At 39.9% G+C, this 288,358-nt stretch overlaps 1 protein-coding gene, 2 long non-coding RNA genes and 1 other non-coding gene across 12 annotated transcripts; 1 reads left to right on the top strand and 3 right to left on the bottom strand.

Moving 5' to 3' along the window:
* Positions 1-6,179: 6,179 nt before the first annotated feature.
* trnat-agu (transfer RNA threonine (anticodon AGU)) lies at positions 6,180-6,253 on the bottom strand. The gene has a single exon. It is a non-coding gene; the product is annotated as a tRNA-Thr (tRNA).
* A 62,416-nt stretch (positions 6,254-68,669) lies between these two features.
* On the top strand, positions 68,670-232,982 carry kirrel3b (kirre like nephrin family adhesion molecule 3b). 9 transcript variants are annotated; one of them, XM_019345338.2, is made up of 17 exons: positions 68,670-69,098; positions 69,245-69,316; positions 163,663-163,812; positions 168,669-168,818; positions 181,837-181,994; positions 188,753-188,903; positions 198,978-199,083; positions 205,896-206,044; positions 206,202-206,329; positions 206,810-206,936; positions 216,444-216,544; positions 219,507-219,705; positions 221,018-221,125; positions 221,661-221,744; positions 222,060-222,175; positions 222,933-223,019; positions 228,128-232,982. In XM_019345338.2, exons 2-17 carry the CDS (start codon positions 69,271-69,273, stop codon positions 228,587-228,589), a joined length of 2,322 nt encoding a protein of 773 aa, XP_019200883.1. In that variant the 5' UTR covers positions 68,670-69,098; positions 69,245-69,270; the 3' UTR covers positions 228,590-232,982. The 9 variants fall into 9 exon arrangements, with proteins under 9 accessions (XP_019200883.1, XP_013124836.1, XP_013124837.1 ...); XM_013269382.3 differs by having other exon boundaries at positions 219,507-219,717; XM_013269383.3 differs by having other exon boundaries at positions 181,837-182,006.
* A 17,238-nt stretch (positions 232,983-250,220) lies between these two features.
* On the bottom strand, positions 250,221-250,817 carry LOC112842123 (uncharacterized). Its single transcript, XR_003213779.1, has 3 exons — positions 250,686-250,817; positions 250,374-250,450; positions 250,221-250,292 (listed from the first exon to the last, which is right to left on the bottom strand). It is a non-coding gene; the product is annotated as an uncharacterized LOC112842123 (long non-coding RNA).
* Positions 250,818-260,524: 9,707 nt separating this feature from the next.
* Positions 260,525-282,958, bottom strand: LOC109204943 (uncharacterized). The gene is made up of 3 exons (XR_002064449.2): positions 282,487-282,958; positions 264,777-264,828; positions 260,525-261,410 (listed from the first exon to the last, which is right to left on the bottom strand). It is a non-coding gene; the product is annotated as an uncharacterized LOC109204943 (long non-coding RNA).
* Positions 282,959-288,358: the final 5,400 nt, after the last annotated feature.

The raw sequence follows: 288,358 nt of genomic DNA, 5'->3' as shown, positions 1-288,358 counted from the left end.
TATGTGTCCAATCACACATGAAAAAATACTAAAGAAATATGAAAAAATATAAAACTGTACTAGTATGTACCTAACAGTATGGTGCACAGTCCATTTCTCTCTATTTTAAAAAAAAAAATCTTTATCCTAATGGATAAAATCTATCCTAATGGATAAAGAGTAGTCAGTGTTTTTGTCGTTAACATGAAGCTTTCACTGTTCATCATTATTCGCTTCTTATTGGGCAGCAAGCAGAGAACGAACAAGAAGTAGCTTTTTCACTGTCTTCCACTACATCAGAGTAGTTATCTTGTGATTAAGGTGTGCACATGAACTTCATTGACATCTGTGAATGCTGACCATTATCTTTTAATTAGACCAGTGAATTAAAACACTCCCTTGATGGTTGCCTAGGATTGGGATGAGCCGGTGATGGATGTGAGACAGATATTACCACTCAAAGTACAGATGCCAAATCGACTTGACGATGAATCAGAGAAAATGCGATGAGTTGAAACTGAATCATGTTTTATTAGCTTTCAGTTTAATCTTGTTCATCTGTGATTCAATTAAGGGAAATGTTTAAAATGTATAGATTGATTCACCAGATTGCATGCTTGTAAGTATAGGTTCACAGTTTCAAAAATTTCTTAAAAGAAGGTTAAAAATGAATCTTTCAATGTCAACAACCTTTGGCTTTTTAATCTTTAATGTTTTAATGTTGATCTAGGCCTTATTAATAAGAATAAATAAATAAACAGGTCCCGTTGGGGATCCACTGGCATCCAAGAAAAGATTGAAAAATAAAAATGATAAAGTAAATCTTTAAAACCATAAAGCTACAATTCAACTTTTTACTTGTTCTCACTTTACTTTCCACTAAACATTGTAAATGATACAAGTGATTCAAAAAGCTGTTTTCAGTAGATTTAATGATTCTTTAAAGTAAGTGACATAATCTAAGTTCCTTTTGTTTAAAGTGGACCTAAATGTAGTTACAGGAATACATCAACCAGTCAGACAGTTATTAAACTCCAGTTGATAAACTGTGACTCTGTGTCTGAAGTGATGTGCATGGTGTAATTTGTTATTATATCTTCACTGATTCTGTCTCAGCACCTGTATAATCTTTTACGAGTGTAGTCAGTGCTGCTGTGCCATGTGTATAAATTCATGCAACAAACTTAATTATGGATGGATCTTTTTGCTACCTACAAGTTTGAGTAAACCAGAAAAAATATTCTGCAAACAGCTGGATCCTCGACAAAAGCCTTGAGTGGTTGTTCTGTTTTGGGTTTTTTATTTCAAAGCTCAGATTATATTTTTATCTGTCAGTCTTGTAAATCTGATAGGTCACAAACTCTGTCCCCTCCATGAATCACCACCTCTTCCAGAGGCTAGGTTTGCCACCGGTGGTATCCCCAGGGCAAATTGGTCCCAGGTGAGGGGCCAGACCAAGTGCAATTTAAAAGATTCCTTTGATATAAAAATAAAACAATTTCTACATTCGCCTATGGTCATGAACTCTGGGTAGTGACCAAAAGAATGAGATCACAGATAAATGGCAGACACCCTTCTAGGCTCTCTCTCAGAGACAGGATGTAGAGTTTGGCTATTCTGGAGAAATTGAAAATAGCCAGCTTAGTTTGTTTAGGGATCCGACTAGGATAACTCCTGGTGCCTCCTAAATGACGTGTGGAAGGGGGCCCTAGGGCAGACCCAGAACATAATGACACCACTGCATGTCTTGGCTAACTTGGAAATGCAAAATTGGCCTGGGAGAGACTGTTCTTGAGTTCTCTACTTTGACTGCAGCACCTGTAACCAAGACCCAGAGATGGATCAGGAACTATAATGAAATGTGGATAAATCCCGATATTAGGATTTTGTCTTTAGAGACTAAAAGTGGGTGTCTTGGGTTAATGTTGATAGTGTTGGCACCTTACTTTTGCCTTACCTTGTTTTGAATGTTTTTCCAACACTCACTCAAACACTCAAACTGCAGGATACATACATAGGTCTAATTTTGTGTTTGTGAATCCATTAGTGTGCCAGCATATATTTTAATTTTAGTTTTAAGTTTTAAGTGATATATATAAGTGCTTGCTTTCATGAATTTATGAGAAAGTGACCAGGGTACAAATTCATACATAAAAACCAATCTGTTCTGATGTTAGATAATGGAAAGGAATACATGTATGAATGGGTTTGGCATTCCCAGTCCCAATATCTTTCTACTGTAGCTGTTTTCTATGCAGCTTGTCAATAATTGCTCGTCTTGCTTGTATCACGATCATATCTGAAAATCTGAGCTGATGGATAGACCTTAAGTAGTGAAAACCACTGTGAATATAGAAAAATGTTATAAACCACAGTTCAGAAGTTAACTAATATGTCAGTTAATTTACACAACATGTTTACAATGTTTACATTTTGTATTTTACATATATGCTTTGATGACAATTTGATCTGATATCAAGAGCAGTGCACTTTTCCCAATGCACATAGCAACAGATTTGTAACAGAGAGCAATAGATTTGCCTCTTATCGCTGTGCTATTGGAAACTAATTGCATGTAATTGCCAACTTGAGCCTGTTCAGTCAAAACAACATAGTATGCCTACACATAAAGTGGCATTGTATTGGCATTTTATCCCAATTTTATTGGCGTCTCTATGCACCAAAGTCAGTTTGAAGATGGAAGTCGGGAATCAAAAACTGGTTCTTGTGGAGGACTGGTTCTCAGTAGTTCAGTTCCTCGGAGTTGTTAGTCTGCTTTCCTGTCAGTTCCGCTTATTGGCTCTACTTGCACTTGAGCTACAAGAATGACAGCTCAATGGTAAAGTGAAAACTGTAGAACAGAAAGAACTCCATTATGGTGCTAACTCAACTCTTTGCAGCAAATGCACAGACAACATGCTAACGTAAAGCTGGCAAAGAGCATTGATAACACTGCTGTCCCCAGCCCAGCAGCCACAGCCTGAGCTTCAACAGGTAACAAACAAAGGAACAGTCAGGCTTTAGTCTCCGTTTCTACCTGTTCATGTTTCTAAAGTAGCATCACTGTCGTGTTTGCTTTAAAGTCTGTTTGGTTGATTTTCATCTTTGCTTTGCGTTTGTGTTCATACCACAATACTAAGAGAAAAATTGTTTTTAGGGATAGGGATTTGTGTTGTATGTGGGGCTGTAGCCTGAGGTTTATATTGTTAACTGCTAATTAAGAGACAATGGTTTAAGGTGAATGTACAGAGAACACGAGTAATGTAAGAAGTAATGTAACAAATGAGTTACTCCATGAAGTTATTAAGTAACGTATTTGATTACTTTTAAGAAAAGTTTTCTATGTAATATGTGTAATACATCACTTTTATAAGTAATGACACCAACACTGATCACTACAAAGAGCGTCCAACATGCACAACATTTGACCACATAGCATGCAATTAAGTGCACTAATGTAATGTGTTTGATATGCTGTTTAGCGATGGTGGTGACTGTCAAAGCAGAGCCAATGAGCACACAATGAGAACGTGAGTGATCTGAAATCTGATTCCAGTCTTCAAAGGCTTCAGAGGCAAGATCGCAAGTTGATTGCACACGGTCGCAGTAATTTTGGTCATGCAGCAGACTCCACTGCTTTCCTTAGTGTGACTGTAGCCTAAGGTAGATCCATTATGACATAATGAACTCTAACATTACATCTACTTAATATTATAATGATATGCTATTGCTGAAGTCACACCCGTCAGTTAAGATTGGTAATTTTAAGCGTCAGGCATTGAAAGCCAAGTCATGAATGGTAGTCACCTGTGTTCCATGTCATCTATAGACCATTTTCACAATGTTCTCACTTGCCATGAGTGTAAAAATTACATTCATGAGAAGAAAAAAAAAGAAATGCTGCAGCAAACTAGCTGAAAATACATGTTCTGAAAAAGATGAGATAAATTTTACCATTTTACTTTGACTGAGAGCCCAGCAGCACTCGAGGGCTCAAAACTTTTCCCATTTTCTGACAAAACCAGAAAGGACTTTGATTGTTTATGTGACGTGTTGTACCTTTCAGATCGTCCAAGACTGCTCCACTATCACAACAACATACCTCCAGTTTGTTTAAATGATTTGATTTTATTTAACATATAGAAAAAACTGATCGTTCTTTTTGTTTGAAATGTAAAACACAAGTATGATGCTTTTGCATGAAAAAACTGACTAGATTATACAGCTTTCAGTTCATTGTCTCGCAATCTCTCCCTGGCACATATCCTGTGGCTCATGTGATTGTGGGTGACAGCTCAGGCTCTGTGTTGGATACAACAGTTGGCAGCTTGGGAGCCTGATTTGCTCTAAGCTGTTGGGGTACAAATACTGGTAGCAAAATAAAAATAATTCATGCTTTAAACAAGATGGCTGGCTAAATGGGTATGACAAAAAAAAGAAAAAGAAGTTAAATGTGCATGTGGCCAGAGCTGCCAAATTTGAACCCCAAATCAAAATTGGGTATTCTGGGCAGTAAAATATCTCATTAACATGTGCCAAGTATTTGCTCTCTTCCTGATTTCTCAGGGTTTTTTTCTTTACATATTTGTTACACAAATGTTTCAGATTATCAAACATTTTAATATTAGACCAAAAAAATCAAATTTAACACAAAATGCAAGTTTTAAATGATGATTCCATTTATTCAGGGGAAAAAACAAAACCTACCTGGCCCTTTGTAAAAAAGTAATTTCCCCTAAACCTAATAACTGCCACCCTTGACAGCAAGAAGTGCAATCAAGTGTTTGCAATAACTGGCAATGAGTGTTTCACCTGCTGTGGAGGAATTTTGGCCCACTCTTCTTTGCAGAATTGCTTTAATTCAACTAAATTGGAGGATTTTTGATGCATGAATGACCTTTTAAGGTCGTGCCAAAGCATCTCAATGGACTGTGTAGGTTTTCAGTCATCCAGGTCATGGTAGTCTTGAGAGCTTGGAAATGAAGGCAGTTGGACTTCAAAGTCACAGATGTCAATGACTTTGTTTTCCAGCTGTTTCTTTACAAACCTGAAGAAGTTAAAGTGCACAAACTGATGGCCAGACATTCCTCTTTAGGAGTTTCAGGTGGAGAGCAAAAATCATGGTTCCATCAACTATGGCAAGTTTTCCGGGTCTTGAAGCAACAAAGCAGCTACACACTAACACCACCATGTTTGACTCTTCCTATGGTGGTGTTTTTATGAAATGCTGTCTTAGTTTTATGTGACTGTAACAAGACTCAAAGCTTCCAGAAAGTTCAACTTTTGGCTCATGAGTCCAAAGAATCTTCTCTTGGGTATCATCAAAATGTTTTTTTGGCAAATGTGAGACAAGCCTTTGTTTTCTTTTTGGTCAGCTGTCATTTTCTCTTTGGAGGTTTTCCATGGATGCCATTTTTGCCCAGTCTTTTTTTATATTTTTGAGTCATGATCTCTGACCTTAACTGAAGAAAGTCAGGCCTTTAGTTCTGATGTTGATGTTGTTCTGGATTCTTTTCCGTTTTAGTGGATGAGTCATCATTGTCCTCTTAGAGTAAAGTACTGTTCCTGGCTTTCTGCATTGGTGGAACGGTTTAGTCTCAAAGCCTTAGAAATGGCTTTCCAGACTGACAGATGTCGATGACTTTGTTTTTCAGCTGTTTCTTTAGATCATGGCATGATCTTTTTCAGTTCATTTAACCAACTTCACTTCGTCAGACAGGTTCTGTCTAAACGATTTATTCATTCAACATGTCTGGGAGTAATAAGGCCTTGGTGTTTCTAGTGAAATTGAACTCATTACAAAAAAAACACCTTCTAAAAACATGCTTAATCACAGTTAATTCATGAACAAGAATTAACTTGCTCATTAATTAACAAGCCCGCCTTACTGATTTTTCAACCAATATTTTTTTTGCAATTAAGTAAAAAAAAAAAAAAAAAACGCTCTTTCATAAAATATACAGCTGTCATACCTGAAAAACACTGACAGTACTTCAAGTTCCACAAATTTCTCACACTTCACTGAGAGCACAGAAGAAGTAACACCTCAAATTGTCTGTCAATGAGGCTACTAACTATGTTTGGTATAATGATAGTGGAGGCACTTTGACTCGCCTCGACACCCTCAATTTCAGTGGGGTGAGTGGGCTGGTGTCGATAAGATAACCTTTATTAGTCCGACGCGTGGGAAATTTCTTAAAAGGCACTGCTGGGATTCGAACCCAGGATCTCCTGTTTACTAGACAGGCGCTTTAACCATCTAAGCCACAGCGCCTCACATTTGGGCAATGCCAGTTGGTCATTACAGCCAAAGAGGAAATATATAGTTTTAAAAAAAACAAAAACATTTACCCTTCATTTTCACCTCACAGACTTACGCAAGAAGGAATCAGTCAGTTTTATTTTCCCACACTCATTCTCCTTTGAAACACTGACGCTTCCAAGAAATGTGTCAAACCCTACAAATTACTTTTCATTAATTTCAGATACCAGTCAGCAATTTGACTGACCTTGAGCTAAAACTTGCAAGTCTAGCTTACTCAATTCATCTTATAGATTTTTTTGCATATGTCCTTCGCAAAATTGAAATTGTGCCCCCGATATGAACGTTGGAAATTGGGTAAAGCTTAAAACCGTGTGAATAAGAAGTAAGTTGGGAGTTGATTAGACATTTCCTGTTGACAAGAATTATATATCATTCATAAGTTGTACAGTTAATTTAGACTGCTCTGTGAATGCTGACTTGAAGGATTAGATCCACGAAAAACCTTAGATGTGAAAAAGAAGAAAAGCGTGGCCAAGGATGTGTGCATCATTGTTAATCCCCCGATTCTGCTTTCAGGTTTTTTAATTAATTAAAGGATGCATGGCAGAAATTGAGCCGTAATCTCCAACGCTGTGCCTTTTTAATTCCACCTTCATGTTTTATGACCAGTGCCTGAACGGCTGGTGATTCTGTCTTGGGCGGCACCTCTCTCTTTCTTCTTGCATTCCCTTCTTTATCGCATTTATCACAACAGCTTCACCTCTCACCTGTAGTCACTCCCGTCACTGTATACTCAGCTTCACCCGCACTCCACACCTACTTCATTTGCCACTTCAACACTATCTATTTATGGTATGATGTATTTATTTTTACTTAGGATGGTGTAATGAGCATTTTTCTGTATCTCTGGAGTCTTTTCCTGTCATTAGAAATGAAAAAGAATGATGAATAATAGATCTGATGATGAGATATCCCCAGAAACATGTCACAGAACTCTCCACAGTTAGATGAGAGGAAAGAGACAAGGTGCTTTTGTTTAACAGGACTGAATATCCAACTAGTTAATACCTCACGGCTGATTTTAAATCAATCTGAAGGACACCTGACAAATGTGAGTGCAGTTTATTAGTAGCCACAACTGTACCATGATTATTATATTTTGTTACTCCCAACTCTGAAGGGGTCCTTTTTCTTTGAGCTGTGTGACGTATCTCACACCCCAGCAGGGTTTGTGAGCAGGCTAAAGTAAGCGCGAGCCCCCTATTGGTTCTGTGTGACTCCTGAGGCTCGCATGCCCTGCCAGTTTTTCTCCATACACAGCGCTCTCAGCTCTGTCAGCTTAATTGGCTCGCCTCCCCTCAGCTAGATACCCCAACCCCATCCTAATTGGCTCTCTTTTAGCTACCCAGCCAATGCTATTGTTCAGGTACACAGTGTGTCACTATGGATGCGGTGATCATTCACACATGAATTCCAGGACAAGAGGCCCATGGGCTGTCTCTCAACCAGTTTCCTGAACTGCAGTTATATTTCTGCCAACAACAACCACAACACCGCTTAAAAAAATGCTTCTCCCTTCAGGCTGATACATTAGTCTCTTCTGGGGTTTACTTTATTCACAGTCTGCTTTTCTTTCACATGTAGCACCCCATGCCAGCAGCTGTGCCATCCCCGCCGCGGGTATTTAAGTTCATCCCGTGTGATGTTTACACGTGATGATCGTGACTGAATGCCAGTCAACTCACAGGACAAAGACCGAGAGAAAGCAAAGCCAGTGGAGTGTGTGTGAGTGTGAGTGAAGACAAGAGGGAATGCGACAGAGAGAGGAAGACAGATGAACATTCCCACAGACCGCATAGACTGGAGCCAAGTCTGGTTCTGTCTGAGTAAAGGTAGTCAGTGTTACCCTGATGAGTGCCACTTTGGCCCCAGCTGGGTCAGTTTCTTGCCAGTGTGTAATGAGCCCCAATGAGGGTGAACTCCCTGTTCCCCGGTGCCCTGGCCTGTCTCCACTAATGAGCTTCTGAATAAATCAGTGTTGGTATCCCCTTATCCCACCCATCTCCTGGTCCTACATCCCTTTTCAGTTCATTTATCCCACCGGGCCTGTCTCCACTCGCCTAGCCTTAAGCACTCAAGAGCACCTTACATCCCCAGCCAACATTTTCTGTCTTCTAATTGTGGGTATTTGTTTGTGGGACAGTCTGGCTTTCCCATGTTTGAAGACTGTGATATTTAAATCTCTTCATGTGTGACTGTCACTGTTGTTGCAGCCTGGAGCTCAGACTGACTCTTGTGTTTTGAAAAAAAAAACAAAAAAACGAGAAACTGAGTGGTATTCTTCGGCTATTTGTAGCTTCTTTCCTTCTCATCATCGCTACTGGATTTACAGTGATGAATAAAGAAATAAAACTACCTCTTGTTCCTGCATGCACCATTAGTCTGGTCCTAATTTGCTTCCCATTGGAGCGTGGGGGTGTGAATGCCTGTATTTGGCATCTGGTAGACAGACATAGGCTGCTTTATAAAAGGTGATGATGAATATTGCCAGGGATAGATTACTGGACCACAAACCTGCCCACTCTGCCCCATAAATAGTCTGAAACAGTTGGACTCTCACTGGTCAGAGCTGTGTGCGAAATAACCAGGGGACATTTCACATGCAGAGCTAGATAAAGTAGGCCAAAGCATTTGGTTTTGGTGGTGAAGTCATACCCAGCAGGCTGACTCACAGAACCCACTGGGAATTCAATTTAGAAGATAAAAAAAACCGACAAGAATATATTAAGCATTTTGTTTGCGAAACATGATCGTTCTAACCAGAGAATACATGGCCAATACATTTCTTGGTCAGAAAATTAACCAACAAGTAAGAACTTGCCAGTAGAAATTAGGCTCTATGCCATGGTGGCCACACTCCAAAAGACAGCATTATAATACAAGTAAAACAAAGAAAATCAACATCATTGGCAAGTTATGGGAGAAAAAACAAAACACAGAAAGAAAGAAAGCCCTGAGGTAAGAGCAGTTACTTTAGAGTACAGTCAGCACTGTTGTTCCCCACAGATTGCCTTTCCAAGGTGACTGACCCCTGAGCAAATGTTACTCGTCAGAGTATTGGCTGCCATGCATCAGGTTCAAACATTGTTTTTCTTTCACCTCGACTGATTCGTTTCTTCACAGATTGCCTACCCCAGAAAACTTATCAGTTGGCTTGGAGAAATCAATCATGGGGTGACACCATTCCAGACCAGAGTGTTGTTTGCGAATCTGTTGTCTGTGATGCCTGCAAAACCCCCGTTGTGATTGCCAAGACTCTCGATGTGTTGGTTTTGGAGTTATTTTTCATTGTAGGTCTTTTTCCTGTCTCCTTGGCTCTGATTTTCCCTGCCTCTCTCCTACTGCCTCTCTCTCTCTTGCTCTCTCTGTCTCTTTTCTTTTTTCCTTTTTTTCTCCACTGTTACACTTGTCTCTCAATACAAGGCTTGGAGTGTACTGATGTAAGAAGTGCCAGTGTTTTGGGGGGTTTTTTTTGGAGATGCTAACAAACAAGCTTGCCCCACAAAGGTGACTGCCAAGCAGGGATTAATGTGAAACAGAAAATATTAGTGCTCAGAGCCAGCTTCCAGCAGAGACACGGTGCCTAGTCAAGTGGTCTCCCCACTTTGTGACGTGATTCATCTTTTTTTCCTTCTTTTAGAGTCCATTTTCTGCATTGTTCCATGTCACTTGGCGTCTCTTATTTTAGATATAAGAATCGTCAGTAGATGTTAATGGTCCTGTCATACTGTAGATAGTATACCTGTAAAAAGCAACCCGAAATTTAAAAAGTAAATGTAATAAAATTAACATTTACCGCAGACATACCTAATAAAGTGTCAACTTGGTGTAGCAGTTTAGATTTTCATCAAAACTAAAGACACAGTCGGTGCAAAAATACAGAAACAGGGAGAAGGACAAGACGCTTTATCCTGTTTTTTCTTTCTTTTTTTTAAAAAAAGTTGCTGATAACTGTATCGGTGGGTTTACATCTCTCACACCAATATGTAGACTATACGTGTGCATGCGCTGTGAACTGTCAATGTCTTGCCTTACTGCTCTTTAATATTACCATTTAAACTGTGGGCTGTAAAAACAAATTTCCTTTTGGAGGGCAACAAAGGATTTGATCATATCTACTGAAGGCTTTTTGAAGACTGTGTTTTAGCTAAACAATGACGATGTAATCCATCATGGACTGGAAAAGCAGAGTAGTGATCCAGGAATAGTTTAAGACAAAAAAACCAAAAAAAAATCAGCCTTCACGATAAAGGAAGAAGCATGAAGCTTTAGGCAGCATGCCATTTGCACAATGGCAGCTATATCAGATAATGGATATACTGGTCAGAGCCTCATGTGTACTTAATGAGAACCGCTGCCTACTGACGTAGAATAAGGGTGCAGTTTGGCATCGTTCCATATAGTTAAATAATTGTAAGCTATTGACTTTATAAACTGTTTTCACATTACACTGCCCTCGCTAATTAATGAGAATGAGACCTGTTCCATTTATCCTTGCTGAACAATTACACAGCAGGTGAATTTATTAACTGTAGCTCCACAGAAATGGCTAATAAATGTCTTTTAATTGAATGAAATTTCCTTTTAATCACAATGACAGAAAATTGTGTTTGTTTGTTTTTTTTATTGTAAGGACAACAGGATGAGTGTGGGTGAGTTTGCTGTTGGAGCGCATGCCTGTTCTGATTTACATTTGGAAAAATAACGTTCAGATTGTCCACTGTGTACACTTTGCTCCCAACTCATTGGCATTCCCTCACCAGATGCGCAGCCATGTTTTGGTTCAGTAGACCCATACCATTACTACAATCTTCATACATACAATATTTGTAATGCATAATAAGTTGCTCCACGAGACGGAGCGCAGCGGCTTGCATGCGGTGCAGATATGTGAGGGAGCTGGCAGAGTTTGACTCACAAAATCGCATGTAGCCTCAAGATGGACCACATATGTATTATATGTAGTGTATCCAGTACTTAAAATATAGATAGATGGAGCATGTATGTATAAATACAATGACAAATAAGTAAACACAGAAAATGAAAACAGCTAACAACCCTGTCTGTCTGCACACAATAAAACCTGGTGAATGAATTTTGGAGTAAATTATCTGCTAAAATCCAATAGGTAGAATTAACAGCATGACTGCAGCAGGCACTGCAGATATAAAGGATAAAAGCAATGAAAAGAAAAAAAACACACTAACTGATGCTGAAACACACAGTTTAACACACATACAAAATGTTGTGCTGGTAGGCAATGCAGTGATTGTTTACAGTCTCCTCTGGATGCTGAGTTACAACAGGCTGTGAGTATGCACTTGCACTCATCTGTCTCAGCAGCATTCTGTGAGCTTGGCTCTGTGAAGTACTCCATAATCTGCCCTAGGTTTAACTTCTTTTCTCATTCAGTCTGGATGAAAAGTATAACAAGTCCAGCTTTTTTGTTTCTCTGTTGTTTTTTTCTTTTTTCTTTTTCTTTGTTTTTTTTTTTTTTGAATACGTTCATGATTGCTGGGTGGCTTAAATTATGTAACTACAGCTGTAATTTTCCTAAATTGGATCTAATTGGTGTTTTGTTGTGTAACCTTAACGCTATTTTAAGCGCCTAGCAGGAATGCAGGAATGTCCAATTAAAACCAGTTCCAATTTTTTTTTAACTGCATAATAATAGTACATTTTCTTAAAAAAAAAAAACAACAGATGATAGCATTACTGGTTTAGAAAAAGCCTATGAGTGTATGCACACCTTACTTTCCTTAAAACCAATAAATAAATAAATAAATAAATCATTAATTTCTGATCCAAAGTCTTGGTTAATTACTTTTTGTCACTAAGACATTAATTGTTCTGCTCTTATCTGATTTGATTTCAATTAATGACAATAAGTATTTTAATTTCCTTCACTTCACTTTTGCTTCTATTTCAGGTCAATTAATGTGATGCTTATCAAATTAATTAGCAGACTTTAAATAAATGCAGAACAATCAGCCTGTGTTTCTTCTGTGTCTGATAGAGTTTTAAGACTAACTTAGAAATACCATGAAATTAACTAACACCTTACTGTAACAATCACTTATAATTTAGTATTTTTGTGTTCAGTTCCACATATTCTTCTAATTTCTAGTGCTGCTTTGATCCCCTTGCCTTTAGAACTGCCTTAGATTCAACAATGTGCTAGAAACAGTGCTCAAACCTTTTGGTCCGTACTGACATTATAGCATCACACAGTTTCTGCATCACTGTGGTCTCTGCATCCATGATGTGAATCTCCCATTCCACCGCATCCCAAAGGAGGATTGACATCTGGTGACTGTGGAGGTCATTTGTGTACAGCAAAGTCACAGTCATGTTCAAGAAACCAGTTTGAGATGATCTGAGTTTTGTGACATGGGATGAACATGGGGACCAACAACAGGTAGGATGCGGAAACAATGCTCAGTTGGGACTAGAGGGCTCAAAGGGGTACAAAAAATATCTCCTCCACCACTGCATCACCAACAGCAGACTGAAGCTTTGATTCTAGGTGGAATAGATCCATGCTTTAATGTTGTTTACACCAAATTCCACTAAATTCTGATTGTACCATTCAAATATTGCAGGCAGAAGGTCATAAGAAAAATGTGTTCATTTTCTTTAATGTACAAAACTATACCTTTTAAAAAAAAAAAAAATCTGACATCTGAATGGAAAAAAGGGAGAACATTTAAGTTACATTATCTGTCCTTTTTCAGAAGGGTCACAAAGATCATTACCATGATATGTAGTCTGCAGTGTTTTTCGGTGACATTGATACAGAAATGTTTGCTGCCCTGTGCATAATGGCATGGATATTTACACCCCCGAAAAATAAAATATAATAGACTGCAACTCAGCTGACTGACCGGATGGAGGGCCCTTGCTGAGGGTGACTCACTCCTATGCAGTGCTCCTACTGCCACTACTTGCATCTCTCGTCCTTTCCTCTCCACTTCTAGCTGCAGCCACCACTGCTGCTTCCACCTCTTGGATTGCTATATTTGTGACTGTGTCCACTGACGTGGAAAAAGCCATCATCTGGGCCAGTAGATCTGGAAATAGAGTACTCGTCGAGGTCGGCCAGAGACAAGCCTTGTACTGTGCAGCTCACCCAGCCAAGTGTGCAAGGGGCAATGAGTTCCAGCTTAGGAGAGCCGGGGGTCGCTGCTGGCTATTTTCTCGAAATTCACTCTGGGGCCTGTAGTGGTCTAAAGCTAAGACAACACTTCCAAACTGACTGAAGGATGCTTTAGACCTTTGGGTATCCATGCTTTGAGAAATACCTAGAAACACATCATATGAGTTGATTTCTGCCCTAAAATTTGAATTTCTAAATGGTTAGGTGCACTGGAAGCTGGAGGCACAAATCAATAAAGCTGGCTAAAAGCATGGCGGCTAGCCAGTTAGGCCAACTGGGAGCTTTTGACATTTCAAATTAGAGCATAAAAGGAAATGAGAGAAAATGAAAGGGGTATGGAACAGCAGAAAAAGAAGTAGCATCATATCTGATGACATCTGATTAAATATGCAACAATCAGTATGATTAATGCTTTGTTGCTCATTGCAGCAGTGAAGTTGCCAGGTCAAATAAAACCAAAGTAACAACACCTGTGGTTCCAGAGTTTTATGTTTTTTATGTATACATGTCTGTTATTGACTACCAAGATTCTTCATGCAATTATTGCTCATTAACCATTTACATTAACCAATTTTTCAGCATGGAGAAGATTTTTTCTTTCATATTCGAAAGTTACCAATCACTGTTGCTAAACTTAAGAAAAGAAATAGATATAAAGTGTTATGAGTGCCATTTCCTGAAACTGCCAGATTAATACAAAACTTATTGTGCGTGCAATATTCAGTTCAGTTTACTATTAATGCCCAAACATCTGATTTTTATTTTTTTCCAGTCTCATAATTATAGATATGTTTTTTAGTTCAATAGATTTAAGGTATCACAGCACTTAGCTCTCTGTGGAGTGAGCTAGTCTCTCCTCCATCCCACTCTAAAATGGCCCTCAGGCCAATACTGTGGCATAGTTAATGGAGTGTGCCTACATGAATTATTAACAGTGCTTACATTCCCTTTATACTTGCCATTCTATCGATAGTCAACCCATGGGTATGTGGGCGAATTTTTACACACAAGGATGAATTGCCCTTTTCACATACATGCTGGTCCCTCTCAGATAAATATCTATGATTATGTGGGATGAGCTGAGCAGACAGTATTGAATAAAACATCTGGCTTGGAGAAAATAAAGCTAAATAGAAAAAAATATCCTTTCCACAGTTACAGTCAGCAGATCTGATTTTAGGTGCTGTGACAATGGTACAGTACATTGGGAAATTACACCGCTCTCAATCCTCTCGTTCTTACACTGTAGGGACACCTTGAGGTGTACATTAGTAAAGCATACTTGGATTTATAGCGTAATATTCCACGGGGAGTAATCCAAGAAGTAAAATCAATGACCAAAAGAAAAAAAAACAGCACATACATACACAGTAAAACAGCTCCTGTCTTGCAAAGTGCCTGTAAAGCTTTTTGGGCTGCCATTGCTAGACCTGGCAGGATATCTCTGGAGAAACTCACATTAAGAAAAGGGAAAAAAGGAAATGCAGTCTCCTTCAATTCTTATAAGGGACATAGGGGGGTAATAAGGAAGCCATTCTCTACTCTTAAGGCAGGAACCACAGTATGACTGGATTGCTCCTTGAGAAATTCTATCCTCCTTTGGGTTAATCATCTCGGTTGCTCAGCTACTGACTGCATGTGTGTGTGTGTTTGCAAGATATAGAAACTCCAAAGCAAATGGCAACTTATTTGCTACAAGCAAACGAGAGAGAAACCCTTTAAGCCATTTCATGTTCAGTGTCTGCTTGTAAATAGTCATGAATTAAAGCATTTCTGGAGGTGCCAAAGATGCCACTGTATTGATTATGCAATAAATAGAAGAGCAGTGTGGGGGTTTCAGACATATTTAACACATTTTGTTGCTTACAGTCTGCACTGATCCCATACTTACATCATATATTGTTCCTATGCTGGATCTAGTAAACACAGAAACATAATCTATGGTTTCAGTTATAAATCCTTCATTTGTGTTTTTGATGGTTTGGGGTTTATTCTTGGTCTCCCTTATTTTTACTTAACGTTTTATTTTGAAAACAATGTTTTCCATGTTTTTACTTCACTCCTTTACTGTCTTTTTTCTTCCTTTGTTAGTGTCTGACTGAGTTCACCTGTTCTTTATTACCCCGTGGCTCAGAAAGTAGAGTGGGTAACCTACTAATTAGAATCAGTTTGATCTCCCGTCCACATCATGGTGTGTCTGCGGGCAAAATCCTGAACCCCAGTTTGTTCCTTAATGTAGCTTGATTAGAGTAAAAAAAAGCACAATATAAATACCAGTCAATTCCATTTATACGTTATTAACACTGGGCTCAGATAGGTACTTGGTGTGACCTGTATCTAAAGTCCATGTTATGTGTGTCACAAACAGGGCTGATACAAAGGTAGGTCAATGCATCTCTAATTTTAATTTTTACCAGTTTTGCGGTGGCAGCTCTTTGACACAAATAGAATGCAGGGAAAATGAAAACAAATGAATCTCCGCAAAGCTAAGAAAATTTATTCACTGCAGGCCTCAAGAAACCAAGAGAGTAATTAGCTCAAATGTATTCCCATATGTAATAATCAAAATTTTGTGTTAATTGCTAAAGATTTTTCCCCCCTCGTGGAACATTGTGAATCCGGTTGTTTGTGTACAGGAAACAGACATCATAATGATAAAGTATGCTAAATATCCCAGCTTTAATAGCAACCCAAAAATGATGAATGTGTGAAAAATGTATGATATTAAAATTAGCTAAAGCAATTTTCCGTCTCCGATAGCTCTGTTGTTCTCTTTTCACCACCGTTTCTCCTTTTATTTATCTCAAAATTTCTCTCTCTCCATCCGCCTCTTACCCTTTCCTCTTGCCTTTCCAAACAGTCTCCTCTTTGTACTGCCAGCCAATGTTTTCTCTTTTTCTGACTCAGTCAGCTCATGTCCCCTAAGGGCTCTGGGCATGCAGGTCTTCTGTCTTCTTAGCCTTTGTCGGTCCCCGTTTGACTGTATGAAAATAAGTTTCTACGGGCTGTTAATAGACTGCCCACTCTTTTACATCTCATCACTCTGTCATCACAAGCTTGATTGCTCACAGTGAACACATTCGTCTTTGCAGTAACCCCTTCTGCGAGTGATCCCTTTCCCTTCCTTGTCGGATCCGAGACCCTGCAATAAAGGCACAACACACTCGGAATGTCCATTTGTTTCTCCAGGCATGCCTGCACATGTCTATAAATGATTCCATGTACAGTTTGGCTTCCAAGAGCTCTCATAAAAGGATTTACACTCCCAGGCAACTTTTTTCTAGTAGCACAAATTCTATGGTAGTCAGTATTGACAAGAAAATCACAAGTTCTGCTGTGTTATTCATTTTTCTGTCACCAGTGTAGCTTGAACTATAATACAAAAATGCATTATATTTAAGCCTTCTTTTGAGTGACTATGTAGCAGTCACTCAAAAGGTTGTAGTAGCTGTAGTTTGACTTACAATAAAAGATCATAAGTCAGGAGGTTTTGGGCTACGTGAGATAACAGGTCTTCCAAGTTTAGCTTTCCTCATTTTAATTTTTTTGTTTTTTCTTTTTTACATATGGCTTGTGTATTTGGTCCTTTACTTTTTAAATAACTACACAAAATGAATGGTAATGAAATGCATAGAAGAGAAAATGTGATACAATGCAATTCTAATAACACATTTCCTCTGGATAGGCCAATGGAAAATATTTTGGTCACTGGGATGTGACAAAGGGGCAGTTCCCTGAAATCCATTGGAGAAATGCTGTTTTTAAAATGGAAATTTATGGTTTTCTCTTTTTTTTCCAAGCACATAAACTGAGTTCGTGGCCAAAACTATTCTTATATCTGCACCCAGCAGGGCTCATTTGAGCTATTTCTGTTCTTATGCTAATTTGCCAGTAATTGTTGAAGCCACACACTGACATAGTAATTCAAGTGTCCATATTAATGTGCCCTTACAGTAACAATTTCTATTTCCAGCGTGTCAGCACCTCTTGGCAGAGATGGTATCTTTAAAAATATGCTCTCACCCTCATTACAGCGCACAGAAACACTAAAATAGAACAGCTTTTTGTACAGCCAAAAAGAACAGACATACTGACAAAGTCGCTTCGCTGTGATGAAATATTGACACTTTGTACTTAAAATTGTACTGCAAAGTAAATTACTTTTGTCCAGTATGACGCTTATGGATCTTTACATTCAGCAGATTTAAAATTGACTGGATGTATAAAAAAAATTCAATAAGAATAATAATTTAAAAAAATAAAAAAAAACAGCTCTTCTTAAATTCAAGGTGAACCCTGGCTTATTTAAAGTACAATTAAATACAATTTAAAGCACAATTAAAAACTTGATGACACCTGAAACCCCTCAAGTCCTCTAGTGGTAATCCCAGCTGTAATAAAACAAGCACTTCATCACATTTAGTACAAGCAGCAGCTGAAAGTACAGGCACATGCTGGTGTAAGCTAATGAAAAAAGCAATTGTTCTTTACATAAATAAACTATTTTCACTTAATTGTAAGATTGGAATCAAAATTAATCTAAATCTACCTTAGTATAACGCCTCTTTAAATGAATTCATCAAGGTGGCTCAAATGCCCAAATATTGTCTAGAGACAGTTGCTTGGATATGCTTTCACAGGCTAAGTCTGTGTGGCCTGTTTAGAAGTTAAAATACATACATCCAGAATGATGTATGAATCATGAATTATGGTGGCAAATTTTGGGCTCAGAGAGGCATCATAATGCAGTCTGTTACTGTACATCAGTCTCCTTTTGTATATAATATATATATATATCTATTGTCTCTATATACGCCTACACTGGTGTCTTTCTTTAGAGATAGAGTTATTTAGTTCACAGAGTGTAAAATAACAATATAACTGACAGGTTAATATGAACAAGCCATGCAGCTTCGATGCAGCACTGCATATCTATCTCTCGGTGAGAAAGCTAACTGCAAATTAATGTCAGTAACTTTGCACTTTTCCTGAATCCTCAAATGACCATCCAACAGTGCTCAGCTGCGTAACTAGTTGGGACAGAGTTCTTCTTTTCTCTATCATCTTATAAAATGCCATGAAGCTGCAGTGTTGCAGTTTGGCACTGTTCTTCATCTTTAAAAATGATAAAATGTCTATAAAGCAATTTTGAATCATGCAAGTTTTTTTTATATATATAAACTGTGAGAAAACTTGTGTTATTTCCACAACTTATTTGAACAGAAAATAACTTCAATGCCAGTAGTAATAAGAGAGGAAAAGTCAAAGCGTGATGTTTTTACCTTTCACCTCTTTGTTGGATTTTTCTCTATGCTTCTTGTTGCAAATTCACAGCAGCACTGATAAGCAGAGGTAAGCAAAAGCAAAGGGAAAATCTCTAGTTCCACACACCAACACATAACCCTAATCATAATCGTGAAAATATATGATCTTTTTTTAGTGCTTATACAGGAACACCAAGCTGACAACGCAAAGCAAAGTTGAAAACCAACCTAAAGACACTTCCAGTCGCAAACACGTAGCGGCATAATTGTAACTGTGATTACTGAATTTAGTACACCAGTGCATTTACTGTGTTACTGACAAATGTGACATGATTTACAGTAGCATGTTACTATTAAATGCGTTACTCCCAGCACTAGTGCAGATGTTAAAAAGTAGATACAGCAGCAGTATTCAGAATTTATCTAGTACTACAGATGAGGAGTGAGCATAAACTGAGCATTGTTTTTTGTTTGTTTATTCATTTTTTTTTGAAAGTGCCAGGTAATTTAAATGCAACCTTTCAAGCAACTTAACTCAAACTACTTCTCTGCAGTTTGTCACAAAATGTGTCTGCTAGCTAATGTACAGCTGCTTTTATTTTCCAGGCAGAGAAGAAAAAAAAAGTGCTCACATGTACTGAGAGGTGGAGAAAATATTTTGAATTTATATTAATAATAAAATATACAAATCTTTTATCGTTAGAGATTATTTTTAAACACAAGGACTGCTCAAAGAGTTACCTTTTATAACATAATGTCTTGTTAAATTTGATTTTTGTAAAACGCCTTGAAAAACAAATTGAAGTACAGGCTACCAATTTAGTTTGCTTTGGTTTTCTGAACTTGAATAAAAAATACTAGGTACTTTACCAGTGTTTTATTAAGCACACACAATGTAGCACTGCTGATAGCTAAGTCAAACAGTCTCACAAATAAAGCTAAAAAGAGTTAAGGATCCACTGTATGACACAAACATGGGAAAGATCACTTCTGGCCAGTAGTTGCAAATTATATTGTTCTGGATGTCAAAACCAAGCTAAACCAGATACAGAACACCGACCAAGGGAATGTTCTAGATAATGAGATTAATGAGTTTGCTGTTTTGAGCTTAAAGTCAGTGTTTTTAGTTCCATGGGAGTTTTTTACCTGGCTAAATTCCCATGGTAACGTATGCTCAGCACATAACCTGGACAGGTGCAGTTTTGTTCAGAGTTTTAGCTTAAAGTCACTGGGAAGCATCATCTTTCCACTCATTTATACTTTAAGTGTCACATAGATTATCTGCTGAAGGAATACGTTTCATATGTGCAACTTTTTAAGCCATACCTTACTAATGCTACCAAAATGCAGCCAAGATGAAAACAGAGCATCACAAACTGTGTGTTGCATTATCAGATTCACATTAATTCAGCTGGTGATGCAGAAAATGCTTCAATATTTTATGCTCTCTTCTAATCTGCTGCTAACTCTTTGTGCAGACACAAAACAGATTAATAAATTTATCAGTTGAATTTGTAGGCTATTTATCAAAAGGAATACCTGTGCAATCAATAAAATTAATCTGCAGACAAACTAAAGTGATTTCCACTTCCGTTTTATTAGCCAGTGGGAGAGTGTCACATAGTAAAACACTGAGTAATCATTAATGTTTAAAAGTATCAAAAGTTTCAATTTGTGAAGTGTGCAATGTCACAGTGGAAATTAACAGTAGCACCGTGGGCATACTAAGCAGGAAAAGAAATAAAAGTTGTCCTAATCTTTTCCACTTGCGATACTTTTGATGATCATGACTTCACATGATTAATGATCTTCTGCAGCATTTCTATCTTGTCTTATTCACAGCACCAGTGTATTTTATTGTTATTTGTTTACTATAACCCTGTTTTTATGTCTTTATGAGCAGAGCAGAAGAAGAATCAAATGACTTGTCAAAGATTTTATGTGAGCACACACAGAGCCTGAAGAAAACAGTCCGAGTTAAGATTGAAAGTTGATACCTGTAATCTCTGACTGGGATTTTAGGTTTTTTCAAGCCCATACATCTCCATACAAAGTGTACCCCGCCTCTCACCCTATGACAGCTGGGATAGGCTCCAGCGCCCCCCGCGACCCTGGAAAGGATAAGCGGAAGCGAATGGATGGATGGATGGGTCATGCACACAGATTCATTTCAATAAACAGAGCAGCATTTCCTCTGCATTTAAAGCAACAGCTTAAGATTTAGAAGATATTTGTTGTTTTTTTCACTTTGTTGATGTTAGGTAGAGCATTGTTCAGAATTGTGACACTGGTAACACTGTAACTCTGTTGTATTTTTCAGAGTGAAGAAGACAAGAGTGGCTTCATGGGGTCTTGTTCTCACTGTAAGCAAAATAACTCAGCAGCCATCTTGGTAACACCCCTGCTGATTTCAACAGTTTTAGTTCTTCAGTCCCTTATGCAAGCATTTTGGTCAGTGCCAAAACATCAGTGTCCTGAAGTCTGTACCATCGAAGATGGTGAATAAATGACAGACTTCTCAGATAGATTTCTATTCTGGGTTCTGACAAGTCTCTTGCTAATAATGCATATGGTGTGAGGTTGCCATGCGACCAATGGAGACCACAGAGTGAGTTCGTCTGTCCAGTAACTTAGTGCATAGCTCGGCATGATGTGTTGCTATCACACTTAAACTTCTACTTTCATATTCTGCCATGTGCTGCAGTACTGTAATTATTTTACAAGTAATTAGGATTGTCAGGTAATTATGATTTTCACAGTACACTATGCTGATAGTGATGGGGGATTTGATGATATTTTGCCTGGATAACCCACATTATTTTCTCGTCTTTATTTTACCCACTCTTGATAAGGGAAACTGGTTATAAGCTTCTTTTAACTGATTGCTCCTTAGGTAGAGTGTTAGCAATGCCCCTTCAGAAACCATCCCAATCTAAAAAGGGCATCCCTCTATCTCAGCCTCGCCAAATTGAAATAATAATTCACAACGAATACGCGCATAAAAGAAATGTGTTATTAATCAGTATCTCCCCACTGGACGAGTACCTGCAGAAATTTTATTAACTTTATTTTGAGCACATTGCTCTTCTATCACCTCTTTGGAATACACCATATTCTGAGGTGCAGCTTAATTGCTTCCATATTTCTTTGTTACCACTGAAAGACATTGATGAGGGGATTTTAGTAGGTCTCTTAATAGAACCCTCCTCTGTGCACTCATCATTTCCAGAGATTAACAGATGTGTTTGATACATTTATTACCTTATTAGCTCAGGGAAACACTAGACCTAGCAATGTTTTGTATGCCAGCTACAGCAGACAAAGTTCTGAATATCACTAGGAAAAAAAAATAACTGAGGGAAACTGATGCTGTAAGCAAAGCCACTGCTGCCAGATGGCAATAGGGGAATGAAAATCAGGTAGTAAAAGCTTCAGGTCGTGATTAAGCGAACTGCTGGATAAAGCACACTACTGCAAATGCATGTTGCACGATGATCAACAAATGCTGGAGACCACAGGATATATTAGTTTCTTTCTAACAGGTTTGGGATTATTACATATGAATACAGTGGATTTGCAAAACTCAGTACATGTGTATTTGATGACTGCTGTAACCTACCAGAAGTAGACTTTAAAGCCATCCTAGTAAATTCTATTAGTAAACATGCCAGCGGTCCTTACCTTTGACCAGTGTGTTGGTAGCTGTTGGTAGCTGGTAGACGCACTGCAGCTTTATCTCACCTAGTAATACAACACAAACAGAGTTTGGCCCAGAGCAAACTAGAGTCATCCACTGCAAAGATACATGTCTATTATCTTCAGAGATGGAGTGCCTATTTTAGGCAGATGAATGACTGAACACGAATGAAAGGAGACAGATTTTGAGTTTTCTTCTGCAAATATATCATACAGGTCAGCTGCTTCTCATATTGCAATTGTTGCCAGGGAAGGGAAGAAAAGTGGGAAAAGGGAAAGAGGTATTTTAACACTACCAGCATCATTGCCCTCAGGCATTTGGGTAGGTATGTTGGTTAATGCACACATCACAAATTATCGCAATTCCTTAGACTGAAGAAGAGGAGGTACGAGATCTCCAGCGTGTGTGTGTCTCAGCATGCCTGTGTGGGTGTGTGCATGTGTGTGTGCACACAGATGCTTTGGATGACTCTGACTTTGGAATAGAAGGAGGAGGGGGAAAAAAACCTGCTGGTCTCCTCCCGTTCTTTGCCCTCCCTGCCCACACCAGCCCCCCGAGGAGGTGATCGGACGCGTCTGTTTCCCGGAGATAAAGAGCTGCTCACCACATCCCCAGAGCTGGGAGAAGTTGGCACAGAGCATGCTGGCAGTCTGCTCATGTAACAGACCCTGTCACTGACACTGAGAGAGAGACACACAGAGAGAGAGAGGGAGGGTTAGACAGAGGGGTGAAAGGGGCTGAATTAGAGTAGAAAGCGTAGGTGAGATGTTAAAAGGGTGCATTCTGGCTCGCTACCAAAAAGATTAAAAAAAAAAAGAAGAAGAAGAAAGAAAACAGTGGAAAAAAAATCAGGTTCAAAACCTGTATTATAATACTCCATGTAAAATATATATATATGGATGTTTATTTGTTTTACTAGCATCAGAAATAAATAAATACACAAACAGCCTTTTTACCTGAACCTCTGCCAGCTTGTACAAAATCAATACACCTTCAAGGATAAAGTGTTTCCAAAGAGAAGGCTGAAGGTTGTCCTCCTGAATCGATTGCTACTTTTACAATGTCCATTAGGTGTCATTTTGGATAATTCACTAAATTTGACAGCACAGCGTGAGCTCAATAATGTAACAAGTCCTCTTAACTAAACAGCGAAACACATTTTTTGTCTGTGCCCGCAAAACGATCCATATTGTGCTCATTAATCACTAATGACTCATCGGAGCGACTGCTAAATTACCACCGCTATGGTAAAGTTCATGTAAAAAGAAAAGTTCAAAAGTTAGCAAAGGCAGTGATTTGCTGTCTTGCTGAGAGTTAAATGAGGAGATTAAAAAAAGCAGACACAGCATCACTTGCTGTCTTTTTAGGATGTTGTATATTATTTATTTAATAAGAACAACAAAAAATAAAATAAAATAAAAACCCAACAAGTAGCAATGAGCTGATAACTGCTGATAACAGAACAGAAAATAAACAAATTGAAAACTAAAACCTCCTCCAAGGGTGTCTCCTTGGGTAGAGGTGCAACGCTTGAAGCACATCTGCTATTTTTAGATGCTTCTGCGATACTCGCTGGAACTCTCTTCAGTGTGGCAAAAAGGCGAACCCTTCAGCTTGAATTTCATTCTGGAGAAGAGGATGAAGTTGCAGTGAGGCAAATCTGGTGAATAAAGTAGATGGTGGGCAAGTTGGTGCTGCTAAGAAACAAACAAAACAAAAACTGAACAAGTGGATGGCATACTGGCACACACCAGAGTTCATGCAATTTCTGCTGAATTTCCTCCCACACCTCAGGATATTAAAGTAGAACTCTATGTTGGCAGTCTGACCCTAGAGGCCTGGGAAAAAAAAAAAAACCTCAAGCATTCTCCTGATAATGTGCCTAACCTGACTGATGCGCTGCCTTAGGGCATAGACACTGCAAACCTGTTCCCTGAAAACCCCCGTTTGGTCTCTGGGTCGTACAGATTGAGCTCTCTCCAGTGATGATCCAAAATATAAAAGTTGTTTCAGTTTGACACAGAAGATGCCGGCTCTCAGTGCAAGCTCAAGGTCTGTGCCGTAATTGGAGGGCACGAAAGTGTAAGTGGTCAGGACTTGTAAGAACAGCAGCAGTGCTGGAAGTGGTCCAGTCGAGCACAAGAGGAGACTGACCAAAAATTTCACTCACTTAATGTTTTTATTTGTGTTTTTATTTGTGTTTTTATTGGAGTCTCACTAATCATGTCTGATCAGTGTTTGATCACACATTTCACTGTCTATGCTATTTAGTTCAAATAATCAGTTAAGTGTTTCCGGATAGTGTCGTCTCAAATAGCTTTAGGCAATGCAGAAAGAACAAAAGGAAAAATCCATGTTGATTATTAAAATGGTGTGTAAATGGCATACAGTACACTCTCGTTGGCTTAATTTCAACACATTAAACCCTAATAGCATTAAGCTTTTATAAAGTTTCCAATCTAAGGGTCTTTTAAATTTTTTTAAGTGCATTCATAACAAAGCATGTAGTTTTATTATCTGCTCTGTAAATAATTCCCATATTTCTCACCTCTCCCATCTGTTTATACATGATTACTTTCTGGGGGCGTATAGATCAAAATATAGATGTATGCACATAAACAAACACTTGGGGATCCATCAAATCCAAGCTCAATATCAGCTTTCCATCACAGCCTCTCTGCTTTCATTTTCTCAAATGTAGGCTGTCCCATATGCTCCAGCTGAGGGAATATCAATATACCGACTATAGTGTTCAGAAAGATCAATACAATAGGATATGGTCTCTCTCCCTCTCTCTCACTTTCTGTTTCCTCTTTTTTCCCCACAAAGTCACTGTGACACAAGTCACACTGTTTTTCCCAAAACACTAAATTGGAAGTTTTGTGAGCAATGGTCTGTGTAACGCGAATGAGGAAAAATGCCATTGTCATTTAGTTGAAACTGTTGGAGTTTTTCAGCGATTTAAAAAATTAATCCCTTTTACAGCTGTAGACTAAGTGGCAGCGGGTTAGCAAAGCTTACTAATTAATTCTTAACAGCTTGACTCTGAGTTTTTGCCTTCTGATTTTCAGCGATCGTCCACCTTAATCGGTTTTCGAAAGAAAGAAAGAGCAGCTGGATGTGCTGGGTATAAAGAAAATTATGCACTTGGGAAATGTTTTACTAAAGTTGGTTGTCAATCAAAGTGATCCACTGATTGAAATGGCGTTCAATCCATGTTCGAACGTACAGCCTTGTGTAAAAGTAAGTACTGTAAAGTAGAAATTGTTGTTTTTTATTTGGATGGGCAAATATTTGATTCTCTTTGAAACTGATGAAGATGAAGGTGATATTCTACACCACAAGCAAAAAATGATCTTTTTTTCATCATTTATTCAACAAAAATATCATTCGATGCAATAATAAAAGCGAGTATACCCTCAGTTTCAGAAGCTAGTATTGTCCAGTCGAATTTCCACCATCAGCTGGAATTTAATGACTATTTTTGTCATGCAAAGATTCTTCACATTCAAAACATCTCAGGTATTCTTGCTTCTGCTCTTCTTTTTATCATCCCCCCAATAAAACCAAAAATACGCACAATTTAATTTTTTTTCTTTTGATGCATTTTTTAAGCCCATACCACAAGTTTCCAATTTTTATCCATTCCTTGTTAAATTTGTTTTTGATTTGAAATAAATATCAGTATGATCCCACCAGGAATAATTCATCTCTTATCCTTTCAGACAGATGGCCCTATATGATATAGCATTCAGAATTTGAATAAATGAGTGCCATCTGCCCTCAAACCATATCGTTTGGGCCTATAGCTGACCACTCTCATGGGACAAATGGGTGTCTGCTAATTACATAACGTAATTTGATGAATCACGTAATCTTGTTTGTGTTCACATAATCCATGTCCACCAGATGTAATTTCTGGATCAGATCTCGTTTATTAGCTTAAAGATCACTGAATGAGAGTCTGCTGGGCAGGTTTCAGTCACCTGCACCCAAAACCAATGCTGATGCCAACTGGCGCGATAACTAAACAAAAAAGGATGAAATTGCAATGACAACAAGAAAAAAAATTGTTAATTAAAATAAAACTGAAACAAATGTAAATGGGTTGTGTCTGGTGTTCTGTGTCTCTTTGACTCTGTTATCTGTGTACAATTAATTTCGAGCGTGATCATTTGACACACTGAAGATCAAAGGATCTCTGTGGGGCCTCTGATAGAAGGGATAAATATTTCCAAGCTAATTATTGATTGGTTGCAACGCTCCCTGTAACCGAGTGTTGCTCATGCTGAACAGTGATGATAAGCAAAGCGCTGTTATCAGTATCCATTAATGACGTTGTTATTTCATTTTACGAGTCGGTTTCTCGCTTTTTTGTGCCCCTTGTTAAACATTTCTTTTTAATGATGGGGGGGGAGCGCGCCTGTTGCCCTTAAATCTTTCATGTCACAACTTCTAAATTAACTTGCTGCACCCGTTTCAATCAATACCCAATTATTTGAAGTTCATTAGAAACCTATTATTGCTTGACAGTACACTCATTAAAACTGTGACCTAGCTCAATAATTTAATTGCATGACTCTTTCATAAGATGCATAGAATAGTATTTATTTATTCATGTTCTGTAGCTGAAATTTAAAAAAAAATCTCATCTTCAGTGTTTGTTTTTGTATATAATTTTACATTATATTCATAGAAAGTACACATGGTCGTTCTCTGACTATGACTTGAAAAATAATTTTTTTAGAATCAGTTAATGTTTTTTTTGTCATTTTTAAAAATACTTTCAAACACCCCACACACCCACCCCCTGCTAAGAAATTGGTTCCATGACAATGTGACGACGTCCCTTCACAATGTGTCAAAAAACTGTTTTAAAAAGAATCATAACAAAAATAAATTAATGAGTGTCAGTTTGTGTGAGAATATCAGCTTAGCTTTTTTTGTAAGAGTGGCACAGTTTTCTGGCACAGCTTAACACATTTATCAGTAGTTACTGGTATCAATCTTATTTAATTTGAAGCTTTTTTATGTTAGGGTCATAGAGACAACCAGACAACCCAATCACACATTTATTGTGCCAGCAAGATTGATCTTGAGGGAATTCATCCTGTATTTTCTAGAGATTAACTACAAACACTGGATGAACAGTGATTCTACTTCTACAGTAGAATCTATCCAGATATTCTACATTATTCTACTTAATTTATTCTTCTTTATTCAGTCAGTTCCTGCTGGGTAGCTAATGTGGCTATTTGTGCATATGAATTGGCAGGCATGCTTTCAGCTCTAAAGCCTCTCTCTTATCAGGAAGGAAAATTGAATTTGCATGTTAAAGTGTTCCCAGACAAGATGCTAAATCATAAAACCATAAAAATATGTATATATATATATATATAATCAAGAAAGGGTTGTGATAACATAAAATAAATGCACTTGTTCTTTCAGTCAGAAAATGTGAGTGTGATCTTTTTTTTCACATCATATTTCATCACATCTTTGAACAACTTAGTTGTTCAACAAAAATTCAACAAAAATAAGTCACTGAGGTAGCAATAACAAAAACTGAACCAATGCATTCTGATTATTTGACATTTCCAGGGCGACCACTTTGACCACGTGGGACAAAAAAGTTTATTCTTATCATCTTATCTTATGATGTGAAATGTTTCAGTCCAAAAGTTTCAAACATTTGGGAAGTTCCCGAATGTGTGAGCTACTGGCTGATGTTTGTCTACACCAATTACAGGATGCACTGACAGATGAAAACATTATGGATAGTTTCTGTTTGGATAAGTATCATACGTGCATATGTGCCTCTTGAACTATAATAGCCCATCCCTCGTATATACTATATCATGTTCTTAAGATTAAGCTCTTAAGTTCGACATGTCTTTTGTGATTTTTGCACCAAGTACCTCCACCAAGAGTCTCTCCTAGATGTTCCAGTGTGGCTGTACAATCAGTTTGTGATAGACCTTCCTGAATCTTACAGAAAGAGCCTTTGAACCCACCTATTAAAATCCTGGTGTATAGATTTGAGAAAATATGTTTAATAAATAGATCAGAAAACATCTGTGTGATATTTATCCCAAGGTATATACATTTATTTGCTGGTGTAAATTGTAAAGAACTAAACATTGTTATCATGCATAGATTGTTATGCTGGAAATAACTGGGAATAGTATATACTGCCGAGGTGAGAAGCAACGATGTACAAAGTCGTCTTTACTGTACTTACCATAAGTCGAATTTTCAGGTGTCTGTAGTTTACCTGAGTTTACATTCTACATTTTTACGTGAATATGATTACTTTCTAGTCCTTACATTTTCAAGACAGGCTCGTTACCTTTAGGTTTTTAACACATTTGAGGGAAGTTTTTATTTCCCAGCAGTGTGCGCCTCCAAACATGAAACTGATTTGAGTATAACTGAAGGGAACAATTATACATAAATGACAATCCTATTTGGTGTATCCATCGCCAGTCCTTACAGCATACAGAGGGACGAAAAAGGCAAAAAGATAATATATGCATAATCTGTTGCACTTTACTCAGGAGTTAAAGTGATCTGGAATAATTGGGTTACATCTTGTTGAATTCAGTTGTCTAAATCCACAAAGAGCAGTAAACCACAGAGCAGCAGCAGCACAGGTTAGCTGATCACAGCCTGCACACGCACAAAATCTACTGGATTTGTTCACAACAGAAATTGTTGCGAGTTGTCATTCTTCACTCCATGCTGAGCCAGTACCATCCATCTTAGGGTTCCCACATCTCCCAAATCCCGCCCATCACACCTCTGGTGTGGAGGCAAAGTAAAAGTAAAAACTTTGTAAATTATTATTATTATTACATAAATATACCATGGGGTTCAGTTAACTTTGCACAAAAATAGCTGGTACAAATGTCCTTGATTTCTTACTTTCAGTACCTTTCAGACTCCATACTAAACTTTCAGTTTTACTTGAGTACAGAAGTTTAATCAATATATCAGCTTGCAGTATTTTTAAGCACAGGTATCTGGACATACTACTACTTAAGTAAAGAATGTACTTTTGCCACCTTCGAGATAAAGTTTGTCTCTCGATACTTAACCAAATATTTCAAAAACTGACATTATGATAAGTATTGATTTTCAGGGATTTGTGATGAGAGGTTTTGTACCAAATCAAAGTTCCCAGTTGTTTTAAGTTGATTACAATCTGTGTTGGGTATTAGAGAGAAAAGCAATAGCACAAATTACCCAATTATCATCAATATCAGGGGAATATACTATCACCCTTAACTCAAAGGATTCAAACCCAGGTCTGAAACAGTTTGCAGTGTCCAGAAACCAGTCAAACAAAAAATGTCCAGTCTTGTTCTCTTCTTTAGATGGTATCCTCAAATAACAAGGAGGTTAAGATGTGTTAGAGATAACAATATCCTGAGGTTTTAGTTTCAGGTAAGTTGGAATGGATTTTACTGTTATTGTCTCAGGTAGGTTCTTAAAGTCTCTCGCAAGTATGGCAACCAAGTGGTTCGAGTTTTCACAGGTTAGAATCGAAATAGTTTTTTCCTCATGGGCGACGGGTCAGGCAGGTTTCTCCCATTGGTAAGGCAGGCACACTCAGGTTGATTCCTGCAACAAAGGAGAACAAGAGAGATAAGTATGTAGTACATTTCACTGACAGGTAAACAAGCTTCTACTACTAAGAGACCTAGGTCTCGCTATCACTCAATATAGCTCAACATTCCAGCAAAGAAAGGAGAGGAACACTGAGGTTATATACTACAGGTGAAATGTATATGGAACCAGGTGTGCCTGTGCAAACTATAGCAGTTACCCCCATGCATGTGAGGAGTTAAGCACAGTTAACCCATACACACATATAGAAAAAGAGCAAGAGGGACAGCAAATAGGGGAGAGACTGGGAACCTGTTCCCAGTAGTCCAATTCCTTGAATTTGTTCGTCTGCTTGCCTATTGATCCTGCTTATCGGTTCCACTTGCACTTGCACTACAATCAGCTGATTTCATTTATGTGCCAATTGGAAAATAGCAGTGCGGTCTACAGCATGGATATGGACATTACTTTTATGTTTGTTCCACAAAAGGATGAGAGTGCCATCCTTTAACACGCAAACTGCAAAAACAGAAACAAAAAAACTGACAAAAAACTGCATTATGCTGCTAACAGAACTTTGGCTCTATGCAAACACCTGCACTGACAGCATGCTAAAACCAAGCTAGCCAAGAACCCACACTGATGTTAAAGCCCATCAGCCAGACCCTCATCATCAACAAATAACAAAGTTAGTGATGAGCAGTCAGACTTGCAGCCTCCATTTCTACCTGTTCTTGTAATGTGTTTTATGTGCTACTTAACGATGGTGGTGACTCTCAAAGCATAGCCAATGAGTACCCAATGAGAATTGAGAAGGAAGGAATCGATAAATGATATCAATAATGGACTCGGACTTGCTAAATTCGTATTAATCCTCATCCCTAATGAGGATATTATAATGTCTTAATGTTTTTTTAGATTGGATGTTTCCTACACATCTCCAAAAATTATTTGTTATTGCTTGGTTTTTATGGCTTGCCTTTAAGGTGGGTCAACACATTGTTCCTTTAAAGAACACTATTCAAACCTTTAGAGGTAACAAACTGGTCTGTATTTTGTTGCCCTGTTACAACACAGTTTAAATTTTCATTAACTATAATCCCATGTTTTTGTTCCATGCAGTATTTGCCTTTTATTCAAACAAAATAAAACAACAAACTGTGCCATGGGAACTAGAATAATCCAAAACACCTCTCCGTCTCACTGCTGCTGAAAGGCTGAAAAAGAAAAAGGAAAGCTAAGGCAAAAAACGTGAAAATAATAGTAATACTATTTCAGGTTTCAATACCTTTAAGTTAAACTTAAATGGTGTAATCTCAGAACTGGGTTTGCATTTGGTTTTCCTTTTCCCTTGTTCCATTTCATTGAAAGTAGGTTGACCATTTATATAGATATAGATCAACATGCATCAAATGTAAAAGCTAAACAATTTCAGATACATCCTCCTGAAACTACCATTTAAATGTACGAGTCTGTTCTGAATTCAGTCTACAGTGAATCAACCTCCCTAGTTGGTTTGTTTGGATTCACCTACGGTTTTATCACCATCAGCGGGTTCTCTTTAAGAAATGACCAGATACCCCCAATTTTACCGCCATTTCCAATGTAAGCGAAAAGACCTTTATAAGCAGTTAAGCCTCTTTTCTAAAAGTACCTACTCAGGTCGACTCGACTCATGTCTACTCGGTTTTGGTCGTTTTCCTTTACACTTGTAAATGAAAAAGCTACAATCTTTGATGTCATTTGTATGTGAAACAAACACAACACAACAATGGAGGATGTAGAGGCAATGGTATTCCTGCTGCTTGGTCTGCGGCTTTTTTGTCAGACCTGGGGTCCATGGTGGTGGTTTTTGTGGAGCCATTTCCCTCTTCTCAAAAATGAGGTTTATAATTTTTGTGAAGGAGTCGTTCTAATGACACATTGAGGGACACCATTGACTGGCCAATTGATGGCATAAAGTCTACCCAAACTGGGTCAAGTTGGGGCGAGTCAAGGCAAGAAAAAACTACTGTAGTGGAAAAGAGGCATTAGTAGCTAGTCAATCATCTCCTACAGGTTGAATATGTTGTTGTCTGAATCTTTCAGCCTCCTGAATGTTACTGAATGACTGCCTGGCACCATACATCATAAGGATCTGTTTCTGGGGGTGTAAAAAAGTCTGTAGGGAATACCGAAGCTTTGTAGCTTGTTTTTCACTTTGTTGAATTAGGCATGTAGCTTACCAACTTCAGACTTCATGTCCCAAAGAATAATTACAGGGGAGCCTTTGTAAGTCAGATGGCCTTTGGTTCTTGCTTTTTTCAGAATTTTGTCTTTGTACCTGTAGCAAAGTTGGTGAACAGTTAAGACTTGCACATGCTCTCCTTGCTGTGGTTTTAGTCAGTCTATGATGATCGGCATGACAAAGTTTTCACTGTCAAGCACTACTGAAAAAATTTCTGCTGCAGATCCACTGCCCTCTGCAATGCCGATTATGTGCAGGTTTTGTTGACGGCTTCTGTTTTCCAGATTGGTGCATTTGTCTTGTAAGTTCTTACGCTCATTAATCAGATTTCCATGTAGCTTTTCCAAACTTGCAGTTTTAATTATCACTTCATAGAGTGCCGTCTCCATTACTTACTGTGTTTTCGCCATCTTTTTCTGTGATGAGTACAGGACTTATGTTTTCTGAGAGTGTTCATTTCACACTTTTTTAAGGTCTTCCCTGAGTGAGGGTATGACCTTTTGTATCTCTTGATGCAGGCTCTTAATTTGCAACTTTATGTCACCCATTAGTCCTTCTAACTGAGCCAAAATACAGAAGCAGTGTGTGAAAAAGTAAGCACATCCTTATTCCTTCTATAGGAATTAAAAGGGTAAGTAGCAGCCAAGTGCTGCTAATCAAATCCACTTAATTAACAGATCATCAGTGGTCTGTGAGCACCTCTATAAAAGCAAAAGTTTGGGCAATTTGCCGGTCTGGAGCATTCAGGTGTGTGTTGATGTAATGCTAAAGAAGAACGCTCTCAAAGAAGTAGCTTACCTTCAATTTGGGAGGGGTTGGAAGGCCATTTCCAAACAATTTAAACTCCGTCATTCTACAGTGAGAAAGATTTCTGTGGAAAACATTCAAGACAGCTGCCAATCTGTCTAGATGTCCCAGCAAATACCCTCCAAGGTCAAGCATAAGATCAACATCTCAGACTCGAAGACTCTACTGGGCTTAGTTAGCATGTCAAATGTTAAAGTTCACAATGAGGAAAGGACTGGACAAGTAGCGCTTGTTTATAATGGGAAGATGGCAGCATGACTTAGTTTGCAAATGTGCATGTGTTTATACACCTCTCTGCATTTAATTTTTATTTACTAATAATCTGTGGCTCTCTTCCACAGCATGTCTTTGTCCTGCCTTCCTCCCTTCACCCCACCCTCATGGCAGATAGCCACTCCTTCCTCAGCCTGGTTCTGTTGGAGGTTTCTTCCTGTTAAACGGGAGTTTTTCCTTCCCACTGTCCCCAAAATCCTTGCTCATAGGGGATCTAATGATTGTTGGGTCGTATAATTGTTTTTCGCACATAAAGTCCAGACAACAACCCGACTGAAATCCTGTGGCAAGACAAACTGTGTGTAACATGTGTTGTTAACATGTCTTGCTGTTCATCTAGGTTTTATTTACAGAGACTTTGTTTTAGCTGCTGTTAATCCTAATCCTGTTCACATTTGGCCATTATTTATGGCTTCTAGTGTTCCGAAGATACAAAGCAAAGTCAAGCTGTTGTACCATCTTAAAGTGCCACCTGAACAGTTTTGATAAGACTTAGTTTTGGTTCTGGAGCTCAGCTGCAGAAGTGGAACACCAGTCTTGCAGAAGATATTCCCTTTTTTGATGTTTTGATGATGAAAGTGGAGATGCAGTAAAAGCAAAGCTAGCATATGATTCACCTAATGCTCATGCTCAGCAAACAAATCAGTGACCCTGTGAGCCCCCACAGATGGAGGCGTTATCCACTGTTTCATCATAAGATTGACCATATCATAAGATATGGTCAATTTGTTCACCATAAGATAAAGGCAATCACTCAGAACAACTGTGGATTGCTTTTCAGTCCCTCTTCCCTCTAGGCAGACAGCTGCACCAAAAACAAAATCAAAATATCCCTCAAAGTTTAAGAGAGCCACGAGATGCACCTTATTACAAAGATCAGTGATTAAATGTTTGCTTCAGTTTGTCAACTTTAAGGAATTAGACAATGAAGCCAGCATAAATTTTACAGTTGCAGATATTTTGATATGTCAGCTTATCCAGATTTCTGGACATTCTTTGTTTGTGAAGAAGGTTTAACTGGTTAAATTAGTATGAAATCTGAAATCGAGACATAACTGCACTTTAAAGATCAGAAACACATGGCCATGTATACAGGGTTGTTAATAAGGTTGATTTAACCTGAAAATCAGAGCCTTAGAGGACTTATAAAAGGATTCTCAAGAGTCATTTTCATTAACAGTGAGTCAGCTGAAGGCTTCAGCCAGATATTCTGACTGAGAAACTGTCAAATTTATTCAAGTTTACAGCTGCAAGCATGGACCAGCCGTTTGTCAACCATGTTTGAGCTTCAAGTGTCCTTTATTTTGAAACCGCTCGTTAAGTCATATGGTATTAGCCCTGCCCACATTCTGCACAATCTGAATCCTGTCTCCAGCAAGGAACAACAACAAAATCCTTTTAATCACTTCAACCGTTTTAAAGAATGATTCAGTGAAACTGTCGTCGCTTGTAGATGGAAAATCTAGAGACATGACAGATGCCCAACATGGAAAAGCACCTGTTTGATTTGGCGGGGTAAATGTGTGTTGCTCTTCTTAAAGCACACACAACTGGTGCTTCCTCAGAAATCTTCCTAGAACTAATCAGTTCAAATCACAGTGATTGCTCTCAGCAGAAAATTAATCTAATTTTCTGTCAAAGCAGCTGCCAGTTACTTAAGATCTGATCTCTTTCATTCTTTCACTCTCATTTCTCTCCTCTCTCACTTTCCCGCTCTCTCTTTAAGCCTTGGTTAATTAAAATGGAAAGGAAAGGTTCTGCAGTCAGTAATTCGGGACAACTTATAGTGGAAGTTAATTATAGAGGCCAATGAATCATATAAAGAACATTTTCAACTCGTGGCTACAAAAAAAAAAAAAGTTTAAGCGGCCGATGTGTTTGTTGACCTAAAAAGAGCCAAAACTTAAAGTTGCTGTTTTAACAGAATACAAGATAAAACAAAAACAACTGCAGCAAAATGCTAATGGAACAACAAAAATCTAATTGTAATTAACAAAACCAAAACAACATTTGGACAGATCTGATTATGTTATAAATTTACATTGTTTTTTAACCTTTCATTAACCGGGAAGTGAAACTCTGCAAGAGGCTCCGGGGCTTACATAGGCAGCATTAACCTAGCATGTTTACAATGGCAATCCACACAAGCACAGGGATAATGTGCAGAAAACATACAATGCTGCAAGGTTGTAATAAAGGACTGACACACAAACAGAAACAACAAGTATGCCAATGTTTCTTGGTATAGATTGTCCAGGTCCCTGAAAGTCCAGCAGAGGAATGCACATCATTCACCAAAAGATATTTTGTCATTTGGTGTTTTGATATTTAACAAACAATGTGGTCAAAATATCCTGTATTTATTGTGAAAGAAATCTGCTGCTTAGCGATTCACATTTTGTGTAGTACGTTGAAAGTTTAAAGCCATTTGCTGTCCACACTGTAGAACTAAGCTTAGCTAAAAAAAAGGCTATGATCTTCTTTATTTTATTTTATTTCATTTTATTTTCACAATACGTTTCTGCTATTTCTTGCTTTCACAGTAGATTCAAGCTTTAAACGCTTTGTTCAGTGCATGAAACCCAGTTTGTATTCATTTTTGTACAGCGCTGCACTCACCTTACACCAATCTACCACCATCATTTGGATTATTTTTGCACCTACTGTATGTTCTAGACTTGACATGCAGTGCCGGCCTCTGCTACAATGCCTTTTTTCCCCCTTTTTTGGACTGGATGTACTGTACAATAATTGTGATCATTATATCTCTGAGTAAAGGAGTATGAACCAAACACTGCATCGAGTGTTGAGAATTAATTTGTCAACACAACATTTACAATTGGGTCGCCTCGCCAGATTGTCATAACAGGACGTCGAACAACTTTTTTCTATTATGAGGGAAACGCAGAAAAGGATGAATTCAAGAGTTTGAAACGAGAGAAAAAATATTAGTACAAAAAACATAATTAAATGTCAGTCACACAAATGAAGAAAAAAACCTCTTTACAATCAAAAGCGTTGAGAGTTTGAAATAGATTTATTTGGTAGGAACACTGACAAAAGATGATGTTTATCATCCAAATCATTCAAAGAGGCCTAATAAGTTTCAATGAGTTTACTGTAGCATGCCGCTGTTTCAACATCCGTGCACTTGCATTATTGATGCCGCTGAAACCATTGAAAAGATCACGTCTATGTGACATTTCATTATTTGATAACTGAAAGAGCATCTGTACTGTTTTGCCCTATCTTTCAGATAATCAGTGGATGCTCATTCCCTTCTTTGTGAAGTGCTGATACTACCCCCCAAAATGAGCATGGAAGTCAAGCATGAAAGGAAAGCAGACACGTGTTTCTGAACTAAAAGGAAAAAAAAGAAACAGACACGGAGACATGTTTAACATTCATTCATTTGTGCAGTGAGATGAGTGCATGTTTCAGTGTGATGACACAGTCTTTCAGCTTTCATTGATTCACAGAAAAAAAAAAACTGCTTATAGTGGCAGTCGGGGTCCATTAACTGTGATACTCTTCCAGGATGCTTGTTGTGTGGACCATTATTAAACTCCAGTTAACAGCTGCAGTAGACCATATTAGCCGAACAGAGATTCTTTGTTCATGACAGCCTCCCATATCCCAGCACAGCAAGAGCACTAAGACACTTTCTACCATTGTAAGACATCTGCTTTCAAACATTAAGATTTGCTTCATAGCCTCTAATGGAGTCTCCAGGGTAAACATGTACGCTTCTGAGACTTGTTACATGCTAACCTCTCAACATTTTTTTATTCTTTATTTAATCTGTTTTTAGAGAACTTTAATTCTTTGATTTGTTTTTTTGTTAACATGGGCATGATTCATGCATTCTTTTAAACTTTCTCACCAAGTTAGCGCATTATGTAAGAACACATTTATTGGCTCGAAGCTGCACTCTCACTTCTGAGTACCCAAATGAGGACAAATGCTCACAGCAAACTGCTGATCATCTGTCTGGTTAAAGTTAGACTGCAATCCTTAACCAGAATATGAAGTGAGAAGCTTCTTTTGAATACAACTTTATTTTGCTATTCTTTGTTTATGGCACCTCAGCAGATCGATAAACGGATTGGTGGTGTGGCTGCATGAACCGGATGCTGTACCAGTGCGTTGTGGTGAAAAGAGAGCTGAGTGTAAAAGCCAAGCTCTCGATTTACCGGTCGATCTACGTCCCCACACTCACCATTGGTCACGAGCTCTGGGGAGTAATGAAAGAACGAGATTGCGGAGCTTTCTCTAAAGGGTGGCTGGCCTCTCCCTTGGAAATAGGGTGAGGACTTCAGCTATTCAAAAGGGGATCAGAGTAGAGCCGCTACTCCTCCACATTGAAAGGAGCCAGAATGAGCACCTGAATGAGGTGTTCTGGGCATGTCCCACTGGGAAGAGGCCCTGGGGCAGAACCTGGAACGCTGAAGAAATTATATCTCTCATCTAGTCAGGGAAAGCCTTGGTGTTCCCCTTGACATGCTAGAGGAGGTGACTGGGAAGAGGGAGGTCTGGGCTTCTTTGCTTAGGCTGCTGCCCCTGCGACCAGGCCCCGGATAAGCAGAAGAAAATGGATGGATGGATGTTTGAGTCTTACAAAAGGAGCCAATGCTTCAACAGTCAGCCAATAAGTGCAACCATCTTTATCAAAAAAGCAATGCCAATAGGAGAAAAGTCAAGTGAGAAAAAATATCAATATTATGTGATATCATAGTGCATGTATGGAAACACTCTCATCTTATGGCTGCCTTTATTGCAGTACCAGCACCTGCTGAATCTGCCTGCAGTAACTAATATAAGATTTTCTCATTACAGGCTTTGTGATCACAAGGCAGAAGCAGGAGCAATAAAAATGAAGGGAAACGCATGCAGCCTAGCAGATAAGGTGGTCTTGATCAATAGCTTCAAATTCTAACAAGACTGACCCCTTGGATATTAGCACTAATCTGAAAGAAGGCTCAGTAAAATTGAAGTGGAAGCAGGGCAATGATTATCCTCACAGTGAATATCACTTTCTAAGCAAGCATCAACAGCAGTGCTCACATAGAGTTACTGCTCTGGATTTGTTAGAAATATGCCATAAAGTGTAACATGAATCAGAGAACTTGTGTTCAGTGCAGCCTAATGTAAATATTTAGATAGTTTTTTTTAAAACTATTTAATTTAATAAACCACATATAAAAAGCCATACCAATATACTTAATTTTAGAAAAGTCAGTGATTCCTTAGTAAATCACATTCTCAATGCTACACACAATTCGTCCAAGCTCGTCTTGTCAGTTGCATGTACAGACAAGGGATAAAAAAAGAGCAGATATGAAGTCATGGTGTTGAGCTAATAACAGACAGAACAAGGTTTTATTACTTCTTTAACTTTTTTTATACAAGAGGAAAAACTGCAAGGACTTTCAGGGAGTTATGCATCAATCAAATTCATTGGATACATTTTGAGGCCAACCTTTAAAGTCACCCTGTTCTGCACAGTTAATTACCGAACTGGCAAACTCCAATAGGACCAATAATTCTCAAGATCAGGCCACAGGTCGCTGGCTTCAAATAGCTGAACTGGAATTACGATCATCACTTATGGAAGGTATCTTCAGTCCTTGAGGTATATGTTACTTCGATGACACAATCTACAATACATGCCTAAACATTTTTCGTGACATGAGACAGTGCTGTTTCATTTGTTGATTTCATTTGCAGTTGTATACTATAAATAGTGGCTGATGAGCAAGTGTGTCTTTCTTCTGTCAGTGTTACTCTTGAAAACATAGTGTTGTGCAAAAGTCTTGATCTACCTCTCATTTCTTTACATTTGTTCCTTCCATGGAGCCAAACTTTCATGTAACTTTTAAATTGACTCTGAGCAACTATTAGAAACTATTATATAATAATAGAAATAATATTAAAGGAATATAGGAAATACTGAACAGTGTTAAAAATAAAATGTGGGGCTAAACTAAACAGCTACCCCAAGTATTTCATTGACAGTGACCATGAGGAATATAATATGGATGCTGTGGCAAACAGCATTAATAAATTATTTGTAACTGTTGGACCTGATTTAGCAAAAACAATCACTGATCCTGGGATAGCAGAAGAAAAATAGAAATCCTGTTCCTCACAGCTGTGGGTGAAAATGACGTTTTTGAAATTGTTAAAAAATGTAAAAATAAGCAAATTCTTATATTGTAATGACAATGATATGGTAGTGGCTAAAAAAAAGCCATTGAGGCTATTTTAAATAATTTATCATTTCAAACTGGTCTTTTTCCAGAATGAATGAAAATAGCCAAAGTTACACCTCTATACAAATCTGGCAACAAAGACCATTTCACAAACTACAGGCCTGTCTCTTGGATAACTGTGTAACAACTGACGGGAAAAATTTGTAGATAAACATAAACTACTCATCGAGCGTCAGTATGGGTTCAGCTCAAGCAGCTTAAGATCACTGGCACTTTTAGATTCAATAGAATACATAGACAAAAAGCAATATGTGGTGGGGTTATTCATAGGCATTTGACACAATAGATTATGATCTATTAATAGGAAAACTGTAACGTTATATTGTTAGGAAAGTAGTTTTAAATTAAGTTTGGAGTTATTTAAGAGTCAGGAAGCAGTTTGTGAAATGAAATGGTTGTTGCTACTTATGTATGGACATTGCTTGTGGTGTACCCCAGGGGTCAGTTTTGGGCCCTAAATCATTTAACTTGTACATCAATGACATTTGTAAAGTGTCCAAAGTATTAAAAATGGTACCATTTGCTGATAATGCAAACATTTTCTGCTCTTGTAATGATCTGCACCATTTATTGGATGAGATGACTAATGAAGTACAAATGTAAATATTAACATAAATGGTGCTGATATTGAAAGAGTCAATGAAAATAGAATTCCCGGGGTAGTAGGAGATGAGAGTCTAACTGGAGAGCACATATAATATATATTCATTCTAAAGTATCAAGAAGCATTGCAATATTAAACAAGGCAAAGCAGGTATTAGACTGTACATCACTCCATATTCTCTACTGTTCACTGGTTTCACCTTACTTAAGCTATTGTGCAGGTCTGGGGTAATAACTATAAAAGCACATTACATTTACTTTTTATTCTTCAAAAAAAAATAGTTTGCACCATCCACTGTGCAGGCTATAGGGATCATACTCACTATTCTTGCAGTCTGAAACAGCAGATCTAGTGGAATTCCAAACAGCACAGTTCTGTTCAGAGCAAAAAAAGAATAAACTACCAGGTAATATTAAAAGCATGTTTGTTTTTGAGGGAAGGAAGTTATAAATTAAGATGTTTTTGTAACTTCAAAGCTATGGTGGATTTGGCTTGTTGTCTAGAGGCAAAGTTATTGAGTCACAAAAACATAATGATATGATTTGTACTTTATATGCAAATATATTGCATTAGAAACATGTTATTATTACTGCAGTTTATATCAGTAAGGAAGCTGAATAAGTATTAACCGATAACTTGTGTCGAAGGGGTGGGATTAAATAAGTGTGCACTTCTTCCCACTCCTTTTCAAAATGTAACTGAATCAGAACAGGTGAATCCATATGGAAATGCTTTATTTTGTATTGCATTTTTTCTTTTCTTTGCTAAATGATCTTCTGTATATTCTGTATCAAAGTAAATTTGTTTGAATACAAACAAACAACTGAACAAAGCAATAGTGCTCAAGACCTTCTGAAAATTTTTCAAATATTTTCTTTGGACATTTGCTGCTTTTTCGCCTTCTTTCATTTTCAGTCCAGTTCTTGTACCTGAGGAAGAATGTTTGATGGTTATGACACTTGACACTGACCTGTGAATCATCCATAAGAAAAATTCAAACCAAACTCAAGGGATGAGCCCCTAAAAACTATTTTAAATAATATCTTCAGGCACTTTATTACTAGCAGCATGTTGCAAAAAGACATCATTTGTCTATCTACTGCAGATGAACCGTATCTGAAAGTCATATCCTTAAGAAACAGGGAAAAAAAATCCATCAAAGACCTGACACAGAACCTGAGAGATGCATCAGCCCTTTCAGTTGATCCATCTACTGTTTGCAAAAACCTCTTAAGAAATGGTCTCAAATGAAGGTTGACTGTCAAGAAGCCATTATTAAGGAAGGGAAACGGGGGGGAAAGGCTGAGGTACTTTAAATTACACCAGAATTGGACCCCAGCATATTACTTTCATTGAAACTTACTACTTAAAGATCACTTACTATAATGCATTGTCAAATAATTACCAGTTCCAGACAACAACACAAATTCTTATGTATGAAAATAAAACCAACAATAAATTAAATAATTAACAAAATTAACACAATTAACACTGAGCAATCGCCACTCTGATTCCACTGTAAAAAGGTTGATAGCTCATCACTGTCTTTGTGACCTTTGTTTGCTGTTGAAGTTCAGGGTCTGGCAGATGGGCTGGAGTTTGTATACACACAGTTTTAACATCAGTTTGGGATCTTGGCTAGTTTTGAGTTAGCACGTTGACTGTGCATATGCTTGCAAAAAGCAAAAGTTTTTTGTTAGCAATACAACTCTATGGAAGCCCGTTTCCGCCACTAAAAAAAAAAATAAAGCATCCATTTCGACTTATTAACTCAAAGTTTTGAGAAAAGTAACTCGAAATTTCGAGTTAGCTCTGCCAATCAGTAATCTACGTAGATCAAAACCGGATCGCAACAAATCGGCGCTTTCACGAGTACGTTTGCTGATAGTAACGCCATGTGATTCAGCTAGCAACACAAGGATTTCATCATTTGTGAAGCCACGCTGAAAATAATCAGCAATTTGTGCATTTATGGCTAGCTGTAATACTTAGCTACAGCTTAGCTGTAGCATTTGTAGCTGAGGGCTTCAGCTTCCGGGTAACAAGAAAATGACGTCATTCATGTAGATTACTGATTGGCAGTGCTAACTCGCAATTTGGAGATACTTTTCAAAATTTTGAGTTAATAACTGCAAATTTCGAGAAAATAACTCGAAATTTAGAGTTACGGGCTTCCATACAACCCAGTTGTTTCTGTCCTGAACGCAGTTTGTAATTCAGCATTGTGCCCTTGTCCTTTTGTGCAATAAAAATAAAAGTAATGTCCATATCCGCCCTGCGTGCAGACAACTTAAAAACCTGTGTAACGCAAATATCTGTAAACTAGTAAATAACTCTAAGCTGGAATCGCTGAATTTAGTAAAGTAATGCGTTACATTATTGCTTTACTGAAAAATGTAATGTGATTACAGTAATGTACACTAATGTGCTACTTTGGAATGTGTTACACACAACACTGCTACCAATTCAGTAAAACCATACTTTATATAAACCTGGATATAACACAATGGAACACTATCATGTCATCAGTCATGGAATGAGAACACAACTCAACATTATTAAACATGTTTGGGATTTTCTTGAAAGACACAATAAAAGGCAGCCAACATTGAAGTGTTTTGAATATCCTTCAAAAAGTCTGGAGAACTATTCCTGAAGACTAATTAAAGAAATGACAAGAACGCTTGACTAAGAGAGTTCAGCCTGTGTTGAAGAATGACGGTGGCCATACTAAACACTGACTTTCAGGTTGGTTATGATATGTTTGCACATGTTTCAATAATTTGCTGCACCTCTTCACAATTTTCATAGCAAAAAAAATTACTTTTTTTTCCTAAATTACTTTTGCACAGCACCATATTTTATTAAGAATTAATTTTAAATGAATATTCTTTTCTTTTCTCCTGTGAGTTTCAGTGTTTCAGGAATCTCCATTGTAATATAGTTTCATGATTATACATCATGAACCTCAACAGATAACCCATCAACAGAGCCCACAATACTGCTTAAACATTAATGCACCATACTTAGTCAGTCTCACATATTCCAGTCTTTGACATGTAATATTGGTATAGTGTATAATCTTTTCTAAACAGTTCAAATAAAAAATAAGTATTCAAAGGTGTAAAGTCTCTTGTCCTTGACAAGACAAGATACAACATTTAGGCAACTCATAAAACTGTAGAGCACCGGCTCACTTTATAGTCTTCTCCTGAAAGCACCTTTGAGTGCAGCGGTGCCATAAACAATGACCATTATTTGAGCGATAAGAAAGGATGGCAAGGAAAAAGCAATGTCTCTCAGTGGTTGTGTGCACTTGGCTAATTTATTAATTTATTTTTTGTATAGAAGAAAGCCCCAGGGAACTGAATGTTTTTTTTTTTAAAAATCCATGATTAATGAAACATTAATCATGAATTTTGTAGAGGAACAGGAAGACTTGTCACTCTCTATTTGGACCCATTAGGAACTAGAGAGGAGGAGGAGGCAGGGAAAGGGAAAAGGGGTGACAGATTGTGTGGTGGAAGAAGATGATTTGGGGGTGGATGTCAAGGCAGGAGAGGAGAGTGGGAGAACAGCAAATGAAAATGATAGGAAAAAGCTTTTTGGAATTCATAACATCGTGACATAGCAAGAAGCTTTCGACAATGCCATGAGGCCTTTATTTTAAAATCCCATTAAACCATCCATAAGACTGTGCGTGAAGCACTATTAAGGACAAAAAATGCGACACTGAAGTTTCAGCTTTACATTTCAAACGATAATGATAACACCTACACATTAGCTGAATTTAATGTACATAATGGGCTTAAAATGCCACAGTGTCAATGCAGTTACGTGCTGTCTCAAAACAATGTCATTCAAGGTTGTAGTGAAAACTCTTCTTGCTTTTAACCAGTTTGAAATTTGTATTAAGCAAACACACTGTACTTTAAATCACCCTCTCCTTGAAATGAATTCATTTTGACACTTGTGCATTTGTGTTCAGTGTGTAATACAGTATATCCTCCCATGTGTATTCAAATCATAAGGCTTATAGAACTACAATAGCACTTGTCAATATTTGTGCCAGGTATAACAATCCCCTCTTTTCTAACTTTCCGCTGAATGCTAAGTGCCCAAATTGAAGTGAGAGGCAGCAGAAACGGGAGACTTTTCAACGGCGATGCCTTTGAGGCAAACATTTCAGCGTAGAATAGATGGGTAGGGATGGGTGGGGTGAAGAAATACAATGAAATAAACATGGCAGCTGCTTCTGTTGTGAACTTTCAGTGATTTCACAGTTCTCGGAATTTGTCAGCAACAGCGCCATTGAGTGACTGCTGATAACAGCGGTGGGGGCTTTGAGTGAACAACAAAACTCAGATATGTTAACTCTGCATACTAATTCAGTCCGCAGACAATGTGCCAGATCTGACTTACTAAGGCTGGATGTAGATGATGTTTATTCCAGAGCTAGATATTTAAATATATTCATGGAGATTAGCTAATTGCATATAGGGGGTCGGCAATGTAATGTAAACACCATGTGGAACAGGATTTTCCTATTAAGTTAAATCACAATAGGTCTGACAATTTCCACTTCGGGAGTTGAAAAGTATCACAAGATCGGCATGCAGTTTTATTCTGTAAAACTGAACACAGAAAACACACAACGTGTACTTATTTGACAGAATATAACGCAATCAGGGCAGCAATACTTCCACATAAGCACACTCACACATCCAAACAGGACACATTTCTAGTATTTTATATGAATGGAATCACAGTGGAACTGTGACGTTTAAGGCCTCAACCTCATATCTGCCGTGAAATTTAAATCTAAGAAAGTAGTCTTGATCTTGCAAATGAAAATGGAATGAGGTTCTGATTCATTACTTTCCCTTGGCCAAGAACATTGGTGGGTGACTGAGAGGACGTGCTGTGCAATGGAACAGGATGGAACCAAGGTGATCTAATGGTCTTGGGTAGCAATCAAGAGGTGCAGAGGGCCACACGGTGAAATAGATGCTGAGGTGGTTGTTGGCATGTACTAGAGCAGAGTTTTCTTTTTTTGTATTCTTGCCATCACTTGCTCCTGGGCCCAGGGTACAAAGATATAGAGGGGCCAGGAGTGTCAAGTCATTTCCCCCCTCTGCATCAATCCAGCCCTTTGGCATAACTCACTTTTGACACTGATCCCATATTTGTCAGAGTCTAAAACCTGCTTGAATTTTGATGGCAAACCCCATGCAGTCCTGACTGGAACTCCAGCAATCCTGGTGGTTCATACATAACTGAGCCACATCAAAGACATGACAGAGTAGTTTGGTCTATCAAAGTCAATGGAAGGAAAATTATGGGAAAATTATGAATTCCCATTAATGCTGAATTTCCCCTTTTTTTTAACTTGTTTTTCTTTTTGTCATTTTTTACTGTGTTTTATTCTATTGTTAAGTGTCCTTGGTTGTGTTGAAAGGCGCTTTTAAATAAAAATTATTATCATTAATAATAATAATAAATTATAAAAATAAATTGGACAGTGATTCCTGATGTATAGCAAGTGAAGTGTTACTCCAGCGTATCAAAGGCCTTTCTTGTGTTTTATTAGAGGTGTTCACAGCTAGATATATTCCCACTGCTGCCACGTGCAGCCACCCTCCATCATGTTGCCCCATTCTTCAAAAGCTGAAATAATGTGGCAGGGATTTATTATCTTACTCAGGAGCCAGGCTTCATTTGCACAACAGAGGCCACAATCCTCAATCTGGCATTGATTTCTTTTGATTTATGTGAAACAAGCAGTGTCAGGAGTGCATATTCATTGAGCCCACTGCCCCTCCAGTCTCCTTTGTTTACAATGACAGTAATGTGGACTGTTGTGACACATCGAATCAAATAAATGCAACTGGAAATCATCTTCCATACCAACTCGCTTCCCTCTTTGTAAAAAGCTACGCTTCGCTCAGTGCGAGCTCTAAATGTTGTGCTATGTGGAAATATTTGTTGTTTCCAAGAATGCTATGTGTGCATTTGCATCTGCTGTTGCAAATTGCTAATCAAGAGTAAACTTCTGACAATTAAATGAAAAACACCACAGGAGCTACAGTTTGTGATTAAAATTAAGTCAGATATGGCTTGCAATCAAAACAATAAAGAAAGAAAGAAAAATGTGACAATGCCATTTTCCTGTTTGTCTCTTTAGGGTTTTGGCAAAACTGAAGCTAATAAGAGATTAAATAAAAGATTTCCAAGGCCATTTCACTTGAACCCAATCCTAACCCTGTTGCTACCCAGTGGACATCAGTGGGAGAAGTTGGCAGCCATATGCGTTTTAAAAATAGTTTATCACTATTCAGAGTGATTCTGAATGTCACAGACGAGGCAATTATGTCACCTTTTAGGTTCACTTTAAGGGCGTCCATATTCAGTGAGCCATGTAGAAATCACTGTCCTTTTTATAAACACACACCTCAAGGGTAAAAAAAAAAAAAAAGCCTTTGACTCCTCAATTGTTTACATTCGGTGGATGTGAACACCTTCTGAAAGTCAGAACTTTAACTCATATACACCGTTTCATGAAGTCCAGTGCAGTGGAAGTGAGCCACAACTGTGAGAAAAACATTGCTTTTCCAGCACTGTTGTTCCTCCTGAAACCTTTCAATATTTAGCAGTCTCTCTAGAGTCAGACAATAAAATCTCCATGTATATTATGTAAAATATATGATGATATCCAGTAAATAACCAGTTACAAACATGTTTTCTCTTCCCTTGGGTAAAACGTAATCAGAACTAGACTACTGTGTCTGTATGACAGTCTATCCCAAATAAAGCTTGTGTAGGCTTAGATAACAGGAGACACTGTTCTGTAACTTTCCATTTCATTGACTAACAGTTGTTTTACTTGTCAAATTCTGTTCCTAATTAGATCCAGTTGTCCTCTCAGTGCATAAGTGGGTGTAGGGAAGTTGTTATACCTTCTGTGAAATGATGGATAATCAAAGTTTGGACCGATGCTTGATTTTCTCCTGGCAGGTCAAGAAGGGTTCTCTTGTCTTACTCCTACTCTCCTCTAGAAAAACAGCTGTGTCTGTGCTTGAGAGGTCACACTTAAACACTGGTGCAGTCTGCTATGGTTTTAATCACGACTTGTCACTGTGTTGCTGTTGTTTTGATGCTCGTTTGAAAATTTAAAGGGTATCGACAGCATCTGAAAACCAAACTGTTTCGTGTTATGAATGTTAGAAGCAAAGACACTGTGCTGTTATTTGTACAGGTTTGAAGGTAGTAGAGGTCATAAAAGGTTTTTGCTGTACTCCTATACAATTTTAATAGTCACTGCATCACATGATGCAAGAACGTTACCAACCCAGTACTGACTGAACAATATACTTTTAGATGGTAATAAATGTATTATATATAACACTTGTTTACCATTCATGTAATATATCTTGTGCTAGATGGTGTGTTGAGCTCTCCACTTGCAGAAATTAAATAAAGTATAAACCCTTTGAATTCAATGAAGACTACATGGTTAAGTATCTTGTTAGTGCTCTGAATATTAATTTGTTCTTAAGAATAGGCACTGCCAAGTCTTCTGAAAAGATTTTTTCCACACAAGAAAGTCAAGGTAAAATCTTTTTTTAAAATCATGATTCATACCTGGAAGGGAATTGAAAGTAGTATACTTGTGGAAAGAAGAAATGTCATGTTCACGATGGGATAACAGAGTCTCTGAGACAAAATTAGGTGTTAATTTTATAAGATCAAGATAAATAATTGTACTTGTACTTAAATGTTTTGACTCTTTTCCTGCTGCTTTGGATTTTCAATGTCCATGGTTTAAAAAGTCATTGGAACGTAATCATATTTTTAAATGTATCTGCAATCTTTTATGTTTGTACATCCAGTGCAATACATAGCTATTCAACCCTCCACCATTCATTTCCCACTTGAAGCTGTACCTGACCTTGACCTTGTAACTTTTCTTCAAAAGGCTCCTTAGCCACTTACTTAAATTATATCTTCAATAAATACAAGAAGGACATGATTGCTTTTTGTTTTGCATTGAAACCACTGAAATGTCCACTTTAGCGAGTGCATATATCACAAAATTGTCTTGTTTTCAGTAAGAGTGCAAAGTTAGCTATCATCAGATTCCAATAAAAACTGTCTTTCAACACGAGAACAAAGCTGGCTTTGTTGGCTTAATTTGAATGTCCTTTTCACATCCAGTGTGATGCTATGGATTAATGTCTGAATTTACCTTGTATAAAACTACACAAAAGTACAACACATAATTCAGTAGTTTATAAAATCACTTTTAGAAGCAATAGGTAATGATTGTCTGTATGACTTTATCACTCTCCCTGTAGAAGAATTTCAGACCCTTTTTTTCCTTTTTTACAGTGCTGCTTCAATTCATTGAGGTTTGCAGACATTAATTTATGCACAGCTCTCCTAAAGTCCTGCTGCATTTCAAGTGGGCTGAGGTCTGGGCTGGTGCAACATCTTGGTTCTTTTTTCTTTTCTGTTGTTCGATCATTGTCCTGTTCTAAGACCCTTTGTCATCCAAGATTCTGCTGTCAGCAAGATGGCCTCACATTTGACCCTAGAATACCTTGGTAAAAAGAGAGGTTCATGGTTGGCTCAGTGACTATAAGGTGCTCTGTTCCTTTGGCTGTAAAACAAGCCCAAATTATCCGCCCTCTTGTCAGTTAGTTTGTGTTTGTGATGATGTGCTGTGTTTGGTTTTTTCCAAATAAAGTGCTGTGCATTATGGCCAGACGTCTCCACTTTGGTCTTGTCTGTCCAAAGAACATTGTTCCAGAAGTCTTATGATCTGTTCACATAAAACTTTTGCAAACCTAAGCCATGCTGCCATGTTCTTTTTCAAGAGAAGAGGCTTTCCCCTGGCAGCCTTTCCAAACAAGTTTCACTTGTCTTTTGCTAATTATACTCTCATGAACTTTAACATTTAACATGTTAACTGAAGCTTATAGAGTCTGAGATGTAGCTCTTGAGTTTTTTACAGTTTCTTTGAAGAATGCACAGTCTGACCTTGCGGTAAATTTGCTAAAATGTTAACTCCTAGCGAGATTGCGGCATCGTGTTAATGCAAACATGACCAGACAAGCAAACAGGCAAAAAATTGTTTTTATCAAGGTGTTTACTCTTGCTAGTGAGTTAATCAAATACATTTCATTAAAGACATCTGGTTGCTACTCATAATTTCCATGGAAGCATTAAGGCTTAGCAAAAGTGTGAGGAGTTCAGTTATTCAATAGCGGCAGACTAGCGCTGCTACTCCTCAATATCGAAAGGAGACAGTGGAGATGGTCTGGGCATCTGACTAGGATGTGTTCTGGGCACCTCCTGTGTAAGGTGTTGTAGGCATTTCCAATCAGAAGGAGGCCGCTGAATATTACATCTCTCAGGTCCAGGAATGCCTCTGTGTTCCCCTGGATGAGCTGAAGGAGGTGGCTGGAAAAAGGGAGGTCTAGGCGTCTCTGCTTAGACTGATGCCTCCACAACCCACCCCAGATAAGTTATTCTGATCATGCCTACCCCTTACATATGGTTCCTCTTCTACACTTTTACAGTATGGTTTGGGACACTGTTGAGACAATATTCCCTTCATAAAGAGGGTTTCAACCTGCAGATGCATTTGGAAAGCATAAACATTGTAAATGGTATTAAAAATTGTGATTAAATAGTTATGGTTGTGTATGCTATTGTGTATGATATTTTGTGTAAATAGAGGTATGTCCCAGCAAAGTCGTGGTTCAGAGTTCGTGGCCGCAGTCATTTCCATAGCCCTGCAATTTCACAGAAACCACAAATTTCCTGAAAATATCTTTTTTTGAGCAAAATGTGGCTTCGTGGATGAAATACTCCTGTACTCAGAAGTGGGAAGTTTCAAAGTAGCCAATCTGAGAGTGTTATTCATTTCTTGCAGAAGCAGTCCAGCATTTCTGCATCATAACTAATGTGTGTAGCTATCTCGAGTGTTTCGATGAATGTGCTCATGTTTTGGTTTTGTTCTTCTTAAAGACCTAAGATGCTGCCCAAATACATATTTAGGGTTTAAACTATAAAACTAGGCATTTATAGGCATTTTTTGCAGTCTTTCATAATTCGAGCGTGCGCTACGGACGTAACCCTGGCAGATTTCGGGGTAGACTGTAGTAGATTTTCCTTGAGTGATCCCTGTTTACTGCCCCATCAGTGGGACCAACAGGTGTCTGCCTCTGTGGGAACCTCAGCAAATGTGGTCAGAAAACATGACAATGTCTAGCTTTCCCTTTAATTACGTTACCAATGTCCCTTTAAAAAAGGCACACACATCACATCATGTTATCAAACTTCCCTGTGTAGGGAGTAAAAGTATGTGATCGCTTTGATTTTGATTCACTATAGGAAAAGTCATCTAGTTTCAGGCAAAAAATGGCATTTAGAATGTTTTTGCTGCTGTCAGTTGTAAAATCTGACAGGTCACTTGGCAACATTAGGGATTACTTAAATTTGTTTATCGGTACATATGAAAACATCTGCCTGATGTGAATTAAATCGCCCAAAGACAACTAAAGGCACCACAGTGAATACTAACAAAGTAGAAAGATTTGACATTTGCAGCTCCTCCCTTTCACTCCTGCACACACAACAGATAAAAGAAGGTATTAAATTTGCTATGCCTTGCAGTGTTAAAATGTACCTAAAGGACACTGTGTGAACTCTCTGCCACACCTCCTAATTCTATTCCTCCTCCTCCTCTTCCTCCACCTCCTATATCTTCAAAGACAGAAAGAAACCACCAAGAACAGGGTTTAGGTCCCAGGAGATCCTCAAAGAATGGGATCTACTGACTGCATGTAATATTTCACAATTTAACCACCTGGGATGATATAGTAGCAGAGGGTGGGTTCGAGCACATTATTATAAGCAAGATAGTAATTTTCGATTTAAATGTAAATCAGTCTCTTTTTTTCGATTACTGTAATGCTGCCCTTCTTTTATTGTGCGACCAGGGATCGATAGGTCTCAAACTTAGAATGAACGCCCAAAAATTATGCAAGTGTATGAAGCATCATGTTGGTGATTCACTGAAATCTGCACTGGTGATTTGTACTGATTAATAAAACAGGATTTACTGCCATGAAATCCTCAACTGTCTTCTCAGTCTATTTTCCTTATTATTTCATTTCACTTATACTGCTAATTACAACTTATGGAAATAGGGAAAACTGCCAAACTAATTAAACCATATTTTTTTTCTGTCTTATAGCATATACAATTTAAAGAGCTATAATTAGACCATTGTTTCCATTGTATGGCCGATAAATCAGTAAATAATTCTTGTTGCAAAAGGAATGGGTGTACAATTCCCTACTGACTTGCTCGCCAAGTGAAATTCTCTTCCTTTCACATCTAACATGTGGAAGTGGTTTGTATGGTATTTTCCCTATTAGAGCGGCTCTGCACAGCATCATAGCTGCTCTTAGGACTCGAATTCTGAACAGAAGCCTACATTCCAGTTGGTTCTTGAGTATTCCTTAAATTTCTGATCTTCTCACATAATCCTTCCTTTCGGCAATCAGCTTCTGGTCAGTCCAAAACATGTAGTCCTGCAGGATCTTTGTTCAGTTGTTGAAAACCTCTTTAAGTTATGTGTCTTTGGACTTTCTAACCGATATTCCTGTACAGTGTGAATGGATATTGAGTTCATGTCCTGTTCACTCTTTACATACAGGTGATGGTGTTCTGTATGGGAGGTGGTTGATAGTGTCTTCAGTTATGACTCTGTATGCATCCACCCAATGTAATGATCTAGCTCAGGGGTGTTTGACAATACCAATAATCTTAGTATCATCTTGTCACTTTTAGAGTAAAATGTAGAGGGCGTAAGTTTTAGATTCAGTCTCTTCAGAGCAGCCCAGGGCCTTCTGTTGATCAGCCTAACATCTGTTCTGCTCAGCTGTTCTTAGAAGAACCACACATTCTACACCTTCCTGCAATGTCAGAAGTGATGTTGAAGGGAAAAAACAGCAATCTTCTCTTGCTAAAAAAAAGAAAAGTGGGAACTTATACCCCAGAGATGCCCTGAATGGGGTGAAGCCCTTAGAGACTGAGGTTATGGTGTTGGGTGAGTACTTAATCCAAGGCAGCAGTGAATATCAGGCAGACAGATTTGATGCTGAAACACAATGCAGGGCAGGTTCAAATTGTTGATTAGCTTGCGCTGTGTGCCTAACCTGAGGATAAGATAATATTCACACGTTTTTCTTTTTAAAGACCCTGAAAACACAAGAGACAAACTGTGGACCCCAGTCTGAAAAACTACCACTGGCAAGAAACATGGACCACTGGGAGTTTAGCAGTTTCTTGGGCCAAAAGCAATTTTGAAAGGGCAGTGAAATGAGCACCTTTAGAAAATTAGTCGACAGTAGTGAGCATGACTTTCAAATAGAGGAAGTCGAATAGCAAACTCTAGTATTATGTGCGACTAGGGCCTACTTGCAACTGGAAGAGGCTAAAGAAGGCCTGATGCAGAGCAATAACTAGACTTATTCCTAGTGCAAAAAATATACACATTTTTTCAAGGGTTTTTTTTGTGTTAAGCCACTTAAATCTGACTTACAAATCATTCAAGCACGAAAACAAGCAAATAACTCAAGAGCTTAACCAGTTATGTCTACATATAACAGACAAATTAGCAAAGAGTGCATTTTAAATTTAGTTAAAATTTTTAATTAAATATTAAAATTAATTATTGAATGGAATTTAAAAAAAAATGTAGGCACATTGTTACTAGTAGCCTGTCACAAGAACAAATAACCTGTCCCATTATGTTAACTGAACCTCTGAAAAATGCCAAAGATAACAAAGTTTGACAGGCATAAAATTGCATTTTTGCACCAATGAGAAGATTTTTCAAAGTGCTATTAGCTAAAAACGACGCACAACTCAACATGCGGTGTAGTGTGTCCTTAAAAATTACAGGATACTTGTCAAGTTAAAGACAAAAGAAGTGGCAGAACTAAATCACTATCTACTGCAGATGAACAATATCCAAAAGTCATGTCCTTATGAAACAGGAAAAAAAGCAAAGCAAAGACCTGAAACAGGAACTGAAAGATGTGTCTACCCTTCCAGTTGATCCACCTACGGTTTACTGAAACCTTATCAGAAATGGTCTCTGTGGCAGGGTGGCTATCAAGAAATTATTCTTAAGGAAGGGAAACAGGTAGAAAGGGCTGATGAATGCCTAATTACACAAGAACTGGACTGAACATCAACAACAGGCTTCTTGATTGATGAGTTCAAATTTGAAATTTTGAAGTACGGTGAGTGTCTACAGCCATCTGTAAAACACGGTGAAGGCTCTGTCATGCTTGGAGCTCTAATACAACCAATAGTGTTGGGGATCTTTTCAAAACTGATTATTAACACAGAACAGTACCATAGGCTTTTCATCAACCACACAACACCATCTGGAAAACTTCTGATTGGCTGACACTGATATTGAGCACACTGCCAATGCAGTAAAAGATTACCTGGATATGAAAACATACAATGGAATCCAGTTAGTCATGGATTGGCCTCCCAACAGCAAGGATCTCAACATGATCAAATCAGAATGGAATCACCTTGACAGAGAATGTAACAAAAGACAAGGAAGATCTAAAGAAGACTTCATAATACTGTACTCACGATGATTTTCCATGTCAGTAGAAGGGAAACAAAAAGATTGTTACAATGCAAGCAAGAAGGATTTCTTTTTTCTTTTCAACAAAGAAAACATCTTCCAGAGGTGAGGAAGAGAGGGTGGATTATACCTGCTTTCACAGAGTCTCCAAAGAGCCTCTCCATGGCTTAATGTTCTGGATATGCCAGACTGTATGGAGCTCCTGGAAGTACATCTATTACCCAATTAGAAGGTAAAGCATCTCTAAAGGTAGAGGTTTAGATTCATTATAGGGAGCAAGGACAAAGTGTCTTTCAGAGGACATTTGGACAAACAGAAATTACTCCAACGGATGATTCTGATTGTAGCCCATTTAATTATTTGTGTTTTTTACCCATGGGTGCCCAACAACTATGGGAGTGTCTGGTGAGCTGACAAAAAATGGAATTTCAAGTAATCATCATGGGTACAGTGTGGTGGATGAAAATAAGATCCATTTAAACCTGTTACACTCTTGAGAGCATAAAAAAAGCTCTGCTCTGCCCCTGAGTCAAACAGAGCGTTTGTCTGAGTAACTTAGAGACTGGATATAAGTGTTGCTGGCAGCTGCAGGCAAGGCAGGGACTTCACCTGCCAGTAACCCCACACCCACCGGTGAGTGGCCTCTTTTGGCTTCCCGGGACAGGTGGGGAGAAAATGTTCCATGAAGTCACAATATATACACTCTCACCAACTAAGATCCAACATCAACTTTCCAGAGGTGAAAGACAGGCTCTGCATAGCAGCACAAGTTCATTATTCTACTCACCTGAAGAAGGCAAGTGAAAAGAACTGGGACAGGGCGATTTCCATGGAGCTACCGGCTGCTGATCGAGGCCTGGCTTATGAGTGAAGCTGTGCCCTCTCTTAGGAAATTGTCAGTCTGTGGTGAATCAAAGGTAGTGGTATCATCATTGGATATTCGCGCACATTTCATCAACCATTAGGGAAAATTCCCCAGGAAGTCCAATTTTCACGTTTCTAGCTACCATACTTCCCAGTAGTAATCCTAAAACTTATAGAAAGATATATTTCTTTTCTCAGTGGTGAATGACTGAGCAGCATTAAATACTAGCTAAGATTACAAAAGAAATCTGCAGCAGCCTAACTAACCATTATAGAGCTTGGGGGTTGGTATGATGGTTAGTTCTTGGGTCAAAGTTGCTGTGTGAACTAAATGCTGGTGGGTATTCTATTTCTTCATCATGGTGTTCAGAGAGCATCTCCTGAATAGCTTTAAAGTCTGAAGGGAAAACATGCTCCCTGAATTTGTATTTTGCCCAGTTTGTTCTGTCACAATGACTGAAGGCCTTTACACACCCAACATGTAAAATTTGTGTGAATATTTTTTGGGGACTCAAAGAATTTGTGGCACTTATTTTTTCCTATCAAACTTAATTTTTCCTTTTTTTAACAGATCTGATCAATCACTCAGCTGCATGTGGCAACATCTGTGTTCACAGCTCAAAACATGCACTGGAACTAAAGATACAGTGATATGAAAATAATAAAATAATTTTATTTTACCTCAGGCACACAGCTAGTTGTTGCTTCAGGTCAATCAGCTCTCTGAAATTATTTCTCTGCCTCCTCAGATATGGTCCCAACTCTGCTAACAAGAGCTCAAAGTGCCCCACTGAGATCCTGAAATATGTACGAAAGTGGTCGTAATACAGCTTCCAACTCCTGGATCAAACTATGAAATTCTCCCTGCTGCTGCCTTCTCTTGAAAATTGGATAAACCCAGAATCTCACTTTCTTTCTTTTCTTAATTAGAAAACATCAGGACGGCCTCATCACTTTTTTTTTTGTAGTGCATTTTTTTAGGGTGATTTTTTCTTCGGGCCAAAAACGTTATGCTTTCAGTGTGTATATTCAGTGCGTTACATGACAAGTTTGTATCCTTGTTGTTTTTTTGCAAACCACTTGGTGCATAAAGGCCTTGAGACTACTAAAGGACATATACAGTGGAGTAAATAATTTTTTCATACCCTGCTGAAAGAAAAGAAAGGATAAAAAGAGCAGTCTTTAAATCTTTAAATATCTGTTTAATAATCAAAATAAAGTTTTTATGATAAGATAAAAATATTCTGTATTTAAACACGTGCTGCCGCATGTAGACCAGAAGATAACTGTCGAGTTTTCTTTTCCTGGCATTGACATAAATTGTTAGATAATTTCAACAAATCTCTGGTTATCTGATTACACTGTCATAACGCTGTGCCTACGTAATTTCGTTATCTGGGTCCACAGCAACATCACACTGAAGAGCACTGAACAGAATAGATGAGGGCCTGTGCAAGGGGACTGGCAATTGAAGAAAGAGCAGAACAAAATTAAGGGGGCACATACATTAAGCATTTCTGACACTGGCAAATCAGTTTTCCTTAGCAATTACACCAAGATAGCTTTGATTTCATCTGGGGATGGCAAGGGGGGATTCAGCATTACATCTGTCAGCAAATACAAGCAAAATTTACAGCCTGAAGTGAATCTTGTGAGCTTTTGAGGATATTTTAATGACCTGCCTTGTCCTTTACAGGGTTCACAATCTGATTATAAGTAGTGAGGACAAGAGGCTAATTGAAGTGTCACTCACCAATAAAGGATCTTTCTTTTCTCCTTTTTATTGTAAGTGAAGAAAATCATCTTTATTTGAATAAATCGTCATCACTTGAAATACATTAAAGCTGATAAATAGAACTAAAGAAGCCATTCATTCCTGAAGGCACAGTCCCAAAACAAACATTTTATATACTTTTAAGTGGAACAGAGGAAACAGTTATTAATTCCATAAGTACACACTTTAAAATTAATATTTATGTGTACTTTACCTTATGCTATTTTATGATGTAGCCAACTAAAATGTAACAGATGCTGCCTGCCTAGAAAAAAAGACCAAAAGATAAAGAAAGAAAAACAGAAATCTATGGGGTATCTATGGGGAATCTTTTATCAGTGGTCACATGAAAATTATTTTGAAAATTCCCCTACCTGAAAAATATAAATACCCTGTTTCCTCATTTATTCACACGCTAGCATTGCACCTTTAGAGCCTCTCATGGTGGATGCATGGGTACGTTTTAGGCTCCAATCTTTTTGATTCTCATTCATGTAGCATGGGGTAATGTCACATGTCACTGAACTGAATTATGGATTTCTGCTTCACTTAGCTTACACTGGTATTTATATTTGTGAGAAATTCACTTTCTGAAGTAAAGGCATTAGCCAATCAAATCACATCAAACACTCAAGTGCAGCCATTATCCATGTCTTGAGAGAACAAAGTTCAGTTTGGCATCCAAATGTGGGAGAAGTGAAGGAGAAGATCACTGCAGGGAATAATCAGCTTGTTATATAAGAACAAAGTTACTAACAGGCAGCTAACATGGCTAATGCTAGCTGCTAATCAAAGCCCAGCTACGTTGCCTGCTGCTATGAGTTAGCGCCAGCAAAACGTTCAAACAGCGCACCCTGAGTGCATTAGTTTTTGCTGTGCTAGTCTATCTATCTATCAAACATTAAATGTTGCATTTTTTAAGTAATAGCTATTAATGTAAGTTTATTTGTTTGTTCATTTGATAGGAGGTGGACAATGCAGTAGCATAAGTACTGGACTGTGTTGTTTTGAACACTTTCCATCTCAGGTCAGTGTGACATTCTCAGGGCCATTAATCAAGACAGCAGCAGAACAGGAGAGCTAAGGGGACGTCAAAGGAAAATACATTCTGACCTAGATAAAGCTCTCATTGAATGAAAAAAAGTGCCATTATTGCACTTAGGATTCACACGTCCAAAAGAAGTAATAGATAACATCTTGACAGGTACTGGTTTAAGGTGGTGCTAATTCTTATAGAATTAGAGTTAGCTGAAAAGGAAGAATATTTTATTCTTTTTTTTTTTGCTTTTTCCTTACTTACCTTTGCACAGATAGTTTACTAAGAACCAGCACCCAACCATCAGCAAAAATCATATTTTCACTAATAAGAAATTAATATACTATTTATAATTTAGCCCTCCTTTATTACTTCCATCTCTTCTGCGATAATTCCTTTCTCTCAGTACCTGACTAAAGACAGGCAATATTAGTGTTGCCTCTTCTTAATGTTTCCATATTTTATTACAACCTTCAAGCATTGTATGATTGTTTTAGTGTGTTTTATTGCAAGTGGCTGAAAAAGTCAGCTGCAGGCTGCTCTCTGTAAATGGGAGCTGAGTGCTGTTATGTACTCCTTATATACACTATATTGACAAAAAATAATCCCTTTTAATTAATGAATGTGTTCTATGTTTAAGTAGTAATGAAAAATTAACATGTGTTGTTCAGCTACTGGATTCCTGACTCTTTAACAGAAATAGTAAATGGAAGTGAAGATAGAAACGGATAGTTAGACCAACATCAAGGAAAAATGCACAGCAACATGGGCATATATTGAACAGCGAGGTTCAATGATTTATTTCTTGAAACAAAATGAAAGATATGTGGATCCCAAGATAGCACCAGATTGCCCTTTCCTCCAGCTTATGTATTTAAATCTCCTTGGCAGAAAAGCTTCATACTGGGAAGCTGTACAAACAAAAGATAGATTTACTGGAAAAAGAGGTTAAGGTGTAACACAAACACCATCTAACAGGATTGTCCACACCTGCCAAAGAAACCTTTGGCATCCTTCACACTGGAAAGAATGCTTTTACTTTGAAAATATGATTAACCCAGTCACAGCATCAAGACAGACTTAATCCAAAACATTATGTGCAGTTAAGTTTTAAATACACTTGGCTGCATATAAAGGATATACTACTGCTGGAATAAACAAAAAAGTTTTAAAAAAGATTTGTCATTACACAATCAGAGAGCCTTTGTTTGTTTGCAAAGATGGAATCAACCCAGTTGATGTAAGGGATGGGATCTAAAGAGCTAATATATATATATATATATATATATATATATATATATATATATATATATATATGTATATATATATATATATATATATATGTATATATATATATATATATATATATGTATATATACATATATATATATATATATATATACCTGCTTCTAGGTTAAAAAAAGCCCATATTGTATTTTAGTTTTCATGAATACAGAAAACTATAATGCAGAATATAAATATATGTAATATTTCATACATGCTAAGCAGCCAGTTAAAGCGCCCTTGATAGCACCCGTTTCTAAATGATAAAGCGTGACCACACCTTTATTTCATGACAGCTATGAATTGTAAAATCTCAGAATTGAGCTATAATGGATCAATACTGACAACATATGGAAATATCCAGAAGAAAAACGTTTACCCCACATAATTTGCATTTTTGGACTGCAGCTACATCTGGAATATCTTGTGTCCCTTATGAGAGGTTCATATGTATTTACAAGTTCTTATGTATCAGGGTGGAGCCAATTAACAATTTGGAATTATGTTAAAAAGTTGTTGACAGTGCTAAGAGTGCCATATAGGCACTTGGTTTATATTTTCTATGTTTTAATCATATTTGTACATGTTCACCGAAATTTAAAGGAGAATATGAAAAAGAGAATTTTGCCTACTCTTAGTGAAAAAGCAACTCCAACAAATATTGATAATTCATAATTCATCTTTGCCAACTCTTTCTATAGCAACTCTGAATTTCTCTGCAGGGATCCAACTGGCAGATAAGTAGACTCCCTAACATTTATAGCCATGGAGTTAGCAACTATACACTACTCTCTCTGTACAGTCACTTTCCAAGGTGAATGGTGGTATGACAGCAGTTTTGGCTGGCTAATGATTTTACAGTACTCTTTGTGGTCCGATTCCATCCTCACTTAAAAGTTAAGGAGAATATACCTGCCTTTGGGATCATTGTTAGCAATACTCTATAGCCCCCTAAGTGACTCCAGTAAATACTATCATTAAGCAGCCTTCTCTGACTTCTTATCCCGCAGTGGTTTGGTATAAAGTTGACCTGAAGTTGTACCTTTTTCTGCCCTCTGTTAGTTTACAGCTATATTAATTATTTTTTGTTTTTTTGTTTTTTTTGTTTGTGTGTGTCTTACACCTGTGATGGTAAGCCACACATGATAAGATCCACACCTCACCAGTAGTTTGCTTGACTTTAGTTTACTTTGCAGTCACTACTTTAAATATATTTTACTTATTGTCCAATATATTGTTTCTTTATTAAATGAGTTTACTTTTTTCCATCACACCTTACAATGTTTATATGGAGTGCACTCATATCAACAGTGTAAGGTCAAATTTCTTACATCTTTCTTTGTTTGAGTTACCTGGAGGTTTGGCTTCTCCTTCCTGGTTGGCAAAAGGTGTGACAAAGGGCTGGGAGAGCTGAAGTACTGCTGACAGCCTCATTGAACTGAACCACATGCTTCATTGTTTGGGGGGTGTTTTGAGTTTGTTTAATTGTTTTTGTGCTAGTTGGTTATATGGCAGCCATTTTTGTCTTCCCCTTGTGTGTCATATGGTTTAGCTAAGCCAGTGTTTAAGTCCCTCATCTATCATTTCAGCAGGTCAGTCTTATTTCTTGAGTTGACCTCCTTTATTGGTCTGCCTGTTTAAGTTCTTGGCTTTGTTAATTATTTTTCATATTTTGGGGTCAATAAAACCCCCATGAGTGCTGATACATTTTAAAAAGGAAAGTCATTTCAATTTAAAGAGTTTACGTATTTAAGTGTTATGGTTTATTTTACAGGACTAATATTGTCTTGTGTGTTGGTAGTTGTTAAGCCTGATTTTATTTGAGCACAGGAGTGTGTCTTTTATACATGTATAAAATAAATGTATAGTTCATTTTGTAGACTCATTAACCATGGTGGCGGTGGTGGTTTAAAACAGTGTCTAGCATATTTGAAGGCCTGCGTCTTTGTAAGATTTTCTAAATTACACATTTAAATATACTGTAACACAACCTTCCTTGCATATAATTTTCTTTGGTTGTCACAGAGTAATTTGTGTACGGAGGCAAATGCTTGGCTTCGAGCATCTAGGATGCAAAGACTTTGAGGCTCATTCTGCATTTTCAATTAAGACTGCTGGCAAAACACTTACCTTAGGTTAACTGAATATTATTAGTGCAGGGCTAGTAATCGGCTGATTCGGCATGTGTGCTTTTTCTGCACATCAGCATTTTACTTTTTTTAAGAAACGCTCCATTTTCATGTTTGTGCTACTCACTTCAGAGTAACATATCCTCTGCTGGGATTGCTTCCTTTGGAAATCTACCCCAAGGCATTTTATATTTCTATCTGGAATGCTAAAAAAAAGAAGAAGAAATAAATGTAGCATTTGGGGTGAAAAACTCACAATCAAAACCAAATTTTCACAATGTGAAATTTGGATTTCTTACAATTTCTTATCCTTTTTCCCCCTTTGTTCTCAAATTCATTTTTCTGCATGTTAGTTTAAAGACCAGGGAAGACACAGTTGTCATACCATATTCTGAAAGATACACTGGTTAACCAAATATGATTATAGTAGCATACATACATTTTGTCTTTGGTTAATATTTATCCTTTAGCTGTTGTATTCTCTCCCACTGTCATACGGAGAGTCCAAGCCTGAGGGTAAATCCATAGTTCACCACATTTCTTTTATTTACCACGCAGTGTGTCAGCTAAGGAAAGCAGCATGGGCATGCAATGCATGTCAACAGTTTAGCTATTAGATGTTAAACAACTTATACCAATTTCCCTCCCAAGAAAGAATCCAACTTGACTTATGCAAAACCCCGTGGCCCCTAAGAACCTTTCCTAAGGTGCATAATGCTGACCGCTGCTCTTTACCTACCTTCTAGATGAGCATGGCAAACAAATCTATAGCAGCATTTTGCATGTAAAAACCTAATTTCCACAGTGCAAAGGAGATGAAATTCAAATTGGGAAGAGTCAAATGACCCAACCGCCCTGGAGCAGTGGGAATTTGACTGAGTCAGAGAAGAGCTCCAGGCTAAAGCAGACTGTATACTTTGGTTCAGAAACACCATTTGGTCAGATTACATGAACAAAAGGACATGTTTGCACAGTAAAGCTGCACTGGATGTGATGTGAATGGGCATGTCAACATAGTGGGATTCTGATCACACTGGTTTGCCTAACATGGAGCTAAATATATTCTTAAACAATACTCTTAAGATAGCCTGCAAAACACAACCGAATTCATTTCACTAGATGACAGTCAGTTTTGCAGCATAGAAGACATGCTGCATTAAAGCATGTGGCAAACAGCATGGGACATAGATCCTGAAAATATAATGACAGGACAGAGGCATCAGACAGAAGAGATATTAAACAAGAGAGAATGACAGTGTGGGGAGGGACTGATCAGTACAAATCAGGTTTTTGGGTTCATGTGTCAGAAAAATTAAAAGAATTTTTTTAAAGGGTCAAAAGCGATAATTCAGGTTCTGGAATTTCTTCAGATGCCCATCCTTTTCCTCTTGGGTATATGTGCTCATTTATCAAATTAAGTGTAAGAGTGGCATTAGGGGAAACACCTCTTAAGCTTAAGAAGGTTCATAAAATGTATCTTATAAAGAATTTAGCTCCTGAAATGCCATTCGGCATTCAGCAAGGTTAAAAACTAATGAGCAAAGACCTTAAAGGCAATAGTTTTAAATATAATTGTAAGAGACTGCAAAACTAATTTCTCGCCCAGTTTTTTTGTTTGTTTGATTTTTCTACTTTGATCAAAAAATAAAAGTTAAATGAACAAAATTCCAGTGGAATTGGTTTTCTCCCAGTAACTGTCCTGTTCAGATGTGCTCTGGAGAAAAATAAGATGTCGCCACTTTAAGCGTTCCTCCCGCGCCCTGCCGTACTGTTTAATTCCATTTATTTAGACCTCTGCTCTGCTACTTTGGAGGCTTGATTAGAATGAGAATCGTAGCCATCAGGGCTAGAGATGTAGCATCTCTAGGGAATCATCTGACTGACAAAGATTGAGTGGATGTCCTTCCCTGAAAGACAACTGGCTGATTTGTTAATTTCAAAATACAAATTGACGGTAACACACTTACCGTACACATGCACACTAGGATGCACGTATGCTTCTACAGGCAGATGTGCTTCAGACCTTTCAGTGTCTCAACAACGGATATGCAGGCCCAAGAGAAATAAACAGATATGTCACTTTCTATTTAGCTCAAAAACACGGTGGCTGTCTATCATCTCGACGTGTCATTTTTTGAGTGTGTGAACGAGACTTTGCATTTCATCTGATGTAGAAGTGGGGAAAAGGGCGGGGAGGCAAAAGATTTCATGGGTGGAACAAAAAAGGTAAACAGTATACAGTAGCTCCAACACTTCAAAAATCTCATTTTCTCCACGGCAGCTTTACAGTTACAAAAATACAGATTAATGCCCTAATCCATTAAGCATTATAATTTTTTTTCTCCTTAAACAGTTGATAACCATGAAAATTACTCCTAACCTCTAAATTGCATTTTTCTTTCCTATACTCTCAGTTTTGGATTGATTCTCAATCTGCTCCTAGTAATTTTTAAGCCTTCAAGCTTCAAAGGTCACTTTGTAACCAAACCTAATTAATTAAATTAGTTTGGAGCTGCTGCTTTGCTGCGCGGTGTAAGATGAGCTTGAGCTTTGATGAACAGACACGAAAAAGTTCTGGATAAATAAGATTTATTGCCTTTTCTCACTTGGAAGGAAACTGTTGGCTGCCTTGAATAATCCTGTCTCTTGAAAGTCAGAATAACATGAAAATCAGTCCTTTATACTTACAATACTGCGGCGTAAGTATTGCAATTTCAATAGAAATCTGTTTTTCTTTGTTGCGCAGCTAAGTTAAATGATAAGGCCTAACTCACAGGCTTCAGATATATTTTATTAAGACTGAGGCTTTGTGCTATTTTAAACCATACCACAGTTGTAAAATGGCATCTACATAGCTGCATTGATTCCTGTTTTACAGGTTATCAAAGACGCCATGAAATGTAAAAGAAAAAACATCCACCCATTTTGAATATCACAATAATGGGAGTTGGGTAGCATAACTCAGTATGTAAACATTTTGAAGTCCTTGAAGCTTTTAAAATGCTTTGTGGCTCTGTTGACATCTGTGTAAAATCTGCTAAACTGAGACAAAGACTAAATTTGAAAGAAGAAAAGAAAAATGCAGGAGCAGGCTTACAAATAAGTGCGTTTGACAGAGTTTTGTATGGTCTGCTCATCATCTCTGCCGTACACTAAAAAAGCTTGAGGCATTATCTACTGCTAGAATGAGCTATATGGATTTTCATATTTTCTCTGAACTGCCTATTGCGAGTCCAAGAGTGTAATAGAGGTGCCGTACTCCTTTAATTACAAATATCTTTAGCGCAGAGATCCGAATGCCATTAAACAGTCACTAGAGGACAAACTACCCGCCTGAATCTAAGGTTATTTGAAGTCATCGCCGATGTGTTACCCTGCTGGAGGTTAAAGGAGCAAAGTAAAAGCGGTTCGGCGTGTTTCTCCATTTGTTGTTCAGCGGGAACGACTCTGTGTGCTGAAAACAAGTGAGCGCCGGCAATTTAAAATATCAATGTGGCAGCACACCACTTGACAATCGTTTACAACAGCACGACAATGGCCTTAGTCCCCGCCCATGGGCCTGATGGGCTAATGGTAAGTCCTCCTGTGGCACTCGTTGGACAGATCGTTCTCCAACGGAGAAAAGCCTGTTTGATGTCAGTCAGCTCGATCAAGTGGACACAATCAAATGTTTGGGCCCAGACTGGATTTTTAACACGTGTGGTGACTGTGCTCCAGCTGAAGGAAGCAATACCCTTTAATAGATTGCCCACATGACACCCATCAGTCACACAGATTATTTCCTCATGACTACATATGACCCACACATAAACTGCGTTATTACTTGAGGACAGAATGACCTTGACTGCTATATGATGAAGATGACCTGAAATTAAGAATGTGGGTGATTTACAGGCAGCAACATGCGATTAATGTTATAGTTTGTTTCAGCTCGCTTTCAGTTCCTTTCAAGCTTGTCCTTTTGACTGGGGATTATGGTCATAGCTGATATAAAGAGACTCTTAAACCCAGAGAAAAAAAGACTTCCCTCTCTCCCGAGTCTTTTAAGATTATGCCCCCTGTGGGTGCACTGTGGGTTTAAGAGCGTAAGAGCCCTTCACTAGACATCACATCTCCGCATGCATCAGCTCTGTGCAGGGACGTCACAAAACAAAGCATGTTGATTTTTGTTTTGTTTTGTTTTGTCTGTAAGAGGGCAGGGGGGCTTTTCTGGTCTGCTTTTAACTACTTGAGAATTTTGGATGTGAATGACACAAGCTGACTTGCCTAAATAAAAATAAAGAATGGAAATGTTCCTACCTCAAAATGAAGTCATAGTCATAATCTCATTTACAATCTTTGTAATTTGTTTAGATATATTACGTCTGCCCTCCATCGTCCTATATATATATATATATATATATGTATATATATAGTTTTTTTTTCTACAAAAATAATCCAGGTTAAGGTTTGTCCTACAAAACGAAGGATTGTGAGCACTGGAAGTACAAATTTGTTTGCCTGTTTACCTCCTTTACCCCCATTGCTCCATTGTTATTCTTTGCCCCTACTCATCATGTTCTTAGGCGGAATGCAAATCTGTTATCCTCTGATTCGGGCCGCAGAGGGGTTGTTTTTGTGTGTAGCTGTTAGTTGCACTGATGAAAAGACCACCTGTCATCTGCTGGCCCTTTGATTAGATTAGGAGGTCAGAAGGATGGATTAAATTGATATAAAATAGACTAGGCCCTCACACAGTGCTTACTGTGTCATTACAAGAGCTCTGATCCAGATGTATTAAGCATTTCTCATACTCATGTGGAGTCCATCCCTGTAGTACGGATTTTAATATCAGTCATTACTAATAAGAAAAAAATATAGGATATACAATTTATAATGTGCCAACTTGATTCATATAAATTGTGTTTTCAATAAATCATCCAGGGTCTAATAGTTAAACACAGGATTCATAAAACCTACATCACCTCAATTATAGAATCACAGGCTGAGGTGATAAAGACATGGACTGATGGTTTTCTATTCTATTCAATTCAATTCAGTTTTATTTATATAGCACTAAATCACATCAACAGTCACCTGTCAGGTCCTTAATATTGTAAGGTAAAGACCCTATAACAGTACAAAGAAAACAATCGGATGACCCCTACATGAGCAAACACTTGGCAACTGTGGGGAGGAAAAGCTCAGTTTTAACAGGAAGAAACCTTTGGCATGGTCAACTTTATGCTTCATCAGAATGAAACGTTTTAAGTCTAATCTTAAAGGTAGAGAGGGTATCTGTGTCCCGAATCCAAACTGGGAAAGTTGGAAGCTCCATATACGAGGGACTTGAAAGCTGAAGGCTCTGCCTTCTATTATACTTTTAAATACCACTTCTTTCTACCTCAAACAGTTATCTCTAACAAACAAAGGCAACCTGTCAATCTCTCAATATGCAATTAAAAAATTCTAAAAAGCAATATAGTTTATACAGTATGTATGTGAACTATTTACAGATCTTGCTTACCTGCAGATGACACTGGAAAAATGGTATTTAAATCCATATCAGTGTTACAGCATTATAAGAAAGGAAGAAAAGTTTCATTAATTAAATTATATGCTTGTGTCAGTTTTCAGAGTCTGTGAGTGGTTTGTGTTGGATTCTGATTTTGTCTTTTAAAACTGATCATTTTCCTTTATTATTTTCATGTTTCTTTTCCTGCAATTATCCATTTTTTCCTCTCTCCTCCTTTCCCACCCTTATTCATTATCTGGACATATAAAAAGCCTCTGTTTTAAATATCAGACACCGAGCAGTACTCAGACTTGTACAGCGTTAATTACAGTAGTTGTGGATTAACAACTTACCGTGCTGGGAATTTAAACTGAATTAAAAGCAGGAACAAGGCTGATAAATTGCACAGTCAAAACAACCATTTGTATGACTAGATGGTTCATAACTAGCTTACTGCTTTGACAGGTTACTATTTTTGATAAAGACCTGATCCGGTCCCAGACAAAGGGTTCGTTTTTTTTTTTCATTTTTAGTTGGTAAGCTGACAGTCGTGCCATGTTTATACAAATGCGGCGGTGCACACATGAGGATGCAATGCTGTAAACAAGCGATTCAACAATTTGAGTCGTGACTCATTTCATATATGTGTTCCTAACATTTTCTCGAGATTACCAATCTTATGCAAGAATTAGTCACATACAAAACTGCAAACACCAGAGTCATTTGGATTGCACATGAAACAATTTTTAATTTATGTCCCATCTTTTTTGCACTAAGTCAATTTACTATCTATATGTAAGTGTTGGCAATGGTTGAGTGAAATCATTGCAAGCACGTTGGTGTCATGTATGCAGCTCTCTCCCTTTTAAAGAGGTCATTCGCTGTGAGCCACGTGTGAGAAAGGCCAGCAGCCGGACAATGTCCTGAAATGACTCTCTGACATTTTCGAGTTTCAAGAGTTCCCATGTGAAAACATCTCTGGAGTAATGGAGATGTTCGTGACGCTGAAAAGTATTTACCTTAAAATGTTTAAACAATTGCATGAAAAAATAATGTGTACACATAAAAAAAAACTTTCTGATGAAAATTGTAGAGCTGTACTATATGCTCCATTATCACATGAAGAGAGAACACAACCGACTAAGACATTTTTCATCTATAGACACTCTTGTCCCCTGCTAACTCCATGTTAAGTAAAAACATTTGCAGAAACTGGTATATGCCACCTTTCATTCAGTTTAATTCATATAGTGCCAAATCACAACAACAGGCGCCTCAAGGTGCTTTATATTGTAAGGTAAAAACCCTACAATAATACAGAGAAACCCAGACAATCAAAAGAACCCTGAATGAGTAAGCACTTGGCGACAGTGGGAAAGAAAAACTCCCTTTTAACAAGAAGAAAACTCCAACAGAACAAGGCTCAGAGCGGGCAGACATCTGATGTGACTGGTTGGGAGGGTCCCAGCTATTATAAGGTGAGAGACAGGGTACACCCTGGACTGGTCGCAGGGCTAACACAGGGACACACAACCGTTCACACTCGCATTTACATCTATAGGCAATTTAGAATTATAATTTAGAAGCCAGAGTACTCAGAGGATGTTAACCAAACTGAAGCATGACCCCTAACTCTAGGTTACTGGTGTTACTGGTGACCTGGTGGATATTAAAATGGTTTTCTGAACAGCAACAAAGTCAAGTACAAGGTGTGGAATACTGTTACACATGAACCTTGCTTGCCCTGTATGAAAAAAATTCCCCTGTATTAAATATTTAACATGCATAACTAGAACTTGTCAGTAAGCATGCAGTGCATTTGGCTATTTTATGGTGCCTTGCATCATATCTCTTTGAGTGAGTGACTATGAATCTAATTCACCCTTAATAAAAACTGGATACTAATGAATCATACGGCTTTGGTGGTGAATGTTAATCTGGTCTTTATTCATTCACCGAGAAAAGCTTACAGATTCCAAAATCCACTTCTAAAGAATCCAAAAAAAGGGATGTACAAAAGGACAAAGGTCTTAACAGGGAGGAGGGGCTGAAAGTGCAGTTTTTGTTTGTGAATGGTCTGCATAATTTGTAGCTACAGAGGTCTCCTCCTATTCTCATTCTAATTGGAGCTGCACCCTCTCCCATGGCAGCTCTGGTTCCCAGAGTGAAGACCCAAGCCTCCCAGACTCTCACACAGGCACACAGCCACCCAGACAGCCAGGCTGAGAGAGAGCGATGGAGGGAGGAGTCTAGTAGTGGAGCTCTATCCCCTGACAGGGTCTGCTGTGGTAGAGCAACAGAGAGAGAGAGCGAGAGAGAGAGAGAGAGAGAGAGAGAGAGCGGGCAAGTGAGGGCTGAAGGCACTCAGAATGGATGGGCAAAGAAACCGTGCGAGCGACAGAGGCAGAGTGAGCGAGTGTGTATTCTCAGAGTCAGCGGCGAAGACACAGAAAGTCTACAAGCTCACACCACAAAGAGAGCGCGCAAAGGCAGAGCTGACAACCGGCTACACTCAAGAGTGACACACAGAGGGAAAAGACACAGAGAGACAGGAGAGGGAGAGAGAAGAAGGAGGACCAGAAGAAGAGGAGGACAGAAGACAGACAACCAGCTTTCCTCTGGTAAAACAAGACACCACTGAGGGACTGTAGCATCCCCCCCCCCCCCCCCCCCCACTCCCCAGCAGCACAGAGGAGCACTGTCTCATCTCGTGCATGTGTTTGTGCCTGCCAACTTCAATTTCACACTCGCCTACTGTTTTTCGTAGGTTTTGCCCCTCTCCACTCCGCAGTCATGATCCCCTGGGTCCTTCTGCTGCTCCCGTGGATCTCCGGACATGGTAAGTTTTTTTTTCACGTTAAAGTTGCTAATTCATCACGTCTCTCGTTCTCATGATTGCTGCGCGTGTGTCTGTGCGTGTGACTGGCTGGCTGAGAACTGTGTCTCTATACCCATGTCTTGCTGCTGCGACGTCTTTCTTGCGCTTGTTGCTGTGCCATCTGCGTGCTTTTCTTTCTTTCTTTTTTTTTTTTAAAAAAAAAAACCTGTTTCTGATATAGCGCTCCCGTGTGTGCTGTTATGTCTGATGCAGAATGAGAAAGGAGAAAATTAAAAGCGAGAGAGAGAGAAAGAAGAAGAAGAAGGAGAAAAAAAAACAAAGTCTGTATGACTGTAGTGGGGGTTAAATAAATAGGAGAAGCTGCAAATAGTTGCAGTTTGCACTTTTCTCCGTCAGTTGCTCATAGCTGTTCAGGCAAGACAAGTTAAATACTTCCTATGCGGGCTTGTTATTCCTGTCACACACACAGACACACACAAACAAAGCCCCCTAAACCCAGTCCAGTTCAGTCGAGCGTTCACTCCTGAGTCACATTGTTTTGAACTGACAGCCCTTTCCACATTGACTTCAGCTAAAGGGAGGAGGGGGTCTTGGTGAAAAGAATGTAGAGAGAGAGGAAAGTTAACGGTAAAGTGCTTCAGAAGGCAGACCCATGTGGATAGCTTGGCAACCCCAGCCCTTTGGACAGTGTCTGCTGTTATTTTTATTCCTAGACAGTCTGTTTGTGGACAGAATGAGGATGGATTAGTTGTTTCCCCTGCTTGCCACCAGGTGGTTGTCTTTGGAAAACAATAGAAGTGAGTAAAGTAGTGCACAAGTCTGACTCTGTGTAACACCTCTGCGGCGCTGGGAGACGCAGAGACGCACAGAGCTGAATCAGACAGTCAGAGTTCGGCTTGGAAGGTTTGCAGCATCATGCCTCCCCGTTAATGAGCGTGCTGGTTTATACTACACGGGGCGAGAGCCAATAACTCACCACCTCTTTTCAGAGGTTTGACCCCCGTCACATTGGGCTGTATTCTAAAGAGGGCAGTGGCTGAACAAATGCCTGTCTGTGTGCCTTTAGTTGTTTCCCAGAGGGAGTTGTAATTGTGACCTTTTTATTTTATTTTATTTTATTTTTTAAACCACAGCTCAGAAACTGCAAAAAAAAAAAACCCAATACAAAAAAAACTCTGAGATCTCAGTTTGTTGACACATTGTGTGGAAACTGACAGCTCAAAGTTGGTAACATGCTGATAAAACAGCAGCTGTAAATGAAACTTGGTAAACAAGATCATTTTCTTCTGCACTGAATTCAGCTGTTTCACATCATGATTTATAGTCTATAGCATAGGGGGGCGAAAAAAAATGCATTGCTCGTCAAACGCAGCAATTTGCTGTGATTATATTTCTTTTCAGCTGACTTATTTTTCATGTAGAGGCAAATAGAAAATAATGATATCATAACAGACCTATTTGAAACTGACTGATGGAGCAATTAAGCCCCCTCTCGGCTTCTCTCACGCTTTAACAGGGGGTAGAGCTTTTGCAGATGAAGTGTCTTTATGGTTTGTGCTCTTCACGACAGCATATGTCTCGGGATACGGTAGCGCTAGTTGTGTAAATTGAAACAACGGGCAGTTGGAGCAGTGGAAGCGCTGTCTCTCTCTTTCTCTCTCTTGGCTTTGGGAATGGAAAGTTGTGGTCCATCAAACACCGTAGACGATGCTATTCCTGATTGTGCTGCTTTGCTGTATTCTTTTCCCCTGATTCCATAAGTGTTTCTGTGCCATCTGTGCTTATTGTGATGCAGAAATACATGATCGTTCATTAGTATCTCCCACTTTGTTATGCATCTGCTAAGTATTTTATCTGCAGTTGACTTAAGCTGCATATTCTGACTGTACTTGATTTCCATGTCTTGATGGTGTAGAGCATAGATAAAATTAAAGCTGTGGAAGACATTCAACACTGAACATTAAAAGATCTCATTTTGTTTTGTTCCTAAATCTCAACATTTTCATTCCCATCATCGCAGGTTTAGCCCCAGTTGTGGGGAACAACTAGCACCAAATCTCATATATACCAATTGGAATGAGACGATTGCTACAACTGGAATGAGATGGGATTGCTTTGCATTTCAGCACAGTTGGTTATTACCATAATATAAAATACCACTTTCCCTGCCAGGTAAACGGGGGATAACAGCCTACCTTCTCTATTCGTGCCTCTGGGGAGAAAAAAGTGCTTCCCTGAAGCTTACTGTTGTTGTACAAATTACGGCTCTGTTTATGTGTCGAGCCGGTGTCAGCAGAAAGCTGCGAAAAACAATCTTGTTTTTATGAACACGGGGGACAGTGGGGAGTTGTGGCCATTGCAGCCATACACTTCGACGCAGCTATCCTGTGAGACAGCGAGAAAGAGAGCAAGAGAGAGAGAGGAGTCAGTCCAAAACGAGAGGCGCTGAGCAGTTTTTGCTTTTTTTCTCTCTCTCTCTCTCAACTTTGAGAAGTAAATGGTCCAAAGCGAACAAGACGGAGAGGGGGAGAATAAGGAGAGAGGGAAAGCTGTTGTGAGCTGCTCTCATTCCTGACTGCACTGTTATCGCATCTAGGGCACCTTTTCTTTTGCTGTCACCTCTCCAGCCAGTGACAGATGACACAGCTCCAGTCAGAAATCTGGGAGACAGTCTCCAGGAACACATTCACCTCAGGCCAAACTCTTCCAGGCCCTAGTCCATCCCTTCATACCACCTCCCTCATTTCCTCATTTCTCCTGCCGTCTAATACACCGTATAGCATCTCTCACATTCCTCAGCCTGTTTGCGATTTCACTCCTCACCTTGCAGTGGCACATTTCCCTGTCATGTACTTACTGAGTGTCCTTCTTTGACTCTTTGTGTTTATTTGAATTTTTTCCCTCTTTCTTTGGGTGATTGATTCACTGTGTAGGGCAAAAGCTGAATATGTTGGAAAGGGGCAGTTCCTCCTATTGAATGTGCTAGACTCTGAAGAAAATAACCAAAAGAAAAACTGAACATTGCTAAGTGTACAGCCTTTTTTTTATCCCTCTCATTGCCTATATTTCCCTGCCCGTTTTCGTGTAATTTCCTTTCTCTTCACAATGTGACATCAACATACAAAGTGTCTAGTCTTTTGTCTTCTGTTAGGGTATCTTTAATGTGGGTTTTAGCCACTAGGGGTGTTGCTGCTGCACAGGAATGAAAATCCCAATCTTAAAATCTCCTTAAAATCTGCTGCCCACCCCCGTCACCTTCATTATCTCCCACCACTTAAATATATCTGGTGTCGAAACTCCTGATTTTGCCATCAAGCCAGACTAAGCCGTTTCTTAGTCCTGGAAAGCACGTCTTAGTACCCCCCCAACAGCCCCCTATTTCATTTACTACTGTCTATTAACTGCTGTCTGACGACTCTAAATCCGCTTTTCATGGGCGGCAGGCTTTGATACATATTTCTCCACCAAAGTATAATTAAATGTCTTTTCTATGTCATGTTTGGATATGTGGATTTTTTATAGATGGGAAATCACTCTTGCTTCTCCAGAGAGGGGAGGGAAAGAGGGGAAGAAATACAGCTCATGACTCTGCACAACACTACTCAAACAGAAATACCAATTTTCAGCCTCATTATTATGAATAGTTATTTGTAAGCAACACACTCTGCTGTCTAATGCATGGATTATGACTATAATAACTCAGAGGTAATTAATTATTTTACCCCAGTTCTATTGGAATGCTAAAAACGGCGTAAATTTTCCAACATGCTGTTCTAGAAGTCATATGTTCAGTGGAAATATAACAAGAGCCCCCAAACGCAGGCTGTACTGGTCGTGAGCATTGTCTGTATTTTGAAACGGTACAGGATTACTAAAATGCATGGTACAAATCACAAGCACGTCCTTGCCTTGTCCAGGTCATATGACTTTTCCACTAACCGTGACAGTCATGTAGTGAGTGACGGATGATGTCACCAGTTCATGATGGAGCCCAGTGGCATGCAGTCTGTTGCCTTGTTTGTGTTGCATGTCCCATTAAGGCTAGCCAGCTTAAGTCACCTCATCCACTGTGACTCCTGCTCATTTCTATGCCACGATAGATTAAGCCCACTGTAATCCCTCTGAGCCGAGTGCCCTGTTGGATATTTATGGTAATAAGTAAACATATGAATAAATAATCTAAGAGGCTGCTGCTGGACAGCTGGAACTTGTAATGCTTCAATGTTAGGAAATACTTCTGGCATTAAAGAGAGATGCTATTTCTAAGAAAGAAAGAAGGAAAAAAGATTAAAAACAGAGTTTTGTTGATTGTTGTTCGAATAGAGAAATGAAAAAAATATATTAAGATAATATTATATTGATGTACACGTTTACAAATATTAAAATGTGAAACCTAAGTGTCGTTTATCCAGTGACTATAGTCTGGATGAAAACCTCATTTTCAGTCTGCCAGGATTCAGGTCAGCCAGGGAAGGGAAAATGATTAGTTCAGAGTCTTCTTGGAAAACCAGGCAATGATCTGCTCCTCTCATGCCGTCAGTCAGTCTGTCAACAAAATCAAGCTGTTTACTGTTGGGCCTCATTATCTATCTAGACGCTCTTCCCAGTTTTCTTTAGTACCAACCAATCAAAACCCCAAGGCCCTCATCTCCTCTCTTTCCGAGTCTCTGCTGCTGGATCCCATTCCTCTGGGGATGAATTTATCCAGATTGGAGCACTCAGCAAAAGGGCATTATCCCGGATTACATGTCTGTTGGGCGGCAGTGTTAAGTAATTCAACCAGATGCTGTTGTGATCGCTGGGTCACCTGTGAAGTCAGGGTTAGCAGCTGCACTTCTTCACTCTGTTCTTTGTTGTCATGTCTCCATCCCTCTGAGACTTTATCCTCGGAGAACAGGGATAGTGGACGTTTTTTTTTATAGACCAGTGCAATAATACCACAATATCGATACTTCACTAATGCCGAAGAAGCATGCGGAAGCCCTCTCTAACCCCAGTCAGGATTTTATTTGGTGACAGATTATGGGTTGGATTACCGGCTTCTAAATTGCAGTTTAATGCACAGGAAACAACAGGCTATGCTTTTTTTTTTTTAAGGCGGCTCTACAGGACTGTGTGTGTTGAAATGTGGGGGTGCTGTATATAGAGCACTGCTGGATCATACTGTGTTATTTTTCCTTGGAGAGGGTAAACACTGGCATAACTGGGCCTCAAGAAATATATTGATGGGTTTAACGTGACTGTATCCTTCCTCCTTTAATCCGGGTCTTTCCCAGCTGTGGTTTTGATATATTTTTAACTTGCTGCTAGGATCTGTAATTGCTTGCGGAACATAGCTGTTGATAGCTAGATGGGTTCAGACAATGTAAGGATTAGCAGTTTGTTCCTAACTTGTCAGCATACTGCTTTGCAGACCTGAGGCATGAATAAGTCTTTTGTTTAAAACATTCCCACAGAGCGACTGCCTGTGATTAGTGTTTATTTTGGCCTACATTTAACCTTAATATATAATTCACAGTCAATTATGTTTTCTTCCCATCATGGTTCTGCATATTTACTCCACAAATTTCATTTGAGAAAAAAAGAACATTTCACTCATAATGTGAGCACAAAGAATATATGTATGTATGTATTTTAAAACTCTGAACATTAGCATGCCTCAGATTAAACCACTGAGCATGACTTAATAGATAAGAAAAGACCACAAGGCTTTGAGATTATCATTTAGTCATTTTCCAGATCATCTTTTTGTTCTCACAGACATCCACTTGTAGAAAGGAGTTTGATAGAACAACACATTTAAGGCAGTTAAACCTGCGTCCAGTACATTAGTAATAAGAAATTATTAGCTCAGTCTTGTCATTTTGTTACTGGCAACTGAGCAGTTTAGTTAGTTCACAGTTAGTTTGCAACATCAACAAAGTGCATGCATCATTGTTTCTGTTGCAGTTTTAATCTGAAGAAAATGACTGCCGATTGCTGCTTTGATGTTATGATCAGGTGGGCACAGGATTGGATTTTGCTAAAAATGCGAACATTCCTCATTTTGAGTGTTAGTCACACAAGATTATTTTTTATTTTTAAATAATTGACTGTCTTGGCCTAACATTTCTGGCCCATTTTTCATTAGGGTGGTGCTATCTCTGCAAATCTTCACCTCCAAGTTTAATTAAATTGCATGCAAGCATGATGCAGCACAGTACTGCTACCTGTGTTGTTTTACTGCTCAGGGAATTTGTTAGCAAACCAGCCTAGCAATACATCGATTTTATGGTTTTAAGGCTGTGCTTGGAAGGGGCCCAGAAGATGCATGTGACGCTTCAGCACAGCAGTCACTTGAGGAATTGGGTTGCTGATCCGATAACAACTTCCTAGTGTTTGGCGGGAAGTTTCTGGGACAGCCCAATATTACACTCGGGTGAACTCGCCCTTCTTCCCTCTCTCCCGTTCGTTCCCTATCTCGTTCTCCTTTTAGCAGTTCCGACATTCTCATGCCAAAGATCCATAACAATGGACGCAAGGAAAAGGTTTTCATACTGGACACTTCACATGCATTCTGTGTCCGCCTGTGTATACATGTGAGTACATCAGCGCACTTTTACTGCTCTCTTGCAATTACAGCTGCAAGCCCTGAATGGCAATATAAATGCAAATCAGCCTTTTAACGTGTACAGGCTCTATCTAAGGAAGAGAGAAGCTTCTCACCTGTGGGTGAATGTTGATGTTGATGTGTCTGCCTGGCATTACAACTGCTGCGCATGTTTTAAAAACTGGCAATGGATAGTAATGTATAGTGCTTTAATTTGTAAGTAAACCTTGAGGCTGTTGTAGGTGTCTGGACCCCAATATAATAAAGAACACTCACGGGAACTGCTGTAAAGCATCATTGTGTGGGACAGCCTCCGTAGCGAGATGCCTTCCCTACTTGTGCGCTTCCATTTTCGTAGATACATCTAAATTGTGCTCAACGTTGCTAAATGGATGAGCACAGTGGCTTCTATTTATTAAACGGGGTTGGAAAACAGTTCTCTCTGTGGTACCAGGCACCAGTGGTGAGAGGCATGGCTTTTTGAAAAGCTATTTGATCTGCCACTGATACCAAAAGATGTTTTATTCAGCAAAGCACATCTCACACAATAGCAGCACAAACTTGCTTTTGAGCCAAGCCAAACTTTTGAAATCTACTAGTGGGTGTTGGGGGCCTAGGAGTGGGGTGGGGTGGGTGCATGTTTAATGCTGGCACTCACCCCAATACTTTCATACATGATGTAGATGAGCTTTTTTTTTTCTTTGCTTTTTTTTTTTTTTTTACCAGATGCCAAATGGGGCTTTGAGCCACCTGCCTGTCCCACTAAAACAATTAAGCAATTGGGAAGAAAGGACTGTTCACTAGTGGGGATCTCAGTGTTAGCATACCCTCCCTTTTCCCAAACTCTTTTTAGAACCCCTCGGTGTTGGCACTGTGCCATCTTCTTTCATTTCTATTTATCTTTTGGTTTCTGTGAAAGCAAGAGCAGTCGACGACAGCCTGTGTGTGTGTGAGAGAGTTTTTGAGATGGTAAAACACCATCCCTCTATTGGTCTGTTGGTCTCATGAGACACTTTTATGAAGTTCAACTTTTGTGATTGCGCATTTATAAACCAAATACGTCAAATTTAAATATAGCTCCCATCCTGTTTGACCCTGTGCAGCAATAGGTTGCTTCAAGTTCTCCTCCCATGCTTGGACATGGGAAAGGTTTGTCTGTAAAGGCACCGTGCAACACTGTGTTACAGTGGTGACCTTTTAACTTGAATTTGTATCAAAGATCCTGGGTTCAGTGTAGCGCTGCTCCTCTGTGATGAAAATCACAAATGTGCACCTGAAGTGGTTGAAAAAAATACTTATGATATGCAACACTGTGTGGAATCCCAATGAGACCTTTTGATTGCACCTTATATAGTGGTTTACACAGCAAAGCTTGATCTGTCATAATGCTCATATGCAAACACACTCAGGCATATATTTCGTTGCCTCATTTGCATTATCTGGCTGGCTGAGCACAATAATAGTTAAGAAAACCTTGAGTCTTAAGGACTGACCAGTATTGTAGATTTCATTACATGCTACTTTATAAATAAAGGTTTGTATTGATCCTCAAATATTAATATGTCATAATATAAAGAAAACGAACAAAAAACGCCTGTATTGATTTTAGCCTGTGCTTTCGGTGTTTCTTTAACATGGCACTGCTGGGATTCACTCTGCCCACTTTAATACTAGTCCTATTTTTATACGCGGCAATAATTTGGTGTCACAGACAGGATCAGCTAAAGGCAATCCTTATATATTTTCCACTGGGTCTCTGCGACAGCACACCTCTTAAGGCCTTTGCTCCTCTTCTGTCTTAAGTCCTTCCTCTTTCTGCTGGGTTCTTTGAGTGGATGACAGAAACCTGATAGAGTAAACAAAGTGAATTAAAGTATAATTAATTTTTAGTGGCCACTCCAATATTCACTTTGCTGATTTGGAGGTTGAAGAGCTCTTGTCGCACTCTCTGATTTTTATTTTATTTTATCAAGTGCAATTTAATATTGTGGAGGCTGGCCTGGGCAATGAAAAAAAAAAAATGCTAATGCACATTGGGGAGTTTAAATGATTTGCTATCCTTTCAAATCTGTTGGCAGGGGTTTCAATCTGGCTGGCGTCCTGGGGGAATTCACAGTGGTCATTGCTCAATCCCTGGGGGACATTAGCGCAAATCACAAAGGAGCACAGAAGTCATTTCAGTTTTCCACTTTCCTTTGGCCAATGCCCAATGCTAAATGGCAGAGGACTGGCTCACAGTACTGGGAACGGCAAATGCTTTCCCTCTCTCTATATCTAACCTTTTAAACCTGATTTAATCAAATCAAAATACCACAGTGCAGATCCATTTAAGACAACCTGAAGACAAACAGTTGAAGAGGTGCCATAAGGCCTTGGCGTGAACCAAGGGCAAGGCCATCCATTATTTCCTGTGCAACCAAGAGCACAGGGACACGGGAAATGCCTTGCGGTGCATGATGATGGACAGACTCCACATCATAGATTGGATTAGAGTGGCAAGAGAGAGAGCCCTAAAAGCTATGGCAGTTTATTGAAGCCTTATCTAAAGCGATAATGTTACTACAGAAAGGCCCATGTAATGACGGATGAGTGGACAGCACCCTGTAAAGAACTGACATCAGGCAAGATAGTTATGGCGAATAGGCAAGTCCACTATGGTCAACTCATCTTCCTTTAAGAGCAGGAAATAGGAGTAGCGGATAGTCACTATAAAATGGACTGTCAGTTGCTGGCACCCTGGTTACCCTACAGTGTCATCATCACAGGTGTATCCAGTTTAGAGAGGTACAGTGCTCAGGTCTGCTGCAATTTAGATCCCATTTCATCACTGATAACCACGAGGCATCTGGGGGGAAAAGTGTTATTGCAGAGATTTGTAGAATCCCCGAAGGCAGTGTTTGGTTTCATGATATATGAAATCTACATTTCAAAATTCCTTGTCTTTACACGTAACAGTACTTTTCGAACATGCTGTGGAGTGTTGGTGAAGTGGTAAAGTTGTACTTAGGTGAAATTCCTGTTCTTCTTCTTAGCAGTATTGTTCTGGGATGACGAGAGGACGTTCTCTCTGCTGAAAGGCAACATTATCCATCTAATAGCAGCCAGATGATAGTAATGACAACACAATGCCTTCCAAGGTAAACAGAGATATCTAGTCCTTAGGAAAGGAAACGAGAGGAGACGACAGAACAACAAAGCCATAAAAAATGGAACTAAATCCATCTCTAAAGGAATGGCCTTCTTGTCAGAAATTAAAACATATCTGTGTCTTGCAGCCCTAATCCCTAATGCCAGCGCATTTGTTGTCTAAGTAGAGTATTTGTGCATATGTGCGAACAAGCACAAATGTGATTATTTTTCACTTTGGCTGTATGCTAATTCTATTACTTTGCATTGTTTGCCTATCTTAGTCTCAACAGCTTTGGTTCAGACTACTTCCAAATGTTTGTTTTCAAAGGATACCGTACTGTTTGCGTTGTGCAAAGTAGCACAGTCATTTAAGTGATTATTCTTTTTTTTGGAATACCCTTATGTGACTTTTTAGCTCATGTCCCACTATGATCTGGTTGAGAGGAGTCATTGCCCCTGTCCCAAGCCTGTGTGACAGTGGCACAGCAGGACATTAAAAATGCAGCAGGGCATCTAAGGATGATCGTGGCAGCACACAGTTGGATGTTCAGAGTTCTCAACCAAACCCCCCTCCCCATCACCTCCAGTGCATGGCCCCAAAACTTTCCCCAGGTTACTAGTATGCATTATTAATGCAGCTTTCATTAAAAAAGATGCAATTTGCTCAGACCAGCTGCACAACTGCAACACAGCCTCATTTGAAACATGGAGAAGCTCTCTCATAAATATATGTTGGATCTCCTGCAGCCCAAAGACTCTCTTCCAGATGGGTGTGCTCCACACTGAGGGAAGAGTTAATGGTTTGGATTTTGCTGTCAGTCTTCATGAGCAGACTCCTAATGATTTTACATTCCTCCACTAAATGTGATGAGATGTTTAGTATCGGTGCGGTAGGCTGCTTAATATACGAGTTGCATTAAAACGCATTTATTTATTTCAAAACAATCAGTTCCTCTCACTCTCGTTCCTTATTAAATCATTTTTTTTTGTAACAGTTTTCTTTCAAATACAGAAATAGTAATACTTGTGTCTGGCATTAGCTAAAGGACAGTCCTTAAACCAGAGCCCCATGTGGGTCTGGGCATTGATATTGCTGTTGTTTACTCCAAAGCAGACATCTTTTAGCTTCTCCCTCAGCTCAGATCCTTTTGATCATCACCTCCATATTGGATATAAAATGGAGAATGAACAGCGCTGCTGCACAAGTGACTTTTAGAGTTCTGTGACTCTTTGAAGACTGCCAAACAGTCTTTCATCTCAAAAAAACAGCAGCTGCCTCGTACAAAAGAAGTACAGGACGAAATAAGAGAGAAAGGCAGTATCCCGGGCTTGAAAATGAAACAGTAAAGATTGTGGGGTCTCTTTGTGATCGCATTTCCTCTAAGGCCTCCTGTGAGGAAAATGACATGTACTTCATGCAGCATTGATAGCCGGGCATCTGTCAAACAACCGGGGCTTAAGGAAGTGTGTGTGTGGGGGGTGGGGGTGGGGGGTGAGGGTAAATAAATAAATAAATGAAACAATCTTGACTCAATTTAAAAGGCACAGCAAATGACTGATTTTGTGAAAGGATCATTTCTTTCAGCTTAAACTGGGCTCAATAGGTAATGCAGAATTTTCAGGCCAAGAGGTCCTGAAGTTTTCCTTTGTGAGAATTTGCAAGTGACTTTCAGTATTGTGTTATCGAGCAATGCCAGCAACATAAAAAGAAAAGAAAACAGAGACTACAACTTAAATGAGTTATTCTTGAATTAATGAAGGAACAGGATCTGTAGAGTTCCCCCACTGAGACATGAACCAGATTTCAACCCAGAGCTCCCTCGAGGTGACGGCCAGCATTTCTCTGACAGGACATCTGGTCCCAGAGCATGGTCACCAGTGGGTCGATGTCACCACCTTAATTGTAATGTTTCTCTCTTCCTCTATGAAAGAAAAAAAAAAACAAGGAGAAAAAAAAGGGAAAAACTAGGGCGGCTTTCCATAAAAGGAGAAAAGGAAAGGGGGAGCCACTATTTGCTGGGCCGTGTCGGCATGCCACATCATTTAAGCTGACAGCTCTAATAAATTACAGCAACAGATCGCTGTGAACAAACAAAGCTTAATGGAAATAAAGTGAGAATTATCAGCCAAGAAATAAAAGGAAAAAAGAATGAAATTAGTGCAAAGAGAGCGGATGAAAGGATGTCAGGCCTACATAGCACAGGCATTAAATGGGCAAATTGCCACTTTGAAAGATAGGAAATGTTTTGTTCTCATTATTGCTTCCTTTCAAAATGGAGAATAATGAGAGAATCCTGAGCAGACCTAAAATGTCCCTTATCAGACTCCTCAAAATCTGCCTCTCTGCATTGCATTTCTCGTCCCTTTCGTCTTGTTTTGCTGCTGATTTTTCTGCTCTGTAGGACCCTTGCTCCACCAATTCAGCCAAGCCAGAGAAAGCCTGGAAGCCTTTGTCATTAAAAAGCTTAGGCATGTGGAAGAGAACGACAAGAGATGGGAGGTATGTCAGGGGAAACGTTTGTCAGGTACCATCAGTATGAAAGCTGCTGCACATAGAGACCTTTGAAAGAAAGGCAGGTCAGAGAGGGTCCACTTTCAAGACCACTCCATTCTGTCTGAAAAAATAAAAAAAATAAAAAGGCAAATTGCACAAATAAGTAAAATGAACCAAACTAAAAATTGCTAAAGGGCTCCAAAATTTTCAGTAACCCCATGAGGATATGATCTGTCAGGAGCACAATTAGTGTTATTACACTTATTTTGACAGGATGAAAGCTCCTGCCTCGGCAAGATGGAGATGTTAACTGGAACAAAGGACAGGAATTAGAGTCAGATAAGCTTGATAGAATAAAGGTAATTGAAGCAGACCTTAATAATTTGCCCCATGAAGAGTTTAGGTCAATCACACAGGTTTGACTCAAGCCTTTGCAAATACCTGTTTTGTTCTTTCATTGTAATTGAGTGGTTTATATTCCCCTGCAGCACTAGATTAAGTCCTCTTAAAGACACCCTTTATTTTTTTAAATTATTTTCATTTTCTATGACAAAGGTGTGTATACATTTTTCCTTCTTTCAGCTGCTCACCTTCAGCAGTCACTTGTCACCATCTCATCCTATCCCTAGCATCCTGTTCTGTCACTCCAACCAGCTGCACCTCCACCTTCGTTACATCCATGCATCTTCTCTGTGGTCTTCCTCGTTTCCTCCTGCCTGGAACCTCCATCTTTAACATCCTATGGCCTATATCCACTATCCCTCCTCTGCCCATGTCCATACCATCTCAACCTTGCCTCCCTAACTTTATCTCCAAACAACACAGCCTGAGCTCTCTGATACACTTGTTCCAAATCCTGTCAATCCTGGTCGCTCCCAAAGAAAATCCTAGCACGTTCAGCTCTGGCACCACCAGCTCAGGCTCCTGTCTTTTTGTCAGCACCACCGTCTCCAAACCATATATCATAGCAGGTCTCACTATCATCATGTAAATCTTCCCTTTCGCTCTTGCTACTATCGTTCTGTCACAAATCACCCCTGACACTTGTCTCCAGCCGCTCCACCCTGCCTGCACCCTCTTCTTTACTTTCATAGCTTAGGTTTTGGTTTTTGAAAAGCCATCGCAAGCTTTGTCAACAGTGGTTTTTGTAGCCGTTGAGAAAATACGTGCTGTCCAAGTTTAAAGAGGTCCCACAAGATGAGAGGCGGAGGAAGATCATTTAGCTTTTCCCGAAAATAATCATTTTTTTCTTCTTTTCTCTTTTCTTCTTCTTCTTTGAGTAGAGCGTTGATGCTATGGGGTGTTGTTATGATGCTGAATTAAACAGTAAAGCATTCGAGCCCTGCAGGGACATCCTTAACCACGAGCTAAAGTTTTTGTATTGTGTTTTTTTTTCTCCCTACTCCACTTTGTTGGCCAGAATGTGCTGGACTTCAGCCAAGGTTTGCCTGCATGGTGGACATAGAATCCCATTGCTTTTAAAAAAATCACACGAGAGGTCAAACACCACGAGACTCTCATTAAAACTAATTAAGAATGTCACTCAATAACAGTAAAACAGTAATAGGAAGTGCTACCTCTAAGCAAGCTAGCGGCTTTCAGAAGCACTTACGCAGGAATGAGGAGGGCTTTTATAGGAGAGGGGTGTGAGACGTAATATGAGTGCCTTGGGAATAATGTACGTCCCACTTCTTAGCTACATTCTTCGTGTATTTATGTGTTTGTATGGCCTTGTGTTTGTGTGTTCCCCCTTGTACCTGTGTGCATCTATGAATGCTTTGTGTATGGCGTGTACTCTAGAGAGGTTTTGCACTTAGGCTTAGTGTGTGTGTGTGTGTGTGTGTGTGTGTGTGTGTGTGTGTGTGTGTGTGTTGTGTGAAGAGACCATGGAGGGCCGTCCAACAGAGAGCACTGCATTTCGAAAGGTGCCAGAATGAGTTTGTCACAGAGCGCGTAAACTTGAGGAGAAAGGGGACTGCAGAGAGAGAGAGACTTTCCCCAGGCACCCAGAGTCTGTCAGACTGATTAAGTCACACGGTTGGAGTGAGAGTTGGGAAACTGAACCAGAGCATGCTAGGGAAGCACAGGATGACAACAGAGAAATAAAGAAATAAATAGGAGCATGCAAGTATTAACATGACTGCATATCACGTGTGCACTTACTTATACCTGGCCCCAGAGACTCATGCTGGGACACTGCACACCAGCCCACATCCCATCATGCCATCCTGCAGCTTCCTCACCCAGCGGCGACATAAAGCAGGTCAGGTCCATCTTAAAGTTCACAAAATGCAACATGACAGGACAACTCTAACATATGCCTGTGTGACAGTGAAGCAAATAGATGACTGATGGCAGAGTACTATGTCTTAAGGGGAAGTGAGAACAGTATAAGGAAAACTGACTTTACATGTTGCCTCCCTTTCTGCATTCGGTTTGCTTTCAGACAAGGAGTAGAAAACTGGGGCACGAGCTGCAAGTTTCAGCTTCGAATGCATGGATCTATAGGAACTTTTTGTAACATGAACATACCATACATCAGCCCACGTGCAGGCTCGGCTTGTTTGTTACTGCTGCAGAATGTGGCAGAAATGCCGAGGACTTTTGAACCGTCTAAAAGAACGGGCAGAGTACCATACCACATCACCCTGTCATCCACCAGACTAAAAGATGAACTTGTTTTTTTGTTCAGAGGACCCTGGCTGCTCTGAGGTGCCATATATTTGCTTTCTATCTCATTCAATCAGTCTCTCTCTCCCACACTGACCACAGACCTGTCGGTATTTAGCAGAAGGGCAGCATCCGCAACAATACCAAAGGCTTAAAGTGAAATATTTTCTTTTGGACTTCTATTTCTATAAGGTGAATATGAGTTATGACGGGGAGTATTCCTCCACTATAACTAGATATGTGATAGATACCTAGCTATATAGGAAGAATACCTTACAACTATCTAGTTATACCTCTATAACTAGACAGGTATCTATGTTATAGAGGTATTCTACCTCTATAACTAGTTATGTGGTAGGTACTTCTCACTAAGTAAATGCTAGGCATCTCAACTTCATCCTCCCACGACTCGCCACCCCCGTACTGAAATTAACATTAATCGTCCTTTCTTCCAGAGGCTCTACAGTCTCAGTGCTATACCAAAGCACAATCTATAGCACCTCTAGCAGTTAATGCTAATTACTAGGTATTCAAAGCGAGAAAAGGCCTCTCTGAATTAAGAGTCATTTAGCGAGAAACCGAGTTCAGCATAGCACTGCGATGCCTACAAGCTAATTTCTCTGCTATCTTGCATAGAACTCTGGAAGTGTAGTTCTGAGTGCGCTTTCGCTACATTGTAATGCAAATTTAAACCCGGGCTTAGCTTTGCGAGTAATTACAATGGTAGAGCAAAACAGCACAGTTAATAGGTTCAAAGTATTCCATCAAACAAGAAACAAGAAAACTACCTTTGTGAGAAAATATGGCTTTTGACTGTGGGCCCCATAATCAATGAGCACAAAGCAACACTTTGGTCTGTGCACAGATTTTAATTTGTCAGACAAGAACTTGATTCAGCTGTGTTTCTTTCAAAGGGAATAGAAACAAATAGATTTCTCTGTATTCAGGAGCACTGCAGGAAGTATTTTTCTTCCCCCTGCATCTGCGGTTCAAACAATGGGGGCAGTGTGTGCCTTTGATCAAGGGGCATGTCGATGTTTATGACAATAAGAAATCTGCAGTCTGTCCCAAAAGTGTTGTAACCCTACCTTCAAAGTGCACTTGCTTTTTTTCCCCCCTTTTTTTTTTACAGCATCCTCTTCTCTGCAACTTTCTTTACAGTCTTGACATTTTTTAAAGGTTATCAACAACACATCGCTGTGGAATTGAAACTCTGGCATGAAAATAGAAGAAATATACACGTATTTCATTCATTCATTTTCATCTTTATATCCATCTATGGATATTTATCCATTAAGTATGGCTTCATTTGTAAAATGTAGCAACCTGATGAAAACGGTGTCACAGTGAATACTTCACAGTGAATGTGTGGGTGTGTTTCTGATGGCTGTGTGAGAGGCCAGTTCATCTCTGTTGATTTGTCCCCAGTTTTCTTGGGGCCATGCACTGACACTTCATTGTACCATCTGTCTGTGCGCTGTATCAGCAAGACAGGCATAAAGAGCAATCCTCTATGACTGGAGCTGACCCCAGTGCTGTGGCCGGGTCAAGGTCTGAGCTAGTAGCACCAGCTGAGGTCCTCTGCCACTTGCAATACATATTTGGATGGGATCATACAAGCCCAGACAGGATTTCAGGGTCACTCTGACAAAAACGTGAACTTAGTTTCCAAGATGAGGATTGTGCCAAATCTTAGATTCAAAACTTTTTTTTCTGGTGGAGATATTTTAACTCTTCTTCCAGTCAAAGACTAAGGGAGGGTTGTCAAACATAAGGCCTGGGAGCCAGAATCGGCCTAGCAAAGACTTCAATCCGGCCCTATGAAGGAGGGCATGCATTTTTGGATTAACTGCATTTTTTATAAGTTTTACAGCTTTTCCTGCTAATAATGACATAGCCTCCATAGCCGTGCTTCTTTCATTTATATGAAGATATCTCTGGGATTACATATGCTGTTAAACGTCTTTCCACTGACAGAATGCAGAGTTTCACTTGTCCAGCACACTTCAGATCAAAGTGGATATTTTGGGTGAGTTTGACATCCCTGGACAAGGGTTTAATTCAAGTCCAGGAAGCTGGATGGTAAAGACCCTTGTTTATTTGTTTTCGACTTTGTGTTTATCGTGACGTAACCTCGATCTAATCGACAAAGGTTGATTACTTCAGTTAAGCAGATAATGCGTATGTGTATTTGTCTCACAACTGAGACTTGTTTTAACATATACAAGCTTAATTAGGAGCCTTTCAATGTGCTGGCCTTAAAAAGGCTTTAATTAAGACTTCCATTACACTTCAAGAGCGTTCAAATTAGTAGCTCTTTAAATAGGTTTTTGTTTGTTTGTTTGTTTGCTTGTTTGTATTTTTCTTGTTTTTTGCAGGCTTCACTTGTTTGTTAATTAGTCATTGTGTTAAATGTATATATAATGTGTATGGTTGCCTTATAAAGAAACTAATAAAATAAAATAAAAATGTAATAATAAAATATATTTAACGGTATTGGCAGAAATGAAAAGAAGTGACCATTTAAACAATGTGTTTTGCTTTTTAGAAATCGTAATTTTGGCCTGTAGAGACTTTAAAATCCAGAGGTGGGAAGTAACGAAGTACAGCGAAGTTCTGTACTTAAGTGCCATTTTCAGGAATCTGTACCTTACTTTACTTTTTTCCTGAGTACTTTTTACTTTTACCCCCTACATTTAAACAAATATCCTTACTTTGTACTTCTTAATTTTCAAAACAGGCTCGTTACTTTAGCTTTAAAGCACTATCACTGCGAGCCTCCAAACACCAAACATCAAAATTTGAGCCTAAACTGAAACACATGAAAGGCGGTGCTGTTCGTTTATTAATCACCGGGGGGATGTCGCATAAAAAGAAATGACGTGTGCAAAAGCCAGGGGTTAAAAGTGGAAACAGTGTTTGTTTGTTTTTGCCTTTTTGACACAAGTATTTCAGCATCTAGCCGTCTAGCTAGCCCTACTGAAGAGGAGCTAGCATAGATGGATTAACATTTTTTTAAGTGTCTCACATAGTGTTGCTAGCTAAAAGTCCAGCTGCTGTACTTCACAGGGAGAGAAAAGAAAGAGCTAACTTTACTCACAGATGGAGAAAGATAAGAAAGGGGTCAGGAGAGGTAGAAGAGAGGTTGCATTTAAAGGTAATGACTGCTCATTTAAAACTTACATGTAAGCCGTCATGTCTGTAAGTTAGATCGTGGGTCTGTACATGTGACATTATGTTTTTTCATATTTTGAAACATGCAAATCAAACTGACATAGACTAACTGTGCTATTTAAAGGCTGCAGGAAAAAGGTCTGCAGTTTAGTGCAGGATAAACAGGTTAGTTAGTGTGAAGGATTTACAGTAAAGAATAGTGTGTGAATGGTGCACAGTGGCTGTGGTTTCATGGTCAGACTAAGGCTACAAAAAGGGTAGCTGAGATTCATATGACTTTTAGTTGATGATGCTGAGATCCATCGACTGTCAGTGCAGAGGATGGAAATCAGCCAGGACGACTAATGAAACATCTGCTGACATCATGTTGAGTTCAGTTGTGTCCATGCCCAAAGAGCAGCAGGTCAGCTGATCACTAAGAAAATCTACGGGAGCTCTCAAAATAAATTATTGTGAGTTCTGTTTCCCCACACTGAGCTATTACAACCAGTTTTAGGGCTCCCCCACCTCCAATGCGACTTTAACCCCTGACTGTACTCATTTTCCTGTTTAGATGCAAAGTCGTCCTCAAAAATGTAGGCAACACAAAATAGAGCTATTTTTATTGTCTTTTTCTCCAGATTCAAGCTGAGTATAATTAGAATAAAAAAAAAAAAAAGTTTGTATTCCAATCTACTGATATTATTTTGTCATTATGTTAATAAAGCACAAGGTTCAGTTAGCTTTGCACAAAAATAGAAGCATCCTCCAAAGAGCTGCGTTCTTACTTTGAGTACATTTCAGAACCTGCACTTTTTTACTTTTACTTGAGTAAAGAAGTCGAATCAACTTTTCAACTTTTATTTTTTAATGGTAGTATTTGTACAGAATGTCTGTACTTTTGCCAACTCTTGTAATATCACACAGTATAGTATGGACCACAGAGTATGTAGACCCCATATCATTGTTCTGATCATATCTGATTCTTTTTCACTGTTGTCTTTCTGTGTTACACTTTTGGCCTGAGGTTGAAAAAGTATCCAGGGGACACCAAAAACACGAGTTTTGCCAGTGGCGGTTGAGCTTCACAGTGTTCTTTCGAATGAAGAGACAGAACTCTGCAGAAAGATCACAACGTTGTTTCATCTGAGGCAAAAAGGCTTTAATATCCATCTGGATAGCAGGGCCGTGGCATATCATATTGTCCGTGATAATACCGGTATCAATTTTTATGTGATATAAAACTGTCACGGCGGGATGATATTGCTATTTATTTTCCCTAGTACATGCAACAGCAAGGCTACGATGAAGGAGATGCTAGCAGCTGGTGATGTGCAAACTGAGCCAGTGGAGCACTTGCTAGCTGCACTCCAATTAACTGGAAACGACTGAAATGAAATAGTGGGGAAACAAGAGTTTTAAGCAGTAAGCTCCACCCAAGATAAAACATCCCAGGTATCAAATATTTTTTATTTTTGTTATGTGACAGTATTATGCAGGCTCCTGAAGAGTTACTTTGGTTTTTGTTAAGCTACAGTGTTAAGCTGTGATTTTGTGCTTGTACATTTCCAAGGAGAACGCTACCTTTGCTACTTTTGTGCTTACATTTAAATTACACTGTGTTACTGGATATACTGCCATGTCACTACTATTGCACTATAATACTGGCACTGCTGCTGGCAGCTTTTGATTCCCCATTCAAATTAGGCAGTCTGTCATTAATGACAGCCTGCAAGCTGCAAGCATCAATAAAATGTTCAATATGTTTTATTCTGTATAGTCAGAAATATCATTATTGCAAATTTTCTTTAAATGTTGTGATAGAATTCCAACTGTTCACTATATAGAGTAGAGCATTTTTACTGGTCCATTTACCGCATTAGACTGATCGCTGCCTGCATCCTCCATAATAACGAAAGAGGTCTAAACTAACTTACTTACTTACATTTTTGCATATTTATAATAAATTCACAGTTATGCTAATGTGGCAAGCCAAAATGCGTTTTTTAAAAGACCTTTGCCAAGCACTTTAATGTATATTTACATGTTCAGTCTCACTGTCAGTTGGTCAATAAAACAATAAAACACAACGGTGCAATGAAAAGAGTATACCCACTGAGCCAGACACAGAGCCACGGAGCCAGCTCAGACTCTTTAATCCAGGCACCACTTTTTCTTTCGCTTCTTCTTGCAGAGTGCTCTGAACCTGCTGCGAAATTGAATTTTCCACCCCTGTGTGTACATGAACCAGCCAAGCACTGCATTGTCAGAGTACTCAATTAGCTCCCAAGGCGGAAGCCAAAATGTTTTCCAACAGCAAATGTATTCTTCACAGGGCAAGCTCTCATTAGCATAATGCTTCTATTCCTATAGCACGGAGTTAGAAACCTTCCCAAGGTTGAAAATAAAAACAGTCTGAAGCTTTAATATCAGTGTCCCTCCATGCCATTCCCCATCATACTTAGGAGTAGAGTAGCCTTCAGTGAAAAGGAATGTTAACCTCTGCTTAAAATGTCTCATTAGCATTAGTAAACACTCTTCTAGTGTGTGGCGCACATAGCAAAGCCGGTCTGTTCTTCTTTCCTTTTTTTTCTTCCTATGCCCAGGTTTTTAAAAAATCTGAATTTCAATGATACAAGAGCAGTCTCTGACTTTCTTATAACTCATTAAAACAGATGCTTCAGTACTCTTGTTCTATTTTCTCACCAGAAAATCTAAACATACACGATGTGGGTCCACTTAATCTAAAGAACAAAAGAGATTTGAGATTTAAGACCTTATAATGCTTTCTGAAAATTGTATATTTGCAGAAAATGATTCATGTTGTTTACTGAATGTGCTGACATTGAAACAGTTGGCTGAAGCATTAGAAATAATCTGCACCGACAAGTAGCTAAACAGTTCTCTGACAAAGTGACATTGAAGTCAACACAACTATACAAACTTTTTTCTTTTTTTTCCCAGCTGAATGGCTGAAAGGAGGCAATAGAAAAGAAAAGAAAAACACGAAGACAAAAGCAAGCTTCAACAACTGGAGACAGTTGGTAGCAGTGGCACGACTCTTACTCTGAACCCACGCACTCAACTTTTGTGTGACTGAAGTGACAAAGTGGCAGTAATGCACTGAATGGAGAGAAGAAGAAGAGGTCAGGGGGTTGTAGTCTTGCCCCATAGTGCCTCCTCACTCTCATTACTGATGGTGCCACAGACTCCAGATTTAGTGCGCCTATGTTTGTCATACGCCCTGGGTCTTGTACGTCGGCCCCAACACCCACACATACACAGATACACATACGTGACAGCTTCCATCACACAGGCAAGGCACTGATATCAATGTGAGGATTCGTTAATAGGTTGTTGTAGTGGGATTCACACTCACACCCTGTTCTGGTGTAAATTATGCCAACAGTCTTATTTGCAGAGCGCCCTATCACAAAAACTTGGGAAAGAATCAAAAGTCAGATGTAGTGTCACTGAATCAGCACTACTTCATTTAAGTGGAACCGCAAACAAAGGTGGCATGGTTTAATATTGTGTCTGCATTTTATTTTGATATATATTTGTTGGTCTACAAAGTTAGATCCCTACCATTAAAGAACAAAACAGATTAGCATGAGTGGAAGTGGCTGTTTTCTTTTTGCTCTGTGGAAGTTTGACTCGCAATAACACTCAATGCCTTTGAGATGTTGACCGTGAAGAATGAAAGTCAGAAGTCAACAATGTTTGTTCCCCCGAAGGCTGAAACATTGACAGGTTCTAAGCACAGGTGTAAGCGGGAGGGGCTTGTGTGTATGCTTGAGCGCATGTTTAGAAAAAGTAAGCGTTTTTCTCAATCACCAGGCTTCCGAGCTAACGTTCCTGGGGCTTTTTAATGGAGCGCACAGATTAGTGCACCCTCAATAAGGCAGAGACAGCACCAGGATTAACCTTGTTTTAAATATGCCATGTGAGAAAGATTGGTTGACCTTAGTGCGGCCTATGCTTTGGACATACCATCACACTTGATAGAAACTGGCTGTTAATGGACTTCGCAGTGCCAAGAAACACCCTGATGACATATGCTCATGTTTGAGATTAATATTGTTTGCCTTCCAGCACTCACTACTTGCTATAGCTTCAAATTAATTTCCTTCTTTGGCAAGCCGCTTTGGCCTCTGTTCCCTTCTCTGAAGCAGAATGCCTTTTTGCTCTGAATGCCTATGATCTAATTCTGTGATCTGCTCTGGTTTCACCTACCTCAGTGAGTCAAACTCTTTACAGCTTCAGCGGTTTCACTGCAACACATGTGTCAAAGCCTCTATTTTGAAGGAAAAGAATCTTACTTTAATCCAATTCAGAAACTTTTAGATCAGATGTTACATAATGTTTGTACAAGCGGTGATCGTGAGCCAAGGTTAGACTTCATCAGGTCAGGAGAGGAAACAGAGGCATTGCACATACAGAGGTACCTTTAATCCTCCCCATTAACAGAGTCCATTGCCTGGGATTGGGGCAGTTGGAATCTCCGTTTGAGATGAGCTGCATTTCACGAGAAAATGAAACGGGATGATGGAGATCAGTGACAATATCGGTTGGATAATCATGCCCAAATCACAGCCATCTGCTCTCAATCTCCATCCCGATCTACATGCACTACACTCAATCCCTCCCCAGCAAATCCCTAAATCCTGACAATCTGTAGCACTCAGCTTAGGACCTATTTTAATCCACCTAGCAAGCCCACATTACTGGACAGGAAGGTACAACATCTCTTGGACCCTGTGTCCATCTAGAAACTGAATTTCTTCCTTTATATCCTTATATGTACTCTTTTTTAATATATTCACGTCGCTGTTTTCTTGTAAGCTTTTTTCTCTTAGATGAAACAGGTGTAAACTCATTTTTATGTGGTCAAATCTAAACCTAACTGCTGCAAGTCAAGGCAAGCGTGGTTTCATGTTGTCTTCATCATCTGCTTATTTAACAACAACAGGAATAATAATTTGAATATCAGCAATGCAGGGGAAAATGCAAAACGAGGAGTCTTACCGATTACAAGGAGATGCCTTGACAGCAACCCTGATGTGGGTGGAATATGTTAGGTCTTTTTGCATATGTGTGTGTGTGTGTGTGTGTGTGTGTGTGTGTGTGCGGTTAGGGGGTGGGTGTACGTGTGTACAGTTTAGTTTTTCTTTATTACCAGTAAGAGAGGATAAAAAGTGCATCCACCAATACCGCCCCAAAGAGAGCATGTGTTACTCTGTGTGTGCACCATTGGAAAGAAAGGGTCCTGGCCTTGTGGCTAAAGGCCAATTTCAGGGACCTGAAATACCAATTGGCTAGCTGTTGAGTTTGATAGGATGAAGAATCCTGATAAATGAAATGCACCTTGACTCTTACTGATGAATCCACTTGGCTGCAAACCTCTACCCCACTACCTATTATTATCTGGAATCTGTGTGTGATTGGTGTGACCGCCATAGAGGTCAGCAACTAATATTTTTCTTTAGCACACTTATAAAGAAGATGTAAGAATGCAAACAATGGACTTTATACTAAATGAAATAATGTAAGTATATATGTGTGTGTGTGTGTGTGTGCGTGCTATTCTGCTGTCTTTTTATAATTGAAATCTCCTGGAGGCTTATTGCAGCTGTATATTTCCTGTCAGTATATGTTTTTTCAAAGGACATGGCACAGGACCTCTTCCCACATATTTTATGCTCCTACTTTCAGAATGAAAGAACTAAACAATACTAGCCAACTTTTTCTGCTTTGTTTACAGTTAGTTCAACTTTTTGGATTTTGAAAAAGCAAATACTGATTTCAAAGCCTTACTTTAAAATGCTTATTTCTTTGAAAACTAAATAGTTCTGACTTTACGAGTTTTTTGATCAGCATCTACATCTTCTTCATCTTTATGTCTATTGTCATGCAGCTTCCCTTAAAAGACACAGTGTGCTAAAGCTGTAGTACATAGCTCGTGTCCTTGCTAAACAAAATAAGTGACTGTCTCATTGAGAGGAGCTTAGATTCTTCACATCTTCTTTTGAGACAATGTAGTCTCAAAGAAACTGGCGAGTACCTATGGCTACCTTTCCAACAATAATACTCCATGAGCAATTGAACTTAAGTAGGATTAGACTGCTGAGAGCAGTCACATTTGTTTATGTAATTCCCGTCTTTTGGTTCTTAATGGAAGTGTGCTTTCTCAAGTATGAGTCAAGAGCTGTTGTCATACATGAACAGCAGCCGTGAACTTTTACAGACAATCCTTTTCAGAGAATGCAAATGTCCAAATCAGTCAGACATTAAAAAGCCTTTTTCCTGGTAGCACTCAATTTAACAGTTTGTGTGATGGCCTGTTGAGCTCATATGATGAAAGACTATGTAATTGTATAGTGACATTAAATAATTTAGCTAGTAAGGATGTGTTCAGTACATTGTGCATAACTTGAGAAAGGTGTGACTGATAAAATAGTGAGCTGTACATTATAGAACTGAACTGTTTGAGGTACAGGCGCTGACTTGCGCTATGATTGATGGCAGGGATGAATCTGTAACAACCAGTAAAACTGGTGTTGTGAGCCTGCCATAAGACAATGCTTCTTGTTTAAAACAGTCTTTATATAAGTAACAGATTACACATTGAAAAGGCAATCTGCTACTTACAGTTGACATAATTGCCTAACAAGCAAAAGCCCCCAAGTTTGATCCCGTGACTCAAATCCCTTGGGGTGGCATCAGGAAGGGGATTTGACGTTAAAAAATATGTCAAATCAAATATGTGACACTGACATGTGTATCAATAAAAATACTTTTAAAATGTCATGTTTATAAGTTAAAAAAAAATCCAGAATCTTTACTTTTGAGCCACCAGCTCTTCACTGTGAGTTGGGAGTAGTTAGAGTAATTCGCTATGGCAATAACTGAAGTAGCAATGTTGTTGGGAGAATTCACTGTGCGGCTCAATATGGATGACTAACGTGCTTTGCTCAACTAGCTTTGTAGATGCAGAGATCATATCTTTATGCAAGATTGCGGCTTCCTTCATTTAGCATGAGCAGGATTAGATGGAAGCGCATAGAGAGCCCTCCCCATTTCATGGTACTTGTGGGATGTTGTGGCGAACACATGGAAACAGAGGCTGACGGCATAAATATCTCATTTCTGTCTCAGCATAAATGAGTTCTTTCACAAACTCTCGTAAGCACTGTCGAAATTTTAAGTCGACGTCCCTAGGCTGATGCATGCAGCATTTCTTTATTGTCATGCCAAAAACGTAATCCTCACACACAGTCACACTGAAGTAAGTAAACTGTTACATCATAGGGTCATGGTATGTGTCTCGAATTGTTTATAGGCGTACCGATTGTCATTATGGCTTTTTGGTGGATTTTTATAGGAAACTTTCCTGGCATTTTAAAGACAGCAGAATGGTTAAAAACAATGCAAAAACCATAGCTTTGAATATGTATCTGAAAATGGGTATGAAGACAAAAATGCAGTATAAATGCACCTGAGTTTAGTAAGTAAAGTAAATTTGTATTGCAATGCTACCTACTTACAGGGATTTTGAACATTATCATGCTGGCTGGTTATCAATATAACAGTTTTATTGCCATCAATAAATTATTAGTTTTGAATCATAATTTAAAAAAGAATAAAATCATAGAAATGCAGCTTTGGCAAAAGATGGATTTTATCAGGAGACAAGTGTTGGTGTACAGAAATTGTTGCTTAACAAATTGACTGTTTTGCGCATCGGACATTACAGCATGGCTACAAAGTCGTAGGTGAGCATTTGCAACAACAACTGTTCTTCAGAGAAGATTATCTTCAGTTAGCCAAAGAGCCATCCATTTAAGTGACTTTATCATAACGATGCACACAGTACGGATCTTCAGAGCGAAATGGGAATAGCTGGGAAATTAATAGCACTCGACAGATACAGGTGTTAGATAGCATCCTAATCTTTGTATTATGTGAAGAGAAGGCATTTTCCCAGATCATAATGTGTGGTGGTACGTGCGGGTAGTTGTGGTAGGCGTTATGGTGGGGGAGGGAGGAATAGAGGGTGGTTAGGAGAAAGATATAACAAAGTGGAACAACCCACTTTGTCACTTTCAAACCAGTAATTTGTAATGGTCGGTTAAATGTTACTTGCTGTTCACTCTGAAGCTTCTCCTCTGAGAACAAAAATAGCAGATCTTGCTCCTGAAAATTGCAATAAACCATTTATACTCTATGCCTGTTTTTACTTGAAAGCAATCAATCCTCAGCTACAGTATATGTGTGTTTATCTCTCTGTCTCTCTGTCTCTATCTCTCGATATATATATATATGTGTTTACATTATATATATATATATATATTTATATGTATGTATATATATATATGTATGTAAATAGTACAAACCACAGGAGAGTGTGAGACTCCCTTATAACTATGGTTCCAACTCTAAATGTTAATTAGAGTTAGTCATAATTAAATTACACAAGGTAAACGACTAAATCAATCTGAAAGTCATACTCTGTGTCATGCTACTGACTGAGGCATAGACCTGTAATTATATTATTTAATCTATCCATCCATCTATCCATCTGTCTATCTGGAGAGACAGAGAGAGAGAGCAAAGGAGTCTTTCAACATCGTTCAACATCACCTTGTGAGGTAGTTGCTTTGCCATGAATGATGGACCAGAGGAGGAGGAGGGGGATGTGCCTTCTTTTTCTTTTTTTTTCTTGCCGATCTGAGACTTGAGTGAGCAGCACCGGAGATTGCATTACCTCCCCATTGGCTGTTTACAAAGCCTAAGTGATAAGAGAAATGAGTTAGTAAATAACTAAGACGTCCCTTTAAGCTCTCTTCCGCTGGTGCTGGTGTGTGTGTTTGTGTGCATTTGATACACTCATCCACTAAACAGTTCTCAATTAACTGAGTGATTGTTTTCACCAGATTGGCCCCAGTGATTAGCAAGTGCATCCCGAGCCCAAATGTATTTGTGTGTATGCGTGCTGTGCTGTGCTCTTAACAGTTTGATGTGAGAGCGCTGCTCAAGGTCACGTCAGAGGACAGCCTCATTAGAAGTGTATTGTACATCGTACGTTGCATACCGGTATATTTTACGTCTGATGCTTTCAGTGTTGCCTACCGAGCACAATCTATTCGTTTTGATTCAATAAACCGTTCACTGGGGCTTACTGATCTGACTTGGATATTGCTGATTATACACTAAAAAAGATCATACATCTTGTATCAGCCTATGAGATTAGGTCACTTAACTGAATAGCTGAAGATACTGCGAAACATCCCCATGGAAAAGCATTTTCAGGCTTTCAATGTCTCCATGCATCATGCAGTTTTCCACTGCTACTGCAACCACATATTATTGGCTCTCTAATTTAAAGCTACCAAGACTGATGGTGGGTTCCAGAAAACATTTTTTTAATTTAGCCTGACGGAGTGCTTTTATATCATCTGCAGTAATTGGCATCCATTAGTGGTCTCCTTGCTATCATTGCAATGGTTTTCAATATCATAACTCTTTTAGCCATATGGTTGGTGTTTTGCGTGCCCCTGAATGGCACAGAGAAATCCCACCCATCATTATCCACTTCCACGTGCTTTGTTTCTTTTTGCATTGAAAAAGCGGCGTAACACAGCTGAAAATCAAAGCGCACCCTTTTCTCCTTGCTGCACAGATAAATCTGAGGCACTCAGCATGAAATTAAGAATTGATTATTGTAAGATGATTCTGCTTGGTTAACTCGATTCAGTGGCATTCGCTCTTACAGACTGACACGTCATCCTGTCCCCCGGGCCGTGGCATTAATTCTTTTAAATCTGTGCAGGTGACCTCACTGTTTAAAGATTTACACTGGTGAGATTTTGCTCCTAATGTCCTTGCCAATAAGAGCCTGGAGCTCACTAGTGGCAGCCACAGCTCTTATTGCCTTAACAGATGAAGAAGAAAGGAATCGGCCAGGCAGGCTCTCATACATCTCTTCTACAATTATGGGTTGCTCTCCCATCGTAAACTCTGTTTTTTGTCCTTCTTCATTTTGTTAAAGCTTTGCTTGAGGCATGGGTAATATGAGGAGAATAAACAACTTGTTTTCTGAGATGCACTGCATTGTGGTGGCAGACAGTCTGTGACAGGTATGACAGCAATGTTCTCATGAGTAAAATTTTAAGGACAAAGCTATTGTATCTTTGATGAGTTGTTGTTCCACCCTCACTGTTGTGGACTGAGCTTGGAATTTCTTAACAAAGAAGATGCCTGTGTTGTGATAAATGACTGCAATCAATGCAAAGCCCCCCCCCCCCCCGAAAAAGATTAACAGTCAAAGTTTGCCGTATGAGCATCCAGTGCTATGAGAATTGTAACATTTTCTGACACAGCGGACAAAAAAACGTCCTCACAAAATTATTTTAAAATACATGCACTGTCAGGTCGCTCAGCTATTTCATATGTGTCAGGCTGTGCATGTTTGTCTGCCTGCCTGACTCTTAATTTCATATGTCTACTGGAAACAGATCAGCTCACACCTTGGTCATAATCCTCCACAATGTGTGGTCCAGACAGGAGCTAAAATCTTGAGATAAGGCTCTTGGGGTTACGGAAACACACACACAGAGAGGCAATCGGGGAGCCTAACTGGTATCCCTCCTCTGCCTCTGTCCCCGTTTCCTTCTTCGACATATCCCCTTGTTAAAGAACCATCTTTAAACTAATCTGAAGAAAATCAGATAATCAGGTTCCACTCTTTAATAAGGCAAAGCAGATAAAAGCTGCCATGCTGACAAGCAATGGGGGATCGGGTAAAGGGGGGATAAAAAGAGCTGCATTGATTAAGATTGCTATTATTTTACCTAGCAGTGATGGCTAGAAACAATTTCCATCTAAGAGAACTGGGATGTGTATAACTCGTTGACAATGACGATTTAACCTCATGCAATGTTTTCCCCAGGTGCACTCATTTTTCACATTTCCCAGGCCTACGTGCTTTCAACTAAGATCCAGCAGAAATAAAAGAAAGGGAGACTCTGTCACTCGAGGACTAAAACGGATTCAGTCTTCGATTTTCTTTTGTTCCTTATATGTTTTTTTTCTTTCTTTTTAAGTTAAATACTGGGTGGACTTTAGGGGGTCTCCCACAGAGGCCACAGACAATCAATAGGAGCTGGCTACAAGTGGGTACTTCATTTATATTCTGCTTTTTTACTGTCTTCTCTTCCCCATAGCGGATATACTTTGAATCACCGTTCTGATTCGTACTGTATTCATTCTTGTGTTTGCGACGTCTGTTGTCCACTACCTCACCTCCCCTGCCTTCTTTCTGTGTCTTATCGTTTTTCTTTCCTCCAGCTCCACACCTCAGTGCTCCCCACATTCAGTTTCTGGTTCGCCTGTGGCCAAATGACCACCCATTCGCTATGCTCCCTGATACAACAATTCCACCCCATGCATTGCCCTGATATTTGTCTGCTCAAGGGCTATGGAGGGGCTCTGTCTGTCATTTAGTTTGACAGCAGTGCATACTTATTTGCCATTCTATTTTGAGGCTTGATTGACGGGCCGACAGCCTTGACATTCTTGCAGGCGTTGCGGAGCCTGTTATTATGCATACATTAACATTCTGATAAACACATGGTCGGCCATTGAGGAAATAATTACATGCCATCACTCTACTGTCTGGGAAGAGTGTGCTTTGTTGTGTGTGTATGCACGCACACACGTTCATCTGCGTGTTTCATCTCGTAAATATGATCTCTGTTCCTCTTGTTCCTCCCCATCCATTAATGAGTTCGACAGCAGGCCCTCTGATCTGGAAAGATCATTGCGTGCTGCAACACACACATATATACAATAAGCAGATGAGTGAGTTTAACCACCAAATTTTAATGGTTTGGTTAAAAAAGCAGGAGGAGGGAGGGAATAAACTTGAATTTAAAAAAAAGTATTTATAGATTTATCCAGTGATTAAACTAGTCTAGTCTATTGAAACAACAGTGACTACTGCCAGTAATCCCATGATAGTAATATGAAAAACGAGATATTTATAAATTCATTAATATGTAGCATTCAGAAACACAGCCGTGCTAAAGCTGACAGTTGACTCACAATGTTACCTTACCTCACCACAAAGGAGCCACTGGCTAATCGTAGATTGGCAAGGGACATACTGTTCAACTTCCCAAAGGCTCCAAGTAGCCACCTAAATCAAATTCTGTTCACAGCTCAGTGACACAAAGTATCAATCAAGCAGCTTGTATCTGCTGACACCTCTGATCTGACTGATGGGTTGTGGCAGTGAATGATCATCGGAGTCTTAGTGGGTTGTCCTAATCTGCAGGGCTCTGACATTAACTTTGGATACGTTGTTTATTTTTTTGGAAAATATAAGCAACTCACCTTTTAGAAAGAAGAGAAACAAGGTAATATTTTGCTGTGCATTTAGTGTTAATGCTAACACCATGTGTCACAGTCATTAGAGCCCCCTAGGCCACCCTGGTAGTTGCTTGAGTCTTGACACATTTTGAAACAATCATGTCAGCAAATGCAGCATATCCAGCAATTGTAGCCCTCTCAACACACCTTTATAAAACTGTGAAGTAAACAATAAAAAAAAAAAGGTGAAGAGTGCAACTCTGGCAGTTGGTGTCAGATTTTGCTCAAGTCAGCTAAGCTAATTTAGCGATAACTCTTGAATTTTTTAATGTACTTGCACCTGCTACCACGTATGTGTGTGTGCGAGTCTTTGCACATCGACGAATTTATGTGTGTGGTTTGCTGTGCTCGAGAGATTAGGATTTGGCTAGTTGGATTCAGATGAACCATTCACATGAACCACCGCTTCTATTTCTAAGAGACCTGCGACTGCCATGAATTTTGATTTTATTGTCGTGCTGAATATTTCTAAGAAGAAAGTCTTCCATAGTCCCCATAGGGAGGCAAAACCTCCTTGGTAAAAGTGCAAATGGCAATACGTAGCATGTCAAGCTGACAAGTAGGACTCACAGGTCCTAAGGGAGCCTTGTTGGTTAACTGCTGTCTACTAAGCACAGTATTTGGAGCAGTTTGACTCCCAAGCTCCTTTTATCTTATGGGCCCCCCATCAGTAAATCAAAGACTGCAAACACTATCTCCCCTTTGTACCCTGAATAGAGCTCAAGCACTCGTGGGAGAAACAGAGCTTACGTGAAAGAATACCTAATGCCTGTGTGCCGACAGGAGCTGCCCAGCACTAGAGCAGAAAGACAATGAAAAAGCGAAAGCAACGTGATGTGATCGTCAGGCTCTTTTAACACATAGTTCTAGTGAGAGTGGGGCTTTCAATTATTCAACCCTTTTCTTTGCCCTTGAAGTGTACATTCGTCTTGTTTCATTCTCCGTGTGTTAACAAGCAGTGTCTGGCTTGCTCCGGCAAGGATGTGGCTGTCACCACCATTACACTTCAGTGCTTTTTTTGGGGGGTGTGGTGGATAAAAGGCCAAAGTAGAGTGTTGTCGTCAGCTAAAAGCAGCTATGGTGACAAATAAATGGATCTGTTGTTTTTAAAAAATAGTCCTCCAAAACATAATAACAGACCTGAGTATCCAGGCTCTTGAGGTTTGAGACAATGGCTGTGTGTTGTGATAATGGATCCAGCGGGTGGAGTGGGTACACAGATGTAAATCTCAGCGAATGCACGCAGATCGGGCAGTTGAGGTTGGGTAAACATGTGTATTTCATATTTGTTGTGACCATTATTGCTTCATTCTCAAAAAAAAAAATGTAGATTTCACATTTTGTTACAAAGGTGAACAACAGGTACTGCTGCTAGGTCAGTGAGTGCTGTTTCAGTGACTTACTAGGAACATAATCTGAGGAATTCTGCATATAGCCAAACCACTGGCTGTGTTTTCAAGTATTAAATCTGATCATTTTTAGCTAGCATCTCTATATAGTAAATCTTAACGTAAATGTCAATCACACTAAAGCAGTCAGTGTTAACTACTGTTTATAGCAGAGTATAGAACAGCTTATAGCTTAAAGCAAAGCTTTTTTTTTCGCTCCTGACCTGGATTTCAACATTGTCTCAAGGCTGGGTCTTGAACATGTGCCAGCCAGCACAGCTTGAGAGCTTATATTTAGACAAGACTGCCGTCTGCCCCAAAATTACTCATGCTGTGGCTCCCCTGGGATTCCTGTTAGCTCATCCAAGGCTCCTTTCTTCAAAAAGGCAAAGGGGCTGTGACCTTTCCTCACTGCCTGTGGTGTTTGTCCTTTGCATGGTGCCATACCTTGACCTTTTCAGTCTTTTTAGATTTCAGCAGGTAATCAATTAGCTGCTACTTAGATTAACAGTCAAAGGTGAATAAGACTGTGTTGTTATGCCTTTTGTGAAATATTGTTTTTAATGATTTCTGTGTGTCTCTCCTCCCTTGGGTATATGAAATGAACTGAGGTATGAAGTCTCTGTCTAGAACTTTCTCCTTGTTTATGAAGAGAATGAAGTATGTTGTGATGGGATTTGTCCTTGAAACATTAGAAAGATGAGAAAATGCCTAGAGTGATCTTTAGATTCTTAGCAGACAGAGTGGATCGTGTTTTTCTGCACAGCTGAAAGAATTGGGTGAAAATAAGTAAAAGCGGTCTAAGAAAATGATGGGGATTTCTTAAACTCTGCTGCGTTAATTAACCAACTACACTAAGAAAGTTGGAGAAGTCAATGTGGCAAGACTTCTCTAATGAGATTTTCTTTTCAACCTTTTGTACAAACACTCAGGGTTTTGAGATTTTTGTAAACACTCAATTAGGTTGTCAGCTTTTCTGCAGGATTAAAACATGCCCTCTGGTTCAGGAAGTGGACCTCCCTGATGACCAAAAAACCCGTTTGATGGAGCATCGACCTTCAGCCTGTAAAGGAGTCTAGCACTGTGTTGGGATGATGAAGCATGATGCTTAAGGCTGCCTCCTCTTGGGCGGGTAGGGCGGCTTGAGCATTTGCCAGTGATAGTCAAGTATGATATTTATTTAGCATGAATAATAGTATGTGGAGGAGGAGGAAGCTCTGGGTGAGTCATAAAGATTCAGGTTTGGCAGGAGGTAAAACAAAGGCACTGCTAGAGTTGATGGGAGATGACAGGTAGGGGGAGACATTAAGGAGGAACCAGCCTGTTGCTGTCAGAAATCACAGGGATAAAATGGAAGCCTGTTCAGTTGAAGCCTGTTGAGAGCTGTGACAAGAGCAAGTGAAGAATAATGGCTTGGACCATCATGTCTTGTTTTCCTAATCAATATATGACGTTGATTGAAATTGATGAAATGTACATCTTAACTAGAGTTAATAGTGAACATCTAAACTTTTCAGATATTTTATTTTATTTATTTATCACTGTTTTCATGATTGCCCAGTTTTGTGCCATTAAGGACAAAATCTGGTGAGAAGTCTGCTATATTAAGTTTGTATTCATAATCATTTATCTCAACAGCAACAAAAAATCAATCAAAAATAATGACATAACCATCCACCTGAATTGTACTTTGTTTTTTATATTTGTAAGCAACTAAGAATGCACCGACTCAGTGGCCAGCTATCGCAATCAGTCCATTTCCAGTCTTCTCAGATATCTCACATATGTCAATTACAAGCTGGTCTGTTTTATGTATATGCCACAGGCACGGGCAACTAGCCATGATCACACTTATAGCCACATGCTAACTTGTTGTTAGCATGGCAGCTCTTCACTATGAGTGAAAAACACAAAAGTTTGTCATAGTAAATTGAGAGGGGAACACCATGCAAACATTCATAACAACAGCCCTAATCACACACTTAAATCACTTTCACCACGGGACATTTTAAGGAAGCTAACAAAGGCTAAAGCTAATCAGCGGTAAGAGCCAACCACAAGCCAGCAGCCTTGGAATAATCATCAAAACATCTACGGGAAAAGTATGGAAATGATTGAAGAAAAGAAAAAAGGTCAAACTAAAAGTTAATAGCATGCCCGTAGCCTCTTTCCCTTGCTCCATTCATGCTGGTTGTTGTATTATCTGATAACATTATCTTACATAAAACTGCTAATATATATAAGATGCAAATCATATATATATATATATATATATATATATATGTATATATATATATATATATATATATATATATGTATATATATATACATATATATATATATATGTATAGTATGTATAGTGAGATGATCCCCCTTCCTCTGATAGTTAAGTTTTCTTTTACCACTCTCAGTGCTTCTGTATCTGTCCCTCCTCCTGGTTTCCCAAGGCTTCCTCTAAGGAGTGCACACATCACTTTATCACACTGATGAATCTGGTGGGCTTTTCAAGGAGAGATTGTCTGCCTATAATGCAAAGACAAATGCCCCCTGTCCTTCCTAAGCTGCTTCTTATGTTTAAGGTGATGCAGAGAGACAGGTTGATTAAAAGAAGGTTAAGAGATGCGCTGGGGCCGTCACTCAGCCGTCATGACGGATTGGTGACAAGCAGGTCAAGGGTGTTGCAGCCCAGAGATGGTGGTAGAAGAATGGAAATAGTCCCCCAAGAACACCCACTCACCTACAAACACACACACACACACACACACACACACACACACACGCATACATTGCACACTAACCTTCCTCTCCCACTTTCCTCTCACTCTGACAGCGCCTCCACAGTTCAGCTGAATTTACGATCGTACAGGTGTTCACAGAGAGACATCTCAGCCATATTTTAATTAAGGCAGGCATTTACTCAGGAACAGTGGCAAAGTCACATAGAGGGGAGCGGGACCTGAAGGGATAAGGATGTTGACCTTTTCTCAGATTTTCTTGTCAGATGATTCCGATTCGCTGTGTTCAGTCAGGCTGAGGTTCACTGTACATGTGTGAGGAGAAAGAAAGCGATGCTTTTGTTTCATACGAGGTTGGGCTTTCAGTAAACTGAAAGCAGAAAAACACCCTTTAATTTAAAAAAATGATATGCTAGCAAACAGATGCCTTGTTATCATACCGAAGAGCACAGTGAAGAATTTTTGCACATATTTTGTTTGACCTTGAACATACCAGTCATAAAAATAGCCCCAGTAAGCAAGAAAGGGAGATCAAGTACTTTCCCCTGTAGCCATTTAACCATGTCTTGACCAGAGATACACACTGTGTGATCACAGCAAAAATTGCAGGTATGCTGAGAAATGCATATGCTGAAAATCTGTTGAAATGCTAGTAAGCATTCTGACAGATTGATTAAATATTAATTTTCATGTAAGTAAGAATACATGCCACGTGGAATTATTTGATTAACCTAATTAAAAGCAAATAATGTAAAGAAACGATGATGCTTTTTGAGTAGTCAAGATCTTAACTTTACTAAAGAGCAAAGGGTAACTTTAGCAGTCGAATTGCAAGACGTTGTTGTTAGGAAGCTTATAACCATAGTCGGCATTGGAGAGACGCACCTATTTGGACTCGAAAACCTGGATGGCACATTGGTGGACTGGGGTCGATCCATTCAGTTCAGTTGTCTGTTGTTTTCAACAATTAGTGAAAGAGCTGAAGTAGCAATGAGAAAGCTGACAGCAAAGCCACGGTAGATTGGAGGTCTTTTACTCGATCTACATCAACAGATTTTATTTTCATGAAGTAGTTTTTAATTGAACTTCAACCTCACATTCATAATTTTACAAATTATTTATTTCGATTCAGTTTTTATTTATTGCTTTCTGTATGAATAGCAGTTTAAGACGTTAGTTTTTTGTAAGTATGTATTTGTCACATTGTATTTTACAAAGTTAATAAAACAGTGTTTAAGCTGAGCTTGATGCTGTCTTATATATGAAAGAATGATCTCCAGTGTCTTCCTTACAGTCAGCACGATGCCATATAAAGTTACATTGGTATCGGCTCTGTGCTCGATATCAACACATACCTTAAGCCAAGCATCCCTTTTCTTTTGCATAGTACTGTATCATATAAACATGTATCCAGCTGGACTGTTGCTTGCTGGCTGGGAGTTTCAAAGAAGAAAAGTGGAAAATCTTTAGCATGCTAAGTTAAACACTAAGCCAAGGCTACTGTCACTGAGTTGTTTTTCTTTCCAGAGCTAATGTTATTATTGTTGCTGATGTTCTGCAGTTCTGCTGTTTCCTTCCTGTCTTCATAATGCATGAGACTGACTGTGCGCCTGTTATTATTTTGAAAGTGTTGGCCTTGCAACATCAAACACAGTGACTTAAGGGAGAAAGCAGGCAGCACATCCAGCTAGTATAATCTCAGCAGCCATCTGTCTGTCACAGGGCCTCGGGAGGAAAGAGTCAAACCAGACAAAGATGGATTCTTACTTTGTCTCGATTCTAATTCAGATATGTGAGAGTATGCACAGTCAAATCCTTGTTTAGCACCTGAGAATTACACAGCAAAGTCAGTCTATTGACTGATGAGAGTTTATCTAAGATTTCCATCTTTTCTCTGTCTAATAGTATTTACTATACAGAATTTTTCTCAGCTAGGTTAAATTCAAAGGGAACTTGTGACTGTGTTTAAGAGCAAAGTTTTACGTGCGTGAGGGCATAAGAACCGGTCCCCCCTCTGTTCACAGCATCTCAAGCGCCCACAACAATGTCACATTGGCCTGGCTATAGCACTAGCAACATGGGGCTGAACATCTGTGAATTTCCATGTTTTACTGTGGGCAAAGTTCTCTTTCCATTTCATTCTGAAATAGGAAAGGTGAGAAGAAGATTCATCTTTCCATTTCTTTTTTTCTTTTTTTCGCCTCTCCCAGTGGCATCTTAGGTATGCTTATCTGAAGCAGCAGATGCACAGAGCTCATGGGACCTCATCAGAAACATTCTGTGAAGGCATACCCACTGCCAGTGAACTGTTGCCTCCTTTCCTGCTCTATTCTTTCGAGCCCTCTAACCTCTAGCCTTCTGGGCCAAGAGACAGGAACACCAATATCCTAAACTCAGGATGAAGCTAATGTCATATGTAGTGAAGTGACAACTTTCCTCATATGGGAAAGTTCCCATCTCTGCTCAATAATTCCCACCCACCCCCTCGAGAGTAAATGCATAGCAATTGGTACCTCAAGAGATCTTGTCTTTTTCAATGTGTGAGCTAGTGCTCTCAAATAACATATTGGCAAACTTAAAAAGTCACAGAAGTCTGTATCATGAGTTGGAGGGATAGTAGAGTCTTAACTCTCATAACTTCCATCCAAAAGACTGGAGTTTACATCCCCTGTAGAAGCTCTATTTACTTTATATACTGCTTGGTTAGGTTTACATAACCAAATTACAGGAAAATTGTCTTAAGCACGGGTTAGTAGGGAGTTTTATCGCATTTGCAACATGCTTGCCCTCCACTTTATTCGTTATGACAGTGATGACTCCTGATACTGTGACATCAGCAGAGAACGTCTGGTTAATGTCTCAGGCCTTCTTTTTCAGATGCTATAGGACTTCTTTAAAAGTCTTCCAGACTACTGCTTATTGAAAAATGAAACTAAAAGCAGCATGCTAAGATCATATGCACAGGGGTGTGCTTTAATACACTATTACACTACAGTTGCATGAAAAATGTGTCCTCAAAGAAAAAACCGTGATCCAAAAGGACAGCCATGTAAATATCTTCCATCGTACTGCATTAGGTTTAAACTAAACCCACAAAATGTGTTAAATAGGGTTTGGAGTAGGCTTGTTGCCGCATGCTGCTGGTTTTTCATGCCAGGAAGGTCAAAGCTAAATTAGAGCACCAATCTGCTCAGCTACAGCCTTTATTTTTTTTTTTACACTATGAGATATCTTATCTTATTTTATCCCATCATGACAGCCTCTGGATGCTATCTTTAGAGTGCTTTGCTCCGAAAACTCATATTAATAATATTATTTTGTTTATTTAATATGTTTGGGCACTGCTATAGCGATAGGACAGATCTTGGTGTAAATTGTGTAGTGACCAGCGGCCATAACGAATAAAAGGGAACAAGCAAGTTTAATTCTGGTCTGCCTGGCTACAGGACAACCTATATGCAAATCCACGAACATCTTGTAAAACTTCCCATACAACTAAACCAGTGAAGTCTGATAAAGGAGACAAGTCAGATAGACTTTCACTTAGAAGTTTGGGGTTTGACTCTTCTGTAGAATATTTTCACTTCTTTTTATTCTTATACCTGCTCTCATATCTTCACTAGGTTTTATATTTTGGGGGATTGTGCTGAAGTTTTGTTTACATTTGTTGTTCTCCCCGATTCTTTTGTGAGGTTCTGGCACAAAGATTTTTTCTTTTTTTTTCAGCACCTGAAACTACTTGATTTGGTTCAGGGCAAACAATTGTGTTTTTGGTATAAAAGGAAAAAAAAAACCTCTTTAGTAACAAAGTTAGAATCTGCTCTTCCATTGTCTGGTTAGCCTTGGCGCAAACGTTGCCTCGCCTAATATATAATTGACTGCCTGAAAGGGAGAGACATTAAGAAAGCAAGAAGGTAAATGTAGAAGACAGAAGGTGATTTCAAACCCACGTGGGAACAGTCACAAATGTTAAACATAAACACAATTTAGCTGTATGGAAATGTACAATTTAGGATGTTTTACCCCCGAATTTAGAAATTGTTTTTGTGTTTAACTGACTATGTATTCATTTATATGTTTGCTTTATATTTGATGTTTTATTCTGTCTCATCTACAGTATTAAAGATGAACTTACAAAAGAAACTCGCCAAATGTTTCCAACAGATGAAAATGCATTGCCAGATTTCAGATGAGTTCAACTGCAGCCTATTATCTGCGCTTCCTCTTTGGATTTGCATTTTTAATTATCAAATCAAACAAGATCTCCAGATTATGAAACTGCACATATTATTCCAAAAGCTTTAGTTGTGATAGGGAAACAGTGGCTTTTTTTTATCACACTGTGAGCCATTGTGTTCAGTAAATCTCTGAATCTCTCTTCCCTTTATCAGAAAACTGCAGGTATAGAGTTCATACTGTATGTCAGCGCAGGCCAGAGAGTATCTAAATGCTCAGGGGTGAGAACATTGTTTGCCGCAATTACGCGGCGCTTCAGACTTGTCCGATCACAGTCTACCGGCACAGCGTGGCGGTGATTGTTTAATCAGAAGGCTACTTACTTTTCCATTGCCTTTAACAAAGCTGTCTTAAATAATAAAGAAAGAAAGAAGGAAAACAAGAAAAACAGCTCCATGTGAACCGTGACAACAATCTGAAAACATTTTCACAATCAGGTGCAGAACATAACCACTGCTATAATTTTACCACTTTTTAAATAACGAAGCAAATATTCAGTCAAAAAGTCATCACGACCATTATCGAGGTCATCTGAGCAGCCACTTTTTTCTCCAAAATGTCACAGTCATACCTGATTTAAGTGTTTTGCTCTTATTTGTTCTGAATATGTTTGTGTTTCCAGTGACCTTAATGATCAAAACTCACTCATTTAGCCTTTAAGGAGACAACTGAACCAAAAATTAAGATTTGTACCCGTGATGTGTATGTGTGTGTTTGAGGTTTAATAAGAAAAACAAAGAAAACTACAAAACCTTGGTATTGGAACCGGGGGAAAACAAAAGGATGCCAAGGCTGATTTCCAACCTTTAGACACTTGATTACAATTGATCCCAGTGAGGTCTACAGTTGAAACATCTGCAACAGTAATTGTTTACCCACTGTGTGTGTGCGTGTGTGTGTGTGTGTGCAAAAGCGTTCCCTAAAGAGCTTTTCCCACTTAGAACAAGCAAGAGTCTTAATTGCTGAAAATGTTGTGCCGCGCTGCACAGGACTTGTTTAGACATTCTGCTTCTCTGGCAGGTGCTAATTGATCCACCTCCGAAAGGTTTCTGACTTAATAAAAAGGAGGAGAGAAAGAAAAAAAAACTTGTTACTGTTGGAGGCACAAACTTCTTTTAATTAAAATGTGACTTTTCTGGAGTTCTGCCATTACTAAAAACAAATGGTGTTAAATTATAAGTACTAAATGATGACATTCAGCCCCTTTGATTAGCTGACGCATTGGATGGATGTTTTTCACCCCTCTGAAACATGCAGCTCTACTTGCATGCTTTTAAAGCTTTTCCAATACGCACAGGTGGATGTAAAGGCTATAGAAAACAGACCCATTTAATGCAGCTCCGCACAATTATCACCTCAGGACTCTTCTGTGTTAAATACATCAAGTTGTCACTCAGGGAAATTGTGCAAAACCGAATGCTATATGGTTCCTTCACCTTAATCTACATGGTATTCGTTGTTTTTTGCAGTTTAACAAGCTCCATTTATATCTCATTCCACTTTGGCCAATAAGCTTAGAAATGACTCGTTGTAGGTTTTCCCTGTAATATGTTCTTTTGTATTTCTTTTAATTAGATTATTTCTAAATTGTAGACCACATGACTCAACAATCCATTATCCCAAACTTAACACTGTTAGCCTGCCCGGCGACCTCCACATCCACAGCTCAATCCAGTATCAAGTTCATATTTTCAGAAACAACTGGAGGATCAACAAATCCAGTCCACACAAAGCCCTTGGAAGGTGGGCAGCTGTAGAGCTTGTATTTGCAGAAGGTGAAGCTTAATGGAAGCTGGGGAAGGGGAAGTAGGAAAGCTGTACTTGAGATAGGGCCAAGGAGGAGTTGTCAGCTTTGATTTATTAAGTGCAGCTCCTGCTCTGACTGCTGGTAACTTGTCAGTCCCCACATAATGGATGGGGCTCACAGCTCACTGCTCCATGATTGGCTTTTTTTTTTTCTTTTTTTTCCTCCTTTCCCTGGACCCTGTCCGTCGGGCCTCTCATCCATCGCTATCTTGCTCCCATTTCTAATTAATTTGTTATTCACAATCTCCGCTACTTTTCCCGTTTGCTCGGGTACAGAGGACCCAGCAGGCCACTCTTTTTCTCACTGTCTCTCTCCACTCTGCATCGCTCATTCAGTATTCTCATTCGTGTTTGACAATGCCTCCCTGCAGTGTCAGAGTTGGCAAATGACTACTTTCCTTCCAATACCATTCTTCTAACACGGTGTCGGTCCACAGCAATACAACTGTGCTCATCATTCACTCACCGGAGATGCCTGGAAGTTTTTGTCTCCATCCTTCAAAAGCCAGTCAGTAAAAGAGCTTTACAGAGCCCGCTCGCTAAACTTATCCTGCGTGGGTACGGTAGTCCGCAAATACGTGACGGGCCTCTTTAGCTCTTTTGTGTGCTAAATGTACCTAGAGTGAACCATTTTTGGTCATTATGCTAAGAGCTCTCTATAATTTCATACATGGATCTGAGGAATAAAGAACATATTGATGCTGAAGTAGAAAAACACAGTGACAGAAAAAGTGCTTTTGAAATAAAATTTTTTTCAGTTCTACAACCCTACAATTCAAGAGAACAGACTCTTGGGGAAGCTTAAGTTTAGCCTATCATGCAAAATGCAGCGTGCAGCGTTGGCATGCTCGGCCTCACAATTCTTGTCAACTCACGTACCGGATGCGCGTAAACAAATATGAGACATATAAAAAAAGATGAGACAATGTAGTCCACTTTATTTGGAATAACATTAAACCAAAGCGATAGCAGCAACTGTCGAGGATGACTAATGTTGTTTGTCTTGTAAACAGTCAGCCACAAAAAATAGGAAGAAAGTATCTTTTTTATGCTCTGCAAAGCAATCACAGCTTGGGGTGGTCTTAGTTTTTAAGACAAAGCTTTCAAATGCACGTGCGTAACGCATCCGCGACGGACAAAAGAGGGATGGGGGGAAAAAAGCCACATGCACAAGATGTAGAGTTTGAGGTAAGCCTCTGTGATGTTTATGCTATGACCCTTGCACTGAGCTCATGATCAAAGTGGCACACACACACGTTGCGCACACACAAACATCACACCCAGCATGAGCCGTGCTGCCCTGCGGTGGACCCGTCCACCGCAATCCCTCACATCGCCGTCTTGTGCGATTAGCTTTGTCTTTGGCCAGATGCAGTGCAGCGGGCCTGGAGGATCCAACACTGTGTGGAGCTATTACTCAAAAACAATCAGTCACAACCCACTCTGATTTCATGTTTTCTCTCTCCTTTGTACTTCAACCGCTTCGCTAGATCTGAGCACAGCGGGATGGCTTCTTTTGAATTTACAAGTGTTTTTTTTAAGGATTGTTTTTTACGTAATATATATATACACACAAAGACAAATTCATTACTCTGAATGCTAAATGTCATGCTATGCTTTCGCCCATTTATCAAACTGCCTCCAAGAGTGTGACAGAATTTATTTAAGAAAGTAAGCCTCTTGCAGTGGTAAGCATCTTGGCCTCTCGTGGCTGTTTCTTCTGTGTTTCGCGTTGAGATGTCCATTCTGCTCTTTTAATGTTGTGACTGCTTTGCCTGGCTCAATTCTTTTATTACGTTGCCATGAGCAACAAAGTAAGACAGACGTGTCTTGGTGATTGATAAAAGTCATCTCATATTTCAAACTTTCATTTTAAGCCAGGCTCTTATCAGTCAACTTAAAATCAAGGGCCCTGGATTTATGTTAAAAATAAATAAATAAATAATAATGTGATGCTCCATTTAAGTCACTGCACTCTGTGTGAGCTCTTGAGGGACAGTGGGGACAGAACAGCATGAAATGCCACAAGCGACGCCGAAATGTGTCGGCGTGATCCACAAAATCTCGTTAAAGTGATGTGCTAACATTTTAAAAGTTGCGTTTTATGCTCTTAATGCTAAGATTAAATGTTGCATTGGCATGTCAGCTGAGCTCTCTCCTGGAGTGTGTGTGTGTGTGTGTGTGGGGGGGGGGGGGCAAAAGGCTTGGAAAGAACTTAATTTTGTAGAGGGAAAAATAAAGTTGGGAAAATGCAAGAAATTCGCTTGTTTACGCTTAATGTCTAAGAGTGAACTTGTAAGGATAGAGATGCAGGGGCATAAACAACAAACAGTGAAAAGCAGCCTCAAAAGACTGTTTGATGGGTCACAGCATAATATGCTGTGCAGGGTTTATAGCAGAAATGTAAAGTGTGTGTGGGGGCGTGTGCACGTGAGGGGCGGGACAAAGTGACGGCGTAAACAAATAGAGGTGTCATTATCTGACAGGTCTGGACCTCAAAGGAAGCGGGTGATTTTATTTATTTCTTTTTTTTGTAACAAGACAGAGGTATTGATTTAAATAGCTCAACCCTGCACCTAATGGGTTGTGTCATTTGGTGCCACCTCTGCTGCATCCTCAATCTGTCTATTACCTGTCAAGCATGGCGTGAGGGTGCATGCCGTTATTTGTGTGATTTATAAAGAATTTCATTAAAAGGACAGTTTGTCATTCACGAAACACCCGGGAACTACACTGATGTGTTAAGTTGCAAAAGAAGAGAATGGTGAGGAGGAAATGGAGGAGGGGGAAACGAAACAAGTGATGGGGTGGAAATGGTCTGGCATTTATATAGCACTTTTCTGTTCTTACCGACCACTTAAAGTGCTTTAGACTACAAGCCACATTTAACCATACATTCATAGGGTACTTTATTCTATACACTTTTAGTACTTTATCTACGTCTGATCTGAATGTAAAATAACTGACTAACCTAAAATTCGTGCATTTGGTCTGTGGGAGGAATCCAAAGTACCTGGATTCACCTCCACTGGCACAGGGAGAGCAGGCAAGCTCTACAGAGAAAGGTCCTAGCTGGGATTTAAAACAGGAGGTGATCTTCAAACCACTGTGCCACCATGATGCACACAGAGAAGTTCATTGATGAACCAAGGAACAAGGAATTAGGAATGTTTTTCATGTTACTGAAGATGAAGGGTTTTAAAAAAAAGTCAGGTACCAGGTACTGATCCCATTCATGTTACTATTAGAACACTCATAGCTCACACACTATCAACGTCCTCTCTCTACAATAACAAAAACTCTTATTTCCTCCTCTCACTCTGAACAGACTGCATTTGTTAGTGTATGTTTAATAGTCAATGGCAGCTCCAACCTTAAAACACACACACACAAGACCACACATCCTCACAACCACACACTGACACAAACACAAAGTATGAGCGGTGGAATGCCATTCCCTCTGATGTAGGCCTTTTCTGACTTGTGAAGGTCAGTGTACGAATTGCAAAACACACACTGCTTAGTAGCTTTTTGAGAGCTGCCAGTAACTTATTTGTTTGCTTTCTTTTATCCTCTGCAAAAAAAAAACAAAACTCTGTGTGAATACGCACATCCACACAAACTCACTTTCCACACCAGATGTGGCAAAAACACTGCCGGTGTGGGTAGGTGTTAGAAATAAGCCGGTTGAACCAAATAGCACCACTTGAGACATTCACCTTAGCTGACACACACGGTCTCTGGGGCTTTTTGTTCAATTAGCACCAGTTGTCAAAATTTGGGAAGACTTTGTTGACTTCCATAGTCTTCTTTATTCATTAAATGCAGATCAGGAACAGAAACTTCCATTTTCTTCCACTGGGTTCTGAAAGATGACTTTTTTAGCCATTATGCTGACTTTTCTAGAGGCAGACAGAATTTACCCAGCTCTCTACCTCAAAGTATGTGATATCTGATATCTGAGCCAGTCTGGGAATAACACAAGTAATTGCCCAGAGAAGCGGTAGTGAGCGGTACCCTCCACCCATGCCACACAACATGCACAAACAAACCAACCAGAATAATTTCAAATAGTGAGAATGAGCCTGATGCATACTATCACTTGCTGTGTGCCACGTCTTAGACATGGCAGCTTTAGGCAGTAAATCTCGCAAAATTGTCAAGATTTCATCTACGTGTTTAGAGTTTTACTGAACTCCTTTGGACAGTATGCATCCTGCATATGCATCATACTGCTAACAGCTGCACGTCATGCCAGCCTACGCTATACCATCATCACTGCTTGCAGCCCATTTCCCCAGTCAACCTGTTAGCCAGAACAGCAGCAGCAGTTACAGCCCATGTGGTTTGAACATCCAATATGTTAAAGCCTCAGCTGATAAAAGGGAAATGCAGCGGGGACATCTGCAGAAAAAAGGCAAAGCTGGATTACTTTCAAGATCTGAGCAAAACTGCAACGTGATTAAGTGGGAGAGGTAGGTACATGCAGTATGGCAGGATGTCTCCAAAATCACTGAGATTGATCAAGAAAAAAAACAAGAACAGAAAAAAGTCAATATATACTTGACGTATAGCCTGCATGGAGAACACTTCCCAGAATATAATATAGTTTCTTTGCGCATTGTGCGCTTTCATTTGCTTGAGATACATATTAAACATATTACAGTGTGAGGTCACAGATCATTTATCATCAGCGGGATGGCCAGATGAAATTGGTGGGCTAAACCTTTGCTTTTCATAAGTCATTGTAAGTTTTACTGGGTTACTGCCAAAAACGGCTCATGCAGCATGCTAACTGATGATGCGCCATGCCTTAATGCATTTTAGAGAGACAGTTCCAAAAAACGTAAGCAACAATTTCTTCAGTAAAACTCCAGTGTGCTGCCATCGATCTCATTAAGTTATCGTCCGACCAGTAACTGGTCTAATAAAAAAAAATGAGCCAGAGTTCCAGTTAATTTCTTTTGCTTTCAGTTGCCTCTTCATGCATTCAAGGGTCTTATATTTTGATCAGCAATTTCTACTCAAATTATTTCACAGCATATGACATATTTACTTTCTGTTAGTAAGATCTACTGATTGACCTTTTTAAAATCAACTAAAACAGTTTCTTTTCTTAGGATACTGATTTTTCATAGCTTTTGTTGTGTTTCTCCTCCTGCTGCTAGCTTATAGCATATGCAATATCTGTAGCAGGATGTTGGATGACAGCAAACAAATGCCTTTCATGGCCAAGAGGTTAATCTTGGTACACTAACAGCTCTCTATGGGCTCGATTCCTGCAGCCCTGGTGAAACTTCCAATAACATAGAGGTTGCTGATGACACTGTATTCAGTTTACAATACAGAGGTACTGGAATTAATCAGAGGGGGATAAAAGATGTCCCATGTCCTATTGCTCGCTGCTTGTCCTTGACTAGACTTTCTGTTCCCCGTGATTGCCTAGTGTTTTCATCAGGCCACTTTCTATTTATCACAATAATTCGGTGGCATTTTCCTTGTACGGTCAGCAACTATCAGCACCTTGGTGTTGCAAAGCAAATTATCTCCAAGTCCTCTGGAGTTTGGATTTTGCTGCTTTGGTGTTATCTCCAGCATTCAATCTTACGTATTTATGAGGAAATTTATGGGAAAAGGCATTCTGTTGTGTGCTTATTAAACAGTAATGTAGGAGTGGGACAGTATAGTTACTTTCTTTTGTGTCTTCATTATTTTATATTAATATTATATCAGATTTGTTTGTAGTTGTTAGTCAGAAGGCTACATGTGAATCGGACTGATTTCACCACGGTACATCTTAAAAGAAACATCGATTATATTTTCATTTCCTTTTTTTTCTCTATTATAATTATTTTTTTTTGTCATGACCAAACTCAGTGAGTCACACTGATTACCAGCATTTCTATGCTTTTCTCCTCTGTATGCTTTCTGTCTTGGATCCCTTCTCATCTTTCTTCTTCTCTTGCTCACTTGTTTGCCAGCCCTCGTTTATCTCGACAATCCAATAATTTATACTTAGAAGCGACTGGGCCAAGGGAAGCAGCAGAGGGTGAGCCAAAAGAGCTAGCGATAGTGGCTAATTAGCTACAGCTGCTGATGGGACTGCTCCTCGCCGCCTGCCAGAGGAGCCTTGATAAAATTGTTATCAAATGCAATCAGAAAAGTCGAAGCCATTTTTCACCACTGCATTAGGATCTCGGGCAAATTGGAGACAGTGGGTGGTGAGAAGGATGGGATATGAAAGGGAAGTTCTATATGAATGTTTTCTGTATAGGTATGTGGGAGGGTGGGTGTACCAGGAAAGCAGGTATGCTTCATCACAATGTGCAGCATGTAGGGAGACACATGGGACTTGTGAGTGTGTGTGTGGTGTGAGAGCGCTTATATATATGTTCCTAGTTTCACTGCACAGGTGAACCATTTCTAACTAAATGAGGCGACAGAGTAGGGCAGCGACAAGCACCCAGGAGAACACTTTTCATCTTACCATCTCTGCACTGAGCTTGCTTTTACATTCACCATTGTGTACCTCATCACTGTGTCTAAGTGTTACTACAGCAGATGGAGCATCACTCTATCTGCAGCATGTGTGGGTCGAGTGTATGCTGCACATTATGTCTGTAATGTGTTATTTTATTGTTATCTTTGTTAATGTCCATAAGGCTGTAGTTCTCTAATAGTTAAGGAAAAGTTAGTTGTATATATCGCAGCAGGGCTTCTTTCTCTTCAGACACGGCTATAAATAGAGTCACTGCACAGGGAGACACAGGCAGTGAGTGTTGTATCATAGATAGGAGCACGAACAGCATGTTGTTGGTGTATGTTGTGCTCTGAGGTATAACAAGGCAACACTGCATGTGACAAACTGTATCAGGTAATTTATGCACCTACAGACGGTAGGCGTTGCGCCACTCGTTTGTGGCTTTTGCGCTTTCATTTTGTGTTAACTGTGGTCAAATGGATTCGCTTTGCCGCCGCCTCCGCATTAATGTCTGCATCCTTACTTGTTTTGAAATCAGACTCTGGCTTTTTGGTATGGTTGCAGATTGTTCCAATTTTTGAGGAATATGTGCATGTTTGTATATATGTGCCTAAAAGTGTGTGTATGTCTGTAGGATCTTTCCCAGGTGTTTACCCTGGCTTTAGGTCTTGGTCTAGGGAGGGTTGCAAAGGCCAGCTTGCTGGCAGCAGCTGGAGAGTGTCAGCAGATGTGAATTGTCAAGCGTTCTGTTTGGTTCATTAGCTGCTCTTCCACTTGCACCAAACACAGCTGTTGCCTGGCCCACAGAGCAAAGGGGAATGTTTCTGTGTGTGTGTGTGTTTGCGTGTGCATAGATGTGTCGGGGTGTGAGTAAAAAAGGGTGGATTTAAAAAAAAGAGACGTAATCAGGTTGGATTTATTTGTACGTAGATGTACATGTGGATTTCGAATCAGTATTGATAGAAAAAGTTTGTTTTTCCATCTCTCAGTCACCTCGGTATATTACAGCATGTCATATTTCCTTCTCTATATTGCTTCAATGTTTTCTCTGCCAACTGTTCCGCCAGCTAACTAGCCAAACTATAGTTTTATAGTTTATCCCCCCACCCCATCTGTCAAGGAAAAAGTTTTGCAGCACAGCAGTATGTTGCTGTGTTTGATCTCTTTCAGTATGATTTGTAATGCAGGAAATTCAATGCACATTATTATTATCTGCAAATGAGAACCTATAGTTTTTTTATACAGTAAATTCAGAAGAAAATATGGAGTTGATGACTACTAGAGGGTTATATCCACATGGATTCTTCAAATTCTTGTCTGCTCAAGGTATATGAGTGTAAACCCATTAAAGATGGATTATAAAGAGATGTATATATGTCTAGATTTGGCCATAGGCATTGCAATTTTATGTGTTCTTCTTGATTGGTTTTGCAAAGCTTGCATCTGCCAGATAAATTAGTACAAACTATCCCATAATTCTTCTGTACCTCTGAGATCAGAAAGAAGCCCTTGCATATTTAAAAGAAGCCTTGATCTGCTCGAGGTTTCTTCCCACTGCCACCAGGTGCTCATAGGGGGTCGTCTTTTCTCTTTACTATTGTAGGGTCTTTATCTTACAATGTAAAGCACCAACTGTTGTTGGTGACTTTTTTTCAATAAAATCTGTACCTATTACAGATTTTGTTTAACATTTTTCTCCAAAAGGGATATACATGCTCACAATAACAGCAATAATAAATGTTGGTGCATCTATTTTTAACCTTTTTTTTCTCGGTGGTAATTAAAAGCAGCATAATGCTAGACCCACACGTCTCTACTTATACAACTATTATTACTCTCGTCATTTATTTCTGATATTGTTTAGCCGCAGCACCATTGTCCTGCCTGGCCCGAGCCTGGTCGTGTACAATATGCATGGAGCTTGCTGTATGCTCTGAATAAATATTTATTCAGAGCCAAGGTCTGCTGTAATTAACAGGAAGGCGGCTGGAGAAATTCTATTATGCTTTTCCCTGGAGTCACCAGCAGCTCTGTAAGTCTCAGGTCAGCTGGTCTGGTTATGGAGATGTCTCATTCACACATTTCAACACTGCGTGTGTGATACACGGCCATGAATATGTATGCGTCTGAATGCATGTGTGTGTAAATGTTGGCAGAAATCTGATACAGTGCAAGCGAGTTAACAAATGTTATAACTGCATTAGACGGGTATTGTGTCTGCTGGGAGTCTAATTGGGAACAGTGCCGTGTTTAGTAGACAATGCTTGAGATATAAAATCAATTATAAACTTAAAGTCTGCCAAAATATGTAAATAAGAGAGAAAAACGGTGTGCATGGCACTGGTGAAATAAAACAGGAAGAAATTAGAGCTGAAAATAAAGCAATGGTTGTTTTTAAAGTAACATATTTTTAGCACTTTGGACCTTAATAAAAAATGGTAAAAATGGTAAATGGCCTGTATTTTTTCCTTAATAAATGAAAGGAAAAAAAGATGTGACAGTGTTAAGTTGAAAAAGTGCAGAGCAGGGGAGGAGGGTGAAGTAAGAGCACTAGGTTAGTGTCCGGAAAGAGGTACATAGAGGGTCTTCAGTACTGGCGATGCAATGCTCCCACCCACCCACCCCACCTTGCCCCTGTTTTAATGAAATCCCTCCAGCTTAATTAGGTGAAAAAGCACAAGATGTTTATGAAGCATTCTAGGCAGCCAGTGACAGCCACTAAAGAGCCATCGACTGCAAAAGCGGTGACAGGGTGGATCGACATGCTCACAGAAGAATACGCCATGAGGGTATTTATCCTGAACCTGCAGAGCTTGCATAGATGACATCTTAATAAGCTGAGCACTATGATACATTTTTAACAGAGCCAGTCAGGCTCTCTGGAGGACTGTGCACCAGTGCCCACATCTAATTGGGTTTTCACCTCCTCCAGCATCATTGTAGCGTTACGTTATTGTTGTATGAAGTTATATGCATATCCCCAACCACTTTACTGAGGATTGTCCAGCCATGAAACCTTACTTTGTTTTTTTGCTCTCAACGTCATGCACTTCATTTGAGTTGTTTTCACTCAAGTTTCAATGACGTCACCTACCAAGAGAAAACTCGAAGGAGAAAAAATGAAAACTTGGAAGAGCTTCTTTTTGGCGTTTAGTGAAAGTGCATTATAAGAATCCGAAGTGAACACTAAATGAAATGAAAACTAATTAAATTGCTTATCTGTTAATTGCTTTGGTGTAGTATGAATGGCAGTTGGGGCAGTCTTCATGAAAAAGCTGGAAAACTAATGAAAATACAGTAAAATACAGCTGTTTAGTGGAGTCTTTGCCGGGCTGATTCCAGCCCTCAGCCCTTATGTTCGACATGCCTGATTTCGATTGTGATTTTCTTTTAGAGGCAAGAACTATCAAACTGCAGGTAAAGAAGCAATATATCATGAATCCGAATATATGGTTTGAACTTTAAACTTTATACATTTTCTCACCACCTTTACTCCCTCAAAACAAGAAGTGGTTCTGAAAACGGCTCATTGGTACGGCTAAGCGGCATTCTCAAATGTGCCGGACTTGTGCCAGAGCTGGCACTGCTGTCAGTGTCTCTCCCCCCAGCGAGCCACAATGACGAGGAGCACAGCTTTGATGTTTTCATTCACACAGCTTTTGTTTACATGTTTACTATTTCTGGCCGTGCACATCACGTCAAGAGACACTGCTGCGGCAGTCTGCATAAAAACAACAACAACAGAAACCCAGGTCAGTGGAACAGAGTCAAGCAAAATAAATAAATGAAAATCAAATAAATAGCTATCATTATTTTATATATTTATCTCCTTCGGGGCTAAACAGCACAATTGTGCTCTCCATGCTTCCCCAAATTGTACCGTCCTTATGAGAGAGGAGTGTGGGAGTTGGATCTCTGGAGACCTGGTGGTTGAGGCACGAGGGGGAACTATGTTCAGCCTGCATGAGCTGCCAGTGAATCTGTTAATTAAGCATGCTAATGGTTGTAATTGTAGCTGGTGGTGAACCCAGCTGTTGAGGTAAATGCTAGGTTTAGCCCACTGGTTGTCAAGATTCGACTTTATGTGTGTGCGCGCGCGCGCGTGTGCGTGCATTAAGTACAGGCACACATATATTTTATGCATGAGCGAAGGAAGGGATGAGGTGGAGAGCGAGAGTAAAAGCAAGAAGGACCGAGCGAGAGGGAGAATGGCCTGGCCGCAGAGCGGGGAGGAGGTGAGAGGTGAGCGAGAGGCACAAAGTCTGTGAAGTGATAGAAAGTCAAGGGAGAAAGATGGGCTTTTTAACCTCTTGGCTTCTCGTGTTCCACTCGGCACTGGACGTCGTTTTTGCAGCTGCTCCCTGCAAAATATCCAATAGGTGCTTGCCCTCTGCCCGTGGTTTAGGGTGCCGAGGTTGTGGCTAATGTCAGGCTAATGCTGATCTAACCCCAGCTGGCAGCAGGTGTGCTCTGGAAGTTCAGACAGGTGTAGAGCCAGTCTTTACCCCCGCTCATCTTGTCAAATGTTCATGCCAAGTGCCTGTCTGTCTCCATTTTTTTCTTCTACTTCTTTTTTTTTGGGCACATATTGGTGCATCAATTAGGTCGAACATTAAGAAAGCACTTAATGTAATTCATTAGCGATGTGTGTTCAGCTTTCTCTTTGAAATTGCGGAGAATATCACGAGATTTTTTGGTCTCTGTTGAAAAAACGTGTATATAAAAAAGAAAGATGATAATGGCGCCGAATGCAGAGACATCTCTTGACAGAAGAGTCCTCTCAAGGGTAAAAAAAAAGGGCCATTTAGCAGGGTGAGAGAGCTGAAGTATATAATACTCAAAGTACAAATTAGATTGAAAAAAACAAAAAACAGTTCCAGTTCGAGATATTCTTTATGTTATTAGTGGACTGGATCTAATCAAGGTGCTGTTGTGGATAACCTAGTTAAGATTTCATAATCATTGCATGTCAGCTGATCATGTTTTGTTCAATATTATGACCACAGTGGTATTGTCAACCCATAACTCGGGATGTCTGGAAGGTTTCGTCTGACCAAGTGTCGTCCTTGCAGATAGTCATTCAAATCGATCAACTGTTCAGCCTCTTGTGTATTCTTTGTATTCTGTGTATATTTTGTCATCAGGACCATTAAGAACGTCTGATGAGGCAGTTATGTAATCTGTATAGGCATTTAGCTACATCGGTAATCTGGGCTACAGTAGGTGAACTCTTTGGTGCTAAGAGGATTCACACATGTGACATTTTTCAGCTCTCAGTCCGTAACAGAATAGCCAAAAATCTTTCAACTATCATTGAATGAAAGTAAAACAAAATTTATGTTATTTGGAGGTAGTAAAAGTAATATTAAAGTAAAATTGAATTTAAATAATGTTGAAATTGAAAGAGTATATGAGACAAAATTTTTAGGAGTAATTATTGATGATAAACTTTGTTGGAAGCCCCACATAGAACATGTGAAACGGAAATGATCTAAGTCTATTTCTATTCTTTATAAAACAAGAGATTTTGTGAATAAGAATTGCCTTTATTTATTGTATACTTCCCTTTGTTTGCCTTATATGACCTATTGTGCAGAAATTTGGGGGAACACATACAAAACATATTTGGATTCAATATTTAAATTGCAAAAAAGAGCTATTAGAATAATAAATAAAGTTGGATATAGGGAGTCCACCAACCAGTTTTTTGTAGGATCATCTATGTTAAAATTCATGGACATTATATATTCTAAAACTTTAGAAATGATATATCGAGTGATGAAAAAGAATGTTCCAAATTGTATTTTAAGTATGTTTCAACTAAGAGATGGAAAATATGATTTGAGGGGGTCTTATAAGTTTGAAATACCTAAAGTGAGAACCAATGTTAAGTATAGATGTGTGTCAGTTTTGGGAGTGAAATTATGGAATGGACTTAATGATGAACTGAAGATGTGTTTTTCAGGAAGATTTTTAAAAATTTGTATTATACAAGGTTATAGAAATTTGGTTTGATAAAAAAATAAATAAATAAAATAAAATTTTGTGTTGATTTAATTTACTGATTTATCATTGATTTCTTTCAAACTGTTTATGTAACTTATTTATCAGTGCTATTTATTTTCTTGGTTAAGGATTTGATTATTTTTGGGGGGGTAAGGGATAGGATAATTATAAGCCACAAGGCTTCAGCCTATTCCTTTTTAAGTTACTGTTTGAGTACTTTTATGTAAAATTATAATCTGTTGTTATTGTTGTTGTTGACTGAAAATAAATTTCAATTCAATTAATCAAAATTAATTAATTCATCCTGAACCCAAAAATGAAGCAAAATAGCCGTTTCTGTTGAACTTTAATTAAAGATGCATTCTCGCCCTTTTTGAACATTGGTCTAAAAGTGAACCTGCCCCACGCTGCATAAAGAAGCATGTTCTCATTTATGCCCAGTGGTGAGAGGGGTAATCAGTGTGAGCCCAGCTGTCTGGGCTCCACTGTTCACGCTTTGATCGACGAGTTAGTAGATCTATGATAATTTGCCATGGTTATATCAAATGAATGCCGAGTGAGTGGGGTTCGTGGGGACATGCAACTTTTTTCGCAAGCCTGTGATCGCAGTAAGGAGCCGAGTTTAATAGTGTCTGTCAGAAATGTTTCTCGTCATTAATCAGAACTGCAAAGCATTTGCAAGCAGTTCACAAGCAAAGTTCAAGGACAATAATGTTCCTTTAACTTCCTTATAACATGTTGGCAAATGAAGCGTACAGAAGGTGTTTTGCTTTCGGGCAATAAATTTCGGATCAGACGACATCAGATTTATCGTGGTTGTGTTTACCCTTGCACTGTTCTCATCTAGACACTGCATTTTAGATCCTTAGCTTCTTGCACTTGGATTCTTAAAATTGAAATGGCTTGCACCTTGTTGCATTCACTTCCACAAAAGATGCTCGGTTCTATTGCTGTGCCACTGTGTGCACGCATGCTGTGCATATGCAAAACAGGACGTAATGAAACCTGGCATGTGGTAGCCGATGCTTTTGTTGAAAAACGCCGTCCATTGGCTGAAGCATAAAGCTGCCACTCTGCCGTTTCATGTGGAGACCTAAGGAGAGCTAGACAATGATATTAGAAATAACCTTTGTTCAAGTCAATAAGCAATTTTGCATTACTCGTTAATCACAGCGCACTGGCCGAGGCGGGGTGTGGGTTTCACAGGGGTAGGTGGAACTGTGTGTTCAGGTTTGTGTACGCAAGGTAAGAGAGACAGACATAATCTAGCGTGCACACACAGACAGAGAACGAGAGAGGGCTTTGGTTGAGTTATACATGCACACACATAACACACGCACACAGCATGTCCTTCCGTCGTCCTGTTGTCTGCTGGCCTGTTAGACCCTAATCCTTTTTATCTGTCTGCGCTGCGTCTGTGGGTCTCTGTATTTGTTCGGGCACGTTCGTGTGTGTCTGTTGGTGTGCAACTGAGCAGCAGTGTGTGCTGGTCGTGATGAAGATGTCAGAGGGAGCTGATTAGCTGCCTGTTACCTTCTCTCTCAGGAGATGGGGTCTTGCCATGGGCAGAAGGTGACAGATGTGGACTCATGTCATTACTGTAGGAAAGAACACTGGGTGAAATTCCTTTTTTCTGAAGTTTTTTTTAGAGACATGAGATTTGTTTAAATTGCTGTTCCTGTTATTGTGTTTGGCTTTTTACTTAGGTACTTCTCTGATGTGGATGCATGCAAGGATTGTTATATTAGAAGAAAAACATTGAAAAAACTGGGCAAGTGTGTAGAAAGAGAAGCGGGCAATCACCAAATGAACTTCTGACCTTCGTGGTGCTATAAACCGAAGGTGGTTTATGAGTCTCAAAGGTACTTAGACGGCTACAGAGAGCCAGAGGACACAGCAACAGTATGAGATCAGAATCTGTTTTCTTGGCTTCAGGATAGCTTCTGATATTGAGCTTGGAATTACTTTCATGTAATCCATTCATTCTCATAGCTGATTCCTGGAGGAACCGCATTCTGATGATTACTCCGGTAATCTCTTCCAAAGGCTTTGGTTTATGGAACAGCAAGCAGCGTGCAGCGATGTGGACGTTCCTCTGCGCTGCAAGGAAACAGATGACGGCAGCGCTCGAAGAAACTCAACGTTTGTCTCACCGTTATACCCACCTGCATGTTTTTACTATCACTCTCCAGAAATTCTGCCTTTGTTCAAACTTGCTGGGAAAGAGCATCGTTTACTTCCAGTGTTTATCTGAAATCAGCAATTAAAACAATTTCACATCAAAGGTGCTTTCTCTGACAGCAGAGAAATACGTATGCATTTTATCCCCCAGTTTAAAATCGCACTAAATAAGATTCTGTCGACAGGCTGTGACTGCAAATCGTCAAAACTTAGCTGCCGCCCAAACTGCCTATTTTTTGTATTTATTATAAATATGTTCTGGCTGCAGGGGTGTGAGACAGGCACATAAAGACAAAGAAAAAAATGTTTGCTTGTTGGCCTTCTGACCCCACAGCACACACACAGATGCAAAATCCCCTCACAGCTCCCCAGCCGTGTGTTTTAAATCAGTAGGGAGGACAAAATGCAGGGGAAAGGATGCTTCCCCATCGCTAGAGCATCCTTTGACATCGATCTGTGCTATTACTCCTTTTGACACCTGGTTCCATGTGACTAGATGGCCTACAGGCTGGACAACAAAGACAAGGAACAGGGGCAGCAGATACAAATGACCCCCCTCAGGCCAGTCCTTTCATCCTGTAGGAATGTGTGTGCATGCATCAGTGTGGGGTGCTGCAGAGGGGAGTGGGTGGACGGGCAGAGCGGTCAGTTAGAGGGAGGTGCAGTAGAATTATACTTTTGCACCTACACACCATGTAGAGCCAATCCGGCAGAGGTGGGCACAGAGTGTCAATAATGACACTAAGACGCTGCTCTCTACATGATAATGATAGATCTGGGGTGGTTAGGGAATAGTGGTTAAACTAAGGGCTCTACCCACACAGGAATCCAATGATTATAGGAATGTATCCAGCTGTTGGTCCTTTGTCGGGACTTCTTAGCAGCCTGTTCGCCTCTTTCGGTCTAGCAGCTCAATAATAGCACTATCACATACACAATATGCAGCACAGTGACAATATAAAACAGTTGCTCATTGTCTTGCTGCCATCCTTTTGACTCGGGCTACCATTTGGAAGAAAACTGTGAGATACCAGGTTGAGTGAAGGACATTAATGGAAGAAACTTTGCCACAGGGAAGATTTGTTTCTCTTTTTTTTTCTTCTTAAGGTTATTTGCAGTGACATTCTATAGTTGGTAAGAGGCATTATTGATTAGGTTAAGATACAAAGAGTCTTTCGTGGAGATCTGGGTTTTCTCACTGCAAGTCTAGCAAACATCATTAGCAAGCTGCAGAGAAAGTAACCAGCCCTGAAAGCCTGAGTGCAGACAAGCCTGTGCAACAAACACAGGTGGCAGCAATAAGAGTAGTGGGCTTTCAAGTGCCAGCGATGGCTGGGCTATCGCCATGTCACCTCTGTCCCTAAAAAAAAGGAATGGATGGCCAATTTGCTTCTTCTCTCCACCCATGAAAGGTCATTTGTAGAGAGGCAATGCTTTTAAACAAAACGTGGCAGGCTTTTTAGTGGCCTTGGTGGAAGTGCACACAGACTTCTGCATAGGTAAAATATTTATGCTGCAATTTAAATTCTCGAGTTATTTTCCATTTTCATTAGACAAAAAACAACAACAACAAAAAATCCCTTGCCAGCTTGTATAACTTTTTTTTTTTTTTTAAATAACAACATTTGAAATATGTGTGTGTATCACAGGTGTTCTTGTGCTGAAAACACTCCATCTAGCTCTACAGTGCAGCGAGGGAGGATGAGGACACTGTGCGAGTGGGAGTGAGGAGAACTTGTGTTTTTGCTCCGTGCAATCATGAATGTGGCGACTGGGGCAGGGTACCCTTTAAATGAATAAACAAAACAAAAAATTAAGGTTATGCAGTGCAAAAGGAGCCAAAATTTCCCTCGGTGCAGTTGCAGTCACACAAAATTATCTCTTTATTCATGCGCTAGAAAGCCTGTGCAGTCCATTATATAAAGATGTTTCCGTTAACTCAAAGTTTACAGGCATTATGTTGACACAAAAGCTTTTCATTGCACTGAGTCGTTAGTTTGCTTTATGATGTATATGATGACAATTAGTTGATAAACCAATTAAGCATTTATTAAAGGGCTCTGATCCCTTTCGAGTCTGCCCTCTGCTCATACGTGACAAACCTGATGGTAATGGTCTCCCACTGTCTGCTTATTGACGTGATGGGTATTCTAATACCGCATTCAAGTGTGCCACAGAGAGTCACAAACAGATGCACTGCGGTGGGATGACTAATTACTAATCAACTCATTATGTTGACCTTTGTGTGAGCAATGTACATTTTTTGCTAGTCGTTCCTTCATCTGGTGTTATTCCGCCGAGTGTTCGCTAGTCAAGCAGCTGTAGGAGAACGAATGAACCTCAGCACGTGTTTTGGTAGCAAAGCAAAGCATAGGCCACTTTACACTTTACACGAGGCCCAAATGTCTTAAAAAATACAAGAGGATGATGAGAGAAGAGGATTTTCGCGGATAGCAAGGATGAGTGATTCAGAGAAAGACGGGGGTGTTTTTAATCCGGTATGTCGCCACTTAAATCCCAGTCACTTAATTTAACCTCCTTTTGTTTAATTAACCTCAGATTTCAGAGCTAATTAGGTTCAGGTATTAAAGACAGATTATTTTTTTCCCACTCTAGCTGCTGGCAAAAGTACGGATGTGGTCTCGCGCCGCATCAGATGAGATCTCATCCGGGGTAACGCTGAACCTTCGGGGGTGACAGAATCCGGTAACGAGAAGCGAGCTCGCCTGAGCGCGATGCCGAAGGTTCAGCCGTCATGAAAGTTCCGTATCGCCATTGTTTTTCCAGTGGACATTAAAAACATTTGTTATACCTTGAGATCTGCTACACAAAGAAGGCTATCAGACATGGAACAATGGTGAGGCAAACAAAACAAAGGCTTATTTTCTACGCACGGGAAAAAAAATACTAATTAAGAACACCAAGAAAGGATCAAGGATTTCTATTCTGTTTTCTTTTCTTCGCCATGTTCTTTCTTTGTCAAAATGAATTGAAAACTGTCTTTTCAAACATGTGTCTCCACTAAGTGTAATTTCTTTCATGTGACCACACACACAAACCCCTCAGCCTCCTCAGATTCTGTACCGAAACAGTCCCGCTTTCTTGCGAGTGTACAAATAATATACCATGCCGGTGGCAATCTGTGATTTTGACTAGAACGTCAAAATGCGCCTTAAGAACTGCTGAAAATATTGACCCCCCTGTTTTTAATAAGTCCCTATAGTAGGACGACAGCACTGTACTGAAGGGGACTGGCATCAGTATGTACTGCTCAGTGACAGAACACGCCGCGAGCAGCGTCCTCCGTTCACCCAATCACCAAAGCTGTCACGCCGTGCCTCATTAGCCTGATGGGAGATCCGTGGCAAGTGGCCCCACACTAACCTTCCGTGGCCCACAAATCAATGTGATCACAACAGGATGTGTGAGGGAGGGACAACAAGAGCATCTGTCCTGTCTGTCGGACAACAATACTTGGGGTTAATTATTGAGGCGGCGATCGCAAATGGCGGAGCCACTTGTGCGAATGAAGCGTAAACAAAGCAAATTGGAACAGGTATTACGCGGTGTCCATATTAGGCTTCCCTGAGGCCTTTGTCTGATTACAGCAATCACCACGTGCCTCTGGGCTACATAAGTGAGGCACATGAAGTGGTTTTAAAGCACAGGCTCGCACATCTATCTTTCCATCCATCTACCCATCCATCGCTCCTGCTTGATCCTCTACCGCCTCTTAGCCATATTTGAAATTACAAAAGCCTCTCTTATGGGGTGGCTTATCACCCATGTAATGACAAAGTTCAAATGTGAATCCATCTGCACATCTCAAAAAGCCATTGAAATCCTCTCCCAAAGGTGCTGATGGCCACAGCAACTACTGTCAATTTAGAAAGTATCTGGAGTCTATAAAAAGGATTAAAAATTTTGTGGCTCTAGACTAAAAACAAGTCTAGCACTCTTGTGGGCACAGGATCTAAATCCGCTTCAGAACGAGCCTTTTTGAGAGGAGGGATTGATATTTATTTTTCGAGTTTCTGAGAATTTTTAAGCACGTTCAGCGGGGTGTCGCCACGTTTCAGCAGCGTTAATCTATAGTCCAGACATTTGAACATTTAAAAGAACAGAGAAGCTTTCAAAAGATGCACGGTTTGAATGCTACACTTCTTTGGTTCCAGCTCAAAATGGCAAGCATGATACATTTATGAGTCCTCCGAGCTGAGGGAAAATGCCAAAGCATGTGAATCATTTAGCATGCAGCCGAATTCAGGTGACTTTTTTTATATAAAAGAGACTCTTTTGATTTCTCTCGCTTTGCCTTCGCTCATCACAGCAGCACTGTCATTTCCCACGTGCACACAGGGGTCCCAAAAGCTCCCGCGAGCGTGCACGTAGAAAGGTACTGGAGAATAATTGTGATCGAAGGCTTTTATTTTTTTCATGTAGTTTACTTTCATACCAAAGGAAGAAAAGCTTCCGCGCACGCAAGCGCACATCTTCCCTTAGAGCTCGAATAAATCACTGGAATTGTAAAAGTGTTGCACTTATCTTACCCAAACTGCAGAATATTTAGTATTATGTGAGTCTCGGTGTAGGATACTGATGTGATATTGATGTTTCCTTTTAGCCAGACTTTTTTTTCTCTCAGTAAAAACCACCAAGGCAAACAGGCACACATGCACAACCAACAAACTTAACACAGCACAACAACAACGGGAACACAATGAAGGGCCTCTCATCCAGGGCCTCAGTATAATTAACTGGAGCAGCCGAGTTTAGGGATTACTCCAGGAGGGGCGGTGAATTAAAGCTCCGCTAATGAGTTGAAGTTTCTTAATTTGTTCTCCCCCGTAATTCCAGAATGGATTAGCAGTAGCTTTAGTCACCTCTTTCCACCGATTAGCATGGCTCGCCTGGTTTCAGCATTTAGCTGCAGCGTGGAGCGAGGCGATGGAAGCAGCGGGGATGGTTACACAGCTTATGAGTCAACTTGTTCAGTGGTAAATGCTCGGCGGTGTTTAGCAGATAAAGGTATTCACCTACTCGGGAGTAAGAGACAATGAAATAGGGAGCATTGTCTCAATTAAATGATAAGAGCCGAGAGAATTTTTTAATTATTTAACCAAAACTACCAAATAAAAAAATAGAAAACATGGAATCATAGATTGTGTGTTTGTGTTTAATATGCTGATTTGTTGCAAAACACAAAAAAACTGTCGCACGTTAGTCCTGTGAAGGTGAAGTATTTTAATTTGATTTGGTTACACAGAAAATATCTCAGTGTTTCTTCTGCCGTTTTGTTTTTTGAATCTCTGTTTTTCCACTCGCTCATCCTACCTCTCTCCCTTCCCGTGTGCCTGACTCCTCAGCAGCACCAGGATAGTGGACTTAAGACTGTCAATTAGGGTTAAAAGGCTCTGAGGGTGGTGGAGAGCAGTCAAGCATGACGACCGGACCTGGCAAAACACCTGATGCCTAATAATGAAAATTGACAGGGCTTGTTTTTAATTCTCCTGCTACTTGGGGCCATGTTGCTCAGGAGCACAATAATGCCTGAGGGTGGAAAGCCACACCTTTAGGCAGGTTTTTCCATTAGCCCTATGCTCTCTGGCATGCATGCTGGAGTGCAAGTGTGTCGATAATACACACGTTCTGAGTACCAGTCAAAGCCCGCAGATGGAAAACCCCCCATGCTTTGGACTAAATATGAGCAACAGCAGTCAAGCGTTGTGCTGATTTGTCTTCTTTTTAAATTAAAAAAGAAAAAACAAATTGAAAAAAAAATACATAAGAGAATTCAATAAGACAGTACAGTCATCTTTTATGTGCTTCTCCCTTTCAAATTATGCAGTATCCCCTTTCTGAAACACCTAATCAAAGCTTTATGAGATCAACAATGTTATGCAGGAAAGCCAAGGAGTATGGCTTTCATGTTGCATTTGATGGGTGCAATTCACTTTGCATTGACAACGGCATCCGAGAGACCAACAAAAAAAGCTGGAAGAGACAAAATGTGTAGTCTGAATGATATGGGGGGGGGGGGTTAATCGACCCCAGGAAGGAATGTCTTCAAAAATGATGCATTCAAATGTGCTTTTTTCCTCTCTTAAAGTCCAGTGACCACCACAATCAATGAGAGGCTAATATTATTTAATTTTTCTATTACATGGCTTTTATATTATTGGTATTAGAGGACGGTCAAAAACTTCCTCTTATAGAATGACAAGGTCATCAAACAAAACATCTGACTGATTATACAGTTAAAATGCGTAAGCTATGTCTCCTACCGTTTGTGACCAAAATGTGAAATAGTGATAAAAAGACAAAAAAACACTTTGCAAGGCTGCTGGCAGTATTTGGGCTCTTACACTGTCAAAACATCCAATAAAGTAGGTGAGAAGGTCCTGTAGCCAATTAGGGAGCAGTAAAAGACTGAGGCTCAGGAGAGGTTTTATTGTGAAACCGCATCACTGCAACATCCTCAGATTATTTTTAGATTCAAGCCCCAGAGCAGAGGCTTGCGAAAGGTGTGTGAATATGCCCTTGCCTGGGAAATGTCACACCCGCACAGCAACATCAAGTGTTGAATTCAGTCCTAGCTTAAGGTATAAAGTCAGAACCACTCTCAGTCTAGAGCCGAACACGTGCGCTCTCATTAGGCTCTCTTGTAAGTATAGAGGGCGGGGAAGAAAGGAAATATGCAGTTTCTAAAGCCTACGGCTGACAAATTAGTGGGAAGATTTATTGCTGTAAGCAGGAGCAGGCTGCCTGACCGATTAGAGTGACGTATGCATCTCATTGGTGGACAGCTTTCATCAGGAAACTGAATTGCCATGGCGACAGCCAAGTGACTCAGGATGGGAACAGTGGGTGGGCTTGTTACATACTGTGCCATATTTGCAGGCACTTAAATTACTTATGCAGCCACTTAAACTGATATTGCTTTTGTTTATGATAGCTTGATGTTGTTTCATCATGGATGTCTGAGTGAACAGTAGTGAAGTGGAGGGTGGTCATTCAGTAAAATTTGTGAGGCTTTTAGGCATCAGTGCTTCATTAATGGACAATTTAGGAGTTTTATCATGTACGTGTTGCCAGACTTTAGAGTCCAGCAAATCTACTTCACTCTTGGTGTGTGTGTGAGAGTGTTATGAGTTTGTCCATGCATCTATTGAAGATAGAGGTGGAAGAATTGTGTATTGTGTGCGTGTCTAAGTCAGCATGGTCGGGATCGTTATTCAGAAGGGAGGATGGAAAGTGAGAGTGATACAGAGATCTTTAATTGAGGAGACCCATTCTTTAGCCAGAGGGTTCGAGCACTGCTGACCTCTGCTGTGACCACAGTCATGTTGACAGCAGCTGCACTTCACACATACTCCCCCAGGCCTGATGTGTCCACTATCCTTAAGTGATGAGACCAGGTTATAGGAAGATTTATAGGGCTCAAGCAGGGCTCTAAAATCATGCCAAGGAGCGATGTATCACTCACTAACAAACAGCCGAAGTGGCACAGCCTGCCTTTGACATAAACTTACTCATCCCTGCTGGTTAACTCACGTGAGTGAAGGTTAAAAGCGTTCATGTTGATTCTAACAGGTTTATGTTTGTTGTTGGTTTGTGGGCTTTGGTAGTAAAACAGGTTAGGTAAATGTACAGAGACTTACTGATGATTTAGTTATATATAAAGTGTTATTTTCTACCAAAATGATAACATGTAAAGTAGCAAAGAGTTGATTGGTCCAGAGTGAAGTACTACACATTTTACCCACAACGTGTTATTATGCATTCTGTAAGGCAGTAGATTTTATGGTAATCAAAGCCCCATTTTCCCAAGGTTGCTGTGAAAGTCATGTCTTTGTACTTTTTTTTTGGCTTTACACCGAGTTGAAGTTGTTATCAGGGATATTTCAGGTAATTGCCATCATTCAGTACAGTAAAACTGGCCACAGGTGGGCTGCTAATAGGAACAAAAGGCTGTGTTCATTATGTCCTCAAGTCAGCTCTTTTATGGAGTGAGTGAGGATATCGTGCAGCACATTTGACCACGGGCCTCTATTAGAAGAAAGGTCTTCCACAACTTCCATTATACTGTTCCATAATTCATCAAACATGCTGAATTTTTCAAGAGGGATTCGTCATCAGCTCCGATTTTTATCAACAATGGGCTGCCTTGTAGTTCACTGATTGGTTTCAGACAGGCTGAGCAGCAGATGAGAAATGAACATAAAAAGCTGCGTTAGGATACCTGTCAAATCTGTCAGTTCCCCAAACTTTGTGTTCATGGCCCCTTATAATGAATTAATGATTAATCAGGATTTTGTGAAAAGTCTCGGTGAATGATGGAAGAATAATGAGATTGTCTTTGATCACTTTATGTTAGCTCATGTCAGTAATTTGCGGTAAGTCATCTGAATTCAGCTATTGAAATTCTCTGTACGCCGCGAGCCCATTAAACCAAGTTGTTCCTAGAAATCTTCCACATCAACAAACCCACCAGTGAATCTCTGATATCCAGGAAGATTTGAGTTACAGCACTCCCGATTCCGCAGCGGTCTCTCAGGCCGGCTCAGGCTTCCGATCCTCGCTGTGGACAAACCATTATTATGTTCATGATTGGACTCCCTGTGTGGAAATACCGAGTGCTCTCCTCTCTGACTGTATGAGCCTAATACTGTGTGGCAGGTCCGGCACTCCACTGCCTAAACACATCTGTCATGTTTTGTCATTGTGATACAGCAACCAGCCGACTCCCACCTCTGTGGCAGGGCGCGCCCTGTCACCGTGCAGATAGATATGTATATAAGAAAACAGGCAAAAGAGAGGTTAAGTGGCTGTGGTAATGAGGCTTAGCAGTACTTACATTACATAAACAGCAGAGGTTGCACAAAGGAACAGAAAAGTGAGAAACTGAGCTGAAAAAAACAACAACTTTACACATGAACTCACAGTATGCAGCAAACATTTGCATACCTATACCCACGCATTGCATCATTACATTTCAGGAGCTACATGTGTGCACACAGCGTTTAAAGTTCAGACATGAGGTGTCACGCTGACCCAGCCGTCTGATTCATACCAACTTGCTGTACAAGTTTCTTGATCGGAGTCAGAGCAGGATGCTTTATTTGCTCTTAGTTTCTCAGGCCCTCTGCACTATGTTGTCTTCTGATCATAAAAACAAAAAAAAAAATACCCAAAACAACTCTGGCTTGACCTTAATCTCCAATTTGCACCCGCATGACTGTATTATCAAGACTCCAGAGACAGATACTGTATATTAAACCATCTCACCTAGAGCTGCTCTTATACAATACTCTGTGCAAAACTATTCTCTTTGATTCACTTTTCTCTCAAGTTTGCTCAACCAAGTATTGATTGTCAACATGAATTGATTAGATCTAACCTAGAAAAAGTGAAGTGAATCTCTAAGATGTCTGCTGGCTAGCACAGCGTGGTGTGTTCATCTGGGCTTCTGTTTACTCTTTAGCATCCAAGTCTGAAATTGACTTATGGCATTAAACGATAACCAAGCGTCGAAGGAAAAGTTTAAAGTTTGATGTGTGGGTTCTTTTTCTGAGATCGGTTCCCTTTTTTTGTTTTTTCTCGTGCCTTGGAACGATGTATAGTACACAACACTCATAACAATGCAATGGAAATGCGCAATCGATAACTTATGAGAAGCAAATAAACTGGAAAATAACACAAATACAAACAAACTCAGACTGTTAGTAAAAATGTGGCTGTGATGTAATGGCTCACTTTAACGAATGCAGCTTGACATACAGGGCTACTTTATCACGGTTAACTGGGGGGCTTCGGATTTTCCCGTGGATTATCTAAGGAGGGGTACTATTAGTGCTGTATCATCTGCAAAGTGAAAAACGTTATCAGTGACATGACCAACTCACATAAACACATACACAGTGTAAAAAACACTGCATATGTGTCCATGTGCTCATTGAGCTATAATTAACCCATCATAATGTAGAGAACAGAGATCCTAATGAGCAAGGATGTAGGATTGGACAGCACAGATGCAGTGCACGGGGTTCACACTGACAAACCGAGGGCTAAAATCTGAATAAGTTCTTAAATTAAGTTGTTTGTGTCAGCTTGGCGATTATGATTATGTAGTAATTATCTTTGTTTTGTGTAATGAAAATATTTGTTAACTGCTTTTCTCTTATGTCCTTGGACTTTTGACGTTTTGATTGAAAAAAACCCACAATGTTGAAGCCAATCTGCATATTTTGATGACATTTTGTAATAAAACTATTCTAGAAAATATCTTTTGGAAAAACATATCAAGAGCAAAAATATATAGTAAACAAGACTGACCCCTGAAACTGTTGCCACGAGTAGCATTTCGGAGAGATTGAGCTCTTGTTGGCGCAGTATGGCAGTAAGAAAACACATCAAAGTGCCACAGGTGCTGTGGCCTCTGTGTTTTGATCGAGGACTTAAAATAACACATTTCAGAGGAGAACAGTAGTCATTTCGGTGGCACTGTTTGGACCACAGGACTTTGCCCTGAAGCTGAAAGAAAACCTGCTAGAAAAAACAACAACAATCTTTTGTGATCATTGTATCGTGCATGAGATTGTTTACTTACTGCTACAGCGGTTTGCAGGCTTTTTCCCTTTAATGTTAACATCAGCCACGGGGTCTCTGAGAAATGCACATGAGAAGACATAATTTCTTACTGTCAGTGCCCTGCATTTACAGTACAGACACAACAAGCGAGGTTGAAACTTGTTCCCAGTGGCCAGGATGAGTGACAGGGATGAAGAAATGAAAGCCACTGTCACTCAAGATTTTCCTGCCTGTCATTAGAAATGTGGTGCCTGTCATCACAGTGAGCTGGCGACGAAGCGCAGGTGGAACTAAAAGTGGGAACGGCTATGAAGAGAGTTAACTGTGACTGACAGGAAGAACAGAGCAATTACAGTGCCTGCCAAGGGCTTTGAGTTCACTAGAGGTGAGGATAATTGAGGAGGCAATATGTAACTTATGTTAGATATTGTTCCTTCAAATCTTTTTAATCGCCACTTTTTTTGTCAGACATGATTTTTTAATGGCTCTTAGCCCTAATGTTAAGGGTTTTATTTACCAGCGAATTTCACTCTTTTTTTAGTCGGAGCACCGCCCATCTAAAGCTTTCCAGGCAGAATAGGTGAGCAATGTGTAATGGTACAGCGTCTAATACCTCATGTTGGTCCCTATATGTATATAATATTGCCCATACTTCCTACTTTGCTACTCATTTGCCTAAAAGGAAAAAAAAAACAGTTGTGTTGAGAGCAACAGCATCTCCAAGTATAAAAGCTCTCTAACCAGCCAGAGACAAACATGGCCTCTCTCCAGAATCACAAGATGGCAGGGGCAGATGGCCAATTACATCCCATAATGCCTAATTGTAAATGATGAGGCAGGTGTCAAATTAGGCCTACCTACAAATGAAGGGGAATTCATAACACATCACCTGAGACACATACAGTCTGTAGTTTGAAAGAGAAACATGAGATATAAGGGGTTACTCTGGAAATGTATAGACAGTGTTTTTACGTGACCTGTTATATAGAAACATTTGACATTTCAAATACTAGATGTGGGAATCACCAGGCACCCCACGATATTACCCTAACACTTTATGCATGATAAAATGTTATTACAATTTTGAACATTTTGCAATATGTTGAGTATTTTAATAACATATATTGCCATTTATGGCCTTTTCAACTGCACATTATGTCCTCTAAGTTAAACTTTGCCAGTATTGGTTTTAGCCAATAAGATAAAGTTATCTCACTGCAGTTATTTTATTTTATTTTTTTGCTGTGAGGTTTTTAAGCATAGCAACACTGTCACTAAAACCTGCTGTGAATGTTGCCATAAGATGAGTCAGTCTGCTGTCAATCTGTGATGGAAAAGGGTCAAGTTGTCGATTACATGCAATCTGTTTCTGATAATACAGCAATTAACTGTAAAAGATTGTCAAAAGTTACATATCTGTTGCTATTTACATAGGCAGAAATGAACATTTAACAGAATTTCATGTTTAACTATTACATCTGTGTTCAGCAGCCTTTGTGTTCTATGGGAAAATAATCACAGTACAACCAGCTGGCGGCCAAGTTGGGTCGAGTCCCCTCCAGTTGAGCTCACTGATAAAGACTCATTCAGACTGATGGCAACATGTTGGCAATCTGTCTGCATTTATAAATTAGACAGCAGTTATTTACAAACCTTCAATGATCTCTCTGAGAGTGACTGCAGTCGATCCAAGTCAGACTGCAACCGTTTGCAGAAAGGTTGCCTCCTATCTGGCAACCTGTGCAACTGCCTTGAGATAAAAGCAGTCACGAGTGTGCAACAACCTGAAACTCTGGACAACAATTTAGTCACTACAATATGCAATTGGTTGCAAAATATGAAGAAAAAAATAGTACAATCACCAGGTAGACACTGATGTTTTAAAATAGGACATATTATCCTATTTTTCTCCATATGACTGAGCCATTAACTTAACATTAACTCTGAATTAGGAGGTAGCTTTGATAAGCTAAGTGTGTCCAGTATTTCATTTTTTCAGTTGAGCTGTATTGATCTAAGTTTTCTCAGCTAATGATATCTTAGGATGGTGGTGAATGAGATGGGCCCTCTTGTTCTTAGTATTCCTAGAATATTTTATCAACATTTTGTGTCTCTGTATCGATACAATATCTCCATGCAAAATATAATACTACCCTGTATTGATTTTCCCCTCACTCCAATAAAGAAGATTAGCATTTCCTGATTAATCCAACTATGTGTGCAAATAATGCAGACCTCTGATCTAAGACAGACGAGGTTATAGGAGAACTGTAACTAACCCGCAATGAGATCTTCTATGAAGTCATCAGAAAGTAAGTGATCTCTGTCACAAACAAACCACGGAATGCTTTCACTGGAAACTTAACCAGCTCAATTTGACAATACGTCTGGTATCGCATTACTAAAAACTGAGTGGGCTTGGTTGAAAATCAATACATTTCTAACATACTTACAAAATGAATGTACTACTGTATATTTCACTGCTTTATATCATGTATTATGTTCGATGTTCAACAGAAGTGTTTGCCTTGTTTCACAGTGCCTGACATTCACCCGTTTTCTCTTCTTTATATTTCCACATTGTAAATGATTTGAGTGATTTATCACCAAGTCTCTTAAATTCTCGGACCACCAATGCAAAGTTAAATTTAGTCATCCAGAGAGCGCCTTATTTGGCTGGGTGAGCCTTCTAAAGTTTGAGTAAACAAATGAAAATGTCATCAGCGTCAGTATATGCTCAGGGACGTGACAGAAGACCTGAGCTACAAAGCAAAGAGCTTGAAAAATTACACTGGTGAAATGCAATGAAGGATACCTTTTAAGTTTCCAATATTTAGTCAACAACAAGTTAGGATATCTCACACACTGTTGGCTTGGGTTTGACCTTTTTTAAAAAAAAATTTTTTATTATGCAGTCCCCACTTTTTGGATTTGTGCAAGTGAGATTGCTTACATACTATGTTAAATGCTTCTCTTTGTAGAAACAGTACATAACTGTGTTTTGAATGAGGTGCAGTGCTGTTACTGTGCAACTATCTCAGACATCCATTTCACTCTCTGAGTAAACAGACCTGTGTGGCTCTGCAGTCAAGGTGTTTAGACACCAGAGAGTCACTACAAGGACGTACATTTCTGCAGCCAGTTAACCAAGCCTGCACTGCTCTCTCCTCTTCGCTCTGTTTGCTCATCTCTTCCCCCCCTTAAGAGGTCACTGCGTCCCCATTCTCCTTCTCGTCTTTCCAAACCTGATTATTGGCTCTCCATCCAGACACAGTCACTTCTGTTAATTAGAACAAACCTTTTAGTCATTGAACATACATCTTCTCTTCTAAGACCGGCCAAGACCGGAGCGGACTTGCCACGGACCATCATTCATGTGAAGTGTCTGTCCTCTCTGTCTTTTCCCAGCCCCTGCCTCCTCTCTGTGGTGGCAGCACAGCTCCCGTCCAGAAGCACTGAGCTGCTAAATAGCCACAACCAACCGTCCGGAACGACCCAGCGATGAATATTAAAAATCCATCAGGCTGCAAATCAACAAGCCAGTACATGGCAAACACCATTCTTTTCATTTGGTGTTACTGTCACCCTTTCCCCCCCCATTAACGCCAAGCTGTTATAAAGAAAGTGAATCAGCGCTATTATGGCATGTGAGAACCAACAACCTATTAGAGACTTTTGACCCGCTTCTTCAACATTTTGTCACGGCCATGTGACAGCAACCGTGTTGAATGAGAGTCTCAGTGTGTGAGAAAGATAGAGTAAAATCAAGAGAGGAAGAATTCAACAAACTTCAGAGGGACACTCAGAGCTAAGCAAAAATAAAGTAAAAAGAAGAAAAAAAAGAGGAATTCTTGAGAGCCTAGGACAAAGAAAAGATGCTGATTGTTGATTGCTTGCACTCGTAGCCAAAGGTTGTCCCTGTAAAAGCTTGCCCTTTCCTGAACAGCCTGGCCTCTCTCTCTTATGAGTATGCTCATATGCTTTTAACGATGCTCTCTAGCATCTCTGCGCTCAGCCATCGCCTCAGGAAGATGCTATTCCATTACCCTCACCCTCAGAGGAAAGCACAAACACATTTGGCGAATCATGTACAGCACGTAGAGATCTGCCGGGGGTTCCTTGCTCAGGCAGGCCGTAGGTGCTGGGCGGGGTCATTCAGGTGGAGTTGTGGAAATTTAAGTAGCACAGCGCACAGAAAGAGGATGAAAAAAGTGAAACTGAAATAGAAGCAAAACTGACCGTTTGAGGACCTCAGTGTCAGAATACACTATGAAGCTGCAGAGAGGGAAAGAATGATAGGGATGGATCAAAATGGTATCTAAACACATGCTATTGTAGGTTTCTGCTGTGTAACACTACATGCTTGCTGACCGAGTGGGAGAGGTGAGAAGCAAAGTTAGGCTGATTTCAATCTCCAGTGTGACATTGTGTCCGCTCTAACTGATTCCTATGGAGGGGGATGATTCGATTTTTACTAGAGATCAGTGTAGTTGCCTGAATCTAACATCACTTTTTGTCAACACCCTGTTCCCATGGCAGTTTGTTGTTTTGTTTTTTTTATCCCTGCATTTCAATAGTGGCACAAGGAAGCAAAAACAGTTTAACATGTTTCTGTATTTGTAGCTTGGCAGCCATCCCTTGTGGATGCTGAAAAAAGTAATGGGATCCATCCTTATTCATTTCCTGTGAGCTAATTTGATCAATAAGTGTTTAACTAAGGTGATAAAACAGCTCCTATTTGATCCGCATAAAGAGATTCATATTCATTTGCTTGTAAGTATCGCTGGTGTCGTTGAATATTTGTTGCATGGCAAGGTCGTTTTCTGTGGGAACTTCTTGAATCATAGAAGCAGCTCTAAAAATAAAATAAAAGGAAATGTAAAAGAACAAGGACTAGTGTGATGTGTGAATTTCAAAATAGAGGCTTCATTTAATACCTCTGTGGGATATATTCATATATGAGGGTCTAGTCAGGCAACTCTAGGCGCCACGTTAGTGATGATTTGTGTCTTTCTAGTATCTCTGTCCACTGTTTGACTAACATGAGCTCCTGTGTTACCAGCATCGTCCCAGACCCATGCAGAACAAACACACAAAGACACAGCAAATCCCTAGACAGCCTTGGGCAAAGGACCCTGTCCCCCTGACCCACTCCGCATGGCCAGCTGAGTGTCCCACATTGCCTGCCCACTTCACAGCATATGGAAGCAAAGTGCTGCCAATGCTGCAAATGGTGGTTTAGGTCCATCTGAGCCCAACTGTCACACGGTGGCACCTGGGGCGTGAGTCTTCTCGAACTAAACTCTGCTACAATCAGGCCACGGGCGCTTTGAAGAAAAACTGCTGCAATATAAGATTCCTTCTCCCTCCAGCCAGCTTGATAAGTATTTCATCTCTTCCAATCTCTAAAACCATTTGAGCAGACATCTATAAAATGAAAAAAAACCTTGAAATGATAACACTGAATTGTGTGTAAATGCTGGTGTATTGTTGATATATACTTCCAAGTCTCATAAAGGGGCTAAATTGGATTTTGAAATTATTACTGCATATGTGTTTTGACAAAGCGCTCTTTTTTTCCCTCCCTCATGCAAATAAATGAACAGCGGCCGCTGCCTCTAATGCCCCTTCTCTTCCTGCCACAGGGCAGACATTAGTGTCACACTCTCTTCAATAGAGGTCTGTCATAAAAGACACATCAATAACCAGAGACGTCTCGATGTTCTCCATTATTATTATTCTTTAATGCTACCACAGACACGATTTAATGCCTTGCACATTTTTCTCCTTCCTGCCATTGCTGATCTGCAGAGTTTCATTAGCATACAAAGCCCTGTTTTAGTTGTGGGGGGTTTGTGGTAGATAGCAGCCAGCCAGTTAGCTCATCTTTACTAACCCCCTTTGTGTGTGTTTCTTGCTGCCAGAGCTAAAGATGATGGTTTTGTGGCACATTGGGGAGGCTCTGTCACATTAATCCTTCCCACACACCGCTCTAAACCCAGCAGTGCATAATTCTACTGCAGGGTTGCTCAGATGGCCCCAGATACCATAAGCATGAGGTTTGAAGACAAACAGCATCTGGCAAGAGGAATAAAAAAAAAAAGAAGAAGAAGTTGGGCAAAGGTAAAAAGTCGTTCAGGCATCTGTGCTTACTCAGCTGAGTTTGTGCGTGTGTGAGCGGAGATGTACCAAGAATATAAACTCTGCTTAGATGGACGGTTTTATTTTGGGGGGGAAAAAAATCATTCCATGCCTTTCATAACAAGACTCACAAGGCATCTTCTTGTATTCCATCTGGGAAATGGTTCTTGCTTTTTTTTTTTTTATGTCACGTCTGTCATGCGTTTGGGGGGGCTGCAGTGCAAACTTGCTGCCAGGCTTGGCCTGAAAAATGCATCTCTGTGCAGAGAGCTTTTGCCTTCAGCAGCATGATTGCTGTCTGCCCCGTCTTTCCAAGTATCTTCAGCATCTTTAAGCCCCTCCAGCTTTCTGTTACCTATAAAGCATCTGGAATTTTAGCGGGAGACCGGTGCTGCAGACAGACAGTCAACAAGTTCTTCACTTTCCCCTCAGCCGTCCCTAAACATAACTTCTTTTACGTTGTTGTAACAGAAGCTAGACTTGATGTACGCACACAGATTATGAGGTATCACACAGTACGCCCTCTAAAATGCTAACACACATTGAATTAATCACAAATTAGTGTGCATCATTTTCTTACACTTTCTGGCTACTCAATAAGCCTCATGCTCATCCCTCTTGGGATGTTACTTTTTTACGTAACTAATGTTTTAACTTAACACTTTTTCTCCCCAGACAAACGCACTGGTGACCCAGGGTTACAGGAGCAAATTTGTGTCACTTTAATTTGCCCGTATAGCGCCTCTGGTATCACACTACTCTAAACATAAAATGTCAGCGTGGACCAGGTGCTAGTATGGCAGGAGGAGGAGTGTGTGTGCGTTGTGTCGTGAAGGTGGACATTGTAGATGACGGTTGAATGGGAATAAAAATGGTATTCATTATAATGTGTTACATAGCTCAAAGGAAGAAGCTACTGTATATGAGGTGTATAATGACATTTAGCGCTCGTGCAGAACACTGGGAATATATCTAATTACCAAGCAAATCACCAAGGAGGCTATTTGGGGGAGGGGTTCAAAAAGCTTAGGCAAATGCAGCAAAACACAGAGGTCAGTGAAACTCAGAATGCTCAGTTGTGTGCAGTGCAAATGCTGAATGTTTATGTCACCGCTGTACTTCTCATAGCCGAATATGGAGAGCATCAACTCACACAAAAGGTTCCCTTTGGCTAATGTAGATGTTTGCTTTAATAACTTGCATTGGAGTAAGCAGATCCCCAGAGGGTGCTGCTTCTGCAAGATGAGCGCTCCCATCACCCTGCCGTTCACACTGGCAAACAAACACCCAGACATGGAATAATCTACTGTCCCGCGTGCTTATGGCCGATCTTATCGCAACAGCGTAAATGTCTTTGACTTTGAAGGCGTGAGGTGAGCGTGCAGGGCCAGAATGCACATGCGTCTGCGCTGTGTGCAGGCGTGCGTGCACGGAGTAAGGATGGGGTTAGTGGTGGAGGGAGATGGGGGATGGTGGAGTGGTATTTGGTATTTGCAGGATATCTGGCAGGCCAGCGTGCCTTTGGATTAGAGATGGCTCCGTTATGCTGCATAATTAGAACAACTGTGTTGAAGGTGCTGCAAAATGGTCTGATTTTACAATATTGCACCCCCACCCCCCTTCAGAAATTACAAAAATGTGATAAAAGAAAGGATAATAACAATAATAATCACCTCCAACAACAGAGAGCCTTAGCTTCTGCAAATTAATGAGCCCTATCGCTGTGTAATTTTCATGTATAGTATGTTTAGTTTTCATTCACTATTCTAATAATGAAGGAAATCACCACCAGCAACCCCCCCCACCCCCGCCTCTCTGCCTCGCTAAATATTTTACTTGACTGAGATTTGTAGTTCTGCAGAAATTAGAAAACATTTTGTCTCTTCCAGAGTGAACGGTTGTCATTCTTACCAGAAAATAAAACAAGTTGTCTAATTGAGCCACATAGCTCTGTGTCATCCTGATGATAGAACCAGTCAGGAATTGCTCAGCTAAACCGTGAGCGGCAGCCTACGTGGGTGCGTGTGCACGTGGGACATGCTTGGAGAATGTGTGTGTGTGTGTGCGTGCACATACCTCTGTGGGTGGTTGACTGGCTGTAAGACGAGGGATCCTGGCTGTGCTGGAATGCACCATGGCAAGGTCTGCTGGCCTGTTGTGCTCCAGGTAATTGCTGACATTTCTTCATTTGTGCACCTAATTGCTGATTTACACTGCTTCTAATAGCATGTGAAGTCAGATCCAGACGGCGTAATGGGCGAGGGGGAGTCTAGCCAGAGGTGTCCAAATGGTTCACTATCCCTCCCTGTCTTTTTCCCCCCATTCTCTTTCCCTTTCTGTCTATTCCACTCTTCTGTGCCTGGCTGACATCTTCGCTGCATCCTTTATTTATGCACTCTTTCATCAGTACGGCGTTCTCCTGGCAAAATGCCTAGTCAAATTGTCACTTAAGATCAGAGATGAGTTTATCTCTCCCTCACTCACTTGTTTTTCTTCCTTGCTGTCTTCCCATCTTCCCAATCCCTTCATGGGATGACTTGTGCAGTCCCTGCATGGAGAGGCTAACAAACGGTTTAGAGATCAGTTGACTGGAAAGAATGGAAAGCAGGCTGGCAGAAAGCGAGACAGTGGCTCAGCTTAAACTGACACTGAGCAAAATCACATTGTACACCATCGCTGCGTTTTCCCAATGCATTTAGCGAGGATTATGAATTTTTTTGTGCCAAGATGTTTTGTTTATCATTAGGGGAAACAAAGCAAAAGAAAGTGATTATTTTCCAACATGATAAAGTTGCAGCAAGACCGCCTGCTACCGTCTTCCCATATTTTTCATATTTATGAGGTGGAGAAAAAGAGATGGAGGAAGTGTTCAACCATTTATTACAGCATAGGGGCCGAGTCATTTCCTAGAAATGAACACACACTGGGGTGTGATATATGGGATCCCCTCTTGCATGTAACGGCAATTTAAGTGTCCTTTATGATTTCATCAAAATCCCCTGTCCTTGTGTGGTGCAACTAAACACATTAAGGCAGAATGACGGATGGCCTCTGTGCGTGTAAGAAAAACGGGTGGAGGATACAATATGTATCGGGGATGGAAGGTTTTCTAATTAATTATAATGAAAGAAATTTGCCCCGCTGCATATTGTTCAGGTCCACTGGATGAGAACTGCCATGACTGCATCCATGTGCATGTGTGTCTGTGTGTGTGATTACACAAGTGCCCCACTGTGGCATGCCAGTGTTGGACTACATGATGCTGACTTTAATGGCTGCCTTAATGAAAAGCCCAGACCCTAATTAAGCCCTCTCCACATTGGTGAGGACACGCTAGATTCAGTTTTCCTCTCTCTCTCTCTCTAAGTTCCCTTAAGGCCCGTTCTATCACTTCCTGTAGGACATGTTGCCTTGACATCTAAAAGCTTCCTTCTAATGGGTAAATTGTGTCTGGCAAGTATGTTTGTCTGTGCCAACATATGCTCGAGCAGCGGAGCTTTGATAACATAAAATCTACTGTCAGCTCCTTTTTTTTTTCTTGAGGGACATAAGCTCTGAACCAGTACACATCTCAGAATTTTTGATCATCGAGACCTTTACTAATGGAGACTTTCATTGACCAGAAAAATCTTTGGGTTGGTATTTTCTAATTATCTGGAGTAACTGGCTCAGATATGTCTTCTTTGTAAAAAGAAAAAAATGTCCCCAGCAGGCTGGGGGATCTTGTTTTTTGCGACTCTTTAGAAGGTGTGCGTCGCTGATTCATGGGTGCCACTGTTTGATAAGGGTAATGACTTTCCTAAGCACTCATCATCACCAGTATGAACGCGTGTCGAGTGAGCTGACCGGAATGTTCTTGAGCAAAGTGACACCGAGCGGTGACGGACAAAGTGACTTTTTGGAGACGTTAGAGGTGTGGGAGATGTGCGAACCCAGCAGTGATGGATAGAGCCGCAGACCCAGCTTAGTCATCCTTCCAGTCTTCCTCAGAGACCTACAGGAAAATATTTGTTGCCCGTGTGCTCGTATACACAGCACGCCTATAGCGTCAAAGCAAGAACACCTTAATTAAAGTTTTCCAGTACCCAGCTCGGGTAAATCATCAGCAGATATAAAATAGTGTAATAAACAGCCTTTTCTTTGTGAGCAATTGGCAGCTGTGACCTTCAGCTGTGTTCCACCGCCAAGCAAATGTTTGATAAAAATCTGTTCACATATCTAAATGGTGCTGTTTCTTCCTTTCTACCCTCTTTTTCATTTGACTTGCTTTAATCATGTTTCCCTGCTAGCTGTCACAAGTAAATAATGAGTAGACTGAAGATGTCTTTGATTTGCAAGGCCTTAGCTGGGTCACAGCTCAATTGGCACAGACAAGGAAAAAATCAGCCCGTTTGCTGAGGGCTCATTAGGAGCCTTGCCGCGTGAAGCCAGGGTCACTGGATGATATAGAGTCTTTTTATTGAAAACCCCTTGATCCTGGAGATCACGGAAATATGCTCCGCCATGATGGCAAGAAAGAGGGGAACAATTTCTCCAGATGACAAATTATATGCTTTGGGCTCGGAGGAAAAAAGAGAGAGAAAGCGTGAATACAGACAGACAGAAGAAAGAGAGAGAGAAAGAGGGAGAGGACCTAATCTATACCTATGTGACTCCGAAGCCTGCAGATGAAAAGTTGCATCATGTCAGACCCGGTTTTGATGCATGCTGCCCGCAGATGAGACAGCTGGCAGATATACTGTGGGTAAGAAGGCTATTCGATCAACATTTCTGCAGGGTTATCAGCATCAATTTTTAATAGTCTTCCATTAGAAAAAAAAATGGAAATAAATCATTTCTATTTCTTTGAGCCAACTGTGAGAATAAATGTAAACAGCCATTAGCGTCTGTCCTTCGCTCTAGATAAAAATGGTAAAACAACCATGTGCTTGAGCTCAGTTTTAGACTGTAGATGCTATAGTGTGCTATATTTGATATTTCATGGTAGATACATTGATTAAGTTTGGGTGTTTGCTTCCATAATCAATAGCTTCCATCAGTAACAACTTTACATCATTATTTTGGAACTTTTCAATCTGTTGTAGTCCACATGAAAACTCAAATAGTTTCCGATTGAAGAAAAGTAGGGGTTTTTGTGTGTGTGCATGCAAGCGCAACTAAAGAACAAACTAACAGGATTAATACTTATCAATTAGTACATCTGCAACAGGCTTAATGGTGGTAACATTTGGTATATCATTAGGCATGTCATCCAACAGCTGGGTAATAAATCCTGCTGTGCCGACCCAAAACACGCACATATTCACAGAAAAAGTTTCAGTTTTCCTTTTTTCTCAGTTGCTTTTAGTATGCCACATTACTACGGTGTGTGCCTCCATAGTCGAGAGTATGGGGTTTCTTTTTTCTAAAACATTTTCTGAGATTAGGAGGTATTTTTCAGTTGGAGTGGAACTTAGTTGGCGTTGACTTCTATAACTTATTCTTCCTTTAAGGAGGTTTTCAGTGGCCTCAGCCCCCATTATTCTTGCACATCTCGTTCCTCTGATACTTCTCCCTGCTTGTTCTCCCACGTGACGATATCATTACTGCGGAGATGCCGTGATACCAGCAATAATTATTCATAAAAAATACGAACCTGCAAATTAATGGGGAGACATTATGCATGCTGGTCTATCGTGGTAATGCATTTGAGGGTATTTTTAACACAGGGTAACGCCGGCGCACAGGTTATCACCTGCAGCCCGTTATTCATATTCAGCACTATTTGAGCCAAGGTTAAACGTGGGTATTAAAGAACGGCGGCCGTAATGGTGTCACTACAGGGATGCATGTTAATGCACTCTGCTTATGTCCTTTATTTCCATCAGAACAGTCGATATTTGGTTTATTATTCCCTTCTGTTACTTATGAGAACATTGGCAGAAACTTTTTTGCTATTTAGTGTCAAACTGTCCCATGCTAAAGCTAAAACTAAGCATTAATGGTTTGGGCAACTATGTGTGTGAACAGCCATTAATCTTTAGTAATGGATATGAATTTTTTTTCTATTGTATTATACTACATATTTATGGTTTTACAGTCCAAGGTTGTCCACGGGTCTGTTCTTTTAATTGGGAACAGTTATGACACTTGCTATCAACCTCTGCAGAATTAGCTGTGGTTATTCAGTCCTCTCTGGGGCCGCATACAGTATGGCAGCAGCGGTAAGAAACTGTGAAAACCAAGGTCCAGATAGAGAGAAGGATAGAAATGGACACCCAGGGAGCTAGACAGAGCCAGAGGAAGCTCGGGACAGAAGGCTCAGGTTGTGACATGTTAATTGCTCCTCTGCAGCCAGGTGCAGCAGAGAGTTGGCATCTTGTAAGGTCTAAAACTGCCTGGGAGTAGTTGTTTCTCTATTTTTCATTCACACCTGACAGGTAGCACTGACACTCACTGTGCGCACACACTTACTGCCTGCAAAAGCATAACAGAATCAGATGTTTATCATCCCAAAGGGCATCACGTCACACTGCCAGTCCAACTCACTCCAGCTGATTGCAAACAAACTCACTGACATGTGCTTCTACAGTACTTGGATCCAAACCTCTCCATGCAACTGTCCGTTTATAGCTCCTTTTGAATTGCAGGGAAGGTATTTTCGGTGGTGTGTGTAGGATTAATACAAGCAGATTTTTCCCTCTCAAAAAGAAGGTTTTGCTCCCACACCATGATAATGTTTTTTCCTGTTTCATAAATTTAAGTGTGGGGAAATTCTTATATGTTTGCTGATTTTTTTTTTACAGCTTCATGTTTCAAATGATTACACAGTACAATACAAGCCTCTGTAAGTAAGGCATTGACGCACAGTTCTGCAAGGCAACAGGAGAGAAGTCACACAGCGAGGACTAGCTTACTAAAGGTCAGACTGTCACTATGTGGCAGCCATTCTAATCTCGCTTAACCCGAACTTTAATAGTGCAACATGATCTCCATTAGTGACTACAGAAAGCGACACTCCATTTGTATAGGCGGTCATCTCTGTGTTTTTCTGAGATCATATATGATTGGGTGCACATCTCATACTGCATCTATGCCTTGTAGAATTTTTCTAGCTTGTGACTGGCTTCCTGCCTAACAGCGGCACAAAAGCTCCGACTACCTAGGCAACGGGAGCCGAGGGGTAAGAGCCGAGGATAGCTCCTCTTGTGCTGGAGTCATAGAGGCAGTTTGGCGACGGGGCAAAAAGCAAGAGCAGAAGAGCCTATAAGTGGCCCGGTAAAACCTGCAGAAGACCGTGACCACCGCTTGTTAAGAGGGTATCTAATTGGTTTACAACCCATGTCATCACCACTTACAGTGGTTTAAGATACGCCTCCATAACCCAGTAGTCGTGGGCACTAAATGGAGAGATGGAGAGGACCTTACCCTGGATCATGAACAGGTTTAAATGGAAGCTCGTTTGATATAATGACTTATAGCTGGTCTCTGGAGAGAACTCTATGGTAGATGGCCCAGTTTTTATGACTGCTTTTAATGCTTGGCATTCTGGCTGTAACAGTCTACATTCCCAATGAGCTCTCATTAAGTGGAGGCAGTTCAGCATGTTTCCCCACTCTAAAACCCATTGTGGTCATCCAGTTTTGTTTTGTTTTTTTCTCCCACTCTTTCTACCAGCTTATGAGTAACTCTTCCATTTGGAACAGCATAATTATAAACTATTTATCTGTAAATATTTGGTAAATTATAGTGCATTGTTGGCTATATCACACTTATAATAAGTAGATAATAAGTAGGTAACAGCTAGAATAATTTCCACAGTGACCCATCAGCTCAACTAAGTATCGTGTAGTAGCGACTGTTTTAGGTAATGAGATGATAACTCAGATTTAATTACATAGTTGCTAGGAAATTTGGCAGCCTCATAGGAACACCTCCTCTGTAACTCACTGATTCATGTTATGATAGTAGTTATCCAAAGTTTATATTGGTAATCAACACTGTACAATGGAAGCCAGTAATAATAGCCAAAACTTTTTTAATTCTATATCATCCACAAATTAAGAAACGGCAAATACACCATAGTGTAAGGGTGTTTCCTGAGTTATAATTTTACTACATACCACTGCAGTTTGGATTTATGGGTAATAGAGGAGGTTTTTTAAGAGACTGGCTACCTACCTCTTCTGTGCAGAATTTATTTAGGCCTATCTGAGTTCTTATAAACCTAAACCAGTCAGGTAATACTGAGGTTTTGCTTAGTATTTTAGCTGAGCTTAACTACTGTTGTATAGCTTATAAAAACTTAAAATACATTGATTTGGTAAATCCTTTGTAAATACTGGACTGTTTGAGAAAAATTGACAGTCTCTGTGTGCTGCATCTTTTCCTACTAGAGCTAAATGTGAGTAAGAGTCACTGGCACTAACCTGCCTTTTTCCTCTGGTGTTAATGAGACATAAAGTGTGAAAGGAACTATTCAGTCACTCACTTCATCATTGATTGTTGAGCCAGTCTGACTAATTTGGTGAAGTGACACATACAAAAAAAGGGACTTAATCATTTCTGGCCTACACTAAACAGATTGACTACCTCTGTAAAGTCCTTGTCGCACACAGAATCATTAGTCAAATCAAATCAACACCCAGCTAAAAGTTAAAAGTGTGGAAGAGGCAGTGTTTATTCTTTTTTTTTAAAAAGCTACACTTCTTAACGCCTTTAACTGCGCAGAAAGATGAAAAGTGGCAAGTGTTAAAGCGGGCATCAAATTAGAAAAACGAGAAAGAGCAAAAGACAGAGACAATGCTGGGTGGGGGGTTGCAGGTAGTGATGGGAGGAGCGTGGGGGTTCAAAGCTCTCCTACTACTGGGAGCAGAATTATGCCTCCAGGCAATGCTGTTGGCAAGAAAGTTCAAGAGGTGTGGAAAAAAATTGGGGGGGGGGGGGGGGGGTAGGTTTAAAAAAAAAAAGCTTTCTTGAGGTTTCACAGTCTAGTAACCAGGATGCTGAGTTGGATGTGGCAAAGTGCCCCAGGGGAGGCCAGGAGCGCTAAGAGACAGTAACCTGAGATGAGAGGTACCGAGCTTCAGTATCAAACCACTCCTGTGATACAGTGAAGACTAAGCTTTCTGGTCACTTGATTTCTCTGTAACAGTGCGAAGGAGCAGTTCTCTTGGCCAGGTTTGCTGTTTGTTATTAAAACCGAGGAGAGAGAGTTTAAAGTTTTTTGGTGTTGTTCTGAATTTCTTCAGTAGAAATGCTATTCCAGTTGCTGCCTTTGGTAACCATGGTTTGGTTTATGTATTAGAGAACATTTATAGCATGTGTTAAAGCCAGATGGTTTATATATATATATAATATTTAGAGGTGCTAAGTAGAGGTACATAATTTGTTCAGCTGAGTGGTTCTTGCTCTATTGTTTGCAATATTCAGTAACCAGAGCGTTTTGTGAAATCTGGGAACTGGGAATCCATATTCTAATATAAAGTGGTGCTTGAACATTTGTGAGTCAGTTCGATTTTTATGACCTCGAATGTTTTCAGATTGTCACACAAGCAGTAAAAGTACATAGAGGGAACCCAATTAAACAAATAGGGAAAAAAATAATAAAATTGCTCACTTATTTAAAAGTAACAGCAATAACTACAACAGCCAGAGTCATTTTGGTCCATATGGAAACTTTCAAATATCTGAAACAATACCCCTTCAAAAAATCCAGTAAAGATTAGAGTCTGTTGCTATGAGGAAGGGTCTGTTGAAATAAATGGGAGTGCAGAGTTTTAACTTCCGTTTAAGTGTTTTCATCATCAGCCCTTTAAAGACGTGGAATTGCTTATAATATTACAATAAAAGTGAAAGTAAAAGAAACTATTTCCGATGTTTTTTTCCGCCACAGTTTCCGGTAAACCTCTTTTTCTCTCGTCGCCCTCACATTTATATTGCTGCCTTAAGTCTCCTAAATTGTTGGACTACTGCATTCCGCACAGCTGTGCAATTTTATGGCATTTGCTAATGTACTGTAAATGACATGAAATACGACTAACTTAGTTTTCTGCCAGCTCTCGCTTTTATATCATTTTTTATACCATTTTGAATTCCCATTTATTTATTTGAAGGCAGATGTGATTTTATGTCCTCACCATAGCTGTAAAGTGCTACTTTGAAATGCAAATTAAGCTTTGATTGAGGGATTTTCATGAAAATGGCGTTGTGTACAAAGTGGCAGTGTGAAAGTCCAAAGGGAGACGTTTTGTGGTCCCATTTGGGGCTTTGTGACGAAATGGTTGGTTAGGGGACGCTGTAGGACACGAAGTTGAGGCCCCAGCGTGATGAAAGACCTCGCGGACGGTCTTGTCTTCTCACTGCAAACCACCCATCCTGTAAAAGTGAAATTCCAGTTCAAAACACCCAACAGCTTTCCAGCCACTTTAAAAATGATGCCTTCAGCATGCTGGAAATGAGGTTTTTTGTCCATTTAAGGGCAGATTTCAAAGAAAGGCTTTGGGAATCCAAATGAAATTACAGGATAGAGTGTCTGCTTAATGCCTTATATGCACTTAAAGGTAGAGTGTATACTTGAAAGGTAATGGCTTTCTGCAGTTAAGTATTATGGTGGCTCCCACACTGAAATGGATCTCTTTACTCGTGTCTTGACAGAGTTCTCTTAGTGAAGGTGTGGCATAATGTAGTTCCTACTCAGGTCTCTTATCTCGTGTCAGTGTTATCCTGCACACCTTGATAAAGCTTCCTTTCCTCCCTTGTCTTGTAACAACATTCCACTCTGTCTGACAGGTACTGTAGCTAGCTGGATCCTGCCTCTCATCTCTCTGTCTCTCACTACACACAACACACACAAAAGGCAAGGCTTTTTTCACTTTTCCCCAATTTTTTTATTTTTTTGGCTTTTCCTTCCCATTAACGTAGCACATAGTGCTGCAGTATCAGAAATATGTTTGGTTTAACTGATCGCGCTCATCCCAATCGCCCGCGTTAGTGGTTAGAGCTGCTGACACCATACATTCTGCTAACAAGATCGGAATTAAGTTAAACACTGTGCAATGGAAAAATCGAGTATGCCAAACAAGCCGGCAGTAGTTGTCCATTCGAAAATCAAACCTGCCGAGCTGTTTTCAAATTTGCACAAGGTGGGAACGACGGATAAGAGGGAATATGGATGTTACGAAACATCGGATCCCTCCTTTTCAAACACCTCCTCCTGAAAGTGACACAACAGATCAGCGTTCCTCACTTGAACTCTTACCTCGCTAAGCTGTGTTATGTGGCGTTTTGGAATTAGTGACATGCAGCCTGCTTCGTTAAATAAGTGTCTAAATGTGGTATCTGTTTTTTAAGCCATAGCCTTTCACTGCAGTATAAAGACAGACATCCAGCAACTCAGCATTTACCTAAATTAAGATAAAAAAAGATATCGAAAACGTACGACAATCTAAGGTGATAATTAGCACTTACGGGGAAATTATAAACACACAAATTCTGCTATAATAGAATCTCATTTCCATGTACTATAATAATATGATTACAGCTCACTTTAGAATAGACAAGGCAGGGATCATTATTGTAACATTTCTAAGCATTTATGGTAAAGGTAGAATGCCTGTGCTGCCTGTAATGGCCATGGCTGAGCCACTGACGCTGTGATTTAACCTGGCACTTTGGCGGCGGCGAGCCGCTCCTCCAAATCAAGGCTAAGTGGTGGATTCATCAGTGCCCTGTCGAGATGAAACACTCGCCCGGCGGTGACACAGAGATGAGGCCCTGATTGGGACAAATACGTCTCCCTCTGGTGTCAGCTCTCATTCACCGGTCTGAGCGCAGGCTGAAAGAAAGACAAATGTTTTGATTAGGAGTCTCTTTCAATGTCACAGCAGCCAGGGAAGAAGAATGAGATGAGGCTGTCTCCAAGGGAAGCAAATAGTTGAAGACGATGAGAGGAAAATGGATGTCTCCACTGTCTAGAGGGTGTCAAATGGGGATTCTGAGTCAGAGAAAGCTCAGTAAAATTGCCTCTTTTAATGTGACTGCATATTTTTTTTCAGAATACCCTTTCAATTCCAGATTGGCGATTGTTAAAATTCAAGTGAAAATAAATAAAATCTTTCAGAAAAGTAACAGTGACATCGGCAGTTGTTTATGGCTCTGTCTGCATTCCCTTTAAAAGAGTTTTTCAAAGCCAAGACAACAAAGTTTGTGAAAATCAGTTACCACTAAGCACTGTGACTTACTGCTGCTTATTCCCTCATCCTCAGAGTATTTCTATTATCATCACAGAATTGGATTGTGGGTGTAGCCACATCTGCCTGCCTGTCTTTACAGGCATCTTTTGTAGATGAAAGATGCGGTTAAAGCACACTTGCTGATCCCATGTTTCCCCATGTTCTTCACATATCACACTCAACCTTTTGTTAATCCTGCGAGCTACCTAACACAGCACCTCGTGTAGCTCGACGTTTCCTCACAAAAAGAACAGAATGTTGGTGTCTGTGTTCCAAAGTTGAGAGCGAACAGTGTGAGTGAAAATATACAACGCAGCTTTGCGAGACTTACCTTGACAGATATGGCGTGCATTTCAGTGGGATGCTGAAATGAGTAAACAGCTCAAAGTGCCCTCGCTGTTGTTCTGTGAGAGCTTTATCATGGATGGGGGAAAAAAAAATCAGAGTATGGTTTATTTATGGAGCATCTTACCAGTTGAAACCCCTCCTCTCAGTGCACCTGTCTGTAAAGATGTCTTTTTTGCTTTGTTTTTTTCTAAACTAGAATAGATGGATGCTAAAAGAAAAAATATATATATATAGAGCGTCATCTACCAATCCGAGGGTCAGTGGATCCATTCCCTGTCTACTGCAGTCTGCATGTCAAAGTACCCTTGGGCAAGATAACCAAACCCCAACTTTCCCCTGATGCATTCTTCAGAGATGCTAGGTGAGGCGCTTAGGTATACAAAATATGAGGGTTGTTGTAAAAGGTGCTTTGAGTGCTCACTTAGAGTAGCAGTGCATATTTATTTGTTAGTGAAGTAACAACTAAAGGCTCTAGCCCTAAAACCTAACCCCTAATCCTTACCTCGCAAAGGTTAACATCGTGTTACTAGGGGTTAGAGCCTTGAAGTGGAATGTGTTAAGCAACTATAATTTTATAGTTACTGTTATAAAGTTAAATCTATTTCCCAATTGGGAACAGATCTGAACCGAATAAATACCTTTTTAGGTTTTTGTTTTCATGGATTATATAAATTAAATGAATTGGAAACCTTTCCTATACACCTCCGAGACACACTGTTCCAAGCATTTTTGTTATATTTTCAAAGCGCTTTGATCCTATCTCTTTATTTAATCACACTCAAACAGATAAAAATACTAAAATAAGTCTTGAAAGTCTAGGTACACTTTTATCTTGTCAGCCCGACAAAATATGAGTTATGGCTGGACAAAAGACAACTTAATGCAGCTTTCTGTCCCTTTGACATATCGTATAATAGAAAAATGTGGCTCTGCCTCAATATATAGTGTATGCCCTATTGGACTAAGACCTTCTCTACACCGCATCCATCAAATCAGCCACCTGAGTCTGTTTCAAATACTCATCATTCCTTAATGAATGTGATCAATCCCAATGTACACCTGCTTTGAACACCCTCCACGGTCCCTTCTCCGGAGTATCCTTTATGAATCATCAAGTGTGTCGATATCCATATTCCGACATCTTTATGTCAGCAACAAGACAATAACAGGGCTGGCCCTGAGCTCTTAAAGCAAACATTTTAACAAAGACTCTAGTGACAGGAGGGTAGTGAAGAGGCTGGAAGCCATGAAGTGGGGAAAAGTGGACACAGAAAGGATATAATGGAGCAGAGAAACAGAAGGGACCCTTCCTGTTCAATCAGGCCCCATCTGAACTCACAAACTCCCTCTCTTCTCCATCTTCCTCACTAATTTGCATCTCTTTTATGTCCCTGCTTCCTATTATGCAAAAGTGCACGCTAAAAAAAGTAGTCCAGTTCACAAAGTGAGTCGCTCCATTTCCCCACACTTTTTAATCAATACCAGTCAGGGTAGGGGGGGTTATGTGGTGTTCAGTTGCATTTATGCTAACTGGAATATTTGAACTGTTCTCTTTGAACTGTAGTTACCTTGGAAACTAGCCCACAGGACTTGTTTTATAACAGTAATTACAATTAGTGGTCAGATGAGGTCTTGAGTTTACAGAACATATAAATACAGAATCTCATATACATCCTATAGGTATAGCGCCCTGCTTTGTGAGCTTTGCCGCATTTCAGAATGCTCACTGGCTGCTTGGAAGCAGCCTTGATGACCTTTACGACCCCTGGCTTGCTTCACATGGATGACTTTTCTAGCTCATTGTATGCAGACTGCCAGGAAAGATGAAGCCTAGAGAAATTTAACAAGCGGTTTGTCGGCTCTGATACTCCACTTTCTGATGCCCATGAAATCCTACTTCTTCTGGCCATGTAGCTGATGATAAAGCGGGCTCCTGCAAGGCCTTCCCGCTGTTGCCATTTGTAATTTTTAGAAGTCATCACTGGGGGCGATACATCTTGATTGTGCCTTGGCAACTGTCATGCTCCACTAATGCACAGTGTGAGAGGGGGCATAAATGCAGAGTCTTCCGGCAGCACTGATGTTTATCTTCCCTGCTTCATGAATTTGCATTCCCATAGACACAATTTACTCATAATGGCAGGCATCACAGCGTAGATAGGCCCAGTGTATTATCAGTCTGTATGCAGTGTTTGTTTTACAAGTGGACAGGCAGGAAAGGGGGATTTGAACATTTTGATGAGGAAGACAGATTGATAGTAATATATGCCTCCTCTAATGGGCTTGATAGAGCTTTATGAAATATTCATCATTGGCTACTATTGTTGTAACGTTGGCAGTTGCGTCTGAGGGATGGCATTTTTATATTAATAAAGTAGCCCATGTAGGACAAGGCTAATGACTCTGAGAAATACTGCGTTATTCGATATCATAGTTCGTATAAAACGGGGGGTTTTCAAAGTTTTGACTACCATGTGCCAGTTTACGAGCAGGGGTATGATTGATGGCATTTCACGAACACGTTTAGCTCGTGTTTGTGAAACGTGTGGTTGGAGAATGGTGGTTTGTGCTGGCTTTTTTTTCATTAGACTTGTTCGTTAATGGTGGCATCTTATTACAGTACTACACTTTAATTCAGCGAGCTTTTTAGAATGACCCATTTTTCACTCGAGACTGATCGATCAAGCAAAGTTCTTGATTTTAGTCACTTGTGGCAGTGAATTCAAAGATTATGAAGTTTGGCTCAATGCTTTTGTCCATATAGCGGACATAAGATGTAGCATGAAGTCTGGATGCTTCATCTTTCCTTCTTGTGCTTGTGAGTCACACAGAATGTTGCGAAGGCTCACCACTGGCCTACAGGTCGCACTTTGAGATCCCTGGGTGTAAAACCTTGAAAGAAAGTGGAATTTCAGTTTTCAGCATCTAACAGGGATGAAAAAAAATCCCATTATTACAGTGAATATCATGTCCCACCCAGAGCAGACTTATGATAGATACTCAGGCAAATATTTGAGGCCTTGTCATTCCTGCTGCTCCCCTCCTCTCTGAAAGTAGATGCTTGTTCACAGTGTCCTTTCTGCCTTTCAGAACGCAAGGAATGCAATTTCTTTTAGAATGCAGCGAGTTTTAAAAAATTATTGGTGTTGCACTTCTCTTGTTCATTGACTGTAGATGTGACCCTTTTCATTGTATCTGCATACTGTACCTTTCTCGCTACTTTCACAGATTTATTTGGAGAGAACTAAAACTATGCATTCTCAGTAACTTTCATCTGCAGAATTAGCACTAAAATAAACGCTAATGTAGTATAGTGTGGTTTGAGGTAGTTTGCACAGGGTGCATTCTGACTGCCAAAATCTATAATGACTCTGTAATTGCCTAATTAAACTCCTACAAAGCCGCTGATCATTTGCAACGAATCAAAAATCACTGGGCAACTTCTGGAATTGTATTGTGAGTAAATTTGATTAGAAGTGATTGAACAGTTGATTGACGTGCAACTTTGGTTGGTTATGTCTGATAATTAGCTGGCACTTTTCCTGCCAAGTTTCTGTCACACATTTGCAGTGACATTGCTTTAACACTTCCAAAATTGGGGTGTGTTTTTCTTTTCACAAATGTCAGAATGCTTTCTCAGCCATTATACGGGACTCACTTTTCACCAATCGAACAGTGATTTTCACAAACGTGGAATGGACTCTTGTAGACGCGGGCAAGACGGATGTCATACTACATATCAACACTGTTGAAATAATATTCAGGCTGTAGATAATTATAGTGCAGATACCAGTGCCATTAGATTTATGTGGAGAGTGAGAGGAATGGAGCCCAGTTGTGGGCTTATGACTAATCAGTGTCTGATGAAGGAGGACATGGAAGTACATTGTATTTGAATTTTTGGGTTTGTTTCTTAAATTCAGTTGCTAGAGCTAAAGATTTAGATAATCAGCATTAATACTGCAGTGGATTTGTGACTCACAACTCCAGCTACTCAAGGCTTTTGAAGTGTTCAGTAATAATTTACAGAGCTTTGCGAAAACAGCAAAATTCAAATCCAGTCATGTGCTTAGAAAATGTACTTCTTTTTTGTGGTCACGGGAATACACTCCATAAGAATCACTTAATTTAGTCACTTTTTCGTCACCCTTCTAACAAACAGCCTGACTGTAATGGCAGCTACCAGTGCATGAGAAGAAGATAAAACGTATCCTCCAGACACTCACTCGCACCTTTTCCTCCTTCCAGTGCTCTTCCACTTCCATGCCACCGAAAACTACCAGCAGAATCTGTGGTCAGTGGCGACCAAATAACAACACATATGAGTAACTCACACACTCCCCCATATTCTGAATCTCTCCCGTGCTTCTAAATTGCTAGTATAAAATGCCCAGGCCAGAGGGGTAATAGTTTTTGATAATGATCCTGGGCTAAGCTTTGGTGCTGTGTGGCCACATGCCGCACAGACAGCATGCTGATTATTTCTCTGAAGTGTGTGTGTGTGTTTGTGTGTGTGCGTGTGTACGCGGATGTGTGTCCGTAATGGTAATTTCCAGGCCTGATTGGCAAAGAGCGATGAAATTGGGGGCAGTTAGCACTGAGGGGAAAATAGTGCTGGAGTGTGTGGAAATGCAGCAGCCGTCCAATGGTAAACAAATTATCTGAAGTGAAATGACAACATTAGGCGATGCAAAGTGCCGGTCCACATTATGAATATGGCTCCATGCTACGTTTTTGACTACCTGTGTGTTTTTTACACCATTTGAAGCAACTGAGCAGTCCTCATAAAAGATCTCTGGCCACCTCACCTTCTTAGGCGAGGTATTCAATCAAAAGCCAGCATGAATCATAATCATTTCATGCGAGTAAACATACACTGTAATTTACTTTGCATTGAATTCATAATAGAAGAATAACAATATGAGGATATGGAAATGCTGAAAACGTCTTTATGTTTTGCCACATGCGTTAAATGCGGATAAATATTGATGAGCTGAGAGGGAATGCTTTGCTTTCTCTGAAACAATCTCAGTTTTTGTTGACAGAGCCGGCTTAGCGAAAGGCGGATGTGAGATAATAGGTGGATAGCTCATGTGAATGATTTGAGCAAACTGCTCAATTTGCCAAAACTAAAGAGCTGTAAAACACTTCTTTATGTGACTTATTGTTTCAGACATTATATGAAAACCAAATAAGTACTTGACTTTTTTTATTCGTCTTCTTAAGTTCTATTCATAGTACAGGCTCGCCGTTGCTGAGTGAGAAAAACCCATAGGGTTGTCTGTTGTCTCTAGCGACAGACAAAAGGTGTCTGTGTCTGCTCTGTGTGCCCACACATTTACAGAACCTAACCCCCGAAGTCAAGACCCATTTGACTCACAGCAAATTGGCATGTCTAGACTCTTTTCCATTTGATTGTATTTAGTTATTTATTTATTCGAGCAAGCTCTCGACTAAACTGTTTTTTTTCTTCTAATAATGTGGATCTCTGGCTCTGTGGGCACCCGAGCCCAGTCCCCCTCCTCCTTTTTTTTCCTGTCAGGAATGAAGAGTTAAGTGAGGGGATTAATTACTAATTGCACTTTTTAGCTATGAAAGCATTCTTCATGAACAAGTGAGGAGAGAAGTTGTCGCTCTGACACGCACATGCCAGGCAAATGAAGACAAAGTAGATTTCGGTGGCTCGGTTTTTTGCCACCACTGTGATGCCCCGATGATGGATACCTCTGGGAAATGTGACAAAGAGTGTTTTTGGTGCAAAGTGGATGGATGAATGAATAGATGCAGCCACATCCGCCTACCCACACATATCATCCCATGTCACTATTGCTGCTGCTCTCTTATGAAGACACATTAGCTGCAAAACCCAGCCAGGCTTTAAATTGAATGAAGGAGGTCACTTTTTTTTAACTGCTTAAGTGATAGGTACAGGCTGGTGCCGGTTAAGTCCTACGTTCTCTTGATCGCTGCCTTGATGGGCCTCTGAGGACACCAGTTTTGCAATGGCAGCATTTAAAAGAAAATGTTTTGAAAGAATACCTTCTGAATAAAGACGGATGAAGTCTCGAGTGTCAAGTCCTAATTTAAAATGAGCAAAGCTGAAATTGCATTCAGGTTCCCACGGGTTTGTGGGTTGTTGTTGTTTTTTTTAGAATAAAACCATCTGTTCTTCACTTAACCTGAGTCTTTGCTGGAGAACAGTTTTGTTGTTTAAGGTTTGCTCAAGCTAAAGCCAAGAATAATCACATTCAGGTTAGGGGTTTTTCTAGCAATTTAGTATTCCAGTGTCAAAGTGTTGTAGATTCATTTTAAGTTAAGATCAAGATCCAAAAGTGGCAGATGTGCTACGTCATGTGTTACACCCAGACTGCTAGATAGTAAACTGTTTGCAGCATTGTCCTTTTGAACAGTCTTTACATTGTCATGCAACACATTGCCACTTCCAGCTTATCTCAACTCTTACAGATGAGCCCTTGTTGACACTTTTTAATGTACTGGGTATGCACAGCGATGTTATCCTAGTGCTCCACTTTGATACTGTTCACGTCTTATGTCAGACATTTGCTTTTGAAATGAATTTAAGTTTTTAACTTAAGTTACATTAAATTAAATTCAAATTAACTTTCTATAACTCTTGGGTCAGGTTATGTCATGGCTATAGTTCAGGAGGTTGAGTAAGTCTACTAACCGGAAGGTTGGTGTTTCATTCTCTGGCTGCTCCAGTCTGCATGTCAAAGTATCCTCGGACAAGACACTGAACCTTCATCAGGATGTGGATGTGTCCGAATGTTAGATAGAAAGAACGTGTGTGTGATAGAGACATGTTGCACTTTAAGTGCTCAAGGTGAGTAGAAAAGTGCTACACAAGAACTCGCCAATCACAGTGACTGAAGGTGCTCAGTGCTCGGTAGTTTAAGAAACAGTTTTAATCAACTGATAAAGTCTCACAGTGTGCATGCTTTTTATAAAGGGCCTCGTGATCCAGAGAGAAAATGTTGAGTTGAAAGATGATGAAAAACCCATTCCGTGTTTTAAGAAAGAACGCATTAATTATTATTTTTAATCAATCTTCAAATACACAGAGGCAAACAGACAAATATTAAATGCAGAAACACACTGTGAACGTGTCCCCTGGGAAAGTTTCTAGATGTTCTAAGTTTCTAAATGTCCCTTTGTAATGTTTCAGGGGATATCTGGACTTAGAACTCATTTTTCAACACCACTGATGGGTGGTTACAACTTCAAAAGTCACAGTGCTTTGAACCGCACGCCTGTCCCAAAGTCACAGGCTGGGCCATAACTTATTTGTGTCACCTGGAAACATTTCAGTTAGAAGACAAATTTGTTGCCCAACTGAGAAGTTAGAATTCAACTATGGAGGTTTCTCCAATATGCAAGATGATTCTCAGTTTTCTGGGTTGTGACTTCTACAACACCGGCAGAGACATCTGATTACAGACTCGTGGTGGGAGTCCTCCTGAAGTCTTTCTACATAGATCTTTGACATACCTACATATTCTAAACTAATGGATTACAAAGTGTGTTAAAATGTGATGCCGGGAGCCAGACTCTATCAAACAGCCACAGGAGCACATTTAACAAAGCATTCTGTTTGTGGAAATTTTCCCAATTAAGCAACACACTAGTACAGCGAGCGTATTTTCCGCTACAGCTGATGTTAACACTCAAAATGTGTGGTGTGCCTCAACATCAAGTAAGTCTACCGGTAATGGGTGGCATATCATACATACCTCATGTGTGGGAGAGAGGTGCGCAGTAACACCTTTGATGACACCTTTAAAGAGACCGTTTTCAGACACAGATGTTTGCATGTTTCTAGGAAAACTAGTCCTTAGATTTAAATTCTTTGTACAAAACAGACTGACATGGCTAATCTTTAATCCACATCCTTACATCCACAGATGTGAGACACGAGTGATTATACGGGGGGTGTAGAAAGTTGGTTTAACAGTAATGCCATAGCTCATCAGATTCAGGGATGTCCTTTGTTAACAATGGTTTTTCTGAACAAGACAGTAGAGCTGTTCAGTTGTGGTCTATATGTTAGAGTCCTTCATCTCTGTGTTCAATGGGTAGCAAAATAACACTGAGATAAGTTCCACACATGGAAACACAGTAAAGGCTGTACAAAGATGTCTGGATCTGAAGGGCAATACGTATGGCGAGATAGAGTCTCACGATGTACATGCTTTTTTTGAAGGGCCTCGTGATCCAGAGAGAAAATGTTGAGTCGAAAGATGATGAAAAACCCATTCCGTGTTTTGAGAAAGAACACATTAATTATTATTTTCATTTCTTTTCCAGTTATGGCGCTAGTGATAGATGGATATCGAAAGGCAACCCTGTACTGGATTGTGTATTCCTTCACAGGGTACATAGGCGAGAGCAAGAATGAATATGAAAAAGTACAATTTCAACGAGTTATCCATCATAGAAATTCAGTTCTAAAGTGAAAAGAAAGATTGCAGGATTCCTCAATTGAATTAAAAATCTGTTTCTTGTACGACAGCAGTCCTCCCTTTGTTTGTGGTTTGAAATCTTGAAGGATAAATAATTCTTTTTGAATATAAAAGCGAGCACATAAGAAAGCAGCGTGATGCAGAGATGCGAGATGAAAACGCTCTTTAACGTCCCACACAGTCTTTGCTCTGTTTATCATCGTAATTGACTACATGCTACTCTTCTGTCAGCTTTTTTTTATTTGCATGTGACTAAGATGAAAAAGTCCATGTGTGAGTGCGCGTGAGCCCCTTTCGGCATTAAAAAACCCAAAAAGCAGCAGTCTGTAAAATATGCCGGCTTTTTGTCAGTACATTGGAAAACCAGGACACTAATGGAGAAAAGGGCTAAAAAAAATCAAATCTAAACAATTGAACTCAGAAGTCTGAAAATAAGAAAACGCTGTGAACAAAACTGAGTAAAGCGAGAGAGCAAGTAACACTTTTCAAACCTTTGCTGCGGTTTGTGCTCCCAAAACAGTCTGAGGGCGTCTGTATGAATGTGTGTCAGTGTGTGTAGGCTTAAGTTGATCGGCAGCCTGCCAGTGTTTTGAACTACACATCAGTACCACTTTGTACCCTCCATTCTGACCCCCCCTTCTACCCCCGTGCGACACACACACACACACAACAGCCTCCCCATTAACACACTCTGCCTCTAATGGAGTTCACTACTCACTACTTTCCGCTTGAACATGCAGTAGAGGAGTGCATCTAATAGTAGTCGCACACAGTTGGACTACATGGGTGTGAGCTTCAGTTAATATATGCCACTAGAGCCTGTGTTGGCAGACAAGATTGTGTTATCTGCTGTGGTGTGTACGGGCCCAGCCCATCTGTACGGTGACATCCTTCATAAATGAACCAAGCCGAACTGTGACGGCTGTCTCTTAGCCTGTGCTTCAGTCCTGTTGCTGCACTGACACCTCTGATGCATGCGCGGTATCTTGCCTCAGTATCATGAATACTGAAAGGATGTGCCACATTTGTATATCACCCTTTAGGCTTCTTTCAACGTGATTCGGCGCGCCTCCCTCTCTCTTCACTCGGTATTTTGCGCGCTGAAAGCAGGTGCTTATAAAAACATCTCTCTTTCCTCCTTCTTTTTTTTGATGTAAACATTTTCTTGCCCTCTTCACTTTACTCGCTTACATTAAAAATAGCGCAGTGATTTAATCTGCTTACAGTTAACCCCTCCCCTTTCTTTTTTCCCTGTTCTTTCTTTTGCTTTTTAAGGGACAGAGGCCATGTTTTCCCAGCAGCCACAGGACCTGGTGGTGGTGGCAGGCCAGCTTGTGACATTACCGTGCAGTATCCCCGGCTATAACGGCGTCGTCCTGTGGATCAAAAACGGCTTGGCGCTGGGTGTGGGCAGAGACCTCTCTGGTAAGCATCTATCCCCCTTGAGCATGTTACCCTGGATTTCTGTGTTGCCCTCTGTTTCATCTATTAATTATACCCTCTAATATAACTGTCATATTCAGATGGCTGCTTTTTGTCATCTCAAGTCCACAAGTGTCAACAAGCTACCCTTTGCCAAACACATGAATCCACAGAGAGATAAAGCAGGGCCCCTAATAGTGTGTTTCATAAAACAAGAATTGCAAGCGTACTAATTGTATCACTCAACATGAACGAGCAAAAAGAAAACTCATTTATGTCACTCTGTTACATGCAAAGTTGAATCTTTCATAGTTTCAAACCAACTGCAGCACAAAATGAGTTGTTGCCCTGGTCTTTGTTGGTGCTTCAGGCTTCTAAATGGCTTTTTGAAGAGTACCTGGTGTCCTCTAATTACACTGCACCTCGTGCATAATTGTCTTAATTGTTTAATTTAGTGCAAAAGTGACTACTGCACTGTCACTTAGTAGCCCGTTGTCAAACCAATCAAAGCTTTGTGTGCTGGCGACCTTGATGAATTTCAAGGAAACGCATCGCTCCTTTTAATAAACCTGAACAACCTTTTGAAGCGCAAAGCTGCTGGATAAGAAAACCCCACAACACCATGTCACTGCTGCATTATTTATTGAAAGGTTCATAAAATTCTCCCGAAACAGAGATTCATTTGAATGTTGCATTACTCTTTAAGGGCACAGTCTTTATTTTAGAGCTCTCTAATTTGCCTCGTGCACGTCTGCTCTGTGACCACTGAGACATCTGAGTTAATTGCGATTCACGGCACAGTGTCACAATATCCAACTGTGGCCATTTTCAAAACAGAAATGTCTCTCGTGATCACCGGCGATTAAATATGTATTGCTCTACAGATTTGAGGTCCTCTACCCTCTGACCTTTAGCAAACGCTCTTTAAAGGCCTTTTCCTGTCACCAGCACGGTCTGTAATTAAACCTCAGTGGCTGACAGAGCCCCAGTAAAGCCATCTTATTCTCTCTTCAGGTCCTTATCAGGCACAGGGGAGGCTGATAGGTAGCTGTAAACAATAGTCCCGCAGTCTTCGAGTCTTCTTTGGAGGAAAAGGAGGCAGACAGGGAAAGTACTTATGATTGCTGGAGATGGAATGAAAGAGAGAGGGAGTAAGAGGGAGCACAATTTTATTTAGGGTCAGAGTGGAGCAGAGATGTTTATCCTCTTCTATTTTATTGATTTAACAAGACAAGACGATCAAGATGAAATCTCATTTCAGGAATGGGTAAAGTCGGAGTAAGGTGGAGAAAAGAGGAAAGAGAGAACGTCGGGTCGTCACACCTAGGAGAACTGCAGTAGATCACTCTTTAACAACGCGTCTGTAAATAATTTCCCAGCCACGGGCAGGATGTAGAAACTCTGGCCTTCTCCATCAGCTCTCTTCTTCCTGTTGTTTGGATGAATAATCAGGCCCGATGTGTAGAGTTTGAGAGTTTAAAAATGTGCACGGTTTCATATAAAGGAGGAATAGATTCCTGTCGGGAGAGGAAAGGTTGCTGAAATCAACCCTATGATACGGACAGGAGCTGAGTGCCTCCTATTGAAGCAGATGACACTTTTTCAAAATAAAGCACTCCACAGCTGTCCCTTTTTTTTTTTTCCATTTTCTTTATTTTTTGCCGCTCCTGCCTACCTAAACAAGTAACGCATGCAGAAGTAAACGAGTGATGGTACATCATTGCAAGATGTACACAAAGAAAGGAAATTGGCAGCTGTATACATAAAAAGTGCGACGAATCAAATGTTGCATGGAGCATTTCAATAATACAGGTCTGCTTGGGTATTCATAGAAAGAAGCTGCGTTGGCAGCGTGATCCGCCTGGGACCTGTTTCCATTCACAGGAGCAGTGATTAAACTGAGAGAACTCTTTCACCATTCAGCGCGAGAAATCATAGCACAAAAGCCAATGATTCCTATCTGTCCCTGAATTTCCTCTTCATTCCCTTTTGTGCCATGCTTTTCCACTCTAATTAAAGAAAAGTGAAGTAGCCCCACAGCAGCTCCACATGCCAGTCAATGCCATGAATATGTATCTGCTGCACAATTTGACGGCGACAATGGGCAGAGCGGCTATAAGTGAATTCTCCCGGTGTGCACGCAGAGCGAGATGGACGGGGAAGTGTTTATATACGTTTTGCCATGCACTTGTGGATATACTCCAGGAGGACGCTTTCTTGAGAAGAGACTGATGGCAGACCTTTAGATGCGAGCAGGTGCTACTCCTGCCTCTCATGAGATCAAATTGAACACTCCGGTCATCTGTTCACAGATGCAGCAAAACCTTTCTCTATCCCCCAGTGCTTACACTGTGTGAAATGTGCTCTAGGTAAATGCCATAAATCACTAGGCCACCCCTCAAGTGTCTGTATAGTTACACGCACACGCACACGCGCACAGTCACCATTGATTCGGCCCAAAGACAAATCCATTCTCCTCTGATGGATTCATTACTCCTTAATGGGCCTATTTTACATTGTTTGCTTTGGGTAACGCGTGGTGTCTTTGAAATTCCCCGAGATCTAAGATCAATGACCCACGTCACATGTGCCGAGGTGATCAGTCTTCATGTGTGTCAGTATAACTTCAGTCACATTGGCAAAATACATGATCAAGGTGCTTATGAGATGACAAAAACACATTTCAGCATGTTTATACTGTTTGGAAATTAGACACATTCTTGTCATTTACTATCCACGGCAAATGCAAATTGCATTCCGTTCGGATTCGGCTAATGCACAGAGATGAAACTGGAACGGAGCCATGTCCTCACACAGCGAAATTATTCTTAGTTTGCCAGAGGCACAGATGAGGTAATTGGCAAGATCATCTGTTTGCGTAACAGAAATTTGCATGCCTCGTACCTTGCCACAATTAAGACGAGCAAAGCGAAGTTGTGAAGTGCATCTTGTTTCCCGGGTGCAGTTAAGGCTTGGCTGTGTAGTCTGCAGTCAACTCAAGGTCACATAATTCAGATTTGCGCAATGATCATTACCCTTGTGATCCAAAATGGCACTATTGCTTTGAATCTCATCAGTGAACATAAAACTGAAGCAAAATGGGTCTCTGGGTGACCTTGTGAACATAATGGTGCATCCTTTCATTTAAGCTTCGGTTTTTTTTACAGTTTTTTTCCTGAGTGTGGAAAAGTAGAAAGCTCCTTTTCAGGCAGTGGTTATTAATACTATTCATGGGAGCTTTTACTTGTGATTGGGCCTGTGTTAACTGTATTTACAGCGGGTTTTTTTTACTGCCATTCCTCCATATGAAACTGAAAGAACGAAGACATTTATCAACTGCGTTCTAAGTATTCCCTCAGAACAGTAGCTGGTGGCATTTTGGTCATCTTGGTTAGCGTGCCACGTCTTTAAACTTCTCCTGTGTCCTCTGCCTGGTTGCACTGCTTACATTTAGGCATTTTTTTGTCCTTTGTTCTTCCCAGTGTATAGACCCACAAGATTAAAAGCTACATGTTGGAAGATGAAATGCAGAGAGTAGTTTAATCGGCTGTAACTCACCCCACCAGCATATAATGAGGCCCACTTCATGCTCTATTAAAGGCTACTGGATTCAATGAAGCAACCATCAGTAATTGGTCTTTGAGCATACGATGGGCTTTTGCAGTAGACAAATTCAAGGACTTAAAAGCTGTTATAAGGCTGCCCAGTCTGTTATGTTCCCTGTGGTTAGTAAAACATATAATCAGAGAGCAAACCCTTTATAGTGATTTTGAGGGATCGCTGAAGTGAAGTTGACTTATAAGGTGGTTGTTATCGGAAAATCCATATTCTGTTCCTAAAAATTTGTTGGTAAGAAGCCCAAACTTTTTTTTTGGAACAAAAATTCCAAGTATGTGAGCAGAAAGTGTGAGGTTTCCTGTTACAATACACAATGTTTGGAGGGCTGGCCTTTTTAAAAGCCTGTCCTTGCTCCCCTGTAAAACTCTCCAATTCACTCCTCAAGGTTCATCAATGATATTTATATAAGCGCTACTGGAGGAAAAAGCAGTTCTCAACTGGAAGTTACTCGCATTTGTGGGAGTTTAATTTGTATAAACACACATTCCCCGTGTATTCCAAGCACTGTATCCACAGTAATTAAAAATACGGAGCATGAAAAAAAAAGACAATCCATCTTAGGAAACGAGCAAATCCAAAAGCATGCGGAATACCCCACAGAGCCGCCCAGTTAAACTCATTCTTCTTCTTGCTCATCTAACCCCATCGAGCGACGCACGCCGCTAAACACTCGCAGTGCACATTTCGATAATAGTTGAAGGTAATTTCTTTAAAACCATCTCTCTTGACTTGTGCAAAATGTCCATGTCTCTTGGATGTTGTTCTCCATTCTTGCCTTATTAAGCTGTAAATCATTTCAGAAAGCTTTGCTGGAACAAGTCAAACTAATTCCTGTTTATAGTTGCAGTAAAAAAAAGAAAAAAAATCATTATCCTGAATTCTTCAGCTACTCATTAAAATTGGCAGGAGTGCTGTAAAAACATGGAAATGTATGAAAATGCATTGTGAGTGAAGTAACAAATTAACATTCAAGCTATGTTCACCTATAAAGTCATTGTAAAATCAGTTTCTCTGTTATCTAAATTACATGCTTTTGCAGCTCAGTTAAAGTTAATATGTTAATGCCTGAACTGTGAAAGGTAACAAAGCAACAATTGTTTTCAGTGTTTTCTTTTTTCTTCCTTTTTTTACAAAATGGATTTGTTATTAAAAGCTTTAAAAAAATAATCATTTTATCATCTTGCTTTTGGCGAGTGCACAGTATTTTGATTTTCAAATGGACAAATGTGTTTGCACTGCAGGCTACCCTCGTTACACGGTGACTGGCAACCATGGTTCAGGGGAGCATCATTTGCAAATCCAGCATGTTGAACTGACGGATGATGCAGTGTTTGAGTGCCAGGCGGTTCAGGCTGCCATGAGGTCCCGTCCTGCCCGCCTCACTGTTCTGGGTAAGTCAACACTGAGCACACGGCAACTCCAAACAAACCCACTGTACCAGTGCCAGCAGCCTCCAATCACCGGATTGCAAATGGCTTGTGGAAAAAAACAAAAAAAAGCACTGGCTTCTCTCTTTTTAATCTGTCAACTATCAGTTCTTAACTTAGGGAAATGTGTGATGCCGTTAGATCAAAGTAAACATCTTTGTTCCATTTATTTGATACAATAGTGTAATAACAGTGTTGTATATGTATTAAATCCAAGTATTCTTGAACCTAAGCACTGGATAGAAGCACCACCACAGCTCAAAGCACCACTAACAAATTCAATGCTTAAAAAGGTTGTAGGGTTGTTTTTTTTCTTCCCACTTTCCAGCAACAAATCAAAACTAATATGTCATGTGATGTTTTCCAAAACACGATAAAAAATGATGTTGGGAATCTTGAAAAGAAAAGATAATCCTTTATTTAAGCTTTTGAAAAGGAATCAGGAATCCGTGATAACTTTTTCCCATTTGGCAGACAGTGTCAATATGACGAAACTTTTACAGAACCTTATTTCCACTTTAATTTCCTTCCTCGGCATGCAGCCTCCATTTCCATTATTACCATAAGCTTGAGAGGTGACAGGCTCTTAATTAAACTTTATTGGGTTATCATTCAGTGTTTTCATTTCTGCCTTATTGGGTAGCTCTAGTCCAACCTCTGGCTCACGTCTCTTACTCGGGTCTTTCAAGCGTTCTTCCCTTAACCTTCCTCAGTAGGTGAGTGCTGAATAGATAACTCAAGTCGGTGGCAGAGCAAGAGAGCAAAGGAAGGAATGAGTGAAAAGAGTGGGGAATTTGTGGGATGTCTGACGCCCGCTCCTCACCACCAGCGACTCATCCGCCATATTGATCCAGCCTAATGAAAAGTGAAACTAACGATTTTGTAGGGGAGAAAACAGAAAGAGAAAACGAGAGAGGGGAAGACAAATTGCAGCATAATGTTTCTCTGGCAGCACAAGCCCCCTCCCTGCAAATGGATATAAGTGAATAATTATGGATACTTCTTCAGAGTTTAAAATGTCTGGTGTGACTGCACTTTTCCCATCATCTATTGCTTTCCTTATTAGGCTGCATGTTCACATCTTTCAAAGTTCAGATGCTCTAACATCGAGCTTTTCTTAGAAACTTTGCAATCAGACCTCACACTCAGGGGACATTAGGGGAAAAAGAAAAAAAGCCCGACAGGCAATTCAAGATGTTACTGCTGGACGCAATACCCATTTTAATGCATGATTCTGCTACATCTGCAAACAGATTAAACTTCCACTTTGGCTTTTCAAGCAACTTTATTGAATCATAACACCGGCCTCCCACTGAAAGGTTCTACAGTCTAGAGCAGGGATCTCAAACTCGTGGCCCGGGGGCCACTTGCGGCCCACGTCACCCCTAGTGCGGGCCGTATATTGACGTGAAGAAATATAATGCGATTTGGCCCTTGAAGTTACTTTTTTGTTAGGGTAGACTTGCTTGTTGTTGAGTGCAATGTTAAAATAAGTTCTTTAAAAAGCAACAATGGATTTAATATGAGCAGAGAGTACAAACATGTCGAGGGATTGGCTGTGTTAGTTCAGTGAGAGAGTTGTTTGAAAAGAAAATAATTTTCACTTGCAGTCAAAAGCTAATGTGCACACTTATGTCTGCATTTTTATTTTGTTAAATAGGAACAAAATGATAGCAGAAGTGCTGCCACGTGTCCGGCCAGAAAGAGACTAACAACTTGTTTATTTGGTAGTTCAATGAAAGGCTTCAGTTAACAGTGAGAAAAACAATTGCGTTCACGTTTGCAGTTTTGTGTTGTTACACAATAATTGAAATGTAAAAACACAAACAAAACACTACATTTTCAGAAATATTTGTGGGTGTTTCTTGTTTGTTTGTTTGTTTGGTTGTTGTTGTTTTTTTGTACTACTTGAACACTAAAGAGGCCCTCCAATGAGATGACAGTGCCAGCAGTGGCCCACAGCTCATTTAAGTTTGAGACCCCTGGTCTAGAGTATGGAGAAAAAGGTCTGTATTAACTCAGTCACGGTTTTTATCACTCACTCATTAATATATAACAACAATTAGTAATGTCTTGATGCATGCTCAATCATCTAGGTAAGAAAATCCCAAAAAAGTTGATTCAACTTTTTGGAACAATTAGTAATCCACAGCTCTTTTCAACACATTACTGGAACACAGGATTCAGTTGAGGCATAAATTAGTCCAAAAACTAATAAATCCCCATTTGTAAAAATGGCACCACTGAGCATGCTGGGTAATGCTAGCTAGCTGGCTTGTTAACATCTGGCATGGGCATGTCTAAACTTCCCTTTCTTCCCTGTCTTTGAAAAAGGTTGTTGCTCCAGTCAGGTTTTAGAGCAAACCAAAGCCCAGAGTTGGCTCTCAGAGTGATGAATAATTTGCTGGTTGCTGCTGATGCTGGTAAATCCTCTATTTTAGTTTGATTAGAGCTGAGTGTTGCGTTTGTGGATCACTGCATTGCATTGAATTGTCTCCAACAATTCAATGCAATTCACATGTCTGAACCAACATAGTCAACCTTGTCCATGTGCAGTAGTCAGACACCTCACCAAAACTAAAATAAATAAATAAAAGGTTTATTGGTTACCTATTAATATTAACTGATCTTAAGATTTTAATAATGTTTTTCAAGGCCAGCTCTGGGCTCACACCAAAGTGTGTCTCAGATCTTCTGACACTGCGCCCGGTCGTAACCTGAGGTTCTCGGCCAAGGCTGTGCTGGCCATCCCACAGTCTCGGCTCAGGACCAAGGGTGACTGAGCCTTTTCTATCAGGGCACCCACTCTTTGGAACAACCTCAGCGAAGAGATCAGATTGGCAAGCTCTTTATCGCCTTTTAAATCCCTCTAAAGACATATTTTTATACGCTGGCTTTCTCTGTGCTTCCACTTTGAGTTATTTGTTTGGTGTCTTTTATAATGTTTTATCATCTCTTCCTTCATTTTTTATAATCTTTATTATTTTGTATTTGTTTTTAATTTACCAGTTTTTTCCTCTTTTTTCTTTTTTTAAAAAATTCATTACTTTTAATATTGTTGTGCTGCCAGCTTTTCTTTATGATTATGTATTATTACTTTAATAGGATGCTAAACACCACTTTGTTTAGCCTTAGTAGTCTTGGAAATTTTCAAGGTAAAAGCTGCCTTCAGTGAAAGGATGCTCATATGGGAGCAAACGGTTGCCATAAGCAGTGGATGCAAATATTTTTCTACTTTCAGTTTTATCCCCCCCCCCCCGTACTCCATGTGGCCGAATCTTGGCATATTCCAAGTAAATTAAAGCAATAAAGCACTATTTGCTAACCCTGAAGTTTCAACCGTAAGCAGCACACAGCAGCGAGAAAGTGCAGCATTTGGGTGAACTGTATTATCTTAGCTAATAAGCTACGAGAAAGGGAACACCTTTATTCGTATTTGACTTATTGAGAGCGAGAGAGTTTATCATACCTCCCCATGAGCCTGAATGGTAGGTGTTTGTTTAATCCCCTGCCAAGCTCAATGACTCCACAATGCGCTGCCAGGGAGAACTCCAGGCTGATCTACACACAAGGTAATGGAGGAAATATATGCAAGGCCTGTGTCACTGCAAACTCCTAGCTGTCAATTACTTGCCAGCGGTGACAGAGTGTGTCTATCGACTTGGAAGGCAGCTACGGCCACACGCACGCCTATATGCGCGCACGCAGGCACAAATACGGCGCATAGGCATATATGCATTATGCTTAAATGCATCCTCACACCCACCAGTGCGCACACACACGCACACAAAGTCTTCCATCTCCAAACTGACAGCAGAATAAATCTAAAGCTCTCCTCTCCATCTTTTATAATTCAGTTTCAGCCCATATACATCCATGTGCCATGTCAGAGTAACTTCTCGACACTTAACTTTGATATCTTTGGAAACACAGAACACAAATATTCATACTGCTAAAGAATAAAGTTGCATGTTTCAAGTTTTCTGTCTTTTTTCTCTCTTTGCTTTTCACTGAGTTTGGCCTTGTAAGAAATACACATGTAAACAACCCACCCGTTCACTAGAAAAGGGAGCGAAAGCCTTTACTTCACTCTTATTCATTTCAGCCAATAATTAAATGGGGAAGAGTAAGGAGGTTAAAAAAAGACTGACTACATCAACATTTATAAACGGTAATGAAGTCCCTTCATCGAAAAGCTTTGGCAACTAAATGGATAGTGAGCTTAAGAGTTTGCATGGCTTGCAGGCTTACTCTCAGATGCCAAAGGAGAATCAAGGTCTTGTGAATTAGTCATGAAGGAAGAGAATGGAGGGTTTCAGGTCCAAAAAAGACCCCTGAGGCTAATTATATCCCTTGCAGCTAGTTGGCACCTCTCCAGACCTTTGCTCTAATCTTTCTACCTTTGGTTGGGGACCGGTGGAATGAAAGGAAGTTGGATCGCTGTTGTTTGATTAAGGTCTTTGGCTGAAAAACTTATCTAAGGTGTTTGGTTTATTTTAAATTAACTGGATTGTGGTAATCCTTTACACAAAAGAAATATGCTTTTAATGAATTGTAGTGCCATTTATTGACGGACATTGCTGTCATTTTAGTCTTTATTTTAAGTGGGCTTTTTTGTCACCGTCTGCATTTACTCACGCCTTTTTTTCCCAGTCACTTAATGAACCCTTCCTACTTAATGGACAGCCTTGAATTCCTTTAATTAGTTAGTTCTCTTAATTTTGAATCCTGTCTTAAAAGGACACACAGTTAATTTGTAAGCTTTTTGTACACTGTTCACTGTTGGCTGTTCATTAAAATTTACTAAAGATAAACTCAAAAGATAAAAAATGCCTGGCCACTAGGACCAATATTGTTTATTTATCATCACCAGCTATTCTCAAGTATCTTTTTGATCATCCATTAACCTTGATGAGATTATATTTTGGCTTGAAGCATACATATAATGACAGGAGATCTTTTAAGATGTCGACGTTATCTGGAGGAAATAAAAAGGAGTTACAAAGCTTTTTGTGTAGTAGAAAATAATCCCCCATTCAGAAAAGTTGCATCACTTATTGTGTAACACTGGTGTCTCTGGATATCACAGTTCTTAACTTTTGTTTATTATGTACCATATGTAGCAAATAATGTCAAAAAATTGGTACTCAGATGCTAAACGGATCCTGAAACGAACAATGGGATCACATACTCATTTGTAACAGTATTGATACCAGCAGTGCTGTCGTCGCCTCCTCCAGCTGACACACAGCTTCACACAGCAGTGGTGCAGACAGACAGGCACAGAGCCCCTCCTCTCACTAACAGCTGAACACTTAAACAGTAGCGCAACAGACTCAGCGAAGCAGCTCAAAGACTGACACCCCGATCTTTATGAAGAAAGGCTGGGGTGCTGTGTTTCTTTTAATGTAACAGATTGAAGCAGAGAATAGTCTCCCAGCAGCTAGACAGAAAATGCGACAGCCTACCTTAACAGCTCTATTTGATCGGCAACAAAAACATGGTGGCAAGCCACCAGAAGCACAGGAAATTAACATGGCTATAGCTGAGCTGTGCACGGATTGGTATTCTTCACATCTATTTAGCCTTTTCTGTTTTTTGTATGTGTTGATAATAGTACTGAATATCTTTCCAAGTGCTGGTATCAAGTTTGAAATGTTAGTATTGTGACAACACTTTATTGTACGGTTTATCCAATTGTGCTTAAATTGTTGTCTGAGTGTGCAATAAGATACATTTTTGTCCTTTTTTTCTCGTGATATAAGCTTTCTTATTAATCTTGCACATTTACGCATCAGCATTTCAACATTTACAATTAAACCATATGTGGTTGGTTCACTTATGGAAGAACCATGTATGTGCAGTTGGTGCAGCGGTTGAAATTCAAAGCCCCGCAGAAGATCTTTGGAAATGAAAAGCATTCATAAATACAATATTACGCTGGTCGTCTGACAAACATAATTGATAGCATGCCATTTGAATGAACCATTGTGTGCAAGATATTTGTTTTCCCTTTCCTGCATTGTTAATGTTTTGGGCCCATGCTTCAGCAACAATATTCATGTACACAAAAGCCCAAGGGTATCTTTTGTTATTGTTGTTTTCAACTGCCAAAGCTGAATCAGCCATTTCTGTGGATAAGTCTGAATTCATTATTTCTCAAGGATCACACTGCCATCTTTTTAGTAATGGAAATGAACTTTGAGGGCAGGGCTAAAAAAAAGAAAAGAAAAGAAAAGAAAGCTACTGTAGAATTAGAAGTTTTCATGCTGAAAAAACCCACAAACTATCACAAATAGTTCATTAATGTGTGTTTTAGCTTCAAGTGCTGCCTTTGAAGTATGTTTCAGTAAGAAAGTCTAAGGGGAAGTTTATATAGAAAACATGTATTTTCTGTATTAGATGCACGTGATCTTTTTTTTTAAAGACTTTTAAAGACTCTGCTTTTTCGTTTTTCATTAAAGGTTAAAGTTACAGTCACCGAAGTCAGCCATATCAGTATCCTTCTTACCGGATACTGCTGTTTGAGCCACATTTTAAGGAACCCTTATTAAATTTTTTGCAGATTTCCTTGTAAGTAACCAATTTGTCTTTTACAAAAGGTAATTTAACCCTAGCCAAGCATCTCAGTAGTATAATGAGAGATAAGGTGTCCTAAGCGGCAGTCATTCTGGGAGAAAACTTGACTGTAACATTCACATTACACTGCCTTTTCTGCAACATGAGATGGGACAATAACTACATCTATGGTATCAGAGGCAGTGAGCAGGTGTGCGATTATGGCAGACAGGCTGTATGTAGGATGTTTGGTTTTTTGTTGGGTTTTTTTTTCCTTCTCAGCATTTGAACAGAAGGAGAAGAAATGACATGAATTCATGCGCCGCGAAACAACAGTACCAACTGTGTACAGGTGCTGAGCTAATTTGAATGCACCGCACTACTCAGCGAGTAGGTTTTCTTCACTTGACTATAATTCTTGTCAGCAAACTAATGATTGGCTTGAGAAAATATAACAACAAGGGCTGATAACCAGAAGCCAGAAATTTTGAATGAAACATTTTTACTTAACTGTGGGTTGGAACTTGGATTTTGACCTTGCCTAACCCCCACACCACACTCCTTAAATTCAAACATACATACATAATACACACGTAATTATAGAGCACAACTCAGCTGGGTGGTGAGAAGCGATGTCAGCACCCTCCCAATCTGTGGAGAGCAGCTTAGGGCTGCACATGGCTGCGCTGTGACGGAGCAAGCAGTGCACATCTCTGACAGCTCTGGCATCAACCCACTCCTCATCTCATCTTCATCCTTCCTTCCCTCCATTTTATTTGGCAGTGTTCGCAGAGATCATGATGCCGACTCGCACTGTGTTTCTACACTGTACCTATTAAAATTTAGCGAAAATTAGTAAGTTTGGGCCTTTTGATCATCTCTCCTTACTGTCCCATTGGTGTCCAGCTGCTTTCTTCCTCTACCTCTCTCTTTGCTCTCTTTACTCTTCTTTGTCTTTTCTAGCAACTTATTATTTCATATTTCCACCATGGCGCCATGGATTTTCTACAAATCAGTGCTGTGCTGTTGTTTTTGCAACTGCAATCTGCCATTTTTCTCTTATTTTCCTTTTCATTTCATTTTTATTCACTCTTATTTGTTCTCCTGTCTCATGCATGTGCACACTCATGGCTGAAGATCTTCTGGCTTCCAAACAGATGTACTATGACAGCACTTGAAGAGGGCCGGTGATTTGGGCCAGTGAGCCACACATGTCTCTTGTATCCACCCTGCGCTGGGTATTCCTCCCTTCTACTCTTCTGTTTTTCCTGATCTGTCTATCACAAACTCTGCAAGCTGTCGCGGCAGGGTGACAGGCAGCCCGTGCAAGTATTCTTCTGGAATAGACAGGAAAGTCAGGAATCACATTGATGTTCAGGACACGTCCGCCGAAGCACAGCTAACACGTTGCCAGCCTTCCCCTCCCCTACATCGTCCAGCCACCTTATGTGGAGCTCTCTCATTCATTTGCCTCCAAATTGCTTTTCCTCCTTGCTCGCACTCCTGGAAAGCTGGGGTGCTCACAAGATTTCATTGGCTGCTTTGGAGGACTTCTCCCAGTGCTGGTTTCCTAAAAACTCAGCAGGATCAGCACGAGCCAACTCTAGTGCATGCTATCACATAAATTCAAGCTTTATGTCCAGTGTTTGGATATTTCATGTGTATCATGAGACAAAAGGCAGATTTATGATCCCCTGGGTTTATTCAAGCCCCTGTTGGAGCTGACAGACTTACTGCTTTTCACTGTTAATTACACATCAATATGCTTTGGTCTAATTGATTATACACTACCAGTAAATGATCTCACTGAATTCTATGTTTTTCTGACATCGCTGTCTGTTTTCACTCACTCTGATGGAAGGTAGGGCATGTAGTCAGACATTTATAGCGATGCGAAGCACATAAATGAATCCCGAGCCTTATGAAGCATCAGATGAGGTAAATGAATGTGAGTTTTGACAGAGCAATTTGAATTTATCCCAGAAATAAATAAAAGGCTCCTTAGAACCCACTATGACATTTATGATCTGAAGCCACCGGATCAAAACACACACTCAAATCAGGCCCAAAGAAAGCAAATGATGAAAGTAATGAACTGGCTGTATCTTACAGTTATTCTTTACCTAAATCTTGAGCTGCAGCCACTGCCAATGCTGCATGTTTGATTAATACGTGCGTAAAACAAACCGCTTCGTGGCTATTCAGCAATCAGTCGTCTGCTTATTTGTATAAAACGTGTAATCACCGAAATACCTGCAAAAGTTGATGTCTGTGTGAATTCACGCCAGCAAATTTGCACAGACGAATGCAAATTTGAGAAAGCCTTGAAAGGGATTAAATTATTATCCTCGAAAAAAAAAAAAATGGACAGAGTGGAGCAGAGTTTGCAATGAGTCAGCCCTGTAATTAAAGAGGAGTGATCAATCTGTACCACTGACCACACTTATGCCAAGTCCATCGAATGGCTGCAGTAAAGAGCTAATTTAGAACCATTAGGGACTGCCGAGTTTGCAAACAGCCCAGTAATGATGATGGCTGATTCAAGTTCAAGGCTTGGCCTCTGTATAACTGTCAGACCTGGCAGTCATAAGGCAATATCAGTGAAAGATCTTAGATGAAGAGAAAGATCTATTTTAATCATATTTTTTGGTCATTTATATATTCAATGAATGCTAGGTTATTGGTCAGATGTTCCCATTTCCTCTGCGCTCAAGTTTAACTGCCTTTTTGTTTTGATTAGAACATTCCCCGTGCTCCTTTAGTGGCGATGATCACAAGTTGTGGCTTTTTTTTATTAACACAACCAGCAGTTTCAGCCCAGGCTGTCACAAACTGTCTCCATATTGACACACTCTGCATAAGACCTCAAACACTGTGAAGGACAGAAAGATACAAAGGTATGCTGGATGGAGGCAGCCAGGCATGTCCTTCATCTCCTTGTTATATTCACCATTTACCCTTTGTGTTTTTCTGGCAAGCATCCCTCCAGAGAGACATGACCTGAAACCGTACCCAGAGTGCCGTTTTCGCTGCGACTCCCTCTTCCATGTAACGCCACTATGCATGAAATCATAAACTCCTCTTGCACGGTCCACCTCTCAGAGGAATACGTAAAGCTGAATAATAAACAACTGGGACTATAAAAAGGTCAAAAGGGTCCATACAGTTACTTACTAAAACAGCCTGGGAGAGTATAACAACACTCATTAGTAGAGTCACCCTACGACCCTAGCTGAGCACCTATTTACAGGAAACTGATTTGTTTGAACGTGTGCAAGAGAGGAACGTTTCCTTGAACGTTACGCAAAAGACCTTTTATGTGAGACTTCTAATCAGTTTAAGCTTTATATCACCTTACATGAATGTGTGGTATTCAAGCTCGAGTCCATCACTTGCGAGAAGGTGCAGATAATGACTTGATCACAGCTTTATGGGAAAACACAGAGATGTACATCCCTGGGAAAAAAGAACTACATAAACATTTCTAAAGGAACCAAGAGTAATGGAACAGCACATGTTCACAACAAGGAAACCTCTGAATAGGTGTGCTAAGAGAAAGACACCACAACTTCAACTAGGCCGCTGTAGCATGTTTTAAACAAACAGCAAAGTCTCTCTGAACGAAATGAAGGAAAGAGCGCGGTATGGGGCTCGCTGAGGGAAAATTAGACATTTTTGTGAAATTAAAAAATGTTTTGACCTGAAGTTTAGGAGAGGTATGACCGAGCATCAGAATGATTGAATGACCAAGTGAGCGGTTTGACCTCAGCATAACCAGTTGTTGTGCCATGATTCAGAACATTTAAAAAAAAAAAAATTTAAATCAAGGTGTCCCTGATATAATGATGAACTGGGACTGTTTTGTATGGGAGAGTGGACCAAAAGCTTCCCTATCATTTTTAAATCCATTAGCAGCTAACATGAGTCCTGATCGAGGTTGTTGCTGCTGCTGTTGTGATGATTAGCGAAAGAATCTTGGCAATTCCTAATAGCTCTTATATCCCCTCTCCATATAAAACCTTCTTGCTTGTCATTTAATTAATGTTTCAGTCATATGTGCAAAGGAACACTGCCAGCAAACCAGTAGGTTTGTATTTTTGCAATCAACAGTCAAAATGCCATCACTGAGCCTCACTTTTTTTTATTTATTGACAGATGGGAGAGCTTTCTGGAATAGTCCAGGCTCATAATGCCTTTTTTCAGTCTCTTATTCTCTCAAACACATGCTGAATCTCTATTCTTAGCAAAAGAATAAACTAAAGTGATCTTTTTGACCTTGCATCCAATTGCTGATAAAGAACCAGGCGGTGACCACATTCTCACAAAGATTCTTTCTTACTTGCCTAGATCAGCACACTGTCTTGTCTTATCTGCTTGTGCTGACCTGAGATTCCTCTACCTCTCCCGACCCTCCGCATATTAATGAAGTACAGATGAAAGGGAGCCAGCCAGAATTAACACTGCATTTCACACTCAAGTACATAATAGGAATCAGTAAGTCTGAACTGTCTTTGAAATAGCAGTTTTCCTGGTCTGATTGGTCAGAGTTAGGTCTAGCCAGAGTACAGACTTCATTGTTCCCACGCTGGTCTGACTAAGCCTTTATTTACTCAAAAAAAGCAGTCGTGATAGTTGTGTTTGCAGATTATTTGATTAATAAATATTTTTCCCATTTCCATGTTTTAATCAATAATGTTATGTAATACAATGATATTAGTCACAGTAGAGTAAAATCTACCCCCCTTACAATAATCAACCACAGCATGAAAACCAAGATCTGCACGTCTTTGTCACTGGAGTGCTGTGTTACCCTTGATGACCAGGCTTTATATGTGTATTCAAACTACAAAGATATGTGACCATTTTACCAATAAAACATCTTAAAATGCAGCAAACACAGCTTGAAGAACTTTTTATCAGCAGAGGAATTGGTCTTTGTTTAGTGCAATCTAAAACTCTAAAACTGCATCTGCTCAGTGAATACATGTTTCCAAGCCACAGTACAAGACAAGCGCCGCCTCTTCTTGTTCGATTATTTTCTGCTGTATCTAAAAGGGATCTGCAGACAAAAATCCCAAAATAGTCACCTTATTATTGTGTGCAGTACATTTCTGATAAACAGTATTTACCACTAACCTCAATGAGAACCTGTTTCCTGTAACTGCTTCAAAATGAACAACTGAATACTGAATGTAGTAAGCTCAGTCGGAAGGGTTTGTTTTGCATTATGTCTAATTTAATAGAGTGTTGAGTGAGAAACAAAAGTGAGTCTAAAATGCAGCGCTGGAAATAAACAGAAATATATGCAGGGAATACAATGTTCTTCTCACTGTAAATGCAGCTATCTGGGTCTGAGATTTAACTAGGGGTGTTGTTAAAAACACATTTAGCAACATTGAACTAAAACTAAGTTAAGTTATAACATTTTTTTCCAGTTATTTAAGGAATGAGCAACAGAGCGGCATAGCTACGTGCACGCCATTCAGGCCCTAATGTTGCCATTAAAGAGTGCTTTTATACATATTGTCATTCAATGTCCAGAAAGAACCCAAATTGCATTTTCTCTGGTTTCATTCTTCTCACATCTGTTTGACAGCATAAATCTAACCCATAACAACCTTTCTTCCAATCATGATGCTATTGCACGGGAATATGGCAGCTGCCTGCAGCCTTTGATTTCATCTTGCCCCAGATCTGCATTGTAATGAGCACTCAGGTCAATCAATAATTCACTGCAGTTTCACTTATAAAAAAAAAAAGAGTGAGAAAACAGATCAGCTCATGGGTAAAACGGGAATATGACTTTGATCAGTGCCATTAGAGACACATACAACACTGTAGCACTGCTTTTGTCTTTCTGCTGTATTTGTCAACACAGTAAGAAATAAAGGGAGGAAATCTGTGTGTCTGAATTACATTTAATGCTGACACATATGTGCTGAGTCTGCAATGAGTGATGATGGAGTTTATTGTTGTTTAGAGAATCATGCTGGGACTTCAGTCTGCAAAGCTTTCCTTGCTTTGAAACCACACCATTCACTGAGTTTTCCATTAGGTATGTGGTAAATACATTTTTCTCTGAAGTCATTACCTTTAATGAACACCTAACAATAGCTGCGGATTTTGTTTTCTAAAGAAACTTAATTTGATACAATGAACTAGCATTTTGTCCCCAGTTGGCATCATAAGTGCACCCATTAAAAGGAAACTAACTCTGATATATAGTTAGGGTTTCGCTGCGAATTCGTAGCAGGCATTACTTTTCTGCAGTTTTGTGTTATTTGGGTCATCAGAACTTTTTGGATCATAATGCTATGTGGGCCTAACTTTGCCATCAACATAAATATATCACACATTAAACACGTGCACGTCTGCACATTTTACTAACGGCCTGTCTTTCTTTGTTTCTGTCTCTGATCAATAGTTCCTCCAGAAGACCCAGTCATCAGCGGAGGGCCAGTTGTAAGCCTAAGGGCCGGTGACCCACTCAATCTGACCTGCCATGCTGACAATGCCAAACCTGCGGCCTCAATTATCTGGATCCGCAATGGAGAGGTCCTTAATGGGGCCATGTACTCCAAGGTAAGCATAGAGGTGTGTGTCATTCCAGGTATGTAGACCAGCTGGGAAAGGGTTGTTGATGACGTGATGACGCAAGAGTTGAATTTTTTTATATTACTTGATTTGCTATTATTTGTTAATATTATTAACATTTTCTCTACTTAAATTAAACTCTACTCCATTTTTACCATTTCACCGAGTGTCCGATGGATGGATTGCTTTTAAAAATGCAGTCCCTTGAAAATTCCGATCGCGTTTGAATTACTAAAATACGGCTGTTTTTTTTTTTCTTTCTTTTTTTTTTCCTCCAGTACCCAAAGCAACTCAGATAGCGGTGAGATCACAGAGCTATCCATGGCTTTGCGTTTGTCTTCAGTGTTTAGATCTTTTCCTTCAGTGGCATTTATCCCACCACCCTAAAAAACTCTACGATGTCACTTTCGCTGCTGGAATCTGTCTGAACCTTTTCATGCCACAGTATGAGTCTCAATGACAGATCACGCTTTTGATGCTGCGGTACACAACAGTGCCCGTTCGCACCAGCCCAATGTTGGGATCACCTGATCCCCATAGACTCTTGACTGACATTAGCCCTTAAGGCTAATCGTCCATTCAGCACTGTCATGTTCTATTTCTATTTAAACAAAGGACATAAAGAGACTCGGCACTTTAGAGCACTAACACCTCCCCCGCCTTCCCTCGCTCCCTGTACTGCCTCATCCCATTATCGGCTTTTTTCAAAGAGCATATAAATGCCATTGATTGGACTGTGGTACAGCACCAGGCCGTTTTGAATAAAGTGATTGCTGGAGGTGCCGTTTGCTAATACTGGGCGGGGAGTGCGCTTCCTGCCTTCACTTCCTCTCAGAGCGAAGCCAGATATGGGGACATTCTGTGCTGGTAGCTGATGGATGCTCGCATGTCTGTGTTGAGCCGAACGATGTGTGTCTCTCCTCTTTTATCTCTATTGCCTAACATTATGGAGTGAGGTTGGGGGGGTCAATTAAAAGAACATGACTCTTTTGTGGATCCAAAGAGCAGTGTGGGAGACTACATCATCGTCATCCGATCTGATGGTCTTCTCATATCCCACAGATGTAGAGGACTAATGTGAGCAGATGTGGTGGAGGATTCACAGAAATAGCTTTCCTGATGATGTCAAAAGTAATGATGGTTGTGACCCGAAGATAATTTCCCACTAAAGGCCTCAAAACCTCATTTCCACGAGCTCTTAGCAAACTATTTACTGGAACAGTGGTTAAAGAGAAAATGTATGATTAACACCATCGCTTGGCAAATAATGTGCGTCAGTTCTCCCATGGAAGAGAGCAACTTAAATGATGCATTGCTTATCATTAGTGAGGGTAGCTTTCAGTAAATATAAACTGTGGTGTATCATGGAGGAGGCACCCCAAATAATTAGAGAGGAAAGTAAGGTGAGTGGTTCAAATGTCAAGACTTGCTTGGGCTTGAGTAAATTATTGAATAATGCTCAATTCTCAACTCCCATCTGCTCCAGTGGAGCTGCTCAGCAGAAAACTGCAAAGGGCTGTTTGTAACACGCAGCCTCAAGGTCTGAGCTGTGCTTAGGAGGTGTGCAAATTTGCTCCATGATACATTTGTGTTGGAATGGTGCAACAAATCTTTTGAAGAACATGATGCACTTCCTTACCGTAAAGTCATTCTTCACAATGTGCAAGATATTTTTCCTGAATGCTTTGGTAGCAAACTGAGAGTGGGAGATAGAGGATTATCTCAGTGGTAGAAGGGGAAAAAAGAACAAAAAAAAAGGAAGGAATTATATTTTTATGAGCCATTCTTGTCCTGGCGTATGGAACACCATTTTGTATACAGTCTCTGCTTTGTCACCTTTTAATGCCAGGTAAAGGTGCTAAAAATCGTATGAAGTTGATAATATCAGTGTTAGCAGGAAACATTTTTTTAGTTTTTGTCAGTTTTTCTTTTTTCCAACCCTCAGAAATATTTAACACAGCTGCTTTTTTACTGTCCCTTTATTCCATTATGAGTTTTTTTCTCATAAAGCCATGGGAGGTTTGTGTAATTAGAGCACTTTATTGTATTTTAATCATCACACTCACTGCATAATGGGAAGGGAAATACTTACAAATAAAGTAACTAATTAAAATTTGGTCGAGCATTATTGTGTCGCATTTCTTTTTATTTTGAGACAGGTGTAATGATGTAAGTCAAAGGCTCCTTAGTTTCAACTGTACACGTAATCACTGGTTCCATTTTAAAAAGATCTCAAAAGATTTTGACAATCCAATTAACCTCATTTATTAAACATTAAAAGTAAAGGTGAAATATAGATCACTTCAATTAATTGCATTTAACAGCTTTTGAAAACAATGAGTTAAGTAAAAGAAACCTATTTAACCTCAGTTACCATATGAAAAAACAAAAGAAATAAAAGTATATTTCATATATATATTGTGCAATTAACTCAAGAGAAGAGGAACATTTTGTGGTGTAGATTCAAAAACTGTTTGAATATAAATAATTTGATCAGGTCAAAGTAATTTTGGAAGAATTATTAGAAAAATAATGATTATATATTCGTCTTTACACGGCACATTTACCAGCATCACTGTGTATGCCTTCAAAGTTTAATTAGGTCATCTTAATGTCAAAAAATGTAATTTTTCTTATGATTTTTACAGATTTTCCAGTTTTAATGAAGTTTATGTTGGTGTTGACCAGTAGGAAATTGCATATAAATTTTCTTATTAGGCAAAAATTATATGTAAATTTATATCCATATACAGTACTATGCAAAGGTTTCGAGACATCTGTCATTCTCTTATACTTTGCTAGGAAAATGGGTGAAAGATTAAATAATTTATTGAAAAACAAACAGACATACATTGAAATATAGTTTATAAGGCAAAAACAGAGTTAGTACAAAGCTCGAGTTTAAAAGTCAATATTTGGTATGATCACCTTTATTCTTCAACACAGCCTGAACTCTCTTAAGCAATTTATTTAAGTAGTCTTCAAGATACTTTGTAACTTTGGATGTTCGCTGCGTTTTGTCCTGTGCTATGTCTGTTCTGTTCACTGAGGATCTCACTGTTTCAGTAATGTTGAGATCCGGGCTCCGGGAAGGTCAATCCATAATCGATAGTTTTCTGTTGTGTGTTTTTCTATTAACTTGTACTTTTGCTCAGTTTTTTTCCCTTTTCTTATGGACATAGCTTTCAGATAGAGTTTAGTTTTATCTTAGGCCGGTTGCATCTGCTTTTGTCTTCAACTTTCTTCCAGTTTCCTCATATTTTTTGAGGGCACACTGCACACCATGCTGAGATATGCCAAGGTTTTGACTAATAGCTCATTGTTGATACAAAAATACTATTTTGTGCCTTTCATACTGTGTTATCTTTGAGATTTTTTATAGATCGGACTAAAGAAATGGGAACAAATGATGTGTTTTTATGACAAGCTACTAGTAGCACAGTGCATAAACACACTATTTAAAATTGGTTCTTTGCTAAGTTTTATATCTAGACACAACACTGGTTCATTCCTTGAGTAAAGAGGAAGAAAAACCAATTTATGCTTGAATGACTCATTCATTGTTAACAAACAAACAAAGGTCTGAAAATGGTCAGGCACAAGAACTGGACTGAAAATGAGTGGAAAATGTAGCCAATGTCCAAAGAAAAACTTTGAAAGAAAGTCTGGAGAACTATTGCTCATAACTTCATAAAAAAAATTAGAGGTGGCTATAAACCTTTGCACTTAAATTAACTGTATATTAAATGACATTAAATGACAATAAAGTTTTGCTTTCGGCTACATGTATTACAATTTGAGAAAAATACAAATAGAAGAGAGCTATGTAATCACAAGTAAGTATTTCAGACTAACAGTAGATGAACTTTTCTGGTATGTATGTCAAGTTTTATTTAATAAATTATCAATTAGGTTCATGTATTTTAATGACTAGTTAAGTAAATGGATATTCTTTTTGAAACCGCTCACTAAAGAAAAGCTCATAGTTCATTCTTTCTCTTTCTCTCCATTACCCATTTCTTTTTTACATGCAGCCACTTAGCTTCCAGAATTTTTTATGCTTTATGCTGAGGTGATCTGTCTTCAGTATTGACTGTTACTTTCTTTCCTAGATACATTTGGCTGCTCAGAGTTATATTTCACTTGGGATATGCATTACTCATAACACTCATGATTTTGACATGTGTCTGAATTCATTCTAAGTCAGGGTTCTCCCTTGTTATTAATACTTATTCTGAATAATTTGGTGGATGCACTTGATCCAGACCTTAAAACCTGGTCTCAGTACTGGGGTTGTGCTATTCTATGTTAACAAGGCACCGTAAACCACTGGCATATGATTTTCTTTTATTTGTTTGTTAGTTTGGATTTTTTGCTTCTCCATTGAACAAACATGCAATCATCAGTCTTTATGGATATAAACCTAACACCTCTAGCTGAGCTGTTATTGGACATCGTTCAGTTCTTAGACAACCTATTTGAGTAGATTTCTTTTGTTTGGTTGCTTGTTTTCCCAACCGGTCTACTTCTGAGAAGTCACTTTCACGTTAGGTTAAAGCTTTGATTGGCAGTCACAGCTTTACATTTAGCTTTTATGTAGGTATTGCTATATTAACTGGCCAGGGGCTTATCTAGCTGTGATGCTGTTTTTGTGAGCAAGAAGGCTGTCTGTCTCTTAAATGAAAGCCACAGAAAGCACGGTATACTCCTACTTAAGCCAGACCAAATTAGTCTACAAAGCAAGGAAATATTAGACCCCAGTAAAATGAGAGAAAAAAAGAGACATACTGAGATGCCCATCTTGAAACCCCAGCTAACATTGATTAATAACCAATTTTCACCTTTTTTGTAACCCTCTGGACGTCAGAAATGACCTAGTACCTAGTAACTATAGCTTAAAAAAAAGCCGACTCATTCCCTTTCAGTCCGGTTATTTTGTCATTCATCTCCTGCCATGGTAAAAATATTCTTCACATGGCTTTAGGAGGTGAATATAAAAATTTATCAAATTATAATGTGGCATGGTGTTGAATTCAATGCTGCAGCCAGCTAACCCCTTTTCTAAGATTAATGACTTCAGACAGGTCCAAAGCGACGAGGGAAACAATCCTGATTGTGTCAGAAAGGATATTACATTGACATATCCCGCGTCTGACAGCCAATGTGTTCTGCTTTAGAAGTGACTCATGCACAGTTATGAATTTCATCACATGGTTCTTCACATACAAATGGGCTTCCCACAAGTATGCAAGGGATCTAATATCCCATTACAAGAGAATACTTTTTTTTTTTCGCATCAGTAATACAGAGTTTCTAATCTCAAACGCGTTTAGTAGATACTCTACCCTGACGTATTTTAATTTGATCAGAGTCTTTTCCTGGAAATGCCTAGCCATGAGGTTTTACAACTTCCATGACATTTTAATCATGCTATTCACAATATAGTATGCTTAAGTGAGAAAGACAGCACAAATGTGGATAATTAAAATGTTCATATTAAGTGCAGAAATGAATGGATAATTACCACTGGTTTGTACTTTGGCAATGAACCTCAGTTTGACTCAGGAAAATGATTAATGGGTACTGATAATGGTAGATGGAATCTATATGTTGCATTTTAGTACAGAGAACTAAAAACTTGCAAAGTTTTAGTTATGTCATTTCAACTGCATACGTTATAAATCTAAATATACTCAACAGCCTGCAGTAGTTAACTAACAGCTGAGTAGATACAGGATCTGATCATCAGTATTTTTCTTATTGTATGGTTGCTACAAAATTATGCAAAGTGAAGGACAAGTACTGTATATATTTTTGGTAGGTAAATCCAAAGTTAGCAGTGCAGTAAAGCAAGTCAACTGAGCTCCTTCTGGTCAACGTAGGAGTAAAATATTTTGGTGTTCTTCAATAGGAAGGTATTTTTTGTGTCTTCAAGAAATGCAGAGCAACAGTGAGCCTGCTTTAAAAAGATGGCAGGGAAATGCATCCTGACTTTGTGGTTGACCACACTGTGCCCTGTTGCCCAAGCAATTTGTTCTAGTCAGTGACTTTGTTCTGTCCCGCACTGGTTAACATAGACTCCCAGAGCCCTCCCCTGAGCGTTTGAGGGAGCGTGAGAGCTACTGAGCGCTACCAACTGATTCCAGATGGCTTCCACAATGTAGGGCTCAGAGGATGAGCGCTGAAAAGAAGATTGATTTCCTTTGTGGAGTATGACAAGCCATGCACTAGAGCGCAGCTCTCCAGACACACAAAAGCAAACTCAAGAAATATATTTCTACTTTTTTTTTTTTTTAATATCAATCTGCTTTGCAGTAAAACTACAGGCCAGAGTGTTCTGAGGGTTTGTCTCTGGATCCCCAAGGGAGTAGATTTGTGTATACATAAATTTTCTGCCTTTTTGCAACAATTTTATACCTTTTCCATCAAAGCTTATCCAGCAAAGCGTTTCTTCCGCCTCTTTTCTCTGTTTGTGCGTCACTTAAACAATTTATAATCCCAGCTTGAATTGGGACTATTGAAGATACAATCCGATATCCCTCGGATTCTGCAGCATTTGGAGTTCAGTACTCTGCTCAGCATAAAAATAGCTCAGGTTCTATTTATTGATTATGATAAAGCCAATCCAAGGTCCCACTATGGTAATCCATTAGAACAACAAAACAAACTTGGCATAGATTTAGAGGCTTAAGCATTCATCCACAGAACTGCCTTAACTTTGCTCTGTATTTCTTCCCACTTTGCAGACCTTGCTCCGGGATGGCAAGAGGGAAAGCACCGTAAGCACACTCTACCTATCGCCTTCCAACATTGAGACAGGTCAGCAGATCATCTGTAAGGCCTCCAACAAGGCAGTCCCCAACGGCAAGGAGACCAGTGTCACAATTGACATTCAGCGTAAGCATACCACTTCTTCTCTCTGTTATTCTGATCTGTGAAGACCTTTTTCATGAAAAATATGGGTGGGCAAAGGGTCAGCTTAAAACTTGAATTTCTAAATATATGAGGCATTTCTCACATGTAGAGTCAAGACACTGTCAAATACCTGCGTGGCTAACAGTGAGAAAATCAAGCATTCATTCTCGACTCTGCTGGATATTTATAATTGGTTTCCATTTTTACTTACATACAGTAATCCTGCGTATGGACTGGTGCTGTATTAGTTTTTCTTTTTTTTCCCGTTTGTTTGTTCTGATGCAACATCAAAGAAGCCGTCTATCTAAAATGAATGGAGCCTCCTTTTTTTGGTCCATCTACCTACCTGCTGCGGCACTGCCTGTTATGGTACTGTGCGAACTGTATCCACCTCTTTTATTTCCATGCTCATGCCATCAATCTTTTTGATGAGAACATCTACAGTTCCCCTGTAAAATAGGCAAAGTAAGCCCAGCGTGTAAAACACATTCAGCCTCAATTGTCAGGGAATCTTTTTTCGATCAAGAAGCATTCACAGTAAGAGAAGGGCTCTGAACAAAGGGATTTTGCATCACTCACAACCCCTTCAACACCATTAAGTATGACTAATAAAGCAGAAAATGCTATTTAGAGAGCCATTATGACTGACGGCTCCATTCTTTTCATTATGCACACCACAAGAGGCAAGCATGGCAAGAGCGGGCACGACACGATCAGGCCAACTCAGGCGTGGGGGTAAAAAATGATTAACAATTGTTAGTGTTTGCAACTCTTTCAGTTTGCCCTCTTCATTTTTGTCATGCAGTCAGAGAGGGAAGTCATCCCACATGTAAACTGATTTGTCACCATGTATAATGATGTGTCTGTGATAAATGCTTGCCATCATAGCATCATCCTCGCTTCTGAATGTATGATTTAACCCTGAAAAATGAGTGGAGCAGGTTTCTAATTAGCATTCCAAAATGTGCTCTTTACACAATTAAAGCTCCTGAAAACATTTTTCACAGTGTGAGATCAAACCGAGCGACAGCAGAGACTAATTGTCAAGATTCAAATTGTCTCCCACAAGGCTTAGGCTCTTGTCTCCCTCGTTCTCACCTCCCCCGCCCTCTCCCAGATTTGACAGGTAATGTTCAGCACAGTTCAGCAGAACCTACAGTTTGTGCTGAGATCCGCTTCTAAATTAAGTTGCCTCTGAAATAAAACTCGCTTCAGTTGAACTTTGATTCATTTGTGCTCGATATCAATCTGTTTAATTTCAGTGCAGCCTTATTTGGTTGCAAGGGTTCTGGATTAGCAACAACATCTGTAACACAAGTGCAAAAAGATTATGCTTTAAAGACCTGACTATTCACCAAACATGCTGTAAATCTAACATCTTCAGAAAAGTGTTAAAGACAGGAACGGAACATTACAAGGTGGTGCCTTCACACTAAAGTTCTTTCCTTATACAAGAGGAAATAAGCACAAGCTGTGCTCTAATTCAAGTGCTTGATCTTCCTCAAAGCCAATTCCATAAAGGACAAGTTAATTACCAAGACACTGTCCTCACATGACAAAGTTTCAACAGCAGGAACTGCCAATATCCAGGATGATAAACATTAATTAGGATCATACAAGTACAGTGGTTGCTTTTATCAGTAACTCATAACCACCTTAGCTGGGCCGATGACTTGACTGTATGATAATTCCTTTTAATTGTCTCTTGACCTCATGAGTATGCTACACAGAAACTGCACACATTTGCTCTCTCTCTCTTGCACAGACACACAAATACACCTTCAGCAGTCAACTAATGTATGTGCAGACACGGTAGCGCTATCTTTTGTTACTTTGTTTCTTGAGGGCAAAAAGTCTGCTGGAATGTCATAATGCAGAGAATTGCAGAGGATTTACTAGTTATGTTCTCCATATGGGTTTCTCGGACACATTTTGCGAGGATTTTAAAATGGATCTGGGATTTGTCTGTTTGTTATTGCTTTGCTGTTTTGTGTAGAAGTACATACTTTGCAGGGAATCCGCAGCACAAATGAGTAAATAGCAGTCTGTAGTGGGAAGAAAGGTACAGTCGGGCGATGGGTTACACAGGAAAGACTGAAACGTCTGCCTTCAGTAAGTGTACAGGACTGCTGTACATTGCATCGCATGAAACAAAGCGCAGTGTAGTGGCAGCAAATAAGAAAAAAGTGACAAGCAAGAAAGCAAACACCCAATCCTGAACAAATCTTACATTTTAGATGTAACCAAATATCCCATGGCCCTGATAACTGAACACAGCAGCCATAGAGAAATACGATGATCCTTTTGTATTTGCATGCATACTTTTAATTTTGATTTTGTTATACTAACAATAGTAACTCGGTTTAATGAATCATAATGATGATATGTTCTAACAAGAGAGCATGTTACTTCTTATTCGGAGCAAGAGTGATGTTAGAAAGCGAACCTATTTCTTCATTCCACGGTAATATTTTTTTTAGTGAGACTTTTCTCAGAGAAGCTGAAAGCCATCACCCTACCTATCAAGGCAAGGGTTCCTTCAGGAGCTTCCTGTCAGCTTATGAGTTATATGTAACTCTCTGCAGTTTCTGCTTTACAGTTGTTCTTGGGTGTTCTATTTTAGAGGAAAAACCAGGCATACGTAACAATGTAACAATAAATGTTCATAATTGTTTTCAGAGTTAAGCGTTCGTAGAAAAAACGCAAGGCAGACACTGATGATTCTGCACTGCACCTCTTTAAGCTGAGTATGATCAAGTGTTGCTGCATTTTCTTTGACTTCCATAACACTGAATTGTATCTGGGTTCTACTTTTAAACCAGGGTCATCTAAATGTCACCCAAAATGTAAATAATTAAGCCTATGTGATGTTCTTAAATAATATAAAATTACAATTATTTTTTTGAACTCTGATTACATTGTTACCATTATGCTTTTTTGTACTGATATGCTGTCACTGTTGCTGTATTTTTTAGGTCCTTTGCGAAATTTGTGTCCAGCATTCGCCCTCTTGAAATTGCTGTGGTTGGGCCGTGTGGAGAGTTAAAGAAACAGAATAGCAAATGAAGCTACCAATGTGAAGCTCATAACATTTTAGTATAGCATAGTAAGCATTAAGCCTTTGCGTATTAGCACGTAAGCTGCTGTTTGTTAAGATGGTCATGACTGCAATGCTAATGTTCTTAGAAAGACAATACAAGACTAATATTTGCTGCATACTATGAGAACTTACATTGAGGGGGGGTTGCATGTAAACCCCCCTAGTTCATGCCCAGGAGCCTGTTGGTGTAAGCCAACAGCACTACCACTGAGCTTCTGTGTTCAAAATAAATAAACAGCCTCAACCTGGAAGCCTGGCTCTCATAGAGAGACCTGTTTACCCAGCTGCCAAGCCAAATATTAGTTCTGCAAGTCCACAAAGAAAACTGTCCCACTGCCTATTGCCTTTAATAAGGTATTTAAAAGTCATTTAAAAATGTAGCAACACTTAATGACATTTTAATGACTAGTCCAAATTGAACCAATTTACTCTCAGGTCAGGGAAACTGTGATTAATAATAGTTTCATAACAGCCTCATGACAGCCAACGTTAGAAGCAACCACATAAGACAAAGTTATGCCAGGTTATGTTGTCTTGGTTGATATCATGTTTCTATAACTGATATGTTATAGAAGCTTTGCAATGCAAACGAGATAACTGAATGATTTTAATGACAAACCTAATGACAAATATCCATATTTGCTTTACTGTAACTTTATTTTTCTAATCAAAAGTAAAAAATTTAGGAGTGGAAATAAAATAGTCTGGTCTGAAAAAATCTATGATGGGTAAAAAAAAACAAAAAACAGAGTGGATGGAGTCCAGTTCCCTCTAACTGGAACTGCTGAAAGGTTATTATAGATCTTTTAGTCAAGCGATGCCAAAAAGCCAGAGATATAATGTTTTTCAATTATTTATCTGACACTTCATGCGATAGCTGTTTATTGAAAGCAGTGAGATAAAACTGATATTGATGCTCTCGACTCATTGTCAGTAAGACAGCAAATTAGCAAATATCCTCAAATAGCAGTGTATTCACCAAAAATGTAGATGTCTCTGTATATATGCTGGTAGCCTCTGTTGGATGTCTAGTTGTAAGTAAATACCACAATTAATTAATGAACAGTCTCACTTCTTTTCCCGCCTAGACTTATCTAATTGGCCGCATTAGTGAGATAATACGAATGACAACAAAAGTAATTAAAGCGTTCTCATTCCCTCTGCTGTTCTCAACATTTGCCATTCTGCCGGCTTCTACGCTCAGGTACCCTTTTTCACTTATAGCGTAATCGAAACACGACCCAGCGCATTGCTCTACAGCCTAAACCCGTCTAAAACCCAATGCATTTACCAACCTTTTTTTTTTCTTTTATCATTACTGAAATGATTTACACCCACTTCAGCATTTTTTTTTATTCCCACCAACATCCATGTGTTATCTGACCCAGGTTTGGACAAATTTGCATCTAAATACAGTGCGCGCTGGTGATGTTGCCAAAATGAGAGGGATTTAGAGCCAACAGAGGCGATTCACAATCCTGGATAGACTGCTGACTACAGTTGTCCATACGAGTCCATTAGCTGACTTTAATTATTTGATAGCAGAAGGGTGGCTACCCCCTGATGCTGTTTTCTGCAGCAGCATGACTGAACTTGCAATACGCTCTTTGGACTTAGATCAGTAAACTCCCCTACCCTTCCATCATATCACTGCAGCGAAATACGATTCTGGTGCCACAGTTTCATGTCCCGCTGGTTCCCACTCATCAAACTATTTAAAATATTCCTCAAACATTTTCTAGTCCAGTTGCATACTTTGCAAAGCAGTGCCCCACATAGAAATATGCTTTGAAACACACAGGCTAGTGGGAAATTAATGCACAAGGGACGGGTAAAACCAAGGTTTTCCATGTGTTTGCATTGCAAACAAGCTGAGCCATGTGGGGGAAAAAATGAATGCCATTTGTTGAGACTAATTAATAAAGAACATGCAGATGTGCAATTGGGGAGGATTTGTTTTGGTAGCTTGCTCTGCTACATGCTCTCCGTGCTTAATTAAGCAGATAATGGCAAATTTATCTGAGATAGAATTTGTAAGTGAGAAGGACTGAGTAAAAAGGTAAAGGGGCACAAAAATGCTCTGAATTATGATGCATCCGCACAGAATTATCTTCCTTATATGTTAAGCTGTGTGAAGACATCATTTCTAAATGTTACATTTTCATTACCCCAAACACATCACAGATGCTATAAAGCATCTCTGGCTCGTACCCTTGCATCAGCAACAAAACTGAGATGGTCAGGAATGTAATTGGCTACAGATGTGCTACGGGCATTTAAGCGCCTGTATGAATTGAATAATAACATCTGCCTTCATTAAACTCGCTAAATTCTCAATGAATTTACTCATGTGAACAGCAGATGATCAATGTTAGACCTCAGGTTGTCAGTCAGCCTGTTCCTCTCTGCAGTATTCCACTCAGCCAGCCACATGACAGTGCGCCCATATCGTTAAGGCTAGAAGCCACGAGCGGGCGGCCCACAAACAGCTTCCCCAGCCTTCATAGGCATCTGACGCTACTGGAGTTTGAGGCCGGTCCTACTGGAGAACAGCTGTCTGCGATGACCCAGAGAGACTGGAAATTGAGCTTTAAGAAAGGGAAAAAAAGCATTTTTTTGCTGGCACGATCTCCAGGAAACAGAGAAGTTGGAAGATTGTTCCAAAAACACCATCTGGTCTCCACTTTGAACTAACCGATCAAAAGCTGTCGGCCAACTATAACACCACCCTCCCCAATTCATCCTGTTGTTTTCACAGAAGCTCCGATCAGTCCTACGATTCCCCTTTTCCTCTTTTCATCCGTTCCTCCCCCTTTCTCTCTCTCTGTCTCTCTCTCTCTCCCTTGCTACTACTCTCTTGACAAATGTTGGGAATTAACAGTCTTGCATATTGATGCGCCGTCGCATCATGCCTCAAATGCCCTCGCTCAGCAACTCATGCATTTATACATCATAGCAGCAAATGGACTTTATTAAGTAGATGTCTGTCATATCTAAAAGGTCAGTGGTTAGACAAGCTACAGTCCCTTATCCACACCCAGAGCACTGCTGATAGACTTTTGACGGCTGTTGCTCCCATGGCTGTCTTCACTTCCGGCTTGGGAGATATGGAGCTATCCAGGAAGTTACTGGTGTAGCTTATAGATGTAAAATCCTCATGACATTACCACTTGCTAGGAGAAAGTGGGGGGATTTTTTAAGGGAGGGTCAGTTCAATCATTTGAAAAGAACATTAATTTGTAGCCGGGGAGACAGTAATGAGCATTTGTGTCCTTAGAAGTCTCTTGGCGGCCAGAAAGAGGTTGGCATAGTTAAAAAGGACAGTTCAGGAATATTTTTAGTGAAAATGGTTTCTGAATTAGCTTCTACATTACTGTGTCTATCAGCATAGACACATCCGTCAGATCTCTCTGGCTTTCTTTTTATGTATGCCTCTCTCTGTACGCTTGCACATTCTTGCTGAATTTTATTACCACCTCCACCACTGCCACGTCTGTCATTTTACCCCCGAGGTCCCCTCTGCCCACAGTTTAGTCCACGCAATTAACAGCTTGCAATGTTAAGAAAAAAAATGTACTGGGCAGCTAACACTATTGCTCGAGGCATGGATGGCTTTCCTGTTTTATTAGGACATACACCCATGTGCACTTTCATATGCACACAAAACCCCTTGAATGTCTGCCTTCGCTCACAAACACGTAGATGCACACAATTCACCGCTCGGTGCCTGGTTGACTGTGGCCTTCGGTCGTTCCATCCGCAGTATTGTTGTTTTCTCTACTGGCCCAGGGAGAACTGGCACAGGTGGAGCTCGTGGATTTGAAGAGCTCATGGTAGAGTAGTTGGTGGGGGTTGGAGGTGGGGTGGGGTGGGAGGGGGGACTGTCCTGGAGGGAAATGAGTCTGCTGATGGGGAATATGGTGTGTGAGTAGGAAGGAATATGACACCTGGACCACCCCCCTCTCTGGGTTTTTGTGGCAGCTGAGCCAGCCTAGAGCATCTGCACAGCCACAGGGTAAAAAGCAGTTTTCCTGCACTTCATACCCACACACACACACACACACACACACACACACACACACACACACACACAGAGTCTTACAGAATCACGCTTCATAACTATACACAGAGTTGTTTGGCTTCGTCTCAGTGGCGTTTGGGTGTTTCTTTAATTCTATGTGGAATCTCTTTGCCGACCACACTGCTCTTCATCCACATCCAAACACAGTTCCTACTTGGTGCTGTAGCTTTTTTTTTTCTGAACGTAGAGCAGCTATACCTTTGAAACAGATGGCTACACTAGCAACAAACTCAGATCCAGCACTTTCCCCTGGTGGCTGCTGCCTTACCAGTATTCCACTAGTATCCCAGAAAAAAGTGCTTCCACGTAACACCATGTCTTAGATTACATTTACTAACTTACAGTCAAGGGATAAAAATAGTTGTAATCCAAAACACTTTGTTCACCTGATTCGCCAGTAATAATACTAATACATTTGAACAACTACTGGTTATTTATATATTAAATGATAATTTTCTCTGACTTTGTTCAACACTGAAAAAAATGTACCCAGCATAATTACAGAAACCCTGATGAATGACTCTCCGTCTGTGAAACGGTGAGGTAAATAGCTGCTTGTTTCACACGGGACGGGTTTGATATGGAAATGAACGCACATCTTCAAAAAGAATCCCACCTTTGTCAATTAGGACAAATTAAGTTGTTTATTAATTTTGCATAATGTGAATATTTTTAATTGTAACACCCGTTTTAATTGTACCTTATAACATTATTTTAATTGCAGCGTGTTGCACAGTGGACTACTCACTGTGTGCAAATTGCCGTAAGCCGAAACTCATTATCAAGTCAAGTTTTCCTTTGATTTGCTCCTTAGAAATAATATTTGAGAATAAAAATAGCATGTTATGCTCCACACCTGTGAACCACGCTACAGCGTTACTTAACAAGAGCGCCTAGTCTTCTCATGAGCGGTATGAATATTAGCCGTCTTTGGGGACAGCACCAACCCCAGCATTAACCCCACTAATTCTGCACAATGAGAATATGTCATTTGCGTTTTTAACACACTGTTCTGCAATTCTTGGCAGCGATGTAATTAAAAATCATTCTAATTCACACACATCAAAGTCTATTTACATTTTTCCCTAAAAATACAGGGTTAGGATAAAGTTGGGGTTAGTCTTAGCACTTGTGATGAACTACACCTCACACGGTTAGAATATGGCTTGAAAATCTTAGGAGAACAAACTATGCTAACTTGTCACAACTGCTCTAACTACCACTGTAATATATTTTAAGACCATCAGATTTAAATGACTTTCACCTGTTGTTTTTATTTTGGAGCATTTTTCTTATGGTTAGCATTGTTAACACCCTAACCATGAATACAGTCTGATTTAACTTATGGTTAGAGTACGGGTAGTGAGAGAAGGGTAGGGTTAGGGTAGCAGTTCGCTCATGGACCAAGAGTTTTACAGCAAACATAACCCCGACAAACAGGCCCTGGTGTCCTAGGTTATGTCGTCACATATTTGCTACGAGGTCATTTTTTCAGTCAGTGGTATTCTGCCCTCGTATTTGTAGTCACTTCACTCGCTCGCCTGGAATTAGAGGAATCTTCCAGTGACCTGCGATTATTTCACCCATAGTCGGAGAATGTCAGTCATTTTCCATTGGTTTGGGGTTCCTACATTGATTAAAATCACTTCTTGTGTGTATGCAGCTTAAGTAGCTAGCAGCTCTGGCTAATAATAAAATATTAACGTCGACATGGGAGCTAAGCAGCAAACAGCGTTGGCCCTGACTGTCTGAATGTTAATAATCTAAAATTCCAAATCTAAAATCTAAAAAAAGGTTCAGTTTCTCGTAAAGTCCCAGAGTGAAGCAGAGAAAAGTCTACCAGCAACTAGACAGAAACAGTGGCAGCCAACCTTACACGCCACATCTGTTTAACAACAAAAATATGGCGCTAAGCATAGAACTACCTCAAACTGCTGTATTTCTTTTTATACAACAGTATATGTAATACTCACGCATACGTGTATATGTTTTACTCTGTTTATTTCATTTTATAAATGTTTTACACTATATCATACCGCTTGAAAATACTGTTGTCACTGATTTTATTGTACTTTATTTTTAAGTATTTAAGTATTTTTGTCTTTTTTTTATTGTGGTATCAAACACTGTGTCAGGTGTTTTTTTGGTTTTTTGGGTTTTTGTTGTTGGGGGTATCAGTTTGAGTTTGAAATTCTCCCATTTTGTCAACCCTACACAGCTAAATCAGTTTTGGGGCAAATCTGGGTCCTTCTAAATAAAATTAATTAGTCCTTGTTGTCATGAACTCGACTGCACAACCAGGACAAAAAGGCAGATGCGCACAGAAGCTAATTAAAAACTTGTTTGTTTTAAGTTAATGAAACAAAGAACAATCTTAAACTAACCATGGTGTGTGTGGCCAGTATGATGAGTGGTGTAAGTGAGCGCATGAGTGATGAAATGGTGTATGCAGTGTTGCATGCTAGTGCAAGAAAGCAAACCATAATCCAAAATGGTGCCTTGGGGAGCCACATAGCAGCTAAGCTCTAAGGATGTCTGCAGAGCACTGGTCCAGTGAGACCAGGTATTGCCAGCCTAGATGATTGGAAACAAGCCACACCCCCTCTCCAGCACCTGCCACACCAACAAGCTGAAAGGAAAGCAGGGTGGAGCTCGTCTTGTATTTTGAGGTTGCATGTTTTCCCCACTATTTATAAGGGTATTTTCTCTCCTTTGCAAAATTAGACATAATTTTCACTTTTCTTGCTGAGTCTTTTTCAGCCACAAACAGTGTCGACAACAAAGTGTTTGTCTCAGGTTTACAGTTCACTGCAGCATGTTTGAGGAGGCTGCCAGTTCGGTAATTGGTTGTCTTTGTGTCTCTATGTTTTTATAGATCTCCCACTTGTAAATCTCTCAGTGGAGCCTCAGCCTGTTCTGGAGGGCAACCTCGTAAAATTCCACTGCTCCGCAAAGGCCAACCCTCCTGTCACACACTACAGGTGAGATCATTAAAGAGTACGAAAACAAGTCACGAATGCTCAAACCATGATAATATAGTGTACAAGAACAAAGCACCGCGGTAAACTTTAAATGACGTCTTTTCTAATTGATGTTGCTAGCGGATGATACATTTTCACACAGAGTCGGAATTAACGCTTCATTATTGATCACATTCATCATTGTCAGCCAGCTCCTTATGATGTCATGACACCATTATATGTGCCCGCACTTTAAAATGAAGAGACGAAAAGGAACGTTGCGTCGAAAATACACCTTAGAAACCTTCATGTTTTACTGAGCCGCAATAAACCAGCGCAGGGCTTTGTTGTAGAGCTGTTAGCTTTATGGTCATATCATCTCCCTTGAACTTGAAATGTCCCGCAGTGTTTTCGTGCAGGGCCCGTACATAATTTTTATTTTCGTTGTATTTTTAAATGAGTCACATGTTTGAAAGATTGGATATTATTATCACGCTTGGATTCAGTGTTTTATTGTGAGGGTCACAGCAAGATGTGTCACAAGATGTAGTAATTTTACTGACTCACTCGGAGGAAGGTTAAATCATCACATTAGAACAGAATAAAGAGCGAAGTTAACAGATCACGATGAGCAAGCTCTTCATCACGAGGCAGACGTTAGTCTGATTAAAAAAGAAACAGATCCTGGACCCAGTTTATCTTATGTTGTCACCACTGTGAAGCAATGTAAAGGGTACTTCTGAGTGGTGAAAGGCAGAGACATATTTGTGTATTTGGATGCCTTTAAAAGGGACAAAGACCGCAGATTGGGGAAATCTGTGCGTCTGTGCAAGAATGCAAAGGTTCTTCAGCGGCCCGGTGCAGCAAAAGGGACCGATTAGGGTGCCACTGAAAACCACTTGAATGTCTTGAAGACTGATAACATCGCCGGGGCCCGTATATGCTTTCTTTCATCTTCGGGAAGTTTGCTGACAGTTTTCAGAACATGTTTTCAGTTTCAGCTGTTATGTCAAGGTTGTTGACAAAAATCCCTTTCAGTTCATTTTATCTAAAGTACCAAGAGCCAAAAAATGTCCAAAATGTCATGGGATTTCACCGTTTTTGAAGCCGCTGTTCAAATAAGAAGCGTTTGGAGGTTTTTATTTTCCCCTCCCGTTTTTTTATTGTAGTGCAACTATACAAGCTTAGAAGGCTGTGTACTGTGTGTTTACTTCAAATCTGTTCTGTGTATTTGTCAGACTTACACATCTCGTGCTTCAGCTAAACCAACAAATCTTTTCTTTTTCCTGTTTTTTAAGTAGACTGCCAGACAGAGTATTGATTAAAAAAAATCGTCAAACCACTAGATTACATTAGAGAGCATTAAAATAATGATAAAGTTTCTATTTTAACCCATATGTTGGTGGCCACACAACCTCTCAACTAACCTGGCAGGTTTAATATCAAAGTAAAAACAGAAACAATTCATTTCTAATGCACTGCTTTTCCTCAGCAGTTGCCCTCTTTGTCTATTAAACCTTGGCTCATTCTCAGTTGTACATGTTAGCCTGTGTTTATTTTTTTTTCTTACATCAGTAATTGTAATGGCACAAGAAAGTGGACATTAATTATTCTCATAAAGCCTTCGCACAGCCTTCCAGAAGTGTAATACTGAAGTGATTTGTCAAGAGATGGTTTTCTGTGTGGGAGGTTTTTAAAACCCGGCAAAAAATAAATGGAGTGAAATCGATAGCAAAGGGAATTGGCTGGCTCAGAATCTTGTAATGGTACTGGGAAATGAAATGGATGTACAACATACTCACAGGTGGCAAAACAGAGATGTTGCCTTTTGATGGATCCTGCCCTTTTGAAAAAGAAAAGGGGAGGAAGGGCAGTGATATTGTGGAAAACAAGGTTTGTATTTGATTGTGTAGGTGCACAGCAGAGACAGAACGTCTATCTTACCTGCAAAAGGGATTTCACCTCTATTGTTATAAGACTGGATCAATGCGAGAGCCAGCCTCCCCCCCGGGGTATCGAGAGCTAAAATTCAATGGCAGTTGAGACAACTTTTTCTTCTAGTTTGACAAACTACAAAATGAAAAATGGTTCGGAAGCTATGCTTAAAGCTAGAGAGAAAAGAGACTAAAACTGCCATATCCCCTCTTTTAAATCTTATTATTTCTTTTCCTTTCTTTCTCCTCGCCCCAGTGTTATTGGCACAATCCACAGTGGGATTTAGAAACCATAATCAGACTAATAATTGCCATTATTTAAAATTGTACTCTTTTTGACAGTTACACAGTTTCATAGTCTCTCATTCAGATTTATCTGCAATTTGTACAAGCACTTTAGGACTTCCATGGACCGTTGCCGTTCAGGTCACGGTAGACTGAGAGATTTTGGGAATCATATCGCTTGCCTGATAGGCTTTGACTAGGGAGAGACCCTCACAAATTTCCCCTCTAGAGAACAATATCACAGAGGAGAGCAGGAAGCTGGTCAAGCAGTGTGGGGCCATTATTCAGTACTAATACACTCTGTCTACCCCAGATCAGATATAGTACAAGGACACAAGAGTTCTTAGACGGATGGTTTCTTTTCCATTCCCGGGAGTGCCATCCATTCCCAGTGTGCACTGCACCACTTTGCCATCCTCCAGTTCAATAGACTCCTGAGACACAGACCCAAGATAGTGGGGGCACTAGTCAAAGGAATGGTGCCTTCTGCTGTCCATAACCTCTCGTGCTTAAACATAGCAACAGTAATAAGATATATTTCCATACCTGAAATGCTTGAACTTGTGCCAGATCACAGTTCAAGAGCAAAGAGGGAAGTGAAGATAAATGCAATGCTCAAAAGAGTGAAATAAGAGTAACAGGCATGTGTTTCCGCTGGCAGTCAGGGAATCAACATACTCCAGGAGGGGAAGACGAGTGGGTTGGAACATCTTCATTACTGTTTATAATGGTTGGGAGAGATAACTGGCAAACATCAGAATCACGCAGCTAGCACACAAGGTTTTCTCAGATCCAAACAAGAAGCCACCAGAGAGAAGAGAAAGAATAACAAACAAAGCAAATCAGGTCCCTCATCTGCCGATACAGCATAGCTGTGCACAGAGCAACAACAAAACCCATTCCTTTGCATGGCACTGTAACAAATAACATCCCAGTCCTCCCAGCACTTAAGCGCTGTTGTTGTTGCTACTGCTGGATGGATTGCTTGCATGGCTTACACTGCTGTGACCATACCCAAAATCAATACAAACTTGGGACATGGCTAATTTTTGCATTCATCATAATCCTCAGCCACAGTGCACATTTTTGTATAGGGAGCAAACGGATAAAATTCTTCAACAATATTTTTATTTCATTGAAATAAAAGAAAAGAAAAACTGTTATGTACAAAAATGCCAAAAATAATTGTGTCTGTAATTCAGAGCATATTTGCACCATTTCTACAAATATACAAGTCAAGGTGAGGGAAGTAAAAAAGCTCAGACTAAACTAAAGAGTTGTTAATATCCCCCACCTAAAGCTTGGCATAAATCTAAATAAGTAAACTGCTAGACAAATCCAGATTGTGTGGGGAAAAAAGTCCCTGATTGCACCTTTGAAAAGTTGGTTGGTCTAAATTATTCCAAACTTTTTTGAGTTTATCCTAAACTTTTAAACACTTGTCTGTTTCAAATCGATATCTGTAGAACCTGCTTCGGTTTCTCCGTAGATCAAAAAATAGCTCTATAATTTATGTCCATGTCAAAATGGCTCTACGCTATTACTAAACCTGCATATTTATTTTACGTTCCTCTGAGAGTAGTCATCACTTTCAATATGCATGGAAGGCAGAATAGAGCGGCGCTGTGCCGTGCTTAACCATGCTGATAATAACTGTAGGGCCTGATTTACTGTGAGTCTCAATGCTGATGGCACAGATACCTGCCTAATTTAATTGTTATTGTTTTATTGCCTTAATCACATTCAGCAAATACACCCCCCTTCCCCAACTCCACGTCACTTTCATCCTCTGCTTCCATTAACGGCAGACCTTTTATCTGTATAACACTATTAACTTACACACCCATGAACACAAAAAACACACACACACATTGTGCAAACCTGCGCGTTCACACGTAGACACATGCCCATGCACAGAGACACTCAGGCACACAGGATTCACACCCTTTGTCTGAATCAAATCCCTGAATAGAACGCAGCAGTGTAAAGTGAGTCAGCGACTGAGTAAGCTCGCACTGGCCCTTCTAACCTCCCAAAGGGAATGCAGGTGTTTGTGTTAGCCTGCTCCAGCTATGTTTAGACATGAGCCTTGGACAAGGCCCAGCACACCAACAGAGCTTCCATGCTCCCTGCGGACGACGGCGTTCTGTCTCTGCTCCCTCTAACACTGTCAAAGGCTCCCAAACCTGGCAGCCGCAGCCTCCACTCGGGAGCAGCCGGCTGCCCGAACATCTGTGCTTACCCCATTACGACTCCTACAGTATGCCCTGGTAAAGTGAAACGGTGGCATAGTCTTATGATAAATGCAGGTGTCATAGCATCACTGTTTGTGTTGTTTTTGCTCTTTATCTTCAGTCATGAACCATCCACTGAGTCAGTTTCAGAGCTTTCGGCTCATATAATCTTCGTGGTTTATAACTTGTGAAATTTACTTCAACTGTGGCACTTTATCCTTTTATGCTCTTTTTTGCTCTTGAATTTCATGCTTTTTTCTGAATTTCAAGAACACATTAAAGAAAATTAGTTTTATTAATTTATTTATCGACCTCAACCCTTGAAAATTTACCGACTATGTTGAAAAGCCGGGTGTGTGCCAAATAACCAACTAATTTAAATGAACTCAACCAGTTCTGCCAAGAGGGGCGATGAGATATCCAGCCAGAATTATGCCAGAAGCTTGCTGATGGCTACTAAAAGCGTCTGGTCGAGGTGCAACTCGCTAACGGACATTAACCAAGGGCCAAACCATACTTTTGACCCTGTGTGGATTAGAGAAAATAAATCATTTAATAAATTAAATAAATAATGCACCCAATCCTAGCCTTTAAAATCTTTAAAGGTATATGCTGTTAATATTATTATTACAACCTCATAAGAGAAAAGTTTAAAGCAATCTTTAAAAGGCCAAAGTTACCATGAAATTCATCCTCATGATGAGTGTACACAAACTGTTTTTAGAATGACTGGCTTGCCGCCTTAGTTACTTATTTCTTTCTGCTGTTTAAAATGAAGTTCTGTGGGGATTCACTCAAACATCAAGTGGCCAGCCACTTGACCCACTTTAGTTTCATTTTTCTTCAGTGCTGGAAGTTGCTGCTTGGTTTTGTCAGTAGCTGCTTCCAAGAGCAAGAGTAAACTGGGAACCGTTTGCAAGTCTAATTCCTGTACTTCATTCTCCTTCATCGTGATCTTTGTGCAGTAATCAATGTCATCATCGACATCATCATTGTCATCATCCTAATCATCATTATTATTGTCTTCATCCTGATTACCAGAACATCGCAAGTGTAATTAATAACGTCTTCGCCATCAACATCTTTATCATCCAAGTCATCTAAACAACAGCTGAAAAAATATGAATCATATTCATATTCAGAATGATAGGAACATCAGCAGTCATCATCATTAACACAATGGTTTTCACATTATTTCTGTCTGGAAATGTATAGAATCTACATAGAATCCTAAGTTTCATTGTGGGTAATGCTCTGCTACTCGAATGATTGGACTTTGCAGGTATACAGCCATACTGTGTTATATTCAGTTTGTGTGTTGTAATCCTCCCACGAGTTGACCAGTTCGCAAACATCAATACTACTTGATCAGACAGGCCTAAAACACCTGTCTGCCCTAATTTCATTATTTTTGGAAACGCAGGTGTTGCAGTGCTCTCAGCTGTATTGTTGTCACACAAAAACACGGCACGGAAAAGATCTACTGCTTAAAATAAGCGAGCATGGGAAAGAAAAAAAAATCCCATGAAGCCCAATTAGAATTCTGCTTCAATTCACTTACTGATTGAATGAGGTAATCTGTTCTCATTTAAATGATTTTTAGTCAAGCATGGGGCCAGCTTAGTCATGGAAAACAAATGAGTTCCCTATCCCATGAAAACTCTTCTCGGTACTGGCAGGAATATAAAATGGAGACAAGCACTGGCACCGCTGTCATTGTTTTCATTTGCCACATCAGCATGCAGCCACATATTTACTGTGGAAGATATCAGCGTGCATGATGCATTGCATGCCCCACAGCACCGTCTAAATTTTTCCAGAGCGATCCGGCACATCCACATGCGCCTTTGCTTCATTTTTATAAATGGGCCTTGTCTGTCGCGGCAGCAGTGAGCCATCCGCGCCACGCCGAGTGAGACGCCACTGCCCGTGACATCATAAAAGTCTCACCTGAACATGTCGGGGGAGGGGGGTCTGTGTCATCGTCACACCGGCTATCATTCACAAACACAAACAGATGCTTTTTAATGCATCCCATGCCAATTTATTAACGTCAGCTGTTGTGTTTAATACAGTACGTGTCAAGCAATGTCTTCAAAGGTGGAGGAGCTAACCATTTGTCATTCTGTAGTGCTCTGGCACTCTCTGTCTGGCGTAATGAGGAACGTGCTGTCTGCTCCGAGTTGCCAGGGAGCTTGTCACTGCATGGAGGGCTGCCACAAAAATATGCTGAAGCCAGCACAGAAAGCCCCAGAATGATGATTTATTTACACAAAAGGAACACCACCGACACAAGAAGGTGTGAGAAACCTGTCCTAATGTGTTTTCTCCTTTTCCTTAATTTTCCTCACACCCCTCCCGACATCTATCCTAACACCAGGTGGGCCAAAGGGGGAAGTATAATTAAGGAGGTCTCCGGGGACACATACGAGGTCATCGTGGATCACTCCTTCTTTACGGAGCCTGTGTCGTGCGAGGTTACCAACCCTCTCGGCAGCACCAACATCAGCCGCAATGTTGATGTCTACTGTGAGTTTCTCCTTCAGCGATCCTGCATGCATTCCTTTAATGCCAGCAGCGGAATAATGCATTGCTGTGTTGCATGTTTTGACACTGAGCTCAAAGAACTCTGGTCTTTATTTATGGATCTATGGATGTTTTTCTTGTTTTGTTTTTTTCCCAATAGTTGGTCCTCGCATGGCTGCAGAGCCTCAGTCCTTGCAGGTTGACCTTGGATCTGATGCTGTGTTCAACTGTGCCTGGACAGGAAATCCCTCTCTTACCATCGTGTGGATGAAAAGAGGCTCTGGGGTGGTGAGTATTTCAGTTTGCATTGATAAAGGCTAACTTAAACCTGATATAATCACATAATACAGCCGAGAGCAAACTTTTTTTTTGCAATTATTCCTGAACTTGTTTCTGCAAAGTTCTTTGGGTTATTTTTTTCTATCATAGCTCAGTGGTTTGTAAAGTTCCATTAGACCTAATTTTTTTTTGTCCCAGCCTCTTGGTGACCTGCTCTCAAGTGAGATCCATTGATTTGATCCTCAAATTCAGTCTCATTCCACCTTTTCTTTTGTCAACATTAAAGGCCAAAGCTTTACTCGCCTGAGCTCAGACCCTAAATTGGATTTTAATAATTGAGAAGAGGTGACCTTTAAGGTATTAAATGGTTCGTGTGCTGCCTTGTTTTTTTTTTTTTTCTCTTCTGTTAGCGCTGCTTTGTTGCCATCACAAATGCAAAGGTGACTTTGGAGTCGCTACATTTGATGATCTTTGACTTCTTTGCCGCAGGTTCTTAGCAACGAGAACCTCCTGACACTGAAATCCGTGAGACAGGAGGACGCTGGGAAATACGTTTGCCGTGCCGTCGTGCCACGTGTTGGAGCAGGGGAGAAGGAGGTTTCTCTTACTGTCAATGGTAAGCTGCAATATTTGCATGTCCTACACAAAAACGGGTATTGATACACCTCCACAAAGCTGTGAAATGCATGCAAATAGAAGTGTGAGTCTTCAGGTCTGAGGTCAATGGCAGGAAGACAGCAACTTGTCACAAGATTCTGTATCCAGCTTCCTTTGTAGTTTATATAAGTCTTCCTCTGTGCAACTTCCAACAGAATATATGACTGCATTTCTCTCCTCAAGTCTTTTTCATTGAATGTATCCGTTTCTCAGAGACAGCTAATTTTATCAGGCAAGCATAGTAACAAAACACAAACCAGCGTACACGGCAAAGGAACGTTCCATAAAATTATGCTCATGCAAATGAATTTTGCTAACAAAGGTAACGTGATAAAAACCCAGCCGTTTCGTTAGCTATCATTACTGTGGCAGCTGATGAAACAGGAAAAAAAAAATAAACACAGACTTTGTGTTTTCAAGATTTGGCACACGTTTCATAAACAGGTGAAATGTACTTAAATGCTAATTATATTCTGCGTGAGTCACAGGGAAGCTGCGTTTTCTGAGGCACTGACTGACTAATGAATACCAGCCTTGGTGGGAGACCTGGCAACTCTCAAACAAATGACTTCATTACCAGTGCTTGATATTCATGGCGCATGCTTCGGTGTGGCAGAGGTTCTTAGTTGTGGGATTTACATGTTTCTTATTTTCCCTCTTGTCCATCTGAAAGAAACCTGAGCCAAACCGAGGGGGGAAAAAAAAGAAACAAGAAAAAAAACAAAACAAACCAGCTTTACAATGCCGGCAACGAGATGATGTTGAGTTAATTCTCACAGTGTATCAATGCACATTTTGAAAGCTAACAAAAGAGTTTGCCTGTAAGCAACACTGGTGCTCATTTGGGGATGAAGATACATCAAGTAGCAAACAGTGTGTTTTAAGATTTTCTTTTCAAAATCCAGGCGCTAGTTTTGCATATCAGAGAGAATGGGATACCAGTATTCCCTCCAGCACAAGATCAGAACCATGACTTTCTATGAACTGCGATGAACCCCCCTCATTTTCAGCCAGGAATTCAGCTGGAATCAAGGCAGAGAAGAGGAAAATTCATGTGTAATTCTATTCTCTCCCATCCTTTTGAACATATACCGGCATCTTTTCTGCAGCCTTAATATGTAAACAGAATCCACCATATCCAGTGTGCTGGCGTATCTTGATGCATCTCGTTTCTGCTCATGCATCTGTGGAGATTGTGTTCTTTGTGAAAATGCTGCCACGAGAGAAAGAAGACGGATTGTTTTAATAAAGATTACAACACAACTCAGAGCACACTGGGAAACATGGAACAAAGCTGAAATAGCATGTTTATTCAGTCCCTGCAGACTTAATTCAAGTAAGTTTCCAATGTCTTCTAGTCTTTTATTTGTTCATATTCTTCATCTCTCTTCCTCTCTCTCTCACTCTCTCTCTTGTTTTTTTGTTGTTGTTTTTTTCTTACCCACCACCTCTTTGCCCGAACTGTTATTTGACATTCAAAGCCTCCTTCCTTTTTACCCTTCTGAATAATTGAAATTCATCTCTTTTTCAAAACCACACGAGAAATCCCGAGTCATTTCTTACCCGGACCTTGAGGCGAATCAGATTGTCAAACTCGCGAAAGTGCAAACACTGTGGTTGAAGAGGTGGCGTGTGCCAAGTTGTCTCCCGAGGTTCCTTGATTGTCCTACGACAACGACTCGACTGCTGATACATGAGGTCTCCTTGCCTCTTATCATCCTGCCATCGAACAGCAATGAAAGCGTATGCGCCGCACGGCCGGTTCTCACGATGAATAAGTAAACGAACAAATTAACACTATTTTTGCACAACTTTTTTTTCTCTTTGTTTAGCTTGTTTGTCTTGCACAGACGGCCACAATAATATATATACAAATAAACCCCCCCAAAAAGGAGCAATGCTGTGAATGTTTACAGTATTCATGATGCGACAGTGTCTGCTGCACATTCGAATGTTTCTCTGCAGTTTGTTTTCCCTGCAGTTATCTCCTGATTCCTTAACGGCATCGTTTAAATTACATGTGTTTATAATTTGTCATTCCCTCTGTCTCTCCCTCTGTCGTTTTGTGTCACCGGCTCCCACTGTGGCATACCACATAGACATGAGGATTTTGCTTTCCCTGGGGAAGAATGTAATTTAATTATAATCAAACAGCTAGCAGGGGAGGCAGTTTCTGTTTAAGTCACTAATGGATACATATTGCTTACTCTAGACAAACGTTTTTAGAATACATAAGTCCTCAGCTTTTCATACATGGTCGTCAGGTAGATGGAAATACGAAGAAGAGCAGAAGACACGTCCATGTGTGTAGTTACAGCATTTGCATGATATTTTTGACCATTCTGCAGAAACTGGAATGAGGTGACTTATCTGACATGCTTGAAAGGATTTAGCTTAACTTTTAAGTACTATATACTCAGGCAGTACATATTAATTAATATATATCCACGTATATGTGTGGTCTGTGTTTGTGTTTGTGGGCATGTGTGCGCCTTTGGGCTATTAATATGTATAACAACACACATACAGTACTTGGGCAGCCCAGGGAGAGAAAACCCATTACCACAGTGAGGGAGAGAGAGAGGGACGGAGAATCCCTCAATATCCCACAGAGCAATGGGTTGTTATAGATCTTTTTTTTCTGCCGTTTCTCTTCCTAGACAGTCTTTATGTGCCAAGTTAATTAGCATTCCTGCCTTCTTTAAACTAGCTGTGACACCACATAAGAAAGAAAAGTGCAAATTAACGAAGGGGAAAACATTTAAGATGCGGCATATTTTATCTGACCGGCTAAATTTAAGCTCGGCGAGATATGATCTGCAAGTCTTCCTGCAAGACTTTGAACTCATTTTTTTCCCATTATGTGTACCCCTGATGTGCACTCGCTCTGCTCGGCTCAGACATTATTTTTCATATGTAGGGGGAAAAAAACTTTTATACCCTCACTGTGGGGTTTACTGTACAAGCAGGAATGTTCATTCAAAAGTTCAAGCTGGTTCTTGTGGGCTTATATGATTTTTAGAGCATAACAGTTTTGAAGTCACTGGCTCAAATGTGTCAATTACGTGCAGGGAGGGGATAATTGTTAGGACATCTTGCTCTGAAGATTCAGTAAAGTGAGAAGCAAGGATAGGAGTAGTGTAACAAATGGAAGGAAGTGTGGTTATATCGTGTGGTTATTGACTGCTTGTGGCCATCTTGCAATGTTTTTAGTAACTATGTGACCTGTTTTAGAATATAATGTGCAGCAATATCTATTTTTTATACTAGTTAACTTTTTATAAAGAGAGCACTAATTTGGTCAGGCCTTCTGCTTGTCACTAGGATCAGTTTGTTGTTTCTGGTATTGCTTATCTGAGTTATGCTACTTTTATTACAATAACATTATGTTACCAAAAGTTGTGTGAATATCACTTTTGTGTGTAAAGCGTCCATGTTTACATGGCTTTCCTCCATTTCTATGGTCTCTTTTCAGAGTCCCAACACATGCGTATTTGTAATTAGTGTTCATTCATGTGAGTGGGAATGGTTGTTTGTGTCTCTGTGTCAGTATTGTGACGAACTTGTGGCCTTTTCAAGGTATAGTACTGTCTAAAAGTCTTGACCTCAAGACTCCTCAAATGACTGCCAATGGAACCTACAGGCGAAAAACCGAGTTTGTACAATTCCAGAAATCTTGAAAGTCAATTTTTGGTATGACCGTCTTTATTCTTCAGCGCAGCCTGAACTCTCTTCGGAAAGCGTTCTTGTCATTGCTTTGAGTAATCTTCTGGAATAGTTTTCCAGGCGTCTTGAAGGAGATTCAAGGCTCTTCTTTGGATGTTGGCTGCCTTTTCTTGTGTTCTCTGTCAAAATAAACTGTCACGGCTCGGGGCAGCGGCCGTGTGAGGTGAGGAAGGAGGACTCAAATGCAGTACTTATTCAGATGTGAGGGTGATTTATTAAGAATACCAAACATAAAGTGGAGCTGGCAAAACTGAACCAAGGATGAACTAAACTGGGAAAAACTAAACCAAAGAGCAGCAAACCTGAACATGGAGGGAGGACAGCAGGGAGGACAGCAGGGAGAGCACGCAGGGTGACACAGAGGAAGAACACAGACGACGCAACGAGGAACAAAGGCAAACACACACAATAAATACACAGAGGGACACTGGGAAATCACACACAGGTGGGAGACACAGCTGGACCTGGTTAACCTGACGAGACAGGGGAAACACTCACACCAGGGACCAACAGAGGGAGCACAAACCCAGAAACCCAGTATCAAAATCCCAAAACACAAACCATCCCAAACAGCCCACAAATAATAACAATAAATACACCAAACCCAAAACCGCTGAGTCATGGACTCAGGATCATGACATAATCCCACTCTGCTTTGATAACGCTGAGCTCCGGACTTTGGGGAGACCAATCCACAACTCATAGTGTTTTAATGAATTGTCAGTTTTTTTGTCATTCTAAAAATGAAGAATAAAATCAATTTTAACAAGATCCCCAATTTCACTGGTTGACATGCAGCCCCATACCCTGACAGAGGCTCCATTGTGTTTAACGGATGGCTGTAGAGACCTTTCTCTCGATGTCTTCTGTACATATTGTTGACGATTTGAACCAAAGGTTCATCAAAAAGTTCATCAAACCATAAAACCTGTCGCCACTTGTGTAATTTGGCTTACTTCAGCCTTTTCTCCCCGTTTCCTTTCCTCAAGAACGGCTTCTTGACAGCCACCGTTCCACTGAGACCATTTTTGATGAGGCTTCAGTGAACAGTTGATGGATTAAATGAAGGAGCAGATGCATTTCCCAGGTTCTGTGGCAGGTCTTTGCTTTATTCTTTCCTATTTCTTAAGGACATGTCTTTCAGATACTGTTCATCTGGTTTTTAGACTTGCCACTTCTTCTGTTGTACTCCACCTTTCTGGTTTCCACAGCTCTTTTTAAGGACACATTGCATACAATAAAGAAATATACAAAATGTGGAGATATACCAAGTTTTCAGCTAGAGCACAATAATCTTGTTGGTCCAAAAATACTATTTTATCTTTGGCATTTTTAATGGATTTAATTAAAGAAATGAGAACATATGATGTGTATTTGCAACAGGCTCTTAATAACAGTTTACCTAAAGGTACCATTCAAAATGGGCTCTTGGCTAAGTTCTCTGTTATGTGCAGACACAAAACTGGTTTATCCCTTGAGTTAGGTGCTTTTCTTATGCTTGAATGATTCAATTTGATGATGATGATAGGTGGCTTCATCATCAAACAAAATAGCATTGCTCGTAAAATGGTCAGGTACAAGGACTGGAGTGAAGATGAGTGAAAAAGCAGCCAATGTAGAAGGAAGAGAAAAACTTCTTCACCACCTCTTTGAATCTTCTCTGTAGTCTTTCTCTTGTCCTTCTTCTCAGCTTCATAGGATGGGTGGATGGAAAGTGGAACTTGCATAGACAAGTTGAAAGTTGAATTTTAATTCACACTAAAGCTGTTTCAGGTTAAGTGATCATTTTGTGCCAATAATGTTATAAACCTATTAAAAACAGCTGCAGTTAGATAAATTAAGCATCAGAACTCTTTGAAACACTTTTTAATTAAACGATCAGTGCAGTACTCATGTCCTGCTGCAACACACAGTTTGCTGACATTGTTAACAGTGTACGTAATGAAACGTAATGACTTTTAAAATTACTTCAACAAAGCCATCGACGGTAACTGTAGGTTAAAACCATAAAGAAAAACTAGATCTTTGTCAGCGTCGTGGAGTGCTCGTTTCCTTCATTGTGTGTCCATTCAGTACAAATAAGACTCATCGTCAAACAATCCCATCCTCAGTCTTGACGTGGTTTTTCACTCTTCAAAAGTGTTTTCCATAAGAACATTAAGTGTTACTGTTGACTGATCGTTCCGAGATTGTTGTTTTCATTCAAAATAAATGGTTATGTGCATAAGGCAAGCAAGAGGCTCTCGAGTGTAGAATCATAATCTGTTTTGGGGGGTTTTTTTTAGGCTGAACCAGATTTTTTATGTTGATGTTTTCTGTTCATGTTTAAAGATTCTCTTAGCGCATACTGATTGTAGTTGCAGTTGTCGTTAATGCACTGTTTGTAGCCAGAAAATAAAACAAGCGCCCGTGGCCTGTGGTGGTGATGCTGAGTTATTACTGTAAATGTGTGTTCACAGCGGAGTGTGGAGACAGTATAGATCATGCTGCATGCAGGAATAGAAAGGAGAATATACAGTCTGGTCCCTGTCGTAAAGATGTATTCAAGCAGGGCAGGCTAATGTGGCGAAGCTGTCAGATGATTCAGGCCAGGAAAATTTGTGTTTCAGCAGAAGTTACATATGATGGTTACCTCAGCCAATCAGGGATGAAGATGAAATCATTTGTGACCTATCTTTCCTACACTACACTACACTGTGATATAGTTGGAGGTGAAACAGCAGGATTACTATATTCCAAGCACAGTCACTGCCAGTAATAACCAGCTTAATAACAATATATAGTCAATATATAACAATATAGTCACTTTCTCTTTACAACCGTGTCTGATTACTGTCTTCTGTGTTGTCACACTGCAGTGTGTGACGCAGCTCTTACAAGTATGACTTCTTTGCATAATGTCTATAAGAGCTGACTTTGCGACAGCTTGAACATATAGACAGGCTCTCATTACCGTGGGTTCCCTCCAGTGGGAAATCATCAGCCACCAGTGACCATATCAGATAGTTTTCCTCTGTTTCACTTGCCCTGCAGCTGTTTGTGCTCTCTTTCATCACAAAAGAAAACAGAGAAATCAGAAGAGCTGCGCTGAGGTAGAGAGGAAATGTCAAGCTGTTGTTCAAAGCGGATGCCTCAGTTTAGGAAGGAAATGTAAGCCCTGGCATTTTGACACCCACACCGACATTGTGTAATCAGATTGCAATGTCCACTCTAGAGTTAACACCTCCTCAAATGAATGAGTGAAACATTGTGCCCAACATTTTGATTACCTCCCCTGCTGCTACCATTGATGTTGTAGTGCCACCCACCTCTCAGCTACTAGCGTGTTTTTGCTCTGATCACATAGTGCAAGCAGCAAACACGTTTTTTTACGCACACGCTCTGGCATACACACACACACACACACCCACATACTTTCAGCCCCGGCTGAGCCAGTGAGATAAAGCTATCTAATTATAATTCTCATTTGCAGCTCTGATCCATAGAATAGATCCTCCCCAGTCACTACCACCACCCTTTTGCAGCCTGCAAGCAGTTGATCTTGCTGTGCGTTGACAGTTGGAGTCCATGCTAACCACATACTTATTTCCATCTTGTAATAACAGGTTAGTACATATAGATCATGGATATAAACCCCCTTATAGTGACTATGAAACACACATCCCGCATTCATACTATCATTCCATGTTGGCAAAGCAGTGAAAGAAGAGGAGCAGCTCTCAATCCATTTTTCTTAAAGTGTCTGCATCATTCAGCGTGCAGCAGTAGCAGCCTTCCAGCATCCTCCAGTAGCATACCAAGACACCATCTGGCAAAGTCTCATTAAAATGCTAATTCATTTTAATAAGAGACAGGTAATAAACTGCAATTATGTATCGTCAGAGAGATGGCTGAGAGCGGGAGTTTGAGGGAAGTCGGCGGGGATGTGAGTTGTCTCACTAATCAAGAAGCTGCCTCAATTGCCACACCCTCAAACTCAAACCCATGTTTTTAACCTTAGCCATCACAAGAGACTCACAAAACGCTTGATTTTAACAGCTTTTTAAAAGCTTTTTTTTTTTTTTTAAATCAAATATAAAGGCCCCGATGGAAGCCTTTACCAGTGCTATTTATGTGGGAGCGTCTATGTAATAACCCAGCTTTTAAAAGCAAGGAAGCAGAGGTGGATGTGAGCAATTATGTCAGTTTGTAATGATGTGATCATGTTTATTTTTTGCTGTTTTGTTTTTGGGGGGTTTTAAGTGAATTATGTCCACTCTATGAAAAGAAAATTCACAATAAAAATAAATAAAGTACTATAGAGGCCTATAAAGTGAAATTAATTCAAAGAATTTCAGGGATGTTGGGATTTTTTTTTCCAGTAACATGATTAAAGTCAAGGATGATGATTTTAGTGAATGTGATTTTTTTTTTCTCAGACATGCCCCATTATTTCAGACAGGTTGGATTTCTGTCTTTTGAAGATATCCAAAATTGAAATATCAGACTGAAGGTGGGAGCAGTTAATTAAGAGGAGAGAAAAGTGTTGCAGCACCTTGCATTCACATTCAAACAGCATTATGAAGGTTTTAATTTGTAAAAGAAGCTATTACCAGCTGCCTTCATACTACTCTTAGTTTACTGTAAAAGAATTTATGTGGAAATTAATGCGTATGGCGTGCTTGAAACAAACATATATTCCCCCCACAGGTTGTTTTAGTCTTTAAATATCACACTGTAAGTGTAAAGCATTGCCTTTTTACCAATTTTACTCACTGTGAGTTCAGGGCCAAAGGAGGGGAAAAAATCACATGAGTGATGGAATTGGGTTATGTGTGACAGCTTGTCTTCATATTAGTGCTGTCACCTGGTGTGAGCAGCCTCAAGACCAGATGGCAAGCAGACCAGTCGTTTAGGCTGAGCTGCCCTTGTCAGGCAAGATTTTGTAGCCTGACCAAGGTTTAACATATGCTTGCTTGAAGTCCAGTAGCCCCAGCACTTGTTGAATGAACTTGCCTTGCCTGGGTAGTTTGTAATACTAATAAAGCCATTCCATTTGATCAGGCTCAATTTGAGAAAATCGGATTATACAGAATGTCAGTTGATGGTTATAAAATTGACTGCAATAATAAGGCCGTAATACAGTTTGATATAATAAAATGCTGGATATTGTTTTACAATATCTTGATCGATACTGTGATTCGTTCAGTTATAGAGGTCATTCTGGGCAACTGTAGCGAGCTTTGGCTTTAAATGTTTATTTGACGACTTATTGGTTCAGGGGTCAGCTCTGCTGCAAGCACATTGATTGAGGTGAAACACTGCGACAAGGGGTGTTATCTCCCCACAATGGCATTTTCTCTTTCCATCTGTGCAGTCCTGATTACACTCGAAGAACAACGTTTATCTCAGCGGGAGAAATCAAGCCAGCCATAAATCAACAGTTTCTCTATCCAGAATGAAGTCTAAGCTGCCACTTATGCCCTTTGTTCAGTCCTGGTGTGCCCTTGGCTAGATTGTACTAAGGGATGAGGCAAGTTCATATCTCACAGCAATATAATCTTCCTCAGGAGTCCCAAATTACAGAACACTTCAGGTGTTACCGCTTGAAATAGGAGACATTTAGAATATAATCTTCCAGCAAGAATTCAGTTGAGAGGATTTGTCACATGACCTGAAACTAAATTTAATTATTCATGTTTCAATTTCTGTGGCTCATCTTCTAACTTTTTTTTTTTTTTTAATGGTTGTTCTTTTTCAGGGCCGCCCACTATCTCAAGCACACAGACTCAGCAAGCTTTACATGGAGAGAAAGGACAAATCAAATGTTTCATCCGAAGTACACCTCCGCCAGACCGCATTGTAAGTACATCTGGACTGTCTGGCTCACATACTTGATATTCTGAGGATTTTGCCATGAAAGAGGATCCTAAAAATATACTTTTGATCCTACGGTTCTCATTTAATGAACGCATGTGAGCTGTGTTGCGCTGATCACGTTAAGATTTATGGCGCTCGTACAATGTAAACACACTTAATAAGCACGCTTTGCATGAGTATCCATAATGTGCATGCATGCATGAGCGTGGTTAATTGCCGTACTTTGTCATCTGATGTGTATTTTGTTATACTAATGCTCAACATTAACCAGCAGTGTCATTAATACCACGTTTATTTCAGGTGGGCCTATAAAAACTGTGAGATTACTCAATAACTTCACTTTTGATTTAATTATATTAGTGATTTTGTTTTAATTTAAACAAAAATTCAGTTCAGTTTTATTTCATAACCATCAATCAGTTTACGGCTTCCAAGGTAAAGAAGGTAAAATCAGACAAATTTTACCCTATGAGCAAGCAATTGGCGACAGTGGGAAGAAAAAAACCCTTTTTGTCAGTAAGAAATGTCCATAGGCAAGGAGATGTCCATATTGTATACAATGCATGGGGAAAAAAACTCTATGATACTGCTGGTTTTACACTGTAAAGTCATTCTAACACAATGATTTTAGTTTTTTCGGAATAAAGTCTTGAAGCTTAAACCTCAAAGTTTGAATACTGTGATGGTGGACTTTCAAACCTGTTTCCCCCATTGTATGTTTCTCAAGGCTCCAAGTTAAAGGTTAAAGGTTTGTTAAAATAGAAATCTCTCTTCCCTACTCTGCACTCAGCATAAATAAATATGCTTTATACTTCAAAATAAACATCTAAATATTACCTCAAAAACCAATGCACTCTGTATTAAGATACCCTGAAAAAATATTGATTATTTTTTATATGTATATGTTAAATTTTCATAGAAATAAATGCAATAAATCAACATAAGAAACTGTATAATGATTTCAAATATCCTGTTGTATTTGGTCAGAGATCAAATGGAGCTGTTTAAAACTGTTTCTTAATGCCCTTGTTTTTTATTGAGAGCATATTGATATATAGGGAATGATATATGGTGATTCTAAATATCATGTTACTTTGGACCTACGACCTCTTCTTCAAGGTCAAATAGGGTCAAACGTACATAAAATGTCTTTTTTCTTTAAAACTACGCTTAAAATTCTGCTGCCTTAGTGTGCATTGGCAACATTCAGGAAATGATATATATGGTATATGGGGATTCGAGTATCCCATTATAATATGCATCCAAATATCATGTCACATTTGACCTCTGACCTCATGTTTACATTTCACGCCTGCCTTTCTTTCAAGTTGACCCCAAAATATGTTATATCTTCAAAGAAAATATTGTCGAGAGAAAGAGAACAAGCTGTCCAGCGAGTTCCTGGGGGAAATATACTTTAGTATAATAATATTATATAATAAGCTCAAGTTATTCATGTTCAGTTATTTACAAATCAATACCTATTATCCATTATCTACTGCTACATAATGTTTGCGTAATCAAAGCAAGCATCTGTCACGCTACCCGTATCTGATTTTTACTGCGCTACAAACTTCTTGAAAAACAAAGAAATCTAAATGAATATATAGAAATATACAAAAATATTCCCTGAAAAGAGTGAAAAAACTGAGTGAACTGCCTCAGGGGAGGTTTGAGTTCTCCGAGTGCTTTTCGCTTAAAAATGTATTTTTCATCAGTTCACACATTATCGGCTCAAAATATATTTCAATGTTTATTTTATTTTATGTTTTCAAGAGGCTACAATTACATTTAAAATAATCAAGGTCTAAAGAGTAAGCTCAACCACATCTTAGATGATGCATGTTTTGCATTTCTATCCACAGAATAGACTCAGAATTTGACTTTTTTTCTCCATTGAATAAAAAAGAAAGTTATTTCAATACCGACTTTTCAAAGAACCAAGACAAGAAATTCACTTATATTTCAAATATTTTTGCTTTGCATGCAAAATGTGCTAAAGGACGAAAGAATTCCAGCATTTTTGCTCTCCATCTTCTACTAAGAAAAAAATGTTATTTTTCAGACCTGATCCAAGTTTTTTTTTAATGGCGAATTCTTCAGACTGTTTTAAGTGTTGTTCTTTGTACTCAGATTTATTTACTGCACTGAAAATATCCACAGTACCTCTTTGCAGATTCTTCTGTTTCACAGCACGCACCTCTGTGTAAGTGGCTGCATGCTGTCTCCCGATAGTCAAATGCAAAAAGGACTGTGATTCAAACACTGCGATGAAAAGAAAACCGCTTAGACATTAGCTCGGTCTACAGATCCGGGAGAAATTTCACTGAGCACTCAACAGCAACAAATGGGCAGTTAACAGGCACAATTTTGACCCCACCATTTTTAACCTTAACACAGCATTCAGAAGAGTTTTAACCAGCCACAGAAGCATTGAATATCCTGAATGGATTCCCATTTATTCATGCCTCTTCTAGACTTCTGTGGATCACTGAGTTATTCACCAGACAAAATGAGCTAACATTCTACGCTGATATCAGTAATTCATACCACCTTGTAACAGAACAAAACATCCCAAACGCTCCCCGTATCATTGTAGAGCACTAGGTTGATCTTTTCATGGTCATTATGTTTCTCTATTGAGAACTGTGCTGACATAGCATAAAGAGCTTGCCGCGAACATACGGGTGAAATAACAAAACGACTAGGCCCACACACTTACATTGATTGCAATACCTTCCAGTGAATCCAGGCACCGACCAGCAGGATTCAAATCAACTGTGTGAAGTGTTCTGTGGTTTCTTGGTCACCTTTAATAATTGGACTGTGTACCAGACCAAAGATCCACCCACCTGGAGTAAAATGATTTGCTCCACAGTAAATAATAATAATAATAATCATGAGTAACATTGTACATACACCTTTTTATTTTTGTGTTTTTCAGGCCTGGTCTTGGAAGGAAACGGTGTTAGAGTCTGGAACGTCCGGCCGCTACACCGTAGAAACCGTGAACACAGAGGAAGGCGTCATCTCCACACTGACCATGAGCAACATTGTCCCAGCAGACTTCCAGACTATCTACAACTGCACCGCGTGGAACAGCTTTGGCTCTGACACCGAGATCATACGCCTTAAGGAACAAGGTGGGAGCCAAGGTTCGACAGGTTCCACCTTCCTCTTATTCAAATCACGTGGCTGGGGTTTTCTAGAGAGCAACCAAGTGGCGTTTTATGTACATTGCTGCAGGTGTCCAAATCCAGTGTCGTCGATTGTGTTGCGTGTGAGGTTGCGCATGCGTGTTTTAGTGCGAATGCATTTTTGCATACATGTTAAATTCTGCACGAATCCCAATTTTTATGATTCTTAGCTCACAGTGAGCATCCTAAACAATAGCACTGTAAATTCCTGCAACTCAATCCCTGTAAAAGTCATGATTACATAAATTCCAGAAAAACTGGTATTAAGTGAATGTCTTCTAATGGTTGTCTCGTATCATAGACCCCGATATAAAATTTAATATGGAACTTGATTTCCTTCGGTTAAAAAACAAACAAAAAAGACACTCTTTCCTTTCTTTAAATATGAATACTTTGTATCTGTGACCTTTCCACCTCTACCGTCGGGAAAGCTGTGTTTTCTATCCACTTATCGCAAATGATAAATTATAAGCTGCTTATGTGAAAGTGACATTGATCAATGAAGACATTAAATAGGCTTTAATGGTGTAGGAAGAGCACTTGGTTGTTTGCGTTTGTTTAAAATACGGCAAGGTCATAAATGTGGGCTGGAAACTCGGGTTCTCATTAAAGTATATTTTAATGAGGAGCTTTTCTACTGGAAGAGCATATAGATATATGCCTGCTGGTTTAGTCCCTTCCTACTTGCAAACAAGGAACACACGGACACGATTACGCTTCACAAATGCACACACACTCCTGCGTTCGACTCAGTGTGAATAAAAGCCCTCAGTTAAATGCGTCTATTAGTCTAAATGAGTGTAAATTAAAAGTTATCAGACAGTGGGATAATGAGACAATATTACTAGGAAAATGTTTACCTCCACAAATAACAGAAAGGTTTGGTAATTAGTTTTTGTTTGAATTATTGTTTCGACATAGAAGGCTTTTTTTTCTTTTCCTGTGCTGCTGTCCTTATTTAAATTATCTGGTTTTGTGCCCAGTGAATAATGTCAAGGTAGTAAAAAATAAAAATCCTCCTCTTGCTTTCTGATTGTCTGAGAGACTTAAAGAGGACGACAGGAGGAGAAGAGAGTGTGAATGTGTGTGTGTTTGAAAAAGAAAGGTGGCTTTTACATTATAACTGTATGTTGTTGTGTCCTCACCTGTAACATGTCATGCATTGAATTCATTGAATACATTGAAGTACATATAAAATGTTGTTGTTAAGTCATTGTAGAAGAACATGTTTGTTTTTTGTTGTTGTTGCTCTATACAGAATCTCTCCCAGTGGCGGTGATCATCGGCATTGCCGTGGGAGCTTTCGTGGCCGTCATTGTCCTCATGGGCACCATCGGAGCATTCTGCTGCACCCGCTCCCAGAGAAGTACGTCTCCTTTCCAGTGTTGCCTCTGAAGCATGCATGCTAAAGCACTGCATTTTTTTCCACAAGCACATTAAAAAATGTCCATCTATGTAGTTTTAATTTAACCAAATAAAAAAGAAAAAGTGTCATGTTTTACAAATTGGATCGTTTGCAAATTGTGACTTGAGGTGTCTTAAAAATGGGACATCTACATAAAAATAAAACACACGGAGGCATCGCCAGCCAGAAATTACCGATGCAAGTTATTTTCGGGAACGTAGTGTCACATTTAATAGCAGATGAAATCAGTGGTTGTGATGGACATCTTTTTTTTTTTCGGTGCCGAGATAGCCAGATTGTGATAAGGGCTCATTTCATGCACTCTCAGTCTGGCTGCATTCATTTAAAGCTATTTACATCATGCGCCGTGTTCATTGCCACCCACCCATATACAGTACCGAGTGACTCAGGTTAGAGGCAGTCAGCCACTATCTCTATCCAAGAACCACACTGTGCTACTGGTCCCTTCAGCATGTCTATTGTCTGTACACTACAGAGGAAGCGCACCTGGTTATGCCCTCACTGCCCGTCTCCATCTGTGCTCACCAGAGAGAACTTGCAAGCAAAATTAAGACAGAAAGTAAGACTTTGTTATATGACAGTATAACACCAGCTTTGTCCCAAACAGAATGAGCCACCGAGGAAGGCTATGTGAGATTGCATATATATGCAGAAAAAAACAAACAAACATAATCCTGTGTTGGCAGGAAACAAGTGATTAATAACGCTTTGTGTTGTCTTCGGGAAGTGGGAGAGCTCTAACAAAACAAACCCAGGGATCTCTGTTAAATTCTGTAACACTGCAAACTGCACTGGGGGGAAATTATAATGTCAACAAGTACCGAATAGTGTTTATCCGTCTTATTAAGATATATGTGGCGTCTGCTTATGCTAGATCTGAAAGGAGTCGTGTCGGCAAAAAATGACATCCGGGTGGAGATTGTGCACAAGGACCACAATGCAGCCCGAGAAAATGAAGAGCACACCTCCATGAAACAACTGATGGTGAGTGTGAGTGTCACAAAATACTACTTTCCACTTTATTTCTTCTCGTGTTCTTTTGCAAAAATTGAATCTCGGCCCTGTTTTTGCATGTTCTCTTTGGCGGACAGGTAATGAATGCGGTCTGCAATTAGTATGGGGATTTTCTGTGGAATACGTCACTTCATGAGTAATGGAAGAACAGAAAGGCATGCGGATTGTATATGCGCTGTCAAGGCGTAGGGTGTATATATATCATCATGATAACACCGGCGCTGTGAGGAGAACAGACCCCAATACATTTTAACTATGGGGATGCTGATGTATACTAGGTAATCCTACAGTGGGTGTACTCTCTGCATCCACATGCCTGCTAGACACAAAAAAGAACAGCTTCCTCTTTTGAGCTCTACCAGTGTTTTGGATTTAATGCAGTTTGCTCCAGGGCTGGTCTATTTGTAGTTAAAGCTCTTGGATTAAATTTTTCCTTCAAAATAATGATTTCTTTTCAAATTACAAAATACGGTCAACACTTGATGCTAGAGCGAGAAAATGAGTGTATCTACTTCACAAATCTGCATTTTGTAAAGATAAATAAAAGATATTCATGGATAAATTATTAATGGTGCCTGCAAGCCCAGAGTTAAGGTGAAGCATGTCTGAGTGATTTTTTTTTCTAAAGAACAAGTGATAAAAGTTGAACCCATCCATCTCAAAATGTCTCTTTTTGTGGGAGAGCTTGGGAAGCTACACAGATTCTTAGATTCTTTGCTTGATTTCTACGTAGGTTGAACGAGAAGAGTTCCAGCAGGAATCTGTTCTGAAGCAGCTGGAGGTGTTGCAAGAGGAAGAGAAGGAGTATCAGCACATAAAGGTACGGCTTGTGAATGATGACAGCGTGAAGGCACAAACGTAGGAGAACAAAAGTGGAAAGACAAAAAAAAGAAGTGGTGAGAGGAAGAGAGAGAATGCCTTTGGGGCAGATGGTGGTCTTCAACTCTGGAACTAAAATAGCTGAAAAGCATTAATCCCTCTTCTGCTACACATGAGTTTTCCAAAGCAAGTCCAGAGGCAAATTATTCCTGTTATGGGTTTGATTTTAATAATTAGCTTCTCAGCCAAAGTGGCTCATGAAATCAGAGAGCGGTTGGACTTAGAGACACTAGTGGATGGGGGCCGTGTTGTTTCAAAGAAATCTATCAGAAAATCACAAAAACACAGGTGAGTCTTACTCCATGTTCATGATGGCAAAAAACAGGAGACAGATGCTCTATTTAGAAAACTTGAGCCTTTTAACCTCAGGGAGATGTGTCTTCTTCATTTTATTTTCATAATTATTCGGAGTTCTACAGCAGACTCGTTGGCAAATATGTCATTGCAATCGCATCTAATGAAATGTTTCTTATTCATGATGTCAGTGGACGTAATAAAGTTTTGGAATGGTGTACCTTTAGACCAGGTGTCCTCTGACGAAGAGATTTTAATCTTAAAGGATAAAATGCTCTTAAAACAATTCCACCTGCCCATTTACATGGCAGTAAAACAGATAAGTCTGGACATGTGAGGCACTTTACCTAGGGTCACTTTAGTTCTCCTTTCGCATGTAAAGCGACTTAACCGCTTGTAATAAATGATTCATGCTGAGTTTCGCAGATCTCAAAACCCTTTTAAGTACCATCAAGTGAAGGATGGCCACCATCTGTTCTACATGTTTCAGTTTTTCTACTCTTGGTCAGTATTAATACTGCAGTTTAAAACCTTTGGATTTTCACTTGGTCACCAATTCAATATAAACTATCACAGGTTATGTACAGTAAACACAGATTGTATGAATATTTTAATTTTATTTATACAGCGCCAAATAACAACAACAGTCGCCTCAAGGCGCTTTATATTGTAAGGTAGACTCTACAATAAAACATATGGAGAAAAACCCGACAATCATATGACCTCTTATGAGAAGCACTTTGGCGACAGTGGGAAGGAAAAACTCCCTTTTAACAGGAAGAAACCTCCGGCAGAACCAGGCTCAGGGAGGGGCGGGGCCATCTGCTGTGATCGGTTGGGGAGAGAGAAGGAAGACAGGATAGAATATAGGTGTAGTCCTCTAGTTATTGTTATTATGTTTTCCCCTCCACTTAAGCAAAATTTTCAAGATGATACCTTGTGCCTTTGTGCTTCTAAGAAGGATTTCTTAGGTCTCTTCTGTTCAAAGCAACTGCATGACCCAAGATCTGCTACCAATAAGTCAACTTTTTCTTTATCACAAAGAAGCAACACAGGCCAAGTCAGTGGGACCTGCATCTTATAGCGCTATGCCAATATTGACAGAGCATCTCCTAGAGTCTCTCACTAAATAATAAGATAAGAACATAGCTGGTTGTGGCCAATGCCCCACTGCTGACAGCAATGTCTACACACAGTAAAAGGACATCAGATTGCAGCCGTGTGTGAAGTGCGTTAAAGCGTTCAGGTGTTCTTCATTTACCATGGGGCTCTGTGTGGAAAAAGTATGGTCCTTTCACACAATTCACTGTCGCAGCAGGATAGAGGGACAGCTGCTCACCAGACAATGATGGGATTAGAGGAACACCTCATGGCACGTGCATGAAAAGGCTAGATCTGACAACACGTCATCAACTGTCTAGCATGCTTAAAAGGGATTGAGCCTGGCAGGACTCAGATACACTGTGCAGATAGAAACAGATGAAGGGGCATGGAAAGATGCACATGGTCTTGTGCAGATGTACGACACTTCCATCCCTCGGAGAAAGACTGTGGATGAGGATAAAGTTCTTGCAGCGTGCACACGGAAGCCATATGTGTGCCAGAAGGTCTGCTTCTGCTGCTGCATGTATGTAGGCTTGCGTGACAGCATCATACAGACTGTGAGAAAACCAGCGTTTTGACAGTAAGTGTCCTCTGTGGTGGACAAACAGCTGTTGTGTCTGTCTACTAGCCGTGGGCAAAACATAATGAGACCGAGTGTGCACCAGGCAGAGCCGGTGAAACGCCTCTTCTACATTACTGTTGTGAGGCAGGGGGGAAAAAAGGCCTGTAGTAAGATAGCCTCTGACCTAAAAGAGTAGTTCATGCTCTTAGGTGTAAAAGAGGGATTTGGCTGTAAAGTAGCCCTGCCCTAGACATCCCTATTAGAGAACGCAGATAGTGAGACTGATAACCTGCGTGAGGTCACTAATTCTCTCAGTGAAAGTCAGGATAAAGCAGAGAAAGACAGCTTTTTCAGACAGATTTCACCTGGCTTGATCTGGGGTTTTCCAGCAGGTGAGGCACTGGGGTAAATGCCAACTAGTAGACAAGAGAACACAATCTCTGATCCTTTCAGATAGCACTTAAACAAGGGATCTCTTGCTGAATCCTGTGTGACAAGATGAGATGGCAGTAGCATAAAATAGATCCAGCTAGCACCTTATCTGAAAAACATCTGCAGATAGGTCAGTAAAACAGACAGCGACAATGTGCTGTCTGATCCTCTCTTTATGCACCAGCACTGAAATAGTACCATTTACCTGCTCTCCCTTTCCACTGTCTCAGCAGCCTTGTGCATATGAGCAGTGGCGCTCCGGTGGAATGATCCTAATGGTCCATTGGGGATATGGGACCACCTTACAGCTCTGGACTGATTCCAGAGTGAGGCGTCATAAAATTGCCCTGTAAAACAGGATGGAAGCTAGGCTATGCCGTAACAGCGGTGGCTGTTGGTCATCAATGTACCTGTCATCAGCATCTAAGATCTGACACATTTTTAATGATGGCCAGCAGGTCCTGAAAGAGTGTTTTAGCAGTGGACATATTGCTAGCAGGGAGTGAGATGGCCACCGCTGTGGGGCACAGTGGGCACAGACCTGCCAGATGGCCTGTGGAGTGAGCACCACTCCAGCCTGTTTAGGCAAGCCTCACAGCAGGGATGAAGGTCTGATGGGAGAATGTAGGCGGTCTGGCAGCCAGTGCGCAAGTAGATGCCTCTATACTACTTTTTTTTTTTTTCTCTTCAGTAGAGCTGACTACTTGATTAGCAAAAAAAAAAAAAAAAACATGGGAGCACATCGCAGGTCAAGCAGGTGCAGAGGGCATGTGCAGAGCATAAGCGCTAAAATATTCTTCAGGACTGGGCATTCATGAAGGGATGAAGCCAGTAGTGACAGATTTGAGAGGGCATCGCCTGTTTGAAATGCAGTAATTATATTTTTTGTGTTATGCCACACAGATTGATACAGATTAATTATAAAAACCTAAATGATGTTTCTTCACCCACCCAATAACATATAATGTTATGCCCTATCAATACTCTGATAGGTTTAAGCATTTAGGGGCCCAAAGTATGCCAAGAAAATATCAGCCCACACCATTAAATCAAGAAAAACCAGCCTTAACACTTGATACAAATTGGGTTGGATCCATTCTTTATGCAAAATTCTAACCCTACCATCTGAATGGTGCAGCAGAAATCAAGACTCATCAAACCAGGCAATGTTCTTTCCAATTGTGTATAGCCCGTAGGAATTGTAGCCTCAGTCTCTTGTTCTTAGCTGACAGGAGGTCAATCGGTGTGCTCTTCTGCAGCTGTAGCCTGTCTGCTCTAGAGATGCTCCTCTGCAGATCTTATTTCTAGCAAATGTTACTGAGGCCTTCCTAACAACTCGAAGCAATGCGACCATTCTCCTCCGACCTCTGACATCAACAAAGCATTTTTTCCAAGAGTACTGCTACTCACTGGCTATTTTCTCTTTTTGGGGTGATTCTTTGTAAAACTCATGCAAGTGCCATTAGATCAGCGGTTGCTGAAGTATTCAGACCAGCCTGTCTGTCACATTCATAATCATTTAAATCATCTTTCTTCGCCGTTCTGATACTTGGTTTGAACTTAAGCAGGTCATCTTGTCCATGTCTACATGCCTAAATGGATTGAGTTGCTGCCACGTGATTGGCTGATCAGATATTTGTGTTAACAAGCAGTTGAAGAGTTGCACCTAATGAAGTGGCCACTGAGTGTAGGTCTCGTCTCTTCACGCTCAACTTGCTGGAGACGGCGAGCCTCACACAAACTTTTTGGTTTTGTCCAAATGACTGCTGACATTATCGTTCTCGAGTGCACTTCTGTTGTTTTAGCCTTCTTACCTGCTCTCTCTGTCATGCTTGATTTTTTTTTTTTCTTTTGATCCCGGCTAATGACACCTTGCATGAGGCAAGAGCAAAAGGGGGACTGAACAAGTGATAAAGGGCAGGCGCAAACAATCTCCCTGTCTGCTTTCTGGTAATGACAAGCATAACGAGCATCCTCTCAGGTCGTCTCTCTCATTTCCCCATTATGAGCATTCTTCTTTTGGGATTTGCCACCATGCTCACTATGCTTGACATTTACATCCGTTCACACAAGGACATGAAAAAAAGAGAAGAAGAAAAAAACCTGACACATACCCTAACTGGACCCTTAGCAACAGCACAGTGCCTGCAGCCAAGCAGACAAACAAGTGGCACAGCTCTGGTCTCAGAAGCCATTTAGGTGCATACATGAAATTATAAACACTACAATCCATTTAGGTCCAATTAAAGCCGGTATGAGAGTGAACTTTGCTATGACACATTGGATGCCAAACTATGAATCATCAAGGCCTGCCTAATTAGCAAGAGACATGATTTTAAGGTCTGTGTGGGGGCTAACTAAATCCTACCCCTAAGCCTCACCAGTGTTGTTTTTTCTTGTCTTTCTTTTTTAAATTTATTTAATTTTTTTTTCCTACACAGACCGCAGACTCTTTCCTTATTTATTCCAGCAATTTTAATGTTAATTATTGTCAGTTTGACCTTGACTTCTGTTGAGCTTTGAGGATAGAGGTGCATTCACATATAAACAAATAAGATTTGTTTGTTTTTCTTCCCTTTCTTCTTTTTCTTTTGTGTGCATATGTGATATATAAATGTATAGCTCTAAAGAATCTTTCCTTCATGTGTTTTCAATAGGACCCTACAAATGGCTACTACAGTGTAAATACCTTCAAGGAGCATCACACACCTACCATGACAGGGAACCCTACCACTGAGGTGAGGAACCCCACCAACACAGGTACCCTGGGAAAGCAGCGGGTACCGACGGGCATGTCCTTCACCAACATCTATTCCACTCTTGGAGCTGGTCCCAACCGACTGTATGACTACAGCCAACGCTTCGTGCTGGGCATGGGCAGCAGCTCCATTGAGCTTTGTGAGCGGGAGTTCCAGCGCGGCTCGCTCAGCGACTCCAGCTCTTTTATCGACACGCAGTGTGACAGCAGCGTCAGCAGCTACAGTAAGCCAGACGGCTACGTGCAGTTCGACAAAGACAGCAAGGCCTCCGCCTCCTCCTCATCCCACTATTCCCAATCCTCCTCGCAGAACTCAGACCTCACCCGACCCCTCCAGAAGCGCATGCAGACCCATGTCTGACCTCTTGGGAGGGAAGGGCTTTTGGAACGGGGTGAAACAAACCAGCTAGGATTGTAAAACTGAAAGAACCAGCTCTGAGGAGCGCCTAAAAAGAACAATGTCAGTAGGTGTTTCCTGTGGATGCCTGAAGACACTGGGGCTTTAATGCACCATGTGACTTGTTTAGACTTCCCAGTGTCCCAAAACAAAAAAAAAAAAAAAAAGAAAGGATCAAGAAGCCTTATATTTCGCTCATGCTCAACTCATCAACTCCCTCCTTTGTGCCACAGAGAGGTTATTTGCCAACACAACACTGCACGAGTACAGCGTTTAAACTTTTGGGTTTTGCAGTGACACTGTTGACCGATCAGAGGGCAGGAAAACAAGGCTTGTGTGACAATCAGCACCCTTGGGATGGACCACTTTCACTTTTTTGAAGAAGAAAAACTGGAAGTGTTGTCATGAGTGTCAACTGTCTGCTAATGAGTGCAAGCCAGTGTCCTGCTGCTCTCTTGTAGTTTGAAGCACAAAATTCAATGTGCATGTGGTTTTAAGTTGTTAAAACAACACCTTTTTTTCTCTCCTCCACTCCCACTTTCCCTTTAAACACTGTATGTTAAGCTCGGCTTGTTCAAACTCGTCTCCTGTGTAGGTGTAAGTAAACTTCCTCCATATGCCCACAGACGTTTCAAGCGCTGAAAAGAGCGGTTGTTTTTCCTCTCCGCAGCTGTATCTGGGCCACAGAGCTGAGCAGATAAAGAAGGGCCGAGATCTCATTTTAAATCCCTGAGTCATTATTTTACTTTGAGACTCTGCGATAAAAGAATATCAGTGTACATACGCGACTGTAATTTCTTTTCTAGCGTCTAATTTCTGACTCTGATTTCCCTCATGGATGACTATAAATGAGACATGAGCGCCTCTTCTTGTCCGTATCTACTTGCCTTGAGGGTCTGTTTGAACTGCTTGAACTGGGTCAATACAAACTTTGACGAAGCCAGATTGACGTACCCCACCAGTTCTTCAGGTGGGGGAGCTGCATCCACCGTGGTGTTACTGCGCCAAAATCCAGCTCCGAAGCTGCAGCAGGAAAGCCAAAATGAGTTGTACTTGTGAATTTCTCCTTGTAACACCACAGACCATCAACCATATACTTGAGGTTCCCTGCTAAAGGAAATGTAAACATGATATTTTAGCTTCTTATTGTGTGGTTATCCCATTGCTTTTGTCGATATCACTGTTGACGCTGGAGCTTAGTGCATCCTGACTGTATACCTATGTGTGATTGTGCTGCTCATCAAGGGACATAACAAGCAAATTTAGAGAAAAAAAATGGTTTTATTTTGATGTCTGCTATTCATTCAGAGCTACTGTGGGGCTGATGGTGGCTTGTTGGGTGCATTCTTATTTTTTGTTATCCACACTTGTGTGACATGTATGGATCGGCTTTATTTTTCAGTCACTGGCACTGTAATTGTTTTAGTTGAGAGTATAGTCAGAGTAGTGATTTAACTTGCACCAGAAAAACTCGTACTCTGTGTAAAATGCTTAAGGTGAGCTTGTCATAGTTCACCTGGTGTCATAGTCCAACACTGCACATGCTTTGGTCAAAAAGGGTTTGCAAGGAACACTGCAGATGCCGTGTAGCTACCGAGCCAACGTATTTTAGTCTAAATGCTACAACACGTGGATGCTACCATTAATTGCTGTTGACCTTAAGCTGTGTTAACAGGCTTTGATAAGAGCATCCCTTTACAGTAAACACAGATCCTTTTTTTGCAATAGCTGCAGTTACGTATTGCACCCACATCACATTTAATTATAGCATTCAGTAGCCTCATATGTCTGTGCACTTTCAAGGTCTTACTTTCAAGCCATACTGTTTGTTATTTTATCAGATCTGTAAAATATTCCTGAAAAATTACTGTAAAAACAGAAAAAAAGACTTAAAAACAGTGGCTCACAATGTCAGTGTCATCTTTGTTTTGTCAAATCAAACAAAAACATCACATAAAACTATAAATGGTTATTTTTAAAAAACCTAATAAGGTAGTTGTTCCGTATGTAGTGCAGCAGTCAATTGGAATGAACCTGTGTGAGCCTGAAACTACAGAATCTGCCTCTCAACCCATGAAAAAACAAGCACCGTGTTTCCAACAAAAGCAAGTTGTTGTTGTAAGCACTTTACATATGATTATATTCAAGGCATTTGAATGGGGTTTTCCACTTGAGTGGCAGCGGTTTGGACTCTAATTTTACAAATGGATTGGTGCCCATTGTACAGCTTAAGACAAAAAGCTCTGTTTCAACGCTGATAATCCAGCTTGGCACTTAGCAGACTGTATATAAATCTCTAATGCTGTCTTTCTCTGTATATAATTTTTTTCCGGGCTTTTCTTTCTTTCTCATTCAGATTCCACTATTCCAGAGCTCAACAAACACCACATGGCATCAGAACTGTAAAGACAGACGATGTTTCCTTTCTTTGTTTCCTGTCCAAAACAAAACAAAAAATCATCAACCTCGCCGTTTCTCACAAACTACATGAAAGGCTCGTGCGAGCAGTTTTCTCTTCCCCCAGATCTCACAGGGAAAACTTACTCACACCGAGCACACACGAGGCTATAGGATGAGAAGCTAAGCATAGCCGGGACAGCTTTGAAGTGAAATACAGTAAGAGGCGATTATTCTTGCAGCCCCTCTGAGAGATGCCCAGATGTCCAGCAATATATTGCATTTGGCACCACCATGACTGTCAAGTATGGGTGTCGCAGTTTTTCATTTATTTTTCTCCACATTTATGAGGGTAGAATTAAATTATTTCACTGATATCATCAACATTCAATTACAGTGCAATCTACTTTGGGGGATTTAAAAAAAATGCAGAATAAAGTGTCTGCATGTTATGCATTACTTTACATTCACATGATCGGAATTCTAAAAATGTGCTCGTTTAAAACTTGCCATACAGACTTTTAGCAACTCTCTTCATGAAAACAAAACAAATTTGCTGTCCTTCTAAAAATGGATCGTTTCCTCTATCTGATGCAGCTTCTGCACTGATCCAAACATAATGCATTTTCCCAGTCCAGAGAATCTGCACACTGCACAGCAAACAGATAAATATTTGATAGGCCAGCCTTCTGTCCCACCTCCCCCCACCCTCCAGAATGGCAACAGCTACAGTGGGCATGAGAGTACTAGAGGATGTGAGTGCCATGTCAGTCTTTGGGAATCAAAGCCCATGTGGGGACAGAGCCTGCCCTGCTCACCTGTGGACGCCTCGCCGGCTGGTGCTGGCGGCGCCTGTTTGCCTGGCTACAAGCACTGCACAGATGCCAGGGCATAACAGATGAATAAACACAAAGACCCGGAACAATTACAAGGGGTTGCTGCCCTTTCCTGATAAAACAGAGCAACCCCTTTCAGAGCAGAGCATGGAGCGTAGACTGTTTTTCAGAGATGCTAAAGACTAGCCTGTAAAACACTGGATAAGAACGTTTCTAAGGTGAGAGACAGAGCTTAGGAGCAGTGTGAGGGAAAGACACTGGCTGGAATTTATAATGGCTTTTTCTGTTCATTGCCAATGTTATGTTTGTTTATTGCAAAAAGTATGTTGCTTGGTTTGAATTAACTGGGAAAAAACAGATAAAGAAATACTCAGCATTAGTACTTTCAAGGTTTTGTCACGCTTGCAAAGGGACTTTTAAACTGGGTTATTTGAAGTCTACATCAGTGTATGATAGGTGTCACTGTGCATGACGGAGCACATTAGCGAAGGTGCCATTTGAACCTCTGAACTGATCATAATAAGCCTTTTTTTTCAACCGTGTAAATGCTTTCTGTCACTCAGTTTCTCTCTTTTTCTCTCACTTTCTTTTTTTCTTTCCTACCAAATCAATACCTTGTTAGTAATTTAATAAAGTCCAAGTGTAAGACCTGTACAAAATAGCATTTGGAAACGACTCTCAGAGTTTCCTTTGTCTCACAGGGTGCATTGGTAATCAGTGCGGGTTGGTTTGCAGCAGACAGTTTGCAGCAAGTCACATAAGCAAATGGGAAGTATAATAGGAATGCCTTTGGAAGTCAAATGAGTACCCTTCAACGTCATTGGTTGATTCGCTCTGTACTCCAAATAACGCAAACTACTTGCAAATGCTACACGAGGCTCAGAAGGTACTTTACTTAAATGGTCATTGCAAGAATTTGTATAAATAGTGAACCATAACCATACAGTAATTGTAATAAAAAGGCAACGTGTAAATGCTCTTTTGGGTGAACCACTATTTTCAGGAGGTGGCCCTCTGTATCTAAGAAAAAAATGAAAAAGATGTATTTTAACTGTACCGGTCTGTGAATCTATGATGCTTTTGCTCTGTATATTTGGAGAATAAAACTGATGTTTGAGTTGGTGTTTATGTTTACACTGGTCTGTCGGTGAGAATGAGATTCGTGAGTTACTGCTTTGTCTGCACAGAAATCTTCACCATTAGTTTTGTTCTCGCAGATTTCAAAAGTTCTTTCATTCCTATTAACGTTCACCAGTGAGCAGCTTTTATGAAAACTCTTATGCTACGGTGCCCACTGGGAAATATTAATCATTAATGGCCCAAGTCAGGCCTTCCGACGTAGACGAGAAGAGTGCAGGAAATGTGCAGTCACTTCACAAACATGCACACAGTATATACATTTTGACTAATGTAAGATCCCGTTGCTGTATGCAGGCAACTCAGGCAAACTCGAGTATAATGAACACCCTTGTGATGTTTTAATAGTTTGTCAATGGGGTCCAGATTCAAGCAGACGCTACATGCAGCTTCAGGCTGGGCAGCAATTTGTGTTTTGCTTATATCACAAAATGAGAAAAGGGTTGTAGAAATAACACCAGTGCAATCCTGTTTAAAGCAACGTTTTGCAGGTGTGGCAGCACAAGAACAGAGACAATCACATTCATGTTCCTAATCCACCTGCACAGTGGCTCTTGTTGGACAGTCACCCAGCAATAAGCTATCGAGAGTGTTTTGTGGCTGGCTTAAGTGTACTTTGACGGCATTTGTTAAAAGTAGGCACGCTACTGTTTATTCGCTTTGTCCTCTGTTTTCCTAGGCAGTCAGCAGATTCACACCATTACATTTACATGCAGCCCTTTAATCCATTAGTAGGACCATTGCAGTCTTACTCCAAATTAAATGAACTCACATAAACACCTTAACTTGCCTGAAGTACTGGCTCCAATCCTACAGAACTGAAACTTAAAAGTGATTTGAATTCCCTCATGCACAGAGTCAATACAATGCAAGGGCAATTACTCTTTAGCTGGATTAATCCACTTGCAGCCAAGGCGGGAATGTAGTATTCTTGAAGTCGGAATCAGAAACAATTCTCTTATTTGAGAAGCCTAGAAGAGAAAAAGTAAGCATTTCTTTGCTGCACACCAAGCCCAGACAGAGAAAGGACTCGCTGCCGTGTGTATAAGCTTACCTCTGAGCGAGTGCTATAACCAGTCTGGTCTTAATATTGAGAATTCATCTGCCAACAACATTATTTCCCTTGAAAAGTTTCCCGTGGTGAATAAAAATGGCCATGTTTTTCCAAACATTATACAAATTGTGCCATTTGTGATGGATTTGTCTAATCATAGAGCTCCAACTCATTACTGAACAGATCTAGGCCAGACATTTGCTTGCATTATGGCTTTAAACACTCTCCTTGGAACTAGGGATTGGAAGGAGCTAATCATTCATTCTTTCCTTCCCGCGAAATGTAGAAAGCTTGTCGAGTTCCCCATGGGCCTCACCTATTCGGAGAGATACAGTATTGTTACAAAATGACTCATAAATGACTCTGCATCCCTTCAAATGAGCCGTTGCGACGGGCTACTGTGTCATGAATTACCTTGGCAGATAATTGCATTTGGAATCCAATTTAACAAAGGCACAAATTTAGAGCAAATGGCAGAGTAAGCGTTTGCAATGTCAACGCACTCCATTACAAAATTATCTACAGACAGGTATTTACATGGTGTGGAAGGGAAAAAAAAGTGTCAGGGTGGTGAAGAAGCTGAACTATACGTGGCTAAATCTCCCCCGCCGCCGTCACCGCCACAATAAAACTAGCATGTTCTTGATATCATTATTGTGTTGTGTGTTAGCCGTTTAAATTGTGAAAATTGTCAGTTTTTTTTCGAAGCAGACAGCCTGATTAGATTGTCAGTCAAACTCATTTGTAGTCTCCTAACTGTAAACCATATGGTCTTACAAGCGAGCTAAAAAGAAGAGATGAGTGACACATTGAAGCAAATCTCCATACTGCTGCTTCCTTGATGCAATTGCCTATGAAATGCTTTCTTTATAGTCATTTGTTTGCCAAGGACAGCTGGTTGAGCACACACACACACACACACACCAAAAAACTCAACCAACATCTGTCTCTTGGAGAAACATCGAATGACGAGAGCATCCTAAAAGTCACCGTTTAATATTTTAACCACTGACTGCGCATTAGGTAGGAGGTGAGGAATATGCAAACAAACAAGTCTGTTTAAACTAAATTTCCTATTAACATAATTGTATTTTTCTTTGCAAGAACATCCAGTATTGTGGAAAATTATCCACTTGTGGTCACGACAACGCTGTTGCGCTTTTTGTGGTCATGTTAAAGCACTGGAAGCTTTTAGTTAAGGTCAGAGAAAGACTGTGGTCACAACACATTTATCTGCAGTTTGATCCAACCTTAACCTTAAAGATGCCACCTCTGATTCCCTCATGCATTTTATATGCCCACCAGCTTAAACTGCTGATTAATATATAGTAGTCTATAAAAGTGGCCCTTCATTTATTCAGGAAACAAAACTGCATCTGATATAATACAGCCTCATTTGGAAAGCAACATTGTTACCTGTTGTTGAGAAATTCGAGGTACTGCATTTTGCAAAATCCTGTTTCTTCACCCCACCTGGACATGGGCTTTGAGAGTCAACTCGGTAAATCTTTTGTAACCAGGCAGGTTTGTAGCGTTTGAGCCAACATAGCCTCTGGTATCCCCCCCCAGTCAGCAGAGCTGCATTATTTAAATCAGAGGAGGTGTCTTTCTCTGTGAATCCCAAATCTAGTCCCGCGAAGCTGCATGTGTAAAATAGCCTGCTTATTAGATAATATTTGAAAACACTGCAAAATACATTCTTTTCCAGGCACATTTAGTTATGATAAACCATGACTCAGGTGTTATTTAATATTATCACTCCTTTATCCTATCCAGTAGACGCATAATACTGCATAGCTCAAAATAGATTAAGCACAATTTCCCATTCATTATTGTTGCATGCTGTTACTGTACAACTCTACCTCTACGAGGTGATTCCCTGCATTCGAAACGTTTTTTATCCTTGGATTCGTCCTTATCCTTGACTTTTCTCTGTTGCCCTTTCTTCCCCTAAACTTTCTTTAACAGATGCTTAGTCCACAGCTGAAGTACTATTAAAGAGCTCAACCTTGCCAGGTGGTGGGTGGTAAATAAAACAGAAAAACCGGTGGCCTTGCGAGGGCAGTGAAAATCGACCGACTTGGCACAATGTTTTTTCCACCTTAGGAATGCGCATTTAATGCTGGTTAAGATAAATAAATCTCCTCTCCTGATTACAAGCTGACTGAGAGTCAATCCCAAGGAGCTTCTTAAATGAATTATTGATCCTATGACCTTTCCCTGTTTTAAAGGCTTGCTTTTGTTTGTTCCAGCTTTGTTGACTGGAGCCACACTATGGGCAATTTGGATTGATCAAACATCATCTTTCCATATTAGACTGTTAATTATTCCGGATGTATTTGCACTGTATTATAACAGGTGAAGCGTGAGGCTGTGGGCACACATTATTAAGCATGCCTCAGCACACACAGATATGTGTGCGCAGCTTCTGACCTGTGGTCAACCTGACAGAAAGGACATTTTCGGCAGTATAATCTCGCCGCTTCCTTGACGTACGAGCGCAAACAAAACGCGTAAAAACTTTACGAGTTCTTTGGGGAAGAAAAAGATAGACAGATATCTGACTTAATTATATTCTCCATCATGCACTTTGTGTGTTTGACAGGGCTCGTTGATAGAGAATCTTCTGGATAAGGTCCCATAGTGCCGGTTTAGTGGAGACAAATGTCAACCAGTTAATCTTGTGTCAGTATTGATATGATAGATGCGTCTTCTGTACAGAGACCTGCTTTAATTTAATCTTTGGCATGTTGACATTTTGCAAATGTAGACAGGCTGAAGTATATAAATTGTCAGAGGGTGGTATAAGGAAAGGGGCTGGCTAATTGTAAAGCAAAATGAGCGTACGCACTGAACAATCATCATTTTCCTAATTAAGGTTTAGTTTGCACTTCAATGGTGAGGGCTCTTTCTAATGGTTGGAGCTCTTAAATTGCTTTTCATTTGGAGTGCATTCAAAACAAATGGAACAGCCTGCAGACGTGACATTTGGAGTGCAAGCCTTCTATTGCAAGTCTTCTATTGCAAGTCCATTTGTTAGACTCAGCCCTTTGAGTTGGAAGCATTCAAGAAACTGTTAGCGTGAATGAATATTAATGATGCATGGACAGTGGACACAGGGAGAGAATAACACGAGCAGTTGTTTTGGCAGCTTGAGACTTGGCTGTTTGAAACCCAAGCTTATCTACTTAATTCCTGTAAATGACGATGAAACATTATTTACCGCAGTCTGATGAAAGGCAGCGATGACCTTTATTTCAGTTAATCCACTGGAAAAAATAAAAAAATAAAAAAATCTTTCCCCAAAAATAAGATGCTGGAAAAAACCACACACAAAAAAACAAGACCTTGGTCTCTGATGTTATCAAGAGAGGGGGACTGGAGTTGCTTCAGTGATAAAGAATAAAGGGATGTGGTTTTGTTCAGCAGTTGATCAGCTTGCGGGGGAACAAATTGCACAAATATTGACTCAGGTCCCATGGTTTATCACATAGATAAACCAGCTTAGAGTACATAAAAATTTTGAGCTAACAAATCGTGCTCTCACAACTTTTAGATTTGATACAGAGTACAACAAATTAAATAATAGAAATGCCATGGCCAGAGAAGGGCCAGACATCAGAAGCCAGAAATTTCTAACAAACAGCATCACCAGCTGTATGACACAGCAGCACGTTGAGGCGATGAAGACTGGAGGTGCAAAGCCATAAAACAGCTGAAATTGAAAATAAGAGATACGGGGGAAAGTGGAGAAGTCAAAGATGGTCAGCATGGTTTCATCTTGTGTGTAAGGGAAGAAGTGGGTGGGTGACAGACAAGCTCAAAGTGCAAAGTGTCACAGACTCTCTCGCAGCCATAGATGACTGGCAGCAGGCAGATGGCTTCCTTCATGCAGAGGCATGAAATGGGAAGAGTAAAAAAGAAAGAGACAGAGGGAAGGTGGCACCCTTCAACTCCTAACGATGCTCAAACCGCCCCCATCTCACTGCTTGGCCGGACGAGTGCCCCACATGGCGCCCGTTGCACAGCTGCTGGCTTTGGTGTGACTCATGATGCCATGCTTCTGCCTGCTGGGTGGAGACAACAGAGGGGGGGGGTAAATATGTGTGTGCGTAGGAGAGCCGTGAAAGACTGTTTGTGTGTCGTGTAAAAGCGGGGCACATGGGGAGTGTAAAATGGGTCAGGGATAAGAGTAGCCAAGGCTTCACACTGGGGCTAGGACTGACGGAATAGGGGTCAGGAATGGCCCCCACAATTCACCCCGGAGCATGAGGTCCAGTGAAGGGTGTAATAATGCCTTAATTGTGCCATGGATGGGAGTTATTGAGTTATTCACACAAGCGTGGAAGAAGGGGGTTAGGCCCAGGGGTTGTGACCAAACTTGTAGTCAAGGAAGGAACGGCGAGAAGGACAGAAAACAGTGAGTCATTTCTCTAATGAGCTGAACATTCCCTCTAAGTGTCTCTTGGAAAGTCAGATGTAAACCATTCACATGACACAACAACCCCTTTGATGAGATTATGTGAACCGAAAGTTACTAATTAGGCACACAAAGCAAAAAAACCCACAAGGATTCATAATGTGTCATGCCACTGGGCATCAATACAAGCTGGATTTTTAAAATTATTATTTAATTTTATTCTTTATTTATTTCCTCCTTCCTTTCTTTCCTTCCTTCTTTCCTTCTTTCTTCGTCTTCTTCGTTTTTTCATTCTGTTGAGAAGTTAGAAAAGTCTAAACATCTGAAGAGAACACCAGGTAGGAGTGAAAATGGCAAATTGGAGAATATAGCAGAGATCAAACATTTTGGATCAGATATCAAACATACACGACTTGCAGATACGCTGCTTAGAAAGCCTGCTCGTTTATGAGAGCTTGTCACTCGGGGATTCTGATTCCATACTGCCCCCTTGTGTTCACAAGTTAAACAGCATGTTTTTTTCCCCTTTATGCCCTCTACACACTGTCAATACCATTTTTATTGTGTGCATCAGTTAAAGCAGAGAAGAATTGTTGCTCACTCACTGTAACTCACAAGAATAGCACAAACACGGTTACTCTGACTCTTCATCCACACACATTTGTATTATTAATCTTTGTACCCTTCTAATCATCAATTATTATACATGTTGTTGAATCAAATGAGTCATAGGCTCTGAATGTTTATCCCAGAGTTTCCGAAATGTTACCAACCTCATCTGCATAATGAAGAATTTCTGAACTCATTTACACATATGGAGAACAGTTTTGACACTTGGCATTAAAATGTCAAACGTAATCAGGGAGCAGAATTAGGTGAGTGAAGAGCACCTCCCTCTGTGACAATAATTAGAAGTCTATGGATAGAAGAAAACTGATGAGGAAGTCAACCTAAAACCTTTCAGGTGCCCTGAAAGTGCTTCATCCACAAGGAGAAATTTTCATCTAAGGAGCCACTTATTTAATTATCTCTCGTTTAATTAACCTTTTATGCCCTAAGTCAAGTGTATTATTTATCCTGCATAATCTTTTTTTTTTTTTTTAAGTCTTTTTCACATTCAAGGGCGTCTTTTTAAATAATAAAAAACAAAAAGAATCATGTGACATATGTTTTTAGTGGTGTACAATCAACGTGGTGTTATTGTTAACCTAAGGATGAGCCCTTCAGATCTACACAGGAGGTTTTGTTGCGAGTCGGTCATCCCATAGTAGCTCAGAACAGATATGTATGATACTTTATTATTGTTACTTTAAAATATAGAAAATGGAAATTTCTTTGCTTCAAAAGGGAGATCTGAGTTGGGTTCACTATGGAATGTTACCAGTACATTGTGCTAAATGCTACAACAGGCTTGCACACAGTGATCCTTTAGCATTTATGCAAAAACTTATATTTATGTACAAGAGCCATGCGGAGAGGCATTGGAATGCAATTTTTAATAGCTAAGAATAAAGAATAAGAGGAATGTGAACGCATGTCAAATGGAACCCAAACCACTTTACCTTCATACACTAAAACCTGTCAGAGTTACATGGTGGGTTGAAATTTGGTGTTTTTTTAGTTTTTTTCCAGCATTTTTTTTATTCTGTGCAACCAAATCAATTTTGCAGAAACTCCAAATGTCACAATATAAAACCTCTTTGTCTGAAAAACTTTTTTTTCTATTACCAACTTTGCACATCAGTATCCTTGGATACATCACTGCTACAGTCTCTTTATTTAATGTGTATGACATTAAGGAACAACATCAAATATTGGTACTACTTATCTGTTCAATCTGTTCTCTGATAATTCATTGGACAAAACTTGAAACATATGAGATACAAAACAAGTTACACTATTTAAATAGTTTCCTTTTACCTATAGTTTGATACCACTTTCATCTGCTATCCATGACTCCTTTTGGTCAACAATATTGTTATTGTATTCATTTCATCAGACTCACTAACTATTAGAACAGATTCTGTTTACTGATAGGATTAAAAAACATGGCAATGCATTAGTGACCACTATAGATACAGCATGTAAAATGTGTGGTTAGTAAGTTTAACTTCAGCCTTTTGCTGATATGATAAAAATCATAATGTTGAGTGTATGAAGCTCAGCTTCCATATGGGAATTATTTTATAGCACAATAAACAATGTGACAAAACATCATAGATCTAGATACTTGCACAGTTTCTTCACAAACAATATGTGCCACAAGACAGTGTATTGCAAAAATCAGCCATGGGAATAGCTTATATGATGGAACAGCTGGAATAAATAAACCCCTCGCAGCCAGAACCAGCCTTCACCAAACTAAAAAAGTCAATCAAAGGAAATCTTTAAATGGTGTAAATCACATTTGTCTGGAGTAAATTGGTTCTGGGTTTCAGGCAGCAATCTAGATAAAGACCAGGGCAAGGTTGACAGTTTTTTTAATCTGACCCTTAACTGTTTAACTTAACTGCATTTTTCAAGTTTGCTCCTCTGAACTATCAGAAAACAAAACAACATTTGTTTCTGTTAATTTACATTGTTCATGTTAAATTGGTGGTGTTTTTGCTGATTTATAGATCTCATGATACTGATGCCCAAAGATACGGAAGAACATTGCTCAGGGATTTAGGTCCATATTGACATGATAGTATCAGAAAATTGCTGCAGATTTGTCAGCTGCACATTCTTTATGCAAATTTCCCATTTTACCACTTCCCAGAGGTGCTTTATTGGAGCATCAATAACTGGAGCACTGTTGGGTACAGCGAACTCACTGTCATGTTCAAGAAAACTAGTTTGAGAATATTTGACTGCATTATGTTGCTGGAAGCAGCCATCAGAAGATGGGTACACCGTGGTCATTAAAGGGATGGAAACGGTCAGCAGCAACGCTCAGGTAGGCTGTGGCATTTAAACAATACTCAATTGGTAATAAGGACCCTACAAAAACATCCCCTAGGCCATTACAATACCACCACCAAGTGGCACTCAGTCTTCTGCTGCTGTAGTCTTAGTTCTGCTGCAAACCCTGGAAATGGTTGTGTGGAAAAATCCTAGTGTATCAGCAGTTTCTGAAAGCAGCCCAGCCCATCTGTTTCTGACAACCATGACACGTTGAAAGTTCCTTAAATCACCTTTCGTCCCTGTGAACTTTGGCAGGTCATCTTGACCATGTCTGCGTGCCTACAGGCATTGATTTTCTGCCATGTGACTGGCTGAATAGATGTTTGATTCAAAAAGCAGTTGAGCAGCTGTACCTAACGAAGTGGTGAGTGTATGCCATTCTTGTGGATTTCTCCTCACTGTGGCCCAGTAGGTAATTTTCAGACTTGAAGCTTTCTGATGCATTGATGCCGTCTTCAATCACGGATTACTTTTGCCAAGCTACTTTCTGAAAATGTCTTACTTCTCTGACCTTTCAGAAATGAATTTGTTTTGTGGCCTTGTTGACAAGCATTTCAATAGGCCTGCAAGAAAGAATGGAAGAGTTATGTCACTAGAAGCAACGCTGCATTCCTTATTTAACCCACACAAACAACAAGTGAAGCAAGAGCCAGTAAACTCAAAAGCTGTCGAATTTACTGTTAGGTAAGTGCAGCAGGCAAATTGGACCATGATCAAATACAGCATTATTGATTGGATTTCTGCGTGGGCCAAGATCCTGACTTTATTTGCACACTGACATGGTGAGCAATATCATGGTGAGCATTCCATTACGCAAACAAACACATGTTCATACACGCACATGCACACATGGTGCCCTGAAGCAATTCTCCGTTATATTTCAGATGTAAGATGTGAAATTTGAGAGAGAAAATCCAATACCTACAGTAAAGGGGGACAGTACCAAACCTGAAGAGCATCCACTAATTTAAACCAGAGTGCAGTAGGTGCGAGGTAGAGGCAGGCCGTCTGAGAGCGATACCTGTTGAGCCCAAAGGTCTAAAACTCAATACTGCCAGAGGAGTTCTTGCCATCCTATAAAAAAGAATTAAGGGCTGCTGGAGAGCAAGAAAAAGAGGCAGAAAATGGAATCTGGCTGAATCTGAACAAAAAAAAATCTGCAGCACAATACTTCACAGTAAACAGAAAGAAGTCAGTAGAGACAGGCTGAGACCGAAGGATATTCAATAGATTTGTATCTCAGCAAGCAACTTACGTGATTTAAGTTTCCCAGAGCATGTGGAAAAATTGCTGTTCTTACAGCAGAAAGGGCAATTTATTGGAAAAATTATGCCTTCTGATTTAGATGCATACATATTTTGTTTTTTGGGGTATCACATCTCTGGAGCTTCTGTCAACTTGGCTAAGAGTATCTCCTGGATATTAAAGATTATTATTAGCACCTACAGTACTAGAGGTAGTGATACTTTTCTCTATTTCTCTTTCTCACCCTTATTCTCACATATCAAATGATGAAAACACTGTGCTGCTTCCACACCTTAAAACAATCTTAAGTGCCTTATTAAGTTTTCATTTATCAATTCATTGCCTGGCTTGCTGGCTATGTTTTTCATGTTCGTCCTTCTTTTTGAAAAAATGTATGTTTACTTTCATTATGAGCCTCGGTGGTAAATTTGCATATTAGTGCGATAACTAAAATGGCATCAATATTTGATATTTTTATTAAATAATAGTCATGAGAATTAGTACCTACAGGTAGATGATGGAACCTCATCAGCTGAATCTCTTGGGACTGTTAATGGTGCAGATGTGGGATGGGTAGTTGTATTGTCCCAACTACTGAAGGATACAATATTTCTTAAGGCACCATCTGTGATCAAACTCTAAACAGCTGGGCAGTCTGGCTAAAGAAAAAAAAACATGAAAGTACTGCAATGTCTTTATTTAAAACACTTCTAGACTGCCAGCAAGTATCTTTAATAAAAACTAATTTGACTTCTGTGTTCTGTTGTAACAGTTAAAATACGTAATGTAAGTAACCTATGCAAGTGGTCACCAAATCTGGATAATTTAACATTGGAAAAACATTACCTGATCTAATGAGTCTCAATTTTGGCTGCAACATTCTGATGGTATGATCAAAATCTGGCATAAATGACATCCTGTCTTGTGTCTGCAGTTGAATCTGCTGCTGGTGGTGTAATTTTGTGGGGTATATTTTCTTGACACCCTTCACATCGTTTAAACACCGCAGCCTACCTGAATATTGTTGCTGACCATGTCTATTCCTTTATAACCACAGTGTACCCATCTTCTGAAGGCTACACGGAGAGATCGAAGTGGAAGGGATGTGCAGCAGGTCAAGGTGATGAAGAGCAGAGACGAAAATGTGCTAAAAGATTTAAGAGAGAGAGAGTTGAAAAGAGGGAGACAGTACTTTGTTCAATGGCACAAAGCTCAAATCATCTCAAACTGGTTTCCTGAACATGACAATGGGATTTTAATATCCTCAAATTGCTTCCACATTCATTAAATCTCAATCCATTGGAGCGCCTTTGGGATTTGGTGAAATAGGAGTTTTGCAGATAGAGATTTCATGGGCAGAAACTGCAGTTCTGAAGGTAAAGGTGGGGTCCAACCCAGTACTAGTAAGGTGCACTCGATAAAGTGCCCGGTGAGTTTAAGTACAAACACATGAAACAAAACTCTTTATTTTTTGTCCCGCAAATATTCTAAGTTAGCGCGTAGTCCCTGCTCAGCACCAACATGAAAAAGACATTATCAGTCACTATGATTATAAAGCGTGACATGGCGATGATTCTATTATCCCTAGTTTTCTTCATTTCAAAGTGGCTTAAATATTAAACATTTAAGGAACATGAATTTACTTTAAATAATTAGATCAAGATTTTCGTGCTTTTTAAAGGTTACAGCGAATGAGCTTTGTGATTGAAATATTTTTAAAAATCACAAATTTGTAACATTAAACTCTATCAGCAACACAGGAAAACCTTTCTCCATCTTTCCAACAATCCTTTAGGAGCAACTTAAGGTTACAGCTCTTTCAAGTCAATCTTTGTTTGCTCGAAATATGCAACTAAACCTTTCAGGTGGTAACTTCAGTGGAGGTCATTGAGATTCAAAGCATTAGGTTCATGTGATCAAGTTCTCTTCTGTACAAGCAAACACTTCTTGACATCATCCATATTCATTTCTTCTATACACTGCACATTTTCCATTCTTTTCCATTCCAGCTCTATCTATAGCTATATTATCACCTTCTAAAAGGTGGGGAACATTCTTCATTCAAAGCCTCCAGGTAAACCATTCCAATACTCCCAGATGGTATATTACACATCATGAACATGATGGCATGAACTCTAATGAGCTGAATACATTACTGATACATTGGTTTTATATATTCATACAACACAGTTTCCACTGTATAACCTATAAAGAATGTAAATTACAGTTTTTCTTTTACTGCATTAAAACACCTTTTCAGTATGTAAATGACATGAAGCAATGCTATATCACAGCAAAGCATAAGCTTTGATTCCTGCAGCCTCTGGTCAGGAGATGCCAGAAGTGTGTGAGATGCAGCATCTGTAATTTGACAGATAAATATCAGTATAATTGGATAAAATTGTCAGTCAAATCTGTGGTGTGGAAAGCCACCCATGACGTTAAAAAACTCAAAATGTGGAAAATCTACAGAGAGATTTATATATTGGTAGTGAACATACTTGTATATGCATCACTAGAGTGGTTTCTGGCATCATTCCAACATGAAGAGAATGACAAACTGATCTATTCGCTTCCTTCTTCGAAGAGGAGGGCTAGTGAAATTGAAAGTTCCAGTGCCAACTCATTCTGGGCTTCCACACATCTATGCAAAGATAACAGAAAATACTTTCTGGGAGCGAAGTGACCTCATTTTGGGTGAAAATGTCAAAAGAGGAGAATTCTGCCACTCTGAGACTTGGCCTGACGGCTATGGTGTTAGCTGAGTGGACTGAAACATATGAAACCGACGCTGTCTCGCGCAGACAGACTGGAGATTGGAGTGGAAAAAATAAAATGCATGCTAGGGCGAGAGAAAGTGAGCCCACTCCCTATGTGCTTGTAATTAAATGCTAGAATGTCATGTAGACTGGCAGATATTGTCCGTATATTTGCAGGTGCTCAGTGTGGCACTGCCACTGTGTTTCTGCAGCAGAGCTCCAAGGTTAATTAAAAGAGCCACTATCTCCTGGTCGACTCTGCCAGGTTCCAACAAGAGGACACATAATTAAAGTGACACCTGTTCATCCCCATTTGTGGACCCTTCACAGCACATTGCTGGGCTGCAACACAGAGGTAAGGCCTGGCAGAGAACATGCAGCTGTAGAGCATGAGAGGGATCATTTTTATTGTTCAGTGGGATCTTCAGGATTTAGTCATTTAGCAGTGGTGATGCGGGCAGTTGCTGGGTAGACAGCACAAGTCACCTGTATTCACCCTAAATAAAGTCTGAGCTTAATATTTTTGAATAAATTAAAGGAGCTGAATGTATTAAGAAATTCATTTAGATAGTAAAAACAAAATTAATGCGTGGCTGTATTTTGATATTCAACAACAAGGAGAAAATTATGAATATATATTAAGTCAGAAACTATATTGGTAACAGACAATTCGCCACTCCTGACAACGGGAAGGAAAAAGCTCTTATGAAAATAAGCATCAAGCACTTGGAGAGTCTTTTAGCCTCTTCTTTGGGTTATCATAGTGTTGCCGTTGATCACAAACTGTCAGCTATAATCTCTATTGTGTCATCCAGTCTAGCAGTCTTTTTGTTGAATATAAATAGCGTGGGTATTTTCCATTCAGCATTCTGAGAACCTTTAAAATCTGTCTTTTTTCGCTGCTTTTCTTGACCCTTCCTGCAATTCCTTAACCTCTCTTTTCTTGACACAGCAGATTGCGTGCTGGAAGACAACTTAATATTATGCACAAATTGTCAAGTTGCTGCTGAAAACATCCCCGATGTTAAGGCACATTATTCCTGTGTCATTTCCTACATGATGGTTCTTGCGTGCTACAAGGGATTGTCTGGTGCTGGCAAAGGAAAGCTGGGACTCACGCTGTGCTGTCATTTCTCTCCAGTCCCCAGTGTGCAATATACCACTGTACTGTGTGCCGATTCAGTGACCCAGGCTGACAAACAGAAGCCCAGTGGGAGTCTGTGCCCTACTCGCTGCACAACAGGTAATTATCACCACTATCACCCAATAAGTGGTGTATTCAAATGAGGAAAATTGATATGTATATTAGTTGCCATGCCTCTCGCTACGCCATGCATATGCACGTCTGCCACACGCATAACGATCAGTGGGCACGTATGAAAGTTCGTGCTCATGCACAAACCACAACACATACACGTTTCTTTGAGCTGCCACAGTTGTCAAGAAGACCCCACAGCACAGAAATGTGGAGTATCTCTCTCACACACACCCGAACACACATCTTCACACCAGCAGATTAGGATGCAGAAGACATCATGCAGTGCTTTTTATTAACATATGCCATCACACCAGGGGGTCAACGTTGATTCGTAAAGCATCACCAGCCCTGCAAAAATTATTTATCAAATCAACACTGCCTTTTTCAGCTCTCATTACTCTCTGCTCTGCCATTCTGCCTGCTGCAAGTTTCTACACAACACAACAGGGATACCAATTTAACAGGTTGTCTTGCTCAAGAGTAGCAACTAAGGGTTCTGTCAGGCTCAGTATAGGTCTGACAGAACAGTGAGTTGCTTCAGCTTCAAATTCACAACAGCATAGCTCATTTATATGGCTCTTTTCAGATAGTAATTTCTTTCTGGTCAAGCTGTAAAGCCTGATATAATATTTTGTAATCATGGCCGACTGGCCTCAAAAAGCAGTTGCTGTGGATTTAAATATATATAACATGCACTATTATAATAAGAGCATTGTCAACACCTCAGCTATCTATATTCGTTATTATGTTCATGTTATATAAAAAGCCAACATCATATCTTTGAGCAGAACGGTATGCTGTTAGAATAACGCAGTGGGTGAATAAAGCATGTAACACTACCGACAGTCACCATCAGCTTTTGCTACCCAGGACTTTTACCCACTGTAAATATAACATAGTCATTTAGTTGCCTAAACATAACCATATAATGGTGGCAGATCACACAGGGCTCATGTGAGTCACTTTTTGAATCTCTACACATGGTTAAGGGATTTGGGGTAATCCTGTGGCCTGAGGCAAACAGTGCAACGCTCTGGGACTTAGCTGTGGCAGAAATATAGACAATGCAGACTGCATCTGCTCTTTGGGCTATTTATAATTGTCGACACCTTTTATAATTTTATACCAGTGACTTTTAACACCTGTTTTAATCATAACTGTAATTTTTGCTTGGCTTTCATTTTTACCTTGTTGGCTTAAATGACTTTTGTGTTTTTTAATTATGTTTTTGGAGACCTGGAATGTAAATGCGTCGGCCTTGGAAGAAACTTGAGCCCAATCAACCAAATGGTGGCACTTTGTCAGATGGAGATAAAAACCTTTTAAAGAAATGAACAACATCAGTGCAAAAGAAATGGCTGGCATTAATCACAATTCTTCACAAAGAGACGGGCAGGTCTATAACTCATGCAGTCTTAGAATAAATAAACTCACTTAAGACGTATTATGGAGTATCTAATGTATATACTGCCCATGGGGATTTTTCTTGACTTTTAGGCAATTCTGCACAGGTTTTATGTTTCCTATGGACATGGGTCGAAACGATGGACTATGTATCAAAGTGATATTAAATTCCTACACAATTATGCAAAACATTTGTTGAACCCCACGAATTAAAGCCAAATGTCTGAACTTCACTCACATCTTTACAGTTTCATTTAAAATACACTCTGTTGGTGTACAGAGGCAAATTACAATAGATAGACAAATAAATAAATAAGCCATTGCTGACCTTTAAGTAACACAGTTAATCTACCTCAGTTTGTTTTGTAGCGCATTTCAAAATATGAAAAAGCATAATGTCACAAGTAAAGAGCCAATATTTGATTTATAAACGTGAGGTCTTACATGCAAGTTTTAAATTTCCAGTTTATCAAATCCCACTGAGAAGTCTTTACCTATTAATATAACCTCTCTTCTTCCTTTCCTGTCGTGTCTTTCTTATCTTTCTCCATCTCTCAGTGACGTTAGCTCTTTCTTTTCTCTCACTGTGAAATACTGCAGTTGTACCTTTAGCTAGCAACGCACTGTGCGACAAACGCAAACAGTTTGTGTGTTTGCTGATGTTGGTTGAGCTGACAGAATTTTGCATTTGAAATTACCCGCCACCTAAGAAATATAACTCCCTTTATGCTCGCGCCTCTTCAGTAGGGCTAGCTAGATGCTGAAGTACCGCGACCGCAACTTATGGACACCTGCGGTCGTTTGGTGTTCTGCCCAAAAAATCCCCCAAAAACACGGACCCACTTTAACCCCTGACTATAGCAAACAGTTTTACTTCTTTCATCACTTTTTATATGACAATGGCTATTAATACGTGAACAGGTTTTACTTTCATGCGTTACTGTTTAGTGATGTGATGTGAAATAATAACTCCCCTCATATGCATCAGACCGAAAGTAACGAGCTTGTTTTGAAAATGTAAGGAGTAGAAAGTACATATATCTGTTTTAAAAAGTAGGGAGTAAAAGTGAAACGCTGTCAGAAAAATAACTACTCAAGTAAAGTACAGATACCTGAAAACTTTACTTAAGAACAATAATGAAGCATTTGTACTCCGTTACTTCTCACCTCTGGGTTTAGGTCATGTCTCAGAGCTATATATTCCCCCTGCTAGCATTCGGACTTCTTTCCTGTTTACACCCCTGGTTAGAGCTCATGGTCAACACTGGACTCTGCCAACTCAGAGCTTTTTGTTATTGAAAGTTGGATCAATATTATCGGGCGTTTCACAGATAGAATAATTAGCTAATGGAGAACAAAGTGAATCCATGGAACCTGCAAAATTAAGCAGAGAGAAAAATGTTGGCCAATCACTAACGACTACTCCTCCTTCTCCTGCACAACACAACTAGAATCTGTGGCTTTTCATATTACTTATGTATCACCCTAAGCAAATTTGGGTATATCACTAAATAGTTACCAAATCAATCTAGTCAACAGGGGCTGGTTCCTAAATGGGAACGATGTACACTTACCAGGCACTTGGTTACAAATAGCTTGTTAACGCTTCTAATCAGCCAATCACAGGGCACTAACTCAATGCATTTAGGCATATAGACATGGTTAAGGCCACCCGTTGAAGTTCAAACTGAGCACCAGAATAAGGAAGAAGGGTTATTTGAGTGACAATGATTACAGAAAGTATGGTGCCAGATGGGCTGATCTACTGGTAGTTTCCAATGCAATCATCTCTAGGGTTTTAAGAAAATGGTCAAAAAAAGAGAAATATACAGTGAGCTGCAGTTCTCTGGGAGAAAGTGCTTTTTTGATGTCAGAGGTGAGACGAGAATAGAGAGAAGACTGCTTAGAGCTGAAAGGAAGATGGCAGTAACTCAAATGGCCACTCATTAACACAACACATTAAATCTTAAATTAGATGGGCGACAGCAGCAGAAGACCACACCAGGTGCCACATCTGTCAGTTAAGAACAATAAACTGAGGCAATGGTTTGCACAGGCTCAGTCATGGATAGTGAATTTCTGAACCCAAAGAGCAGACAACAGCAACTATGAGATAGTTTAAAAGTTTTATTGTTAACTGAAGAATTTAGCAGGAGCAAAGCGAAGAAGCACTGGGCAGGAGCTATCAGTCGGCAGGTGGTCAGGGAAGGTCTGTGGAATTGGAGAGAGATTGTTAAAGCGAGTGGATGGCGGGGAGGAGTGGAAACAGACATGTAGGTGTGAATCTCTTACTTGGGATCTGAAGGTGAGCTCTTTGTGAGAGAGAGGACAGTCAGTGAGCACGTTGGAATCCAGCTTTAGTTAGGAGGCTGCAGTGGAAAGTGGGCAGACAGACCAGAATCAAAAGAGGAGCATTTATCAGAGTGATGCAAGAGGTTGGGAGGATGGCAGGGATTGAATCTAATGGTGAAATGAGATTTCCAAAGGCAAAACAGGTAGGTTTGATAGTTGAGTACTGTGAAGTTTGGAGTGAGAAACTGAGAAGGACATGAGAAAAAGAAATCGTTGGAAAATGCTGATAAACAACATGGAAGCTGGTTTTACCACCAGAGGCTGAGACAAACTGGCTGAGAATCACAGTCTGGTCCTAAATATGCAGCCTTCAATGAGCTGATGACAACCAGGTGTGCAAAGGGCAACTTGGAAATGAGCAGTTCCACCCAAGGCTAGCCACCAATCCACCTGCAGAGGGAAGCAAAAGTGAAAACACCACAATCTGCCCACACCCTAACAGGCTCACCAAAACTGGACTACAGAAGATTGGGAAAAAGTTTCCTGGAAAAAGACCAGGAAAAATAAGAATTTCTGCTGCATCACTCGGATGGTAGGGTTGGAATTTGGTGTCAACAACATGAAAGCGTTGATCTGTCTTGCCCTATATCAACAACTGAATCTGCTGCTGGTGGTGTAATGGTGTGGGGGATATTTTACTTTGGTACCTTTAGCACACTTCCAGCTGACCATTGTTTGAACACCACAGTCTACGTGAGTTTTGTTGCAGACCACGTCTATTCCTTTATGACCACAGGGTACACATCTTCTGATGGCTGCTTCCAGCTGGATAATGTGCCATGTCACAAATATCAAATCATTTCAAACTGGTTTACTGATGATGACAATGCACTGTACTGAAATGCCCTCCACCGTCATCAAATCTCGATTGAATAGAGCACCTTTGGGGATGTGGTGGAATGGGCTATCCACATCATTAATGTTCAGTCTCTAAATCTGCCACTGTTTGATGCTATCAAAACGGAATAAAGTCTATCTGAGAGATGTTTCCAGTATCTTTTTGAATCTATGACATGAAAAATTAAGGTTTTTCTGAAGGCAAAGTGGGCTCCAACCCCGTACTAGCACAGTGGACCTAATAAAGTGAGTGTACATATTAAACAGTATGTTAAGTTTGCTATTTGTGTAATTACAGATTTGATCCTTATTTTGTTTCATCGTTCTCATCTGAGCTGAAATTTATCCCGAAAGGTTGCAGTGACTATGATTAGTGATTTGCATGATGAACTGAAGATTAACATGCCTGTTTTGTCATTTTATATTCGAACATTTAGTTTTAAGTGTGTAGACCTCGTTTCATTCACTAATTCATGTTCTGTCAGAGTCGTTCTATTTAGTTTTAGAGCACTATCCCACTGCTCTGTACAAAATACATCAGATTAATCAATCACCAATTGTCTTTTTAACCATTTTAGAAAGTTCCCAGCTGCCCCTCAAGTTGTTACAGAGCCACGAATCGCGGGATCGATAAGAGCACAGTGAAGAGTCGTCTCTTTGAGGTGTTCTTGGGAAACAGTCTATTTAATTCTTTATATGATGGAGAAAAAGTATTTGAAAAGAGTTTGTCATCCTACACAACAGCCACTGAATTTAGAGGCGCACAATACGTCTAGTTTATACAAGCCTAATAAGGACTACAGAGACTTATTAGTCAGGCATGAGGCTTTAGTGATGGTTCAGCTAAAGGTCTAATGCTTTCGGTTCAGTCCAGAAATATCAGTTACAGACAGAGTAGTCAGACACATTTAAGTAGAATAATGTTCTACAAGAGCAATGCTCTTCCTAGGTTTCCGACTATGGCAATATTATTAATACGTAATAATTAGTTTTTTCTTTTGCTCACAGAGAAAACAGATATTTAACAAAGAGCAAAATAAACATTCCTCTTTCCTCACTCTGAAAATTTGTAATAAATCCAGGTATCGAGGAAGTAAACTCAGGATAGCCTCATTCAACTGGTTTGAAGATGTCTCCATGGAGACCAAGTTGACCATATTCCCTGTCGTCTTCTTGTCACTGGCAGGCACAAAATTAATTAAAGCAGGGCTTCTCTCTGGAGCATATTCTCTAATAAGTAGCTCATTGCCCTTTCTGACATCTGAGCATGTGTGTGTGTTCTTGGTGTGGGTGTGCATCCAGGATCATATTATAAATAGCTAAAGAGTGGGTTTTCTTCTGTTTTTCACTGTCGCCAAGATTTAAGAAAGGCAAATAAAGTTTGGTACAAAATGTATGTGCTTGACATCCATTTATCATTACTGCAGGACGAAGGCACAGCAGGGTGGTTTTAGTGATTTAATGGTCCTGGGCAAACACCAGCATGAGGCCCCTCATCATTTTTGCCTTCAATTACTACTGTAATAATCATAAAAATATATCTTATGAATATGGACTTTGAAAACAAGAAATATGTTGGCCTTTCTTAAAATACAGCTCTTGTTTTATAGCAGAATTTATTTTATTGAAAATTACTGAGGCATTTTATTGAACACCACTCTCATCTGTGGCTTTACTTACATAAAGGTAATGTTGATCTCCACACACTGTCAAAATATCCAGTATAGCCAGCTGTGTTCATGCCCCTTTGGTGCTGTCCCCACAGGAGCTCCCATAGACTTTACAGTTCAGTGGTCAGGGCTTGTTCATTGACTCGTGTCCTCTGCCATGCTGACACAAACTAGAGGCACAGAAGATGTCATATGATGTCACATGGAAGTGTTTTGGAGACGGCGAGTCGAGAAGACAGAGATGAGCTCTACTGCGGCGAAGTAGAACACCAGAGGAGGTGAAGGGGCATTATGTGAACATTTGGGTGAGCATGATTGTGCTGCAGCTGGGAGTAAATGTGGTTTAGAGTAAACTTTTGAATACAGTCTGATTCTAGTCTTTATGCATTTAGTGTTGAAACATTTATATGTGTTGAAATATCTGTGATGGACCTTCAATGGTGTACCCTGCTTTTTGACCAATGATGACCTAGAGATGGTTGAAAGATAGTGATTAAGATAGTGATTAAAAATTTCAGTCAGTTTGTACCTTGACACTTCTTGACACTTTTAACTAACCACATTCATTTTTTGTATGATTTTACAGTTATGATTCCATAAATACACAATATCTTATCTCTTAAACACATTTTCATCTTCAGGTGTGATCACCTATGTTTTGTTACAGCTCAATAAGCATATTTAAAGATTAAATGTAATATTCTGCAGGGACGCAGCTTCATCATCCATTAATCAAATGGTGTTTTTGTTTGTTTTTTGATTCCTTTCTTCACTCTTGTTATTTAGCATAAATGTCAAGGTCCATATTGGCAGACATTCATATTTCTAGCTTCACTGGATTTAAATAAGGCTCTGCTCTCTATTTACCCGTTGCCATGGGGAATCATCAAAGTTCTGTTGCCGATGACTTTTTTTTCGTTACCTACGCGTTTGCTTAACTCAGGGTGAATATACTCGGAGTCGACTGAACTAACTCTGATCAGCTGTTCTGGAACTGAAAACTCTTTCATCTCAGGGTTAATCAACCCAGAGTTCAGGATTAAAGTCAGATTTTCTCAAAGCCGCTTTCTGAAAGTGGCCCGTAGAGATTCATCTTGTTGCCAGGAGTAGCCATACAAGTCAAGCAATCAAATTGCAGCCACAAGTGACTGGATGACTGGTGCAGGAGAATCCAGCTTTGTATCTCTCTCCCAGGGAATATATAAAACTCATGGTGGCTTTCTATTTGTGACATTTCCCAAATCCTTTGTGAGCTGATGTTCCCACAAGTGAAGGGGCTGAATTAAATTAAGACTGTGTCACGGGAGTACTGCAGTGGACCTAGAGTAGGAATTGTTCAACTGCTACCATAAGTAAAATTAAGTCATACAGTTTGGTAATGAAAGACTTAAACACCCACAGCAGCAATAAGTCATTGCTGATGTGGGCGAAAACTGCAAAACAAATGAGAATGTATTAGGGAAATTCTGCACTCACAGTCACTCGCTTTAATTGTCCAAGTGTATGGTGAATTCATTAATCAAATTGTACACCCAGAGAAAATGTCTCTCCTGCTTTGTACTTTATGACAGGTATTGTTAACATCTGTATAATTTTGACTACATTTCTCCATGAGCACACATATATACCTGTAACTGTGGATACTGTTCCATTATGTAGTTCAAAGTAGTCTGTAGAGGTGGCCTATTTAAACTTTCTTACTGTGCATCTTACTTTATAATCTCTTTTTGTGGATATACAGCATTTAAGTTCTAATTGTGCTCAGTAACAGTAGTAAGTGTATGAAGGCTTCTCCTTCATAGTTTATTGCTTCATGAAACAGCCAGGTGAAGTAGGAATTTCAGAATGTCTGCACAAGCTTAACACTGGAGCTGTTCTGTTAAGGGCGTACACTATGTGGACAGAAGTATTGGAGCACATATCTTATGTTTTGAATTCAGGTATTTTCAGTCCCATTTGCACATGTGTATAAAATCAATCACTTAGCCTTTGCAAACATTTTTGAATGAATATGTCATTCTAAAGAGCTCACTGAATTTGAGCAAGGTACTATAACGGGATGCTTCTGTTGCAGCAAATCAGTTTATGAAAGTGGTGCGATTACAAGGTGGAGGCATTTAGGAACCATAGCAACTCAACCATGAAGTGCTAGACGAAAGTTTCACGGCTGGATCGCTGAGTGCTGAGGCACAAAGTGTGTAAATGTTGCCAACACTCTCAACAACTCAGTAACTGCAGAGTTCCAAATCTCCTCTGGTATTAACATCAGCACAAAAACTGTGTGCTGGGAGCTTCACAGTTGGGGTAGCCATGGCTAAGCAACTTCTGCAGATGCAATGCGTAGGTGGCCTAGTAAAGCTAGGCAATACGATTTAAGAGCAAAAACAATTCAAACCAACAAAATGCAACATTAATTGTCCCCCCCATAAAAGTGTTATTATGAAAGGATCCTTACAACACAGAGTGTCCTCCTCTAGTGCTTCAACATTAGTTCAGCCTTGCCAATTCTTGTGTAATTGTACATAATTGGTTGAGCTATATAAATGTTTAAACACAAGTCGTGAATGCACAAACTGACATCTTGTAAGTTAACACAATAATATTAAATGCAGAACAAGTATGATCATGTCTTTGAATTAATTTTTGTATGTAAGAAGTGTCTTTATAGCTGCGAGCAACTTTGTTTAGTTGCTGGAAAATGTGTCTAAACAGTTTACAGAAAAACTGTGAAACAAGCAGCAAAACAGAAGTAAGTAACTAAGAGTCATGTTAATTTGAAGAGTGTGAATGTGGTAGAGTGTGAAACTGCTTTTTTTTAAATTTCTTTTTTATAAAGATAGAATCATGCCTGACAAGAACAGTATCACATAATGGCTAATGAGCAAATAACTTCAACAGGAAGTTAGCAGAGAAGCTTTTAAAGAAAGCTCATGAATGTGGGGGTGGAACACTATATTCTTATCAGGTAAAGACAGCAAATGGAAGATCGCCAGTCAGAAATCCCACATGGCCCAAAACAACTCATTAGGAAACACGGAATCGATAGACAGATTGTTAGAAGGATGCAAGAACGAACACTAGACGAGGCCAGGCCACCGGCTTACTTTGGATCATCGCTTTAAGCCAGTTTTGACTTTCACCAGCTTTCTCACAAACACACACTGTTCTGCCCCCGCCTTCCTCAACCTCTGCCTATCCATCCGCTTCACTAACCAGCTCTGTGGTTTTGACCACGTATCTTGTTACAGTATCTGACCATGCCAGAGAGAAGGGTCCTTGTGCAGATGACATTTTTATCCCTGCCCATCCCCAGCAACTTTTACTGCCTTAACACATCTTCAAAGACAGAGACTGAAAATGAAAGCACATGGTATATAGGGGTGTGGCAAACGACAGAAAAATACAAAATGGAATGTTTATTTTAGAGAAAGCAATCTTTAAATATAATTGTGTTTCAGGTGTCTTCATTGTTGGTCCCTGCCTTTTTTCTAAGATTCTGAAAAATACATTTTTGTAAATGCAGGCGTAGTAAAAAGAAACACAAACTGAATACCAGCCAACAGTAAAGAACCAGTAGAAATAATTCACTGGTAAACATAGCATTTTTGTTTTTAGATTGTATTTGTAATCTCTAACTTCTTCACCTGGAGTGGCTTTATATTTACCATCTTACCTCAGCCTCGGGCTACATGCCATTTCAACTTAAGACAGCTCATCAGTATGAGTGGCAGCTATTGGGAGGTGAACTTTACCCAGTGAAGGGGAGTCGAGCAAGACTAACATACTTCGTTCCTGCCTCAAGGTGAAAAGTTGTGTATCGCTACTTTTAGGTTATCTTTCAACAAGTGTGTACTTTTAAACTATGAAGGGGTCATAAGATATTCGTTCGCCCTCACATTTTAATGAAGAATGGGGTTGTTTTTTTAACTAAATGACAAAATGTGTGTGTTAAAGAAGATTGCTTTCATATTTTCACCGGCTGGGGGTCAGATTGCTTCATGTTTCATCATGTTTTGGCGTTCACCTTGAGTGAATCCCTTATGGGACCTGAAGAAAATGGCTTTGTTCAGCAGTTAATCATCTGTTCTGAGTGCAGGACCTGTCCATCTCTCATGTCCCTCTTTTATGACATAACTTTCTGTCAGTATGTCTCTTCATCTGCCATATCGGTTTTGTTTACTGCTGCACTAAACGACTGTACCTACTCTCCTCTTGACAAAAAGATGCCGTATCTGTCTGGGAAGAAGAAGCAGAGGCAAGAAAAAGGGAGGAGAGATGAAAAGCATATCACAAACATGAGAGGGGAGGAAAGGGTGAGAGATGAAAGGGCAACATGAGTAGAAAGAAGATGAAGACAAGCCTGTTTATGTTGAGGTTTCTGTCTCTGCTAATTACTGTTGCATGCCTCATTAAGTACAAGCTTCTCACGTAGCTAAGAGGGTGCCGGCATTGGAGGTGAGACTTCAGCATCAGGAGTGCAAACCATTCCAGCTCCTGCTCTCCTTTGAATCATGACTAAGACACAGCAGCCTACTTGAGAAGGTGTTGCTTGGGTCAAGGCCATTCAGTCGGTGCTTAACATAGCTCCTCTATCTATGCATTTTGCTTAAGGAGGAACTCCAGTCCATTAACCTCTTCTTTCCTGCAGTTCCACTGCTAAAAGCTCACCTCGTTGACCTGTTCCAACCATTAAGCTATAGACTGTCCTGAATCCTGTAAATAGGTAATGCAAAGCACAATGTAGCACATTAAACCCATGGCATTATACACAAGTGCTCCTGTTTTGGATAACACCTATGGAGACAGCTATTCTGGCTGAGCAAGTGGCACTAGCAACATGTGACTAGCTTACTTCGCTCGGTACAAGCCATGAAAATATTGGTTATTGCATAACTGACAGGAAGGGAACCGGAACAGGTATGTTACCTGTCAAGTAATTCACATTCACCAGCATGCAGTTCTTGCACAACTCCAGCGGGTTGTATCCTTTACCACACAACTAAAGAACAAATCGATGTTGAAATAAGAATGTACTTTTTTAAAAACACAAGAGAAATAATCAATTTTTTTAGCCTTTTTAAACTTTAAAGATGATCTTACTTGCTTAAATTTATCTTTAACTTTTTACTTTAACTTGACCTTTTTTTCTACAGTTATCATACCCACATTAAGATAATGAACCCAGGGCACCGTCTAACAGAAGTTAGACAGTATACATTATAATAACTATTACATTACAATCATCATAAGAAATATTTGTAAATTTGGGTATGTGTTTGCTGTCCTTTGGGAATTTATAGTGTTTTGTGGAGACATTCCCATTTACAATTTACAATACTGATTTATCCAGATTAACAGAAGATTGAAAGAGTACATACACATAAAGGGGTTATCAAAATATTTCATTTGAGGCATCCAACTGCAACATTTTACCAATACGGTGGCATCTAGATGGAATTTAGCTTTATAGTTAAAAGAAAAAGTATTATGCAGAATTGCTTTCCAGAAGCAATGGACAGTCCATATTTAGAGAATATTATTTGGACCTTGTATGTATTTAAAAAATACTCCCTGTTTCCTCTGGTTGCATTCAAATCTGCAAGCTGCAGACTCACTGGATGAGATCTCCTCTTCTGTATATTTCTCATTTAATCCATATTTAGGAGGGGAGAGATTCTGACGCAATAATGTCAGGGTTTTGGAGGATGATGTTTCTAGTCCTGCAGCTATTTTCAAATCAAATTATTATGTGGAATTAGCCAATTTAAGCTGGAGCATGCAGAAACAGTATTTATGACCAACAAAAGCCATTTGGTCCCTGTTTCCAAACATGCCAAAAGTGCCATGCTGTTGAAAGATCTCGCATCTCTGCATGTATTTTTGTGATATATATGTATAGGTTATGTCCAGCCTAACATGCATGTTCTTTCATGCATTAATCGAGTCAGAGTTTATTATACGAGCAGCATTCTTCTGGCAGCATGTAAGTAGTGTCTCCATGGATAAAGTACAGTCTGGATATGGATAACCAAAATTGCTGTGCGTATGCAGTAAGGTACAAGGTACCTTGTACATAAGGAATGGCTGTTATCATACACCGCCTGCATTTTCAATAAAAACTTAGATACTGGCAACTTTAAAAAGCTGAAAAAGAAGAGAAAAAAACATCATCTGTTCCCACATCTTACATTCAGCTGAAAAACTGAAACCCAGAAAAAGATGAAAAACCAAAAGCATTTACAACTTTCTTTAAAGAAAAAAAACACTTTTTAAAGAAACATTTCTAAAGCGTATGTTCCAATAAGAAAGTAAATAAATGGATGATTAATTAAAAAAAATTAATTTTAAATCTAAAAAAGAACGAGGCAAGTTGTGTCATGCAACAAAATAGATAAATAAGTAAAAATTAAAACATATAAAATTAAGATAAACATCTAGCCCCAAATGTTAAAGCACATTGTGCACATGTTACATACTAACAGCATGACTCTATAGTAAAAAACTAAGGTACTGGAATGTCTGTAGTCTGAATGTTTTAACCAACGGAAACATTTGGAGCAATGTCCAATGAAAAAATATGGAAAATAAAGCCACAAATAGCTAAGGAGCTGATGTCCTCCAGCAATTTGTCTCCATCATGAAAAGCTCATACATTTCAAAATAAGAGGTGATGTCATGGGAATCTGGTTGTAAGTGATTGCGTGATTAAGATCCAGATGTCTTATTCCAACTGTATACGCTTGAATAATTAATTGACACCCTTGATTTGCAATAAGCTATTTCTTGTGTATTTAAGTGTTAACCGTCCAGCGGGAGGTTGATATGTTTGTAAAGGCATGAAAGAGGGAACAGGGGGAAAACCCAGCTAGTATTGAAAAAAAGTTTTACGATAGTTTCCTCACAGAATGGTCTTACTTGACCTTTTTACTACAAAAAATATTTCATTTTCTCCAATCTCCAACAACTGTGAGACACACGTTTCCTGACACACTGGCTGGATCTCAAACTCAAGGTTGAGGTGAGCCTGTTGGGGAGTCCATGAAAATCCAAACGAGGACAGGGGATGTTTAGAAATCATACAAAAGAAACTAGCTCTACTGTTCTTTGCTGGGACCAGAGTACCCGATAACTTCATTAATCAACATATCATAGGCAGATTTTTACTTCACTTTTTTATGGCTTTTTTAATTGAACAAATAAAGTAATGCAGCTTATGATCTAACTTGTGTTTGTGTTGCACAAACAGACAGACAAAAAAAAAACGTGAGATTGAAGGTTTAATAAAAGTAAGGTAAGGTATTTGCTGAAACCCTGTGGCTTTGGATGACATTATAAAGAACAAAGGTTTTTATTTTTCTACTTGCTGAGAGTTTTCAGCCTTGGCATTTTTATGACATGGCCCAGAGGATTTGCTTCTCACCGCATACCTTCTTGATAACATGAAAATGAAACATCACCCAGTCCACATTCCTGGGGCAACTCATAAAACTTCCCTAAAATTCTGCCACACTAATTTCTAAGTTATTATTATAAAGCTGCCATAAGATGTCAACAGCAACTTTTTAAGTTTAAAATTAAGCCACAACAAAATTGTGTTCCAATTTAAACATTTATGCTTCTGGAAAGTTCTGTGTTTTTAGAAGTAAATTACATAGTTTTATTCAGTTCAAGGGGCACCAATATCAGATGGATTTTACATTTTGCAGGAAGTTGCAAACACCTGCTACATTATTTCCAGAACATCTTCAGAAACAACAAGATATACTCGTACTAGCTCACTGGAATATCTGTTTAATCCAAACAAATGATAGCTAACTAACAATGTGGATGGGCTCATTGCAGGTTCCCACTAATTACTAGCTGCAATATGTGGATGGTACGTTTTTCACCCTCTCAGTCTGTCTTTGTGGTGGAGACACATACTGTTGCAGACAAGACTGTAAAGTTGGCTTCAAGTACTCTGGCTGGTGTTTCTAAATCTGAGGACAGCACCAAAATTGTATAATAACCCAGTTTGATACAGTCAGTCAAACTTTCTGGTTTTGTGGACTTGAGATAAAGGTCAAGGTGAAGTTCGAAGCTGGATGTGGTGTGACCCAATACTGAGGAATTACATAGTCATTAAAAGATGTAGTAAAGACCCTTGCAGGCAGGAATGTCAATGGGTGTTGCAGCGAAATTTTATGCTGTGTACCTGGTTTCTTATTTTAATCACACATGTGTTGTTTGGTCACACTTGCTCTCACTGAAGTCTTTGTTTCTCATATCCACGAGCAACAGCACATCTGTTCTTCCATAAATGTCAGTAAATTTCAGTGAAGGCATACAGGAGTAGATTTGAAGGTTGGTTCAGAATGGATGATCCCAAGCAGTCTTCGCGTACCTTAATTGTTGACGTTTCACTCACTGATTTGAAGCTCTTCCATACAGAAATGAGCCGTCAGTTGTCACAGCAGCCTTAAAAGATCATCTGTACAAGACAAACAAGACAAATAGCTTTTCAAGATGTTTAGCTACACCTTTTTTACACTTGGACACCAACTGCTCCCACAGAATTTTGAAGACATGTCAGAGCATGATGAAAATACAAAGGAAGTTGGGTAAAAACTGCATAGAAACCGAAAAAGTAAAGACCCACATGAAAACTGGCCCATCTAACCCAAACCCTGACCCTAACACCTAACTTCCCTTAGGCTAAGAAAACCCCTCACGAAAGAGAACATTTCATCAGTTAAATATTTGATCTGAATGCTTGTCAGGGCAAGTGTAAGCCTATGACTTTCCCATACCTCTATTACACTCGAACACTGAGAGGGTTGTCAGATGATGCAAAGAAAACCCTCCTAAAGCGTAAGCATTAGTGACAGAGGAATAGAGAGCAAGAAAGAGATTAAAAAAAAGAGAGAGCGCGAGGTAGAGAAAGAACTCGTCAGTGAGGTTATTAAGAGAAAAGAGCAATTCAGTCTGACAGAGGGCAGCATGACGGGCAAGAAAGAAGAGGCTGAGAAGCACTTCAAAGCGTGATTGGTAACTCATTCCCTTGACTTCTCTCCTGCAAACAGCTTATAATGTAACAATTTCTGCAAGCCCTACTGAAAAAGAATAAGTCTGCACTACATACTCGGAGGAGTAAGACTAAGACCACGCATATTTTATTGCAAACTAAACAAAGCTGTGCACGATTTCCGCTATGACATTTTGAGAGAATCGCGTGCCCCAGAGCAGCTTAGTTTGACAAACATGACAAGAGCATCGGGGTGAAAACGTAGCATCTTTTCTCTCTTTAAACGCTCATCTGTGGTGGACCGTCTCTACTGTTGCTTCTATGGAGCCCTTTAGGCAGAATATAATTTTAATCAGCTGTCTGATTAGTACGACCTTGGGAACTGTCTTCATTCCACTGGGTAACTGACTGCAGCCGAAGATTGGTGTTAAGTTTCGTCAACACTACTCGGAGCGAGCCTGGAATATGTTAATTAACTCATTGATTGAGGTGGGCGGTTCATTTTAAAAGCAGAAGTCGAGGTCTCTGGTGTGGGAAGACAAAAAGAAAAAAAAAACAGTGCTGTGCATATCAATGGCTAACATCAGTAGCTTCTGCAAACCGTATCCCTACACTCCAAGGACACATTTAGTATCTGTTTCCATTGAGGCTATAGATGCAAAATAGACCAGCCGAGAGTGTTTTTGCCTCCAATGCTCTTGCATTAATTACTGCATACTGTATATGCTACTTGCAAGTAGGGAAGTACAACAGGGAGTTTTGCTTTTGAACTCATTTAGGAAACTGGGTTAAACTTTTATCATTAGTGCTATTACTTGCTGGTACAAGGACACAACAACCACTCGGCACACACATCTGAACTGCATTCGAGAGAGAGTCTTGGCATTCACTTTGGTAGACTCGGGAATGTCACAAATGTATGAAGCATGTCTTCTCTTATTTGTTTTAACAGGATGAATCTTTTTTTTCCCCCCTACCTCCAGTGACTTCTTCTCTCCATCCTTGGACTGGCACATTGTGTTGAAGTTGGGGCTTTGCGTCAAGCGAGAGGTAATTGAAAAATGCAGACAACAAATCTTTTCAGCCACGTTCTGAAGGCTTTGTCCTTTTGCTATACAAGCAAATGTTGCGAGACAAAGAATGTCACATTTTGCATCAGTGCTAATGTGTAGGGAAAATCACCGAAGCTAGTCTTTGTGGGGTTGTCACAAAGCTTCTTTTTGTTTCTGTTATATAAAACTATGCATAGTACAGACACATCAGCTGTCACAAACTACTTTTTTCCAACTACACTTGTGCTCGAATCTCCTTTTTTTTGTATCGGATGCAATTCTCTATCCCACCTTACTAAACTAGCAGTAATATATAGCTGTAACGTCGATTTCTCAGTCTTCTTAAATTGCCAGCAGCCACAATCCCATCATTGTAGGTACCTAAATGTAGATACAATGAAAGAAAACAAGACCCACTCATCTGAACGCAGATCACACATGCATAACAAAAGAGGAAGCACTGAAAAGAAGAAACAAGGTCATGCTTACACTAGAAATCGTGTGTGGTACAGCATCAGGTAGCAAAACTTGCTTTGTTTAAAGGAAAAGGGGGATGAACGTCGACAGAAATTTTTCTCATTGTAATCAAAGAGCAAAACGGGGAGAAGAGCCGCGCACTATTTTAAAGCCCACGTACGTTATCATCATTGTTTTTTGAAATGTCGCCATATTTTGGCTCATTGATGTGTTACGTAGACGATAATACACTTTAAAAGAGGGAGAGCTCGATTACACCCACACTCCGGGGATTTATTATGATGTCTCTGCTCCAGTGTAAGATATTGAATAAGGACAAGGCGAGAAATGGGTTTATACTTGTGAAAAATTGCTCTTAGCGGCTATGCTCAACAAGAAATGAGGCGGCTCACAACGGGTAGCTTTAAGTTTTTTTTTTTCTTTAAAAAAAGCGATTATACCTTTCTCACATGCAGGAAAGTTCTTGTTGTCGTCCAAGGAGGAGAATCTACACTATAATGGGGGAGGTGTAGCTGTTCAACATTCAAATGATGTTGTGTGTCACATTTGACTGGATTATTCTGGCCTGAGCAATACCCAGCTGTCAGGACTGCCAGAATATGAAGCAGCGCGAGAATCACAATCAGATTTTATCATCAAGTGTTTGTGTGTGCGCCTTACTCCAATGCGTCTTTGTGCGGTTCAGTGAATACACCACTGAATTGAGTTATTAAGAGTCTTTTTCATGTGTGCCCTCTTTCAGGTGACGCACGTGCATGTCTGTGTGGTGGGGAATTTTATTTATGTGAGCTCGTGTCAGTGTGTTTCTGGTCTTTGTGTACATTTTCTTAGTGTCTGACAGACCATGAGTCAGTGCAGGATGTGGAAAGGAGAAAAAAAAAGAACAGCATAAATGTCATGATGAAAACAAATCACAGACATATTGCCAGGTAAAGTAAAGAAACAAAGCTTAACACATCAAATTTCTCATCATTTCTTTTCATCAGCTCAGCATCTAGATTATCATCAGCTCTGGCTCCATCTAAACGCCGCACCTTGAAGATGGTTATAAACAAACTGTTTACACTTTTCAGTATGCCTTCCACAATAATCAGCTTAAAGCCGGTGATGTGGCAGTGCTGCTAATGTACAGTAGATTTGAAAACTTATGTGAGGATTGCATTCAAGGAATGAAATGACAAGATGTTACATTCTGAGCAAATTAACACAGATGTTGCGGGGGGAGGGTTGTACCCACACATCTGACATCTATACGTATATAAACATATGCATGCACACACACATACAGAAACTGAAGGCTCACTTTGTCTGTCGGGGAAGAAGGAAGAAGATCAGCAGTGCAGCACTAGCGCCATCTGTTGGGACAAGAGAGGAAGACCACATTATCTCCCAGATGAGTTCGTGATGAATGATAGAGGGGAGGAAGCGGGATATTTTATGGATGTGATCAGTCACTCCAGAGGCCTGTACAGTGATCGTGTACACAGTCCTTCCTGTTTAGTACTGTTGAGCAAAGGCTGTGTGTTTTTCTTGTCTTTTTTCAGGTAAGACTACACCTATTTTTTTCCATTTAGCCACTGAGTCACATTGTTTCACACTGTATCGCTATAGAACTTAAAATTAAAGGTTAAATTATGAAGGTTAAAAAAATCCAAAAATTGTTACTTTTTGTTAACACATAGGGTTTAAAAAAGATCGTTAGCAATATCACTTAAGAAGGCACTTGAACATGGCATTGGATTTTATTTTCAACCATCGGTTGCCCTATTGAGGTAAATGAAAGGCTTTAGATGGTACTCCTTATTTCTTAAGTGTTTTCCTTTATCATATTTCAGCACCTGTCAGCTTTAGTGGAGGGAGGCAAGTGTCTGTCTGTGCTGCTTGCATTTGATCTGCGAGTTTAAAGCGCCGCTGAAGAGATGATCAAGGTCAGACATTTTATTGCGTTACAGTTGCAAGAGAACCCCTTTTACACAGATCTAATGTGAAGGCCAAGAGTTTTCGTGCACTTTTTTCTATAGCTGATGATCTCACATCGAGGTTTTCATAACCGCAGTGCATGGTGGTAGCTCATTTGAACGCTCCCTGTATTAAAGAGTTTCTTTATTTTAGGGGTTTCTGCACATCTATTGATATATTTAATAGATCTTTTTATGAAAATGTATAACCAGGACTATTTCATGGTACACAACTGTAATTTTTTAAGGCACATTTCTATAATAGTATTATATATTTATACTGCTATTGTACTGAAAATTGCAGTAAATGCATTTAAGCAGTTGCACTCATGGATACACCTCATCCATATTCTCACAACTGAAAATAATGGTGATGTCTGTATATATTTATTGAAGGACAACAGCCTAGTTTTAGTGTACAACCCTAGAGTAATTTCTTTACACACACACACACACACAAAGAGACACGTGCACGCACAAGACACCTTAAAATAGACAAATAACAGAATTAGCTTGTAGGGAGGAGTGAATTTCTAATTAAAGGGTGCAGGTGTAAAAACTAGGCTGCACATCTGTTTACACAAATTACAAATGTTTACTCAATGCAAATCAGATAGGGTTTGTGTACCCAGCACTGTCTTCTCCACTAATTATTATTCTAGAGTGAAGAGCTAAATGTGTTGTGGGGAAAAAAGTGCAGCCTGTAATTCACGGGAATAATGTGTACACAGATGTATAAAACAAGATTTACATTTGCATTTTGCAGAGTATCCTGTCTGCCCTCTAGTGCATCCAATGTTTGAAGATTTAATTGCAGAATGTGAAAGAAAGCAAAGTTTGTTGTGTTTTTACTGAAGTCATGGACAAAGAGAAAGCACAAATGAGGTGCACTTAATTTAAGAGTAAGCTGTGAGTTATTATTCTGCTGCAAGGATTTTCTTTCTCTCTCTTTTTGTACTTAGTGTGATTAGCTTTGGCATTTTTGTCAGTTTTCTGAAAACTCTTTTCACCTTGGCGGCTTTATCAATGTGTGTCTCTTTAGAAAGAAGTTATAAATAAGGATCTGTGACGACATCGCCTCCCTGCAGGTTTCAATACAGCTGGTTGACACATTTACATACGCTTTAATTATCGGCTGCGAATGAAGTATTAACAGCACATTAGAAATAGCTGAATATAGAAGCGCGTGCGCTTCTTTCGGCAGTGTTGAGCAAAGACCTTTATGCTCCGAATTAGAATAGATTAGTTCTCTTAACTCATCGTTAATGAGTTATGCTGGTGCACTTAAAAGTGGACGCTGTCATCCCCAAAGCTTTGTGTTGAACAGTACACACAAAAGAAGCCCTCTGTATTATCTCCTGACTTGAGGCAGACAGACGTGCTGCTATCCTACAAGGCTTGCGGTTTTAGAGGATTGTGTACTGAAAACCGCAAGACAGCTGGTGTTTCAAAATGTTATTCTAATATCTCCCAACAGCTGAGAGTGGCAAGGGACTGTTTGTTCTCGTCAATGGCCACTGGATGACAGAGCCACTTTGTGGGCCATACGCAGCATAATTAGGCCCTTCTCTTAAGGCGGGATGGAGGGCCACGGGAAGGTAAATAACTGAAAGACAGACACGTGAAGTCTGTACTGGTTCAAATGGAGTCCAATTACATTTTTTTTCTTGATTAGATGAAAAAAAAATAGCGAGACTAATATTTGTGTTCATGAGTTTTCTACAGCTCTGCATGCATGTTCTACAAACTGAGTGACATGCAGCCAGTAGATGGCATAACACAATCATGACAACAGCCACATGCACAAGTGTTTGATTCAGATCCTACAGACAACGCTGCTAAAGACGTTTGCCCATGCAGTTCAAACTGCAACTAAAGGCGTGTTTCTTTTATAGAAATTCCTCAGGCAAGAAATGTTGTTATGTTTTTGAAAAATCTAAAACATGAAGCTAAACTGCAGTTCTTATATTACATAAAGGTGGACAGTAGAAAAGCAGCTACTGTTATGTGGTAAACTTCCAGATGCATATGAATATTATGATATAATACAATGCACTGATGCATCCGATACAATACTGGTGTCAGTGTTCCAGGTGAAGGCATTAACTGATTAATCTTCAAACACTCAAGAAATCTTTTACCCTCATATTCAGAGTATATTTTTTTCGCAAAAAATGATTTACCTTTATCTAAAACAGGGCTGTCAAACATAAGGAGCGGGACCAGAATCAGCCCAGCTAAGAGTCAAATCCGGCCCACCGGAAAGTGTAAAAGAGAAAGTTTTTACATAGTTCCACAGTTAAAACAAACAAACAAAACCCTAAAGAAAACAAACAAGCAAAAAAGGACATTTTCTGTGAATTACCAGAAGCTTTGTTCTATAATTACAGAACAATCTGAGCAATAACTTACCAGGACTTTTTCTGTAATTTTGCACATTTATTTCTTAAACTTTAAGCCCAAAGAGTTGTGCTGACACATTTCTTTCAGTTACTACAGCAACATTTCTTTATCATGTATAGAAACTAAGAAATACTGTTGAAATTAGATATTTTTTTAAAATTAGGACATTTCAATTATTAAACTTCTTTTCACCGACGGGGAGGGCAGTTTCACTGGTCCGGCCAATGATGTAAAAGGAATTTGACATCCCTGAACACTTAATTTAAACTGAGTTTTCTTCTACTTTACACTTACAGAGTTTACAGAGCAACTTTTTAAAAAGTGTCCCGTTAAGCTTGACACCGGATATTCTGCTGAATAAATATTTTAACCAACAGAAAATCCAAGGAAAACACATCAAACAGTGGTGTGTCGTGTTTCCATTTACCATCTTTACAACAATCGCTTCTGCACTCTCTTTACTTCCAAACAAGCTTTTAAATGTATTTTTATTTCCAGTCAGACAAAGTCACAACCACTGGATTGCATTTGACACATCTAATTGTTTTCGCTTGGCAGTTTGATGTTTGACAAGAAAACACAATGACCCGACCAAAGAGCTGGCACACAGTGTACCACAGTCCCCACAGCATTTGGCGACGCTATCATGCCCAACCCTCCCCTTGTTGATCAGAGGCAAACTTGCCGACGCCACCGTGTCGCATTCTGGGGATAGCTGCGCATAGGGCCGCTGTGATGTGCCACCTGGCCCCTGGCTCCATTGGTCAGGAACTCTCCCTGACCTCTCCATTAAAACTCGTTTGCCACCGAGCGCCGCGTTGGGGGAGAGTCTCTGAGGGCCACTTGCGTGCATTCTCCCCGTGATGAGGACAGACCCGAGGGAGATTGCCAACACCTATTGGGGAAGCTTCGCCTGCCTCTTCCTCTCAGTAGGCTCATAAGCTGCCTGGCCCCAAGAACCATGCAGTTACAGATCAAAGATTGTCCATTTGGTAGGCAGCCAAGAGAGCACTCTGTGCCTCCTTGCCCCATTACTAATAACCATAAGCTCTTAAACAGCAGGGTGTCTGATAGAAGAAAAGCCAAAAAGATTTTGAAAGGAGTAATTGTTAAACCTTATACAGAACTGCTGAATGTTACATTTAGGATTATTGTTACTTCTTAGTTTGTTCTGCACGCAAAAGCAGATTCGAGTGTAATAACTGAAATTTGTTTCAATGTTAATCCACTTTTTTATTTGTAGAAGAAGAAGGGCTGAAGTTGATGTGATTAAACTAGCAACTGTACTTACATGTGCAATGTATTTTGCATGACTGCCTTTAAATGAGTTATTATCCCTGAGAAAATTCCCCTATCTGTCTCCTCCCTCATTAAGAAAAAAAAAAAGATTCCCAAGTATTGTGCCGAGTTTGTTAGTGCAGAACAGGTGTTTGGTTTGTTTTCACATTCGGTCACCTTGCCAAAGCCTCTACTAGTCCTAGACACAGCATTTACACCCATAACAACATGTGCTCTTAGACCTCACATGTAGTCTACACCATGTTTTTTTTTTTTAGTAGTCCTCTGCAAAATGATAATATTTGGCCAAAGAGCAGAGAGTAGATGCTAGAAAGCCCACGGCACTTGGTACGATTGGCTGGAAAGACACTGTCTCCACCTGTTGGAGGTCAGAGGCTAATGCCTTAAGGTCAAAGGTTGATTCGACAAGGCTGCTTTGGAATTCGTGCTTTCTCTGGACGTAACAGTTCACATACTTAGTGCTGAATGTTTGAGTCAACAGTGGAGGCCAATCAATGAGAAGCATTGAACTGGAGAGTGTGTGGGAAGCTGAATATACTGTCTAAGCAGTCAAGCTTAACATTTATAAACTTCGGGTATTGTTCTGCGATATTCTAAATGCCATTACTGACAAATACACGTTACTGTTATCACAGTTTGCACCACCCTTCTGGCCCTGTTATCCTTGAGCTTAGCTTGAGTGGCAGTTGTGGCCAAGACGATTTGATATATGGCTGCATAACTGATAAATGGAAAACACTGGAGCAAAAACAACTGTTATGTGGCTTTTGGGCTCCCAGAGTGCTGCACAATGTTGAAATGAGCAATGTAATGAGCAGATAAGTAGGCCATCATACATTACATCTCCAAATACCATGGACTTGTAAGGCTCTTTTTAATGATACCAGGGATGTGGGCCACTTTTAGCCACATTTAACCCCCAGGGTTGTACACCTCAGAGGATTCAGAGGTATGGCTCCGGGCCTAATTAGCCTGAAAAACAATAGCTCCCTGATCACCATTCCTTTGTGCTCCCCTGCATTGTGCAGAGGATCTGATTACAAACTTGCGATAAACAAGGAGCTAAATTAGATGTGCAGTTGTTGCCATTGTCCCCAATTTGTGATACCCAACCTACCCCCGCATCCTTTGTACTCTCAGTATGTATGAGCCAAAGCAGACAAGCCTGAAAGAGTGACCGGTCCCTGATGGAGTATAAATGTATAGTAACTGACAAGAAGGGAGAGCTGATACAGTTGCTCTGCCCTCTGCGGTCACCTTCTTCTGGCAAGGCCTAAGGTAATTAAGACCATGAATGCAGTCCAAGTAGTGGGCTGCTTAAGACAGAATATTAATGTAGCTTTGATGGATGGAGTCAAAAGTGATTCCTTGCAGCAGAGCGTGGGTTGCGAGCCAGCTGGTCTTGGGTCAGAGAACTGGATGGTGGGCAGATGCTTAAAGGCCCTCTTAGCCTCTGCTGATGGAGCACAATTGATTAATGCCCCCCAATTAGGGAAACATTAAAAGCCACGTTTTCCAAAGCACAATTCAGTGTCACATAATGCATGTGGGGCATTTTGTGTATTCCCAGTCCAATAGAGGACAGAGCAGCTCAGTTTGCATGGAATCCACACTTGGCAAATTTCCACTACTTTAACTGCCTGGTATGTGGAGCGTTGATTCTTAATGGTTGAGCTTTTAGGAGTGGCTGTGTAGCTGCCGTTTACATATAAAGACATCCATATCCAAAAAGATTCGGTGCATTAATGGGAATCTGTGTTCAACACAACTTCTGATATTGTTTGTTTAAAGCATGTAACGTACTTAAAACTACAAGTCCAGGATCTCAACTGATCCCACAGACAGCTGCTGTCACGTGTGGCTTAGCACTTTTTTACGCTGTCTTCTGTTGAGCTGAATTGTAGACTTTTAATTTGCATCAGTATTTTTAGGCCTTCTGATTTTCATCTACAGCTTTAAAAATAACACATTGTGATGATTTTGGCAACCCATAAAAACGAGGTATAAAGCATTAGCGGTGGATCTTCCTCATTTTTGACTGTTGAAATATAAGACTGTAAAACTGTCAGGCTCGGGCTTGAGTCAGCTTGATGTTTTATAGCTCCTAAAGCATTTTAAAATAAAAATGGTAGCATTAGTCATCCCTCATCAGTGTCACGCAACATGCGCAGCGCTGGCGAACTGCTAGCCTTGCTTCCAGTAGAATCGAAGGGACCCCTTGCCATTAGTCAAATGCATTTTTGAGCTTTGTGTGATTGGGTTGAATGCGACCTGCTGTATTGCAGCTAAAGCTTTATTTCTTTTTTTTCTTTGCAGTCTACATACCTGCGCACTGATTCCTGTACGTGATCCACAGCCTCCCAGAGGACATGCAATGAGCCAGGGAATGTGTCCTTGTTACTCACCAAGCAAAGTCTTTTATGGTCTTGTAACAGGAAGCCCCGAGCTGAGACATCTACCGCTCTGGCTGTCAGAAAATCCCCAGACTTTCTCCAAGGGAAGGGGCAGCAAGGGGGAAAAGGGCAGAATTAAAACGAAGGGGCGCGGCGTCAAAATATGTATCAAGAGCTGCATCACAGCGCTGCGGTTGCAGTTAAAGAGCAGATCGTTTTTGCCATCTTTTCTAATTTCGAATTATTCTTTCTAACAGCTTAAAACAATTATACCAGAACGAACCTTCTGATTCAGTCTGACTCATCTCTCATCTGAGTTAACCGGTGAGAAATGCCACACGTTGCCATACATGTCGAGCCATCCTCAACAACAAGTAATGGAAAAATTGATTTAAAAAAAATATATTCCTATTGGTGATATTTTTATAGAATGACAGTGTAATTGATCATGTCCCTGAGGCTCTATGTTGCCTAAGCTCTATATGTGTCTTAAGACGAGACAGGGTCAAGGCCGGGGACAACTGCAAGGCGCTTGTTAAGTGTCGGAGGCTCGTGCCGCTGGGACCCTTGAGCCATTCCTGGCATCCTGCTTGAGTAGGCCCCTGCAGCACTCCTGGGGGGGGGGGGTCCTGTCCCATGCTGTCCCGCTCATCTATTGGCACAGCCGTATTATGTCTAGGCTTCTCTGCGCTCTGAGCTCAACGGGCCCTTGATTGTATAGAAACCAAAAATAAACAAATCAACAAAACAAAAGGGGAAAGGCAGACAAAGAGAGCAGGCAGCATGGGACGGACAGGCTTTTCCATCTGTTTGGAGCTGTCAGCCTTTGGCCTTTGGAATGATTCCACTCGCCACCGCTTACCCACACACGTTGCGAACGAGAACTTTGAGTCAAAAAGACCAGCGCGCTGTCTCATTATTACGACGATAGAAAATACACGAGGCAGCGAAGCGTGCATCACATCACAGCCCCGTCTGTTGTGATGACTGAAATATGACGTACCAGTCATGTGGCTTTTTCAGCAAGCCAACTCTTAAAATAAAAACAAACACCGAATCGTTGACGTAAAATCTAATAGGGGTTTTCTGGGCAAGGTGTTATGAATTAGACGGTTCCATTGTTTCACAGTTGTCTTATTTAACTTCAGTAGACTTTTATAAAAGCTTGTCTGTTCAAGCATCATGACATTACTCATCTGCTAGGAAGATCAATGACAAGCTTCACCCCATTCACAAACCTTAAAATAAAAATCTCCTGGCACGTTGAATCGAATGATAAATGCGATTACTGATACGACAGTGTTTAATGTAAACACAGCTCAATGTTTCATCTCTGTTTTGATGTTTCTTTATAGTTTCTATCCTTTATCTCCGTTAATAAAACGATTCTATCCCGCGAGATTCATTTAAATGTTTTGACGGGATTGAGGGATCTGTTACTGCACTGTTATGACTGTAGCCATGGAAAGAGAGAGAAGGTTCAGACCAATCTCAATGAATTGGTTGTAGCTCAGGGTACTAGAATTCATCCAAAGAAAACGTTTCACGAGTTTTATGCCCCTCATTATGCAGAAATAATTGCTTGAGGAAATAAAATAGATTTAGATTTACCACTCAAAGTTTTTTCTGAGGTCAGTTTTTTTTGTTCTTTTTTTAAATATACCAGGAGGTCAGAGGTGGTCAGGATTAAGACTTTAGTTATAAGAACCATCCTTTATGTGGTTTCAGCTCAAGCACTTGCGGCACAAAGTTTGCCTCTTTAATCTCCTGCTGACGGATGACTTGACATTCAATATTCCATTAAAAAAGCTTTGTTGAACACGACCCAGCACTACGGGCAAACCGAGGATAACGTATTTCTGCCATTTGCGCATTAACAACGACATTATTCAAAAGTTTTAAAATTAAGTGATGGTAAAAGATCGTTTAAAACAAAAACAAAACAAACTCTTTCATCAAGCTTTGCTATGGATTCGACTAATTAAACTGCACGATTTCTACAGCTCGACACAAAAATGTCATGGAAGATTTATTGCTTGTTAACAGAGCCATAAACTTGGATATGGAACACCAGTTTTTAAAACACCCAAACCTTCCTTACAGTGACAAAAAGCCCAATAAAACCAGGGACTCAGCTGCCGTACACACTATGGAATCTTTAATAAAGGGTTATCATGCTCAGTGTTTGTTACCAATGCAGCACACCTGGTAAAAACTCCTCCTACTCATGTTAGCACGCCTGCCATATCTGGACACCTGCTGCTGCTCTTGTTTTGGAGTGACTCAAGTGCATTACATCAATAAAGTGCATGATGAATTAATGAGAAAAGGAAAGGATGCCATCCCGGTTGCTGACACATTAACATCTGGCTGTAGATTTGAAGAATTACCAGAGCATGAGAGCACCGTATATTGTACTTCTGATGATTGTTATCAGTGCAAATGATGCGTGTAATCGCGGATATAGACAAGTGATTCCTTTTCCCTCATTTTTTTATTATGTTGTTTACAATCTATACGGACAGCTGTTGCAGTTGGAGCTGCTGAGCGATGAGGCTATGTGCCGTGCAACGTTGCCCTCATTTGCCATGGCTTTCTTCATGCCTAAGACCTTTTTATTGGTTGTGACCAACCTAACTACGAATTAACAAGGTTTTGAAATGGGGGGGAGGGAGTGCTAATAAAGCTCCTTAAGGCAGGAATCAACTTTGACTGTCTCAATGAATTAGGGTCTGACATTTTAAGCACTGCGTGGTATAGGCTGCAAATTGCACAGATTCCTCCTTCATCACACAAGGGCTAACAAGCTCATAACCACTTTGTGGCCAGGGCAGGAGGGTAGGCAGGTGAGGCTATATTAGTTGACTGGGTAAGCCATGCGTCCCCACAGGTGTACAGTTAAGCCTCAGGGGTCCATTTGCGAAGATTTTGGACAAAAAAATAATATAACTGCCTTGAGCTGCTTCCCTTAGTGCTCATAAGGAGAAGTAAGCATTCTATGCTGTGTTGCGTTTGAGTGTACACTGTGATGTGAGTGTGAGGTGGGCTAAATGAGTCTGTTTTTTAGTGCAAAGTCATAATATGACACATAAACCCTCATCAGACATGTTAAGACTCCAGCAGGCCAATGTCACCAGTGATGCTTGCATTGATCCATTACAAGTGCCCAAAACAACTGTATCTATTAAAAAAAATACAAACTCAGCCATCACAACGGCAAGAAACAATGCCAGCGCCACATCCCTTTCAATGCACTCAACTGATGGGTAACTGGAGTCGCCTTGTGAGGAGCCCCGTGCAGCGTTATCAGGGGTGGGAAGGGGGTGTGAACAGCGGCAGAGATGCCTCTGAGGTCAAGCCTTTAATAATGATTACAAACTGGAGCTGGCTGCTGGAGCGACAGGCTGCAGCTGTGGGCCGGCCAGCCTTTGAAGTGCCCCCCGCCTGTTGCAGGGTCCCAGCCCCCCTCGCATGAGGAGACGCTGGAACTATGTGGCTGCCTGTGGGAAAGAATGTCATGCGACGCCAGGGTGACGGAGCGCAGGATGGCTGAAGGGTGGACGGCTCGACTGGTCCTGCTGGTGGGCTTGTGGGTTGAACGCTGGGGACCACTAAGGATGGCATGGTGGCTGTATATGCTGCATATGCTGTTGTTAGGTTACCCCAGCCACACACAGGCACACAGGATCAGGGTAGGAGGGACCCAGAAAATAGTGAACACACTCATGCTCATAGAGACACACACACTGTTGTAACCTTTTTTTTCAACATAAATTTTAAAGTTGGAAAAGTATTTTAACTTCACAAAGTCAATCCCTTCTGTGTTACTTTCATTAAAATCTATGCTTACCCTTCTTTCAGACTTGCAGACGAACACAGTTTTAGGCAATCCAAGCTGCGCTGTGAGCATGCGTGAACGTAAAACTGACATTCACATGTCAACCAAACTAGAGTACTCACATTTGTTCTTGACAAACTGGTTGCACGCAAGAGGATAAAGCTCAAGCTGCATTTTTTTTGATAGCAACAGTAAAAGGCCCTTTGTTCAGGTAGGAGCAGTGCATAATAAACACCTTTACATTTCACCCAGCAACGTTTGGAACATGCACTTCATCCAACATAATTTATAGCATGCTGCAAGGACCAAATAAAAAAAAAGAAAACCCTTTTACCTTTGTTACAAGATGCCTCGAACTTGAATTTCAGAGGAACGATTTATGGCTGATTTCCTTAATTACTACCTGCCCGGTAATTTTACGAGTGACTTATTATGCAGACATCGACATATCAGGTCAACGCATGAAATTATTACTTACCTTGCAAACAGAGCAGTGACAGTAAGGACTGCAATGATTTGCTGCGGTGAAGTTGCCAGAGGGGAACGATGCAATTATTTATTATTTTTCAAGCCAGTGTTGCATTTTAGAGTTGCTCATCACATAACAAAAGTGTGCGCGTACACCGAGCATCAAAGTCTGCCAAACAGGGACTTCAATTCACATTTCTGAACATAAGTTTTAACATAAAGCTCACAAAAAGAAAAAAGTCATTACAAAAGTGATTAGAATATGTTTCCATTTCTTGACCACATCAATTTAGTGGAACTTTTTTTTGTATTTGAACAGTTACACACTTGGGGAGAGCTTTCATGAACATCAGACATGACATCATCAAAGATACATTGAGATAGAACGGAGAGATTTCTTTTTTCTTTAGAAAAATGGGGAACATGAAGAAGAGCAGCTCAGAGAGCAACACAGTCATGACATCACCCATTCCATAACAATGATCCATTGTGGTGTATAGGCTTCTGCTCTCTGGCAATTGCTGACCATAAGTTTTATTTGGCATTTTATAGCTGTTAGATCACAGCAGCTCAGTGCCATGCTCAAAGGTGGCCACTTGCTGACAGTCCACAGAGAGAGCCGAGGGGGGTGGAGGGTTCATGGGGGTATCCGCTCCTGGCAAACGCTTTTGAGAAAAAGTGAGAGTGTGAGAAGAGGAGGGGATGAGAGAAAAAGCGAGTGAGGAAAAAAAAAAGTCATGGGTTTCAGTTCGGTCCCTCTGATGCAGAGCCGGCCTTTCATCTCCCCAGCGAGGATTTCCGTCCTATTTCCCCTCAACGGACATGTAATTGCTAAATGACAGTGAAGCAAAATGGCTTAATATGCTGCAAATCCTCTCTTCACTGTAACAGGAAAAAGAAGGACTTTAATTTAAAAGCAGACACTAATGCTGCCGCTCATGCCATGCTTATTTGAAATAGAACTTTGGCTTTTGAGGTCAATGAGCCTTTCAAACTGATTCATGTAAGAGGATGTCGCAGCTTTGTCCACGAATATCCACCTGTGAATACCTTTTGTTTCGCGATTGTTAAAAGGCCTCTCAATTAAACTTCATTGTGTGTTGGTACGTAATTAGTGTAACTTGCTAATCACCGCAAAGGCATTGGTTTTATTATTATATTTAAGTCATACAGAAAACTGCAGTCAAATGTCCGGGGTGCTGTGAACGTTACTTCATTTTAGAGACCTTAAATATTTTTTTCAAGTGAAGCACACATGCAAGCAGGGGCAATTTCGACTGTGTCTGTTGTTGTTGGAGGTCACTCCGAGATTTGCATGTAAAAGCGACCAGTTGGGTCCTCTGGAGGAAAGCTGTAAAGCCTCTCCATCACCAGGAAAAACACGCCAAAGTAATTCTTTTAATGTAGCCAAGAAAATTTCAAACATCAGCAAAGATGTACGATAGAGCTTTTTGAATCTTTTCTGTCGTTCTGTCCACACATAAGCTGTCAAAAGTCTGTTCAGTATTTTTTTTTCTCTAAATCGTACATGACTCATAATTTTAACATCCAACTCTGATCTATTGAAGCCCATTACTTCAGCATAATTGAAACGTAAACATACTTCAATGCAGATTAAAAAGGCTAAGTTAGTGCTGCTACAGCACTATGTCCCCCTGTTCAGATATTTTTAATACCCTGCTACACCACCCCCAAAACCAACTTTTTACGACCTGCTTCATAAATGAAACCATTCTCCGCAAATGTGCCTATGTCCTCTCCTGTGACCAGTAATAGCCCACAGGCTGATTGAGTGTGCCATAATGTAATTTGGACATTAGACTGGGTTAGCTGCATATGTATTGGCAGACCCTTTGGTCTCTGCGCTCAATTTGACCATGGGACTTAAGGATAATGTTTCCCTCCACCGCCATTAATTTCAATAGCTTTAAATACTGACGAGGCTCTGACCAAGAAGTCATATTGGGCTACCTGGCACCTCTAGCCATTGACATTAAATTCTATTTATTATTCAATCTTTTATGCAGCCTTTTTAAAGGTTTCCTTGGTAACATTGACTGTTTGGTAACATACTGACTAGAACTGTCTTTGAATCACCACTATTCATAGGGACAGGTGTTGATAGAGTTTGGGTGGTTAGCAGCTATGCTAGTTGCATGGTCACACGAGTTTTAACGAGTTAGGTCATTGAAAAATGGGAAGCAGGATGAGCAGGAGCAACCAAATACCAGCACTGTGCATCGTGTTTCTTGAGAAGAGATTGCCTAACATCTAACATTCTGTGGAAAAAAATGTTCAATTCAATTTTATTTTCAGCTTAATTAATTTTTCCCCAGATGCCAGTACGTACAAAGTGAAGAGGTAAGGACTTTGCCCGTCTCAGTACTTCAATATTTCCTGTATCTGCTCACACATTTAACCGTTGCCACCGTCTTGATTGAGCATATTGTGTTGTGACAAGCTGTTTCTGATAAAGTGATAAACATTTCACACAACAAAAAACAATTTAACTGTTTCATATCTTCGATGCTTTATCTCTTACATCATTGAACTTGTAAAATTTCCTCTTGTGATTGCACCCTGCAATCAGCATTCCTAGTTGCTGTATAAACAGTTCCATTTCAGATGTTTGGCTCATTTGATTGGTGCTGTGCAATTCAGATTTGGAGTAGCCCTGCTTTACTAACCGCCTTTCATGACAACCGGATGCATTATCTGGGCATCATAACACCATAATTAAATTACTAAGGACAAAAACAGAAGGTGGAAGTTGTTTCACACCCATAATGCCCACCTTGCATCTTTTCATTTTCTCCAGGTCTGCATGCCACAGCAATCAGATTTGTCATTTAGCGTTTATGGAGAATGCATTGTTCACACAAAGGTGTATAATTTGTGAGGCGTGTGTTGATTTATTGCGTTGAGGATGGATGGATTGGTTGAATAGAGTGCTGGTTGGCCTTTTGAATGGGATTATTGACAGTAATGAGTAATGTTTTTGCAATGTTTTTGTTTTCCTTGTTCCTTTCAGTTGTTTCAGTTATGCAGTGGGACTATGGTGACAAGGACAGCAGGTCTTAAACATACTAAACAGGTTACTGTTTGAGACTGTGAACATTTAGGAACAGTCAAGAGTGAAACTGGGACCTGGCACCGGGAGACATGGGAGGAAAAGTCAGACAGAAAGCATTCTAATGGGTTGACAGCTACGGGCTTCATCGGCCTTTTGAAGAAAAATAGGAAAAGAAGTCAGTGATTGTTATAGTTCACCTGCTGCAAACTCAAAAAAAAAAGAAAAATACAACGCATCTCTCTAACTCCTGCAGCTTGCTGAACTACTTAACCCACTATTACATCATCCCAACTGGATGTATGCCAGACAATACTTGGCTACCAGCCAAGCTACGTTTTTCTTCCATTCTCTCTTTTTTTTCGAGCACCACACACGGGATGAAAACAGCACTTTCAGTTTTTCTTAAATACTCTATGCTTTTCAACTCCTGGCGTGAACGGCGCTTTGCCACCAGTTGCTGACAGCTGTTCTGTCCTCCTGGTAAGGTTGGCAGGTTTTCTTTTATTTATGCCACTGCTCACCTCATGTACGCCACTTGAGAGACAGATGGACGTGTGTAACAACAGATTCTCCTGGATGGTAAATTGTGCGTTTCTCCAAGTAATCCCTGCAGGAGAATGCATGCTGAAAGATTGCCTCCTCCTTATCAGTCAATGGGCATTAAGTCTATCAACAGCTAAGGCCTGCAGGAATTTTTTTTTTTTAAGTTAAAGTCGTTCTTCATTTTATTTTTTTCATTAACCCTCTTCCCCAAGGCAGGTGCCCTTAAATCTCTGTCTGATGACCTGAACCAGCACTCCTAAGACAGAAGGACTGAGAGAAATAAACCTGCGTAAGAAACTATGAAATACTAAGAATTCCAGCGTTTTACTTAGTTTTGCATGCTGAAAGGCATCTTTGAAGGACTTTGGACTCCACTGCTGCTTTTGACTTTCAGCTGCAAACATGGCTAAAAAAAAACAAAACAGATAATGCAAAGCATATCTGTAAAGTGCAATAGATTCTTTCTGAACCTTCTTACTACAGCAAAAACATATATTGATAATACAGTATTAATGATAGTTCATATAGCTCTGAATTAGGCACTTTGCTAAGTATGACACAGTAACATCTAGCAAACTGCAAAAAATAATATTCAAAAGTCCTCGTTTGCAAATATTACTAAAGTTATGTTACTAGTTAGTAACTAAGTTAGTTAGTAACTAAAGTTAGTAACTAAAATTAGCTACTTTCTCATTATTCCATAAAGTCACCTGAAACGAATTGTCTCATAGTTACCAGTTGATGACATAAAACTCTAGGCTACAGTCACACACACACCAACCCAAATCCCTATGCTAATGAGGACACACAAGGCCGAATTGGCTAGCTTTTTGTTAGCATGCTGTCTATGAAGCTTGCAACAAGCCTTAGTTATGTTAGGAGTAAAATGCAGTTGTTTATGTGTTAGATACAGTTTGCACTTTAACATTGTGTTCATGTCCTTTTGTGCAATAAAAATAAAAGTAATGTCCATATCTCCGCTGCAGACTGCGTCAGCATTTTCCTTCCCATCTGTGTTTTTTTCTCTCTACCTGCCCGATGTGCAAATAACTGAAGAACCTTTGTAATGTAAGTAATGATACAGTTACAACTGTAATATTGTTACTGTACAGTAATTCTTTATATCACCGTGTTACTTATACAATGTAGTGTGATTACAGTGATGCATTACTTTGTAATGTTTTACACCTAACACTGCACACAAGTGTGCTCCCCTGGAAAAAATGCAATAGCATATAAAGTAAAAGTACTCATAATGTAGCAGAATGACATTTAGCTGTCAAATGATTGTGACATCACAGAATTAATTTGGTTCTGTGATCAGTCTAGTATTGGAACAAAGATATATTCAAAGGAATTAGTCTCAAGAATGTAGTGGAAAAGTTTTCTTCTGCCTGATCCAGTAAGGGACTGGAAATTCTATAACTGGACCTTTTCCATTAATATAAAAAATATATAATAAATTTTTACAGCGATACTTAATAACATGTGTTTATTTAATCACTGTTATGCTTTTATTTTATCTGGCATTTGCCAGATAAATGCCAGATAATCACTTTTATTCATTCTAACAACTATTATAAATTATTCAGTGTATTGTATTGTAAAGCAGTGTGATGATAAATGTCACTGCTGACTGCTGCATCTAACTGTTTGCATAGTTAGATGCCTAAGTACAAATTTGTCCTCAATGGATCATTGAAATACATTTTAACTCTATCTACACTGGTGTCAGAGAGTTCTAGTTATTCTCAACTATGCATATCTGTGCAAAGCAAATACTATCTGTTGTTTAGACAGGACTCCAATTTTTTATCCCCAACCCCACGTAGTTCATATTTGTAAGTTTTCTTAACTTGTCAAGAAAAACAATGCCTGATGGCTGCAAGTGGAAATAATTGTCATGCTTGATTTATTAGGAATAACTCCTAAATTCCCATCACTCTTCCTGTCTTAAAAAGAAATGAGTGATGTGTATTAACAGGGAAGGATGGGATCCTGTGAATGCACTGGGAAAATTGGCATCACAGTAAGAGTGAAAAATAACACTGAGCAGTGGAAAAAGACACAGTATACCTCTCTTGTAAAATAAAGACAACCTCTAATTCACCTGGTGAGAAAAGCATGTCCAGTCCTGAGTGTCAATGCCAATGCGGTGATCTCACCAGTCTGATCGAGCTTGTGGAAAACAGTTTATACTTGATAATAGGTGCCATAAGATGTTCCGTCCAAAATGGAGATAATCTTTATTGATTCGAGATCAATTAAAAGGAGGGAGTGATTACTGTAACTGTAAAGGAAGGAGAAAACAAGGGCAGCAGGAGTTCTTCCGTGCTAATATTTTGTAGGTGTCGTGAGGCAAAGCTCTGCCGTAAGCACAGAGAGGTTGATTTATAAACTGCTGCTCACACCCAGCATGATGTGTTGACAGCCATGTCAAAATGTCAAGCTTCGCACAGATGCACAAACCCTGTGTTTTGTCAACCAGTCGTATACTTGTTATTTAATTTATAGACATGCAATGCCTCAGAGGCAAGGCTGAAGCTGCAAAAGCAGGCTGCAAGGAGCTTACAGACAGACTTTGACAAGGGGTTTTATGCATGGGTCGCATGACATTTTCCACGTACCACCCCAGCTGGGGATGACGGATGCTCCTGCTCATGTAGAAAAAAAAAATATATCACAATTACACTCAGGACAGGTGTATCCATCCCATTGATTACATCACTTTTACATTTTTTATGGTTTGTGCTGCTTAAGGAATTCGTCCCAGGTCCTCAGACACGTTTCTTTCTGTAAATGTATGGGGGAGTCACCTGGAGGCCAAACAGTAATCCCACATTGCAATTCTTACATTTATTTTTGCATCATTTTCAGTTTTAATATTTGCATTACTACACCCAAATCTAATTTAGTTTTGTTTTTGAGTAAAATATGCATGATTATAGTCAATACACTGTGTATTTGTGTGTTTAGTAACTTCTGATCAAATATGATATAACTTAAGAACACAGTAGAAAATCTGCACCTGAACTTACCGTGTTCAGCAGAGCAGTTGCATGTGCTACAGACACTTCAAGGACGCTGCAGAGCAGCTCAGCCAGCAGCGGAGAAGCGAAAGCTCCATTTGAAGGACACACCTGGGCCTTTAGGAAAGACTTGTCAACGATTTTCAAGTAGAGCCATGGAATCTCAAGGGACACTCTCTCGTCTGAATGGCTTTATTAGTGCCTCTGCAGTCATTCCGGCTTCTCTTAAATGGAGCAACACTTAGAAGTGCGATGAAGTAACTCGGGGCCCATTAGCTCACTTCGCAGCACGGCACCATGCTGCTGGTGCCGAGTGATATTGCCAGCAGCTGGGTTAACAACATCCAGCTCACATGAGGTTAGGAGTGATATGGAAAGAAAAGCAAGCAGCACACTTCCTTTTCTTGGTTTCTGAACACAGAGAAATTAAAGTGTGGCTTGTAACAGGTTAATTGAATTGATAAACAAACATGTATTCATGTCTGGGCTTGACTTTTTCTTTAACGTTTCCTGCACACCAGCTTTGATAAAAAAAATCTTTTTGCTTCCCAGCCTATAAATAGCACACATTATCAGTGAGCATACTTTTGTGACCCACGCTTTAGCTTGTAATCTGAGAAGTTTTATCTGTAAACGGGTAGATTCAAGATCAGAAAACGAAGTTGTTGTTTTTATTTTACAGCTGAAGATGACCGAGTTGAATATTTGGATATTAATACATGAAGTATAAGCGTCTTTTACTGACATTATATAAGTGGTGGTTAATAAAGCGTCTGTGTTTCAATGCAAAGAGGTGTGTGTGGTCACTCTGTCACGATCCGTACGTACCATATGTAAAAAAGAAAAAAAACAGCCACTAAGCCTCCTTGAGGCCTTAACCATCTCTTCATGCACATTTCACAGCTTAACATGTCAAGAGAAGAAACACATTATGAGATCTTGCAGCCTCTGTGGGTATAAATTAAGCTTGTGACAGGGGTGTGTGCAAGTATGTTTAAGAGTGCCCTGTTCATTTGAGGAATGTCCCCAGTCCATCCGGTCGAGCGGAACTCTCCAGCGAAACTGGAGAACAAGTATCACTTAAGTTGAGCAGAGATACCGAGAGGTTAAGAGCAGATACCTACACGTCGCATGCTTTTCATTTTACCCGTTCAGCTCTTCTGTCATCTTCTGGCGCAACTTAAGCGAAAAGAAAATTACATGCTGCAAGATAAGAGCTGATGACTCGCGCAAAGTTCATGCGTTCCGCTGCGAGGCCGTTCTCAGATTTAAAAAGGATATCATATAGATGTTTGAAGGGGTCAAATGAAATTGTTAACCTCCCACGTGCCGACGTGAAATGGTTTTGCTTTTAAACGACCCAGAACGGGCTAAGTGAGCAATAATTAAGATTTATGATTAAAATATGACAGGCTAATTTCAAGCTGCCACATTTCTTGAAGAAAGATTATTGCTGGAAAATAACTGCATGGAGTGGATGACTATATTTAGAAGCAAAACTCATCCCTTAATTGCACAGACACATCATAAACTGCACAGCGCATCTTTTCCACTGATAAACTATTAAAAGTTTACACCCTTAAGCCAGCATGGGGGAATTGATTAAGGACTCTTTTCTATAAACCACATTTTAAAAATATCAAATTAATGAAACTTATCATTAAGGAAAAATTGAAGAAATAATTATGCACTCTCATTCATTAGAGGAAATGATAACAAAGACTGATGGATATCAAGAAAAGGAGAACAAGGGTGAGAAAGAAACAGGAAGAAATACTCAGCTAGGCCTTCCTTGAAACTGGCTCACTGCTTCAGTGACTGGGCCCTTGTCCCTTCAGGCTGATTTACACCCAACCACCTTTTGACTATGCTCTGTTTGTTTGCCAGTTCCTTAGCAACTGCTGGTTGTTTTCAGTATGTACTATTACCTGTCCTGTTTGTCTTTTGACAAGCAAGGTGGAATGTTTCATTTTATTTATTGCCCAATATCATTGTTGTATGTGGGGACAGGACGCCTGGTTACATCTTGGGGAAGAAAAAGCTTTTGTCTGTCTGCACTCGGACCATTTCTTGCAGACAGTTTTAAAACACCCTTCCTAAACACTACATGTATTACAAGTGCACTTCTGTTTAAGTAGTTGTTTGATTTGGGGTAATTGCAGTATTTCAGTTAACATATACCTTGTAATTTTGTGTTTTTATAAGCTTTAACACTCAAATAACTGTGTCATATGCTTTTACTTCCTTATCAAAACAGCGTAAAAAACACAGCTACGCTCTGATTGACAGGCTGTGGGGCTCGCTGATTCAGCCGCAGTGCTTTTGTGCTAAACCATTACGTGCTTGCACAACTCATCTTGGCATGAGTTAACCGTTGTCCATGTAAATACTTCGTTGGAGAGTAAAGTTTTTGCTAGGGGTAGGTGCGGTCATTCTAAGGTTGTGAAATCTACATTGTGGAGAAGGAAGAAAGCATAAGGGTGTGTTCAGTGGCTTTACTTTTTGATCCTTTAATGCTGTTATTGTCTTGTTATTTAATCACTAAATCTAATTTTTTATTCCAGCCATTAATTATCCTCTCTTCACCAAGTTCTCAGTCAGTGAGCACAACGTGAGTCCACTGTCTGCTTTTAAGCGCTGATGTCATTGATAGCCCACCGGCAAGTTGTTGAAAACAAGTTAAAATGAAACTGAAAAGATATTGAAGACTACTTGTGTTCTTAAAAAGTGAAAGATTCTTGAAACACAGTTTTGATTATGCAGAGACCTGTACAAATAAGCTACCCATGCAACACACAATGAGACACAACACAATGAGACGTATAATTTAAATGTAGACAGTCGGTGAGATAATGATTTGATTCTTTTAAGTTTACAAAGAAATTAACCGTCTCTAATTTTGATGGTAGCTTAATTGTAACAGAGAGAGAGAGACAGAACACTAACCAAAAACACAGAAAAAACACACATTACGTAATAGTTAGTAAAATAGTAAAATTGATTTGCATTTAATTGAATGAAATAAGTGTTTGATCCTCTACAAACAAGTCAGAATTTTGGCTGCGTATCCATATGGCACACAGATTACAGTCAGTCAGTCTATTACAGAAACTCTTCCAAAGCGGAGCTGTCTACATAGCCACTTTCTTCCATTCCAACATCTCCGTCAACATGGGCATGACTAAAGAGCGTCAAAGAACATCAGGAACGAGATTGTAGACCTGCATGAGGCTGAAATGAGCTACAGGACCATCACCAAGAAGCTTTGATGGGAAGGTGACAACTCCTGAGGAGATTATTTTGAAATAGAGAAAATATAAAAGGACCATTAATTGCCCTCAGTCTGGAGCTGAATGCAAGATCTTGGCTCGTGCGATGAGGTTGATCATGAGAAAGATGTTGGATCCCAAAATGACACGGGAGGAGCTTGTTAGTGATTTGAAGACAGTTTGGACCACAGTCAACAAGAACACCAGTGCTAACACACCAAACTGTAATGGATTTGGAGCGGAATCTGCAAGTTCCCCCTCCACGAGACATGTGTAGGCCTGTTTTCAGTTTGCCTTGAAAATCTGAATGATTCAGAGAAAGATTCAGAGAAAGCTTGAGAGAAAGCGCTGTGGTCGGAGGAAACCAACATTGAGCTCTTTGGCATCGACTCAACTCGCTGTGTTTGGAGATTTAGAGATGCAGAATATAACCCAAAGAACACCATCCCACAGTCAAGCAAGGAGGTGGAAACGTGCTTTGGGGCTGTTTTTCCGATAAGGTTACCCGAGGACTTGAGGAGCCAGTGCACGGGACTGTATTCTTAATTGCCCCTTGGGGATACATTAAGTCTTTTTGATTCTGATATACCATAAAATCTTGAACTAGAACCTCCTTCCCTCTGCCAGAACACTGAAGATGGGTCTTCCAGCAAGAAAATGGCGCAGAACATACCACCAAGACAACAAACAAACATTCAAATCCTAAACTTTTTTTTAGTGTGTTTTTTTCTGGAGTTTTTGTTAACATTCTGTCTACGTCGGTTAATTCTGTTCATCTGGACGTAGTGTTTTCAGTGGGAGAAACGTTTCATCACTCATCCAAGTGACTTCAGTCTTCGGCTGACTGCAGGTTTCTCCAACCTTATAAACAGTACATTGCACAATGACTGAAACTACCACCACTGAATGAACAATGGGCTGTGAGGTCAGTTCTTGATCATTAATGCAAATTTTCTCCCACTGAAAACGTTACATCCAGATGAACAGAATCAACCTTTTGGGATTTACTTACCCGGATGATTGAGCATGCATCAAGACATTCTGTCCCTCTCCATTAAAATGAAACTGCCATAAAAAATTAGAGACTGGGGATCAAATAATTTTTCCCCTACTCTACATGACCCTTCTCTTCTTCTTCTCTTTCACCTGCCTGATAGCTCCCTCTTGAGCATGCTTTGTCCAGTATATCCACTATCCCTCCTTTGTACATTTCTTAACCACCCCAGCCTTTCTTCTCTTAAATTCTCTTTGAAACGCTTGACCCGAGTTGTCCCTCTTATATACTAATTTCTTATCTTGTCTATCCTGGTTACTCCCAGTGAAAATCCTAGCATCTTCAACTTTGCCACCTTCAGCTCTATATTTATCTATATTTATACAATGCCATCTTTGTGTGTACATGGAGTGGATGTTGCCCATGGTCTGATCATGGCTAATTAAAATGTCAATTAAGGGTCATATTGGAAAGAAATCACATAGAACATAGAAAAGTAATGTGTGAGGTAGACATCTAATAAACTTAAATATAAATAAACTCTTTTCCTGAAGTTTTTCAATTTTTGATTTAAAAGGGACACGTTTTTAAAGGCCTTGACTGGCAGGCCAACATCTATGGTCATGTGGTGCTTGGTGGGTGGTATAAAATCAACTAATTCACGTACACCGTAACATGCAATTTTTCTTTATTCCCCAAAGATGCACGCATTTATAGGGCTTTGCGTGTTGCACCTGCAAGTCGGCAGCACTTTTAAGAGAGGTAGTTAATCGTGAGCGCTTGCCACCGCCTCCCTTCCATTACAGCAGCATTAGCAGTCGTTATCCATGTAAATAACTCCTATTTTTATTAACTTTTCTTGACACCATTTTCTTGAAATTGCCTTTTTTATGGTCCTCTTTTTCAAGATAATTGCATTCAAGTGAATTACTGCACATACAGCTGGTTGTAAAGTGCTTGCAGGGACAATAAAGAACCTCTTGGGCCATGCACACATTCACATACTCTTGGAGGCATCTTTTGCCAGGGAATGAAGTAATGTTATAAAATTCAAAACACGTTTCACATACAGCGTATTAAAGTACAATTGCTCCTTTGGAGAGGAAATATAAAAGGTTAAAGCAACACAGAATTTTATTATATGAATAATAAATTGAGGTTTTCTTGCTTTAAAATGTCCACAATATTTCCAATAAATGGGACCTAAACTGTCCCTTTCCATATGGCTGTTGGGCAACAGGTGCGGCCCAGTGTCTCCACTGATGGATATGATAGCTGCTCACTGGCTGGGATTCTTAGAGGCGGCATAATCCAGGCCTAATCTCCCTATAATTCAGGGAGTATTGGGTTCTTCAGATGAGCAAGTGGAAACCTTTGCCTGTGTGTGAGAGCTGAATGTCTAAACTGAGCTTAAATGAAAACCTGGCACAAGTTTTCTTTTTTCTTTCATGTCTTTATGGGGTTTTTTTTTTTAATCTGTTTTAGTCATGTTCGCTCAAAAGCCACATGTGGGACTTTAGGTGTCAACTGCTGCTGTGTTGTTGCTACTTGTCGGTGCTGTTTTTCTTTGTCCTTCCTCCTTCTTTTTCATGGTTGAGTGAGTTACATGTTTTAATAG

This window comes from Oreochromis niloticus, linkage group LG14 (genome assembly GCF_001858045.2).
Source record: "Oreochromis niloticus isolate F11D_XX linkage group LG14, O_niloticus_UMD_NMBU, whole genome shotgun sequence".
Taxonomy (NCBI): Eukaryota; Metazoa; Chordata; class Actinopteri; order Cichliformes; family Cichlidae; genus Oreochromis; species Oreochromis niloticus.
The sequence above is the reverse complement of the archived record's forward strand: the minus strand, read 5'-3'. Positions and strand labels throughout refer to the sequence as shown.

Bases quoted from the DNA above. Each gene is read 5' to 3' on its own strand.
- kirrel3b (XM_013269380.3), top strand. From the start codon at position 69,271: ATGATCCCCTGGGTCCTTCTGCTGCTCCCGTGGATCTCCGGACATG. The intron at 168,819-181,836 runs GTAAGTCAACAC...TCTGATCAATAG, and splicing joins TGCCCGCCTCACTGTTCTGG to TTCCTCCAGAAGACCCAGTC. The intron at 221,745-222,059 runs GTAAGACTTTGT...TGCTTATGCTAG, and splicing joins AAGCAAAATTAAGACAGAAA to ATCTGAAAGGAGTCGTGTCG.